At 41.5% G+C, this 271,512-nt stretch overlaps 2 protein-coding genes across 4 annotated transcripts; one reads left to right on the forward strand and one right to left on the reverse strand.

Moving 5' to 3' along the window:
- The first annotated feature begins 18,181 nt into the window (after positions 1 to 18,181).
- EPS8 (EGFR pathway substrate 8, signaling adaptor) lies at positions 18,182 to 57,937 on the forward strand. Of its 3 annotated transcripts, none has more exons than XM_084261003.1 (18): positions 18,182 to 18,322; positions 18,529 to 18,678; positions 20,905 to 20,987; positions 22,597 to 22,733; positions 24,459 to 24,532; positions 25,523 to 25,649; positions 26,019 to 26,107; positions 29,578 to 29,652; positions 30,228 to 30,376; positions 32,713 to 32,896; positions 36,096 to 36,229; positions 40,032 to 40,143; positions 41,057 to 41,200; positions 41,524 to 41,559; positions 49,038 to 49,275; positions 52,539 to 52,719; positions 53,139 to 53,268; positions 57,699 to 57,937. In XM_084261003.1, the coding sequence occupies exons 1-18, from the start codon at positions 18,197 to 18,199 to the stop codon at positions 57,810 to 57,812; spliced, it is 2,283 nt and encodes a 760-aa protein (XP_084117129.1). In that variant the 5' UTR covers positions 18,182 to 18,196; the 3' UTR covers positions 57,813 to 57,937. The 3 variants fall into 3 exon arrangements, with proteins under 3 accessions (XP_084117129.1, XP_084117128.1, XP_084117127.1); XM_084261002.1 differs by lacking the exon at positions 41,524 to 41,559 and adding an exon at positions 46,642 to 46,665; XM_084261001.1 differs by lacking the exon at positions 41,524 to 41,559.
- A 9,505-nt stretch (positions 57,938 to 67,442) lies between these two features.
- PTPRO (protein tyrosine phosphatase receptor type O) lies at positions 67,443 to 225,070 on the reverse strand (the record flags this gene model as incomplete). Its single annotated transcript, XM_084275253.1, has 26 exons — positions 67,443 to 67,547; positions 71,329 to 71,464; positions 73,513 to 73,667; positions 75,297 to 75,419; positions 75,783 to 75,917; positions 78,773 to 78,849; positions 79,361 to 79,451; positions 80,406 to 80,487; positions 81,982 to 82,017; positions 85,300 to 85,383; positions 89,021 to 89,089; positions 90,986 to 91,106; positions 92,421 to 92,553; positions 95,216 to 95,355; positions 98,796 to 98,916; positions 101,534 to 101,685; positions 106,715 to 106,826; positions 109,231 to 109,424; positions 110,993 to 111,113; positions 113,423 to 113,622; positions 116,272 to 116,433; positions 117,440 to 117,886; positions 119,523 to 119,675; positions 121,563 to 121,721; positions 130,262 to 130,535; positions 224,876 to 225,070. 26 exons carry the CDS (start codon positions 225,068 to 225,070, stop codon positions 67,443 to 67,445), a joined length of 3,777 nt encoding a protein of 1,258 aa, XP_084131379.1.
- Between the last annotated feature and the right edge of the window lie 46,442 nt (positions 225,071 to 271,512).

Consider the following 271,512-nt stretch of genomic DNA (forward strand, 5'->3'; position numbering starts at 1 on the left):
ACATTCTTGGCTTTACTTTTGCTTCCCCTACATCCTTCTCTCCTTAACCTTTCCCCCTCCATAATTTCTAAAATATCCACACCTTTAGGCTGTTCCTCTTTTTTTCCATCTGGTATTGCGATCTGCTGCTGCTGGGTAGGACCAATTGAGTCAGGATGAGTGGCAAAGAGCACCTGTCTCTGGGATATCTAATTTTCTTTGCTGAGATAGTTCTACCCTTCTAAAAAAGGGATTTTTTTTTTCTATTTTATTTTTAAATAGAGGGATTTTGTTGCCCTCAGACCCCTACTAGGAAGTGAAATGGCAAGGCATATGAGTTGTCTGTGTGTCAGCTTGCTCTTGCACACAGACTGTATTGCTTTCGTTAGGCTGTCGTGCTGTAAGGTGGGGAAAGTGAAGAGCATTTTAGCATTTGGGCATTTTTTAAAAGTGAATATTTATGACTGATGTAAGCATGTTGTGTGTCTGTATATTGCTCATGCTTGGGATTAGACCACCTGTAACTGTTGGTTACTGAAGGAATCTGTTTATTTGTTGCAAAAGCTGTACCCTTGTCACTTATATTGCTGCTTACTATCAGTATAATCTGTGATGGCAGCAGTGATTTCATTCAGCCTCTGATACTGCTGGAACAGGATTTGCTGTTTTGTGGGGGTGGTTTTGTTTCTTATTTCTAACTGTTTTCTTAGTAATTTTAATAATACCTTAATATGTTTTAAATATATTAATAGTCATCTTATTGTTTTAGCTTTTTTCCTATTGCTGTTTTCCACTTATATAGTTAGTTTTCCTGGTGTTAATTATGTCCCGTTCAGAGCAAGCATGATTTCTTTTCAGGATCCTAAGACAGACATGGTCATTCTTGGGCATATTCACAAGTAAACTGTTGATACTTCAGGCCTACTTGAAGAGGGATCATACAGTTAATTCTGGCGGATGTTTATGTTAAAGTCTAGGGCAGCAGCTTATGTTGCTGTGAACTGTTGGGCCGAGGTGAAAGGGAAGATTAAAGAGGAAGTGGAGTTATATTAATAGACTCCTGGATGACAATGGCCTCGCAGTGTGCAGGGGTTGACTTTTGCTACGGGACTGGTTGTAAGAGATGAAAGAGCATTTGTACAGTAGGGAAAGCCGTACAAGTGAATAAATAATAAGCAAAGCACTGCACAATGTATTATCCTTTTATAGGTTTTTTTCCCCTTCTCTCCATCATGCACTTAATTTAAAATCTAAAGTGTTTTCCTAAAACATTTTTATTTCAGAAACATTTAGGTTGAAAGAGATGAAATTGCCTGGTAATTTTGGGAAGTTAGGAGTAGCTTTTACAATGCTGTTATAAATATTGAGGACTAATTATAAATAATGACTGTAAGGGGGTTGTTTGTATCATACTTGAGAGCTTCCTTGAACCAAGTGATAGAAGCATTGCACAGCCTCTTGAAACTGTCATGTCAAAGTAGTTATCTTGCCATTTCAAAAGCATTTGATTTTTTTTTTCCCAATGGAAAATTGTATGAGGGGCAGGATATATTGTTGGCTTCACTCAACTACCAAATAGCAAGTGGTCTTTTGTTTGCCTGTCGGTTAAAGCTCACTACAACTTTTGTGCTTACTTGGCAGAACAAGCTGCATACCTTTTGTGTGTGTGTGTGTGTGTGTGTGTGTGTGTTTGAAAACCAGACAACCTTTCTAGCTTCAGATCTGCATTATGACTTGGTTAAAAATGTAATTTTAAAGATTTTTATATTTACTCTGGTGCTATGCCTTACAATGGGCAGGTATTTAGTCATGAGACATGGTTTCTTCTCCTAATCTGAAAATCTACTGTTCAGCTTCATTGCCACCTTAAAACTCTGTGTGTTATGCTAAATTCCAAGGCCCAAGCTCAAATATATTGCATTCCTGCTACTTAAAAGATCTGTTTCACCACTTTCATAAAATTAAGTGGAGTACCAATAGCAAATCAAGTATTTGTCAGATTAAGACGTCACAGGAGTGAAATAATTTTGAGAGACTCTAAACCCAAAGTTTTTTCCAGATCTCACTTTAAAGCAGATGGTTGCTGAATTTGTTATAAATAGGGCTATGGAAAAGATCCCACATGACAAAAGGGCATGGCAAATAGAATTACTGAGCACTGGTTGCAGACAATAAGGATTAATAGCCAATAGGAAGCATTAAAGACCTCAATGGCATCATGAGCTGGAGAAAAGCACTTTGAGATCCTGTGGTCCATGCGATTGCTGAAACGGAACAAGAAGTGCACAGCGACCTGGCAAATTCTGCTGAGAAAATGAATATTTTTATCCTTTCAAGTCATGGGACAGTTTCAGGATGCTTTCCAAAGGTTGTAATTGCTAATGAATTGATAAGCGCTGGGCACAGATAGTAATTTTTTGGAGACAGCTGCTAAGTACTGCACTCTATAAAAAGTGGCTTAGATCAGCCAAAGAGGCTACCAAGTTGGATACATGGTATACATGTGGGGATGTGCAGGAGAAATGGAAATAAAATACAGGTATGTCAGGAAAGACATTTTGCAAGGAGTGATTAAAGTATAAATAACAAAATTAAAAAGAGATACTAAGCAGAATAACCAAGTATGTGCTCAGTAAAGGCAAAACCACGCTCCCACATGATTGCAGCTTGGTTCTAGTTGGCTTCCCTAACTGTGTCGCAGGTGGATGTCAGGTGGTCCTCAGAAAAGTAAGGAAATGACTGTTCTCAGCACAGATGACTCAGGAAGCTCATACATCTCTTGAACCGATGAAAGACTTTAGACCTGAGAACAGAGGAAAGCAGCAGAACATATGTGGATGCAAACTACAGTATGTACTGCGTGTCAGTCAGCTGCCGCCTCTTTCTGAAGCGAGAAGAGACCAGTCAAAGTGAGGCAGCAGGTTGATTTAGTGGTTCAGAAGATAAGCTCTTTGGAAGGTGGCGTTAGTCCAAGCAAAGCAGGTTGTGCTTACTTTGGAAACAGAGCTTCTGTTAGGTAGAAATTTTATCTGACTTAATTTTTACTATTATATGGAGTTTAAGGAATTTTTTTTTTTAATCTATTTAAAATTTGAGATGTAGAGAAATATTCAAGTATGTGTTATACATTTATGTGTATTTATAAGAGTATTTGCCTGCGGTAAATTTAAATAGATATTTGTTAATTTTTAGCAGGTTGTGAAAGTTGCTTTTCGGTGTAAATTTTAATTTCAGTGAGCGTGTTATTAAAAGTTGAAGGCATTCTTTTAACTGTTTCATCATAGCTTTTTCAGTATTGTTGTTATATGAAAGGCTTCATTGGGAATGCTAAACTGTCAGGATGTTAAGTGCTGCTTAAAAAGTGGGTTTTTTTAAAGTCTAAAAATAGCTAACCAAGATTCCCTTTCTGCTAACAATTGTGTTTTGTTTTGATAATGCATCTTTCTAACAAATAACCAGATAAGTTTCACAGAACATGTATCAAAAGGTCATTTCAAAAGTTTCATTTGAAAGAAGTTAATTGACAGTTAAAATCAAGCATGGTTGCCTAATAAAGTTTCCATTTGGAACATCTTGTTCGCTTCTGCAGTAGATATTGTTCTTTGTTTAGTCAGCCTTTTATTTCTAAAGCTATTCCTAAAGTCCATTGTATCAATAATAGTGGCTTTATTCAGTAAATTATAAATTATCTGAAGCAGTAACTATCAAATTGCAATTGGGAGAGGTTCTATAATGGGTCTTTAAGGCATCACTGCGATGCAAATAATAACAATTGAGCTTGTTGGTGCAATTCCTTTCCCATTTCAACCGTAATTTTCTCATTAGGTTTGTATTACATCTGTATCAAACCTTCATCTTTTAAGACACTGCAATTCATATGCTGTTGTTTCTTTTCCCAGATCGTTTCCCTCAGTAAGTGACAATAAGAATGAATGGGCATATACCAAACACCCCTCCCGGTGGATACGGAAGTTATTTTCCTCAAATGAAGTAAGGTTATGCTTTTGATTTTCCTTTTATGGGAAAAAAATAGTGTTGTATTTTCCTCTTTGTGCTTTCATTTCAGATAGAGCTATAATTATTCAAGCCAAAAGGAATAAAACACAGTCAGTTTCTGTACAAGAACGTGCAGTTTCCAAACCATGTAACCAAACTGACAGGTATCATCAGACTGGTTTTTGTACTAGTGTAAGGGTAAAGCTGTGTTACTGAATGGAGTCATCTGGAGCAGAAAAACGAATTGCTGTAGCTATAACACACTTCATACATTACTTGTATGCCTGAAATGTTCAAGAATAACATTGAATGAATGCATTTTCATGCATAAAAGATGAGGCTTCCCTTTCCATCTGTGAGAAAATGCTGTTTCCCAGTAAACAGAACTGAGCAACTGTTACATGGAAGTGTTACCTTCCCTGAGATAGAAGAGAATGATCCTTGTGTCAGAAGCATGGCATGCAGCTCGTTCGCAGCCATAATGAGAATTGACCTAATCTAATGTAAAAAAAAAAAAGTGTATTCCTGCATGGAGCAGGGCATCTGTGCTGTCATCTGCTTCTCATATTGTTGTCCCTTTAAAGTGAGCTTGTACGTGACTCATTCTTCTTGTTACACTAGAAAGAAGTTGGGTTGCCTTCTCATTTGTTGTAGGCAACGATAGTCCTTTTAAAGCTTATACAAAAAGCAGTGAAAGTTGTTTTAAAAAATTAACACTTTTGTATGGAGGAAAAAAAACCCAAATTCTACCAAGTCTTTGGCACAGTCGTTATTGTTGTTGTTGTTGTTATTATTTTGATTACTTAAATTATGGTAGCATCCAGGTGTATACCAGGCCCTCATTGTGCATTAACGATTAATTAATTGTGTATTCATGCAACAAAAAAAAAATCACTCAGGAGAGCTTCCAGTCTAAATGAAACATGCTTTATTGTATTTGTGACGTGGAACAAATAGCCAGTATCATTACCTCCATTAGTAACCTCGTAGGTATGTGTGGTCCTGCATAAGGGGATGGGTTTTGTGTGGCAGAGACGTCTCTACAGAAGTTAACCCGACATGTTTTCTTCCAGCGGCTATGGTTCCCCAACGTTTGCTCAAGCAGAGAGGGAGCAGAATTCAAGAACAAGTGCAAAAGCTCTTTATGGTAAGGTGCTACAAAGTCTCAAAATTTCTATGTTGAAATTGTTGTTTAAATATTGATTGTGTTGTCATGGTGAAAACATTTGACGCATGTAAATCTGGAACTGTATGTACATACGTGTGTGTGTATATATAAACAAAATGAAAGAACAAAGTTGCTTTATTCCTGTGAAAACTAACTAGGCTAGCTAGAATATCTTTTCATGGTTTACAAAGCAGAGAGCTCCCACCTTTGTATAACGCAGCAATGTATAATGCATTTGTCACAACACTAAAAGTGAGGCTACAGCTAAGGTATGTGCCAGGGAGAAGGCATTCGGGGATCTAGCTGGGTTTGGTTCATGACCTGGGTCCCCCCCTGCCTCCCCAACTTTATCCCCTGATAGCGGAAAAGGAATTAGTGATATTATTCTTGTTTGACACAAAGATTTAATGGAAACTAGATTTGATGTAGCAGACTAGAAGCCCTATTGGACCTGCTATTTTCAACAGGCTTTATGACTGTCAAATGTGATGTTACTTATAAATGCCTAAATGTTGTTGCACTTACCCACTGCAGATGCTAGTATTTGTCTTGGCTGTATGTGCTACTCTCTAGCCCATGGCCAAATCACTGTGGTGGCAGACTGTAGTCATGTTCTTTGCCAGTCAAATTGCACTGTTTCTCGGTCATCCACCTCCACTGTGAATATATCCTGCTGATAGCTGCACTAGTAATAGAAATACAAGTGCCAGCAAAGCTGAGCGATGTTCTGTTGTGTAAATCTGTGCTTGTTGCTAAATGCTCTTTTGAAAGTCAGTGCAACTGATGAGATTGGAAGAACGAGCTTTGCAGTGAGAACCCGGTCTTGTGGAGGAACCTTCAACCTGCTCTCCCTTGTGCCTACCACCTCTTCCGCAGAAAACTCAAAACCAGTAGCTAGTAATTGCAGCATCCCATTTTTCCTCCCTCCTGTTTTTGGGTGGGGTGATCTCTGGTAGTGACCTCAGGAATTAGGGGTGTGAGGGCAGAGTGCTTTGTGGCATTAGAACAGCATTAACTTTGCCCTTGGAAGGATAGCCTTGAGGCCTTCAGTTTGGTTATTCACCCGTGAGCATGAGAATTTTGTTGTAGTTGTTGCCTTGTTGGCTTTGACAGCTCTGATATTCATGAGGCTAAAAGCCTAAAAGGGAGTTGGGAGATCTAGTCCTCTCTGAAAAGAGCAGTGATGTGAAAAAGCTGACGTGGTTTGGTGGCTGAAGGCACTGTGCTAGAGTAGGGCCTGCTTCTAGAAAGGTCAGCAAAGACAAAAGTAGAAACCATTTGAAACATTTGCCATTTAAAAATCATGTTGTGTGTGAATCGTTCCAACTTTAAATCTTTTTTTTATTGTGTGCTGTACAAGTCAGTCACTAGACATAGTTTTTCAGGAACTGCAACTGGGGAAAATTCTGAAGTGATAGTTTTTAACGGTGGCTTCTGCATCCTGTATGGGTTCCCTTGACTGATTGCATGTGTTGACAGAAATTGGTGGTAACAGAAACCAGCAGGAGACTTTGTGGAAAACCTCAGCAGGTTCTTCCTTTGTGAGATGTTATGAGAGCATCGCACTTTTCTTTTTCATTTTACATCACCATCATCATAATTTTTCAAGAGTATATGGTTTGGACAGTGTGGCAGTATCAGTGTCCTAACCATGTCCTTTAATCTTTGTGGGTGTATTATAAAAACTCTGTGCTTTTTCATATCAAACATGTCATAGGATAGTCATATGTCAGGGGAAGATGGGTACAAGTAAGCAAATTTGAGGTGAACAGCCTTTTAACTTCTAAAATATGTAACTGAAATCAGGTACAAATTGAAAATGCTTGCTGTATAACTCCTGTATTGTACCTCCTGTAAAATGAGTTGTTGATCTTGATTCACTTCCATCACTAGTAGATACATCACAAAAGTGTAGTTGCAGTTGCCAGGAACTGAATGAAGTAGAAGACTCAATTATCCTGGAGTAAAGATATATTGGCACAGCTTTTAGAGAAGAGTTTGCATATTTTACTGCTTTTGCTCAGTTTTGTATGCATAAAGAACTAGGCTGTCGGTATCACCGATGTATGAATTGGAGAAAACAAGGAAAACAGCTAAAACTTTTCTCAAATTCAGGACAGTTGTTTTTATTATTATAAATAATAAACCATGCCAACATTCTGCTCCATCCCACATGGGTCTTTTCTTCCTTGGTGATGTTAGGAGTTTTTGTGTATACTGCCCCAAGGCAGATGGGAAACAGTTTGGCAATACTGGTATTGCTAAAATCTGTTTAAAATGCTTATTATAATTGGTTTATAATTAATAGCTAACTGAAATATTTTACTTGAGATCCATGAGGCTGAAAGCCTATAAAATTGGTTGGAGGTATCCTAGCTTTCATCTTATATATTATGTACATGTATACTAAATGTACATGCTTTGTTTATCTAAATACTTCAGGCTCACATATTTAATAGATTCACTTAGAAGATGTTGGGGAAAAAAATTGTAAAAATAAAATAAACCATGTTTTTTTGTTTTGCTAAAATGTGCCAATGTAATGTTAGCAGCCAACTTTGCCCATGACAAACTTCCTTTTCTTGAAAGACTTTTGGATGCCATTCGGACTGAAGCACCTGTCTGTGGGTATCAGCGAGTGAAAATTGTACCTTAACTCCTGAGTCGCGACTTGATCTCTAATCCCATTTCTTCCAAGCACAGTAAAGGCTAAAAAGTTAGTAATAATATTAACATGTATATATATACATAGGTGTGTAAGTGTGTGTGGATATACACATATGCACAGCCATTTATCTCATGGCATGAAGTTTATCTGTTGAGTCTCGGTGCTAAGGTGGGATTCATGATTGTTTAGTCCTTCAGCTGTCAAGCAAAAGGTTAACAGTAGGAAAGGAGGCTGGAGTTTTATTGGTGTTACAGACAGTTCAGTTAAAACTAGACCAGAGCCATCACTCTCTCTGATGTGGTTATCTGGTAGCAAAAACTTCCTTGCAATTGCCTTTTTTCCTGTGTCAAATAATCCCTTTGTTTTCACTAATTTCCTTCCTGAAATGAACTGTTTTCTACTCTCGTGATAAATCTCTCACTGAACTGTGAGGGAAGATGCCCTCGACACATTCTTCTGGGTTTTATTTCACTATTTACTTCCTGATCTTTCCATCTGAAATGGGGTTTAGTTCCTACTGTCATCTGTTGTTTTAGCATTGCCTTCTCCATCTGTCTTCTGCAGCTCTGCTTGTGGGAAGACATGCAGCATCAGTCGGTGACAGTAGCCAGGACTGTGCTGGTGGTTTGCCAGCAAGTGACACAGTGTGGAGCAGCCTCATTCCCCAGGAGTAGTGAGCCAGTGGTTTGCTCCAAATTGTTAGATTATTATACAGCACAAAATTGAAAGATGTTACTAAAATTGTCTTCACACTGCATCAGAAAAGACTAGGTGTTTTATTCATTGTGTTTATACTCTCAGAGCTGTGTTAGCAGTGAAATTGCATGTGTATTTTTATATTGCTGAAATAACTCATTCAGAGCAAGAACTATAGTGTAATAAATCCAAGGCAATCACAAGCAGATCATAGAATAGGTAAATGAGTCCATTAGAAGAAGCCATCCATGTAACATACTTGTGTTATTTGATACTTGGATGAATTAAACTGACAATTGACTTCTAAACAATACTGTTACTCTGATAGCTAGTTCTGTGTAGTTGTCAGACAGAAGCTTGTGGCACAAACCATAGAATCACAGAAAGGTTTGGGTTGGAAGTGACCTCAAAGATCGCCTAGTTCCAATCCCCCCTGCCATGGGCAGGGACACCCTCCACTAGACCAGGGTGATCAAAGCCCCATCCAACCTGGCTTTGAACACTGCCAGGGAGGAGGGGTTGGACACAGCTTCTCTGGGCAACCTGTGCCAGCGCCTCACCACCCTCACAGTAAAGAATTTCTTCTCAGTATCTAATCTAATTCTACCCTCCTTCAGTTTAAAGCCAATACTCCTTGTCCTATAGCTACATGCCCTTTTAAAATTAACCTCTCCATCTTTTCAAAAGTGGAATATCTCTGAAAGTGATAGTGTTTCTCTCTTAATGAGATTTGTTTTGAACCAGTCTTTGACCTTTCTATCCGTATGTGTAGGTTAAATCTCCTGCACTTTGCTCTCAGTCTTGAGTTCTTCCAGCAGCTGCAATACATTCTTAAAGGGGTTTCAGCCATCAGTCCAATACAGACATAGAGTAGTAAACTAAGTATTGGTCTTTTCTGCTTGATGATGGGTGGCAGGATTTTTAGGATACCTTATGAGAGATACTCTTAATCCATCTCCCCATGGTTTGCCATCGGATTTCAGACCTTTGTCTCTTTGTACTTTGTTCAGACTGTGGAAGGGGAAGCTTGGGATCCACCATTGTGCTTAGTGATATTATAACCATAGCACACGTAACATTTATTACATCTGGCCTATGCAATTATTTGTAAGACATCAGTGGAAGTTTAGGAAACAGATTTGTCACTTCTGTTTTAGGCTTTTAGGAACTCAAGATTTGTTGTAGCCAAAGGTACCATAGCTCAAACCAGTGCCACCTGTGCTTCACGTCATCTGTTAAGATCCAGACTGAGATCTTTTGGTAAGAATTTTCCCTAACTAGGTAAAGAATTAGATTTTTCTTGCTGTGATACAATTCTCTGGGTGGTCTTCTTGGTCAGTGGCACAGAGCCAAGCTACAGCAGCGTTTATTAAGCAGTTTTCTTGATTGCTGCACCTTCTTCCAGTTGGGAAATGGGTGAGGCGGAACTCTAACGTCAGCTATGTCAGATGCTGTTCATAGCTCTGCCTCAAGGGACCTTGGACCACACCAGTGTTTTTGTCTGAAACCATGGAAGAGTTACCTTTCCAAGGTATGAAATAGTTCTTCACAGAAATAATTGGAAAGAGCACAGAGTTCTGAATGTAGGGAGAGCAAGGAAGAGGGTGAGTGATGGCAATCTCAAGTCCTGTCTTTTCTGTATCATGTACTTTCTACTGCATTCATGGCTTGGCCATGGTCTTTGGTCAAGAGGTCAGTTGGGTTATTTTCTGATATTTGTCAGCTTCCAAAATTGGTATGGAATCAGTACTTTTTCGTGCCTTTGAAACCAGAAATGTGGCCCATTCCTGATGATGGGTGAATTTTGTAAGATCACAATGACATGAATAGCAGTAGCATCTCTCCACATCAGAGAACCTCAAGAGTATTAGTTTCTGTGGATCAGTGTTTGGGTTCATTTGAAAGGTGTAGTAGCTAAAAGATCTTACAGTCAGGACCTATGAGTTTAATTTTTAAGTTTATTGCACTTGCCCATGAGAGATTTTTATTTTGCTCAAATTCCTCGGGGCTGCCTTTGCTATAGATTGGGATTAAGAATTTAATTTAAGTGTCTTGTGCCATAGTCTTTTTTCTGAAATTATTTTTTCCTTTATGACAAGGAAAATACTATAGGTAGACTGTGTGCAGTGTATCAGCAGGGTTTGAGATAACTGCAGTATTAAGGTTGTGATGTATTTTACATGTTGGATGTAAGCTCTGCAGTAAGAAAATAGAAAAAAACCTCAATGGTTTTGATACTTTTATCTCTCCTTGGATAGTTTTATGCATCCTATCTGGAAGTCTCTGTTGAAAAATTTCACTTTAGCTTCAATAACTTTCTTCATGCGTGAAGAGACCAATGAGAGACTGAGATTGATCAGGAGGATTAGGAGTGAAATGAAGAATACAAACCATTATTTTTTTCGTCCATGTCAGGGCTTGACCCCAACCAGCAACTAAGGACCTATGCAGTAGATTGCTCATTCTCCCTGTCTCCACCTGATAATGGGATATAGGAGAGAATTGGAAGAGCAAAAGCAAGGGAAAAAATGGTGGATCAACATAAGGACAGCTTAGTAAGTAAAGAGGGGAATGAAAAACCCAAACAAACAAAAACCCCCCTACTTGAATAATCAAAGGTAATCACCACCTCCCCCAAGTAGGCCAATACCCAGACAGTCTCTGAGCAAGGACTACTTTGGAAAGACTACCTGACAGTTTTATTGCTGAGCATGGCATGCTATGGTATGGAGTATCCTTTTGGTCAGTTGGGATCAGCTGTCACAGCTGTGTCCCCTCCCAACCTCTTGTGCATCCCTAGCCTGCTCAGTGCTGTGGCAGAGTGAGAAATAGAGAAAGCCTTGGCTTTATTCAGCAATAGCTAAAACATTCCTATGTTATCAGCACTGTTTTGGTCACAAATCCAAAACACAGCACTGTGCAGGCTGTTGTGAAGAAAATTAGCTCCATTCCAGAGAGACCCAGTATGTTCAGTAAGTCATTCATTTTCAATAGTAGGGTATGAATTACTTGCATTTGAATACCATGTAATAAGAGTGATTTTTCTGGATTTCTGTTAAAAGCAGTCAGATTAATATTGGTTATTATTCACCAACCACAATGGTATGTGGAAGAGTTGAATGATAGAAGGTACGTGTCCAAAAGAATGGCAATGGGCAGCTTCATACAGAAATAAAGAAAATAAGCAGCAGTATATGGATGAGATACTGAGCGTCATGTGCTCACATATATCTGGCTTGGAAGTGGAAATGCAGAATTGTAGGAGGAAACGTCAGACTTTTGTGTCATCTGGATAGGGATGGACGCAGAACAGGTTTGCAGTTTTATATCAATTTTGCTAAAAGTTGAAGGCAGTGGAGGACGTCAGCAGAAGGGGGTGCAAAAGTGTTTGTGTCCTCCTTTTTGAGGGCAAGGTGAGAACTTGAAAAGGTTTATAGGTGGAATCTCGAACATGAGCTAGGCCCTAGGAGGAAGCAGAGGCTCAGGTTTAGTTTTGAGCTAATGGCAAAAATGATAGGGAAATGGAAGTATTTTAGATGCCAGTCTTTTTTCCTCTTTCCCCTCTTATCTTCCCCTCTATTCTTTCCCTGTAGTGTTTTGTTTTGTTTTTTTTTTCTTTGTGTTATATTCACATTATCACAAGAGGGAACTTTATTCATTCTTCTTTCATTGCAATTTATGACAGCCAGCCAAGAAAACCATGCCTCAGGGAGTCAGGGTTATATTAGCAGCTGTGGTCACCCTCTATAGGAAAGAAGATCCACTTTCTAACTATTGAATTGTAAAAGAGTTGAAAAACAAAGGTTGAAGGAAAACCCTTCCAGAAGCAACAGAAGAATTTTGCCTGATGTTAGCAGAGTACTTATTAATTAGGTGATATATTTTTAAGGGTGAATAATTTCAGAATGGAGCAGTTGCCTGTAATAACTACCTCCAGCTCCTCTATAGCAGTATTGACAATACAGCTGCTATAGGTTCCTTCTTAGCTCATCCAAAACCACATTAAAAGTTGCAGCACTGAGCCTGTGAGGTACCCTTCCTTTCTTCTTTTTTTTTTTTTTTTTCCTTTTTGGTTTGTTTGTTTGGTTTTTTTTCTTTTCTTGGTTTGTAACTGCAACAAGATCTGGAAGTCTTCCCAGTTTTAGTTTGTGTGCTTCACCACAGAGTTTAGATTGCATCACTTTCTTGGACTCCCAAAAAAGGGAGTCTCCAGGTCTGCATAAGTGATACACATGGTGGTTTTGGTACAAGGGCCTATGAGGTAACAGAAAATGGTGGTTGATTCCCCATGTCCATTTGGACAATGCCCTTAACACCATACTTTAACTTTCGGTTAGTGCTGAAGTGCTCAGGCATTTGGACTCGATGATGGCTGTAGGTACCTTCGAATTGAAATGTGCTGTTCTATTCTCTATGACAACTTGGGTCTCTAGCAGGTTCTAATAATCATTCTGCCTGGATTAAAGAAATAAATAGGTAAATAGGAATTGTTGCTGAACTCAGCATGGACTGTCGGTTGTTGTGGTGAGCATACCTTTTGTTTATTAACACAAACCCAGATTGACTTTCCCTAATTGAAAATTTTGTTGAAGCTCTTATTACCATCCCATTGTAATTAAGAATGCAGAACTTAAGGAGCTCTCCTTGGCTCTCAAGTTTAGGCAACCACAGCTTTTATTCAGAAAATGCCCTCTCTTAAATAAACACTATTGTTCTCAACATGACACAGTACTGAAAACCTTGCCATCTGTCTGTTGTGAGTGTTGTGCTGCTCTGTGGAAGAGGATGTGTTAATCAGTGGTACGAATGGTTTGGGATATCCTGTCTTAACGCAGGACAAAATCTCCATGAAGTAGGTCTTGCAAAAGTTACTCACTGCTTTTTAAGTCCTTTGGAGCCTCTGTGGATACCAGGATTTCTTTATTTATTTAAAAACACTCCAAATATTATTCTTTGCAGGATTTATAAGTCATACAGTGAATATAATATTATCCTGGTTTAATTTGATATTGTAAAAAAAATAAAACAACAATCAAGGTTGAATATTTGATGCATTGTTAAATTAAGCAACCTCTGGTTTTAAGCATGTATTCTTTCTTATTGGACAGCATTTAGCTATCATTTACGGTTCATAACAGAGGACTGGTAACTGATCCCCTCGGAGATGTAAATAATTCCATGGAGTTAAACTAGATACTGCTTTTCAATTCCCTTGTTTTGTTAGGAACAGATGGACTTTACTTCTTCAGATCATCATCAAAACAAAAAAAGAAAGGTAGCAAATAAGACAGATCTGCTTTACTGGCTGCTTTGTTGGGGTGTGCATGTGTGTGTATTTGTCTTTTGTGGTTAAAAAGGAAATCAACCCAAAGAAAAAAAATAATAAAGTAACATGCTGCAAAAGCAGAAATAGCAGTTACGGTTGGAATCAGTGGAGATCCTCTGCCCTGGGGATCCAGAGTAATGGATAATTAAATTAGAGACATCTATTTTAAAATATTCACACACCTAGTTACAAATTGTGATAATCCTTTGGGTTCTTGAATTTGGCTGATTGCACAGGACACTTTTCTTGAGTAGCTGCTGTACAGTAGCAGGATGGCTCTGTTGCATGAGCAGCGTTTGCATCAGGGGAGGGGGACATGAAGCTGGTGAGGGATATCAGAAACTCTGTTGTTTTTTGTGAAAGTCACTGAAAACTGGAGAGATAACAAGGCATAATTGTAAAAGGTGACAAATACTTATACGGATGACATATCAGAATGTGGGCATTTCTGTACTGTGGTTTAACCCAGCCATCAGCTAAAACAACCACACAGCTGTTTGTTCACTCCACCCTCAGGGGGTTGGGGGAGAGACTCAAAAAAGCAGAAGGGGAAAGAAAAAAAAAACACCCAAACCACCAACCAAAAAACCCCAAAAAACCTTAGTAAAACTCGTGAGTTGAGATAAAGACAGTTGAATAGGACAGAAAAGGAAGAAGATAATTACGTAAGAATATAAAAAAACAGTGGTGAACAACCCAATTTTTCACCACCTCAAAGATGATGCTCAGCTAATTCTTGAGCCACCCTGCTTCCTGCCCCACTCTGCTGTTATATACAGAGCATGGTGCCATATGGTGTGAAATATGCCTTTGGCCAGTTTGGGTGTCCCCTCCCAGCTTCCTCTGTGCCTCCCAGCCTCCCTGTTAGTAGGACAGTGTGAGGAGAAGCAAAGTCCTTGACAGCTTAGCAACAAATGAAAACATCAGTATGTTACCAACATTGTTCTCATCCTAAATCCAGAGCACAGCATTATACCAGCTGGTAGGAAGAACATTAATTCTGTCCCTGCTGAATCCGGGACAATCTGTAGGCACCTGAAATTCCTGTCTGAAAGAACCTAGGTCACAGAAGAGCCTGTATAGTGTGGCTTTTACAGTGTCCTCACTGGAGATCTCTGTAAGTCACAGATCATGTGCTCGGTAGTAGTCAGCTTTTTATTTTGCAAAACGTAACTTACCTTTCCTGCCAAAACAATTGCAGATTTATATTTCCCCATCCCCCCAAAAGCAGTCAGGGTATGATGGAATTGATGGATTTTGTATGTATATCAGCTACTCTCCTTCTGAACAACATCAAGCCATCTATTTTACTCGAAGATCAGAAATCAAGTTGTTTAAAAAAACTGAGAGAAAAGAATTACCTACTCGCGGTTTCCTCGGACCTCTCTTGGGCAAGTTTCCCAGTGAATTCCTTCCTTAGGCAAATGTCTTGAAGTTCCATATCAGGAACTTAAGTGGTTACAGTGGGAAAAAAAAAACCCTAAATAAAAAGAAAAACCCTTCAGATGTTACATTCTAATTTTCTTCCACTAAAGTTGAAAAGTTTTCTTCAATATTAATCTGAACTCATTATTTTGTGACGTGGGTGTGTGTTGTGTTTTCATCTCAGATTTTCCCTTCCCTTCTCTCCTGGTTTGATACTAATCTATTTTTTGGAGTAAAAGGCATGTTTCTGATTTTGCAGCATTGTGTTTTGTTCAGCTGAAAAATTACCTGTTAGAGATCTCTGGTGTGTTTGCTTGCTGAGGTTGTTTTTTTTTTACTCCTTTCCATTCATTCGTTTTTCTACATTAGTAATTCATCAAATTGAATACTTTAGGAAGAAATAAAGGATGGGTCAGGTCTGGTTTGTGTGTGGCTTTGTTGTTTTGCAGATTTAACACATGTATCAGAAAATACTTAGGCTTTCAAACGCGTTCATACAAATTCTGTAAGCCTGATGTTGGTTTACCTGTTGCTACCAAAGTGGGAAGCCGGTGAGGTTAATAATCAGGCTTCCCAATGAAGCGTTTTCAGTCAGAGCACTGCTCTCCTCGAGTGTCCTGACTCACTGTGATGAGATAACTGGCTTTGGTTTGCACCCACCGGCTCCCCCTCAACATCATTGACGTAAGTATGATCCTTGTGCTGGACTGTGTGGGGGTGAAGGTTTTTTTTCTGTTGAAACACAGAGATTATCTGCTTTCATATATACAGTTAGTTTTAAGTGTGTCTGAGAAGTATTCAAAACAGCATGATAAGAACTTGGATGAATAATTATCCTTTCTTTTCCTCCCATCTCTAGAACAAAGGAAGAATTATGCACGAGACAGTGCCAGCAGCATATCTGAAACTTCGCAGTATCATGTAGAGGTGAGACGAAGAACAATATACCAATTATAGCTTTCACTTACATGCAGTTATTTTTGCCTATGTGATTTTTGAGGATACATATGCTTGAAGGCATATGCATCTTCCAAAATATCCTGCCAGCCCAAGGTCACTTCAGAACAGATTACACTGAAATGTCTCAAATTCGATAGCTTTGCCACAACGAGCTGAAATTTTGATGTGGAAGAATGTAAGCAAAGCTGTGTGTAGTTTGGCAAATGGACAGGACTTCTCAATGGGATATCAGTTCAACGTGTTATGCTGTCCTGTCTCTGACCCTGCCTTGTTGCAGAGATGAAGCAGAGCTGAAAAACCTTGTGCTGTTTGTGAAGCGTACCGGGTAATAGTTAATACTTTGATCAGTTATAATCAGCAGAGGTGACAGAATATTCAGAAAGAGCTGAGTGTTACCCCCTAAAAGCCCCAGTTAGTCTCTTCTGTAGTAGTTAAGCAAATATATTCTGCCTGCACAGATTCTTCCCCAGTGTGAAGTGGAAAGTACATTACTTTCCCATCTTAAGCTGCTTTGCAGAATTACTGTATGTTGCTGTCTTACTTTATCCAGGAGTACATATATTTAAAATATTCAGCAAAGTAAACTGGCGTGCCCATATGTAGCCTGTTAAGCCCTTTTGCATGCTACGCCTCTTTATGCAGTCTTACTTTGGCACAAACTTCCTCCCACTGCCATCAGACCGCTATCATGGGCTGAGACAAGTCTTTCAAATACCACAGATTATAAGATCCTTTATGCTGGGTTTTAAATTAACTGTAAATTGTGAGATCATATGCAGAAGAGTCTTAATTTCAAGTTCTTCTGTCCTGCGATCAGCTTGCAAATGAATACTTGTGCATACTGTCTGTATTTTTACTTTGGTTTCTTCATAACAGTTTTAGTACTGTACTGGCATGAAGATTAGTACTTGCATTTGGAGTTTAAGCATTCCTGTGTGAGCAGTCAGTAGAGAGATTTGTTCACTTTACTGCTTTTAAATACTTGGATTATACACAGTTTGTATCTACTCTTTTGTGTGTCATAACAAAGTGCTGTTATCCTCTAAGAGAAGAAACCACACTTAACTCCTCTTGGATTTTTCTTTTTTCTTACTATTTTTATGTTACTTAGAAGATAGATGTACAAGTACATATTAAAATTGGTTCAGCTTGAATCAGGGTAACCAGGCCTTCAGTAAGAATGTTGAAGATGGAATTACGCCTGGATAAAATGAAACAATTTTATGGGATGTCTTGCATGGTTGGCATATTGAAGGAAAAATTGTGAAAACCGTAATGACAGGGAAACTAGTTGAAGTGATATCTGTGAAATAGTATTTATTTTCTGGACCATTAATTATATTGAATCTGAATATGCCGAGTTGATGGTGAGCAAAAGTAGTTAGCATACTGCATTTCTACTGTGGTCCATAAAAAGAAGCTAGTAGCCTTTCCATAAGGTATCCCAGTCAGATGCAAGCCCATCATGGTTACCATCAGCATGCTAGTTGGCAGCTCTGGAAAAGATGAGGACACTCCAGGTCAGAGTGGTGGTGTAGGTATGTTGGCAGCATGTTTCTGAGAAGTGTCTGCTGATGCTTCCCGGATTCAACCTGCCAAGAGAGACAGGTTTTCACTCCTCAAGAAAGCTAATTAAATACTCAGGGTTTAATTCTAGCTTTGATACCTGAAAGATGTCAGACTGTGCCTTCAAGTTTAACCACTCTAGTAAGGAAATAACAAAGAATGACAAACAGTGAGTTACAAAAATCAGTTGACTGAAAGTGACATTATGGACTAAACAACCTCTCTGATGGCTTATTGGTGCGATCTATCAAAGGCAAAGCCACTTTTTTCATGAATTATTTGTATTGCTATTTCCTGGCAATTTGAGTACTGATACTGCCTAGCAATAGGGAAAATTAAAATTTTATTTTTTTTAAATGTACATCTCTCTCACTAGCACTTGACCACCTTTGTTCTGGATCGAAAAGAGGCAATGATTACAGTCGATGATGGAATAAGGAAGCTGAAATTGCTGGATGCCAAGGGCAAAGTGTGGACTCAAGATATGATTCTTCAAGTGGATGACAAAGCTGTCAGTTTGGTGGACTTGGAATCAAAGGTAAGATCTGTGAGTGGCAGTCTCATTTTCAGAGAGAGAGAGAGAGAAAAAGGGAACAGGCAGAAAAATGATGTGCATGAGATTCAGTGTTTTAATTAGCTTATTATCACTTTCCCTTTTTAACTCATGCAGCTTTTCTGAGATCAGGACACTGTATAGTAAGGTTGTCTTTTGTGCTTGATTTTTTTTTTTCCGTTTCCTGGCAGAATGAACTGGAGAATTTTCCTTTAAGCACAATTCAGCATTGCCAAGCTGTGATGAATGCCTGCAATTACAATTCGATTCTTGCGTTAGTATGTAAGGAACCAACTCAAAACAAGCCCGATCTGCACCTTTTCCAGTGTGACGAGATCAAGGTAAGGTTGCAACAGAGATCTGCTGTGACTTGTATGAATAGGGGAAATTTTATGAGTTGGCAAGTTCAGTGAATAAAATCAAATGGACTGATTCATGGCAATAATTCTGTTCCTTTATTCTTATACATGTGCTTTAAGTGTAATGCAGTACGATACCAGTGCTACTTATAGGATGTTAGTAAATGCAGCATAGTGTGTCTTGCAAGAGAGTAGTCCTGTGTGTAAATGGATTCTTTAGTGAATGTGCAAACATGTTGTTACTGTAAATATTGATTCCTCGGCTCTGTAGCTGTTCATTTAGGTTTGCAAATGAGTAAAGCTCTGGAATATGTGTGTGGTTTGCATTCATACTTCCAAAGAAAGTGGTGTAAAATAGTTTTTACTTCTCTCTGATTTGTTTTATAATCTGCAAAGAACCCATTTGACTCCTGAGTTTTAGTTAGTCTTTCCCTTTCTTCTTCTCTTGCTTTCACTGAACAATTAAACTCCCACCTCTCTGCATCTGTGCTCTGCTGGAGAGATAATAAAAAGAGAAATATTACTTAAAGGAGTGTTAAAACAAGTAAAGAGGCTATTTGTCTCAGGTTAAAGTAATTCCTTCAAGCATTAATATTTTTTAATCCATTCTGTAATTCTTCTGTATTTCCAGAATTGTAAATTTTAATTTCTTTGAATTCCAATTGATAATTTCATGAGGACTTTTAAATTCCTTTATAGTATTTCATATTGTTTTACACCAACAGATTGCTGATTATACTGTGTAAATATTTTGAAATTGGTATAGTGAGAATGGTGTGAAGATGACTGGCTAATTGTATAATTAGTTGCACAGAATTTGCTGTTTCAGTGGAAATTGGGATCTTGTGAGAAATCCAGGTGGCATTATTTTAAATAATGTAGCAAACCTTTGTTGAGGTCTGGTTGGATCCAGCTTCCAAAGTGTAGAGATGGTCTCTTTTCTTCAGACTTTTCCTCTTTTGAAGTTGTTCCTCTGTGTATAAATAAAAAATGCAGAGCACTTGGAAGTCCAGGATCCCCCTTTTCTTCTGAGGTAGTGTTTGAGTTTTCAACTATACCCCTACTTGTTTGTTATCCAAAAGACTCGGTTGTTTCGGAAAGGGTAGGTTTTTCTCCCTTGCTTTTTTCCTGCTTTTCATTACCATGAATCTCAGGAGCATCTGCAATAAGAAATTGGTCGAAATCAATAATATTTGTGGTATTCAGTATTTTCTAAAGAAAAAAATATTAAACAATATCAAGAGTATGATTAATGAAATTCCTTTGGGTTTAAGTTTTACAAATCCCCTTGTTTTCTTTGTATTAATTCTTTAATCTTACTGTATTCCTCATCTATAGTCTGTAGTGTAATTCATTATAACTTGAGAAGTCTTTTTGTCCTTGTGGATCCTAAATTCAACAAAGTTTTCTAGTCCCAGCAGAAGTTACGTGTTTCACCCCGAAAGTTACATACCTCTCCATTATGAGGGTACTAAGAAAGACATGGACCTTGTAGAGTGAGTCCAACACTGACAGATTAGGACTTTGACAACCTGTGTAGGAAATTAATTTGTCAGCTGGAGACGTGTAACAGAGCATTCTAAATCCTATGAGAAGCCGTGACCTATTTAGTGCAGGATCTATTAAAATGATGCCTTAGATGTGCATCAAAATTTCACTTGTGGGCCAGCAGTAAAGGCAGACTGCAGTTACAAAGAGGCAGGAACCTGCAAATTAGGAAATGTTCTGAAAAATTAATCTTGTATTAAATCAAAAAGAAATTGGAGGCTATCATTATTTCTTAAAGGGAACTGTATCACTACAAGTTACTGTCCTAATCCTTTATGCTGCTACTATCTGTAATAGATTTTTTATAGTATGTCTTTTCCTTAATATGCTTGGAAAAAAATAATTGCACACATGGATGGGAAAAATAGCTTATTCAATAATGGTTGGCTTAACATAGGTACAGATGTTCACACAAATTTGGTATCTAGATGATATACTCATCTGATGATAATGTTTGAGGTTGGAACAATGACAAAAACACCGACTTTCAGACAAGAGCATTGTGTGTTTCTTCATTCTGCTTATGTGGAAAATAATTTATTCCAGAACTTTAAAATAAATTGGGTTTGATTAGGGAACCCAGAATCTAAAGGTGTCCAGAAAAAAAGAGCATGAGGAGATACAGCTGATAATTGATGGTTTCTGCTTCTGTCTCTTTAGGCTAGCTTTATTCATGAAGATATCGAAAGTGCAATCAGTGACAGCAAGAGTGGGAAACAAAAGAAGAGGCTTGATACACTGAGGTAAATAGCTTTCTTGGCAGTGTATGGGATCACCAAGTAGTGTTACACCATTCAGAAGCTCTCCCAAGTCTGCCTGCTGATTTGTAGTCTTTATTGGTAGTTGATAATATACTTCTAAATCTACCTGTGGAGGCCTCACTTTAAAACTTTGCATGTTCTCTCAGTTCCTAGAATCACTCTTACTTTTCCTGATTCCACCTTGATGACAGGAACAGCTGACATCAACACCAGTTGCTAGAGAACCACGTTGCCTGTCTCAGTTCTGCATATGGGTCAAGTAGTTCAGAACTGAAATGAAAAACATTTATGCCCCATAACTCTTAAGTAAGATTCTGATAAAATCTTGGTATCTAAAGATGTTAAATAAAACAGCAACTGAAGATTGAGTAGTCTTCCCGCCTGTTTAATGATGGTGAAATTCCTTGTTTCCCTAGTAGCAAAAGCTTCTCTGCCAGTAAGAAAATGTGGGGCAAGTGAGTCTGCTGGGTTCAGAGGAGATTAGTGCCACAGAAGTGAGAGGCAGCCAGCAGAGGTATAACAACAAGAGCTCAAATAAATTAGATGCTGGATGGTTATGGTGGTAGTCTGTTGAAAAGTTAATACAGAACTGTGTCCCAGTAGTAACTCTCAATAGCAGTTTTGTGGTCCAGAGAAAGAAGTCTTTGCTGGACAAAAATCATTAAGTAAATATGTCACCATTGTATCAATCCATTTATAACTTAATTACCTATTAAATTCTGATGTACAACTCACAAAGTCTTCCTCAAGTAATGGACACTCCTATAAAAAAACCCAAAATATTGAAGTGTGTCTAACTTTACCTGTGGGTTTAAAATTAAATAAATACACTTTACTGTTTATGAGATACTAAAAACCAAGTATGAGCACAAAGAGGTAATCCAGAAGGACTCAAAGACATTGGATGTGCTGGGAAACTAATGAGATTTACAGAATCACACAGAACCACAGAATGATAGGGGTTGGAAGGGACCTCTGGAGATCATCTAGGGGGAAGATTGTCACAGTCTGTGATAGGATGATACATTTGTATCAAGACAGGATGAGCTACTGAAGCTACTGAAATAAAAAGGAAAGACAACATGTAAATTTAATTTGGTTTGTTGGTAGAGTTTTAAGAAACAGGTAGTTGACCATCTGTCAAATTTAGGGACTAGGTACTCAACTTGTGATGGCTGAAATGTAACTTCTAATGAAATATTTCACAGAAAATGGAAGTCCAGCCAGTAAACTCATACGAATGTAAAAATCCCATCTACTAAACTCAAACCAGCGGCTTGAGTTTACACTTGACTGTGTAAAGTGGCAGGTCTCTAGACATCATGTTTTGTGGCACTCCTTGGGGATTTCCATTGTGGCCAGGTGACAAAGATTTGCTAACCCCATCATGCATTAGGTTACCTACTACGTTTAACACATTTACACTTCATGGTCACGAATACTGCTTGCTATGGTTTGCTGTGGCAAGCCACGGTATGTTCAACAGCAGAAGGGGTCCTTAACAAGCCTCCTTGTGTTCTCTGAGTAAGCACTAGAAAATAGAATGTTTTTGCTTCAAGTGTCACTTCTGGGATTTCTTCTCTTCCTCTAGGATGATATCCAAAGCTGACAACACCATCCCTCCGCCACCACGGGCACCTGCCCCTGTGCCACCAGGGACCGTCACCCAGGTGGATGTGAGAAGCCGCGTGGCAGCGTGGTCTGCGTGGGCTGCAGAGCAGGGGGAGTGTGAGTATTTCTGGGTTCCTGCTGACGCAAAACGTGGTGCCAAACTGGTGGTGTTCTGGGCAGTAGGATTTTATGATCCTCAGTAATAACACAAATAATTCTGAAAGGCTGCTTTCATAAAGATTACAGTAATTGAAACCAGATACAGAAATGGTTACACGAGGGTCACCCCTCTGGCCCCGCTGAGAGCAGAAGGATTATTCTTCCAGTCCAGCCTGAAATGCCCCAAGCCACGGGTTGTCTGATCTAGAGAATAAGACCTGACTCTCATGTCTGTGTTGTCATTTACTTGCACTTAACTGCTTTCTGAATTTCTGTTCAGAGCTGGTTTAATTTGTGTCTAGCTGGGTGGGGAGTTGGATACTGATTTTTAACTGGGGCTTTTTTGTGAACACATTCACAGTGACCAGTACTCTCATAACTCTAATTTAATGATGCTGTCTTCAGTAATATGGAGAGTATAAGCTACATGTCAGATAATTAAAAACAAATAATCAGGGATTAAAAGGTGACTGGAGATCAGCATTATTTATTTATTTTATGTCTATCTTTGTACTGACGTGTATGGCTAGACTAGGTGTTTGTTTCTTTGTTTTTTAAAGCTTTAACCAAGGAATGCTATAGCATTTCTAGTGGGTTTGGACTATTTTTTTTTAAAATCTCTACTGTAAAAATTTTTAGTTTGACCAGATTTCTTTGAAAAAATTGTTCTTTAGAAACAGTAAAGCTTTTTCTGTAAACCAGACTGTAAGGTTAGGGTGAAGCCTTTTCTGGTTTGTTTGGTCGCTGGGTTTTCATTAATATATTTTAATAATATATGTATTAATTTTAATATATATTAAAATTTTAGAATTACAAGTCTTCCTTATTTTTGGTTTTGTAAACTGTCTATCACTCACCACTATGCAAAGAAAGCAAGAAAAATGTTCAGAGAAGTCTGTAACGTTAAGAATGTTTGCCTCTACTAATCTACAGGATTACACCTATTTTGAGTAAAGGCTAGTTTGTTCTTAGCTTGATGTCCCCTCACTTCTGAGAAGTTTCATTTGTCAAGAATGTTGCCGGACCACTTGTTGATCTGAGTTCCTGCAGTCGCTTTTATTCCACTCAGGTGGATCTTTTCTAAATTATATTTATTAAAATGCCACCTGTTGTAATGCAGTGCTTGCCGTTTCTCAAAGTGTTACCCTTGTTTTCAAAGTCACTGACACTGTCCACTGTGAAGTGGAGATAGGATTTCTATTGTGTCATTGTCTCCCATTTCTGTGTTGCCAAGCTTGGCGTACCTTTTTGCTAATTGCATTTTACATCAAAGTTACCTTTAGAGTCATGGTACACTCTTTCTTGCTTACTTCTGCTGGAGTAGCTTGCAACATATTTTGCAAAATGGGATGATTTCTCCTTATGTTGTACTTACAACCTGCCACTTTCTGTTGTGATTTTTTTGATTCAGACTCTGGTACCACACTTTTGTGGTTAACTTCATTTATGCAGCTAAATTGACTGAAATAATACAGCTAAGCGCTTTTGTGAGGCTTGACTGGATCATGCATTAGGGTGCAAGATTTTCAGGTTTTGTAGAGTCACTTGCCAAGTGAATGGTACAAACAGTTTTTTTCATCATTTTCCTAGAGTAGTATGGTTTAAATTATAAGCTGTACAGGAAGTGTTGGTTACTAATTCTGCATATACGGATGTCTTATTGTCTTCTTCCTTTTTCTGCAGTCGAAAAACATAGACAATACCATGATCATGAAGAAACAGCAGAGATGATGTCAGCCAGGATTGACAGAGATGTTGTAAGTGGGAAACTACAAGTAATATTGCTTAATGTCTGTGAATCTTGCAGTTCTGCTTGGTGGGAAGACTTTTTTCCACATGGGAAATTCAGTTCTGGAGAAAAGCTTTCCAGGCAGTCTGTGTTTCTCTGGTCAGAAAAAATAGGTGGTAGCAATTTGAATGCCAATGTAAAACTTTCTGCTGTGAAAAGCTAGAAATATAACTGGGAATTTTGCATGGTAGACTAAATTCAGCAAATTATCTAAGGATAAAAAAAATCGATCAAGTTAGTGGAATTTAGATATGTGCAATATCTGGAAAATAAACAGCTGAGTACAGGTGTGTGTATGTAACAGATGTATGTATATAACCTAAACTTTTCTTGCCTGTAAGCGACAGCATTGGGTAAATCCTGTGATGTATACAATATCAAATATAGCCCAGTTTGTTAGTTATAGCTTTCTACTTTACCACTCTGCTGTTTCCCTCAGTAGGGTCAGAGGGTCTTGAGTAAAGCACATTGGGACCTACTGAATTGCTGTGTATATGTTTTCCCCAGGGGCCCATTCATTCTTCTCCACTTGCTCTTTGAAAACAATTCTTTGAGGAGCACTTCTCTATAAAACTATATTCATTCAACAAATGGCTTAATGCTTTGTACTAAAGGAGATTATGAAGTTACACTGTTTAGGAAAATGCTGTCCATTCCAGTAATTAGAATTTTTTTCATATGCTGTGAGAGAGCATGTGACGTGCAAGCAGATTGTGTAAGTGCAATCTGAATTTAATAATCTTGTTGCTTATATTAAAAAAAACTCCCAGTGGCCCTAGGTTTTTAAAAATCTAAGATTTACAATGCTTTACAGGTGTGTAAACTACATATGAAATGTTCTAGTGTGAACTTTGTCCTGAGGAAGCTGTTTGTGTCTGAGTGTGTGGTCATTTTGACTTCTGAAGTATTTCTGCCATAGACTCGGTAGAGAAAACATTACTTTTCTTTGCTCCCATAGCAAATTCTGAACCATATTTTGGATGACATTGAGTATTTTGTTACCAAACTTCAAAAAGCTGCTGAAGCTTTTGCTGAACTTTCAAAGAGGAAGAAAACTAAGAAAAGTAAAAAGAAAGGACCTGGAGGTAGGATTTCTTACTGCACACAATTCTGTTTCTCTAAGGATCATCGAAATAGCTAGCAAATGTTTCTTTGTGTTGTTTTTTCGTTAATGTACTGATTTTCTTTCCTTCTGGGCACAAAAAAATCCTATGCAGTGTATTCTTAAAAGTAAGTCTATGGAAATCATTTTCTTGAAGTCGGTGTTAAATGACTAGTTAGAGGTGTGACTACAGAATATGCCCACTGTTGTGGTTCTCTATTTACAAATTCTGCAAGTTGTTAAATTTATTATGTTGTTATTTATTAAATGTGTGTGTTTAATATATCTGTAATATTTATAGAAGTTATATACCATGTAAATGGACATGTAAAAATCTCATTTTGTTCACCAGAGGGAGTTCTTACCCTCCGTGCAAAACCACCACCTCCAGAAGAATTTGTTGACTGCTTCCAAAAATTCAAGCATGGCTTTAATCTTCTGGTGAGTGACTACTGGTGGATATGGTGGTGTGAGCTATGCAATAAGATGAATGTTTTCTGGGATGACTGATGTTCAGTATAACACAATCTTTGTTTTTCCTACCACTACAAAGCAATTTGGGTGTCAGTTCTGCTGCATTGGTTTTCCTACATCTTAGTCCACTAGTATGAAATAAGGAAGTAAAATTATGGTGAAAGACAGAAGAAAGAAACAATAATGTGATGGATTTGCTTTGTAGTTTAGTCAGTTTTTCTTGGAGGTTCCTGCTACTCCAGATCATGTGGATGCTTTATTGTTGACACCCCGAGGGAGCTGCAGAAGTTAATCTTGGTTTGGGGAATGCATTAATCACGTTTTCTGCCTTCTGCCTAGCTTTCCCAGTGCCTTCTCCACGTAGAGAAACCTTGTGGGTCTTTAAATGCTTTAGTGCTGCCAGCCATGCAGAGGTGATCATGCCATACAGGGAACTGCGAGCCTGCATCTGGGTAGCCTTGGTCTCCACTGCTCTTTCAGAAGGATCCTCCTTGAGAATGCTAATATACATGGAAATGTAAACTACTTTGGTCCTTGTTTGGGTACACAGGAAGACAGCTCAGCTGATAAGTGGCTTGTCTTGGACTTTCTCCTTTTCCTTCTCCATCCAAGGCTGATCTGAGGCAAGAGCAGACCTGGCCACCTGTGGCCTAGGTTAGCATTTTTGCTTAGGGATGCTGCTCCTCAGGTTCTCTACAGTGACTAGATGAGTGTATTGTTTTTCAGTGTAATTGTGTTTCTTCTTTTCCTGGTTCTTTAAAGCCTTCTTCTTGGGAAATTTTGAGTTTAAATCATAAAAGAATTTGTAGGATTGTCTGTGAGGATCACAGCTCTGTTGCATGCTTGCCAGCATCACCAGCTGTGGCTTTAATTTAGTTTTATTTAGCTATGCCCATCAGACTCTGTGCTTATTGTCGTCATTATATAGGACCTTTCTGGCCTCAGAATACTCCATCCGACAAATTGCTGTTGCTTAATAGGTTCTCAACAAGAAGAGATGCTAATTCAAGAGCCTTCCCCTGGCATCTACTCTTCTGCAAGTGCTATTAAAGGAAGGCAGCAAGTGGGACACCTTAAAAGCATTTTCCTTCAGATACTGTCTGTCTTCCAGTGGCTGGGGAAGCTCTGCCAATGAGGAGAATTGCTCTTGCCTTCACTGAATCTGATCAGCTTTTTTCTTCCTCATGGGGAATTAATTCTGATTTCAGGGCTTAGGAGATATTTAGTAATGTTAAGAATATGTTTTGTTTGGTTGGTTTTTAAATCCTAAATCAAATGCTGTGATTCTAACCTTAAAGGATTACAGGGTCGGTGGGTGAGGTGGGAAGCAGAGACAGAGTGGATGGCTTAGAACATGTTGATTCTTCTTGGTAATAGTGCTTGTAATACTAATAATTTTTCTTTTGTTACCTCTTACTGTGTTCTGCATTTAGATTAGTTTTTTACCCCAAGAACAATGCGTGTAGCTTTGAATCTTTGTCTTGTGGGAAGAAGCAGCAGTTCTTGTTTTTGGTGCTCAGCAGGACCATAGTTTCTAGTGTTGCTCTTGAGCTGTGCTGTGACAGTGCTTTACTTCAGCATCATTGCAGGAGGAGAAACAAAAGCCTTAAATTTTTCTGCCTGGTGTTTTATGTCAGACATGGAGAACTATATAAAACAAAATCTAGTCTAAAAATAAAAGAGTACCTAGAAGAATAAAATCTTTGCCAGTAGAATGGAGGTTGTTTTAAAACACCATGATGGAAACTCATAGAAAATGCCTACCATCCATCAAAAAAACCCAAAAGTGAGCTGTTATGACTGAAGAACAATGTCTAGGAAATTATTAGAATTAAAAATACATTGTCCTTCTTTCTTCATTCTGGAAGGCTAGATGCAAAAGTAGAATCAGACTAGCCAAAAGCAATTTGAGGAACAGACAGCAAGATGTAATAAAAACTGCTATAAATTTTAAAAGACATTTTGGCATGTTTCTTACTTCTGGAGCCTGCAGGGCCAGTGAATGATCAGTAAATAAGATAAATTCTCCAAGAAGCTGTATCAGAGAAAGTATATGTTTTTTTAATGCATATATTTACTTGGAAAAGCTTGATAGTGGACAGCATGTTTGTTCATAAAACCCATTTTATATGAGAGGCACAATAGATTATGTTTCAAATTGAAGAATTGGTAATGGATTAAAGAACAGCAAATCAAAATGGTAAGTTACAGGCAGATGAGTAGAAGCTCTGCCATTCATCTGTTTCGTCCAAAAACTAAGTCAGCAAGCCACACAGTACGGTGTGTATCCTCTCTCAGATTGTGCTGGTTTTTTTGCAGAGGAAGAGAATTGATTAAGGTAATGTGAATAATCTTTAAAGTCATTCCAAGGATCTGAGGGACTATGACAGCCAGGTGCCCCTGGAAAGCAGTTTGTAAGACACGCATCTAGCAAACCAAAATAATGTCCACAAATCCATCAATTCTTTGATTTTGTGTCTAAAACACATCCAGCAAAGTTGGACACCCTAACGTTCTTAAAAAAACTGAGCTACTGTGAGGCTGAATGTAGCCTCCTAGGTTCTTGTTTGGTGAAATAGAAAAGAAATTACAGGACTAAAATGTTGGCTCTCAAAATGCAGTAAATTCAGTTGTGAAGTCCCACAGCTGCCTCTGCAGATGCCTTTGCTGTCCAACATATTTACAAGTGTTCTGGTAAACGATGAGTGTAGAGTCTACAAATGTGGAAATACCTCATGATAGCAGATAAAGTGACAGATGAAATTCAATATTGACAGATATGGTAGTGTCATGGGTAGGTAGGTATAAATCTCATATATAGAACAGATCAGAACAAAATGTAGACATAATACAGATTCCTGTGAGAACTTTGTCAATGTTCAATGGTGATCAATCAAGCAAGTGTTAAGAATCATTGCGGGGGTGGAAGATAATTAACAAGTGGAGAGCATCAATATGCCACTATGTTCCCTGGCCTTATTTTATTCCCAGTGTAACAGATTTGAAGAAGGTACAGGTAGGGCAAGAATGCTCAAAGGAATTCCTTTAGCTTGGAAAAGACCAGAGGAAGAATGTAAGAAATCTATAAATGGTTATAAGCATTGCTGGAGAAAGCAAGTAGGGAAGGATAGCTCAGCTTTCATTTGGAAAAGGACTACAGGATACTAATGAAACTAAGAGGTGGAAAATTTCCAAAGGAGATGCTTCTTTACAAAGCATATAAATCAGTTCCAGAACTTCTTGCTTTGCACAATAGGTGCTGAAGTTGCTTGGGGATTCAAAAGCAATTGGGCGAATGACCACTTACACTTAGCAGATGTTGCAGACAAAACACAGGGCTTAGGCAGACCCTAGCCTGAAAAGGAATGGCCTTTATTTTGTGTAGTATGTCTTGTCATGATAGTTTCTAAAAATTTATCTTTTTCGCATTTCTTCAGGCCAAATTAAAGTTCCATATCCAGAATCCCAGTGCAACTGAACTGGTTCATTTTCTTTTTACTCCGCTACATTTGGTAAGGTTTTATAATTTTCTCAATGTTTCCTGTAGAACTCTTGTCTTCATATGCTCTGTAACCTTTTCAAGGATAGCAAGATTGAAATGTTTTGTCCCTGGACAGTAACTAAGGAGAAATGTGTGTATCTCAGAATGAGGTTCTCTTTAGAAAATAATTTATATCCTTTTATGTGTGTATTCCCATCTATTAAATTTATTTATTTAAGTCATCTTTAGCTTTGTGTGTTACACTTTGCCATTTTAAGTTTTAGTTAACAACAAAAAATTGAAATCATTTACATAATGCAGGAGGAGACTTGAAAGCCTAGCCATGTGTCTATTTAATGCAAGTATGTGAAGTTTTGATCAGTAGAGCTAAAGTAACATTGCCAACAGCAGTTCTGCAATGAATGGTTTAGTTAATGTGTATGACATAAAGATGCATTATTAGCTTCCCAGAGTTTTGGGAAGGAGTGTGTGTGGGTTTTTTGTGGGTGTAATAGATGTTTCCTAGTAGCACTGTAGGTAATATTACAGTAACTTCCTTACTGACAATATGTATGTTCTTTGTATAATTTTAATACTTGGATTTAGGTGGTACAGACAACTGGAGGTCCAGAGCTTGCTGGTACAGTACTCAGCCCCCTCTTAACAAAAGATACGATAGACTTCCTGAGATACACTGTCACCAGTGAGGAAGGACAGTTGTGGATGTCATTGGGTGATACATGGACAAAAGCCAGGTGAGAAAAAGCCTTTGCATATTTTAGAGATCATCTCTAAACTCCAAGTTTACTAATGTCATCTTAACCCGGTTATCCACCCCACCACCCCCCCCCAGTAAACTCAGTATTAATTTTTTAAGCTTTGGTCTCTTCAGAACTGTTCTTTGACGTTTTTGGAAAGGAGCTCTTTAGCCTCAGTGGGATTTGGGAGTTGTGTGATTTCAGGGATCTCAAGGAGGGAGAAAATGCAGACAGAAGTTTTCTGTTTAGGCCATGGTATCAGAACCTGTTGACATAACCTCTTGCATTAATTTTTTCTGATCTGTCCCTTGCATGCTTCCAATTGGTTTTCACCATTATTTTGCCAACCCAGATATCTGGAATTCTTCAAAAATCAATTTGAAGAAGCTGCAAGAAAAGGTGATAAAATATTGGAAGATCAGGATACAGATTTCTATTTTCAATTTCCAATAATCATCAGAAGCTAAACACTGGCAGTGTCTTTAACTTCTTCAAAAGTATCATAATTCTGTAAAGAAAATGCTTATATTTTTAAAACAATGTTTATTGACCGAACCATGTTACATGTGCATGCCCTACTCATTGCATTTAATGAATTCATTATTATAGTTAGGCTTAGCTAAAAATGAACCACTGTTGCATTTGTTGGTTTTGAGGTAAGTATATGATTTGAAATGGCTTTCAAGGGTAAATAGAACATGCAAAAGAAAAAGCTTAGATTAGTGAGGTGCACTTTGTAATCTGTGGTAGATAAGTGCATTCAATAACGTTTGAGTATACAGTCACTTGGGCTGGAAATGCATCATATATTTTGTGTTTATTCATCGTTGCTTCTAGACTTCAAATTAGAACACAAGCACCTACTAAGTGGATGATTTCTTTGATTAATTGTTTGATTAAAAAGTAGTTGAGTGTTTTGCTGACAAGGAAGGCTGCATAGAAGGCCCTAGAGCATGGAGTGGCAAACATCCTTAGAGAAGGGAGGAGACTGAAATGCAGGTTGTTCCCTTCCTTGATCACACTTTGCTGCAAGGCCAGGAATGTCCTAATCCATCATTTGGGCCTATTGTTCAACCTGCTACTAGAAAATGAGCTGGAAACAGGAATTGCAGCTCCTTGTGATTGCCAGGGAGCTTACCCCAGAAAAGCACTGTTCACTTGCCTTTTCTCACGTCAAGCTCTGTGGGCTTCATAGCAGCTTGTGGTGGGATTGGCAGTGGAAATTGCCTCACAGCACGGGAGCCCAATGCAGGGAAAAGAGATCACTGGGTAAAATAACTGGGTTCCTTGTCTTGGGTACTTTCATCATCATCATTTGTTTAGTGCATCCTGAAAAAAGTTTAATCGAAAGAGAAGTAGCTCATATTGGGCAGTGAAAGATGAAGCACTTGTGATTCAGTTGGTTGTACCTGTGCAGATTAAAAGTGGTGGTTTGGTCGTCCTCAGTATCCAGAGGTACACTGTGGTGTGGTGTAGACAGGGAGGTGAATGATAGATTCCAAGGGTTACTCACCTAGCTCAGGCCTGCTAATGTTGCTGACTGCTCCTGCAACTTGTGTGACTGGCAGCATTTGTCTCTTAATTTTGAGTACTGTCAACAGTAAGATTATTAAGAGACTGTAATGTACGTTCCCATTTCTGCTGTGTAGTTATAACACTTTATATTGTGGGACAGTGTGTTATGTATAGTCCAAGGGCAGAGCATGAAAGTGGGGATTTAAGTACATTGCATTACAGTAGGGAAAGCTTAATGGGGCTGTGGAAAGTAACACAGTATTTTAAAAAGATCAATCTGGACTGTAAAACAGTGATGTGATGATAATTCTTGTGTCTCAGAGCATGTAGAGTTGGGGATTTTTGTCAATAAAATCTATTGTTTAATTTATTTATTCTCTTCAGTGTAGGTAAGTTTCCATGCTTTATACATGCTTTCAAGCTTTCTTGTAAAGATAGCTGTTTCTTTGAAATCTGCTGTTTTCACACAAATAGAGCATTGCAATATTTTTTCCCACCTAACAATTAAAACAAATCCTAGATTAGTTTGTGATCGATTCTTCTATTACTCATCCTTTACCACAAGACAGAAATGTGTTGTCTTCTACCACTGACGAGTCCCTATGGCAAGAGCAGTATCTTTCTGCAGGGTACAACAGGGAGCATAGTTGTGGTTAATAAATGTTTTCAGATGTGTTTAGGACAATTCTGCCCGTACTGTTATCCCAGCCTCTCCTCTCTACTAATCAAGATTCTAAAGCATTTCACTTTATAGGAAACCTCTTAAAACAGTATTTATATGGCCCTTGTTACAGATCTCTAATTTACTTTCCATACAGAGCGGACTGGCCCAAAGACCATTTTATTCCACCTTACGTCCCCCGTTTCCGGAATGGTTGGGAACCTCCTTTGCTAAACTTCATGGGAGCTCCAAAGGAGCAAGAACTCAATCATTTGGCTGAGTCCGTGGCAAACGTTGCAGAGCAACAGCGGAAGCAAGAAATGAAAAGACTGTCAACTGAGGTAGGTTACCTGTGACGACGGCGTTTTGTAAATTAACTGAAGGCAGCACCAACTGCTTCCTTCACAATGAAAATATTCTGTGACATTGTTGGGGTAACCATGCTGTGACATCTGCTAGGGCAGCGCAAACTCAGTGTACTTACATTAAAGTTAGGTGAAACCGCATACCTCTTCAGCCACTACAAATGCAATTATGAAAAGTACAAGGCTTTTGCCTACTTTAATTCTTGTACTTGGTGTACTTTTCCACCTCAATTGGCAGGACAGTCCAAGCCCCTGCTGTTAAGTTTGACTCTTCATCTGTGCCTTCAGATCCCATTGATTCTGATTATATAATCTTTATGCAGAATTTGAACCAAAGTGTTCTCAAATGTGTGTCTGTACACAGACTCACCATGAAAGAAACAGCACTTTTAAAGGAATTTTGGGTTTAAGCTACTTCTTCAGAAATGTGGAATTTAATACTTCTTTATTTCTTGATACTTTTACTGTATTGCAAGAAAGTATTCAGAGGTCAGGGTATTTGTCTCAGATGAGTTCATCTTACATTGTTTATTGGATGCTGTGGGATGACTTGTTTATGCAGAGCAATTCTCATACTGGAGATAGCAAAGCTTCTGCAGCAAAAGTTTATCAAAACTACTCACAAGAAGCTTGTCAAAATAAAACTTTTTTTCTCATTAAAATCTCTTTTAATAAAAAAAAGAAAGTCTACTCAACAAGAGAGATGAATGAATTAGGTAAAAAGTCTGCCAAGCAAAGGAGGATAACATGGGACATATTTGATTACTTAAAACACTGGCTTTATGCCTAACAAGATATACAAGAGTAAATGTACCAAAACCTAATTTATTGCCTGTGATTTATTTTGAGCAAAAAGGCATTTAGTGAATTTAATGGGCGCAGTAATGTGAAATGTAGCTGTTGTTATTGCTGTCTCCCCTTTCCCTAGTCGTCTCCCAAAAATGCCTCATCAAACATTGTCTCAGTGTTTCATTCCTGCTCTACATTTCCATGCAGGCTTTTTTTTTTTTTTTACATAGTGTTCCTTCTGAAGTTTTTTTGAGGGTTTTTTTAACAAAAAGTATTCCAAAAAGAGCAACATTATTTTTTCTCGCCTGGTAATGGTAAGAAATAAATTTAATATTTATATATATAAAATAAGTTATGACAAATTTGGAGGGGAAAAATACATTGAGGGATTTTGGCTGCTTCTATTTCAGGGATTGATTTCATACTCTTTGGTGGGATTTGTAATTGCTTGTGCTGATTTGGCATCTTCATCTTAATCTTCGAAAGACAAAAAGCCCAGTGATCCCAATTCATTTTAGGTGTTGGTGTGCATGGCCCCTGGAATTGCAAGCCTTGGTTTCATAACTGTTGCTGTGATTTCCCTGTGGTCTTGGATAAGTCGTGTAACCTTGGTACCTTGGTTGCCTGAGATGGTGCCTCCACAGCATATCCCTAGGGGGGGAAACATGGAGCTGCTTAATAGTTGTGAAATGATGTAGGTGCTCAGCTGGAGAAAGCTGCAACAGCGCAAAATGTTTGTCTGCAGAAAAGGGCTGCCCTGGAGTGGGTGATACCAGAAAAATTCCTCTTCTGTAAGTCTGCTGTAACAGCTTGTTCAACTGAGGATGCTGGAAAAATGAGAATTTAAGCATTGTGTCTGGTGTGACTTGCCCTCCAAGGACCAAGACTGCATGTGGAGAGCTGTGCTGTGCTGGGGGTGGAGACGGGGGTGGTGCTGCTGCCCTCCCTGCTGGATGTGGACTGCTCTGGCATCTGGCAAAGAGCTTTGGAGGTTCCTCCTCAGGAGAAACCTTTTCTTCTTTTTTTTTTTTCTTTTCCCGTTCCTGAATTTTAAGATGTAGCTGCACACAGAGCTCCCACCAAAGGGGTTTCAAGGTGGAGTCAGTTCAGCAATGAGGACTTCAGATGAAACAATGGGGAGCTGGTGATAGAGAGTCCATTAAGGCTAAGGCGATGCAACTAATTTGCGTCTTAAGTAAAATGAGTCCCTGCTTTCTGGGTACTTTATGGTGTAAGGTATAAGCTAGATAATACTTAAGAGTTTTTTCCAAGATATATTAATAACATAATTTTAAAGAATATTCTGTGTAGGTTTTGTGTGGTTTTAATTTATTTTCATAAACCCTCAGCCCCCTTGGCAACTGTCTCTCTGTGCCAGGTCAGATACTTGGAGGCAGAAATTAGGTGAGTGGCTTTTCTGTAGCCACACAGGCAGAAAACAAACAAACAAGTCAGTGCCACCACAAAAAAAGCCCCAACACCAAAAAACCCAAGCCGGGTTTAGAGTTTTGGCAATTTCTAATGAATCTCAGCTGTTCTAACTTGTGCAGCTGGATGGTGGTGTAAGGAAATGATCCAGAACAAGCAATTTAAATATTTTAATCTCCAGAAATGGGTTGCTTAACTTGTTTTTGAGGAATGGTGGATAAAAAAATCTTGCTTAAAAGCAGAGTATTGTTGCTGGATACAAGTTTGTGGGGGTTTTCTTAAGGCCTGGTGTTTAACAGGAATTTCCTAAAGCCTTGAATATTCTTAAATATATACTTGTGATAAATTGTGACTATTTAATTAAAATCCTTAATTATACCAACTCTCATACTCCTTTCTGCATTACTACTTTGACTTTAGTCTTCTTTGACTATAGTCATGTTCAGAGAGAGTGTGACATAAATGAGCCACTTGGTACTCTGGTCCTGCAGTAGTGGTACCTGCTTGGTAATTTTACTTGCCAGGTTTTATTTCTTGTATGGACTTACTGCTAGCCATGCAGAGATTTCTGGCTTTAAGTGTACAGAAGCTCGAAGGGGTTTCTTAGTGTCGTTTGTTTTAAAGCCGTTCAGCCATTGCGTGTAAGTTGTGTTGCTGTAGTGATACCGGAGAGAGGACACGGACCTTGCCCCAGAGAAATGTTTTTCTAAAGAATTTCCACTGCAATATTAATGCAGTGGGATGACTTAGGATAGAAATTCTTTTATTCTTATCCTTTTGATCTCCCTGTTTATGTATTTGAAATGCAGAAGTTATTAAGTTTTCATAGCAGAACGGCGAGCACCTGAGGACGTGTAAATGCTGACAGGGACCCTAGGGCTGCTGGATTAAGTGAACTAGGCCGTGCTGCTCATGACACTAATCCACTTTGTGGCTTTGTTTCTTTTTTGTCTTCCAGCCTCCCAGTGTTCCCGACTACCCCCCGTCCGATGGGTATGCATTCAGTAACACAGTTTACAAAAGAGGGCCTCTGCTGGACCAGGGGGCGGCTGTGGCTGCCTTTAAGCAAACTGTTAGCCGACATGTAGATAGGTAACACTGAATCAACGGCGTACGTGGTGCTGTGGATAACTGTCCCGACTTAGTGCTGTTGGGGTGGTGGTGTCTGTAATTACCTCTGGGTGTGTCTGGATCATTATTTCTCTGGGGAAGCGATTCTGGTTTTCTAGTAGTGGGTTTTCTGCTTTTGCTTCTCTAAGGCACACTGAGGCTCGTTGGGTATGATTTCTGTGAAGCTGCCCTGTTTATGTATGCCATTTAATTGACGCTTTTGTAGAAAATGAAATGCTGGCATTCCGTCCTGATTGAGAACAAAGAATCTTCGTTTGTGTTTGAATTTTTACATCTGCTTTATTTCATGTTTTTAAAAATAATACTCACTCTTTTCAGATCTGCAAAGAATGACAAGTCTGCTCTGAGATTCATCTGTCCTTGCTTTCAGTGATTGTTTGATTTGTTTAGCTGCTCACTTAGTGCTACATACTCTCCTGCCTTTTGTTTTCTGGAATGGTGCATAAAAATCCACTTTCAGAATAGTAAATCCTCTTTTCTTCAATTTTCTTTCAAAAATTCGAAAAAATTGTAAAATTATATAAAAAAAAAAGGTCTGAAAGGTTTGCATAGCAACCAGTGTCTTTTTGCACATCATCTTTCATCCCCTTCACTGTAGCCAAAATCTGAATAACTTGACAAGATCAGGTGAGGTGATCCTTGGTGTCTTGGCCTTGACTGGGGAGAATTTATACCAGCATGAGCTGTGGAAGTAAATCTGTAAAGCCATGTTGGAATTACTCCCCTGTGCCGAACTGTATTTCATATACACCATACAAACAGTATTTTGGCTTATGTGCCAAGGAAGCTGTTTCAGATAAGTTTTTTGGGGTCAGATTGCTGTTTAAACAGCATTCATAAAACTCTTTTGATTAAAACCTTTGTATAATCCCTAGTTTTGACCTATGTGCTAAAAGATCCTGTTGTTAATCTGCGTGCATACAGATTCCCTTTTGGTGTGCAATTTGAAGACTCAATTCTTTTCCTGAACTTTGGATTTCTTCCTCATAACACCAACAAAGCAATAGTAGTCATCTCTTAATCATTTTCTCCAACTTGGTTACTTTTTGGGTTCTTGTTTCAGGACCAGGCAGCTTGAAATCTAGATGATCTGTACTCTGAATTCCTTTTTCTCTTATCCTGTAATGTGATAAGACCTGTTTTGTCCTTTCAGAGTAAGAGTATTCCATGCAAATGTTGTTGCCTCCATTTCAGGTTTAGAGAATGAGTCTTATTGCACTGAACTATTGATATCAGTGTCTCTGGCTGCAACCAAAAGAGTTACTCAGGCCTTCTTTGTGGTGGGTAAAGAGAAACGGGTGTTTCTAAGGAGCAGTTTCATGTAAGGTGAAATTAGTGTTTTGAAAGATAGGAAAAGAGACATGCTGTAGTGGTGTCCATTTCTCACTGCTGATTGTAGGAAGGAGTCTAGATGTCTGGTACCGATGCAAACATCCACAGAGTGCCCCTCTCTGCCAGTCTGCTCCACACGATACAAACTTTGTTGATGTTAATTGTCTTGGGACACATAATACATGCCTGGTAGGAGCTCAGTATTGGGGGAAAGCTGTTAATATGTATTGCCTCAAGTAACTTCCATTTAAAGAAAAATTATAAAGCATCTGTGAAGAGGCAGGTGAAGTAGGTTTGGAGGAGTGAGAAACTCAATCTGTCCCATTCAGCATTGTTTGCTGGTCTTTGTTCAAAGCTGGCATTCCTAATGAGCAGTTCACAGGCAGTGACTAAGCCACCTACTACTTTCTGAGGGACAGGTAGGTTACACCTTGTCCAGGGAAATTTTAATCACAGGGAACTTCAGTGAGCATTATTCCTGCGTGCTAGGGCCTCCAATAAGGTAGGTGTGTTTTCCTTGGGTGATGTAAAATAAGTGTTGGGATCTTAAATTTTTAGTGTGATATTATGTATGTTGGGGACTCTCTCTGATGCTGAAAGAGCACTGAATAGTTTTTCAGCAAGCTGCATGGTGCTTTGCAGTCCTGTGTAGATTGGTTTTGTGCTGTCATTTGAAGAAAACTTGGAAGTCTGTGCACTCCAGTAGGCTCTTGAGGCAATGTGCACTGGAGAACAAGAGGGCTGCGGTTATGGTATGTCTGATAGGCAGGAAGAAAACACAGGGGTGGATGGAAAGAAGGAAGGAATCACAGAATTGTAGGGGTTGGAAGGGACCTCGAGAGATCATCAAGTCCAACCCCAAAGGAAGGCAGGAAATGTTGAAACTGTTTGTGCCTCGAGTAAACTGTTTGGCTCATTAATCTGGGCTTGAAAAATTATGGTCTCTTCAGAAGCATACAGACATTGCCCAGACCGTGTTCTGGAGATGTTGCTGTTAATTGCAACAGAGAGGATAAAACTGAAATCTAAGCATTTTTTAAAATTCTTCCTGAGTTATATTTTTTGATGGGATCTAGATAGGTAGGTGTGGACGAGATAGGAAGACACAGTGAGTGAAGTGAGTTTGGAAAGGCAGCCTAAAAGTAGAAGTACCTTCAGGGTCACATTAAACATATTCCCAAGATAGTAAGAAAGGAGTTCAAAATTACATGAATTTTGAATGGGTAGCAGAAAGAATGTGAATTGCTCACACAGCTTTCAGCCTTACAACAGCTCTTCTGCAGACTGGGGTTCATGCCTTGTTTTTTTACTCTCTCCTTAAACACTGTCAGTGTTTTGTCTTTCTTTCAAAAAGAATCTTTTGATCTGAATGTGATGACTCTTTCTTTGTTCTGCTCTTAAGTCAAGTGAGACAGTTCTCCACAGCCGCACAATAGCTAGGTAACTGCTGGGTTGCTCGGGCAGACCCGGGGCCCACGGTTACGCACCACCAGCATCAGCAAACACCTCCATTTGTATCCCTGTACTGTGATGTTGTGTGTAACATTTCAAGCCATTCATTGCTTCATGTTTTCAATATCTGTTTGGGGGGGAATGTAACGTTACTATCTGGTGTGTATTTAAGTTGTGAGGGTAATTTGCAATAAGTGAATAATGTTACTATTTCTTTTGGGCTTGTTTAGAGGGGGATGTGGGGCTCCTCAACTTGAGTTTTTGGTTGTTTTGGGTTGGTTTTTTTAACAAGTCTTTCTTTGTTCAAAGAGAAAGGCACAGCATTAAACTGTGGAGTGCCCTGCTCTGCAATGAGCCCTGTTTGTAACTGCTGAGAGGTTATTTTTAATTTTCAATTGTAACTTGAGTTTGTTTGAGTTGATTGTATCTTATAGCCAGTTAACAAAACTGATCAGCAGTAGGGGAGCATTTTTTAGAATTTAATTCCATTGTTGTGGATGGTAAAAATCTATTCATCTATTATGTATTTGAAACAATGATGAATACTAGAAATACAGTTTCAAACAAAGCACAAGATATCAATTATATACTAGAGCATAGTCATTTGTTTCTGTGGCAAGAGATTGTTTAACCTACTGTAGGAAAACAGACTAAATATAGTGTCCTTGTTTATTTTAAAACAATGGCACTAATCTAAGTTGTTATCATACATCTTGCAAGCAGGGTGCCAAAAAAGATTACCAGTTCTAGAGGTCTATGTAGCTCAACCGCCTTCTTCTGTAGTTTCTTTTTTGTTTGTTTCTTTTTGGCACTTAAACCACTGTGTGCTGAATAGGTAGTTCTACAGCAACATCATGTTATGGTGTGGTGGTGTTATTTTGCTTAGATGTTTTGCAGGTTGTTGGAAGAGACACTTTTTATCTGTGTTTTTATTTGCTTGAATGTGTCATTGAACACTAGCCTGATCTTTGCTTTGCAGAAACTATGAAGCACACAATAAAGCACAGACTAAGAAATATGCCAAATGCAAGTATGAATTTATGGCAAGAAACAACAGTGAGCTTTCTGTCATGAAGGAAGAGATTGTAGAGGTAATTTTTTTTTTTTTTTTTTTTCTTTCAGAGTACACAAGTTGCCAGTACTACTTAAAGCCTAGAGTACCTTTCCTGTGGACAGTGTGACTGTCTTTTATTGCTTCAATGTGTTTAATTTATCTCCCTTAATATGGATAGTTCAGTTAATTTGTTTGGCATTGTAGACAAGATAAATGGAGATTCTGCACTAACATGATGCTGCAGAGATCCATGCTACAAGTATATTTGTGTGTTTCTTCCATTTGCTCTGCTGGTGCTTTTAAAAGCCTCATTTAGTAACATTTAAATAATATGCTCTAGCAAACACTATCTGTGTATGTACAGAGCATAGTGAAAGATAATCCTTTCCTGGAAGAGTTTGTACCCCAAAGCTAGGTACATTTGGAAAGGATGGAGCAGCACAGAGAGAAAATGCCATGTATGAGATTGCATGGCACGTAGTCAGAACTCAGACTTCTCCTGACCATCCTTCTCCAGTCCCCTCTTACTTGGAAGTGTTCTCTCTCCAAATTTGTGCTCTCCTAGAAGGATGCATTTTTTCTTGCATTATTAGCAATTACTTATTCCTTTTGTCAGCAGCACATAGGCAGCAGAGATGCCGCTCTCTCTGTGCAGACACTTGATTTTCATTCCGCTGTCTTGTCTAGCACGTGTCTGAGTTTACAGAGGTAAATATTCCATACCCTTTCCTCAGAGCCATGTTTTGAAAAGTGCAAGTGCAACCATGTAGAATTAATGATGGTGATTATCAAGGAAGCCTACAGGCATTTCTTAGGGACATCTGTGTAAGATCTCTTGGCAGTCACAGAACTTGGCAAAGTTAGGGGTTTATTTTGAAATGATGCACAGTGTAAGTACTGGCAGGAGGAAAGTCAGAAAAATGTGTAATTAATGTACCAAATTATTTCAGATTCTGGATGACAGAAAGCAGTGGTGGAAGGTTCAGAATAAAAGTGGCAGCACAGGCTTTGTGCCAAACAACATCCTGGACCCTCTGAGGAATCATGAAGGTGGTCTAGGGTGGTCAGAGCCTGCGTATACCCGTACCATCCAGGTATCGTCCGCTCCTCAGGAGCAAAACTTGCTTTTGATGTGTGCATGTGTGTGTGTGGAAGAGGTATTGATTCACAGCAAGGCTGAAATATTTGCATGTTCCACTGATATGTCAAAAGATTTATGCTTCTGGTACAGGCAGGGGCTGATTTCTGTATTGCATGGAGTCTAAAGTGAGAATAAAGTTGGAGGAGATACAGCAAAATGTTTTCCTTTGAGGGTTGTTTTTTTTTCCCCTGCTTATTTGCTTAGAGGTGGTAATTTTGATCCTAATGGCTGTGTATGCATTTATTTTAATCACAAATATCCTTTGTGGATTGATAGCTGTTGATGCCAAAGAAGGAGTTTGAATTATTTAAGGTAGGGTAATTTTTGTTTCTCCTAGGAGAGTGAACACTAGCTTTTCTTTTTATTTTCTGTCTTTGTGTGTGACTATCTTAGTCTTGAATTTATTTAATTATTGTCATTTTGGAGTTATGAAAAAATAGGCATCTTAGCTTTTGAATTAACAAAGCAGGTATTTTTCAATTACTGTGCCTGTGCATCAGCAGCACTTTATTCCCCGACCTTATTTTGGATTTCTTTCTTTCATGTTGTGGTGTGGAATTATGATTTTTGTTGTTGTTTCTTTTATATGTTGAATTCAATTAGAGAGTAAAATATTTTCAAAAAAAATAATCATCTTATAACAGTACAATTGTCCACTCAAGTAAAGATATACAGGATGAAATTGTAATGTGTATTTTTAGACAAAATTTAAGTGGGCTGGAGGGTCATAAAATCAGAGACTGTATTTTCTAAGACTCATTTCCTCTCTTTTATTTCTAATTATTTTGAAAGGTTAGGCAAACAAGTTTGGATTAAGCAGAAATTCCCAGCCTGCCTCTTAATCAGACCTTTTTTTTTCTTAGGCCAAATGCAAACCAAACTTCTGTGGAAACTTGAACTTTAATTTAATCTAATACTCATTCTTTGTGCCATTCGTTCTTCAGCTGATGACTGAAAACCAAGAAATGCCATAACACTGACTCTGCTGCAGAGTCACCTGAAAGTCCCAGCCAAAGGTGTCACTGTGCCATGTTGTCTGTGCACAACTGTTGTGAAAGCTGCAGCTTTTTGCAGTGTTTCCAGTTTTGCCACAGATGTGGAAAATCTCTTGAGAAACAGGTCCTGTGCTATTTCTGGCACAATAATGTGGTAGACCTGCCCCAAGCTCGGTGGGCGTGAATCAGACCCTTTCTGAGGTTTTTTTGCTTTCCATAATTGTTTGCCTATAGTGTGTGAGCTCATTCTAAATATATTACAGTTTTTGCCTGTCTGTGAAATGAAGCATGAGTCTGGAGTGCTTTTCAAACTGTGATTTAAAGATCTGACTTTCCTTCCTTCCAGTGCATGTGATTTTGTGTGTTTGGAGTTTGCTGAGAAATCCTGAGCAGACGAAGTACAGTTTTGAGTAGAGGTTCTTATGCTGCTCTTTGTAATGCACAGCAGGTCTCGAAGTTTTCTGTTTGAAATAATGATGTGACATGGGAAATAATAAAATAATCATTTTCACAAAGCATTCTCCATGGAAAATTCACTATGAAAATTAGGGCCAGAGATCAACATTTAAGATAATTTGTTTTTCTACCTTCTGGCAGGTTGTTCTCTGCAGCTTTATCATATTCAAATGTGATCTTGAAATACTGTGGAAATTATTTAAGAATACAATGAATTACATAGGATAATGGGAGTCTTTACCAAGACTCGTCAGTAATGTTCTTCTTAACTTTATGGTGATTATTATAATTTTAGCACTCCTGAGCATGTTCATTTGTCTCTTCCCCTGTGATAGATACACGGTTCATTTGGGATCTGGTTGCATAACCCTATTTATTTTCATAACAGCGCTATGAGACATTGCTGCTATTTCGGAGAGAAACGAGGCATTGAAGGGATGACTGCCTTGCCCAAGGTCAAGCAGGAGAACTTGTGGGTAGAGCAGGAAATTGAAGCAATTCCTATCTGTGCCTTTGCCAGACCCTGACATGAGCAGGCTCAGTGCCTGGTACTGTGCAGCCTTTGCTGGTCTCCTAAATGGCCTTTGGTTTTCGAAAGGCTGCTTTCAAAGCTTGCTGGTCGACTTCCAGCCGCAGATGTTAGGTACAAGGCTAGCGTGTTTCTTTATGAACTGGTGGTCTTCAAAGCACACTTGACCAAAGAGTGTTTCCAGATTATTAGGGAGGATTAAGGATGCCATTGATAGAGATTTTTTTTTTTTTCCCCCATTAAATTGTTCTACAGATGGACACCCTTTGTCTGGGAGATGGATGCCTCCTTATCACTATTATCAGGACATGATCAGGCTGAGAGAGTTGGGGTTGTTCAGCCTGGAAAAGAGGAGGCTCTGAGGAAATCTTATATCAGCCTTCCAGTACCTGAAGGGGCCTACAAGAAAGCTGGGGAGGGACTTTTTAGAAGGGCATGTAGTGATAGAACGAGGGGAATGGTTTTAAATTGGAAGGGGGTAGATTTAGATTGGATATTAGGAAGAAAATTTTCATTCTGTGGGTGGTGAGGCACTGGCACAGGTTGCCCAAGGAGGTGGTGGATGCCCCCTCCCTGGAGGTGTTCAGGGCCAGGTTGGATGGGGCCTTGGGCAGCCTGGTCTAGTGAGAAGTGGCAGGGGGTTTGGAACTTGATGATCCTAAAGGTCTTCCTTCCAGCATTACCCATTCTATGATTATTCTTAGAGCTTCAAAGTTTATTATACTTTTCCTCTGTTCCTTCTCCTAGCAACCTCTGAGTCCACATGCTAGATTAGATCCTGATTTTTCTCCCAGTCCCTTTCAGGATCCAAGTCTCAGTTGCTTGAAAGCACTTAATTGTCTGAAATGATACTTAAAGGAATATTGCGAGTGATATCCTAGTTATTTCATCTTTGTGAGGCTGCATGATTGTCATTCTTCTTGTCAGTTGAATTAGTTCCAGGAATAATGTATTTTTGCTTGTTTGGTACTTTTGTACACTTAGAAGAGCACTTTTCTGATTGCTTATGTTTTCCATTAATGTTATTATCAATTACCAGTTTCCTGTAGTGTTGTTCCTTTACTCTGCCTTTTCATTGTGAACCCACCATTGTACTTCACCATCCAACTACGTATAAACTTAAGCAGTTTCCCAAGCACTCCGATTTCTTCCTTTGTACAACTGTTGCTGGTGAATCTAGAAAATAATTAATAGAAATATTTCCTATCTACTGTCCATTTAATTAAAATGCTTTTGGAAGAGAAATTTGAGGAACATAATTGGGATAGAGGTGTGTATCTTGGACGTATTAATTGATCTCATGACAGCTATCAGTGATGTGTATGAAGTCCTGAGATATAGAGAATAAATGTTAAGCCAAATGCAGTCCTCTTGTCTTATGAAACACACACAGTTTTCCACAGAAGTTTGACAGTATATCTAAGAGGTATGTTTGTAGTGTGGAAACACCAAGACAAAAAAGTCTCCACCTCACTTAGGAAAAGTGTCCTTTCCATGTCTTGGTGATCTACCATCCAAACCTTTTTATCAAGTCTCTTTGTTTAGCACCTTACTGAAAATATCTCTATGGGAAGGAAGTTGTTTCCCTTCAAGCACAGCATTTCTGCTCTGAGGTAGTGTCATAGTATCCTACTCATCTTTTGCCAACTGGTATCTTTCCTACAGATCATTAAGTGTTTAATAATGAAGAGATGCGGTTGCCAGGTGTTCATGTCACAGTGGCCAAAGAGATGTCATATTTTTTGATCAAGAGCTAGTATCTTTTATCTCATGTCATATCAAACGCTCTTTAAAGTTGTCATCAGACCAGAGTTTTTGATGGCTTAAAAAACCCAGTTAATTCCCATCCTGTCCAATTCAACATTGAATCAATCCCAAATTATAGGATGCCGCTTACAATAAGAAAACGTACTGAATAGTTGTAAAATAAAAAAAAAATGGATTAATGATAGGATTTAATAGTTTCCATCTATGTTTTTGATGTTTTTTGGTGTGGTTTTTTTTAATGGGGACTAATCCTAGCTAATACCAATAAAAACACAAATTCCTTACACCCAACAAAGAGTTACTTGGGTGACTTATAATGAGATCTTAATACTCATCTGTTTGTCTCTGCATAACAGCTGAAGAGCCCACCAAAGACACTCTGACAGAAGACCTCACCTGAAATTTGCCTATCCGGTCTTAGGTGCTTCAGTGTCCCTCTTGGGTATAGGCAAGTGGTTGGTTCTCTCTTAAAATGAGTTTCAAGAAAACATCCAAACCGCAGTGCTGTTGACAAAACTAAGGCTGAGTGCTCTACAGCCCCCTTGGTGAATTTCTGTCACTGTACAAACAGGAATTCGATGCTAAAATGTTCAGAAAGAGAGTAAACTGGAAGCCCTCTGTCTGTGTAAGCCTAATGAGAGCATTTCCCAGCAGCATTTCCCTAGTTATGGCTGCATCCACTGCCTCTTTAATGCCAAGTCTGTATTTGCCGTAGTTTGAATACACATATTCCCTGGTTTTGAAGCCAAAATGTGTTTGAAAATAAGTTGTTCCAACTTTTCTTATAATGGTTGAGAACTAGGGTTAGTTTTACTCAAACATATTATTTTGCTTATGTTAAAAATAGATCAGATCATACTGCATCTCAGTTTTTTATTAGGTGCAGGTTGTAGTGTGTTGAAGAAAGACTGGTGGGACCTCTTTTTTTTTTCTTCCCTGTAAAAACAAAGATTTATTTCTTTTCCTGCAGAATATAAGAAAAAAAAAAAAAAGAAACCTAGTTCCAGCATGCTTTTCTGATCTATCCAGATATGTACATCATCACTGTTCCAAATTTAAAGGATTTCTTCCAGTTTATGTGAGTTGAGGATAGCAAATTTATTCTTAAAAGGAAGAATAAAAAGAAAACCACTCAGAATTGTTTGTTGTTCTGGTGGCTGTCAGCAAATTAGTGAGTACACATCTGTCGGCAGCGACCTTTACCTCATTTTCTAAGCTAGCTAATATTCCATAAACTAAAGTAAATGTTTCTTTCTTAATGCCTGTCGTGACTTAATTCTTGTTCTCCAGTTGCAATTATTCTCTACATTCACCTTATACTGTTTGATCCCCCGTCAGGTTTTTGGTTTTTATTAAACCTCTTTCTCAGCTTCTGTTTGGGTGGGTGCTTTGAAAAGAGCTCATTGCTGTACGGTGTCACATACGTACGTGTTTTGTCACCAACAGTCCATTCCTTATTCAAAAGAATGAAATGAGAATCACTCCCTGTGTGAGTTGCTTAGTGAGTAAGAAGAGGTAATTATTAGCACTCATGTGCCTTTGTTTTAAATTGCTAATGTGTGTGAAATTTCAGGAGTGATGTGTGAGACAGTTACTTTCCCTTTCTAACAATACTATTTTATGTGATTTACTCCATTTTCCTCACAGCAATTGCTGGGAGAGCTTTCAGAGGTAACAAAATTACTCTTCTGATACTGAACCTCAAAAATTACTCTTTTAGACTATGTAGCTACCAAATTCTGTAGTGCATGCTTGTTTTGTTCGTAGCAATGAATAGAAGTGATGGGATGAATGTGTGGATGTCCTCAAAAGATCTGGAGTTTTGTTTTGTTCTTTTTTAAAAAAGTAGTAAAAAAAGAAATGCTAAATGTTATTAGAATGCATAATTGGCTTTTGGTCACTGTTCAACAAAATGTGAAGTGTATTTCAATGTGTTTTCATCTGTAAATTTAGAATTTGAGTGATGCTTCCAGTTTAGTTTTTATTTTCACGCCAGAGAGTCCTTTTGATGAGGCTTGTGATTGCAGTACAGTGTGTTTCTCATCCATGGAGAGCTCCCTGTAGTGTTCAGCTACCGCTTTTTCTGGATTGTGGTTGTGGTGATGTGTAGTTGATGCCTTGGTTTGTGATGAACCCTCTCTGCCATAAAAAGACCCTGCTGCTTCTTTGCACGTTGTTTAAGGTCAGGGCACACATCAGGGTACATTGTGGGGATAACACTTCAGCAATTTGAATCTGTGAACAAGACTGAAAAACAAAATCTGAATGTCATTAGAACATTTAAATATCTGTGAAATTCTTACTTTTATTAACAAGATTTTGGATATGCTGTGGTACATCTAGATGTCATAAATTATAGTATACTTACTCTATACCCAGTGAGGCACTCTCTTTCCACAAAAGGGCAGGTTTCTTAAACATACATTATTCTGCCTGTTCTGTCTTACAATATGCATTTCAATTTTCTTGCATTCAACATTGTAAAAAGCATTTGTTGCCTTAACATTGTAGTAGTAGTATGCAGAAAAATCAATGCTTTTTAATCTCCCCACAATGCACTGCATGATATGAACACAAAATAATCGAGATGAATGCCTTCAAGTACCTAAATGCTACGGCAGAAATAACCCACAAGGTTTAGTGGGGTTTTAGAGGTTTATTGTAAGACTGGATGTTTGCTTCAGTAGCTGACTACTGCAATTTAAGTGAAAAATTATCTAAGGGAAACAGAAGACCTTTTCCTAGGCTTAACTGGCTGGCCACAGAAAATGATGGGATAAATTTTCTGCTGAGCTGTAATGGTCCCGGTTTGCATTCACTGCAAAACGCCTTGTCTATCAGTTAGACTTACCTGGAGATTCCTGCATAAGGGCAGTTGCTGACATTTAATGAAAGTTTGATAGTTGTCAGGGCAGCGATGTGCTGCTCAGATTCTAACATATATGGCTCCTACAAACATTTCCCTTCTTGATCTGCTATAAGCCCCATGACTCCAAAGAAATAGGGAAAGGCATTTCAGGAAGGAGCACTGAATCTGAGGAATGTACTTGTCTATTTTCATACCAAAGTAAGGAGACTTCTCATAACTAAGAAATGAGGCATCCCTATTTGAGCAAACAAACTTTAATATCAAGCTTTCAAGCTGTGTTAGTCTACAACTGTGGAGAGGGAGCACTGTTAAAACAGTGAGCTGTGGTGTTTGAACTGTTTGAAAGAAAAGGGAATCACAGGCTGCTTATGAGCTCCTGGGCTCCTGGGTCTGTCATTGGGATTGCTTTGGGGATACGTATGCCTCTTCCTGTAATGAGTGCTGGTCTAAAGGCAAAGGAGGAGACAAGAAATTACTCCTCAAATTGTTCTTGAGGCACTTATCAGTTGGTTATTATCAGCAAGAAAAACCCAACAAAACCAACAGTCCTATTCCAAGAATTGTGGAGTTTGTGTTTTGGGGATTTTATAACTAAGTTCTTGCATTTAGGTGGCATGTAGTGATCATGCAAATAGTTGAAATGGCAAAACTGAATGGGTAGGAGGAGCAGGGACCTGTCAAGTGGTATCTGTAGATCAAGAAACTGAGTTATTCCAACCTCGGTGACATCTGTGAGTTAAACTATTACTAAGTGCTTAGTTGTGGCTGGACGTGGGTTTTTAAACTATTTTTTACATAACATCTCTGAAATATATATTCTTATACTGATAAGCTCCAACAATTCAAAAATGTTGGAAGCTGTTCAAAAGTGCCAGGTAATTTGTAATTTGTAGTTTGGAATTTAAAAATTTCACGAATAGGAATCATCTGTTTGGAACAAAGAAATGTGTTTCAGTTTAATTTTATGTCTGACAGAGAAGGAAACTAATGCCAAATGTTGGTGCAAAATGAAGTTTTTAGAAATTTTGGAACTATACGTGGCAAGTGAGATGTCTTTGCACTATAAATGAAATCAGTTGGTACAAAGCATCCCGACATTTTCTGCAGAAACCTGACTTTGTCTGATGCCTGGTCCAAGTTTCTCTCTCAAACTGAGTCTCTTGGCATTTTTCAGAAACAAAGGACGGACTACATTGCAAAACAACCTGATCCAGTTCCTGCTACTCCTTCACCACCTCCAACACCCGCTCCTGTCCCCGTGGCTGTCCCCCTCCCTCCTAGCACACCAGCACCGATACCGGTCCCGGTGCCCAAAGCGCCAGCGACCATCAGCCGCCAAAGCAGCACCTCCAGCGACAGTGGCGGCAGCGTTGCGCGAGATACCCAGAAGCAGAAGCAAGTTCCTGTGGATCGTAAGTTTGTCTAAGCAGCAAGATAAAAAAGTATTTCTCCTATTCCTTTGCGTTCTGCTTAATCCTTAGCTTCCTTAAAGCCTTGTGTTTCAGGTAAATGTTTATGAATTATTTGCCCCTATGTTTATAATGCACATTTTCTCTGTTCTAACCCTTGGTGATGGTGAGTAAGGGACAAAAATGCTTCTGCACTTACCTAGTCCTAAATCCTCTCCTTTTCTGACTGTCCAGGATCTTTGGTCCCTTTTTTTCACTACCATAAATGCCCATTCTGGTACTCTGGCTAATGTATGTTCATCACCTGAATCAACTGCTGCATTACAACAGAAATTGCTTTTAAAATCAGTTTGGCTGGTTTTACGCTTCTGTCCATGGTCATCCATATTTCCAAGGCATTTGCACCATTCTAAAATCTATCCAAGGCTTGCAGAAAGACTTCTCAGTCTGGCTGATGCATTAGTACCATGTTGTGTTGGTGTTGGAGGAGACTTGTCTTATAATCAGGTCCCCTTAGCTACAGAAACACATGCCACTGAGCCAACTTCTGTCCCCTTCATTTTCTATAGCTTTTACAGTAATAGTTGATAAAATAATGAGGTTTTTGCAGTTCAGGTGTTGACAGCTTTTCCCATATTCTGCTTCCCTGCCTTATCAGAAAATCCCACTTCCTACTGAGGTAGAAACTGGCACTGCATATAATCCCTTTTGCAGAAGGTCGCTTTTTCCGCCCCTGCCTCTGGCCCTAGTGGATGGGAAGCCTGCCTGCTTGGATAACCACACTTGGCAGGTGGAGCCACCTTTGACATTGCCTGCTGGTAGAGAAGCTCTTGCCTAAGCTCTGAAATCAGGAAGGCTTTGGGACCTTTTTAATATTTTCACATAACAGACTAGCTGGCTCAAAATTAGAAATGGAGAAGAGCCTGGCAAGAGGAACAGGCTTCGCTGCCATTTCCCAAAGAAAAACAGTAGGTCCAGCTTCTGCCTTTTCCCTGTTTTGGGCAACTTGTTACTTCAATAAAGCCAGAAACCCAAGCAGTTACAAAAGATGTGGAAATTGAGGCTGAATTTCACACACAAGCATGTACAAAAAAATACCATTTTATTACCACGTAAGAAGGACTTCGCATGCTGTAGCCATTGTGTTTCCTTGAATCCACGATGGCCTTCCCTATCCATTACAGATGGAAAACATGAAGACCCTGCTGGCTTCAGGTGCAGGGCATGGGCTGTGAAGGGTTGCTCTAGACCAGGCGGTTACAAGACATCTCTTGCCCTCTCAAGCCTCTCCTGAGGTCCCTGGGCCACACATGAGAGTTCCTGTGCCTTCCCAGGAGCTGTGGCTCAAGCCCAGTTAATGGGCTCTTAAGTACCTCACAGCTCTCGCAGAATATCTGCCTCTGCTAAGGTAATGGGGAGCCCTGCCCAAGTACCCACCTGAACCCTGTAGAGGACACACAGTGTAGCACCGTCACCACCTCAAGGGTATCGTATTTATTTATGATAATACATCTAAAACCAGTAAGAACCTGTTATCTAACAGATAAATATTTATCTTTTGGTATAGTCTGGGTCTAGATAAAATGTAAGTCTTTCAAAATCTGTCTAAATAGAAGAAAGATAGTGTTTTCTCTCTCTCTTACTGTTTGGGAGAATAACTGGTGCATGCTTTGATAGTATTGCCTAAAGGCTTTATTTGTATATCCCAACTTAGACCTTCACATATCACTGTGCACAGGTCATTTTGGCTTCTGATGCCACTCTGGGGGGAGTGGGAAAAGGCCACACAATAGGGCCTGAATGCCTCAAATATCTTAATAGAGATATTATGTCCACTTTTAACCTGGGGCTGTTTTATTAAAATAAAAATGAAAATGGCTAAACCAAAGATATTTGGGGGTGGGGGGATGGGGTGTGCTTAAGAAAACCGTAATCCTAAAAGTGCATCTAAGGCTTATTTTTATTTCTCTAAGTGGCTAGAGATGTTGATCCTTGGAGAGGTTTTGGGAGAAGATAAACGTAGAGAAAGAAATGTTTTTCTATCTTTCTTTTTTTTCATATTGAAGTTGTTTCATTTTCTCCGTTGCTATCAGTGTAATAAAAGGAACAGCTTTTGCCATCTGAGTCCATCAGGGAAGGTGCTGTAGTTATTGTTGGTGTATCAACATGAGAAAGTTGGTTAAAGATGAGATGACTAAAAATATCTTGTCAAGGAAGTCCTGAGAATTTTTGAGAATACTTGAAGTTGTGGGTCAAAGTATTGTAATTCCAGAGTTGCTGCATGTAGAGTTTAACTGTGCTAAATCAGTATCTTCTCAGTGCTTAAAGAGGTGTTTGCACCCGTTTTGAATTCTACCCATTTGTGTGAAATTATCCATAGAACCTTTTATATGCTTTTTAAAGCAAATTTCAGTCTCATCATAATTTTTTTTGAAATGCATGAAAAGCATTTCAGTTGGTTGCCTCCTGATGACCAGAAGCTGAACTACATGCTTCAGTCAAATGAGTTCTGTGGCACAGCAAATTTGCATGCTTTTGTGTAAAATAAATAATAAAAAAGCAGTCTTGCCCAATTCTTCTGTCTCTGCTGAGAGCAACTACTATTTTTTTCCCCTCCCTTTTTTGAATGCAAATTGTGCCATTGTTTCTGCTCACCAGTCACTCCAGGCTTGGAGCAAATTCAAATTTCTTTAAAACTCCTTCAAAAATTTCATTACTAATAATAGCTTATTACATATAAAGTGATGTGTGTCAGCCACAGTGAAATATTTTTGCCTACATTTATTTGCACTAAAAAGTTGAGGTTTTAGTGGAAAAATGTTTGTGGAAAGTGCTGCCTTTCTACAGTGTAAGAAAGTTTACGTTCTTCCTCAACATTTTTGCTTTCCTTTTTAAAACATCATCATTCTATTTGAAGAAACACAGACTATGACAATTGGAAAAAACACAACCCCATGCCCATTTTCTTTAACACTTTGGTTGCTGTCTGATCTACACCTCTGTTGCAGCATCAAGCTCATGTCCTCATTCTGGCATCTCTGTAGAACTTTTGGCATTTTTAAAAATTTTGGTTTTGCTTTGCAAAGAGGGGAGTGGGAATGTTAAAATCTTCCCTGGTGAAAGGAGAATAATTCAGTCAGGTCTAACGAATGAATCTTTAAAGAAAAACAAACAAAAAAAAAGGATTTCAGGTGGAGTATAAGAATTCACCTGGCTTCGATAAAGCAACCTTGAGGATAACTCCTGTGGGGCATCTGTCTTTCTAGGCAGGAAATCTCAGATGGAGGAGGTTCAGGATGAACTTGTTCACCGGCTCACCATCGGCCGGAGCGCTGCCCAGAGGAAGTTCCACGTGCCCCGGCCAAACATCCCAGTAGTTAACATCACTTACGACTCTTCGCCTGAGGATGTGAAAGCGTGGCTGGAGTCCAAAGGTTTCAACCCTGTGTAAGTCTGAGGGCAAATGTAAGAAAACATGTTAACATTATTTTCCTGTTGGTAATAAGGACTTTTTAAATCATGCAGCCTTCTGAAAATCAAGATACATCAAGTGCACCCTTGGAAAACATATTTTTTACGTATATACACATAAATATTTATGTACATAAGTGTCTGTAATACATCATTATATCTCAATGTGATCTATAATCTATAGCAATATAGATATATTTGTGGGGGGGTGGAAATATATATTAGCCTCCATCACAAATTACTTATAATGAATTGACTTCAAAAGTCCTGGTGCATAAAGTTTTGCCTTGATGTAGTAGCCCTACCTGAGACAACCTGGGATGGAGACAACCTACTTCTCCCCCTTGGCTGGTGTATTTTTGCTTACTACTTTTTTTCTCTTGGTGTGACTCCAGGACTGTCAACAGCCTTGGTGTGCTGACGGGTGCTCAGCTTTTCTCCCTCAATAAAGAGGAACTGAGGACTGTTTGCCCAGAAGGGTCTAGAGTCTACATCCAAATTACGGTACAGAAATCTGCCTTGGAGGTATGTATAACCCTTTTTGCAGACCTAATGCTGGGCTGCTGATTTTGAACCTATAGAAGTAACTAGCTCTTGCTGGTTTTGCCTCAGTTCCCATCACATCGCTAAGCATTGTTTGTACCTGTGTTATTTGGTATATAGGCATTGAAATGGCTTCTGTCAAAACACCAGGAGGGATCTTCTAAAGGGCTCTGCAAAGCCTTAGAAAAAGTGCACTGTAGTACTCAAGCTTAAGGCATTGCGTGCTGTAGTCAGGCTGCAAGAAGACAAAATGAGCCAAAAGGAGCTTTGGGGAAAACAGTAAGAGATAGTAAAATGCCCTGTCTCTTGCTTCTTGCTCAGCCTGGTACCTAGACAGACAGATACTCCTGGTACTTTTGCTGGTGAGGAGTTAGTTTGCTTTGCCTTTGTAGAGGAGGTTTGATGAGTTAGGTGTGAGAAAGTGATAGAGTGAACTCGCTGTTGAATCTGGGGTCAAACGCTGGGGCAGCTGTATTGGTGCCTTCCTAAGTGGAGGGAGAACACCTTTGACACTGTGCCAGTGGAATTACTAAGCTGAGGATAAAAGAATTGTATTTCTGTATTCATTGCTTATTTTTCGTGGCAGATGTAATTACAGTAGTGTTGTTCCTTAAACACCTTAAAAGCTTGTATAGGGTCCTGCTAGGGAGAATGCTTACCAATTTTAAGCCAGGTGCATCTACTTCTTGGCAAGTGGAGAAACATACTTGATACTGTCTAGGAGTGAGCCTAACTCAATTGAGAAGCTCTATTCTTCACATCCTTTTTAAAAGAAAACATTGAGGAAGTTTAAAATGTGTTTCAGTCCTATCATGAAGCTGGGACTGTTGGCTTAAATGATTTTCCTTTAACTGCTTTAACTACCAGGCATATTTTTAACGACAAGTTGACGGTGAAGCATATTTTACAGTTTATCAATGTGGATCAGAGAGCTTTGCTTCTAACATTGTTAAAATTACTTTATTCCTTTCTTCAAGACCAGTTTTCCTATGAGAGGAAGGGAGAAATACTTCACTTGAGACATGTATGTCAGTACAATCCAGAGCAATCCCATCATTTCCTAGCAATGTGTATTCTTCAACTTTTCTGGAGTGTCAGCAATCTTACTTCAGTTTCGTAAGGCTTCTGTGTACTGAGCTGGAAGAGCCTTTGTGGAAGAAGTTGGTTTGAACAGCAGAGAAGCACTGGATTGCAAAAGTTTGTCCTCTTCCTCTGTCCTGTGATTCTGCTAGCGTTAGGTCTTAGTCTGCAGGAAACAGAGCAGTCAGAACTTGTCTAGGAAATGTTCTACAAGTGCCCATAAAGAGGCATGGAGATTTTAACAAGGTCATTGGATTTTCTTAGTGAAAAGGTAGTTGCAATACTTATTTCTGTCTCAGTTATTTGAGGTTTAACTGATGACTTTCAGAATTTCTGCAATTTCTGATTGCTTTTTGCCTGTTATTTGCTGAATTACCCAAAAACATTAAATGGCATCTTCCTTTTTGTCAGTGTAACATTTCAGGGTTTAGGAAAGCTGTCCTTCTTTAAGAGAAGATACAGGAATGAGTATCACAGCCAAAATGCCTACATGTGACCTAGCAAAGATGAGCTCCATGTTCCACCAGGGCCACAGTCTTACTGCTCAAACTAGAAACACTTCTAAGAACAGAAGCATTTAAGCACATGCGTACTAGTTACTGGTGTCAGGCCTGTTTTACAACTGAATGCTTTTTATAAGCAATCACTGGGTTATGGGTTTGACCGCTGTAATTGTCCTGTGTGATTAATCAGTGACAAATTCTCCTGAAGTCCTCTGACATCCTTTGCATAGTGCTTGTGGTGCTGCAGTAAGTGACCTGGAATTGTTATGTACAAACAGCAGTCGTAGCCAGATACAGAGCAAACCCACATGCTGGCTGCCGAGCATTGCACATCTCCCTCCATGCCTCCTCTTTATTTCTTACTTCTACTCACAATCTTCCGCAAGTGTTTCTGGATTCATACCATTTCTGCAAGCCAGTGAAAGGCTTACCTCCCAGATTTGGGGCTGCATTCCCGAATAGAGAGAACAATATCTTCACCTTTATCCAGCTACAATCTTCTTTCTAGTGTTGCTTTACCTCAGATATTCAGTATTTTGGAACTGGAATTCCAGTTGATGTTGGAATTCAGTAGTTTTACCCTTATGAGGGGGAAAAAAACCCAAACATGTACCGTAATTTCAATTGTTATACTTTATTTTCATGGAAACTCCATTCAGCCCTGAATCACACCAGAGTTTAAATAATCCAAGGAAGCAAGATTTTAAATGGAGTCTTCCAGTCCCTGTTCAACAGCTTTCTGGGCCTGGCCAAGCAAAAGCAGAAAGATGAGACTGCATGAGACCAGTGTGTCAGATGGCAGAGAACTGGCGACAGCCAGGGCAAAACACCTTCTTTTTGCTAAAGGAAATGGTGGTGGCAAGCAGCAGCGTCTCGGGAGGAGGCAGGATATACCACACTCTTTGTATTCATTAGGGTACTACCCCTGGGGAGCTTATTCCGGGGTTTCTCCAGAGAGCTGAAGTTCACCTTGTATACCAAGGATGGTGCATTATATCAGCTTGGTTGGCCATCAGTATGGATTTACCCCTTCATTGCAAAGTGAATATATTAATAGGCTCCATAATTATGAGTTTTTATGTGTCCATTTCTTTAGCTTTTGTTGAGCATTTCAAGCTCTGGTGTTTCAAAAGTGCTACAGAAGGTACATGTAGAGAGACAGTATCCTGAGCACCACCTTTGTCATATCCATAAGAGAACATTTCAGGTCAACATTCTCATTGTCTTCGTACTCTGTCAGTGGGAAGCGTGGGCACGCACCTCTCTAAAACTGGAAATCATTTCTCTCTAATAAATATATCAAATTGGCTGGAACAATTACCTGAGCTTTGACACCATTGATACCTCATGGTCTGGTTAGAGATGAGGGTGGGTAATGCCAAGGTCTAGTAGCCCAATCTGTTCCAAAAAATTATATTCCCAAGGACAGCTTCTGAGAAGGATGTGCATCTTGTGCTATGCCACATGATGTATTGCAGCTGGTTTAGCTCAGCAGTGTTTCAAGCTCATCAGTCATGTTGTTGTTGATGTTATCAGGAAGGTAAACTGTTTCACCCTTGGCTGCTCAGTCAAGGAAAATATTTGCACATGCCCTCTGATAAAGCATGTTGTGGTGTATCTGCTGATGGTTTTTATGCATGGCTGAGTAACAGGTAACTGCTACAACTTTCTCTGTATTTGAAACCAAGTAGGCAAGGACGAGAGGAGTTACGACAAATACAAGTTCTCCCTCACCTTCAGAGAGTCAGTTATAAGACCTTGCTTTGCCCTTCCACTTTGGGAGGAGAGATGGATGGTAATTTACCTAGCAGAAGCACATCAGATAATGCACTGTAATGGCCATAATGGGATAAATCGAAATTAAATTTTATGTAGTGGGATAAATTTTCAGAATTTGGAACCAACTTAAGGATTATTTTTCCCTTAACAGTCCTGAAATTTGTTTTGCAAATTTCAAAACCAGTTTTTGTTTACTTTTTTCGGAGGCTATTTTGGAAGATAGTTTGGGAGCATGGAAAGCTATGTCATAGCTGCTGATGTGTTATTTGGTTATGGTTCTCACTTCATAATCCTTTAGTCTCATTCAAAGTCATGCCCGCTTCGGGAAGTTCTGCTCTAGTGGAGATGTGTCCTGGCCTTGCTAATAACTTCATTTACGTGGTTGAAGCAATCTGCAGCTAGCTTGGCAGAGCTGGTTTTCACCCTGAAGGATGGAACTAGGCCCTGTTCTTGTAGGACTGCACGTGGCTAATAGAGAAGCATGATTTAGTCCTTGCTACTGTGTTCCCAGTTGGAAGCCCGTGACTCTGAACAGTGAATGCACGATGGTGTGTTGTGTAATGTGGGGAGCTATGATGAAGCATCTCAATCCTTATTTAAGCCTTGACTGCCCGCATGAATTTCACGTTTACATAAATCTAAACCCAGGCAGGGTTACTTTAACTTGGAAATATGATTGCTGTGATGATATCCAACTACTCAAAAATGGAATCCTAACAAACTCGCTGGGCTTTAACATTGCTTTTAATGAGGCTGTATTTCACCAGCACTTCCAGGGGCTTGCGTGAGAATTAAAGCTGCTCAACAGTGGCAGGAGTCAAGTGTACACTTTTAATAGTCTGCAGGTTCTTTTCTGGTCCAGGTTTAAGGATAGTGTAAAACCTTCCCTGTTCCAAACGTTATTTAATTTGATTCTTAGTGTGCTTTCAGTTCTGGAGCTGCAGGGTGAGTGTAACTAGTTCAAACATCTATCTTAATAAAGTGCTGACACAGTATCTTCATCATGTGTCAAAACTACAAGTAAACTCTTCTTTTTTTTCTTGTTTCTAGGCTAACAGTGGTAGTTCAGAACTGCAAGAAATTATGAGAAGACGACAAGAAAAAATCAGCGCAGCTGCCACAGATTCAGGCGTGGAGTCTTTTGATGAAGGAAGCAGCCACTGAAATGTCTTTCCTCTTTTCTTTAATTCCATTGTCCATAACATTATACCATCCAGCTTTGCTTTAGGCAGCAGTGCAGGGGAATGTCTTATAATATTGTAGACATAACTAGCCACCGTAAACAAAATGTACAGTAACCTCCACAGAAGTACCTACTGCTGGCTTCTCACCATGACAAACGAACATGACTAATTCAGCAGAGGCTCCTGGCAGGTGAAAATACTGACACATGATTCATTTACACTCAAAAATGAGTCCTTGCTTTATGGAGTTAACCAATCCAGGACAGATACAGTGGAACACAACTTTGTGATTCATCCAAGGGAAGCTGGGCCAGCAATAAAAAAGCATTTGCAGCCTTCAGTAGTAGTAAGACCCTGAATCCCATTTCTCGCCGTAGTTTGCAGTTCTCTTGGCTCAGTCTGTCTTGTCAGGCGTTTGGCTGCGGGATGTGTAGTTAAGTCATTGATGACAGCAGAGGGGAAGCGTTTAGCAACCAAACCGCAGCCCTGACGTAGACAGAATCTCTCTTGCATCACTCCCAAGATGTTTTATTACTAATGATGCTGTTTATAGAAAAATTAATACTCTCTGCATTGATTTTATCAATACTGCACTCGTGATGAACTATAATATTGCACAAGAAAGAATAACTAGAAAATAGTAACACGACTCAGCTCAAAGAGGTGATCAGCTCTGCTGTAGGCAGCCATGAAACAATTCACAGTGCTTTTTCTTTTTTTTTTTAAATATATTTCCATTTTTTTGTTTCTAACTTAACCCATCAAAAGACCAGTGTATAACCTTAGACTTCTTTGTGTGTTGATCCCAGATGTCAGGTTTTTTTCCTTATGTAAAAAGTTATTCTTCCTTTATAAATGTAATCTTTTGGAAAAGTGGATTCCTGGAGGCAAAAGGGGAAGAAAAGGAAACATCCCTTCCAGGAAATACTATTTTTGAAGACGCAACAATTTTTGTCACATAAAAAAACGTTATGTTATTTCACATGGTCGTGTGATTTTATATATAATATATGTATTATATATAATATATAATATCACTTAATTTAGACAAATTTAATCATCTAGTTTGACTAAGTGTCATAGTGCCTTTTTCACATGGATCAGCTTAAAGCCTGCAATAAACGGTATTTCTTGTCTGGTACATAGTTGTATCTTTGTGGCTACACAGACGGTATCAAAATAAGGAAGCGGTCTTGATTTTTGCCCTTAGTTTGCTCTTCCTCTGCATACCAGGGAAAGAAGAATCATATTCATTTTTCATAAAAGAAAAAAGAAATCTTAATAAAGGTGTTTAGTGCCATTTACTGTAAATGTCCTTACAAACGCTGCTTCTGTGTGTTTGTTGCGTGTCTATGTATATTTTTACATTTAACGTATGTCTTTTATGCCTCTGAAAAGTATGTAGGTCCTACACCTGTAATTTAAATGTAGCCTTACCCAGAAATCGCAAATGCCAAACTGAAGCCTCCAACTGCCATAGTGATCACTAAGAAATCCCAGAATCCCAGAATCACAAGGTTGGAAGAGACCTTTGAAGATCATCAAGTCCAACCATTCCCATCCTATGCTAAACCACATCCCTAAGTACCTCATCTACCCTGTTTTTGAACACATCCAGGGAAGGTGACTCAACCCCCTCCCTGGGCAGCCTGTTCCAGGCCCTGACAACTCTTTCAGTAAAAAATTTTTTTCTAATATCCAATCTAAACCTGCCCTGGGGCAGCTTTGTGCCATTTCCCCTCGTCCTATTTCCTGTCACATGGCTGAAGAGACCATCGCCCACCTCTCTACAACCTCCCTTCAGGTAGTTGTAGGTGATGATAAGGTCTCCCCTCAGCCTCCTCTTCTCCAGGCTAAATATCCCCAGCTCCCTCAGCCACCTGTCAAGGCCAGTGGCAGCCAGTTTCTCAGTCAGAATGCTGTGAGAAACCGTGTCAAAGGCTTTACTGAAGTCCAGGTAGACCACATCCACAGCCTTCCCCTTGTCCATTAAGTGGGTCACCTTGTCATAGAAGGTGATCAGGTTAGTTTGGCAGGATCTACCTTTTGTAAACCCATGTTGACTAGGCCTGATCCCCTGGCCATCACGCATGTGCTGCATGATAGCTCACAAGATGACCCTCTCCATGATCTTCCCTGGGACTGAGGTCAGACTGACAGGCCTGTACTTCCCCGGATCCTCCTTCAGGCCGTTCTTATATATGGGGGTAACATCTGCCAGCCTCCAGTCAAGAGGAACTTCCCCAGTCTGCCAGGATTGCTGATAGATGATGGAATGGATTCTTGTCTTGCCTGGTGAAAGAAAGGATTATTGTCCATGACTCTCTCCCTACAGGAAGCATTTGAACCAGCACACCTGCATGGTAACTGCATCCATTCAACCTATACACTCAGCTCTGTGGGGGGAAATTGTCTGTCTCCCTGCCTCTCCTATCATTAAGGGTGAAGGCCGATCCTCTGAAGAGGTATTCTCTGGTTCACATTTAAAGTGCTGTCCTAGGGAACCTGCTTTGGCAGGGGGTTGGACTCAATGATCTCTGGAGGTCCCTTCCAACCCCTACAGTCCTGTGATTCAGTGAGTGTCTCCTCTTACCAACCCCCTCTTGTCAGCAAAGTCCCCTGCGCTGGGTGGAGGAAGTCTGGGGCTACTCCTACATAGGTGTTTAGTTACTTGCAAGTACAGGATTAGAAAACTTTTAAACTGAATCTTGTGTTTCATTATTAGAGTCGCTGTGTTTTCTCATGGGAAGTATGTCTGATTCCATGAAAGGCATCGCGGTGGTTACCCTCACAACACGAGTTGTATTTTGCTCTTTAACTTCGCTGAAAGAGGCTTGATGATTTCTCAGTTAGTTGGTGAAATCTGAGTGGCACTGAGGCAGATATTTCCCATTTTGCTGGAGTTTCCTTGAAGGTTTAAGGCACCGCAGGGAGCTTCACCCCCCTCCTCTACTGTCCTTTTTTAATTCCCAGCTTGTTCAGGGTTATGAAAAATCCAAAGGAGATCTCATTCGGGATTCAATGAAGGAAATTGTTGGGTTGTTTGGGGTTTTTTTCCCGACAATATTCAGTGTGTTAAATGGAAACAGTGGTAAAATGCAGTGTTGTGTTCAAAATGTTTTCTTTAGGATTTGAGCGACGAGGATTTCGGATTTTACACTGACACTTTAGGAGGGTGTGATACGTGAAAAGAGCCTTTGAAAAGGAAACCAAATTGTTCTTACAATGTCAGAAAGTGCCTTATTACATGTATAAAAAGTGGTTTTGATAACATAGGGACTCTATTACTGTTTTTCTGCCATCAAGCCTGCCTTTTTAACTGGATGGAGAGCGAGTTTTAGCAGTGTCATGCTCACTCGGCAGTTTTATGCTTTCTGAGCACATACCTTCTAAATCAGCACAAGGCACTTCCTACTCTTTCAGACTTCTTATTCCCTTGGGAAGCCAGAGGGAGAGAAAACTCCTATGAGACCTCACATTTAATTTGTAAAGAGCACATCTGCCCACTGCTGATGGACAGAAACGTTTCCTCCCCATCGAGCAATTCACATATTAAACGGACCCATCGCAATCTAGAAATGAGCCTTTTATACCTACTTCCACCATACCAAAGCACTGTGCTGTATAAAAGTTGATGGGGTTTGAGGGGCTGGGGAAAAGAGTGCAGAATTCCACATTACTGGTGTGTGTGGAAATCAGTGGTTTCTGGGAAAGTAGATATGCAAGATGGTATTCTGATGTGTGCAGAGCACCCACTGGCTTTGAGTGTATTCATCAGTGTCTGAAGCTCTGACTGTGTCCCTGGAAGTGCTCTGCTGGACAGTAACTCCAGTACTTTACTAATTTAATCAACAGAACAACTTGGAAACCAAATGAAAAACTAGTATCATGCAGATTAAGTCTTTCTAATTAGGAAACTTGTAACTAGCAGATTTTGGGGTTTGTGGGTTTTTTTGTTTGTTTGTTTGTTTTTAATTGTGAGACCTTAAGGCATTTGGGGGTTTTAGGACTTGTACAGGTGCAAGTTATAGCTTGAGTGCCAGACCCTTATTCAAGCAGGTATCCATTGGTACCGATGTTCCTGGGCTGCATCTCATGGATAAGGGGAAGACGCTTGTGAACAGGAATGTTTGCAGACAAGCCATCATTCTACAGTAGACCAGTTTTCCTATTACGTTTTTTTTCCTCACTTGTGAAGTCTCCATAGTGTCTTAACACACAAAACAAGCAGCCCTGAGGATCACAGCTGGTGTAACGAGTATTGGAGAGGTTATTTCTGTGCTCAGCCTTCTACCTTTACATACAATCAGCAGTGTTATGTACGGTGGAATGCCAACAGGAGGGAATTTGTACCTGTGCATCAGGTTCTGTGTTTAAAAATTGCACAAATGTCTTGAATTTTGACAGCTGCCATGGTAGGGTTTAGCTGGGAGGTGCCTGTTGAGCTGCTTTGGGCTCTCCAGTCTCTCTGCAGTTATGTGCTTAGGTCACAACTTTGGCCCTTCCTTTAGTACTTCCTCAGCATCCAGGCCAAAACCAGTATCAGGGTGTTAGTCTGTGCTTATGCTTCTTGAGACCATAGATTGAGAGATGACAAAAGAAGATGGGGGGGGGGCTTCTAGGTGTTTCCTAGGCCCCACTGCTGCCTGTCACAGCAGCAGAAAAGCTCAAGCAGCCTGCTCACATCCATTGCTGTCTCACAAGAATGGACTGAAAGCAACAGCAGTGCCTGCCTGGATGAAACTGCTATGTCCACAGAAGCCCCTCAAACAGTTAGGAGTGCGGGGGTGGGGACAACATGCTGCAGCTAATGATCTGAAGGGGGAAGGAAGGAGGAAAGTGCCACTTTTGGTGCATAAGATTATGACATTGTCTGTTTGACAAGAGGCAACTTTGTCTTTTTTAAGCACAGGGAAAAAAAAAAAACCGCCCTGCAAAATGAAGTAAAGCATAGGCAAGGCTTCTCAACCTGTTTTTAATCCTTGTTTGAGGATGAAAGGAAATGTTTCTGAAGGCCTAAGTACATCAGGGGGCGTTGCACAGGGCAGGTTAGGAGAGACGGTGCTTTCACGAATGGCTCTGAGAACGTCTTAGCTCTTCCACGACACATCTACAGGTTTACTTCTTTGTTCCTCCCACAGCAACATGCACAGCTTGAGGCAACGAGGAGAGAAACCTGCCCTAGATTGGATTCATGGTCATTCACTGTGCAGAGCTGCTTTTATGTGCATCTGGGTCAGTAGATGCTGTAAGAGCAGCAGATCAATATAGAGAATCTACGGTGTCAGCAGGGCTACAGGCATGAAACCTGTAATTCAAAAAAACTATTGCAAAACCTGAAGCTTCAGACAGCTTTATAGTTGTGGTGACTTAAGGGTTTTATTTTGACAGGTGCAGGAAATGGTATCAACACGTAGTGTGAGTCCAAACTAGTGTTCTTTTGGCCTCGCTTGCAAGGAGTGCGGCAAGGTAAAGCCGGAAGCGTGACGTGTCGAGTCAGGCTAAAAGGCTCTGCGTGAGCCTTCTGAAACACAGGGCCTGTCTTCCAGGCTCTGTCATTGCTTTACTTACGTCTTGAACACCAGGAGAGGCGGTTTCCATCGCCATCACGATACATCCAGCTACGCGGGTTTAGCATACAAGATGGGGTAGGTAAAAGTATTTCTCTGAAGGAGTTTGCCTTGTAATTGATTTTGGGAACTAAGTAGCTATTAAAGGAAAAAATAAATATATATACAGCCCTGTTACTGTGCAAATGGAGCAATTTTTTGGCATGCATTCACAGCACCGTCAGTTCAGGCAATGCAGGCTCTATTGTTTGCAACAATGCCGTTTTGGCATCTGTGCAGCAATCATGTACCCTGTCATGTTCAGCCAAGCCTCTGTTGCAGCCAGCTCACACTGAGGTATTTTGTGTGCACAGGAGTGTTTTTAAAATGTAACCCGCTTACTCTGGGCTAAGATACAGCAGAAATGTAGCCTCAGCAGGCAGTGGCCAGCAGGAGGGAGGGGCCAGTAGATTCAAAAGCCAGAACAGTTGTGGGTTGTGGTTTGGTTCCCCCCACACACCCGCTAAGTCTCCAGAGGGATGTGAACGTATTTTCTGAGTAAACACAGCACAATGTTGAAATATATATTTTTTAAAAGGCGTGACGGCAAGGTCTGAATGGTCAAGTGGTCATTTATAATCCTGTCTCTAGTTCAAATCAGGCCAGACAAATATTTTCTGTGCCGGCTGAAATAGCAAGCCCTTGGGTTGAGGCCACTGGTCAAGTGAGAATCATCTACCCCTGAAGGCTTTCTGGTTAGCAGCCTGCTCCCTGTAGGCAGGGCTCCCTGGCCTTTTGCATCCTCCACTCTGAAACAGCATCTCTGCTGTAGGACTGGGCTCAGTGGAACCTGTGGAAACAGATACATGGAGAGAGAGAAGGGGGGGTTGGGCAATTCGTATCACACCCATTTAATAATTGGAGGTAAAGTCCTGTTTCTTCGGTACCCTTCACAAGGACCCGTTTTATTTGGGGGGGGGGGGAAAGGTAAGTGTATGCAGTTCTGCATAACCCGTACGGGACAGCTGGAAGGGACTTTGCCATTGTAGTTGATGTGGTGATGAAGCAGACATTAAAAGCACACACATCTATTAACCTGCTAGTGGGATAAAAGAAAAATATTCAAATACCATCTGAAGGAGGTCATCAGGCTCCTGGAAGTAGCTGAGCTACCAAACTCCACTCGGCTACCCTGACAGGCAATAGCAGATCCCGGGGGTGCGTGAATAAAACAAACCGTGTACAGGTGCATTTGCTGTTTTGCTGCTAGTGACTTCTTCACAGGTAAGCAATCCAGTGTGTTTACTTCAGTTCAAGTTTGCTCTGTTTACATTAAGTACCACTGCTGAAAACTTCCAATGAGGTGACACAAAGCAACAGGTTACAAAAAAATGCCATCAACATCCATTCTGACAGCATCCATGTCACAATACACAATGATGTACCGGAATTATACAAAGACAGAAAAAATATATATATATAGCTAAATATTTTGACTAGAACTGAAACTGACAGCGAAAAAGAAAAGACCCCCCCCCCCAACCCTGACACCCTGAAGCCCCTGCAGGAATCCATACCGACGCTTCGGCAGCCTCGTACCAATAAAGTGACAACTAGCCCTTCACATCCCAAAACCTTGTTTTTCTCACACCGTGAATTCCTGGCTTGGAAAAATAGTTACATCCATTAAAGCACTTTTTTTTTCTTCTTTTCTGTTGTTTCTCTCTTTCCACCCCTCTCCCCTCCCAACCTGAATCAGCCTCATGTTTTTACACAGGGTTAATATTATTAAAAATAATAAACAAGTGAGGGGCATAGGCACCGTAGACTGCTCGGACAGTTAAATGCTATAGTAATGGAGACTAAGATACCCCAGCTTGACACTCAGGCTCTCTTCGATTAAATTAATCTAAAACAAGAGCCTGATGAGTGGCATTACTGGAAAAGTTGGCAGAAAGAGCAATCCCTCTGCTTAATTAGTAGTAGCACAGTCAAGAAACGAAACCGCCCCCATTCTCTTGGTGTCGGCTGCCTGCTTCAGCTTCCAGCTTCATGGTTTGGATTTCTGCTCGTCAGTCCATTCCTCGGGTCTTGTGCTCCCCCCAGACCCCACTTACATCAGTGCTGTAGGAAACAGTTGAATCCATGTACCCAGGAAACCCCCGCCCTCCCTCCCCCCCCCTTTTCTCTTCACAAGCTCCAGATTTCTTCATGTATGTTCATGCCTCGCTATTCACTAATGAGGTATTATTAGATACTAACAATGCCTGCTCTCCTACGGACGTTAGCACAGACCAGTGACACATGAAGAAAGCTCTTCAGTCAACCATTAAAAAAATATTGCACATACTTTAACCTTAAGCCCAACCTGCACAGCCAAAAAAAAAAAAAAAAAAACCAAAACCCAAAAAACCCCCAACCCCATAAAAATAACCAAAAGTACCAAACAAAACCCCAACGCTCTGGAGTTATCACCTATTTTATGCACATATAGTGTCTTTTCCTTCATGTTGTTTAGTTGCATTTGGTCCAGTATTTATTTTTAAAAAAATGTCCAGAAATGAAACAGTTCAAAAGACACCGCAGGCTCGTTAAGGCTTTGTCTCCCCAGTGCTTCAGAAAGGTAAAAGGTTCTTCCACTGTTCGTGTGCTGCAAAGCAGTTCTGGCAGCAGAACAACTGGCCGGTCACACCATCAAATGACCAAAAAAAAAGTCAGAAGCAAGGGAAGATGGGTGTGCTTCATGGTCTCACCTGGAACCAAACAAACAGGTTCAGATTAGATGTTAGGAAAAGATTTTTCACCGAAAGAGCTGTCAGGGCCTGGAACAGGCTGCCCAAGGTGGGGGTTGAGTCACCTTCCCTGGATGTGTTTAATAAAAGGGTAGATCAGGTTCTTAGGGGTATGGTTTAGCATAGGACAGGAATGGTTGGACACAATGATCTTAAAGATCTTTTCCAACCTTATGATTCTGTGAAACAGAAGGCTTTAGAAATACCAAAAAAAGGACATAAATACAGTTCTTGGTGTTTCTCTTTACTGGCCCTCCCCACACAGCCCCTGGGTCTGCAGCCCAGCAGTACGAGCAGCTGGGCTCTGGGACGCAGAGTAGACAGTAAGCTGCCTGGGCGTTAGGAAAAGTAAGGCAAACCAGGAATGATGCATGCAGAGGCTAACAAAGGCACGTGCACAACCCTGCAGAGGTGTACTGGTTCCCACAGCCCCACTCCCCATCTGAGAAGCCAATTTCTGTCGAAAGCAATGATTAAGGTTATGGCTGAGTTATTACTGCCACCTAATGAACTACAGCTCATTAGGTTAAACAGCAGCTATGTGCATCCTCACAGCTTGGCCCCACCAGCAAACCCCTTGATAGGTGACAGCTGTGTCTTTCACGGTGCAGCCAGGGCCTGGCTGGGCTGACCCATGGGGCAGGCACTCGGGCTCCTCAGAAGAGCGAGATGGTCGCTTCACTCATGCTAATGGTCATGCAAGTTTGAGATGTTTCCTGTTCCCTAGTTCTAGATTTATGAAAAAATGTAAAATAAAATACCCCATGTTTCATGCCAGAGCTTTTTGGTCACCATCTCGCCCTCCAGCAGGTTCTGTTGGCACAATGGCATTGCGGGCAGAGCGTCCCCAAACCTCTGCTGGCCTTTGTAACGTGGCAGCTGGTACTTCACTTGAGAATGACTGATGATTGAAAGTCCACCCCTCCTCCTTCACACTGTGTAAGGAGTGTTAGGACAAGTGGCAGGGAATGGTTAGGTGACTCTGGATTTCTGCAATCTCTCTTTTTGTCACACTATGACTGGGCCAACCTACTCTTGCAGTGCTTCTTACAGGAAAGCACAGTGGATTATTTACTATGAGAGACTGAAGGGATTTTCCTTGTGCTCTCCTTGTGAACATCACCTCAGAGGGGGAGCTCCAACCCACCAGCAAAGCTCCTGGAGCAGACACCCGTGACGTGACGCTGGCTGCTGCCAAGCAGCCGGGACGCGTGGCTGCGGGCACGGCACAGGGCTGGGCCTGCCTCACTTACCACCTGGGATTCTGAACTAGGACTTGCTGACGTTCTCGTATATGACATCGCTGATGCAGAACTGCTGCTTCTTCTTTTGCCACATCAGCTGCACACACTGGTGAATAAAAATGTATTGTTCCTGCAGAGAGAAATCCACAAATGAGTGAGCGTTTTTTACCTCAGAAAGCATGACAAAAAACTCCAAACAAACAGTAAAACAGTTTGATAAGTCACAATAACAGCCTGCACAGCTTCTTTGTCTCTCACTCCTCAGCCCCTTGCAACGTACAGTGAGTTACTGGCTCCCAAAATAATAGCCCATGATTACAGATAGCAGCTGAGGAAGCATGAAATCCACCTGAGGTGCTGTGGCTTCATAATGACTTCTTAATAACCTGAATGATGATGTGAGATGAATAGAATAGACTAAACTAGACTCGACTAGATTATTTCAGTTGGAAAGGACCTGCAATGATCATCTAGTCCAACTTCCTGAGCACTTCAAGGGTGAACAAAAATTAAAGCATGGTGTTACGGGCATTCTGCAACTGCCTCTCACTGACAGACCTGGGGTACTGACTGCCTCTCTAGGGAGCCTGTTCCAGGGTCTGACCACCCTCTCAGTAAAGAGATGATTCCTGACGTCCAGGCTGAACCTCTGCCGGCACAGCTTTGAACCGTTCCCATGCATTCCCCATCACTGGATCTCAGGGAGAAGAGCTCAGCACCTCCCTTCCTGCTTCCCCTCCTCAGGAAGCTGCAGAGAGCCATGAGGTCGCCCCTCAGCCTCCTTCTCTCCAAACCAGACTCACACAGTGAATTAACAGAAATTAATACTGTGACATAGTCTTGCCTGCGCTGATATCACCTGACTGGGAGCTGAAGCTGGGTGACTTGAGGTTGGCATAAAGGGAAGGGTTTTACCCATAACTGTGATTAACCACTAGGACAGCATCTCCAACTACTGCAATGGTGTCTTCTGCTGGTGGCAAATTCAAACTCAGAACTAGTCATAGTCTAAGTCACAGCTACCAGAGGGAGAAGCGCTGTGATCGTAACTATAACTTAACTTACTAGAAGCCTTATTTGCACTTCGGAACAATAGTTGCTTATCCTTCATATTACCCCTTTTAACCAGTTGTACCTTGTGAATCGGGCAACCTTGAGATGGCGGCTGTGCAAGTAGATGCCAGCAGTCAGGCAGGCGGCAGCCATGGCACGCGAGAGGAGTGCCAGCGAAAAGCACTGCGATGCCATGTGCTTCCTCCCGAGTAACGGCACTGTGGCCTTACAGGGAGATCTTTCCTACCTGAGCAGGAAGCAAAGCTTTTCGCTGCCACAGCCTCTGACACAGTCCATGATGCTAATTTGTCAGGACTAGGAATGTTAGTCCTGCAGTCCCAATTGTTTTGTAGGGTCAGCCGACCCGTGGAGAGCCATAACCCAACATCTGATGTCTTTCAGTGGTATAGGTACAGCTTACACTATACCCTGTAAGGGATTGAGCAGGGGGGCTCTGTGTGGCCTTCTGGAAGTGGGTCTGCTTTGTGTTGCCTGGAAATTGGATTAAACCCCAGGAAGGTGCCTGAATGTTTTACACACAGCAAATTGCACCCATGTCACACACACACACACACACTGCCTGCAAGTATCTTAGCAAACCTCATGTTCCTTCCTGCTTGACTTTTTCATCAGTAAGAACCTGAAACCCGATTTTGTTCACAGAGCTGTTAATCGTTTGAGGAGTTACCAACCTTTTGTGCAAATGACACTCTAACCAGGGCAGGTCAATCACATGCACCACGATGGTTTCAGACCAGGTTTTTTTCCATGAATGGCTTTTAACCATCAGGACTGGGGTTATCTTTGGTTTTGGTTGCGGACTGGCTTTGCTAAGCATTATTATCATCATACAGGCAAGCACTGTAATTCAATTTGAAATCTAAAAGCCCTTAATTAGGGTTATTCCAAAGAGAGGGAAGGCAAACCCTGATTAACCCCACGCTATGCTTTATTTGAGAGAGGAAGTGGATCGCAAGGAAAAGCAACTCTCCTAAAGCCCACATCTGGATCTCAGGCCCTGTTTCCAGTGGTCTGCCGATGCCAGGAGATATCAGTACAACTTTGAAGCATGTTTCAGGCCAAGGAAACGCCTGGATTCTCTCACACCCGCTAAATTGCAGTGACTGGTTTCAATTCAGAGCGTTCTCCAGCTTTCCCCCTTTCTTGGGCTTGGGCCTTTTCTTTTTATTAAAAACTGCTGAGTGAGACACTGTTGCTTCCAGCATAGGAGCCAACATTAACACAGGTGAGTAGTGTGGCTTCAGGTTTTGTAAGGAAAGCCTTTTTGGTGGCCTCTGTGCCTGAGTGTCAGTGCCATCTAGTGACCTCTGCAGCCAGGCTTGGCCACTGCCTGCCAAAGCCCTGGGCAGGCAATGAGTTTGTGCATTTAAAAAAAAAAAAAAGAAATAAAAAGTAAAATATCACATCACCTTTGGAGTGTTTACACAGTTGCAGGTGAAATAAAACACTGGGATCACTTTCTCTGGTATTTGCCTAAGGATCTTTCTTTGGATCAATTTAGTGAATTGTGATGAAAAGTGGTAGTTTGATCAGAAAAATCCAAAATGGTCTGAGATTAATGACCTTTCCATTTCTAGGTGCCAGGTTCTGACACTGGAGGTTTTTGTCTGCCTCGGCTTGCCTCTCCTCTCCTCACTAAGACTTCTTTGCTTTGCTCTGGGTTAAACAATCCTTGGTATCAAATTGTCTGCCAGACCCAACCTGCAAACAGTGATGGTGGCACTTCCAGCCATATGGAGGTTGCCAGCTTATACTGTGTCTAGCCAGCAAAGAGTGCCACAGGTGTGGAATCTTTCTGTCACTGGAAGAGGACCTGGGAAGGTTTCAGATGCATAAAAGAAAAAGCGTTTGAGATTTATTATTTCCATTACATATTCTGACACGTGCCTTAAAGACAAAAAAAGAAATAGCCAATAGATATTTGGTCAGGGAGAAGGGCAAGGAGGGTGTCTGGCAGACTCACAATTCTTTTGTGGGTTCTGCTTGTTATTTTTATTACCATTGTGTAACTTAGTTGCTATGCTTGGTCAGGTGATACCCTCTTGAACAAGCGTGAATGGCTGTGCAACACAGATACCATTTCATGAGCCATTAATCCTCTCAGCAAGCCCAATTCTTTTCAAAATGGTTTGAACATTTCATGTTAATCTCCCCTAATGCATTTTTTACATATTAATCTCTCAGAAGGTGGGGACACTCATCCCCTCTGGAAGATATCAGTGAGATTGCAGATATATTATCAGTCTCACCTATACAGGCGATTAAGACCGTGACAATATTGGAATGAAGATAACAATTTAATTGCTTCTATTCATAGCTATTTTGTCAAGTGTTATGGGGGAACAACAGTCATTGCATATCAGGCTGAGAGAGTTGGGGTTGTTCAGCCTGGAGCAGAGAAGACTCCAGGGAGATTTTAGAGCGGCCTTTAGGTACCTGAAGGGGCCTACAGGAAATCTGGGGACAGGCTGTTTATCAGGGAGTGCAGTGACAGGACAAGGGGGAATGGCTTCAAGCTGAAACAGGGTGGGTTTAGGTTAGATGTTAGGAAGAAATTCTTTATTATGAGGGTCTTGAAACACTGGCACAGGATGCCCAGAGAGGTAATGGAGGCCCCATCCCTGGAGACATTCAAAGTCAGGCTTGATGAACCTCTGAGCAACCTGATCTCGTTACAGATGTCCCTGCTCACTGCAGGGGGGTTGGGCTAGATGACCTTTAAAGGTCCCTTCCAACCAAAGGCATTCCATGATTCTGTAATACAAACACGCTTACATAGAGGTATGAAATAGATCCGATGAGACTATATTCACAAAGTTGGAGACAACTGATCTTACCTCTGTCTGCACCATGGACATTCTGTAGGACCGCATGTCTGACACCAGACCCAATATGTCTACGAACTCGTGATCACGGATGTGTTGTAAGAGCCGATCCAGGGCTATGAAGGTTCCTGTTCGTCCCACTCCAGCACTGCAACACACAGGGATATGCATCTCATTTCAGGCTTTTCTGATGAGGAAAACTGGTGGTGCTGCAAAAACCAGGTGTCCTGCAGCTAACCTGAGGTCAGACAGGCTGGTTAATCTGTAGAATTTAATTCCCTGCAGCCCTTCCATACGTTGTTTAGCCATAATAACTGGAATGGATCATTCTTCAGTAATTTCACCTCCCTATGCTCCTGTTTATGCCCTCACGTGCACAATGTGCACACATGCCCTCATCCACCCTTCGCTGCCTGCTGTCCCTGCTCTCTTCAAAAGATTTTGTGAGAGATCTCTAACTACAGGGGCTTGTCCCCGTAACTGCGGAGACCCTCTCAGCAGTGACTACTGCACAGGGGCAGAGCTGGGGTGCTGACCCTGCATGCCTCAGTGCCACAGCTTTCAGCTTTGCAAAGGCACCGCACTGCTGCAGTCCATCCCCAAAGGACAAACCACCCAGAAAAGTCATGCTCCAGGACTTCTGCCTTGGGAGCATGAGACAGAAATAGTCAGCAACCACTTGGCTGACAAATCTTCATTCCTACCAGGGGAAGCTTAGTGACTAGAAAAAAAGACACACTGTTTTTTATTTAGAGATTCTAATGTGCACATAAATTGCTGCATTGCCATTTCACAGGTAACATCTAAGTCTGGTTTCATTATGGGTGTGAGTTTAGAGGTTTTATAGAGTTTCGTATAGATGTTCAACACCATCTCCAGGGATATAAGTGTCTTAGCAGAAGTTCTTTCTGCTGTCTTGTCATTTTTGTTCAGAAAAGCTTTGAAAATATTTGCAATAAAGTTGCAATGGTTTCTCTCAATGCAGTTTAACACAGCTTTAAAGAAACGGGATTATTTTACTCGTGGTTAAAAATAGTGTCAGTATGAGAACAGTATCCAGAATGAGATGAACACAATGGAACTTTTGATCTACCTATTTGACAGCTTCATTAATTCATAAATAACAAATGGAGAAGCTGTAATGGTGTCAGTTCCATGCCTTCTTTAACATTTGAGAGCAACTGCTGTAGGAGTTGGTCTATACGTTCTTTCTCCTCTTCTTCTACTAACTTCATAGCACTGCTGTGTTTAAACTATGTGGTCCAAGATACTAACTCTAAAAATACTGATGGAAAATATCTCTCTCTGCTACTAGAAGCATCCTAATTAAAAAGAAAATACTACAGTTGTTACCCAGCTCTCTGATATCTGCTTCCCAGAACAATTATGTGGTATATAAGGCGTTTGATTTCACAACACTCCAAATATATCCCTTCCTCGTCTTACTTACTATTGGAATTCTCAATATCTTTCTTGATATTGGGAATTCCAGCACAATATTCCTTGTGAAATTAAGTTAGAGGAGAGGGCTGCAGGCCTTACTGCAAATGAAACAGCAAACATTTTCTACAAAGCAGCATTTGTTTTACAAACACATGGTGCAGCAACATAACTGCTGCCTCTGGGGTGGGTGATGTAGGGTTGGCCGAGATTGATTTCACCAAGCCTTGACTTCTGTAAGGAGTGTGTCACCATTATGTACACACATGTTCATCCACTGCAACCTGTTTATTTACATAGTTCTGAGAAATCTCTTGTGAGTAGCTCTCATGCTGGGAGCTGCAAAGAAGTTTGAAGCCAACTGGGAGAGTTGCATCAGGATCCAGTCTGGTATGATATCATCACTATCATCACATAGCAAGCATGCCTGGAGAGGCTGAGTAGGTGAGCATCTTAATAAATATCCAGTTGATGCACAAGAGCTAAAGCTCACAGTTTATAAAAAATTACCAATTAAAACACACCCATAACATCCAGACAGATGACTTTTCTCTAGAAAGCAATGCTGTCCTGCCTATGGCTACAGGATGAAATCCCAGTAGTCAAAGCTGAGGACTAATCCTTTACCCTTAACACCAAAGAGAACCATCTCCAAGCTAACAGGTAAGCAGAACCCCAGAATCTCTTCTCCCACTGGCTTCCTAACCCTTTTAACAAGTTACATCCCTCAGTTTTCCAGTTCCTTGAAGCATTTACCTGCAGTGTATGACCATGGGACCTTTACTCTTTGCTGATTTCTGCCTGACCATGTGTACAAACTGAAGGATGCTTTCGGCAGCGTTGGTCGTGGGGACACCATGATCCGGCCAGGCAGTGTAGTTAAAATGCATCACATCTTGCACCTCATCAGCCTAACAGGAAAAGCAGAACATCAGAGTGTTCACAGGAGCTTTAACAGTGCAGTCACACTCAGTCAGACTGAGGGTTTTTTTTGTCATTTTGTGGTGTTTCCCCCCCCCCCCCCCCCCCGCCCAAATACAGCCTAAGAAAATAAAGTCAGACAAAAGAAAAGAAATGGCAAAGAATTTACATGCTCCTTGATTCAAAAGGGGAGGGGTATCAGGCCATCATTACCAAAGAGGCATGAGGGTTTTGGTTTGGGATTTGCTTTTTGCTTTTTTTTCCTATTGGTGGTTGAATACTATTTTGCTATTAAATCAAGAACTTGTTTCATTTTTCAAGTTTAGGCTCTCTTCCTCTTTCTATTCCATTCCCTCTCCTTTTCTTGTTTCACCACAGATGAAGAACAATGCTGCTGGCAAGTGATCAAGACTGGACTCCTGAGAGTTTTTCTTTTCAAGTTTCAAAGAAATTAAAAAAAACACACAAAAGGGAAGAAAAAGTCATTTCAGGGGCAAAGGGAATATACAAATAATTTCAGGGGCAAAAGAAATATATAGAAAACCGCCCATCATTAGAAAAAATATTTATAAAGCTAAGAACTCTAGTTAGGTGAAATAAGATCCTCAGCACAACACGTTTTGTCTCAGAGACTTAAAGGAACTCAAAATGTGGGGAGGGGTGGGAGACACCATCACCAAAACCCATGACAAGTAATGTCTTTAGTTTTGTCATTCTGGGTCAGCCCAATACCTCCCCTTCAGCAACCTCTCTCCAGTCACAGGCAAGAGCATATCCTGAGGCAACAGATATTAAGAAACCAGATCGGAAGGAGCTGCCCTGGGTTTGGTAAAGGCCAGTTCAGCTGCCCTGCAAGCTGCAGCCTCCTCACCATTTTCAACAGATGGCAACAGCCCAACAGGTTGTTTAGTGCATTGGTACTCCAAGCCTGCACCCTGCATGCTCTTTGTAGACAGACCTAAGTGTACAAAGGTCCTGGGCCAATGTTGATGTGCCACTGCCCTTTTTCTTTTCACATACACTCCATATCACAGAATCACAGAATCTCAGGGGTTGGGAGGGACCTCAAGAGATCATCGGGTCCAATCCAATCCCCCAGTATCTCTAACCTTTCCTTCACAAGCTGGTGCTGGCAATGAGACAGTGCAGGAAACAAAGGTGGAAAGAAGTGCTTGAAAATCTGAACAGCTTTAATTTGGAAATCACATGTCTTACATGTGTTTCAGTACTTCACAGATTTGACTATTGCAGAACTGCCCTTCTGAAAAATATCTTCCATTTCTGCACTGGCATTTTCAAGTTTTGAACAGCTTACAGCAAGAAGACATGCCTGAGATAGAGTAGCTTACACATTTGTTGTCACTAATTATTGGCATCAAGGAGATGTGCAGAACCCTGGTACAATTCTTGTTTCAGCCTTGCACTTTGTTGAGAAATTCACAGAGGTGACAATTTTAGGGGGGAAAATTTTGTGATTTACCCATTTGCCTGTGTGGAGTGAGGGTAAGGCCTCAGTCTTTCTCTTAGACATTTTCCACTGAATTCCAGAAATGGCCAAAAGTTAAAGGCTGGACTGAAATTATTCCCACTCTTTTAGCAGGGTAAAATGTTTCACCTACATAGCTAATTCGGAAATTCCTAAAAACCCAGTCTGTGTGCTCCTCCTCAGACAGCATCTCCACTGTGATGTCCCCATATGCAACAGGATCTTCTGTAAAAGGCCAGTAATGATCACATTTTACCTAAAAGGGAAATAAATATATGCATATTTGTATTTCTATGAATATATTTATATGTACATATAAAAAAGTACAATAAAGAGTATACTGAAACTCAGTTTTAGAAATTTACAAAGCACTATTTACTTGACACTGCAATAAGAGGTAACAGCAATAAATCCTGCAATGACTCAGCCTGACTGGTACAATGTAACTGTACATAAGATACTTGTGTAACTGGACATAAGATACATGGTATGTGTGTATGTATTTTTATATATATATACATATATGTCAGAAAAGAATGCAAAGAAAATCAGTCACCAGAAAATAAGTATGATTTCAGATCAGTTTCCTTTACACTATGTACAAGATTTTGTTACATACCCTTCTTTTCTCATTACACTGAGTGAGCATAACAATAATTTGAGATTTCTGCTGGAGAACCATCTTCCAAAAATCATTCCTAGTTTCTGGCAGTGGTCCTTGGGTTGCAATGTATTCCTGGGGTGAGTTATAACCCTAAAAAACAGAGAGACTGGCATTGATTATCAACTTGATTAATACTTCATAACATAATTTTTCTCTAACATTCATATTTTGTGCCTTGCTTGAGTTCAATCTGAACTTTAAAAAGAGATTTCTAATGCGGAGAAACTACGTCATGATTTTTTGTATTTATTTTGAGATTATAAGTTTTGCCAGGCTTTGATGCTCCCAAAGCCTAAGCAAACAGAATGGAAGACAGAAGATGAAGATGTTACTATACAAATCCTTTGCCCTGAGAGCAGCAAAGACAACTTTAAAAATCCCCACAAACAAACTAAAAAAAACCCGAAATGAAAGGAAATAGTAATAAGAATTCTTCCAGATTTCATAGTTTAAGGGTTTGTTTAGTTACAGACACAAAACCAAGTACAGGCACTTCGCGTGCACACCCCAAGGATTGCCTATGGTGATTTTCAGTCATGAAAATAAATGGAAGGTAGCAATGAGCAGGGCTATATGCACTTAAATTAGTAAAATATTACTTAGGAATCTGCTTAAAAGAATAGAACACATGCTGAGTCAACGTCCGTAGCAGATGATCACTGCTCTGTTTTATTGAAGCTCAGATGCTTTATATCTGTGTATTCCTTTTCCTATCTCTATTACCATGCTTTCAGCTGGAAAGCCTCCTTCCCCTCTCTAAAACCAAAAGTCTGTTACAAAGGCTATAATAAAAGATCCGCAGTACAGCCATTTCAGTACCTGCTCTAACCATATAGGCTGGGACTGCATCATCAAAACCATACTTGGAAAGTTATTTGATATTCCTAAGGGGAGCAAAAGATCTATCCAACACACAGTGTGATCCTATGGAAACCAGGCAATTCCTGTGTCCCCACAGTAGGAGGACTGTTAAAACATTCATGATTTGGGATCCCTTCCCATTAATGGCTTCCTCCAGACATCTCTAGACATCAGCTCCATCTGAGTTTTCACACCACACAGAATCTGCTGTTTGCTTCCCTTCATGGGCTATGTCTGAACTAAGCATCAAACCTCTGTTGCCACAGATACAGACCACTGCTAGTATCCATGTCTGGAGGCATCGACTCAATGGAGGAGCAATCGTCAGGAAAAGCCAAACACATGTATATGTAGAACTTAAAAACCCCCTATAAACTACGGTAAACAGTAAACTGTAGTAAACAATAAAAAGCAGAACAGAACAATCCAAAAAGGACTGCCATGTAGAATCCTATTATCCATAAACCCATGTCATAGAAGTTTCCTAATCTGTGAATGATGCTTTTGAACACTAGAATATTCTTCTCTCTCCATTCACTGCAAGCTCAGACCCTTGCAGCTCAAGTGCTTAGCTTCACGCTAAGTAGTTTCAGTGACTCATCTGAGGGCTCCTCCCTTTTCCACAATGCTGACTCAGCTCTCTCCAGCGCAGTCAGGGCCAGCTCTTGTCTTCTGTTCAGGGTGTGAGAGCAGAACTGCTCATGTGTGTATGCTCCCCAAGTGAAAGGTCTTTTTCTAAGTGGATACTGGAGTGTCCTGCTCCACACAGAGGACCCAGCAGACATTGCTCTCCCTAACATAGCTTACATGGACATTTTAGCCCACCCCCAGTGTCAAACTGCTTGACTACAGCTCTGCATGTACTTTAATTATCCTAAAACCCTGGTGCTAGTCGCTCACAAATGGCCACTCCATGCCAGGCAGAGGGAAGCAGGCCAGGAACACCAGAGTCGAGGCAGAGAAGCAGAAGCTCTCTCCATGCATCATCTGGGCTCTGTGCACTTTGTCAGTTGTGTAGTAGTGCCTGGATTAGTCCTTTCTCCATGTGCTGTGAAAACCTGGCAAAGTTTCTCTTTTAAAAGTTTTCCCTAAGTGTCTTAAAAAGCCACCAGATCTCTTAACATTCTCTCCCTAGTTCTCTACCAGTCTGTCCTGGTAGAAAATCGGTCAGGATGGAGTTAACTTCATTTGTAGCAGTGGATGGAATGCTGTGTTTGAGAGTTAAAATGGGAGCAGTGCTGATAACACCCTGATGTTTTCAGTTGCTGTCAGAGAGTCAAGGACTTTCTCAGCTCTTCATACTTCTCTATTCATGAGAAAGGAGGGGCAAAGCCAGGACAGGTGACCCAAACTGGCCAAAGAGAGTATTCCATGCCAATTACGTCCTGCCCAGTACAACCGGGGGCTGATGGGAGGAGGAGCAGGGCGGCTCCAGGACACGCGGTTTTTGGGGGACAGTCGGGTTCGGGGACGGCTCTGGGTGGCACAGCCTGAGCTGTGGGTTTGGTGAGAAACTGCATTGGGTATCAACAGCTTCATACATTTTTTTGCTCTAAAGTCCTGTTAGCATTGTTATATTGTATCTTTCTGTTATCTTAGTAAACTATCCTTATCCCAACTCACGGGCCTTCTAGTTTCTTGGTTTTGGGGTTATTTGCCCCTTCCTTTTCCCTTGCCTTGCCTTTCATCCCCCCTTCCCCCCTTCCCCCCCCCCCCCCCCCCCCACTTCCCCTGCTCTTTTCCTTTAAAGAGCAGGCAGCTGCGTGGATCTCGGCTCTCAGCTGGGGTAAAACCACAACACAGTCCAATCTAGGTGTTGCAGAGATTCCACAGTTCACCCAGTGCTTCCCACCTCACACCCCTTCCCCAGTTTTTTGGGGGAGTTTTTTTTTGGTTGGGTTTTTGGTTTGGGTTTTTTTTTTGGTGGCTGTTGAAAGGCATAGCTCCCTGGAGGCCAAATACTGAAAGCTGAAGGAGGTGCTGACAACGTGACCGCGCTTCCAGGAGACGTTTTGCTATCTGCAGGTGACACGCTCTGACTGCTGTGTGGGACACTGTGACACTGAGTGAGCCTCTGTACTCACAGGGATGTAGTTGGCGTTAATGTAGTCCGACCCCTCTTCTTCATTCATCGAAACTAAACGCACACGACTAAAATCATCTGTAAAAGGTAAAAAAAATATAACTGTTGTCTCCAACATGGCACTCATCTCCCATACAGCAATTTTAACGTTCACCCTATAAAATCTAAAAAGAAAAAGAAACAAAATAAAGCTCCTACTTACCAATAGAGTGGAATGTTTCCTTTAGTAAACACTACACAGGTACACCATCATTACTATCCTCCAAAATACACCCTCCAACTGCCATCCCTCTGTGCTCCCTTAGGTTTCATTAAAACGGTAAGAAAACCATGGTAACAATACTCAGTGATTTTGTCACCACACAGGTGTGTTTCTCACCTCCAAACTCCAGCCTTGATACACATTCCCGGAAAGCTCTGTCTCTTCAAAGCTAACAAAAACCATCTACTGCTTGGCTGTCTCTAAGGGCAGGCTTTAGAACAGGCTGTTATCAGGCAGAAAAATCTGTCCTGGTTCTCCAGTTCTCTTATTAAAACTCTTCCTTCCCTCTCAAGGGACTTTAGCCGGAGCCTGAAGTATTGTACTTACACGGCAGTATATTTGTGTAGCGATTTTTACAGCGATTCATGGGAAGATCAGCAGCAAAGTGGGGTATGTCAAGCCCAATCAGTTTTAGCTCCTGTGGTAACAGAAAGAAAACACCAAGGTCAAATTCACAAACACTCAAAAAATAAGTCTTTTTGAAGTGATGGCTTGTGGAAGGTAGCAGGCTGAAAAAAAGAAATAAATCATAAATCACTTTATAAATTGACAGCAGGACTACACTGACTTCCCTGTTCTCATGCCTTAAAGTTTGGCTCCAAGCAGCTAGAGAGCGATGATGTCGTCATCCAAGGTTGTGACTTCAGACTGCTCATCTCCACCCACACCTCATTAGCCAAAACAGTGTTGATAAGTTATTTCTGTGGTGGTCATCCACTCCACTTGAAGGGCATTCTCCAAGTCCTCAGCTGGCTTTTGATCTTCATACCGGGGAATGCCCGAAGGATCTTTTTAGTCATTACCTTCAGTATGATGCACCAGAGGACTTCTCACTGGCAGCCACCAGTGGTTAACACCCTGACAATACTCCCCACCCTCTTTCCATGTTCAAATCTTTGGGAGCTAGCTCTAGAATAGGAGCTTTTTAGTTTTATACTATTAAGCTGACTTTAAATTCAGTATAATTAAGAGAACGAATCTGAGCTCATCTTTGAGAATCCTTGTTGCTCTTTAGAAATTTCTGATGTGACCTTCTCATTCCAGTGCTGCCCCTCAAATTAAGGGCATTAAATAAAGACCTTAAAATCCTGAATTAATTTCAGTATTCTAGCATATCCTAAATTTAAATGAATTGTATCTGTCTGACACACTTGAGTTGAATGTGATGAAAAACTCAGCTTACCAAATACTTTCTTTGATGACACCAAGGCCCACTTTTAAATTTTAGGGAACTGGAAATGAAGCTGACCCACCCAGCAACAGCACATACTAAACAAGACAGAGCACAGGAACACGCCATAAAAATGCAACATCTGGAAAAAGCTGGCCTTGGCACGGCAGGTAGGAGAGGAGAGAGTCCCCACATATTTACCTCAAACTGGAGAGAAAACTTGTAATCTGAATCTTTGGCCATATCCTTGATGTAGCCATCAAAATCATCCAACTGGACAGGGCTTTAAAAGAAAAACACACAGAAATTAGCATTTCTATTTTCCCCTAGAATGCTATCACATCATTAATATGCATTTGCAAATCTAACCCCAGAAAGCAACAGGAAAGATTTAAAAAAAAAAATATCTTGCTGTTCAGTGGCACCAACCGGTGGGCAGACTGGTGACTGCCTGTACCACACTGTAAGGGCACAAGAAGTAGAGGCAGAGAGAAGGAGGGGCTGATCTCTCTGGGTGAGCTGAATGCTGCAGTTGCTGATGCCAGAAAGCACCCTGGTTTGGGTGATTGGAGTTGTCCTACCTGAGGGAAACCACTGGTCTGAGGTGAAGATAATGGTTCATTCACCCTACCTACCATTCCCCGGCCTTGGCACTGCCTTGTGCAGGTGGGTACGCTCCCAAGGCACGGGTGTCACCATACAGGTGGTGATCCAGCATCCCATCATAGACTCATTCCAAGTACCATCTCACCAGCATGCTTCTGGCAACAGGGCAGCTGCCGCTTTAAGTTGCCTCTTGTGCCACATAAAGTGTTGCTTTCAGATAAGAAAAACATCTGGCAGGGACACTTTTAAAACTCATCTGAGCTTTGCTCATGCAGAAAAATGGATTTCATAATTAGGATTTCATTTTTTAGAAGGTCCACAAAAATTCCCTTAAAAGAGCTCTGTGGATGCCACTGCCGTGACTGCTTTCTCTGCTGGCTTTGAGAGCAATACATGTTTGCCATTAGAGGTCAAATTCTTCTCCCAGAGAGGTGGTGGCTGTAAAAAAATGGCATATAACTATACAAAACCGTGCAGAGCATCAGCACGTGTAAACTAGCCTTGGTTTAGTGACACCAATCCTTCTACGCACTTTTTCGGCAGGTGAGGGTCTATCTGGTAGCGCAGGCAAAGCCTCTGAACATAACGGAGAAACACTTAGGCAAACGCTCTGAATAATGAAACACAGGTAAACAGCTTCCCTCACCTAATTATCATGCTCTAATTTACAAGCTTCTGAAGCATGTACACAGTAATCTTTTCATTTACTTTGAGGCAATATGCCCAAAGGAACTTGTCTTATCACCACTTAATTGCTCCTGTTTACCCGTTAGAATTAATGATCTAATGTTCTAGCAACAACCGTAATGAGAGCCTCATGTCAAGAGGGAAGTATTACCAGGAACAAATGTATCCCAGTTTTTTTATCATTTGTCATTTTTAACTAAGGATAATCTCTGTTGGAATCACTAAGTTGGATAATTGATCTTTTCCCTGATGACTAATTTTCTATCAGTAAGGAGATGTTTTACCACAAACTATTTGTTGACAAGAATTTCTTTCCTCCAATTATTGTTTTTTTTCTGCCTTCAGATACCTCTCTCAGGATGCATTTATCAAGAAGGTTTCTATACCCCTAACTGTAATATCGCTATACCATGTATTCCATAACACGTGTTTAGTCGAACGAGATATATATTTTATTTCTTTACATATCAGAAAAGTTACATACTTGGTCAGCTTTCTCTTCTTTAATCCATTTTTACTCCTGTAAAAAAAAAGGAGTGTTTTTCATTCATTAAACTATTGCATAGTCCTTATTCAAAGCCAGTACTGACTTAAGAACTTATGTTTCCTGGTCACCATCATACTCAGGATGAGATTTGTGACAGTACCTTGGACATTTTTAAGCTGAAAACAAAAGTTTTGTTGACACCAGTGGGACACTTTCTCCATTCTGTGGCTCTGAGAATGACCTGCTTGTGAAAGGCAAAACCTGTGCCCAACACAAGCAGGTTCCTCTAATAATCCTGACTAACCAGCGCCGTTGGCTTTAGGTGGGCCAGGACTGAGTTCCCAGGGCCCAAGCCCAACCAAGCCTGGCAGGGGACTGTGGTCTTGTAAGGGACAAGGCACCATGGTGCCCCATAGACTGCTCTGCTCCAGTTCTAGATAAGCATCAGTTGGGTAAAGGAAGAAGACCACCCTTTCCCAATTGAAGGAAGGGTGAAGAAAAAAGGAAAGGGCCTGAATGCTATTTCTCACCTGTTTCATAACCTTCTTATGATGGTCAAGGAAAACAATGGCAAGTATGCTCAGCGGATAAAATCTCAGATAATTTTAATTGACTTCTAACAGCTAGAGATAATTATGCCAGTCATGTAATACACATCTTCACATGATTTATAAGTGATATAATTCACCAGTGACAGATGGGAGCAAGCTTATGAGTGTGTTAAGCAATACAACCCATGAGATACGGACTACATGGCACTACACTAACCACCACCATGTGGTATTTTTGGTGGGACGTCTGCATTCATTCTGTTGCCACAAAAAAGGTTAAACAATGAGATTATATCTAGAAAGTGGATTCCAACACCCTGGAATAATTTGGCCAGGGGTCTGAAAACACCAATTCCTTCCGTTAAACCAGCCACAAAGCACAAATAGATTCTTGCTTACTCAGCAGGGACTTAGAAGTGTCTGTTGTTTTTTTTTCCCTGGACATTAATGAATATCTGTTCATTCATCACAATATAATGATGCTATTGTTAACTCAATTATGATATTAAAATGATTTCTAGACAACTTTAGTCACAGATCCAATTAGTATATTAAAGCTGAAGACTTCCAATTTCAAAACAATGAAAGTATACAGAAATAAATATTTAGAAGTGGAATATCTTTATTTTTCTACCACGTTAAGTTTAGAAGTGAAATATTTAAAAAAACAATTAAAATCCAAAATTGAGTTTTACAAAAAGTTCAGGTTTTAGGGCAGTTACAACCTGTAGTAATTCTGTTATCTTGTTGAGGCACATTTCAATTCAGATGTGGAGCACTGCCTGAAGAGTTAACAAGAACTACAGCAATACCAGCTTTACACTAATGTGGAGATGCACTTTGCAAAGCTTTCATTTGCAGTATAGTATCTCTACATTCATATGTTCTATACACATATCCTAGTAGTATTTATTCTACATCTTCAAAGATTTTTTTCCAGTGAAAACGTAAAATTAATTCTTCTAAATTATTCAACATATTTCTTTTCTACCCTCTGTGACTGTGGTAAAGCTTCTAATGTTGGGCACAATGGAATTAATTTCAAAAGAAAAAATTTCTAAATGCTGTTTACGATGGGAATGCTTCTAACAACGCTTCTCTAAGGAACACTTCAAGAGGCAGTAAAACAAATGACTGACATCCATTTCTCAGCACCAATTTCTTGTGCTTTGACAGTCTCAAGAGGCCTTTGTTTCTTAGCATTGCAATTGTTTCCTGAAGGTTAATAAACGGCTTAAACCAACTTGTGTGCAAAACAAAGACATCTGAAACATTAGCTGGTGTTTCATCTGTTCTTCCATTTACGCTACACAGAATAAAATACAGAGAGAGGGATTAATGTCATCTCACTCAACTTCAGCTCCTTTAAACTTGGTCATCTAGACTAAACCTGGTAGCTTTACTCAAGTGGAAACCTCTGCAGACAGATATCTGGGAAGGTCAGTTAATGCATATTAAGGCATTTTAAACAGAAAGAGGCAAAGGGGCCAAAGATGATGATACTCTTTGTTCAGCAGTGCCAATGACTGGGCATTTGGGCTTCTTGACCATCTGAGATTTAAGAGAGATCAGTGTGACCTCTGCAGTCATAAACTGTTTGCCTGACCCTCCACCACTGTGCAGCTCCCATAGTTGAGCTCACATCAGACAAGCTAGAAGTGAACATAATATTAGCGCTGGAGAGATGTGGAACACTTCCATCTGCTCTTCAGCTGAGCGTGTGTAGACTACATGCTTTCATTTCACAGGAGAACAGCTGGATCTTCCTTTAGTTACATGAACCCACTCATTTCTTGGCCCACTGAAAATTTAACTGGGTTTTTGTGCAGACCCAGTGTGACCTGAGGAAATCAGTCTCAGAAATCCCTGTGCTGAGGATTTCAATGACTGCCTGCCAGGACTTTGGTAACACTAGGGAAAACATTTGGTCAAAAGTAAAGCTTTGTGGTACATTTTTTGTAAATCACTTTACCTTGGCGTCAAGGCCACCAGGAACTTAAGTTTCCTGTTATATAAATTAAGCATTTTTAGATCATATTAAATTATAATTATTTGTTCTAAGCTTGGCAAAACTGTTGTGGTTCTAAATAGACACTGGGGCTTTGTTGATTAGGTATCTTCAGAAAAAAAAAAATCAGATGTTTACTAAGTCTCTATAAACTGTTTCCAGACTAAACTATTAAGTACACACACATACACACAGACACGTGCACACACTGACCCCCCTCTCTACACTTTGGGACTGCTAGGTTGCATTGATTCTCAGTGAACTGTGGTTTCTAATAACAAAACTTTTACTGATGGCAGAAGAGCAGAACCACACCTTTAAAACTAAGGTATTTGACATCACACACCAAAGAGGCAGGGCATGATCAAGCAATTTTAGTAATAAAAAAAGCAGCAGCAACAGCATCAGCAGAAAGCAATGCCAGGCAGAGAACAGATGAGTAATTGGGACAGAAGAAGCCAGGACTTACAGTGAAGTGGCAAAAACTGCAAGGAGAGCAATGAGATGAATATGATGACCACCATAAGATTAGCTTTTTAATACCAAAATGGGTTGGAGCATAACCAGACAAACTAGATGAAGCAGGGTAGCAAATACTTTGATACCCACATCCTCTCCAATCCATATTCTAGTACAAGAAAATTATGTTTTCAAGAGCTTTGACCTGTTTGAAAACAAAGGTATCACACAATTTTCACATAATAGAAATTATCATTGTTTACACATTGCATATGGAAAAACAAGTAAATCACTTACCAAGGATTAATATAAAATGCCAAAAGATAATCAGTCCAAAGGCATGAGGGTAGCAGAGTTAGGAAAGCAAATACACTTCTACGCCTGTGAGCATTAATAAATAACATACATAAAGATGAAAAAGTGAGGAGAGTTAGTAAGACAAACAGAAATCAGGAGATCAGCAAATTCTGTTTAAAAAAATCTATTTTTAAAATCTATTTTAATAACCCCAAACCTCTTATTTATTTGAGATGAACATTATTAGCATCCATAGAATTTTTACTCCTCGACACCCTATTCAAGATTTTCAGCTATCCAGCATAAAATTCTATATGATCAAAATGATTGGGTTTTATGGTTTTGATTCAAGCCTCTTATTCTAAATGTTAATTTTCATAGAATAAAATGTATTTGGAAATTTCATCCACATGTTTATGGCTGTTACATAGTTGATGCTAAGTCTGTTTTCTGATGTTTTGAGGTATTTCAGAATGGATATTATTTTTGCAACTATGCTAAACTATGTTTGCTCCTGCAAGTGATCCTGCAGATATCAGGACATCTGTATCAGAGAGAAAAATTCAGATCATTCCAATATCTCTTAATACCCTCTATGGAGTCATATTTCTGTATTCACAACCTCTTTATACCAGATTCTGCTCTGCAATAATCCAAGAAACACACTCAGGCCTGTTCTATCTATTGGTGGAGTAGGTTACATGTACTTTAAAAATGTGAAAAACTCATGAAACAATTAAAAATTGCCCCAGTAGTAGGACTTTTGACCAAATAAACACTCAAGTGTGTTTTTTTCCCATAAAATCTGCTGTCTTATAAGCAATTATCAACTTTCCACAACTGTTCTAAAGAACCACAAGGTGAAATTTCCTTTTCCAGTACTCTTGGTCTATGAAGTTGGCAGATACTGTTTTTTCTGGTCAGTCAGTCATGTCAATCATAATCACCTCTAGTCTTAGTCTTCCAACCAGCGGTGGAAAATGTCTGCCCATGCAGTAGAAACTCCAAGTTATTCTTTAATGAGTTTTGCTGCTGAAGAGAAAATGGGCAGCATAGTTTCTGCAGGGCACCTTCCTGGGGCGTTGGTAGGGATTGTGTGAGTCAGCCAGAAGTGAAAGCCCTTTCTAGTTAATCATATGTGACAGTGGTTGCAGGATCAGGGATTAAGGCTTATCTGATGTTAGGGTTTCTGTGGGTCTGGACTGAGGATGGTATTTGGTTTTCCATAAGCAGATCTCTAGTGCCACAGAGAGGTTTTCATTAGGCTTAGAAGAGAGAAGTGATGATGTTGCCAGAATACTCTTCTTGCTTTTGGAAAACTTGGTGAGGTTTTCCAGAGCTTTTACTTCCTCTTGCCTACAGAGGCAGAAGGAATTATTCAAACTTGAGTCTTCTTTCATCATCAAGTCATTATGAGAAATTTCCACACTCTATCAAATGCTTGATCCAATATGCTTGCAGACATCATTCACAGATTAGGAACTCCAACATCTAAACCATCAGATTTTATTCAACAAATTAAAAATATATAATTGCCCAATAAATAAAATATTGTTTTTCCGGAAACATTGGGGTTTCAGTACACTTACTGCTTAGGTGTACTGAAAAATTGTATTTAATTACAATAAAGAGATGCAGAAGTTGCTCAAATCAAATCTGCTAAACTGAGATTTCCTCAGGAATCAGTGGATATACCCGTGGGTCCCTTAATAGATCCCTACAATGACCCCAAGTAAATCCTTCTACCTGTCCTTCGAGCCATATTTCCCATCTGGCTACCTGAATGGACAGTCAATCTGGTCAGGACATTAAAAGACAGAGGCACAGAAAGCAAGGTATTTTTACTAACACTCAGACTAAGTCAAAACTGTGAGATTAGGGCACACTGCCTTCAGTTACCAAAAAAACTGTGGAGATATTAAGCATAAATATTTTCATATGTTAACAACATAATTTATGTATACATACATATATGCACATATATATACACATGCATACACATATACTAAATCAAGCAACAAGAACCTTCACTTTCACATCCAAACCTATTAATTAATTCCCCTTCTCATAAAAAACCTTTTTATGGTTTTAATAACATCTGTTGCTAGTTCAATCATTTGATTCAAGCCTGGATATTTAATTAACATGAGTGTTTGATCTTCTGCCTTCTTTGCCATTAATACAGTCCAAGCAAGAGAAGCTGAAAGAGAGATTAGTTTGTACTGCATACAGCTGGCTGCTATTAAAGCTAAACCAAGCAAGTGAAGCTTGTTTAATATCCAGTTAATTAGCAGCACAGTGAGGTATTGACAAGATTTGCTGGGCTTGTTAGTTCAGTTTGCATGCTTATTAGCAAAAGGCTTGTTGTGGTGCAGAGTCAATCCATTTAATCCCATCCATGCTGGCAGGTTGTGTCCCATGAGATCATGGAAAGAGTTCCCTTTGCACCAACTCCTCTTTCCAACTTCCTGGCTGTCAACAAAGCTGACCATGGGGTGTAAAACCAAGGCTTGTATTTTCTTCTTCCTGCATATTGGAATGGGGCTTTAGGGAACTGACTATGCTTTTAAATATATGTGTTTGGACTTGCCTTGAAAAATAAAAGCTTTGTAGAGATTCATAGAATCACAGGGTTGGAAAAGGCCTTTAAGATCATCGAGTCCAACCATTCCTGTCCTCTACTAAACCATATCCCTAAGCACTTCATGTAGCTGTCTTTTAAACACATCCAGGGATGGTGACTCAACCCCTTCCCTGGACAGCCTGTTCCAGTGCCTGATAACTCTTTTGGTGAAGAACTTTTTCCTAATGTCTAATCTGAATCTGCCCTGGCTCAGCTTGAGGCCATTCTCCCTCATCCTATCACCTGTCACTTGGGGAAACAGACCAACACCCACCTCTCTACAACCTCCTTTCAGGTAGTTGTATGAGGTGATAAGGTCTCCCCTCAGCCTCCCGAGGCTAATAAATGTTATTGCTAATACCAAAACAGGTCAGTCATTATAACTCATTTGAATATCAAAATATGAATGAAAATGACCACACTGGTCATTTTCAGGCAGATCTCAAGAGCCCCATTGCTTCTGTATAAGTTAACCCTACAGATCTCTGTTCTAATATTTCTCCTCAGCTGATGGTGTAGGTGATGGCTTGGAGTCAATAGTCAGTGCCTGCATCTCTTGCAGGCGGTTTCTGAGACTAGCAAGAATAGGCCAGTTCTTTCTGAGTTCTTTCAACAGCACCGAATGTTAAGTTACAGCAAATATTTAAGTTGGCTTCTCCTTGTCTTACAATGCAAGGAAAAATTAATCAATGGCACTGCGTGAAGACAGTTGCTAATTGGTTACCTAAAGGCAAGCTTACTCCTGGGTGTAAATATACCTTTATGGAAGTGTTAATGGATTTATAGATCAAGTTTCTACACTTGTGTTATTTTAGGAAATATGTCTGTAAGAGAAAGGAAAAAAAAATATCCTGCCAAAACACATCCATGCAGCTTGGTTGACGTGTATATACATCATTCCCTACTAAAAATAGTAGGTAACAGAATACATTGCCTTGAGTTACCATTCAAGAAATAAAATACTAAAATAACAGGTAGCTTTATCTAAAAGAGGGATAGTAATGACAGAAAAATTACGCACTTAAGATTAAAGATCATATTTTCCAAAGAGCAGAGATGGGGAAAAACACAATTAAAAGCTTTGCTTCAAACACTCACCAATTATAGGGAAGTTTTCCATCTCTCTCTAAGGATGCAAAATTGACAAAGGTGCCAGCTCCACACTCCCTGTTTCAGGAAGACCGTTGGGTAGAAAGTTACCATTGCTGGATTCAGAACATGTGCAATGATGTTGATTTAACAGACAACTCCGGGTTGCAGAGAAGTGCTGAACACACAACTAGAGATATTCCATAATAAACATAACTGAAAATCCTTAACATAGTCCTCCAAACCCAATAAATATACACCACCACCTGAGATTAGGTTTCCTAATAACACTTAAAAGAGTGAAACAAGTGAAAAGTTGATAGCATTGATCTCAAATAGACTTCCATCTTCAGTCCAGGTTTGGGCTTTCTATAGACTGGTGCTATCACTGGTTGCTGGCCTCAGTACACATGTTAAATGTTTACCTTTCTATAATAAACATTCACTGTCCCAACTCAAAGGAGATGTATAATTGTCTCCATTCGACAGGAGCATGGTAATTTTGAGTTCACAAAATAATTGTGAAAAAAACTGAATGTCCTGAATAACATTCCAGTGAATCTGCCACAAATCCGTTATTTTCAACTACAAATGATAGACTGATTTTTGATTCCTTGATCTAAGCAAACAATTGCTTGCAGCTTTTCAGTGGATTTACTTTTTTAATTTCCTCCTGGGGTTTTTATCTTCTGTGGCTAGAAGCAGTGATGAAGAGAAAAAGAAAAAGCTTTGGGCTGACTGCACAGTAATTAAATAGAAAAGAGAATTAATTTAGCTGGAATTTTCACAGAGCCAGTTACACGTAAAAGGAACAAACCACTTGAAAGAGATCTACGTGTTGTGTTTATGTGCTGCATGGAATACACAGCCAAGACTCAACACATAAATGCAGTGTCTGCTAGGTGCCCAACTGGAAGATTCTCTGCATAAATTGGGTTATTTTACATTAAATAATCTCCTTTCTTGTCACAGAACAGTAAATTAATATGAAATGTATTACACAGATTATAAAAGGATGAAGACTCCAGGACAATTCCAAAGCAAGGAGGGTTTGGAGAAACCTACACAGTTCTCTCAGGCAAAAGTATAAATTAAGTTTAAAGTGAACTGTTACAGGTAAAACCACCAGAAAAACAAAATTGAATTTCAATATTCAGGTACAAATGATTGGTGCAGACCCATGAAGGAACCACAGGTTCTGTAAAAAAAAAAATATTACTCCTACAATATAATTTTTCTCTTCATCTATTTGAGAGAATAAATCAAGATCATTACTGATACAAGTGAAAAGCGGGACCTATGACCCCTTCTTGGTTTGTGGGTCTCAGTGTACACTTGGTTGCATACAAGGACAAGATCTAGGTAAGCTCATATGCTATTTCTCATGCTGCAGTTCCCATAAGAAGGAAGTCCATATGAATGCAGAATTTGGACAACTGGAAGACCAGGATTTGGGGGCAGATAGGCACATGCCCTAAGAGAGACACTCTCAGGGCCCTGGCATGAACTCCCTTGTCCTGAAGGGTTTGGCTGCCTCTGGAATGCAGCATCCTGCACCCAATGAACAAACCACCTAATCTGTGGTTATAGAAAATCTCCTGTTCCAAACCATATGAAAAAATTGCAAAGCATCTTGATGTCCTGTTCATGTTCAGCTGCCTCAGATCCTAATCATACTTTAGGTTCCTGACACAACTCTCTTGTAATAAGTGACTGCTCTTTTTCTAGATCCGATATTGCAAAGCTCAAAATGAGACAAAGGTTGAGGCTTACAACTCAGGTCCAGAATGAAAGAAGAAAGAGGGTGAAGACATGCTGCACTTAAACAGCAGCAAGGCAACTAGTTTGAAAGTACCCTGTTCACAAACATCTTGAGTAGCACCCAGGCACACAAGCATTGTCAACAGCAACTACTGTAACAATGTGTTTGTTATTGCTTGATTATTTTTTTAATTAGCATAATTCTGAACTTACCTGGCCATTTGTAGGTGTTTTCTCCTGAGTACAACAAGAGTCACCAGCAGCAGTCCAATCAGAAGGATACTGAGGATGGCTAGCACGGAGATTACCACTACGTTGGGATTCATCTCAGTGACTGTACATACAAAGAAGGGCTCTTGGTTATTCAATTCAGAAGCGCTGATAGTTTTGTTGTTTGTTTGTTTTCTCTCTGCACGCTGATAGTGTTAATATTCTGAACAGATCTCGTTCAGCCTGGAGCGCTACTGAGAGAAAAATCTACCACTAGAGGTAAAGGGAGGCCTTAACAGTTACTGATCTCACAAAATTTCTGTGGACAAATGACTTCATGCTGGCATTTTGCTAAACTTTAGTATGTTCTGATTTCTTACTCTTTTTAATGGACATTTATAATACATTCATGTCTCCAAAGCACATTTCAGCTCTGAAGGTGTTTTTCAACAATAATCAATACCTCTTCTGACCTAAAAGCAAAATAACAGGCCGAGGCTCTGTAATATACTGTGTGGAAATTGATTTAATTATTTTGGCAAATGAATTTTAATAGACTATTCTGCTTTAAATAAGAGCTGGAATCATAATAACAAAACCTTGATTTATTTTTGTTCCATCTTACATGCTTATCAACTGTAGTACTATGAGCCCAGATAGCCTGTTCTGCTCATTATGTAAGAAACCACATCTACTTTTACGTCCACAGTTGCCTAGAGAATAATTTTTCACATTAAAAAACATGGAGATTTTTAAGCTAAGTATCAGCCACTGAACTGTCTGGAGTGCTGTATGATGTCCAGAACCAGTGACTAAAGCTACACAGCTCCCTAACTAAGCAGACAAAACACTGATCATTCTGAAGGGGAGAATTTAAAGAAAAGACCAGTGCTCTGGGCAGTTCAACACTGATAGTCTCTTTTCAGAGTCAGTGTAGAGCCAAGCTTCAGGACATGCCTGGTGAGCCTCCATCAGGGGCTATCCATTCAGAGTGGCAGCTCAAGATCCTGTGGTGGCCCTTCTCTTTTTCTCTGACCCCATCTCCACTTCCTCACTGAAAGCAGAAAGCCATTTTTTGCCTAGCAGCTCATAATTTGACTTTTTCTCTTGTTTGTGATTGGCTGAGAATACAGTTTTCCCCACGTATGTCACCAAGCAGCACCCTCATGTTCAGCCATGACATCACAAACTAGGTTCCCAATTTCTAAAACCCATTAGAGAATTGAGCCTCCAGTTTGTATTTTTCCAAGTCAACTCCCCAGCAAGGATTTTTCCAAGAAATTTTTCAAATTTTTTCACCATCCCATATGCATGTGACAGCCTCTCCACCACACAAACACACCCCAGAGCCAGCGTTACCAAGAGCAGCTTTAGAAAGCAAGAAGAAACAGATGTTGTTGCTAGAGGAGGAAGAAGAAAGCAGGCAAGTGGTGCTTACCCATGGTGGAAACCGCAATGAAAGTGGGGATGCTGGGGCTGTTGTGGCTGAAGGTGGTCACACTGCAATTGTAGGAAGTGGCAGGGGTGAGGCTAGAAATGGTCACTACATGTGAAGAGACAGTGATAGGTTCCTGCAGACATGGGGAAACATACACAGAAGTTTATATTTCCTGTAAAAGCAAGAGCACGAATCAGTGCTCCCCTCTCCACCTTCAGATATGACTTTACCTTTGATGAGGTAAAGCCAGATCTGCTAACCTGGGCCTGCCTTTGAAAAGAGGCCCAACAGTCTGACAGAAGATGGGAGAGGAAGAAGGGTGAAAACAACAGTAGCAGGCACTGCCTAGAGCACCCCAGGAAGCCCCAGAGCCCCTTGGAGAGGGCAGGAGGGTGCCTCATAGGTGGTTGGATAGGCACAGGGTTCATGGGCAGGGAAACACCACAACCCCAGCCTGGGACATCCCCAGAGGTGGGCAGAGCTCATAAGCTCTGATTACTAAGCCATCCAGGTAGGAGGAAAACAAAGTTATTTTTATTCAAAGCGTAGCCAAGGCTGTCACAATCTCCTCACCCTCATATGAATATGTGTCACCTCTGCCTCTGAGGCAGTTCCTCAGGGCATGAAGAACTGTGAGCCTTTCTCACGGCCGAGGTGGAAAACAAAGCTGGAGCAAAGCCTCTGGGTAATAACCTTGATCAGCTATCCCACACCTCAGTTTTTCCAGCTAGTAGAAACTCTTCACATATTTATACAGTGTTTTAATTACTATGTTCCTGTATATGTTTATAAATGCTGATACGGGTTTGGAAAACAAATACAACACATGAACTGACTTAAAGATACAGCTACTTAAGGTTCTCAGAAACTTCTCTGTACTCTCCAGCAGAACCAAAAGTGGGTGGCAGATGCAAAAATAGGGACACTGAGACAGTGGTTTAGACAGGGAAGAAGGAGAGGCCTTATGAATAAACACACCCCAGATGGGGAGGGCAAGATCCTGTAGAAAGTCCCAAGCAACTGATTTTTGCAGTGGGCTGTTGTCAGTTACGGGTTCCTTCTAGGCAGGCAAGGATTCCTGTCGCAGTGCAGTTCTGAGGTACATTACACAGATGAAATCACATGTGCATGAGTCAAAGAAAGGAGACTTTTATTCCCTGGGCTGAAGGGAGGGGCCATAGTTTGGCAAGTGGACTTGGTTGGACGTTTTCCATTTTCCCCGCTGGGAAATGTAAATCAGTCAAGCAAAACCCAAGATGTTCAAACCTGGAAAGCTGTTGCTTTTCATTTTGCTGATTTAAAAATGGAGGAAAGGGACAAAAATGTTCATGTAATTAGCATGGAAAATCAGAGATAAAAAATTTTCACTAGTCTAACGGGAAAGCACCCCTTTTTGCAGTTCCAAAAGGAGCAGTTTCCCTTTTTTATAAAGGCAAGAAAAAAAAAATAACCAATCTAATGAGAAATGAGCTGACAATCTCTATGTATTTCCTAGTGCCAGATGTTCATGTCAACAAATCAGACACCTGCTGAAGCTCCTGCCAAACAAAGCAGTCTTTTCCTGATGTTCTTAAAACAGATCTGCTCCGCATTAAAGCTGCAAATCCTGTTGGCACCTTCCATGCCTGACCACATCATTATTTTGAACCTCTAAGAGGATAATGACTTCACAATCTTCAGCTATTCACCATGGAAAAGGAGGAATCTAGATGTGGAATACAAACTATGCAAAAGGTAAAAGTCCATTTCAGCATATCTTTTTTTTCCTTTACTCAGTGCTGTTCTTAATTTTAAAAGAATATTAAATAAATCAGACTGGTCTTCCATAGGATTACAGAGTGTGTATGTCTCTTCTGGAATAACTGGTGGTCTGAATGGGTTTTTTTTTTACTTTTTTCTGAATGACTCCTCATTATGTGTGACAGTCCACATGACAGAACAATGTTTCACAGCATGTAATCACAGTGATTCACTATACCATCACAGTAGTTTACTATACCATCAGCTAAACTGCAAAGTAAGCCTTATATGTTGCAGTGTTGGATGTCAAATAATTAAAACTACTAGCTCTCAGTTCTTCACATTAGCAATCTAAACACTGAGCTATTCAGGTGGCCTCTGAGCACAGGTACCTAACTGGACAGAGGGAAGCAGCAGTTCATTTGTGAGGCTGAGAAGGCGAGTCTTGAAGGAAGTACCCTAAGAGACAAAATCCATGAGGAGCCACTACATTTGCAGCAGAAAGGCACTCTCTGAATAGCAGTGAAGGTCCTACTTTCCTTCTCAAACCCAGGAATAAAGACAGAAAAAAAAACAAATGCTGCATATAAAAGATCTCACAGAATCTAAATATGTCTATTTTTCCCATTTCTAATCAAGCTACCAGACCATTTTTTTTCCCTTTCTGCCTGCTAAAATTCCCTTACTTTTGTGGCCTTTTAGGTATTCCATGGTACGATGGAGCCATTTTTATGACAAGCCAAAGAATGACACCGTGCTGGATGCACATAGCTTCTGTCCAACTAGTTATAACCTCAGCAATAAGCCAGAAGTCATTTTTAATATTGCGACATAATGAGATATTTTAGTATTTTTTAATTCTTTCATAGCTTAGCTTTTTAAGATTTAATTCTGAATCACCTCACCACATTTGGTTTAATAATTTGACCCGTGAGCATAAAATGTCATTGAGAATGATACACAAAGGCTGAACAGCAGACAACATACCAGAAAAATGCAAGGCCTGGTCTCTGTTTCAGACATGAAGAGAAAAAACCAGAGAGCCACGTACATACCTGGCCTTTTGTTTCCTGCCCAGATCCAGCCTGCTGGCAGTAGACTTCAAAGAAATCAGCCACTCCTTCTTCTACCCACAGCAGAGTCACAGAGGTCTGAGTCTTGTTGACAGCAAACAGTGATTTTGGAGGGGCTGGTTCTGGTTAAGAGAAAAATCTCCTTTTATTAAGTTTATCTTTAGGTTTCCAGACAACTGAGAAGAGGAAGCCTCAAACAAAAATGAAAGCAATGCCTCATGCATTGATCTTTCATTTCCTTCAGATAAAGCTAGCTGATGTAAAGTACTGCCTCTCATGATGATAAAACTACTGCTGTAAAATGGGAAGATTATGAAGTGTCTTAGTTTTTCTTCTCTATTTAAACTGTTCTCTGTTTGGACAGTTGGATAATTCTTTACTTCCCTTTTCAGCAGAGCCCTTGTTTGAGGATGATCAGTATATTCTATTAATAGAACGATGTTAACAGAAGCTCTTTTGGGAGAAGGTGGCTGTCCATCTGCTAGCAACACTTCTGGCCTGAAAAAGTTTTGCTTCACAAGGCCTGTCCCAGGAGGTGATAATGAAACAGCTTCTCACAAGTGAAGGCCATCTAGATTCACTTAATTGTAGCAGAGGAAACAGTCAATTAGGAGTTCAAAAAAATGTCTTGTAGTCTGTTGGTTATGGGGTTTGTTGGTTTTTCTAGGCTAACGTTTAAGGGCCATTTGGGTTTACACTTGTTTCAGATAGTTGCTGGAGCTTTCTCTCCTCCCTGAAAACAGAGGTACAGATTTCAGGGGTCTTCAATTTATTGCTTCAATTTTTGTTGCTGTTGTGCCAGTTGAATGGGCAACCATATACAAGGCACTTGGGTTCCTACATGGTGAGAAGATGACAACCTTGTGATGGGACTATTGGGTTCTCCTGGGTATCAGAGATACCACGAAACATAGACAAGGGTCTGCACACAGCATCCCTGGCCCGGCATGGGATGGCTGCAGCTGTTCTCTCTGGGGCCACCTCCCTGCCCACAGGCCCCTGGGGATGGCTGATTCTCACTGCAACTCTTCCTGAACCAACCTGGAGTATGAAAACCACAGGGCAACTAGAAGGAAAAACCTTGAGGAGAAGGGAGAGTAGCAAACAGCCTTGGCACAGTGTTAAGATGAGGCATACTATTTTTCACTAGACTATTTAAAGACCAAGGCTTGAACCTGATTTTCAGCCTGAAGAATTCACACAATGGGTACCTGCAACCCCCAGCTTTCAACACCCCAGGCCTCCTGGGGTCCTTTGATTTGCCTTCAGAGAGTGCCAAGTTTGGGCTGTACATTTCTGAGATATTCTCCAGAGTTTTCAGATTTTCTAATTTATAGATGTTTAATGAAAGTTGTGATTCTCAAGCAGGGACCGGATTCCTGGATCCTGACACGCAACATACAACGTGCTATGTACAACAACATTTTGCTCTTAATTTTTTCCTCCACAAACAATTTGTTATTCTCCTTCTGTGAGAGGCTGTCACAGAAGCCTGGACATCGTGTGTAAGATCCACCACAAAAACACTTGGCACAAAGGACTTGATCAAGTACTTATAGATGTTTTGGAGATGTATCTGATCTTCAGACAATCAGACCAGTGTTCTAGGGATGGAGGCTGCCAAAATTATATTGTCATTAGAGAGAATGTTCAGGAGAGCAGAGTAGGAACATTCACATGGTTTCTTCTGTGTCACTGGGATTGCAGTGCACGTGTTGTCACAGAACTACATAGGAAAGGCGTCCTTCTCCCTTAATTACACTCCTATATCTGCTCTTGGATTCAGAAACACATTCCATCCCTCACTCCAGGTAAAAAAATGGCCTCAATTAAAATATGAGTTTTGCGTTTGGGCATCATCCCAAGCAAATCCTCCTTTGGCTTCCAGCAAATGGCTTGATTTTTCTGCAGGTGGAAAGTTGCCAGGATGAAGCAAACATCATGGAGGGAAGAATATTTGGCAGGAATGCTTAAGTGACTGCCAAGTGCTGAGTCGTCTATCACTTAGAGTCAGTTCCCACTACTGCTAATTACAACTCCCATTGCTCCCTCAGAAAGAGAGAGAAGGAAAACCTCTGGTAAAATATCCTTACTGATGTCTATTTAAAGTGAAAACAGCATAAAGAGAAAAAAAACCAAAAGCACCACAAAAACCTAAAAGCCAACAACCAGAAGTCTAGAAGTGGCTTATCAAAAAGGAACTCACTGAAACTTCACTGCCAGTGAAAGAGCAGAATAACTATAGTAGTTCATTAAGAGCCTGTTGTCTGTAAGCAAAGGACAACTAGGCTGCAGCGTGTGCTACATGAATAATACATGGCACTAATGGACCTGTCAGGAAGATAAAGCAAGCTGCTATTTTGAAATACCCCTCTAAAAAATGTGTGCAATGATAGCGATGGGGGGGATATACTCACCCTCACACATCCACCCACTCATTCCTGGGAATGAACACAGGCACCTAACTGTGCACAGATACAAGGCAGTGGGAAGGAAGGGAAAATCCATGGAATTTGTCTACATTTTTCAAATATTCCCTTTGGTGAAAAGACCTGGAAGAGCTTCAGATTCTTGTGGCTTTACTGCTTGTCCCAGCACTGTTTAAGAGATTTGAATAAGAGCTATCGAGAAAGATGAACAGGCAATGATAGCTTCAAGACCTCTAATTCAATTAGAAATTACAAAGCACTTCAAATTCACTTCCTTCACTGTCACTCACAAAAGGTTTATTATGCACACAGAGAAGATAATCCAGTTTGAAATTACTCACTCCTCTTTACCCACCTTTACAGGGAAGTTAATGCCTGTAAAAGCAGTTAGGCACTTGAAAATTTCACAGCTTTTTGTGTCTAGGGGTCAATAATTCTATATGCATGCAAATAGAATCTTTCAAGGCAGAATGGTGTAGTGTCCAGTCTTCCTCGCAGGTAAAGGAAGATGTTGGACAGAAAGTTGTATTTTAAAGTGCTACCAAAAGGATGAAGCTCCTAAGTCTTTTTCGTTTCTTTGAGTGAATTATACATATTTCCCTTAGAATGATGCTGGGTTCCACAACCATGAATCTGACTGGTTTTGTAAAGAGAACTGTCATTAATTTGTATCTAAGAGTACATGCTTGGTGTTGGAAGACTGGAAATATCCAGAAAGACAGGACTTGCAGAGAATGGACCCAGAAACAGGCTTGTCAAAACCAAGAAACATTCTGCTTTGTATTGAAAAGTTTAGCTGTGAAGCCTGAGTTGCTGCTTCCCAAAACTGCTGGTGTTCAACTCCTTAGGGAAGCAAATACAGAGCACTAAGGGATTTCCACTCTCCAACTTCCACTTGCAGTCACATTTTCCCACTCTTGGTCCTTTTGATCAATACTATTTTAAGAGAGTAGCTTTGCATACAGAAATGAGGCAACCATCACAGCAAGGTGAGGTGAAAATCACAGCTTTGCAGAAGAAATGCAGTCACAGGTACATGACACCGAAATGAGGAAGACACTCAACGTGCTGACACTTTTATAGTCAAATTAGAGGAGGGGTGAGTTTATAATTTACAAACAAGCATTCCTTACCTAATTTCACAAGCTGGGGCAGGGAAGTATTGCTGCCTCTTTCAGTACAAGCAGTCACTGAAAGGTTGTAAATGTCCCCCGGCGGCAAGCTCAGCACCGCAGTCATCACGTTGCGTGTTACCTACAATAATTACAGAATGCAACTGTTAGACGCCACCCAAACCAGATACCTTTCTAGTAAAATTAATCTGGTCGCTTAATATACTACAAAGAAAGTTGTGTGCACCGCAGCAACGCCTTCTGCATCCTCCAGGCTTGTTATGTGACCCAGTTCCCACGGACGCCAACTGTGGAAAGCCATGGTGTTTGGCAGAGAGAAGACAATCTTAGGTGCTATTTTTTTGTATCACTAATGAAAATTTAAGGAGGAAAGAAAACCTCCCTTGTACCAATGAGAGTGCTCTGGCATCTAGGGTTTTTGCAATGTGGAAAATGCTAACTGACCCGTGGATTTGAGTCTGTTGGAGTGTTACAGGCATTTGAATCAGATGAGGCACCTCCAAGAACAGTACACAAGACACGTGTGAGCAAGCCTTTATATATCCTAAGAACCCGCAAATTAAATCTGGCTGGGCAAGTCTAACACCTACCTGGAGACCCGTTGACTTGGCAATAGATCCCAGGGCCTGACTTCATTCACTTGCAAGCTTGAAACCAGATATGATCCAAAACTGATCTAAGCTTCAAAAGATTGTGAATACCCTCTTCCTATTCTTTTAAGGGTAAGTTCCCCATTCCCCAGGGTCACAGAGAAAGATGGAGATCTCAGACACACAACAGACTGTTTTTGGAGCACAGACTATCTACTAAGGGCACATTCAGGAATCTCATGCTGGTTTGCACAGTCAGTTTTCAGGCTGAAGCTTTCAGTTTCAAGAGGGCTAAGTAGACCTGAATAAAGACTACCAGGACCATGCACGTTATTTTGGTCACTTGTTTAAAAAACAACCAACTTCTGAGTCTTGGGAAGTATTCAAACAGTAGGAAGAGAAAAAAAAATAATCATTACTTGGTTACTTTACCTATTTATTTCAATAACTTTACAAGAAAAACAACCACAATAATCTTAAGAATCTTGGTAAATCAGAAGGAGGGAGTACAATGTAGCATGATTTTTAAAGGAAATTATTTCTGAAATTGACTAACAGAGCTTAGAAGAAGAAGTACCCCCTGCAGCCTGCAAACATACAACCATATTTACAAGTATGAACAGTACCATAGTTAGCTGTTGAAGGACTTTCTTAAAGAACACTTGCTAGGTTCTCTAGTTCTGAAAAGAAAGAGAAATACTCCTAGAGACATCTTTGAGGTTTTATTTGTAGATACCCTCTATTTTTAATCTGTTTAATCTAGCATTCAACATTAGTTATCAGATAATTTCATATTCAATTTATATTTATTCAATCAAAGAATTTCTTATGAAAATATTTTTTACCAGAAACAGTAGTACAAAAGTTAGACCTTTTCCCGGATGAATGATAATATTACAGAGATGACTTTTGGAAGGAAGGGAGAGATATCACAGCACAATTTTCTTTAAATTCAAATGCTAGAAAACTTTAGGGTGAGGGGAGATTGGAGTTTTCTTCCTTGTTTAAAAACAAAGATCCAAATACCGGAAACCCCTGCTGCTCAGAAATGTCATGTTTTTGATCAGTTCTACTAATCACATAATTAGACTCATGCTGCAACAAGCTCCAGGTGGGTGTGCTCTGGCAGCCAGTAGGAATCAAACAAAAAAACCAGGGTTTTAAATGTAAATCCAAATAAAAATTGCTCATGAATTTGCCCTTACACTGAAAATCCACTTCCCGTTCAGCATCTGCTGAGTCTTCAGCTGTGTAAGTGAAACCTTTCATTGAAAAAGACCAGACACTTTCTCCCTGTCAGTGATTAAAAGATCAACAGCAATGCAGAACAGTCACAGGCCACAGGCTGTATGAAGCCACTACATTCCTGTGCCACACTGCTCCACTGTTATTTCAAACACTTCTCAATGTATATCCAGGGACAGTTCTTTTGCTTCAGGTCAAACATGCGTCTCAGGGCTGTGGACAGGACTTTAATCAGGGCTTTAATCCATAGCTGAAAACCTTGGGTTTCTTCTTCTTCTAAGTGATTTTTAAATATGCTCAGAGTTCAAGAGAGTATGCCAAGAACACATCTTCACATCTGACAAGTTTTCTAAGAAACATGCACATTCAGGGTGAAATCCTCATCCCACCAGTTACTGGAACTTGTATTTAAATAGAAAATGAAAAAAAAAAAAAAACCCCAACCTTAAACTTATGCGGATGTCTTTTTGATAAAGTCAGAAAATGGGAAGTGATAGTACCTGGCCTGAACGAATGGAAAAACCTCAGCCAGTAGTGTAGTCTGGTTATTATTAAATAGAAACTGAAAAGGCCAAATCTGTTCACTAAAAAATACTACCTGCAGCTTACGAGTTTATAAGCTATTTTTAAATTCTCACCTAATAATTTATACAATACATGTGTGGGATCACCATAAAACCATTTTGTCCACTGGCTGTTTTGTTTTGAGAGCTTCAGTCTTTGGAAGTGTGTGCTAACACCATAAAATAACTTTGACTGATCAGGCTTCTACCAATCTTTATCAACTTGCTTAAACTTTGTAATATAAAGTTATCAGCTCTCTCCTCCCCCTCCCCCCCCCCAAAAAAAAAACAAAACAAAAATGCCAGAGAAATGAGTGACACCCTCCCCACTTGTACTTACGCTCTTCTTGATTTTTTTCTTTCCTTCTGCAATGACCATCCAATGCAGCATCCTGGAATGAGAAAGGTCAGTACCATCTCCTCCATAGGTCCAGGTGATGTACAAAAGGTGGTTGTAATATTCTATGGAGGTAATCTCAGGTGCCACTGGTGCTGAATGAAGAAGGCAAATGTGTTATAGGGAGTTGATTACTGAATCCAGTAATAAACTTCTGCATAAGGATACGGTTGGGCAGAGACAACCATGCACCTGCAGTTTTCCAAAGAGCTTATTTTTGCATGAAAAATTATGTCCACCTTTGTTCCCAGGGCAGAAGTCCCACCTTCACAGAAGGCAGCCATCAGCTGACAGCCATTTAAGCAACAAGTGCCTAGTCTACAAGCATATGGTAGCTACATTATTAGGGATTAGGTGAAGCAGCTGCTGTCCCTCCTCTTCTTACACACACGCAGCTCCTCCCCAGTGCTGTCCCTGCAGCCGCACAGGTCAGACTGCCCCACCGCAGCACTGTCAGCCTGTTTGATGGCTTGTCTTGCACTGAGGCTGCCAGACAGCCCTTGGCTCCTTGTGTAGCCCAAGAAGAAAGAGAGCAACCCCTAGAGGCATTCCTCTCCTCTTGAAATAGGTATTTGAAGTTACCTCCTGGAGGTGTCTCTCTATTGATTGCAGAGGGAGTACAGTTCATCACCTCACCTCGATCCCTACTTTGGAGGCTTGGGCCCCCAGGGAGGATTTCAGTTTAAACCGAGTAGAGATCCCCAAGTGAAAATCAGCGATGGGTAGAGATCACAACTCCCTCCCAAAGGACAATCAGTGGGATAGCCTGGACAAAGCGGGGAACGGTGTGCTCGTTCTGTCAATGGAGAAGCATCAGCCCAGCCCTGGGTGCCAGCCCGGCCTTGGGAGCCAACCCATCCCTGGGTGCCAGCCCGACCCTAGGTGCCAGCAGCCGAGACGAAAGGCACCTCGGATGGAGCTCCCGACTGGGAGCTCGGGTCTGTTTGAGAGGACCACAAGATGTCACTGCTGCTTTCGGGAACGCCTCTGTGACTTTTTCCACGGAGACGTTTCTGAGCGCACAGATTTACCGAAAGTGATGGCTGAGACAGGCAGCCAACACAATGCACCGACTATTGAAAGCCGTCTAAAAACGTTTGGTAAGGCTATTCTCTCAAATTAGTCTTGAAAAGGTCCTTTTATGCTGTTGAGAGGAAGCAACCTTATTGAGTATAAAATCTTTAAAGCAATCTTTCAACTTCTAGGCTTCCCAGTCCATCCCTATGCAAGGGCTGTGTGTGTATCCCTTACAATTTCATGTCAGGACCAGCATGAATCTACACTAATCTCCTCCTATACCCAAATATTGATGACACACTTTCCTTCTTAATGTTCACAGAGCTGTTTGCTTTAGGGATGAGGCAATGAGTGTTCAGGTTATTTGAAATGAGTCTTAAGGGCCCGGGCTTGCACCATCAACTCCCCGGGCACCATGTACCTCCAGGAGCTGAGCAGCACTGAGAGGCTGTAGGAAACTACAACCTGTTACAAACCTGGCCTGAAGTGACAGCTGAAAGCATCACAGGAACCAACAGATGCATCAGTACTCACCAACAGCCTGTTTGTTTTGCTCTTTTTGCCTCTCCAAAGCTAAAAGCATTCTCATTGTAAAAGAAAACGTTGGTGGTCTAAAGCGCCCTCGCTTATGATTACTTTAAATCCAGCTGTTTACAGCAGGCGGCATTAAAAGCTCATTAGTCACCACAGCAACACTGGCAGCACAACCACCTCTCCCCTGCATTAAACTAACAGTGTGCAACTGTTGCTGCAGGAGCCTGAGAGAAGAAAGGATGTTTCTGGTAAGTCTCTGGGATCCCCCAAATCTCTCCCTGTTCTCTTGGGGGCATCTGACCAGTTGTCATGAGACAGAGCCATATATCGTCTGGTCTCTTCTAATACCCTTTTCATTACAAGTACTGCAGGTCAGTAAAGCCCCAGCCTAGCTACAGGCTCCACATGAGCAGCGGGATCCTGTGTCAGGGAAATAGCATGTCTGCTCTGAGCTCGCTGCAGGGCCTGGTCCCAAATTCCCAGATGATCCTTCTGCTTTGTCTGAAAAAACCCAGATTATGTTCAGGTGCAGAGGTTAGCTTTCCAGTTAATACACAGAAGAACTGGCAGACGGTGTCCTGTCAAGAAGATTACAGAACCTTCACTCTAGTATTTTAAAACATAGGGCTTTTTGGTGTTCTTTCGCCTGTTTGTTTTAATTCCTGACAACCTGTGCAGAGGAGGTAGTGCTGTTCAGAATGATGCAGAAAGGGACCAAGAGCTCCATAAAACCATCTGTTCCCTCCCTGGAAAGAAAGGGGCTAAGGGTGATGAAGAACTCTGCAGTCCCCTGGTAACTTGAAAGAGTGAAAAGGCAGCAACCGCAGGGGACAAGCATTTCAAATCCTCAGACATGAAAAACCGACATGCCACTCTCTCACGAGTTAGCCTGACAGTGAGTGGTTCCTGGACAAAGCTGAAGAGTTTTCGAGTGCAATAAGGCAATCAGAGGACAGGAGTGTATTTAATGCTCACACTCAGTGGCGACCATCTAATGCTAAGTGCTTGTAATTTGATCAAATCAGATTTGTTTGTTACAAACCTTCCCTGCAAACGCTATGATCTGGCTCACTGCTATGAAACGCTTTCATCAGTACTCTGGAAGTAAAAGCACTGCTGACGAGCCACGCAAGTAACATGGCAACTGGCAGAGGTGGGGAGGATTTGGACAGGGCCCCCGTGAGCCTTTTCAAACAAAAGGTATTGCAAAGTGCCAGGTGCAAAGCTGAGTCTTTAGGAAAAAGGGATGCAGACAGCACTTTCCAAACAACAAATTCTGGAAAGCAGCTACCCTAGGAAGGAGTTACAAGCCACAGAACAGAAGCAAATCAACACAGCCCTCCAGTGTGATGCCATAGTAAATGCAATCATCTAGATGCACAAACAGGAGAGCACTGAATAGGGAGCTGATTTTGCCTCTGTAGGAGTATTTAGCAGGCTGGTATTACACTTTCAGTTTTCACATACTTTGGTAAAGACAGTAAAAATTAGAGAGGCAAAGTGTGTGGGGGGGAAAGTAACATGAGAAATTGCCTTACTGTGAGAGCAACTGAAGAGTTCAATGGAAGCAATTTATCAACAGAAAAGAATGAAACTAAATACTGTATAGGAAGTGGGGGGAGGGAGCTTTGTGTCTCTTCAATCAATAAGAGAAAAATGTAACAAGAATCATGGACTAGATATTAAAACTAGAAAAACCCACATCAGAAACAAAGGACAAACCTTTGATAATAAGAGGAATTAAGGATTGGTACAACTTTCCAGTTGGATATTTCTGGATATTTTCACTTGAGACCAGATGACATTTATGAAGAGAGGTTTTGCCGACCACAAGTGGATGACATTATCTAAGAGATTTACCCATTCCTGATTTTGCCTACATCTGGTAGTTACGGAGTTGATCCATTTTCCATCTAATGGCAGGAACAGCCTCTCCTTTCCCCATACAGAGATCTAGACTGATCCTACCAACACCTTGTATTTTGGAATAACCTTAATCTCCCTAATTCCTGCTATGGGTTTCTGGAGACACAATACTGAAGTGCGAGGGCCCCACTGGAACATTTCCATTCCAAAACGCTGAACCTGGTACTCAAATCAGTTGCACAGGACATTTCTCTCTTCATACAGCAACCAACCAGCTGGAAAATTGCTTCCTTATAGTGCTATAGAAAAGTTGATTGATGTCAAAGGACAATGAATATCCCTGGAGACCCTTCACGGGGCCCTGGTGGGTGCTATGAGTTTCTGATATACTGGACAAGTGCTAGGATTTTTCTGCAGTGTAGCTGGGGATCAGAGATCTCAGGATGGGAAGGTTCCTGATGCCTTTCAGTGGAGCTAGGACTTCACCCACTAATAATTTTTCTGTTGAGGCTCTGCCGAGCACAGGTGCTATATTAATCATCACTGCAGATGGGTCTTACTCCGTTCATTCCTCAGCTACATCCTCTTAGCATCTCGTCAAAAAGAAAACTGGAACTAGGCCAGCATCTGTTTTGGAGGGAGTGGCTGGGGCCTTGTAGCCTGATTTTTCCCATAATTTGATTTCTACAGCTGGAAAAGATGAGCAAGTCATACTTTATTTCCTCTCACAGTGCATCTGAATTATTTATTACTTTCAATCACCTTCTGCAAGGTGAACTAAACAGTGGTATTTAAAAGCAAAGTGGTTCAATAGGGAACTTTGACTTAACCAGCCTGGATGTTAGGAACATGTGGCAAGGCACTACCAGGAGCCCTGGTATGCTCTTCCCTCTCTGACTGTTCAGTTTGACATATCGAAGATTTGAACCCAAAGAATCTGACAGGAGACAACGGAGTGTGCTAAATGCAAGGCTGGTGTCAACTGCAAGAGCACGATCCATGCGGCTACACCAGTTTACTGTATCTGAGAATCCAGACGACAAATGGCTCATCAGCACCACACAGTTTCCCAAGGCACGGTTACCCAGTGTGGGTACAACACGCTGCTCACAGGAGCACCCCTCCCTCCCTCAATCTCTCCCTCCTTACCATGCAACAAGCAAAAAACCACCCGTCAGAGAAGGCAGGGCCTAAGGATAAGAATAACGCACTACCAAACATGCTACCTGCCTCGGCCTGCCTAAGAGCATACGTAGCTACTACCAAGCAAGCTAAGGTGCAGTCATGGTCTGACCTGGGGTCTACTGGGAAAGGGAAAGAGGAGGGAAAAGTATTTGGAAGCACTGCAAATACAAGGAAAAAAGTTTCATATCATCAGCAAGCCAAATAACTCAGATTCCTATTTACCTATTAACCTCTCAATGTCCAAAACATACACTGTCCTAAAACCAGAGTAGGATCACTGGCCCTTGCTGGAGCTGATGGAGAACTGGAACAGAACAATCAAACACTGAGCTTCAAACCAGGAAATTACATACGTTAAAGCAGCCCTCAGAGCTTCCTTAAAAGGTCACAACACAAACCTTATAGCTGCTAAGTGCCCTAACTTGTAAGCATCGGCAGGTGAAAAAACAGCACCTGAGTCAGGCCTTCCCAGCACCTCAGCTCCTGGGACCAATCCCGCAGTCTTTTCAGGCAGCTGCTCACCTGTTATGAAGCTGATGGTGGAGCTATCACAGCAGCTCAGCTCAGGGTCCCCCCAAGTCACCATGGTGACCCGGAAATTGTAATACCAAGCAGGCAGCAGGTTAGCAATTCTCTATAAAATGACAAAAGACAAACAGAACATCAGCAGGAAATTCCCCAGCATGAGATGTGACTAATAAATCACGACAGTATTTACAAACCCAGAGCCCAGACGTGCGACCATTATATTGAGCTTCCCACTCCTTTCTCTGCTGGAAACTTCTGTAACTTTGGGATTTCAATTTATTCAAAAATCTGTACAGTGAAAGCAAGCACAGTTGTGGCAGTTCTACTTTTTTTTCTTGGTCCCAGGTCCCACCCTCCACTGGAGCCTTTCATCGATTTCCAGGGTAGCAAAAACAGTTTCCACAGAACCATCTTCCACCACACAATTCTGGCTTGATGGAGGCAAAATATTTAACTGGGAAATGTAGGCTTTTCCATTTCATTAAAATAGGGTTCAAGGGTAAATTAGAAACAAAGTTTTTGACTTTGGTATTGTCACTTCAAAAGAGTTATTTTTTTCCAATTTTCAAAGTGCACTTCAGTTTCTATAATTTATTATAAATGAAATATGAATTAAACATAAATGACTTATGAGACGTAAATTCTATATATAAATACAAATGGGATATAAATGAAGTATAAAACACAATATATTTTACAATACTGTATGTAATATTTAAGTTAAAATTCAAATAATCCCCCTGACAGCACAAAACACTTAAAATGTTTAATTTTATGTTTAAATGAAAAGCCTCGCGATATTTTTAAAACTCAAAATAAAAGTAAATTGGAAAGAATGGGAAGTTTCAAGAAATGAGAAATTGCTATTTTTACAGATCTCTGCTGTTTGCAGTGCCCTTCGCTCCTCCCCAGATGCTACAAGACAATCCAAATATAGGGTTTGTAGACTATTCTCTTTATGCTTTTTAGAAAGAGCTGTATCCGATTAAAAAGAAAACCGTGAAGATGCTTGGTCGTCTGCTGACATACCCGTGGTATAGTACTGAAAATACCAAGGTTGCTTTGAACAGATTAAAACAAGATGCAGACCACAAAATGAATGGGGCAACTAAACAGAGTGAAAGGGCAAATTCAGTTCCAAAGGTTTTCACTAAGTCATAAACCTTCAGGAAATAATTTTTGATCTATGCTGTCTGATAGCTTGATTATTGATTCCCCTCTCTTCTCACTGGGCTTGCTTCAGAATACACCACTTGGAGATGTCAGTAGGTCATAGGGAAATTTCTGGGACACGGTGGGATTCTGCAGCATAAGTTCTCCAATATATTCGCTGGGTATTAAATGCTGTAAGAGAAGACCCAGGATACACCCTTTCTAATTCAGGCTTCTTAAAGAAATGCTCGCTTTAGCTGCGATATAGTACTGTTGCATTTCAGACTGAAATTCAGATGAAGGAATTCCAACTTGGCTGTCTTGAACAGGATTTGCAACATGAAAGGGACAGTATCACCTCATTTTCTAATGAACCACATTAACTCTGGAAGATGGCATTATTTCTAAGACGATTTGGTTCACTCAGGTATTAACCTAATTGTGCTGAGTCATGATTACAAGATATTAATTACTCATTTGGTAAATTATTTTTGGTTTTAATTTCCCTGGAGATTTATGTGCTAGATTTACAGTCACGTACCCAATTACAGTTAAGCCACTGTAGCCAAAATGACTCCATAAATGGTACTATGCAAATCAATTACAGTAAATCACTGTGGCTCTCACCAGCAGCAAGTGTTATTGCTATCTTTTTTGCATACTCCTAACTTTGTGACCAACTAATTTCAGCTAAAATTGCTTGCTGTCTTTTGCTACAGCGGAGTCTGAATAGGACAAAACTTGTTCACCTTCCCTGGGAAACAATGGAAAGGAAGAGACAATTTTCACTTTATTTGTGCAAAGATATGTGTGCTTGTATGCGTATGTGTGTTCTTCTAGAGACCAGTCTCCACCTAGTTAAAATCCTGGTATAAGTCTTTGTAGCCTCAGAAACACAAAGGCTATTTTCATGGGAGCATCTCTGCAGCTAAGCCTTCCAGATGGCACACTGCAAGACCAGCCCGTAAGCCCCAAATCCATGTTATCAATATTAATTATGCAGATAAGGCTTTGGACTATAGTCCCCAAGGAGATGATGGAATTTTTAAGCCTTGACTGACAAACTGACCCACAAACTGAAGCTGCCTTTGGATTTGCTGAAGATGCCCATTTGGCAACAAAAAAGAGATCTCCTATCTGACTGCTCTCCTTAAACTTTAATATGGTTCAGCTGGCATCCCCCTTCCTTCAGAACAGAAAATGCCGCAAGCATCCTGGCCATTTTCTCTGCTTTCCCTGGGAAGATGTGCCAGGCTTGAAGGCAAATATCTGTATTCATGGGGGAAAGGCTGATGAAAGAAATGTCACAAGGTGCCACACAGGCATGGCACAGCAATAGTCAGTAATGGTCACTTTACCACAGAGGCAGTTAAGGAGACAGTTGCTGCTATTTCATAGTAGGTTGTCCACTCGGAGGTCATCGTTGATGGGTTGAAGTAAAACATTTCTACTACATATTTCCTGAACACCCCGAGGAAAGGTCTGTTCCAGCTCAAAACCACAGCAGTAGGTCCCAAAGGGTAAAGTGTCAGATCCTTTATTCCAGTGGGCACTATAAACCAGAAATTGTGATTAGTAATGCATGTGTTGTCAGTTATGCTTTAGTTTAAAACAATACCTCTCCTTAACTAAGTTCTACTGATTTCTGATTTTTTTTTTCCTGAGAGCTTCTTTGTCACAAGCAGTCAAATGCCATTTTTTTTCAGCACTTTTTCTGGATTTTGTTATGCCTACTTTTTCAGAAATGGCCACAGACTACTTGGTGTTGGCTGCTTAGCCTGAGGTGAAGTACAGGTCTTGCTTTTTCATAAATGGATGGTTCTATCGTACTTTGAAAAGCAGGATGTTAAGGAGGTATTTCAAGTTGCTCAAAACAAAAGCATCAAAAGCTATAACGCTTTGGAAGATGAAGACTATGAGAAAGAACAGTTTTCATGTCTAGCCCTCCTCCCCTGGGGAACTTAAAGGTGCTGTCATGCATTGCTATTCTTGCCTCACAGACGATGACACTGAGAAAGATGAGTCAAGTGATTTAAAAACCGTCACTTAAGGGTCATCTCCTGCAACCCTTACTTGTCTTGAAAGCAATTATTCTTCACGACTTAACTGAGGCTACTTAAATAAGTACTTTGCTAACATTTGCAAGGGTCACACAGCTCAGCTATCACATGCCGGGTCAGAGCCCAGACCAGCACCCAGATTATTCAGCCCATGTTAGCACACGATTGCCTTTCCCTTCATAAATCATTTATCACATCTTCTCTTTGCTTTCCCACAAGTGTTAATACTCTTTCAGTGAAAGGCAGGCTTAGGATAAACATGTGGAGAACTGAAAATTTTTTAGAGTGTATGTATTTCAGTTTCATTCATCAGGTGCCACCACTGAGGATTTCACATAACCATTGTTCAGCTCTACAATTTTAATATCAAATTCAATATCTTGTTATCAAATGAAAATTCAAGATCCACCATTAAATTCAAGAAAGCCAAGGCATACTCAACTGAAGTTGGTGATGGTCATGTAGTACTGCAGGAGACAAGCCAGCTCTCCTGGGTCTTAGCACTGTGGCCTTCAGACTGGGCCATGTTACATCCTTCATAAAGAACATTTGCAACTAATGTCTTAACAGCAGTACCTCACACTTCATGAGACAGTGGGAATGAATCACTTCTAGGAAATGCCTGCACCTCTCCATGCATCACAGACCACCTGCAGCTCAATCTGGCTACACATAAGTGAAATGAATCCCGCCCCAAATGACACAGGCCATGAGAACTTCTAGAGACAAAAATATATTACAGTGTCCAAGGGTGAAGACAGTTCTTTCCATGGGGCACTCTTTGTGGGAATCCTGGTCATAGCTGCTCTCTAGTTAGGTTTGGTAATAATGTTTATATGTGAAATATCTGTCTTCCAATGAAGGAGTATTTTCCCCACCTCCATAATGGGCTAGACAATAAAAAGTATATTAAAAAAAAGTATTCTCAATAAACATTCCTTGCATTTGAAATAACCAATATGATGATTTCCTACTCCTTCATGGGCTCTAGGGCTTATTGATTATAATATAGATAATTATAATCAAAATAAACATCTCAAACAGTAGATTCAAGGGTTACCAATGGAAAATGTAACAGGATCAGAAGGTGGTCCAACCAATGGTCCTTTCCGTAAGTAAACCACAACTTGGTACTGGGCACCAGGAACAAGATTTTCAATGAGGCTGCTGCTTGAATTCACCTAATAGCAGAGGAACACATCACATATGAAGCATTTACTTGGTTAATTAAAAGCATATTGAGACTGCACTTGAACTACTCCAGTTACAAAAGGCATGATTCTGAGCACACTGGCATCAGCAGCTAAAATTCCATTCATCAAGCCCAAAATGGCAAAACTGCCAGAGAAGTCGGGACTGGCTTGACAAATGGCCTAACTCAGAGAATAGCACTTGCCTTGCTGCGTAAGGTCAGCTGCCACACTGCAGACTCACTCTCTCCTATTCTCAACGTTTATTGCAATAGCCAGGCTGCATTATTCATATTCAGGTGACATTATTCAGGCTGGAGTATTTAGATCAGGTGTTCTCAGTAAAAGACGGAGGCTTTTCATCGGCCATCTGATTCATCGGCAGCTACGGGAGCTGAAGGCAGCGTTATGGGAAAGCTTCCTTCTGATGTTAAGTGGCAGCGTGGTGAAATCAGAGAAGAATCACTACAAAACCTGACTTGTGATTTTTCTTTTCAGTTTGAAGTATCACCATTGAAATACCTGTGGTGCCACACCACGTTTCAGTCAGAGGTGGAGGCAGAATGCCCAAACCAGTGATTCCTGGTCTGATGTAAAATGAGAAATCCTGCAGATCCAGCTAACAGTAAACACACAGAGAATCTTTGAGGAAAGCACTTCAAGCACCCCTTCTACAACTGCAGGCTGATACTTCCTAGCAGTATTTTCTTCGCAGCCATTCCAAAGTCTGTATCACAGCCACCCTTGGGCTGGTGGTTTACTGCAATCAAAATGTGACTATGTGAGTGCCAGCACAGATTTAGTGAGGAATGGAATTTAAGAGGTGCTTTGGAAAGCTGAAACACTTTTAAATCATGCACAATGTTAGAAATGGATAGAACTCTGAATTTTGCCCTTTTCATCTTCTCAAGGAGAATTCAAAACAACGGCCATTAATAATTGCAGACATAACAAGCTGACAAAATTTGATTAGAGGTGGTACAAATATCTTTAATGACCAAAAAAATATTAACTGCATTCAGATCTTTCTACCTAATTGCAATAAATATGCATTTAATTTACAGGTATCTCATTTATTCACAGATTAGCTTTAGCTAACTGGTTTTGACTCTGTAAATGAATCCTGTAGCACTTGCTTTGACCATTATGTACAAACTTGTGATCTGTGCTTTATAATCAGTTACCTACTGTATCATTTTGCTTCCTGATTAAATGAGTGCACTTTTAAAAAACAGAAGGAAAATTACTCCTGAGATTACAGTCTGATTCTGGAAGACAATTCTCAAATTGTCATGAAAAGACACTTCCAAACATTTAAGTTCAGAGCCATTCTTGGAATAAAACTCAAAACAAAGATTAATTTTAAAAGAAATTTTTAAAGGATACAGACAGTCAGTATTAATCAACTTGTGGGGCTAATCACAAAGTTGAAGGAGATGAAGATATACTGGAAGTGTTGGTGGACTCCTTCCATTCCCATGGGTGAGCTGAGGATACACGCTCCTCCATCATGCACATTTGGGGAGCCAGACAAAACTGGCGGCACTGCTCAGACATTGGCCTTATCATCATGGTAAGGTAACTGAGATGTGGGCTAAATCCTCTTCCTAGTTGAAGGCATGTACCACTGAAAGCCACAGGACTGGAATTGGGGGTGTACTCACTGAGGCTTGGGGTTCAGGATTCTTGATCACTACAAACATGTTCTATATAGCAGCCCTAAAGAACCGTTGTCTATCCAAAGCAAAGGTACTCTGAATTACTTTCCTTCCCAGTGCTGACATCTTTTTTTATGAATGAAAAGTAGAGCTGACTTCTCATCAGCTCTAAACTTCCGAAAGTTGAGAGTCAGGTTCTTTATTCGTATGTAAAGTATCTAAGAAAGAATTTATGCTAGTTCAATTGGAAGCACGTATGCGAGCACTTTGCTTAATACAAACGTATTACAGCATGTGCCTGTTACTATGATGCATCACCATTTTGCCTATTGCCACAAATATGTCTCAAAGGGTGCAACATAACTCACAAGCTTCATCAAAGGACTGGCCATAGTCAGTCTAGTAGAAATAAGATTTTAACACTGCTACAGTTTACCTCACACTTCAATTCCTAAATGTCACCCTCTCTCCTCCTCTCTGCATCAGCTGTGTCCCTTCAGATTGCAGAAGGGGGCACATACCACAGTGTTCTGCAGCCCTAGTCCTAGTGGGGCCCTTGGGTGTGATGATCCCACAAAGCAGGATGATTAGCAATTTCTACCTCTGCTTGAAAAATTTTCCTTCCTTCCTTGCACCCCTTACCTCAGTGCAGTAGTGTTTTTCAAGCCTTTGACTTTCCTTTTGCTTCTGACAGGTCAGGGAGATCACAGACACAATGGTGCTGTTGCCACTGCTCTCTTGTGATGCTGTCCAGGATGTCAGGGCAGTCGTGGAGCTTAGCACCGTCACAGTCACATGCTGGGGCTTTTCAGTGAGCTCTTCTATCCATTCACCTGTGGGGCCTGGGACACATCCCAAAAGCACAGGTGAGCAAGCTACTCCATGCATTTGAGGCACATACGTTGAAACATCCTTCTTTGATGGGATTATTTACTGCTATTGAAAGAGGCTGGCCTGAAAGCTGTCCATCTCCACAGCCCTCACCCAGTGAAGACACTGGCCCCTGGGAAAAAGCCTGAGGCTGGTGCTATTTCACCTGTATTGGAGCCGATGACAAGAGAAACGACACAGTTTGAAAATTCGGATTGCAGTATCCTCTATTGGTCACCAGAAACCACACCACAAGATCAGTTTTCCTCAGAGGGAATGTTTAAAAGCAGTGACATTCAATAATGTACAGACCACTGGCATATACCAAAGGATAGGCACACCTTTTTATTTGCCTCTCCATATCCTAACATACCCTCTAAGTGCAGTACATCCTTGAAGCGTTAAAATCAAGGTCACAAAGGTTACCACAGTGAAGAATCTCATTCTGCATCAGACATTTTGAAGTACTTAGTGAAGAACACAGGTTGAAACACAGATAAAATAACTTCAGCTAGACTTGGTCAAAAATTCAGATGTCATGAAAATCATCAGCTTGTCTTGTCCCTTTTAAGTGACACTTGTGACAGCTCTCTCCTTGACATTCCTTCCTCCATGAAATTCTAATGGTACTTTAAGTTTATTGGGGAAATAAAAGAAAATGTCAGAGGAAGAATTTGGTGTAAGATCAGCCTCTATGACTTGACAATCCATACCCCTATCTGGATGCAACAAAAATGGTGTGTAATCCAAGCCAGTAATTCGACAGGATGATTCACTAACTGTTACAAGGATATGATAAGGCTGAAGTTATGAGCAAAATTTATTCATGAAAGTGGACCAACACCTACCTAGGTAAAAAGATGAAATGGATCATTAGATTAATCTCTGGAGCATGTAGATGTACGTGTAGCTCTTACTATTAAGAAATTGTTTGAACGTTGGCATTAGGGGAATGGAGCTACCTCTTGGCACCACCCAAAATTTGTAGTCCCCACATAAAAAGCCTACATGATCAGACTCATAAAGAGAAATGGAAAAGCAATTTCAACTTAACAGTATTTGTGCACATCTCAGATTTGGCATACTACCAGAAATACACATAAAATATATCTAAAAGTATTAAGGAACTTGCATTTGACAGAATAAGGCAACTGCCAAGAATCCTCATCAGGTTCTAAAAGCCTGCAAAACTAACAGACAACCCCCTGCAAAAAAACCCCCAATGTTCTCTTTATATCCCATGAGGTTCGAGTTTAGCCTCAATTAAGCAACCCATATACCTACACTTTGGATTAACATTTTCTCATTTCTGTCAGGTCTCTGTCCCCAGTTACCAGGCTTCAAGGAGGATGCTTTATTGCATATTGCTTAATGGAAATAAGTCACACCTTGTAAAATTAAGTAACATTTGGTACTGATAGGAATGCAACATTATTTGATATATATACTTTAATTTTTTCTGTATAACGAGGCTGCCTAATAACCATTCCTAAAGAAAACCAGAAGATCGTGAAATTACAACACTAAAGACCCTTTCTCTCATGTTCCCTTTCCTCTTTTCTCTTTGTTTTCCAAGTGCCGTTTCTTTCAACTATAAAGTTGTTAAAAACATAGGAGCGATAGTGAAATTCAGTTACATGCAGTCAAGCATTATGATGAATTTAAGCCTAAATAGTTAGTATTTATAAATGTTATGAGCTACTAAAGACACATGTTTTATCAGTAATGTACTTCAGCACATTTCCTTTTAATATTAGTATTGCTGCCAGCCTTAGCTACCGTGTCTAGTGGCAGTATTCCTGATCCATGCAGATGCTATCCCCCAACACGGAAAATTGTGTGGTGCCGTAAGTATTCCCCTGTTCTCACTGTATGGACACTTTGCAGGCTACTTCTATTTCTTTTTGTAGAAAAAGGTAGAAAGGTGATCACAGTCATCAGTAGGAAAATAATCTGAATTCACCAACACCTCTGTCACTGATCTAATTGCCAGTCACGATACTAGTTTACACAGTAGTGTATTATTACTTTGGCTTTCACTAGATCCTCAGTTAAACCCTGGGATTCACAGGGAACTAATAAATTACTTTTTCTCCTCTGAATTTAGCAGGCTGAACTACTTCATCAACTGTAATTTGCCCCATGTGCTCTCAGAGACCATGTAATTTCAGAGTTCAGTGTTTAATTGTGCAATTCCCACACTCTCAGCCTGAGGTGCCCTCCATCCCTAACCCGGTACACACAGCCTCCAGGAATAAGGAAGTTAAGTATTTTCAGAAATCTCTATAACCAGCAATTTATTTCTTGGAATTAAATTCTTTCTTTGGAAGATGCAAGAGGGGGTCCTGTTTTAGTGAGCCACGCCTGTACATGGAGCAATGACTATCAAATGTATCACCTGCTCTCAGTTCTTAGCTCCGCCAAGATGGCACGATGAAGGTCCATCCAGGCAGGATATAATAACTAATATATTTCCACTATATTTCCTTCTCTGGAACAAGAAATTCCAGGGGACCAGACTCTTCTGATCCTGCAGCAGATGCCACGGCTGCCCCAGTGGTCAAACTCTGTATATTAGTTATGTTGGTGTGGGAGAAAGGCAGACTTGTTGAGGTACTTACTGATGTAGAAGCTGAGTGTTTTTGCCAATTGACTTCCCCGAACTTCACAAGAGCCAGAGGAGCTAAATGTTGTTACAGACAACTTATATTTTCCTGGTTCTTTCAGTTCAGCAACGAATTTGTGAGTGTCCTCACTTACTGTCAAAAATTCCGTGGAGTTCTCTAAATCAGAGAGGGGAAAAATAGTGGATTAATTGAAATCTGCAAGGCTCCAGACACTGAGAAAATGCTTTATATCAGAAATGCTCATACTGTTTCTGCTGTAGGATTAAAAAGTACCCAAAAGGACTGGATTTATGCAGCTAGTTTTATTTCTTCCCATCAGCATAAGAGTAATTAATGACCAAGGTTGCAGTATAGGTATAGAGGAACAATGAACCCCGACCAAATTTTCATTCCATAGAGGGGATGATAGAATACGGTTGCCATGACTGCGCAAGTGAAAAACAGTAGTGCATGGAAGAAAAGGAGCTTCCAATTTTCTATCTATTGCATTCTTCTCTAAAAACACCCCTAAAAGATTCTGAGTATTTTCCCTCAGTGTGGAATGGCTTATGAAAACTGCTTGTCAGAAAATAAAATTTATTTGGATACAACAGATTTTAAAACAGAAAATTTTGAGCAGCATAGTGATTTTCTTGTAGCTTCATCTCTTGAAAAGTCCATGCTCTGTCACTGCCTCCTTGTGGCCTAAAGGATAGGATAGTTTGGCAGCTGTCCTCCAAAACAACTGCTAATCTGACCTTAGACTATCTTCATGCCCATTTCAGTAGGGGTCCCCCTAAGAACCTTTCTCAGCGGCAGACAAAACTACATGGTATAATGTACCTTCTCTGTCTCAAATTTCTAGCAGCTCGTTTCTCCTCTCTCCAATACCAGAATGGATTTATGATAACTGCAGTATGAACAGCGTGGCAATATGTGCAACAGTATAAATCTTGTTTATGAGAAGAGAACTGCAAACTGTGATTTACCCCTCCTCCCTTACTTCTATGATGCCTGACCAGAACTGGATGCTATTCAATGCAAGAAACTTCTTAAGGAATACAGGAGATCTAATAAAGCCCTTTGGAGTGCAGTACTAAGTCATTAGTAAGTTGTAGAGAAGAAAATCCACCCCTGGAATTACATAAAAGAGGTATGAAAAGAGTATAAGGCTCTGTTTTACCTTCCCTTTCAATATTGATATGGAAACCGTCAAATGCAGTAGGTGGCTTTGGTGGTAACCAAGTCAGCACCATTTGTACAGGAAGAAAGGAAGGGGGCTCTGGTGTGAGTTTTCCAGATGTGTTGACACTACTGGTCTCATAATCATTGGAAACTGCATTGACAAACTCTTCTTCACCCTCTGATGACTCAGCTTCGTTAGACCACCAGGATGGTTGCGAGGTCGTTTCGTACTCTGTGCTGTTGTAACGGTACTCTGGCCAGGCTGCAGATGTGTTGGCTGCTGGAATTTCAGGTGGATTATCAGAAAAATGTCTTGGTTTTTCTTTCCTTATGATTTCTTGTGGTCCCATGAATGATTCTTCTGCAAAATTCCCACTGTGCTCTTCCCAGTTGTTTCTGTTGATTGGTACAATCTGAACAGAAATGTTTCGAGGTGGGTAAGGAACTGAAAGAGAAGCAAGGGTTAGTCTTTTAACAGGTATGTTCTGCACATCTTGATGATATATTCATTCCCTAGAGAAATACTGTTTGCAGGAAAAAAGTGCATCTCAGGGTCTTTTTAAATAACTTGTTTTTGTTCAGATGCTCCCTTCTCTTACATACACTTAAAGCAGAAGTGATTCTAGTGGGGTGAAGATGAATGTAAATTCACAGAAGAATCACAATTCAAGAATACCAGGAAGACAAGTAGATGTATAGTCACACAGTAAATCAGACTTCAGTGCTATTACATCAGCAAGGTTACTTGGGTGTGAATTTGTAAGAGTGGATCTTCATTTATTTATTTATGTCTTCCAGAAAGATCTTTAGATCACAGGAAAAAAAAAATTATTTCTATAGAAATGAATTGAAAAACATGCAAAACTAATATAGGGCATAGCTCATAGTTGAAAAGTATGACCTTCATGTTGCTTTAGGGTTTCTCATATGCTTTTAGCAGCCACCTTTTCACAAGCAGTAAACATCAGCCTAAGTTTTAATATTTTTGAAAGCTTGATCTTAAGATCTGGGTTTCCAGAAGACAAGATTCTGGCACGCAAAGAACTTCAACTTATGCCAGGAGGTGAACACACAGCTTTTTGTCTGCCTCACTGTAATTGCTTGTCTGTCTGTTCTTACACATGGTAAGTGTGAGTAGCCTCTGGAAACAATTTTGACTGGCTTCTTTTAAACTGGCACCTTACAACATACTAACACGTTCACCTCCCTTGTCCCAACCACAGCCACTAACACAAAACCAGACACTACAATTTCTTTGCAGTTTGTTCAAAGAATGAGGGATAGGAGGGCAGCAGGCAAGAAAAATGCAATACTTATGGTTCACTATCTCAGTAACTATATTTAGGATCCTCAGGACAGAACTCAGCTGGCATCAGTTGGTTTTGCTCTGTCCAAGGCAACTGACCAACATCAGTGTATTCATCTGAAGATTTGGCCTTTACTTTTTACCACTGGCTCCCTTCGGGCCCTGGAAAATGTCTGCAGTCCAACAGATCAACAGAAAAGTTTTGGGCAACATCCCAGGACCAAATTAAATTAGTTCTGGACCCTGAACAAACGCAATTTTCAAGGCTCTGCAACATTGCTGTCTTGGAAATTAAAAGTTCATGCTTCAGGGCATACACTTGCCGCCAAGTGGGGTGACTATGACTTTCTTCTCCGTGATAGAAGACTGCACAATGAAGGAGGTCTTCTCCAACAATTTAGCTTTGATTCAGTACGCAAAGAGACAGATCAATATAGATAGATCAATAGTATGCTCAGTGCGGCTATTCCTGTGGCTCAAAAATTAATTCCTAGCACAAGGCCTAGGATATCTCATGTGAGGCAGAATTTAATTTCTAGGAGACAAGCTTTACAACAGAAGCCCTCATGCAAGCCTCCCTTTGTGCTGCATTGTACACATAACCCTATGTGCCAGCCAAAGCATTCTCCTCCCGTGCTCCTGGCCAGGCAGCAACAGCTCGCGGGACTGCCCCCACACAGCCCCCTCCTCTCTGTGGGATCAATCCTCTTCTCGCAGCAGAAAGGAAAGAAGCCACACAGTCTTGAAGCAAATGGCATGGAACAGTTTTCATCACCTGTTCTGTGCTGTTTAGGCTCGTGCTGGACCCCGCTGTATTCCACCAGTGTGCTTTTATTGAAGGTTGCTTCTGACACCAACTGAAAGGTGATGTTACTGTAGCATATACCTGGTAGCCAGTGATTGAAAACTGTTTTGCCTTTAAAAAAATCTGCAGAAGGTTTAAAAAGAAAGGAAGAAAGGAAAAAAAAAAAAAAAAAAAAGAAAAGAAGAAAATACATCAAATTACCACTTTCTGATAATGCAACTGCACATGCTGAACTGGCAGCATTTCAGATGTTTATATAGTGCTCAGCCTGGCTTGAGACATGAAATTCTAATAATTCAGTTCACTAAGATTTTTCCTGGCTGGCAAAGCCACTTTGCTACACACAATAAAAGCCCCGACCAACCAAAAAGAAAAAAAAACCTAATCCCCACGCCCCCTCAAAAAAAATCAGCACAAGAAACATGAACTACTTTTCATGGGAAAGGGAACCGAATCTGACAACCTGTTCCATGTGACACTGAATATCTCAAAGAGCATCTGACAGCTTCTGCAGACCTTTAACTGCTGCACGCAAAACTCTTTGGTCTTTTGCTGACTGAGGCTCAGCATTCAGGGTGGATGTTCAAAGGACCTTCCACCATGTAACCAAGTGGAAGCTGTAGTGCTGAAGGCTGAGCTCATGTCCACCATCAGTACATGTGGGAGCTGAGAAGTTGCTTAGAGCTATTTGGCTATGGGAAGGAGTTCGTGAGTTGATTAGTGAAATTCTTAATTCAAGCTGACATTTTTATTAATCAGCAGCTGCAGGATTACAGCCCCTGGAACCATGTATTAGCTGTAGAAGACAAAAATTACTGCTGGTATCCCTTTTGTTCTCTGGAAGGAGGTCACCTATATTTTGTGCTATGATCCAGAATCACATTTCCTAACTTCTGGCACTTCAGTGTTGAAAATGTGATTTCTAACCCCACTCTGTATTGAAGCAAAGAGACTCCAAATTTTTCTGACCTCTTTCTGGAGGTGCGCATCATCCTCTGCTGACTTTTCTGACAGAGCTTACAGTGACCCAACGGACTTCTACTTTGGGAGCCTTAGTTCAGTGCCTAAAATTCAACCTAGCACCTACTGGATGGCTCAAAGGCCTTTTCCTGCCTTTGGGGGCAACCACTGGGGTTTCAGGGCCTGTGCAGAGTGCAGATGCGTTCCTCACCTCTTCAGATCCTCTCCATAAGACAGTCCCACTTACATCTTTCAGATCAGTGTTATACGTTACCTGTACTGCAGGGCAAAGGGAGTACAATTTTAAACAAAAAAGGCATCAGAATTTGCTCTTGTTAGATTGTTAGATTGGTTGCTTAAATTTTGTCCACCAGTCTAGATTGTCAGATCGATTGCCTTGAAATAGGTTATTTTAAGAAAAATTTGATTTATGATATGCAGGAGGGCTTGTTAGCTCAGGGCCAATACTGAATGCTATGGTAATATACAGTACTACATGGCACTATTAGCACTGTGTCACCATGTGGTGGTACAGAACTACCAGGGTACTATCAGGTATAACGAAATGGAAATCTTCTCAGGAGGAAGGGAAGTTTTATTTAAAACTTCCAACTGACAGAGAATGCCAACCAAGGATTTCAGCAAGCATGCCCAGAAAGCAAAAACATATCTTGGTCCTTCCTACTGAGTTTTGGGTTTCTTTACTTTTTTCCCTTTCCTTTTGTTTTTGGATTGCACAGCAGCAGGGAAGATTTAAAATAGTGGTGGAAGGTTTGGGGGATTTTAGCATACATGCTTATTTGGAAGCACCAGAAACTGAGGATTTCAGGTTGGTTTCAGAACTGATTAAGAAATCCAGACCACTCAGACCACTAGCTCAATTCAAAGACCTATCCCTTAATTCACGATAGAAAGGATATTATATAAACAGACACATTACCAGAATTATAAATCATTATAATTATTACATGTCAAAACCACACCAAAGGCCACTGGTTAAAGTGTTTCCAGCAGTTAGCATGAAGTTTTAGTGGAACAGTTTCCTCCTACCTTTGTACAGCATCGTCCGGTAGTCTTTTCCTTCCCAATAGCTTATATTTACCCTGGTAAAAACATTGTACTTCTCTGGGTACTGAATTTCAAACAGCACTCCTGTTTCTGGAGATGGTTTGTAATCATAGATAGAAACACTGCTCACAGGAAGGGGTTCTACAGGGAACAAAAAGGAAAACAAAATGAAAGAGGAGCAGATTAATAGGTAAACCAAGTTCTCAACACATCTACAACACCTGAGAAACAAAATAGCTTTTGCTAGGTATGGCACAGGCACTCTTAAATCTACCAGGTGATACCTGGGCCTTCACAGAGGTCGGAGGCAAAGCCACTTGGGACACTGTCCAAGCTGATGTTTGTGTTCTCTGCTACAAAACAATTCACGTTCTTGATGTTTATACTTGAATAGAAACATTTCCTTATTTGCCATAAAATATAAGGTTGAAAGAGCCGTTACTATTTAAGCACTCAAAGTCATCACCCCAGAAAGGCCTTCATCTTTCACGCGTGCCAATCATGTGAAAGTGCCCAGGCAAAACCAGCAAAACACTTGAAATTGCTCATAACTCTGTCATAAATCTGAACTTTTAAGATTAGCTGAACAGCTTATCAGTGCAACAGCCAAACAAAGCTATTCCAAATGAAGATTTTCTGTGTACTCATTTCTTTACTTCATGGGTAAAGAAGTCCCCATTCCTACCGTATCTGAGAGGGCCACCCTCTTCCACATATTTACCCACACCAAACTTCTACAAATGACAGCAGTACCATTACCATTATTTTACAAACGAAGAACTGAGGCTCAAAGAAATAAAGTGGTTTACTGTAGGGCACAGGGGAAACCTGTGCACAGAAAGAGGTAGGCACAGAACTGCCGGTACAGCGCTCTGACCTCTGAGGTAGGAGGGCTACAAAATGAAAACCAGCCTGTGTCCTGTGATGTGACACCTAGACCAACACAGTTACATTGGCTAAGGAAAGCTAATGTGTCAATTCACTATGGCTGTGATTCTGGGTTCTTGCTAATAAGAGAGTCACAGTTTGATTTGGCCTCCTTTATCCCCACACAAACAACTCAGAAAAATTGAAAAGCATAAAAATAGCCTTTTGCTTGATGCTTTCCTCAGCAAGAAAATAATTACAGCAACCCAACTGTACACCGGTTAAGAGGGCCAAGCAGATCTTCAAAACGAGGTTACAATGCTCAAAATTTGTCATGTTAACATATTTTAATAGAGGTAGTTAATGCACAACATCCTCAGTAAATATGCCTACACCCTTATAAGTATTACCGTGTTGATTTAACTCCTGCATATCGTAGGGAACAGATTGAAAAAATTCAGGCTGCATATTAGCATGGCCTTAGAGGACATGTTTAAGTTTAAAGTTCTGCTGCGATAGGCCCTGGATAAAACTAATAAAATACTGTTCCCCAAAGAGCATAGAGTCACAATGAGAAAGAGGATGAGTAGATGAAAGGGGAGAGCAGTATCCATTTCAAAAGCAGAATTATCCCATAGAAGGTGGAACAGGTTAGTTAAAGATGGAAAAGCAAGACTGGACTGGAAGTGAAAATTAAATCCCAATCAAGACCACAGTATTTTCACCACAGTACTACATTTCCAGATGTGATGAGAAGTTGAGAAGAAAACATGACTAAGAACAAAAGCCACAGATGCAAAGAGAATCTCTCCTGGTCTTAAGAAGTCATCATGTTGTGATTTTGAACTCTGTCAACACATGGGAATACAATGTTTTGGGATTATTAGACTAGCTGGCATGGTAAAGATGCTTCATTAGCTATAGGTAAATATCAGTAAACTTCTATTTAATTGCTTACAAATAGAGACTCCCAGTCTCACAGGCACTGACAGGCACTTCAATGATGGGATCTGTGAACATTTTCCTGACAATTTGTGATAGCCTAGGAATAAACAGGAGTAAAGGAGATCAGGGAAAACAAAGCCTATCCCTTTCTTTCTGCAGAGTCTTTATCGCTTATTCTGAAATAAATACTTGATCTGACTATCCACATGACCAGAGGGTTCATATCACAGCTCACACAGCACATGATAGTAGTTTAAAGGACAATAACAATCTCTAAATAGCACAGCCCTTACATGCAGTCATCTTTCATGTTAGCAGGTGTGCCCTGGGCTTTATTCTGCTATCTCATTCACATCTGAGGTCTCCTTAATTCTGAAAGAATTACTGAAACTTTCTTATGTCGGTGATTAAATTAACGCATTTATTCCTTCCTACATCAAATCAAATAAAGGATGGAAGTTATATTCATTTTTAATCCAAATGATTTTTCCTCCTGATGCTTTGATTTAATTAACCAATAATTGAATTAAGCGGTAATCACCACAGACTCTCTTTCTTGTTGTTATCTTCCGCTCACTCTCCTCTCCTTGCTCATGGCTGATGTTCGCAGAGTAGCAGGAGTGACATAATGCAATTTAAAGATTCTTCCATTATCTTACTTCCTTCGGCACCAAATCTTCACATCAAAAGCTATTTGCACACTGTGAAATTAAAAGGACACTCAGCAGATAAAAATCCCATTCTGCTTTTCACTTACTAACTGTTCCTAGGGTTATTAGACTACAGGAGTATGTAAAATGTCACTCTTCACAATCTATATTTATAATTGAGAGCATAAACAGTCTGGTCTTTTTAATTTTACAGTTTTCAGTATTTAGGATCCAGCTTTTCAAAGCTTTCAGTGGCTCTCAAGAAACAGCCTCAACAAAGTGTATCATAATACTTCATAAAACTCGGTTTTCTAAATGCTCTGAACTCCATTGATGTCTGAAGTCATATTCCAGAAGGGACTTAGAGCATTCCAATGTCCCTCTAACGGCATGTTTAAGGCACTTCTTCGTGTACAAACTATTTTCAGTCTTGCAGATTATATTACACGCACACAGACAAGCTTGCAGGATCAAACCCTGAATTTGCTTTTTTGATTAGTGTCTCAGAATTTGCCGCTCCTGTAGCAACTGCTTTCCCATTATATCTGTTTATGAGAAGCTTAATTCCTGTTTCTCCTGGAGTCTGCAATATTTTGCATTTAGCACCCAGCTTGCATTATACAAACATAAACACAGCATCATAAATGCTGCTAACCTCTTCCTCAAATGTCCTGGAATATTCTGGATGCTAAAACCTCTATTAATGCATTCAATCTGTGTCAGGCACATTAATGTTCTCCATTCAGGAAAAAAAAATTAGATTGAAAATAAGTACCATATTCCAGTCCAAATCAATTTGGTTTTAATATTTGTAGATCGGGTCACTCCACAGATTCAATTAATGACTGATTACTGTGGTAGCTTAGATGTAATATTATATGTGGGTGGTTGGAATGGGGCTGAGATCAACTCCCCTGCCTCTTACCCTCAAACCCAAATTAATAATGATTTATCTTCATATTGTGACATTTATAAAAATTAAGCCCCATTAGTGAAGTGGCCTAACTCCCGTGGGGAATCCCCTTTATCCACATGAAAAAGTTGTGAACTGCATAATTTTCTCCCCAGGATGACACTTCTTCCATATCTGCATAGTTAACAGGAGTAAGTCATAGCCAGGGTAAAGCTTCCATTATGATATAAACTTCAGGGATCATTTTCTCTCTTTCTAAAAGGGAACCATTTTTGAGATTAAAGAGCTGCTGTTTAATACTTTAGGAACATAATGTTCAACTTTGTGATATGTAATAGAAGATACCATGTGCAACTGCTTGTGAAAAGGGAATGGAAGTGCAAGTAGTATCTAAGCAATGATGTCATGTACAGCAATTTCTAGATGCCCAGATGACAAGTGAAGTGACAATGCAAACTAAAAAATAACACTGCCATAAGAACAAAGGTGTATCTGTTGGTTTTGAAGAGATTTAGGCTAATATTTTAAATGTATCAAAGCCTTCCAATGGAAATCATGGCAGGAAAAAATAGTCACATGGTTGCAATTCTTTCTCTTTCTTTGATTCTGATGGAGGGTTTTTTTTTTTACCTTCAAAAGGCATAACGTGATTTATTTGCTGGAGAAAGCTGAACACTAATGAACCTAGGTGCTCTTCTGAGTTAACATTTCAAAATTGGAGCTGCCATGGATAACCAGCCTTTTTAAGGATGTGCTATGTCATCCTTTAAGAAAAAAAAAAAAGCACAAAGAGCTTAAGTTTCACATTTCTTCAGGATAAAAAAAACCCCTCTGAAGCTCCTACTTCAACAGCTCTGATCCATTAATGAGCCAGAGGAAAGGATTCGACCTGCTGAATCACTTCCTGCAGCATCTGGCACCACGACAACCGAGCATTAACTAGGTCTAATGCCAATTACTTTCTGAGAGCTGAAGAGATCAGAGTCCCAGGCAGCAGGTCTGCTGGTCTCCGGAGGAGGAGGGTATTTTTTCTGTAGAAGTCACAGAGGCAGAACTCTTCCTAAAGGGAATAAATATATCTTACAGGAATTTATGTAAGGAATCATCTGCTTTTGAAACAATGAGACATTTACCACTCAAAACTCCTAATCGCAAGCTACAATAAAGGTCAGGCAAAGCTGCTCTTCATTACCCTCAGAGATCCCGAGACCCTGATTTCCCCAGCTCCCAGCAGAGAGACACATTTCCTACAGCACACGATAGCTCTACAATGCACTGCTTTCCTCATTCCTTCAACGTACAAATGCTTTCTCCTCCGCAACAAAAATTGTCAGTGAATTTTGGGGGGGAAGGAGGGAAAGCCTATCTGGGTATGAGTCACCTTGGGAAGAATAAAACAAGGCGTCAAACTGAGAAAATGGAGAATGAGTGAGAATTTCAGTCACTGGTTTTACACCCGTGCTCTTTATTTCTCTCATAAACTACTTTACAACCCATTACTGATAAGGTGGAACTTTCTTTCCAATATTGCAAAAGACAAAATTAATTACATAAATTACATGAATTGTGGAGTTACTTCACAGCCGTTGAAAAGCCAAAACTCCAAGAGCACAGAAAACCAGGCCTGAAATAATTGTGCTAGACACCAGAACGACTGCTAACCTTGTCTAGACTGAAAACTGTTAGGAAGGTAATTTTGATAGGCACACAGCAATTACAAACACAGGAATCTGGCTGGCGAGAACGGAGATATTCGCACACCTATTCCTGTGAAAACCATGATGGAGGTCTTTAATGATAAGTAGTGAGCGTTTCAGCTTTTTTCTCCTTCAGTGAAGTACTGAGCCAAATTTGCTTAACAGTTTTGCTACAGAGTCAGAAGTAGTGCTATTTTGGACCTAAAATCCTATTTTACAGGTTTCCTATCTAAGAGTTAAACACACTCTTCTCACCTCATCCTTCTAACATCCCAGTTCGGGAAGCAATTTAAGGGTGTGGGCTGTTCTCAAGCTGACAAAGCCCTTGGGCTCCAGGAAACATTGCAACAAATAGTTCATACTTTGCATTACAACAGACTGGACTACAGAGTCTAAACAAGGGAACTCTATAGTTTGTGGGGTTTTGATTAACATGAGAAAGCCCTGAAACGGTTCCAATCAGAGACAAGCTATTCAGTCCTGTAAAGGCGGCACAAATTAACATACATACATACTCACATATATGTATGTTTATATAACGTTAAGATACTTTATATTTATTTATGTACATATTTATGGTCACAAACTTATATATATTTCTATTTACCCATCTGTAAACATATATGTATATGTATAGTGTATAAAATATTCTTTGTTAGCTTTTAAAAAAATTCTTCTCTTGAGGAATCTTTTTTTTTTTTTTTCTGGACATAAATCTTTGTGGGGTAAAACAAAAGTCTTCTCTAACTTAAGTGGGATGAAGTTTTAACCTCTGAAGATACACACCCTTTTCTTGCCAATATGCTGAGAAGCAGCACATCGCTGAGGGATGTGAATAGGAACAAGGAAATGTCATCGAGATATACCATAAGAAAGCAGAGGTCTTTCACAGCTCTCACTGAATTTCTAAGTGGGTAATCTCTTTGAAGGACCTTGCACTCGTTTTGACATGCACAATTTAGATGCACACTGCTCTGTGTGAAACTCAGATCTCCAGCATATGGCCAAGCTGAAAGAGTGCATCTCGCTGCACTGACTCCTTTGCAGGCATCAGGAGATCCCAGAAAACTATAGTAAAATATCGAAGTGCAGCCTTGGGAATAACCACATTGGCATCACTGGCTATCCTACTTGATTTATCTTGTGGCAGCTTAATGAATGGAGCCAATCTGCAACTGGTAAAGCTCTCTTGATACCAATGAAATTACAGCAGGAATTAATTTGGACCTGGAAGCTAGCTGCAACATACCATTTTATCATTTGTAAGTTACAGATAGAATAAATTAGATCATTAGCAGTCTTTGCATGGTTAAAATAAACTATATGGCGTGAAGAAAAATGTGAATCTATCCTAATTATTGCTTGCAAAAAAAAATCAAGCTAACTAATAGTCAGAAAGTGATGTAAAACAGGCAGTGGACAATACCAGTGAAAGGAAATATTAAAAAAAAAAAAATTAAGCAAGTTATCACCTAATACAGCTTTGCAGGAGATGCCAATGGTTACTACACAAGTTTTAAGATCTCTTTCCCAAAGCACTGTACTGAAATATACCTTAAAAAGCACAGCCTGTTATACTGTCTTTTCATTCCAAATTTACTTTCATTCCCATAGCCTTGTGCTCGGAAAGATTAGCTGTGTTAGTAGCTGAGGCTGCTACAGGAAAGCTAGCACTCAATCTGCCTAGGAGAAAATACTGGAAAGGACACTGGGCCCTTTCCCCTGTGAAGCTCACAGTTCGGTGATGCTCAGTACAGCATCCTTGAACACTGCCTGCAAAAATGCCCTTTCTTCTCCATGAACCAGGCTGGCTTTCTGAGACAAAAACAGTGAAATCTGCTGTTCTGTTCTTGTTATATGAGCTCCTCAAGCAGCACTGGCCAAGTGCCAGAATCACTGGTCCTTCCAAGGTCTGTGTGAGCAGCAGTGTCTGCAGCAGGAGACCCTGAGATGCTGCCAGCACACCCGCATAAGACAGGTGGTGAAGGGGGCTGGGCTCCTCTCTCTCAGAAAGGACACCGTCAAGCCTTGGAGGAGTGAGAGCGATGTGGGCTGTGCCCCTTGGAGCTGTCGGACTCGGGCTCTCTTGAGGACACCTTGTGTCAATGCCCCTGAGCCAGAAATGGGAAGTCCGGGTCTGGCTTTGATGGGCTGAGTGACACTGGCTCACTTCGTCGGTCAGAGATCCCCTGCGCAGGAGCGGGTGCTCCATCTGCCATCCTGGATCACGCCTTCCCCTGCTACCAGTGACCTCTGTGGGCTCTGGAAACACAGCAGCAGTGAGCCCTGCTGCACGGCTGCAAGTGCAGCATTCAAAACCCACTGGAAATGCGTAGTGAGGCATTATTTTTCAGTTGTATACACGGAGACCTGACACTTCCAATATTTTCTTTTAAGAAAACAAAGGAACCATAGAATAGGAAATTGGATTGGAATTGTTAATTTCTCTGCAAGGTTAAAGGCAGTCAAAGAAAAGGAAATTCAGGCTGCTTGTGAACCCTTAAATTGTGTGCTACACATAGATGTTCATGCACATGTGTCTTATGAAAAGCTTGCATTGCCCCAGCCCATTGCATTTTTCCCATGGCTCCCTTCATGGTTGTCCTCAGCAGGGTACAAGTTAAACACACAAGAGAAGGCTGCAGAATGCACAGATGATGCAAGACCCAGTTACTCCTAAGTTTCAAGCACCTCTCTGAGTAACATGTGAGGCTACTATAATAGGATTTGAATGTTATTACAGTGGATAGCATTCCCCATAGACAGAATACGTACACAAAATAAGAACCATTCCTCATCCATAAGCCAACTAAAACTGTCCATAGTTACCATTTAGAAACAAAAAAAAAAAAACAAAAAGGGAGTGGGGATTGATTTTGCCACATCCAAATAACTTTTTATTTGTCTTTTCTTGAATCTGTCTTCCAGGTGAGTAAATAACCTTATATTCTACAATTATTTTCAGGTTGTCATATGGAAACAGTTCTGGAGCAACAGAAATACAGCAGGAATCACACAGAAACCTACACATATCATCTCCATCACAAAAACCTTCAGCTGTACTGGCAGAAACACATGGTGACTACTTTCTGCTTTCCAGGTTTAGTGCTGCTTCAACATATTAAAAAATCAAAGAACACTCTTACAGCATTTAAAACAGAGTATGCCTCACAGTGTAACAGGAGTGCTTACACTGAAATGTCAATCAACACTTTTTATACCTTTTACTAGATTTTTTTTAACTCCTCATTCAAAGGGAGTTAAATATAAATAAATATCTGGAGAGGAGGATCAACCATCACTCATTTCAGTATGTTAAAACTTTCCAGTCAATCTTCAGGAAGGGTCACCTGGAGGAAGCCCACAGCTGTCCCTTTCTTCTTGCCCAGACCTTATGAATTTTCACCAATAAGCCTTCTCAACACATATCCCCTACTATTCTTACACATGTATTCATCTTACATACAAGGAAGACCTATTGAAAATGACAACAAAAAAACCCATCCAAATTTCTTCACAAGAAGAATTTCTGGTGGAAAAAAACCCACCAAAACACACACACACAGAAAGAGAAGAAACATAAGAAATAAAGAATAAGGTGCTACTTACTGGTTAACACAGTGATTGATCTTGCTGACTTGGAAACCATATTTGAGTTCACTACCAACAGAGTCACTATGTAATATAGGCCATGGTATTTGGCATTAAAAACCACGGGGGCAGGTAAAGTGCTATTGAATTCTTCAAACTGGAAAAAGTAGTTCTTGGATTCTCCAGCTATCTTCACAACATATACAGAGGATGAGCTCACCACATCAGATGCTTCCAGGGAGACAATGATACAATTGTCTTCTCGGACCGTAACCTGGAAAGGTTCTGCATTCTAGAAGACAAGAATAAAGACTTTGCTGAAGTAAAATACATTATTTCCCTTTTACCCATTTCCCTCAGTATTAACAGGATACTCATGCTGTATTTGTGTTAAAGTTACATTTCGTATTCTGCAAGACAGTTGACATCAAAGTCTAGCAATTTCTTCAGAATACAGCTGACAGTCAGCCAAAGTCCAAAGGCATCCAATTATCAGGCCAGTCTCCCTGCAGTGGAGGCTGGTTCCTGCCGTGTGCTTTCTGATGCTCTGGCTACTCCATCCCTTACATCCCGAGGAACAAAGCCTCTGCCATTCTTTCCTGACTGAAGGTGGAGTAGAGCAGGAGGAGGATGAGATTAGAAAGGGTATCAGGGGCTAGAGGATTTCCAGTAAAGCCACAAAGTGTAAGTCATTTAAATCCCGAAAAGAAAGAGATGATTAAATCAAGATTGTTTTATCTTGCAGAAACAGGAACTTACATTCTTCAATGCAATATATCCTGAAAGCCTGCAGATGAAAAATAATTTCTGGCACTGACTGAGCTTCTCCAAATATGCTTGCTCCAGCAGGTACTAGGTGATAAGCAGCTCTCAGCACTGCATCCACGGCTTTGGTTGGTGCTTTTCATTTCCTAAGCTACACCATTTGATTTCCAGTATTTCTTTTAGTAGTAGTAGAAAGAAAGGAGCAATTTAACCTTGTTTTCATATATCATGAGTATTTTAAGTTATTGCCAGCTGAAAACACTGCTTTTGCAAACCAGCTGTCAGCAAGAAACACTTGTTCTCCACAGGAATTTTGAAACAGATTCATGGAAATTAATGAGAAGGAAAAGTTCAAGCTTTAATTAGGAGTTGCCTTTTTGTTTATTAGGCCACACTGCTGCTTAGGATTTTTTTACCCCCGGCAAAATTTGTAATATCTGATATTTTCAATTCCCATCTCCCTGGTATCTTTTTCTCCTTCGTATTTCACAGGCTGAAAACTACTTGAAGGTCTGGGTGGGCAACCACTGCTAATTTCATGTTGTTCCTGTACCAAAGAGCTAGACACCTCCTTCAGAGAGTAAGTCTAGCAGCTTGGCTACCTCCGTCTTTTTGTAGCTTTGTTCAGTGGGGATTCTTCCATGAGAACAATCTTTTTTTTGATTTATGCCACAGGAGCCAGGCTCCCTATTTGAAATTCACACATACGGTGTTGCCAACTCCTGGCATTCAAAACAACAATAATAAAAAAAACAGTCCCCATCCTCCCCCCAAAACAACCCCAAAAAAACCCCATTAACAGAGAATTGGCTCTAGACCTTTGAGTTTTCAAATAACAGTAGTTTGCCTTTACATATATTTGTGTGTTTATCATTGGGCTTTGATATTTCACCATGTCCCTAATGTCATATCACCCTATATGCAAAACTGTAGGCTTAAGAAGAAAGGACCTAAGCAGACCCACTCGTCTGACCCAACATGAGAGCAGGGTAACATAGGATAACCAGTCTAGAAAGCTTCAAGCCTGAGACTGAAAACAGAGGCAATGTAACTTGAGCTGCTCGTTTGTTTTCTTTGGTTAGTCTTTTAATAAATTACTTTTAAGTTGTAAATCATAAGACAACATAATCAATGGTTGAATGCTTTGGTGTGGAATTCTGGGTATTTTTTCACAGACAGAAAAGCCATTGCTCCAAAAGGTTTTCAAGGAAAGACTACAATTACACAAAAGCCTGAGCTGAATTCAACAGGTTTACCCTTGTGCAGATCAAAATGTCACATTTCAAGTGTTCGTATTTTGCCTTAAATCCTGAACCAGCATTTGGATCCACATCAGATTCAACCTTTAACTGGGGACTACGTAGATCCAGTCAAAACCAAGCAGAAGTTCTCGTATCTTTCTTCCTCCCCATTCTCCCCACACTAGGAAAATGTGGAACAATTCCTACTTCAGCAGTCCTGACATGGGGAGGCAGGAGAAGGAAGTCACCCCCAGACTGGCCTTCCAGAAGCACGTAGGCTGCTGTATCACAGAAAGCGTTATGCGTCACAGAAAGCATGGCTGCCTTCCAGGATCACACCAGCAAAGACAGACCTGATTCAGCACGGCTGTTTCTACCTATCCAGCTTGAAGTGCCTGTGTAATACCATAGAAGTCAGTGGGGTTTGACCTTCCATAGACTTGCATTTGAATGCTCCGCTAGATGAAAGAGAAGGGTTTTGTCTCTGAAATTACTCCAGCATTCCCTTGGCTTTGCTGCTGACTCACATGGCACTAACTCCACCTGCCTACCTTGCCAGGAAGAGACAGACAAAAGAGCCTAACACATTTACACATGCCAACAAGCAGTTCAAAGCAAGTTCCTTATGTTTGGTGGTATTACAAATAATTCGTGATGTTGTGGAAAGCGCTAAGAAATGTTGCTTTTGCAAACTGAAAAATGTTACTGTATTCTTTACTGACTTAAAGGACTTAGGCTGCCTCATCAGGAATCCTGTGTAGAGAATTTAGGATAGCACATAAAATAAGGGGGAATACTGTTCTCAAGGGTTCAACTTGAGTATATAGCTCTGTTAAAAGATACAGATGATCCTGGACAATGAGATAAGGGGTTAAATCGTGACTGAGGACATGGGCTGGAACTTAAGGAAATCAGGCTCAAGGAACAGGCTTCAACCATGTTGCAATCTGAAACCTGTCTGGAGCTTTGACTTCCTCCAGCCCAGGGCCATGTCAGTTGCCGGGAAAGTTAAGATAAAGACAACTACTTGCCAGAAAGCAGTTGTCCCAGACAAAAGGACTCATACATTTTAATTTTCTTCACCAATGGAAGCGGGAATGTCCCAGACGTGCCATGTGTATTATATTGTGTACTGCTGTGGATGGGGCGCCTGGGTTGAGCCTGTAAAATCCATAGTCAAACAGAGGAAGGAGGTGAAAGGTTCAACCTGAGGAAGACTCGGAGCCTTCATCGCTGAGACCCCCGACGACCACTACCACAGGACAATGCGCAGACGCAATTGGGAGGAGTTTATGGAAACCACCTCTTGGAACTCATCTTAATATGAAGTGGGACAGGTGATGAATATGTATAGATGTATGGTATAAAAAGGCTGCAGGCACTGACCAAAAGTGTGCCTACTTTGTTGGGTCACCCGCTCTTGCAAGAACGTATAATAAATTACTGCTTCACTACTTGTCTACCTTAAGTCCTGTTTTTAGGACCTTTTGTCATTTCTAACAATGTTAATCAAGTACAGCTGGAAATTAGGCATATCATTGCAGAGTTACAGACATCCCTAGAATATAAGATGATGCTTTCAGAGATGGCTCGGACAGGGTGTGATTTTACTCTGATTCCTCCACAAGTATTGTCTTAGCCATGTTGAAGACTGTATATTCATTTTCCCCCTGCCCTCCCAAGCAAGTACCATTCAGCGAATGATCTGGTCACCTTCTTCAACAGTTCTCCCACAATTAGCAGCACATGCCTCTGCAAGCCAAATACACAGACACCTCTCGGACACAGGCTGTTGCTACTTATGAAAACACCTAACTGGGGATGGTAACTTTTTCAGAGTCCTTTGTCTCCTAAACCCACTCATGTGCCTTTGAACCACCGCTGCCATGATGGGGAGGCATTTTTTGAGTGACATCTCTTCAGTAGCTGTGCGGCTCATCCATCCCATGCCTGCCCCCACCCACATACTGCATCCCCCTCTTGCATGGTACCTATTCTTTTCAGCAATTATGTGGCCCCCTGGCACACACCTGTAGGTACCCAGGCTTGTAAACTTCTGCATGCATGGGACACATGGTTTATTATTGTGTTTTTTTATTACACATTGGTTCCTGAAATAATTTTTATGCTTTCATTTCAGCTCCAAGGTTTGGTTTATAGAATTAAGTGGCAGATAACGGATGAATAAAAAGGCTTGGCAATTAACATGTCATAAGATGAGATCACTTATCTCCTTTGGGATATGGATTTCACTTTGGCAGGGTTTTAAAAGAACAGACCATTCTGGGCATCCTGTTCTTCATGTTGTATGAGGTGAGGGTTACCAGCCAGCAATGGGCTTGTGACTTTGAGAAGGCAGCTGGGGAAAAACCTGAGTATTTTTTTTCTAAGCACCGCTGGAAGTGACTAGCATGCCCCACTTAAGTAGACTGTAGAGCCAGTGTGTCTTAGGACTGACAGCATCAGTATGGTAAATACACATTTCATTACTTCTGGTCAGCTACCTCCAGGATTTAATTTGCTGGTGTCACAGCTTGAGCGGCTGTTTCATGCCTGTGGGGAAATTTGGCAGGGCCTGTGCATTCAGAACCAAATGATTAGCTCCAACTTCCTTCCTAGTTTATTATTACAAGCTCGTGCCACGATAAAGCACTTAGGGGAAAAAAAAAGAAAAAAAAAAGGAAAAACAAAAAGGGAGGGGGAAGTAAATCTCACAATGTGATGCCTGTTCACAGTCATTTCCAGCACAGGGATGAGTCATGCTAGTGGAATTTCCAGCCAATAACCAGGTCCTAATTAAAATAAAAAGGAGGGGGAGGCAAGGAGATATACAACATGTCAAATAAACAGTATTCTGTGAGTAATAGGAAAATAAATGGTGTGCAGCAGAGCTCAGAGTTCTCTTCAGAAGTCTATATCCTGAGTTTATTTCCCTATAACAGTATGCATTTTACACATGAGGAATAGATGAAAGTTGCAAAACAGCTACTAATTTTACGTATTTTAGCTTTTAAACATCTCTCTCTGAAACGCATTGGGCCAGAACCCAATTATCAGAAGCACAAGTAGTTACACATCCTGCTGACTTTAAGAGGAGCTGTGGATGCTCATCAGCTCTGTAAAATTAAAGTACTGGTAACTGCATCACGTTATCTAATGCTAGACAAGTAGAACTAAGACCCTGAACGTATCTGACTTCTGTCAGCTCTTATAGACTGAATCCTGAAGCACCACAGAGTTTTTCAAAGTGGGCATCTGAAATCCCAAAGCAGGAGTAAATTTAAAGCTATGAGGATCTACTTCTTAGGGCAAAATTACAATTGTGATCACCTACTGTGTAATGGTAGTCAAAAATAACATAAATGCAAGTATTAAAAGACAATATCAAACAGTATATCCAGACCTCTTGGATGAAGCACTGGCTCTTTTTGTGAGTGATTCTACTATACTCAGTCATATTTTCTTCCAGTGGCCAATAATGCTAATTTCATTCTAAATCACATGATGACTCATTCTCACAATTCATCCTACTTAATTTTAGGCACTTAAATGGAATAACTCAAAGTCAGGATGACCTTTTCAGACAAAGTACCTGTGGATTCATCTGAGATCTGAATTACTTTTGAAAGTGCACTGAACAGTCAGGGGGTCTGTGCTCTTGGCCGTGTAAAATTCCTGCAGTCCTCTGTAACTGGGTACAGGGAGACCGAGACTTATAACAAAGATCATAGAATCATAGAATCATAGAATTGTAGGGGTTGGAAGGGACCTCGAGAGATCATCGGGTCCAACCCCCTGCCAAAGGAGCTCCCTAGCTCATATCACTCAGATAGGCGTTCAGACGGGTCTTGAATATCTCCAGTGAAGGAGACTCCACAACCCCCCTGGGCAGCCTGTCCCAGGGCTCTGTCACCCTCACTGTGAAAAAGTTGTTCCGCATGTTGGTGCGGAACTTCCTGTGCTCCAACTTGCAGCCATTGCCCCTTGTCCTGTCTCCACAGACCACTGAAAAGGGGCTGGCCAATTCCCCCTGCATCCCCTGCTTCAGATAATTATAAACTTTAATTAGGTCCCCCCTTAGTCTTCTCTTCTCAAGGCTGAACAGTCCCAACGTACTCAGCCTTTCCTCATAGGAGAGATGTTCCAGGCCCTTAATCATCTTCGTAGCCCTTCTCTGGACTCTCTCCAGGAGATCCCTGTCCTTTTTATACCAGGGAGCCCAGAACTGGACACAATACTCCAGGTGGGGCCTGACCAGGGCAGAGTAGAGGGGGAGGATCACCTCCTTTGACCTGCTGGCTACACTCCTCCGGATGCACCCCAGGATCCCATTGGCTCTCTTAGCCACCAGGGCACACTGCTGGCTCATGGCCAACCTGTCATCTACCAGCACCCCCAGGTCCTTCTCCACTGAGCTCTTCTCCAGCAGGTCATCCCCCAGCCTGTACTGATACAAATGGTTGTTCCTTCCCAGGTGCCAGACTCTACACTTGCTTTTGTTGAACTTCATCCGGTTTCTTACTGCCCAGCTCTCCAGCCTGTCCAGGTCTCGCTGGATGGCAGCGCAGTGTTCCTGCGTGTCAGCCACCCCTCCCAGCTTTGTATCATCGGCGTACTTGCTGAGGGTCGAAGCTATTCCCTCATCAAGGTTGTCAATGAAGATATTAAACAGGACTGGACCCAACACCGAGCCCTGGGGAACACCGCTAGTAACAGGCCTCCAATCAGATTCTGCTCCATGAATCATAACCATCTGGGCTCAGTCCGACAGCCAATTATCAACCCACCTAACTGTCCACTCATCTATCCCATGCTCTCTCAGCTTTGCTATCAGGATGTCATGGGAGACAGTATCAAAGGCCCTGCTGAAGTCAAGGTAGATGACATCCACTGCTCTCCCTCCATCTACCCAGCCTGTCATGAGATCATAGAAGGCTATGAGATTGGTCGAGCACGATTACCCCTTCGTGAATCCATGCTGACTACTCCTCATGACCTTCTTCTCTTCCAATTGCTTAGAGATGGCATCCAGAACAAGCTGTTCCATTACCTTTCCGGGGACAGAGGTGAGGCTGACTGGCCTACAGTTACTAGGTTCCTCCTTGCCCGTTTTAAAGACTGGAGTGACATTGGCTATCCTCCAATCTTCAGGCACTTCTCCTGTCCTCCAAGACCTGTTGAAGATGACAGAGAGCGGCTCAGCAATCACCTCCGCCATCTCCCTCAGCACACGTGGATGTAACCCATCTGGGCCCATGGATTTGTGTGCATTAATCCCTTTGAGCCGCTCCTGGACCTCCCCTACCTCAACCAGAGGTAAATTCTTCATTTCCCAAACACTCCTACTTTCATCCAGTGTCTGTGGGTCCCGGGGAGCCTTTGAAGTGAAGACCGAAGCAAAGAAGGCATCCAGTATCTCCACCTTCTCAGCATCCCCCGTTACCAGGACACCCTCCTCATTCAGCAAGGGACCTACATTATCTCTGGTCATCCTCTTACTATTAACGTATCTAAAAAAACCCTTTTTATTATCCTTTATGCCCCTTGCCAGCTTCATTTCCAAGAGGGCTTTAGCCTTCCTAGTTGCATCCCCACAGGCCATGATCACATTCCTATATTCTCCCCAGGTGCTCAGACCCTTTTTCCACAATTCATAGCTCTTCTGCTTCTCTTTGAGTTTACTCAATAGCTCCATGTTCATCCATGCAGGTCTTCTGCCTCTCTTCCCGATTTCTTGCTCAAAGGGATGCATCGTTCCTGTGTTTGGAAGAAGCGCTGTTTGAATGCTGCCCAGCTCTCACAGGCTCCCATTCCTTCAAACAGCGTAGCCCATGGGATAGCCCCTATTAAGTTGCAGAGGAGATCAAAGTTAGCTCTTCTGAAATTCAGGGTAGCTATCCTGCTTTTTGGCTTGCTTCTTCCACACAAGATCTTGAATTCAGCCATTTCATGGTCGCTTTGTCCCAAGCTGCCCCCAACCTTCACTTCCCTAATGAGCCTGTCCTTGTTAGTGAAAACAAGGTCCAGCACCTGCCCTCCCCTTGTAGGCTCCTGTACCATCTGTAGCAGGAAATTGACTTCAACATACTGCAGAAATTGTCTGGATTTCATACGACTGGCCGTGTTGCTTGCCCAGCAAATATCTGGATAGTTGAAGTCCCCCATAAGGATCAGTGCCCGGGATCTTGAGGCTACTTCTAACTGCTTATAGAATGCGCTATCAACCTGCTCCTCTTGATCAGAGGGCCTATAGCACACTCCCACAACAATGTCACCCATACCAGTTTGCCCCTTGATTTTAACCCACAAGCACTCCACAGATGTTTCATCCTTCCCCAGGTGGAGCTCAATACATTCTAGGTGCTCTCTCTCATAAAGAGCAACTCCCCCACCTCGCCTCCCTAGCCTGTCTTTCCTAAAAGGCACATAGCCATCCATGACAGCATGCCAGTCGTCCACGTTGTCCCACCACATCTCTGTGATTGCAATGAGATCGTGGCCCTGTGACCGCACAAAGATCTCTAATTCTTCTTGTTTGTTCCCCATGCTACGTGCATTTGTGTAAAGGCATTTTAGTGGGGCAGCAGATGTAGGTATCCTCAACAGCCCACAGCGAGATTTCTGACAGGGACTGGCAAAAGTGGCTCCACTGAGGAGTACTCAGGTCAATCCACAGAATTCTCCCTATTCTCACGTGGAAAAACGTCCCCAAGTCCACCACTGTGCTGTTGGTATTTACCTTTTTCCACCATCAACTCCCATTGTGACTCCCGAAGCCTAACCCCAGCTGCCTTCTTAATATCCCCTTCCCCCTTCCTAACTAGTTTAAAGCTTGATCGATGAGCCCTGCCATCTCCTGGGCAAGGATCCGCTTTCCTTTACAGAACAAGTGAGCCCTATCAGCAGTCATCATGCCAGGAGCAGAATACACCATCCCTTGGTCAAAAAACCCAAAGTTCTTGTGCTGGCACCAGCCTTTCAGCCACACATTCGACTCATGGGTTCTCCTGTCCTGCTCTGAGCCCCTCCTCCCACAAGTGGGGATAGAGGACAATATTATTCAGGCTCCCCCCCATCAACAGAGCACCCCAGATCCCGGAATTCCCTTTTGACAGCTTGCAGTCTACACTTTGTGATTGTGTCCCTGCCTGCTTGAACTATCATTAATGGATAATAGTCCGTGGAGCTTACCAGCCCTGGGAGCCTTCTGGTAATGTCCCTGACCCGGGCTCCAGGGAGGCAGCACACCTCCCTGCGTGTAGGGTCTGGTCTACATATAGGGCCTTCTGTCCCTCTGAGGAGGGAATCCCCTACTACAACTACCTTTCTCTCTTGCCTAACAGAGGCAGTCTCGAGGCGTGCGGATGATTGCCTCACTCTAGGCTTCCGCTTCCTCTGAGGCAGAGGGGCTCCATTCTTCTCCTCACATACCTCCTCCTCAACTACCAGGGCCCCAAACCTGTTGCTTAGGATAGGACTGGGATCTAGATTTCAGGATCTTGGCCTTTGCTACAGTCTTGCAATGGTATCTCCAGAGAAAGCATGTAAGAAATTACACAAAATACGCAGTATTGGGAAATGTGCATAAAAGTCACATCATGGCGTTTCTGCACCAGCTGCCCAATGTGCGTTTTTCCTCTGATGGTGACAAGTGATACTTAAGAACAACCTCAATAACAATAGTAAACTTCAATTTTACTCAGAAATTATAATCTTATCTCAAACAAATCTGCTATGCACCTCTTGGAAATTTGTTATGTGAGTTGCTGTGCAGGGACCATAGTAAAATTCTCACCGATTTAGACTGTTTCAGTAATATACTCTATTTTATAAAACTCTCTTTCTGTAGGTTACAGACTTCACAGTTTTGAGATGACCCCAGTCACCTTCCAATCCTTTATAATTAGAATAAAAAGGGGGCCGTGAAACACCCTTCTGTTGCAATGAGAAGTCACCACCCAGAGCAGGCAACAGACTCCGGTTTCACAAAATACAGCTGTGTTTTAAAACCTTACTTGAGATGACCCTCCAGGTTCCTACTGTGTTTCCATCATTACTGAATCATCTGTCTCTGCCAAATACCTTCTCTTTCTTATTTTCACAGCTCCCTCGCTTCACAGAGTATATTCTGCTAAATGCTGCAACATCAAACCTCATACCGTTTATCTTCCACATCCAGTCTATTTACTCCTGTTTCAAAGGTTTTCAATAAAATAACATTTCCTCTGACTGGAACTGATGAGGTTTTACAAAAAGATACAAGCAGTCTCAGAAAAAGTAGTTCTTATATCCATGACCTGAGAAAGTTCCTCTCTGAGCACAAGCAAGCACTGGGGGAATATTTCCCCATGCTAAGGCTTTTTTGGGATTGCTACCTATTGTTACTAGATTCTATAGATTAAAAAAAAAAGAAAAGAAAAAGAAAAAAAGATAAGAAAAGAAAAGAAAAGGCAAAGTCATCCTTACAGAATTTAGGAAAGAAAATAAGCTTTACACATGTTCCAGTGACTTCTGGACCAGGCACAGGTTTGAGTGTTGACTACAAGAGGAAAGGCTTGTACGAAATGGTCATTAAGAGTGTGAACAAAAACATCATAGACTTGCAACAAAAATGTGAAGACTTATTATAAAAACGTAAAGACTTCTTGAAAATAAGAATATTTATTTATGGGGCTTCTTTTTTTTTTTTTTTTTAAAGCTACACTTCCCTACATGCTGTGCAGAGACCTTCCCTTAATAAATATTCTTTGGAAGATATATGTCACTAGAGAAATGGAAGCCCTTATCTTCAAGATTTTTCATGCAAAAAGGAATATTTTAAGAAGTGAAAGATAGCAAAAGAATCAGTTCTCAATAGTTTATAATGTTTGATTCAGGTTAACATACAATTTCCAGCATTCTGCTCTATGAATAATGTCCTTAACACTGTTGCTATTCTCAATCTCAAAAAGCCAGTAATAATAATCTGCTGGTCATATTTTATAAATGAGCTTCAACATTTCTTTGCCCTAGGAGACAGTTTTAAAGGGATAGGTATTTTTTCCCCTCTCCACACATGCACAGAGATTATGAGGGTGGGTTTTTTAAGCAAATGTCAATATGGTACATATAGTCCACCACATTTTGCTACCATTCTGAAGTTAATAATCTGGATGGAAATCTTTCTTGACACTATCAACTGCTATTATGACAGCACTAAGTAAATGCCAGAACACTAAACACGTGAAAAAGAAATGTTTGCATTTAGTAAGGCTAGTATCTTTTACATATCACCTTGTTAGCATAACCAATATTTAATAAATTATTGCTAAATACATAATTCTATCCCACCTTTCAAGTGCAAACTGAAGTAGGCAAAGCGAAAGCCCAGCGATCCAGAGACCCTGAGGTTGAAAAAGTTTAGAACTAAATTGGAACTTCACAGATTGAATTTCTCCCTATTATCAATCCCAGCTGCAAGTACACGCCCCAAGAAAGTCAGAAATTCACCATCAGGCATATGTAGTTTGGTTTCTCTCCACTCTAGATGGTTAGTTTCTCTCTAGTGCTAAACATATGTCAAGAAGGATACCTTTTCAGAAGGAATATACGAATTTGATTCCCCTTCCCCAACTCAGGCCTTTTTGGAGCCTCTGCAATTCAGCCTTGCCATCCCTTGAGGATGTACCCAAACACACGTGCCAGGCGAACTGTGCACTTTACCTGTGATGCATCTTCCCTCTAAAGCCTGGATGAGAATGTCAGAACATAAAAAAGGGCACGGGAACCAAGTTACAGTGCCTTGCCAATTCCCTTGACTCTACCACACTGTCCCTTGTAGTGATCTTCTCTAGCCAGTAATTCCTCTCTGGTCTCTATCTGAAACAATTTCAACCTGAACAAATGGAAATTGGTGAGAGTTGTACACAGGCCAGGTGGGAAGATGAGGTCACGTTAGGTGGCTCATCTATTAAATTCTGAAAAGCAGAAGTTATGGGAAAGGAAAAGAAAGATTACTTTCTAGGAACAGAGGCTAATTGAACAGTATGCTCCACATATACATTATCCTAAGTACATACATCATCAGTTGAGAATAAGCGCTTTCACAGCACTGCACCTACGAGTCAAAACATATTCAACTATGCTTCAGTTCCCTCTCCATCACAGAGGAAAGGAGGACCAGATCATCCCAGGTAAATGCTCAAGAAGGCTGACTGAGTGAGAAATTAATGTGGATTTAGAAGAGCTAGGACTAGGGAGAAATCTCTTTCCAGGGTGTCAAATGATCTTTGAGGTGTCTTTCATTTCAAAGCATCCTATGGGAGATAAGAAGAAATGCTGGAGGAGATGTGTTTTCTGGATGATGATGGAAAAATCACTTCACGTTTAGTGCTTCAGCTCCAAAACTGTGGCTTTACCTGTGCAAATGACAGAACTCTGTAACATAAGCTTCAGATGCTGAAAGGTGACAAAAGAAAGTCACATAGAAAATTACTCACACTCAACAGAATGTGAAGACTGATGCTTCACCATGAGAAAATTGTGACTATGATGTGCTACATCACTGCTTTGAGGCTAAGGGGAACTGGACTGGACTTGCATCAGCTGAGCTTTGTCTTGTATGCTCTGGCAGAGACTGAGGGTAAATGCTGAGCCTTAAGAGTACTATGAAAGTGAAAATGTCTTCATTTTGAATTGACAGGGTGTATATATACATATCCTTCACATGTGCACAGGTGAACTAGCTCTTAAAGAGTGAACAGAATGGTATTTGCATTAACTTCAAAAAGGGTGGAAGCTGGAGTTTTCATTCATTCGAGAAACTGGAGACAAGGTGGTTACACAATTAATTTGAAAATGGTGGAAGAGAACAAAGCTTTCTGCCCCCTCTTTCTCTCCCCCACCCCCCACGTTAAACTATAATAAGAGAGCAAACTAGACACAAAGAGTAAATAATAGGAGCCTACATCCTTGTTCCATAACTCCAAGTGCTTTTAAAGGGAATTAGGCACCAAACGGCTCCAAAAAGTATTTTCAAAACCTCTATTTTGTCAAATACATTCTGAGACTACTAGAGAGGTTTGGAAATTGGAAATATGGAGCCATTAATAGAAATAAATAATAATTTTCTGTTTCGAGTCAGTTTTTTTCTGACAAAGAATTCAGAAGCAGGTGTGGGGTACATTTTTGTCCCCATCTAAGCTACTGACTTCAGCATGGTCCAGAGTTCAGCTTTAACAAGAAGTCTGCCTTATTTGCACTCATTTTTCTATCACCCCACCCTGCCCCTCAGTCCCCCAGAAAAAGGGAAAAAAAGGGGCTCCAAACAGCCACCACCCTTTCTTCAAAGGTGACAGCATGATCAGGAAGAAAAACTCTAAATCCATATCAACAATCTTCCTACCCTGTGCCCTTAAATGCTTGCTATCTTTCCGCCCCAAGCCAGAACCACCATAGCTAGCCCCTGAAAAACTGCTTGCTCGGGTTCAAGCACAGGTTTATTTTGTTTTCAGATCCATGTGGAACCTGGTAAGTCTGCTTTTCGATTACCCTGTTGTGTTTGTGTGTCTTCTAAATTGGCAAGACCAGGTCAGATGACCCGCTGAGACTTTTCATGTCATTTATACATAGTTCCCATGGCTGAATTTTATTTTTCTTTACTTTAGTACTAGCTGTGCAGATTGGTGGCGGTGGTTGTTTTATTTGGTGGGGTGTTTTTTTGGTTTTTTCCCCAACCTGTGCTCAAAGTGAAGCAAGAAGCCAGTGCCACTTCCAAGAAATGAGCTCTGTAATTCTCTGTACAGCACAGGGTCAATTGCAAATCCACACAGAACATTTCAGTTGTTGCTACAGCCTGATTTTCAGTTCATTTCTAGCGTGGCTTTAGGCTCAGCTCAGCCATTTGTACTGATTTGATAAATTCCTGCCCACAGAAGAGTTCTCTGTCACGCTACTGCCGGCAACATGCTGCTCGGTAGTCACGAAAGCTGCCAAACTCTAACGCTGCAAGAACTCGTAGCTTGTCACTGCCACCTTTTCCTGCAGGGATGACTCCAGCAGGATCTACCTATCAAGCATTTCATTTTTAATACAGCTGCCACAGGTTGACTTGAAGGAAGTGAACGAGAGGAGTGGATAAAGAGCTTGGGAAGAGGTGTCAGGATCCTCAGCCACGGGGTAAAGTCGTTTCACATGCAAGACATGACACCTCAGCTGCCCAGAGGAAGAGTCTGGTTGGGCAGAATGACTTCTGTTACCCATCAGAGGGAGGACAGCCCGGGTTACTGAGTGTTATATGGCTATCATGGAAGGTATAATTGGAGGGGAAAAATAAAACAATAAAACAAACAAACAAACAAAAAAAAAAGTAAGCAGAATGTTCTGCAACTGCGTTTACCAGATCAGGAAACCACTAATTCCTACTACTCAAATATACAGCCACTACATTTATCCTTCACTGGGATCGACTTGTGTGCCATCACGCAAACTTGCTTAAATATTTCGCACACTTCTGTGTATGTAACTAAAATATTTAGTATCCTGCTACTTTCAAAGTGAGGAGACCTTAATGATATGTTGGTCAAAACTTTCATGCAGAGACTTTTCTACCTGGTGTGGGATTCATCTGGCTTCATTTTATCAAACCAAAAATTAGGCATATGTTCAAATCTCATTATCTAGACTAATGCTATAATCTGTAGGGAAAGATGGATCTGAAGAACGTGATTTATCCACTTAAGATTAAAACTGCCTTTTGCAGATGTTTTTCTCTCTCTGGGCACCTTCCTTTTAAATATCAAGGATCAGAAGAGATAAGAAACATCACCTGTGCATGGTATAACGGCACTTACAACCCAGATTTGTATTGCTACTTTTATATATTATGTCTCCTAAACTTTTTTTTTTGGGTCTAAATTGATATTATAGGGTTTAAATTTTGTTTAGCTATTTTGTCTTTCAGCAGTATAAAAGTGCAAGATGGCCATGACTGAATAAGGCATGTAACTTCAGGCATACAAAAGGTCTTACTCAGCAAAAGATGTAGTCATGTTCATAAATCCTTTGCCTATGTGACAAAGGCCGGCCCCGCGTACGAGAATCAATCAGGAGATCAAGGTCTCTCTTCCTGAGTTGCCAAAGAGTAATAAACCTCTGAAACTTCCTTCTCATTTGTTTTGTGTCTTTTATGAAGTGAGGTTGCTAGAAAGTCATTCAAAAGGATAATAAAAGTCTTGGTTCATTAGGTGATGCTGGGAAACCAGCTCTGCAGGTTTGGTGTCCTCTTCATACAAATCATTATTCCTTGCTGCTGTCATGTGGTTTTTACACTTGGCAGTTATTCAGTGGCCAAGAGGGATGCAGACAAACCTTTATGAATACATTCATCAGCCTAGCATCTTAGTACTCAGCAGTAATAGTATGGAGAACATACAGATTAAATTTCTAGCTGGTTTGGCAGTTATGAACCCTTTGAATGCAGAATTTACAGAATTAAACTTTAGCCATTAGCTCTCTTTTATGTATTTCTCTTTCAATACCTGACAGAGCTTTTCCCCAGGCATGACAATGGCTAGCCAGGTGAAAGGAGGCTTAATACACTCAGAGATGAAAGTCAGCTGAGAAAAGGGTGCGTGAAAATCATCAGTGGGAAGTCTGCTGCCTAAAGTAGAATTGACTGTGCAACAAAAATACGTAATTTTAGAACATGGTTTCCTCATTTTAACTCAGGATGCTAATCCTTTATTGTCTCTTCTGAAAAGGATGATTTTATAAATAGCATGACATTAAACAAGCCAACATGACCTTTTCCAGGCATACCCCACAGTAAATATTTACTGAGCTTTACTTCATAACCATTAACTCATTGGTAATATAAAAAGCTTTCAGGTCACTAGACAATGCAATATATAATATCCTTATTGTGACATATAAAATAGGAACAGGTTAAAGGCAATAATGATTTTGTCTCCTAGTTAACTTCTAGATACGAGATCACCCCGTACTGGTTTATGTTGCTGTTTACTTCTGGTTTATGACGCATTTTTCCCACCAGTGAAAGGGAAGGATGGAGGTGATGACATGGATCTTATGACATGGATCTTTTTGCCTTTTCTTTAATTTAGAGCAAGTGGTGCTTCCATACATAACTGCTGGCCATTTTGCATTACCCTAATACAGGCAAAAAATATATTAGTCCAGTTGGCTGGCTGCCATTTGCCAGCCTCAGTATGGTTGCTCCTCAATAACTGCAATTGAAATATATAAATCTCTGTTATCTCATCGATTGCTGCACTCAAAATTCAAGCAAGAAATATATGGTCTAAGCTCTTGACCTTCTCTATAACTGAACCAAAACATTTTTCATGATCCTCCGGTGAGCACAACCTGCCTCTACTTCAGAATACCAACATTCAGGTGGCTCTTTATTACATATATGTGCCATGAAAAGTCACTAAAATCATGGGGTTTTAAAAATGTATATACTTGCCTTATAATGCAAGTATCTTCAAGAGCTTTAAATAAATCAGAGCTGGACACAAAGGCTTTGAGGGTTTTTTAAAGTGTGCACCTTTAAATCTGTCCATTTGCAGAGCATGGTCCTTTATGTACATGGACATACACAACCTCCCCACCAGAAAGATGCAAGAACATGCACACTGGCAGCGCTGAGCCTCCATGGCAGTGGGAGCCCCTTGGTAACCAAGTCAAGTGAGCAGTTTCTGCCAGTTATTTATAGGTTTGTTAAAATTTTAATTACATCCTTGACTTATTTTCCACCAGGTCCTTACTGACATCATTCAGTTTTTCCTCCACTTCCACTCCAGTGTGCTCATACAGCAACTCAACCCCTTCACTATCAACATCACACTGAAATGTTTCTCAGCTCAGGTTTATTCCTGATGTGAATTCTGCCACCTAACTCAGGTGCCAGGAGGGTCAATGCACAGCAGTATGCTCCCAACCAAGCTGTTTCCCAGCAGCCTTTAGAAATTTAAAGCAGCAGAGAAGAGAGAAGGTTTAGTGCTTGGGGTAGGGGTGAGGAGGGTGTTTGTAGCTAAATGACAATATATTACATTAAATATTGCAACTCCAGGCACATTCTTGTGATGATTTCTCGAGTGATACCAAGAGTGCTGAGAGCAGGCAGAAGCAAGCTATAGCTTGGTGCTGTTGTCATGTTTTCTGTCCACCCCCCAGGTTTCAGAGGAGAAACCCATCACCCATCAGCACTGCGAACTCCCCACGTCAGAGCACCAAAAGTCACTTGCAAGTGACAGCTCATCCACAGCTTAATGAAAGGCCGGCCGTAACAGGCTGGGTGCATACTCTGAGTTTGCTTCAAGCACCAGGTAAAAACGGATTTGGGTCATCAATGGTAACCACAGCCCAGCCTATGAGCAAAAATGTATTTATCTGTGGTAACAAAATTAGTCATGCTTTGCTTATCTCTGCTGTTGCAAATACATCTCCTAGTACGTGTGTGAAAGCGAACATTCATACTTGCATTAAGCATTTGTATGTTTATGAATAAACTATAATCCATTTGACAGTAGCCTTCTTTCTCATCTCATTAGCCCTGTAAGCTCTTCATTCAGTTCTCGTGCTTCGCATACCAAAAAGACAGAACGTCAGCCTCCTTATAAAGTTGCACACAAGTGCCTAAAATCTGCACAAATTGAGGACCAAACACTTAGAGACCATGTTCCAAAGAGCAGGAGTACCTTGGTATCAACCACAGAAAACACAGAATCTGAAGAAATCTTGGAATTTTTTTCCCCTGTTCGTCTCTACTTGAAAGGGGGAAAAAAAAGAAAGAGAGACACGCATGAGTGATGGTAATGGAAGACCTTTTTGTGTCCAATTCGCTGGAGAAACAGTACAAGGACATATTATCCTTGTGAAATAATTTGTCGTGTATTCCTTGAGCCAGATGAAAGTCCCATTATGTACAAAGTAACATGTGCAGATGAATACAGATTTAGGGGATCTATTATTTGCTGAATGCACTGCCTGGGTGTAACTCATCTTCAGCCCTGTCATAAAAGCAGGCTTCTCCATACTGTCATAATGTGTGACTTTTCTGACTAACCTAGCAGAGATCTGAAAGCACAAAGCAGTGACGAGGAGACATTCACGACTGGGGCTCTTGCTGTGAAGCAAAACTGACACGTGCTCCTGAAACATACAGCAATTAGCAAGTGTGAAATCAAAACGTCGCACCACACCAATCGTTAACAAGGCACGCAGGAACAAGAATAAAATGAAAGAGCTACATCTTTATAGTCCTGGACATCTTTGCAGTTCAGAGAGATCTTTCTGAGCATGTAACAATTTCATTCCCTAAGATGAGGCTCCGTGCTTCATACTGACACATTTCAGCTCAGCTCCTCAAAATTTTCTGATTCGCACCTCTAGGAAATACAAGGTGTTAGCATCCCAGACTCTCTCGCCATTGCTAGTTCCCTAACCTGACAAGCAATTTGTGGAAGAACAGAAGATTTTGAGATCTAAAGAAAGAATCAAAATCATACCTGTTTCACTTCATAATCAAAGTTTTCTCCTCTTGCAGCTCCAAGAAAAAGAAAATAATGAAAATAGCACAAATTGAAATCCAGCATTATGCCTGTTGAGCCCCTGAGCTATTGTGTTACCTGTATATGTTAGGCAACTCCTCCTTCCATACCAAATTAAAGAATAACAAAAGTAAAACTTGTACTTCCTACAAGGAGGCCCCATTCTTGTTTGAAATCTCCTGCAACGATCACATAACAAATAACTCCAAACACCACACAAACACGTCTCTGCCAGCAAAAAGCAGTCTGCATCTACACATGGCAAGACAGAAGTTGGAAACTCAAGACCATACTGTTTTATTAAGCTGTCCTAGGAAAGCCAGTAGCTATCATTCAGATGAAGGTCAGAAAAAAACCCAGTCATCCAATCTGGCATGAATTTAGCTTGAAATCAAACGCCCGCAATTCTCATCATCACCTGCTGCAGCACAATTTGGTAACTGTAGACGTGAGGATTGAAACAAAGCCGCGCCTTCCATTCGGATGTGAATCCAGCCTGTCCCCCTGGGTCCCTGTCTGCCAGGTTAACAGCAAGATCACTCTGCCTTATTCCACACAGGGAAGCTGTGATCTCCAGATGTGGTCTTAGTTGTGTGCCATCCCTCGCTGCAGCTAACCCCAACGAGACTCTGACTTGACCTCATGGCTCAGCAAAGCAGCATCAGGTTTTTCCAGTAGGTGACAAGCACTCAGATTTTTTTTTTATAAGGTGTTTACAGATCCAGTATATCAGTTTTTGCTTTTGAAAATCCCACTGGCACCAATTTATACCTTCACAAGCTTAAAAAACATCTGTTCTTTATGACTTCCATACAACTGGCCAAAGCATGATTCCTGCAGTACTAGGCTAACTCCCGGATGTTAGCATTGATAGGTAGTTGTTAGGAGAACTTAGGTATTTTACCTGAAGCTGAAATAACTCGCACTCTATCTTATTCAAACTTATGCTTTGAAAAAATTATTAGAACATATTTGATATCCACATCTTACATGGTGAGCTTTGTTTTGTTTCAAGTATTTCGCATTAGCTATTCTAATAAGTTTCAGCATGCTTCCGCAAAAGCAGCTCAGAATGAGGATCTAGGGACAAAGACCAAAAACACAGATAGAATAATGATTATAAGTCAAACAAAATTCCTCAAAGGGCAGAGTAAGTTACAACTGTGATAGCTAATTGATTCTACATACACAAAAAATGATAAGAAGGATTTTGCCCTGGTAAGACAGACTTTTTTTAAGAGGAATTTAATTAAATACCTCTCAGCTCTCCTTTTTTTCTTTGAGATTTTAACTGTCAGGCAGCGTTATCCAAAAGAAAAATTATACCATCCAGGAAGTAATTATCTGCAGTAAGTGTGCTGTTTGACTTCTTCCCTGCTAAAGAGATCTCTGGCTGGAGGAGGAAGCAAGGAAGTTGGGGGAGGAGGAAAAGAAAAAAAGAAAAAAGATTCAGTAATTTGAGAAGTTAAAGACATTTCTCTGTGTCTCAATTAAGAGAAGGAGGGCTTGTTCGGCTGTGGGAGCTGCACAAGGTTCATAAAAGCTGTGTGTCCTTTTGACACACAGCAAGTTAGTGACTGCGTGTCATGTTAGAAACCATAAGGGGCTTGACTGCATTATTTGCTCTGAATAATCACCCCCTAGAGCCACTGCTAGTCAGAACTCTCATTACATGTCGGGTGATCAAATTCGGGGGCTCCATCCACATGGCACAGCCAGCTCTGGGTATGGTCAGATGTCAGAGCTCTCGTTATCTCAGCTTTGCTTTTTCCCCTGGTTCGGCAGGCTGCCCTGAGCTGCCAAGGACAGATGTGCAGAGCAAATCATTCAGCCTCTGCTGGCTCCTGTTCAGAACTAGGCCTATTCAATACAGAAATTTGTTTGTAAGTTTTCAAGGTGGTTGTGTCACTCATATTCTTAGAGCCCTGTTTATAAATGTTTTATTACCCCTGACTTTGGTTTATCCCAGCTCCTATTATCCTAGATAATTGAGAGTTGAATCGAACACTTAATATTTAAAATATGTTTCCTGAGTGTTTTGATGATGTCAGCTTACTTACTGAATCCCTTTGCTGGTCATTCTGCACAGAGTAATCTCTTGTCCTTTTTCCCAATGACTTTTGCAGCCATTATTTGATGCTATTCTTTCCGTGTCGTTACCTGCCTTCTGCTCTGCCAGCCACAGGAGACACAAGTACCTACTTCTGCTTCTTTCCTTACTGCTCCCTGTACATGACACTTTCTCATCATAAATAAGCAAAAATCCCTCCTTTTTATAGAGGCTTGTAGTAAATCTCAACAGCTTCTGTCAATCTTTTTCATGTATACATTTAGAAAATACAGAAGTAAGTAGGAAACAAATTTCACGTAAAACTTGCTTGTGGTTTGTTCCCACGTTCCTCACCTTTAAAATGAATTTTAAAACCCATCAAATTAGAAACAAAAAATTTGTATCTCTGATCCATCAGTGTGCTACATTCTGCACTCTATTCCGTATGCTTTTTTTCCTTTCTCCTGACCGACAGAGATTGATGCCACTCCTTTGGAAACCAAGCTGGCTACCTCACCCAGTGGTGACAGCAACTAGCTCACTGCTCCTTCCATTTTCATTGCAGCCATCGAGCTGTCGTGGTTTCACCCGGCTGAGGGCCAAGATCCACGCAGCTGCCTGCTCCTTTAAGGAAAAGAGCAGGTTAAAGGGAAGAGGGAAGGGGGGTGAGAAGTAAGGGAAGGGAAAAGGAAGAGAAAGGGGCAAATAACCCCAAGATCAAGAAATTAAGAGGCCCGTGGGTTGGGATAAGGATAGTTTACTAAGATAACAGAAAGATACAATGTAACAATACTAACAGGACTTCAAAGCAAAAATATATGAAGCTGCGGATACACAATGCAGTTTCTCACCAAACCACACAACTCAGGCCGTGCCACCCAGAGCCGTCCCAGAACCCGACCGTCCCCCAGAACTGCGCGTCCCGGAGCCGCCCCAGGCCTTCCTCCCGTCAGCCCCCGATATCCTGGGCAGGACGTAATTGGCGTGGAATACTCTCTTTGGCCAGTTCAGTCACCTGTCCTGGCTTCGCCCCTCCTTTCTCATGAAGAGCTGAGAAAGTCCTTGACTGTCTGACAGCAACTAGAAACATCAGGGTGTTATCAGCAGTACTCCCATTTTACTCTCAAACACAGCATTCATCTGCTGTTACAAATGAAATTAACTCCATCCTGACCAAAACCAGGACACGAGCACAGTTATAGGACAATGAATCTATTTTAATTTTCATTTCTTTGTTCCCCCAAGGGTTTTGCATCTCCTGTGTTGTGTGCAGAAGGATGCCAACCTGAACGCAAAAGACCCTGACTTGAAGTAACCCAACCACTCCACAAATAATTTCATTTGGAAACCTTTCGGTTGTGACTTCTGGCATCCTGGAAAATCCTCCTGCTAAGTCTCTACTTGCTCTGTGCACAGAAACTGTGCTTTTTGACAAGAGACCAAGAAAAGTCAGCCTGAAATAATCATATATTCATCTATGCATGACTGCTACAGTGACTAATCCCCGTTTGCTCCCTTACCATCCTGTGCCTGTCTCCCTCCCTTTCAGAAGGCAGTAAGCCCGCCCAGCACTGAAAACAAATGAGTGTGACAGAAAAAAGGCAATTTGTACTCATGTTCTCTCCCCCACCACGCTTCCTCCCACTCCAAATTCAGCAGCAAAGGAGTATGTTTTGGTTGACTATCTGAGCCTAAAATCCCAGCTACTGTGTTAACGAATAGCAACGAAAGAATGTATTTGGTTAATTGTGTGGCTTTACTGTCGGTGTTGCAGCTGAGTAAGGAAGAGGAGAGAAAATGTGCATGGTTTATGGCACAAAGGTAATGTGGTAAGTGCCCAAGCCACAGCCTTCTTCGATCATCACTCGGGTTTCCAGGGAGTTTAGGAGCGCTTTGGTCTTGTAACCACCTTGCCACCCTGAGGGAAAGGATCCCAAACTGAAGTTCAGATCTAGACAATTTAAATTGAAGAGCTGATTAAAGCAGATGTCAAGATTGGAAAATGCTCTGCATTTCTGTGATATGATATCTTTCACTGGAGAATTTCAAAGCACTTTTTTAATACATGTTAATGAGACCTCACAAGAATGCTATAAATACAATATCATGTGTACATGACTCATGCGGCTTATTAATTTTACATCACCTACACCGCTGTTAGAACAAGAGTGACAGAGCAGCATTCAGGCAAATTCCTCTGTGAGAGTTTAGCCAAAATAGTGATACCTTCAGGAGTCAACCTGCCTCAAGGCTGACCGTAGCTAGAGAGGTTCAGACAGAGAGATGTGTTCCCTGCTTACCACAACCCAACCCTCCCGTTGCATGACAGCCTTGCAAAGCAACAACAGCACAGTATTCTTGCCAAAAATTTAGAGCACTCTAGCAAAAAAACAAACTCTAAAGCAACATATAGCTGCTGCTATATTAAATGTAGCATTCTGTGCCAATGGTCTATACCAGGGCATAAGGAAGAGAAGGAACTTCGCTGGAGGATGGATATGGATTCAAAAAGTATAGAGCCTCTGTGGGACCTGATTTTAATTATAAAGCAGGAGAAAAAGCAACATATAATCTCTTTAACTTACCTATGCCCTTAACTAAAAGACATTTTTACTTGGCTTAATTAACTATTAATACTGAGTTCCTGAAATGCCTTCAGTAATTTCAAAGCATTCAGTCTACTCCTGTGGCAATTAGCTGTTTAAGAGGTTCTACAGACAGAGCTAATAATGAAGACATGCAAAGGTTTTCTTTGCATGATACTTTACAGGACCCGTGAGCCAGACACATGCTTTTTAATTGAGATAAATAAGGTACTATGGTCACACACGTTGTTGAGAGGTCAAATATATTAGCATGGGGTTAGCACCGGCTCGCATAGCTTCCTGCTAGCTGAGAGGATGGGTAGGTTAGCTAATGCTTGTCTGTATCATAAGTTGAATGAATAGTTAAAGGTTCCACAGAGGGTAAATAACAGAGCTGAAACCACAGTAACTCCATCTCTTTAGCCCAGTCTCAGTGGTCTCAAGAAAGCTGGATCAAGCCACCCAGTGGTAACCCAGTGAATTATTTCTTCCCTGCATACAGCATGATTGACGTGGTGGAATTCCATCAAAACAAGGCAGGCAAATTTTGCTGCAACTTTCACAGAGGTGTGAGCATTGTGGGTGGAAGGAAAGCAGAAATTTCTGGTAAATGCACTGCTCTCCCAAAGCAATGAAATAAGGAGGAGGAAGGGGATGGGAGGAAGGACAAAGAGCAGCTTTCAGTGCTTATATCAAACCCCAGGAGTTTCAGCTTCTAACTGGATATAAAACTGTAGAATGCTTTGGGCTGGAAGGGACCTTAAACATCATTTAACTCCACCCCCCTGCCATGGAAGAAACACCTTCCACAAGGACATGTTGCTGAAAGCCCCATCAAGCTTGGCCTTGAACACTTCCAGAGAGTGGGCAGCCACACCTTTCCTGGGTGTTCCAGTGCCTCACCACCCTCACTGTGAAGATTTTGTTCCTAATATTTTATCTGAAACTACCCTCCTCCAGCTTAAGGACATTTCCTCCTCGTCCTATCACTACATGCCCTTGTAAACAGCCCCTCTTCAGATTTCTTATAGGCCCCGTTAGGTATCGGAAGGCTGCTAGAAGGTCCCTGGAGCCTTCTCTTCTCCAGAGTGAACAAGCCAAACTCTCTCAGCCTGTCTTCGTAAGAGAGATTCTCCAGCCCTCTGATCACCCTCATGGCCCTCCTCTGGACTCACTCTAACAGCTCTGTGTCCTTCTCATGTTGGGGGCCCTAGAGTGAAGACAATACTCCAGGTGGGGTCTCACGAGAGTAGAGGAGGAGGATATCATTAACATTAAGAATATATATTATTAAATAAATTGCTCCTCTTTTATGTCTTGGTTGCTTGATGCTGTGAATGCTAATTAAAGCTTTCTAATCTATTAAATTAATGGATAATAAAGATCAGTGAGAGTGTCACTTCCCACACTGAAACCCATGCTTGTCTCTTGTAATTGTGAATGTCTCCCCTCTGAACCTAAACACCACCACCATTTTCAGTATTTAAACCCAAGAGCAAGATTCTGCAGCTACAATCTACCTCTGAACTCTACAATTTCCACAATCACTAGATTTGTTCTGCAAACTGCTATGATTGCTAAGAATTCAAGGCCGCAAATTTTGATTTAAAAGGAAAAATGTCTTTTCCCTGCCTTCGACAACGAAAAAAACACACTGAAGCTTAAACTGCGTTGAGTGACACAACTAAGCCTTCGCTGTAATAACTAAGGACTGAATTAAGAACTTTGCCATTTAAAATGTTCCTATCTTAATCTGTACTGTAAATGGTCTGCATGGATGCACTCTTGCTTCTTTGTAAGTACAAAAATGTTCTGATATCCCCCAAGATTTCAACTGAAACAACAGTGAAAGCACCAGAAAATTCCAATGCTCCTGACTGGCATGTTGCAGCAACACGGCACAGGCCCCCTCCTACTCTCCCCATCCTCAGCCACTGACTTGCTAAGGACAATTAATCCATGAAAAGCTATGAAAAAAAAATTGATGACAAAGCATGTGCAATTACAAAGCAACAACCTGAGAGCAAGTGCTGTGGCCTGGCATCGGTCAATCATGGTCTGTGGGACTGACACGACTGTAGCTGCTTCCACAGGCTGAGAGGGTTCCTGAAAGGATTTATCACTGTTTGTAGTAGGGTACAATTTGGAAAAAGCAGTGTTCTTGCGGAACACCTGATGGAGTTAAAATTGAAACGGCCCCTATTTCAAGAGTTAATAACTTTCTGGGGGAAAGAAATTACCTTAGGACCCTACTGTATTTCAGGGGAGGAAAGAAAAAGGCAGCTTTGGGTTAAGGAGGTGGGGAAAGGAGGCAGAACATCTCATGTGGTGGGAACAGTAACATATTCTTTTGACCTGCAGAAAGTTGGGTGAAGCTGAGCTGTACAGTGGTTTGCCAAATGAGACTAGCAGTTTCTGAATTTAGGGCTCACTCTCATTTTCAAGACCAGAGGCTCCAAATTTGGTACTTTTCACTAATGGTGTCTGCAAGGGGATTGTATTATTTATATGTATTTTAAATTAGCTGGTGACCTGAGCTATATCTATTACAGTCCAAATGCAGTTTGTATCTCATTCATTATATAAATGAGGTTTGAAATGAACCTAACTGTTTACTCAGAAGACATCCATTTAGTGAGTTGGCATTTCTTCATTACCCAAAATATATGATAATTGTCCATGTAATTCCTTCAGCAAGTTAATTGCACACAGCCCTGCTCCTCGATGGAAATTATCTGTCAACCTCACATACTTATTATGGATCAGTCTCAGTTAATATTCATTCATTCGCACTGTTGCACGCATAGGCCCATATTGAAACCGGGGTCAATTCAGAGTAAGGCGAGCCCCTTTTCTAAAGAAAACTGCAATATGAGGTTTTTACAACAAAATTAAAAACATGACTCCTGGTTCAATGAATGAAGTGCTACCACAGCACGTGGTGGGGTGCTCAGTACACAGAAGGGAGGACAATCCTTGCAAGGAGCCCTCACAGCTCACAACAAAGAGGTACACACCGTTCTCCAAGTTCTGGGCACCACCAAGCCTTGCCTCCCACCTCTGGATCCCTTCAAGTCAAAATAGTCCCTTTCTGTCAGGAAAGCAAGGGTTGCTGGAGGCTGTGGCGCCAGCCACAGGCAGGCTGGGAACAGATGTCAGCCTGAGGAGCCCTGCAGTGCTTGGGCAATGGTCTCCACCTTGGTCTGCTTCCCTCTCTCTGCATGGGCAGGCTCACCTCAGCAGGCTTTTGAATGACTGTTTTAGGACAGCACTAACTCCCATAGGGTATCCAGAGCTTCCCAGAGAAATTTAGCATGCTCAAGGCTGCTAGAAGCACTGGAGCCAGCTGCTCATAGGTGACTGCAGAAATGCTTCAGAAATGTTTCTAATGTTTCAGGAAGCCTTGACAGGCAGAGAAAGCTGAGGTTGTTCAGCCTGAAGAAATGAAGGCTCAGGTGAGACCTAATTACAGTCTGCCAGTACCTGAAGAGGCCTACAGGAAAGTGGGAGAGAGACTATTCATAAGGGCATGTGGCGATAGGATGAGGAGCAATGTTTTTAAACTAAAGCAGGTTAGGTTTAGATTAGACATTAGGAAGAAGAGACACTGGCACAGGTTGCCCAGGGAGGTAGTGGAGGTCCCAACCTGGGAGATATTCAAGGTCAGGCTTGATGAAGGACTGAACAACCTGATCTAGTTAAAGGTGTCCCTGATCACTACAGGGGGCTTGGACAAGATGACCTTTAGAGGTCTCTCCCAACCTAACGCATTCCATGATTCTATAATCTTACCTGCCTGTAGGTGAACTCACTGCAGTACTATTTTTTCTATATTCCCTTCACTGCAAATGGTGCTCTGAGACATCAAGGTAATAAAAGTCTGATACTTGAGCCCAATGGTTCCCAAATGTCCCATGCATTAAAGATGCAATGGTTCTGCAGTGACCCACAGTCCATCAGCAATTATAAAGAAGTATCACTAGGCCTCCTAAGATCACAAAAATCTGAATTTTTTGATGTTCCTTGTACCTATTTTTTAATTGTCCATCTCATTCAGGCATTTACACCACCCAGGATGCGTGAGAAAAAGGTGTATGCTGATACATCAGAGCAGATGTGGCTACATCCCTTTCGCACATGCATGACAATTACAGGGTGAAAGGTAATGGTAAAACAGAGAGAGGTTCCCTTTGCAGGAGGGAATGGGAGGATGGATTTCTGCAACTGGAAGTGTGTTTTGCATTTTGCGCTAAACAGACCCAATTTATTCCACTTTCACTGGAAACAGACTTTCATTTTAAGGGACTTTGCTGCAAGTATATCTGTGGAGTTTCATTGTGCAAAGGGATGTGGTTCTGACAGGCAGCGTTTTCTACCCCTGCCACATCGGAGGCTGGCGTACAGACCTTGAGGGAAATCCTTGAAGGGTGGAATCGACATTGCCCTCAGATCACGTACAAGATAATACGTCAGGCACGTTGTTTACTGTCATCTCCAATTTCTCTTATGTGAGGCAGTGCAAAACGACACATACCACAAAAGGAAAAGCATGAAACAGAGTATGTGATACAACCTAATAAATCTGTCACATATGTATGTGTGCGCACACATCCCAAAAAGCCCAGAAAGAGCATTCAGATGACTAGTTCACAAAGTAAATGAAAATCCCCAAGCCCCCAAAAATCTGACAGAAGAAGGTCTTACCAGCTAAAAATGTAAGTTCTGTGTCTAAAAAGGATAAACTGACAATCTAGGTCAGGTTTTGCCATCCATCGGTGACTCCTCCCAGCCCTTCTGAATCTTTTTGTTCCTGATCTTTACCCATCCTCACATTACAGCGTCAAAATGCAGTGTGACTCTAGATCACATACCTTTTGGTTAATTAAACAAGGGGCTTTGCCAGCCAAAACTTTAAAATACTATATTTTTTTTATTACACATTTTAGAAGAAAATACTCTGCAGTGGAGTCTGTATTCGGAAGGGAACATAAATCCCCAGAATACAGACCCAACCCAGTCCAACCTGTTATGATCATGAGGGCATCCAAAACGAGATACAGAATATAAAGCAACTTGAACAAGAGTGTATTGTACAAATTAAATGCATTAACTGCAATGCACCCGATTGCCAAGCCTATAGCATTTTATACGCTGCACAGGAAGCTAGTAGGAAGATCTACACAAAGTGACTGCATTGAGGTTAGCATAAATCACTGCTTCGGGGGACACCTGCATTCTTGTCCATACTCAGGGGATTAAAAGGGACACCTCCCTACCAATTTCACCTCCTCTTGTAGACATCGTATTTCTGTTCCCGTCATGGAGAAGAGATAGCACCAGGTTACAGGAGATATAGTACAGTATTTCCCTTTTTACTGGATAGGATAAGAAGGCAATAAACATTTATTTGACAAGAAAGCTCTGCCGCAAAGCCTGAGTCAAAGGTCAGTAGTGCCCCACAGGTCAGTTAGACACCAGCATTAGCTGAGACCTCAAACCCCAGCTCTTTTTTCACAGGGAATCAATAAGTTACAAAAGAAGGTGTCAGAGATGAAAAGTTAATACTGAGGAACTGTTACATCTTAAAAAATTGAACAATAGACCAACTGTCCCTTCAGTACCTTACCAGCCCTCTAACAAATGGAAGCTTGCAGCATCAGTACAGTGTTAAGTGTTTTATGCCCCAAAAGTAGGAAACATTAGAATACACTTTCTCTAGATGATCATAAACCCCTCTGCTTCAAGCCCAGGCCCCTGTGTCAGCCTTCTATACAGAGCCTCACTAGACTAAGTTTATTTCAGTGGGAATGTCTGACCACGTACAGAAGTCAGACAGAATTTTCTATTGAATTTTGATTCACGTAGCTCTGTGTGTCTCAGAGTGGACCTCAATGCACCTTCAGGGTCAAGGGTGATACTTGAAATTGTCAGAGATATGCTAGTAGCTCTCCTGCTGTCTTCCTACAACACATACTAAAGGCAGGACTTCACTGACTGCTTAAACTGATTTCAGAAGGGCTTATATTCCTTAGACTGTGGTGAGAGAAAAACTGTGTGTATCTGCTAAAACTTTTAATACCTATAAAACAGGGTCTTCTTAGAGGCACAGCTCAAGATGATTCAGGAATGCAAATTTTAGTATTAAAACAAAAATCAAATTTTTATGTCAAGATTACAAAAAAAAGCCTAGAACCAATCTCACTCCCAGTTCAGGAAAGGAAATGCATCAGTCTTATTTAAATGTGCCATATATATGTATGACAATCGCTTAAATATTCTATCTACTCAAATGCATTTCTGTACATCTAAGTATGCTGTGGGAAAAAAGCCAGGTTGAAATTTATGCCATTTTGAACTTAAGGTGCTGAATAATGAATCTTCAGCTGGTGCCCTGAGATACTTTTTCTGCTATTACAGATCTCAATCCAAATTTCCTGCTGCATTTCTGGTATTTCCCCTTCCAGTCCTGAAAGGATATCAGGTATGGAAAACAAAATACCCAAAAAATTCAGTTGCTGGCAAACGTTAAGGCTGAAGATGAAGCCACAGTTTGTTTACAGGACTAAAGAGGAAATTATTAATATTTTGAAACTACTTAGCTCAGTCCCAGTTATGGGACCTCAGAATGAAGATAATGACAGCACAGCACTATAGTATCAGCTACCACATAATAGTAATTCTCTACGCTCTGTAAGCAAGCTCAAGGAAATACCTAACATGTTCTTGTGCACCACTTTGGCATCATATTTCATTATGGAATTTCTATAAAGTGGTCTAATTATACTTTACAGGAAATACATAAGTTTCAATTTTTTTCCTTCGTGGCCCAGGAGATGGTTCCCTGAAGAGAAAGACCTGAAATCTGAAGCTTTTTATATCCTCACTAATTATATGGAATAGAAAACTGTCATCTGAGCAGGAGATGTCCGAAAGAACAAGTGCATGGAAAAACTGTGGTGTTACTGCAGTTCAAATTAAAGAAATAAAATATCTGGAAGGAAATTAGTTAGATGAGGTGTTAGATTAGATTGATGAAGTGTCTGTTTGATGCCCACTGAAAAGGGAACGTCACTTTCTTGCCAGCAGTATCTTACAGCTAGTATATCCAAACAATAATTAACTTTCCATAGTAGCTCAATGAAAATAGAAAACAAAGAAACACAGCTTCAGAAGATAGCTGCTGAATACTGTCACTCAACGTTTTCTGTGTTTAACACAAACGAAAACATGTTTTTCACACTTTCATGGAAAAAAAGTTTTGCTTTTAAAGATAAACCGCATAATTTATAATTGTTTTTTAAACCATCTCTAAAAATACTGTGCCAGTTCTGGCCAGGCCAGAGTCAGCCTCCTCAGGCGTGAGTGTATTTGGCTGTTACTGTTCTACTTTCACGGTGGTAAGACAGAGAACCTTACCAACCCAACAATCACAGGGTGCTGCCTGCCCAACCGGACACCCCAGCCACACTCAGACTGGCCCAGAGACACCAGGAGTGCCCCTTCCCAACCAGCCCCTTTTATGGGGGAGCGATGTCAGGTGCTGTGGGAACAGCCTGGGCTGCTGACTCAGCTCACCTGGGCTGGATGCTTGGGGAGGTTGACTCTGGCCTGGACAGGACCAGTTAGCTACTTACCTAAAGGTGATTGGTGAAAACTGAAAAAATATGAACTTACTTTCTCATAAAAATATTTGTAGTAAGTGTAAAAACAAACACAAATCTAGTTCAAAAATTTCAGCAAAAAGTGGGTGGCTCATCTCAACTCCGAGAGACTATAAAGAGTATATAAATACTTCATTTTTTCAATATTCTGGGTTTTTGCAACTCTGTGTGTGTTATTCCTTTAAAAAACTATCTATAGCATGTGCAAAACCACAGATTTTATGCAGAAGCACTACAGTGAGTGGAATGAATAATGCAAGTAGCACTAGCCAAATTATTTAATGCCATCTGCTTTTTTTGCATTGCTTCAACTGGACAATGAGCAAGGGAAGTCGCAGAATTTTCCTAGCTAGCACAGAGCCAACACTGGCATCTTCCTCTGCCTGACAGAGCAGGGACAAGGGGCAAGACAACACTGTAGCCCAGGGTGGTTGCCTTTGAATGTTATGGGTGGAAGATGTAGTCTGGACCTATCCTAACCTTTTCCCCCCATCTCCCCCTAGCCCAGTTAAGGAGAGAACAGATGGACTAACTCATACCTTGCTTTTCTGACCAAGCTCCTTTTCCTGGGTTAGAAGAAAACAAGCCTTTCCATAACTCCTTATCTCCCCTATTATCTCATCTTGCTGCTGAGCCCACAATAGCAGGTGACAGATTGTGGATAGGGCTTTTAGAGATATTGCAGATGCTTATGTGCTATAAATCATGGATTCATTACCTCCAGTGGAATATGCTGAGCTACACCAGCCAAGGCTCTGACTCTGCATGCTGCACTTCAGAGCTGCGGTGCCGTCACCGTCTCTGCAGAGAAGCTACCGATGTTCGATTTGTAATTTAAATTAATGAAGAATGAATGTTATTCTTTCTGCCACAGAAAAGGAACTCCCCACACAGCAAGAAAAAATAATGATACCAGGCTTTTTTTTCAGCTGTAACTCTTCAATGGTTTTACAAAGGAGGAAAGTAGCATTAACCTGTTCCACAAATTAAGGCACAAAGAGAGGCATGGAACCAGCAGAGCTCCCAACAGATCCAGGGACAGGCTCTCATAAAAGGCAAGATAAAAAGATATCCACAAGGATTTAGCACAGATTAGAAGTCAAAAGAAAAAAGATTCAGAAAACTTGGGAACCAGAGGCCTTATGTCCAAATAAAGCAAAGTGATTAGAATGACCTGATGGCAAAAAGAGGTAAGACTTTTCGTGTTTCTAAACATTTTCCAGTGGAGGAGTGGTGTCTTTTCCTGTGACCTAACATCTTCCCTGGGATTGTTAATCTGGATTCAACTGAAACGGAATAAACTAGCCAGCCTTGCGTTTGACAAGGCAGTCCTTGACACACACAAAAAACCTGCCAAAAACCACCAAAAAGAAATAAGGTCTAAAACCCTATTTCAGAAAATGAGTCAAGTGCAATATTCAAGAGCCAGCAGCACCATGCCAGCACATACATTTGCTCCAAGGCTGGATAAAGACCCATAAAAAAACCTCTTAATGTAATTGCTGCAAAGAGTTACAACAGGTAGGGTCACTGCCAGCTTGGCACAACTGCAGAGGAGACTTGCCTCAGCTCTGACCTTGATCAGCCATTCCAATTCTGGTCTATGTTGCCAGACTCCCTACACTGGTCCGTGAGGCAAGATGCCGAATGCCAGCAAGGCCCTGGACTGTGGAGGTCCCACATGGCTGCACTTCTTCTGAGTCTGCTGCGTGCCGGACCTTAGCTCCCATGGACATCCTGAGACAAGCCACATCCCATTCAGAATTTCCCAATTATCTCCAAAAAATTCCCATGGTAATATCTAATTTAACAGTCACGTGAGGTCTCAGCATACTATGCATAGACAAAAGTTAGGCTTTTTTAATTTTAAGATGACTTATCATTCTTTTCTAACCCAAAAGGAAGCCATCTGAATTAAATTCTTCTGACTGTAGCTGCCAGTGAAATGTAATTAGCATTATTAAAGTGTGACAGGTATTCCCTGCAGATGTAGCCCTTTCCAGAGATGAATGACAACATGTATTTCTGACTGTGAGAGAATTCTGGATAAAACTTCCATGGTTTAAATGTCCAGTTATTAAGACAATCTATATGATCAAGAAAGGGTAGTTTATCCCACCTAAAAAAACCCCAACTAAAACCAAACCCAACCAAAGCCCAAGAAGTATGTTGATATAATGTTTAAAATGGTGAAACAAGAGCCTGTATCTGGTTTGTTAATCATGATTTTTGTGGCACCACTTACCGGTTTCTCTCATAATCACTAGAGTGCAAGGATTTACTAAGCCTTTAAAATAATACCATGATCCTTATTTTGGGAGCTACATTACTGTACACATTCATACAGCGAGTTTGTTTAGGAAGCTCCTAGCAGAGACAGGAAGAGACTCTTAGATGTCCTAACTTCTTATCCTATGCTTAAACCTAGACCTTGTCTAAAATTTTATAAACGAACCCTTGTCCAATCAATTCTCCAGCTCAATCTTCTAAAAGCAGAAATAGTCTTTATCCAGAAATCATGTGTTTTCAAAAACAGCTGTCATCATAGTTACAGTAATGGGGCTGATGCCAAAACACCCAAAATCATACCTATCGTCACTGGCTGGATTACAGCTTCACCATGTGTCTCCTGGAAGCTGTCCCTTTACACCTGACCTGACATAGTTTCGAGTAAAACCTTATTGCTGTCCTCCTCCTCAGTTTCAGCTTGTTACTTAGTTTGTGTTTTAGCCAAGCCCTCAAAATAGAGCATTGAAGCCATCCACATCCCAGTTACCTGACTATACATCAAGTGCATTTGAACTGGGAATCCGAGCGTTGCTTTGGCCCAGTAAAACACACATCGATTGAACTTTCAAATGAGAATTGTTTTTAAAAACGTGAGGAATCCAAATGCCAGCATATTTAGCATCTCTAATTGTAGGTCCCCCTCCAGCACACTGCACAGAGATTCGCTAATTATCTTTTGGAGGTGAGCTTGGCTACTCCCGGCTTTGATGCTCTGCTTTGCAATTAAATGTATTCCAGCAGCCACATGAGGGAAAAGGAAAAAATACAGCTTCCAGTTCTGCAATGACCTACTTACAGCATTAAAGCACTGAGCGGGAAGGCTGGGGGGAGAGAAGAGGTCTAACTACAGCTTAATGCAAGCTGACACTTAGCTGTGCTTCAGACTACACAGCAATCAATATCAGATATGACTTCACATCCTACAGAAAATACTGGTAAGACAAGGAAAGTTAATGACAGGAAGAAATTAATACAAGACCTGGGTTCTCAAAACTTGCAGGATTTTAAATACCCAATTCCTTTTATGCCTGTTTTGCTATGCCCCCATACCACAGTACTCCTAAAGTTTGTGTTAAGTTCACATTATTCAAGCTACTGGCACGACTGTAGTTACAGGATCCCAGTCTCAGACAGCATTCCTTCTAACCAGACAAGTATAGAGATGCTCATTCCTCTATCTCAGTGAATAAAGCAAGCCAAAAGAAGACAATCTCATTTATTTGGCATCACTAAGCTAAATCAATGACTGAGTCACAGACTGACTCCAGAACTTCTCATTCATTTTTTAGGCTTCCTCCCCCTATGTTTTTTCCCATCTCAGATTGTGTGGAATTGTTAGAGAAAGGTGTTGATCGTTGGAACAATTTTGCATTCTATCAGGCATCCCATAATACACCAGATCTTTGAGCACGGGATGTGGTTTTTGGTATGGTTTCTGCTTTCAAGATTCCACTGTCCTGGTTTGTGGAACAGGAAATTTAATTCCTGGACTACACACTAACCGTAGGGATTATTGGTGATACAGTCAAATGGAATCAGTACTATCACCACACTCTTCCAGAGTACCATATATTTACAGCATGTGAAACGCCTGTCATTTAAATATCACGGCAAATATTTTGAAATCTTAATTGCAAGGGTTGAGCCAAACACATCAGTAAGCACTTAAAAGTCTGTTCATTCATTTCAAGGGTTTTATATAATACAATATGAAGGAAATCCCTTTAACTTCCACTGGAGTTAATTCAGAATAACAGTTTGCGAACAATCATCTGCAATTTTTTTCTATTTATATTTTTGCTGTTGTCAGACAAAATATTAACCCTCAGTCCTGTTTCCAAAACTTCACAAATACACTGGAAATATCAAAAGTAAACGTACAGTGACTACCCTGAACTAAAACAGCTATGGATCAAGAAAGAAGAAAGAAGTGAAGGAAACTACAGTTTTCTGCCCTTTCAGTCCCCACTCAGATGAGAGGCAGCATCCAGCAGTACTGCTCCAGCCAGAGGAGTTTTGGCCTGAATTATTAGCTTCCTTCAGCATTCTCTAGCTCAGTAGCAACATTGCTTGAAGGGATCATTCACATCTGTGGAATTTACTAATCCTCTTCCACAACCATCGCAGAAATTGGCTGTTCTCCCTTTCCCCAACTATTTCTGAAGTCACACTACCTAAGGCTGTGAGCTTGTCATATCTGATAAGGGACGCAGGGTCAGACACGGTCAGTACTTTAACAAGAGACAGCCAGGGAGAGGTGAAATGCTATGGAGACGATGCCAGTTAATCAATGGACAGCAAATTACACTTTGGATGATTCCGCACAGAGAATCAGTATGGTCAGTTGTGATATAATTGCCAGAGAGATGGAACCAAAGAGAAATACTGTTTTTACTTCAAATGACAGTCAGAATATAGTAATTTAATGAACAGCTCTAAGTTAGTGAAAATCATTATGATCTATTGCAATGGATACATTCTTGAATTAATGTCTCAAAAGAAAGTTGTCCAAAAAAAATCTCCATTCAAATCACTGCTAAAATCCCACTGCTCAGTCAGAGGTTTCATTTAGCATCGTGTCCACGCACCACTGCACTGTCACAGAGATGGAAGAGTTCTTATCTCAAATTTACTCAGCCTGCAGCATGGCATTGGATGAATGGGGACTTGCTAGAGTTAGCCAAATGCACCTTTTTATAAATCTTTGCATCACCAAAATGAGCAAGCCATTGATAACACATGCCAAAAAGTGCCGGTTTGCTGATTTCCTTCAGTGTTTCTCCCTTCCAGTAGCTCCCTGTACATGTTTATACCACTTATCTGTAACTTTTATACAGCTGGAGTTTAGAGTGGGAGAAGCATGCCCTGCAGAGGGGGAACAACATTTCCTCGTTTCCTTGCCGTGCACCCAAGATCCTGTCACAGGCTGTCTTATAGCAACACATCAGTGTCTCACTTTATCCATCAGTGCTCTAAATTATGTACTTTGCCTTGCAGTGACATTAAGCCTCAACAGTTGTAAAAACTTTGCAACACTTGGATGAAAAACATCATCTAAAGTACACTGTATAATTAATGTGACTGCACAGACTTTTCCTTCCTTTTAAGCAGCTTCTTCAAAAGCATTCGGAGCATCTAAATCCCTTTTTCTTTTCATATCAAGATGATTGATTGCTTATTTAAAAGTATTAATTGGTTCTATGATAAGGTTTTTTAAAAACCCTTAAAGCTTCAAGATATCAGGAAGACATGTTGTAATTGTTCAAATAACTTAAAACGCTAGTACATTTTCAGCAGTCCTTAATACATTCATGGGATAAAGAGACCACTATGGGCAAACTATATAGTATTTATTTAGAAAAGTCTGCTTGCAAATAATGGACTAATAATAAATAACTTGTAGAACATTGTGCACAAACTATAAAGAGCACTCAGAACAACTGATCTCATTCCTTGGTTTAATTATTCAGTTCTTTTTAGGCTGGAGCTACGTGTCTGGTATATTTGCTTCAGATCTCGAGAGGGTATTGACCAGGTTTTCTGAAGTCTTCTGCATTATTTATCTCTTCCTACCATAAGGGGTCTGATAGGCATACTGTTTCAATAATTAAATGTCAACAATTCATGCTGTTGGCCAAAACCCAGAGGACCTTCATAAATAAATAATAACATCTTGCATTTTTATAGCTTCTTTCATTCAAGGGTCTCAAAGTGCTCCACGAATATTCATTAAGAACCCCCTTCCCCAACAGCCTTGTAAGGTAATTCAGAATTCTTCTACTCCCAGTTTTTCACAAGAGGGAATACCAGCACAGGGAGACAGATCAGTTAGTACAAGGTCAGGGCTCAAGCCAGCAGTGGAGGCAGGGGTAGAGCCCATACCCATGGTCCCTTCTGCCAGTTCCCCTCACCAGGCTCTGTACCAGCGGCAGCGGGAAGCAGATGTGACTCTGGGGACCTCACTGAAATCACCACCACATAAAAGCAAGGAAAATGGGGCAGGGCAGAGAGAACCAGCACCTGCCCTACTCTTGATTTTTGTTTTAAACATGTTTTATTACTATGTCAGCAAACAGGATGAGGGAAAACAACACTGCACAGTCCACCTGTCTGATCCTGCACTGTGATTTCTCAGTTACAAATTGTGGCACTGCGGCCAGCAGTGATTTCAGTCAGAGTGAGGAAGTATTTGATATCTTGTTTCCAATCTAATCCATCAACATGTTCATTAGAAGTCATATATCAATGTTTTATTCACCTTTCTTCAGTCATTTTTGTTAGCATCATTCTCCATGACCCCTTTTCACTCCATACTGAGGAAAACAAGAATGATAATAATGATGTTACATTTCTATAGAGGCTTTCATCCCGCTGACACGTTGAGAGCAATGATGAGCACAGAAATAACATAAGAAGCTTTTCAGGCATCCTTTTCTGGAATTAGAACTGAATTTCTGAGGAGAAAAAGGCTGAGTCTGAAAGCTGAGTGCGTATCACTCGCTCTGCAGTTTTCAGCCATTAATTCTGTTTCCAGTCCTCCAAAGAGATGAGAAAAATCCACACAGAGATGATCCCAAACAACCAAAACAAATCTTACATTAAGATTCTTGCAACGAATACTAAGTTCAAAAAAGCCCTGTTGCATTTCATTTCCGCTTTGAATACGATGCCTAAATAAATGCAATGCCAGAACCCTATAGATTTTTAGAGAAAGGAAGCAACATCCACAAAGTGCTTTCACTCAGAATTATTACTTTAGGACATCCAACTCTCCACTGATTTCAGAGGAACATCCATATTTTCCACCCCTCACCCAAGGTGTCACTGTACACACATAAATCTGTATACAGTATAGGTGCACACTGCCTGTACAAACGCATAGAGTACTGCCTCAGATTGGTAAGGCGGTTTGTGCAGAAGTTATCCCTTAACTTTTCACTCATTAGTACCATTTATCAGATGCTTGAATGTTCCTGTTCCTGATGTGCCTGCCTGAAATTCTGCACCTGATCTGATGGCTGTTACAGCCAGGAGTATCTACTCATTTTCAAGAACACACGCAGATTGGATACCATAGCAGTAGATTTCACAGCTGTGTATTAAGACACAAGCCACCAATGCCTTTATTTTTTGTGATTTCCAAATCATAACTGAACGGATTTGCTCTGTTGACGATGAAGGATAGGGTTCTGATGAGGAAGTGATGACATGAAGTAGCTTTCAGAGGTATTATCATGGGTCAAAATGCACACACCGTCCTATCTCAACTCAAGCAATGCTTGTTGCCAGAATAAAAGAATAAGAAAAAAACACTAGTGAATTTAAAACATATAAGGATATATTTAAGACTATACTTAAAGCTTTTAAGGATTTATCAATGGATCAACTAAAAATTTTAAATATTGTGAAAATCAGTAAAAAATTAATGAAAAACAGGATATATAATGCTTTAATAACAGTAACTCACTCTTTGCTCCTACAGGTTATTTTCCATGTCTGTGGTATTCCTCTGCTTCTCAAAACTCCCTTTTACCAAGCTTTGTGTCTGCTTTTAGTTCCATATGCAGAGCCATAAATGTGGAGCAATGTAGGGAAAATGGATGTACTTTTAATTACCATATTTCTGTATCCACTGCATAGTTTCTAAGTCATCCATCCCTGCATTTTTCTCATTACATCATCTAACCTAGGAATTAACCTTATTAGGTAGATCTGGCTCCAGCTACGTGAGATGCTGAGTTGTGGAATACAATTCTGAAGAGATGGGACACCCTAAGTCACTTGTCTGGCAGCAGTGGTGGCAATGTGGGAGATTTCTAAAGACCATTTTACCATTTGCACAACAACCAGTTGATTTATTCAATCATTGGACCTGTTTCACCCAGATAGATACCTGAGATTTGCAAGGGCTCTCTAACTGAATTTACATTCAGCATGCAATACTGCACTGGAATAACTCCCATTCTGTTGACCAGGTACAATTGTTTCTCAGTTTTCTATATAAATTGAATAAATGGTCTCATCACAGCCCTTATCACCTAGCATAAGAGGAGCTCAAAAGGCTCAATGTTGCTGGTATGGGTTTAAGTGACCGTGAAAACAAGAATGGACATATTTTGAAATTCATGCCACTGTTTGAATTTGGATTCATAAAGGGCATTTGAACTTACTCTCTAAAGGCCCGAGCACATTTGGTCAAGGTCCTGTATGTTTATATAAGATACTGTTTCACTGAACATCTTCTCCTTCGAACCCTACTTCAGTTTCCTTAAAAACATGGAGTACAATTGAGTTCCACCATGGAGAAGGATGGCAGGTAGGTATGCTTTGTTGCACTGTTACCCGAGATAGTTTCACATCACCTTATGTCTTGGTAACCTTATTAATGTTTATAAATACATAGAGAGCAAGAGTCAGAATGATGGAGCCAGGCTCTTCTCAGTGATGGCTAGTGATAAGACAAGGGTCAGTGGGTGCAAGCTGGAACATAGGAAGTTCCATGTGAATATAAGGAGGAACTTTTTCACTGTGAGGGTGACTGAGCACTGGAACAGGCTGCCCAGAGAGGTTGTGGAGTCTCCTTCTCTGGAGACATTCAAACCCCACCTGGATGCATTCCTCTGTGATTTAGTCTAGGTGATCCTGCTCTGGCAGGGGGGGTAGACTAGATGATCTTTCGAGGTCTCTTCCACCTCCTAACTTTCTGAGATTCTGTGATTCATAGAAATCTGTATGTGAATGTGCACACACGTGAGCCTATGTACGTAACAAACATGTAAATCATTCCTTTAGAAAGACTTAAGTCTGTCTCAGAAAATTAGAACACTGTCCCAGGACAGCAAATTCCTTGATGCTGAATGCTTCCATACTAGCCCCAAAACCACATTTTTATCCTCCTCTGAACAGTCTCTGCTTTCTTTGTCATCTCCTGAAGATCCAGCAAGCTGTACAAGACAAATACAGTCAACTTGCAAAGCAGGCACTATTGATCCCATGTCACTGCTCTATTAAAATGACATTTTGCGCTACGCAGAGTGACTGATGCAGAGTTATTTAATCTGACGGATGCTAGAATAAGAACGCAATAGTTGCTCACAGCATCATTATTCAAAAGGTAACACTTTAGGTGGCTTTTCTAAAGCCACTCTCATACAAAGGGTACTAACTAAACTAAGACTTTATTATGCTTTCAGAATACATCACCACCTTCAACATTCCAAGTACAACTACCTGAAATCCAGCCCAAGTATTAATGACTGGAATACTGCTAAATTCTATTGTCAGGATTAAATTAAGCTACTAAACAAGCTCCAATAATGTCTGTACTCTACAATCTTTTTTCTTAGTTCCCCTCTCATTTTCTTTCCTATAGATCTGTAATTCAAAAATAAATACATAAAGACTTTATATGAAATGAGTAAGATTTTCAATTTTGACTCGTAAGATTTTGCTTTTAGTGTGGAAAAAAACAAACCCCGTGTGTTTACACACGGCAGAGGTTTGAAGTTCAAGTCTATAGGTATTGCCTGATCCACAAAGAGAGATACCAGGTAGCCTGAGTGTGCAAAAATAATCAGCTGTTAAACTGGGAAGTCTCTCATTCCAGCTATTAGAAAATTCAGATCTCTCTGTTGTCCTGTTCATTCTTCCCAATGCACAACCTGGAAACTCTCTTAGAAGAGCCAAACAAAAAGCCTAAATTAGGAGAAAAAAGACTGATGAAACTCCGAGCCTTAAGCCACACAAATAATTTCAGAGATAGCAATGGCATCATTTGCATGAATGAGGACTACTTACATAGGATTTCTTTCCCTGCAGTGTCCTCTGAGAAGTATCTACACAAGGCAGGAAGAAGCAGGGCACTTGGGGAACACAGAGCAGCACTTTGCAGAGCCTCATCAGAGCTGCTGAGAAGTGGTTTGTTCGTATCTATTTCAGGTATCTCCCAGGTACTGCACGTAGACATGCCTTCAACCACTGTCAAAGCCCAATGAAATGAAGAGCTAATTGCTAATCCCAATTATTTTTTTAATTGAAAGAGCATGAGTCATTCAGGGTATGTCCACGGAGGCTTTTTGCAGACAAATGGGAAATGGTTTTGCCCAGGCTTTGGTTCTGCCTGCGTGTAGCCCAGCTTCATCCAAGAGCCACAGAGACACAATTAACATGACCCTGTGCTTAAGATAATCAAGCTCTGCCAAAGAACTTCCCTTGTGCTACGTGTTACCAGCCCACACGAAGACTGATGGCTTCACTTCCACGGTTTTCTTCTGCTCTACAAAAGGTGTAAAACAGAGCAGAGCTACAGTACTCCAGCAGCATGTGAATTTTCCAGTAACGAACCTGATCCACGCCTTCCCTCAGACAGGAGCACAGGACAGGACAGGTAAACAAGCACAGGCAGAAAGCGAAGGGTAAAGAAAGCACGAGCAGCCACGCTGCTGTGCGGATGACAGAGGGACGTGCAGGTATAAGCAGGTTGTCTTTTTCATCCCGCTCGGGCAAGGGGAGGCCGGGACCGTGACATGCAGCTGGGCAGCCTCTGCCTCTTGCCATCACTAGAGAAGACCATCACCTTTTATTTTCCCCCCTCTGCCATGCAAAAAAACCCAAAAACCAAAAAACAAAAATAGCAACTGAGTTTGTAAAAAAGATTTGCATCATCAGGTCATGGAAAACTCTTCTGTCTGGCAGGGCATGGTAAACAAGCTGTCACTGAGAGGGTATATCAGTTTATTCAGGTCATTTATGGGAGAGCTTCTCACCTGCCGACTGCTTTATAAAGAGAGATGGGTCATCAGTGCTAGGCCACTGGTCCCCGACAGCTCTACTGCTGGGGCTAATTTTTGTACTTGTGAGAGTAAATTTGATGAGACAGGTAACATGGGAACTTCCTTTCTATACCTGGGTGCAGACAAGGAACGCTATAAAGCGTAAGGCGCAGGGGTTTGAAGCCAGCAGTATAGCTTTAGTGGCTTTTCAGACAGCAAGTCAAACATGAATCTTCCAAGTGACCTGATCAGCAGTAGAAAAATATTTCTGATGTGAACAACTGTGTATTAATAGCCACTCTACGGTGAGGATCCCATGTGATAAACACGCCCATGGGAATCCGAGGCTCGTGCTGGTAATCTTAAAAGTTCCCAGAGGTCTGATTATTTTGCAGCAACGTTGCAAGCCTTGTCAAGACTCATTGCTTAATCAATCTCTGCAGAATCATGAGGGTAGCTGGTATTTCACTGACAGGATAACCAGTACCAGCCTGTGAGCTTGACTTCTGCACCTGTCATACCTTAACAGTGCCAATAAAGCATAACTGGCCAATATCAGTTCAACACCACCAGTCATTTGGATTAACAGGGTCTGCTAAAACAGAAGGGAACAAGACAGGGATGTATATCCCCTGCTTGGTCACTTCTTTCCTAATATAATTACGATGTATTTCTTTGCTTAGCAGCACCCATTGATTCATAACAGCCTATTTTCCTAACCAATCATATTCTCAGATTTATTTTTGTAAGGCGAGAAGGCAGCACACTCATTGCCCGTTCTGACCTTTTATATAACCCAGGTCAGGGAACACCAACCAATTTCTCATAAGTTAAGCCTGAAACACCTGTTTGAGCCATAACATACTTTTACACACATTCCCAGTCTTGGCACCACCTTTATCAATTTTTCTTTGCCTTGTAATATATTAAGGAAAAACATGCATAAAAGAAGTAGGTATTACTGAATTAAAAGACTTGCCAGTGAGGGAGAATCCACTAAGTTGCTACAGAGATTAATTACCCATAATGTAATTTTTTTCATATTAAACTCAGCATCAAATCCTCTGATCTAACAGAATAAAAAATAGGGAGATCAAAACACTATGTAGTATCAGAAGTCTCTCTCCCATGTTGGTTCTTCTAGACCATAATCAAATTGACTCCTTCCCATAGATAAACTAACTAGATGGAGCCTCTTTAATCTCTCACTATAAGGCATGGAAGGTCCCCAAGCCTCACATCACTCTCATACCTTTTTTCCTAAGCCTTTTCCAAATCTGTGGCAGCTTTTTTGAAGAGATATAAAAAACATAGCTTAGAAACAGCCTGCGGAGTCATAAGACCAGACAGTTGGATGTCATTATAGGATCCAGCAGAAGCTGGTTTTTATTAGCCCAGAGCTAAAATTATTGGTGAAATTGCATTTGTTTGTAACAAAGGAACCCTATAACCTTTAATGGAGATCTCTGATAGGAATGAACCTAAACTACCCAGAGACAGCAGAAAGAGATCTAGGAAGAACTAGAGATATTAAGAAGGTTTGTTTTGTGCAATATTCTCTTTTTCCCCACATTTGCTGAAGGGTGAAAATCCATCTCTGGAGAAATTCACAATTCGCAAGGACCAGTTTGTTTAAGCCACATGCCAACTTCTACTGAGAAGTGGAAATTGCCTCTTTCTATACTGCTTTTAGTAACAAATCCTCATTCTTCCATGCAATTGTTAAACATAAACGTGTCTTGCATACAGGAAAGATTCAAGACTGCTTAGCTGGAAGTATATCTGTAATAAGGAGCAGGAAAACCTAATTTGATTTTCTTCTGTTGTCCCCCAGACAATCCACATAATTCCAGGAGCTTTCCCATAGTTTAACTTCATCAGGGAAAATCAGCAATAATTTAAGGGAAGATGGAAAGTTTTACACTCAGGCATGAGTAGCCACAGGGTCATCATAAAACATGGCCAGTGTGCAACACAAGTCTGATGTGTCTCGCCAGCCTATCCCCAAGGTCCAGGTCTGCAAAGTCACACCGAATGCTGCTGCTTCAGTGCTCCAAACACAAAGCAGAAGGTAGTACACCAAACCACGTACAAACAAGCAAATGTCTCATTTTTAGCTTTTCCCCAGGCACCATATATTTAACATGACATCAAACCCTGGCAACCCTCACATCCTAGACTACAATGCAGGATTTAAAGCACCGTGGCTCTCAGAGAGAGTAACCAGGGCTCTAGTTAGATCATGAGAGTGACAAGAAGGCAAAGGAAAAAACAAGGGGACCTGGTAATGGTTCATTATAACAACTTTTAAAATTCTGTGCCTTTCCTCCCCTCCACCAAATCCTCTGAACTAAATCTGCAGATGGACTATGGCAAGCTGTTACGGCCCTCGACACATCCTGATGCTGGCTACAGTTGTATAATTGCACTAGAAATCAAGCTTTTGCCAAAGAGAGAGAAAAATAAAAAGCTTTTATAAGCTTTCATGATCAGAAAATAGTTGAGAACATGTATAAAAGAAAAAAAAATAAAAATCAATGCAGTGCAAGCTGCCAGAGTCCACAGAGACTCTGAAATGACAAATCTCATGGCAATATTTAACCCAGGACCTATTGATCTGGAGGAATTTCATCAGCACCATCTTGTTCCCTCCAGTCTAATCAAAGCATTCCCTATCCCCACAATATTGCTACCAGTCTTGGATGACACCAGGGCTGTCAGGATGCCATATGATGCATCACATTATACTGCACGTTTTGGATAGTTTTCAGACAACTACACCCGCTACAGTAAACAGCATCTCCTCGAGCTTTACATCACGTAATGTAGAACTGCGTTCTTTTTTTATCAGTAATGACTCCTCCATTATTAAGATGTAACATCTACAGTGATAACTGCAGATATAATCTTAGCTATTCTGCTGCAAGCGTTTTGCTCTATTAAGAATCCAATTTCCAGTAGTTTTGCTTTTGGACAACATTGTGTCTGAGCACGTGCAAATTGGATTCCACATTACAGACAATGCAGAGGAGTATAAAAAGCCATTCCTATGTCAAAAGAGCCACAGAATTACTATGTAACGGCTTTGTAACCATGAAAATACAACAGAGAGTAGCTTATTAGTGCTGGTTATAAGAATCTCCAGTGTTTTGGAGTGAGGTTTTTTTTGTCAAGGGGGGAGTGGAGGGAAAAACATGAAAGAAACCAAGGCTTTTCAGGTGGCAGAGCAAGCTTTCCTGCCCTAAGACCTCAGAAATAATGTTACGATTTTAAAATGGCAAGAGGATCTAGATTAATAATTTAGGCCATGAAGCATGAGCAGACTTCCCTTACTGCTAGTGCCAGTGTCTCAGAAGGCAGTTCAGGAGCTCCTCGCGCAGGCAGGATGCTCACTGCCATGACTACAGCAGCAGAGCCACAGTTTGGACGGTCAGTAAAAAGATGACCTCATTTGCATTCACTGTTACTCCTGTTTCGCTAATGGTAGAGCAGTGATTTTTCTTAGGTGGAAACTACCCTTCTTGAGAGTGGTATACATATCAACTAATTACTGTTTTTACTCCTTTGTGATGCAACTGGCTACACAGAAAATAATATTATTTTACACTTGTATCTATATCATGAAAGGATTTTGCTTTTTTTTTTATATAGGTTGCAGTACACCACTCAGTATTATTTTCTTTGAGGCTATAAAATTTCATTGTTGGCTTTTAGGTTTTGGGGGTTGTTTGATGGATACTACCAAGGAAGCATTTCACCAGTCCATCATTTTCTCTGCATTTAAGTGTGTACTGTATATGGAAACAAATCACCTTCTAAGGCATTGTACTAGTATTCACTGTTCTCCCTGCATACATGGGGGAGAAAAAAAATCTTAACTAGCTTTTCAGATACAGAAGGAGAATGTTGGCATTTCCCTTTTTTTTCCCCTCTCATATATGAAATAAGTTCATCCTAAACACAAGCTTGAGAAGAATAATTTTCATAGAAATTTCTCCCCAGCCACTGGTGCTGTCTTTGGAGATGAACACTTTCTTTCACTTTTACATCCAAAGACACACCTATAAGATAAACGAGCATGAAAAATATAAGTAGTTATCTCCAAGGTCTAATGTCCTCAATTTATCTACAGAAGGACACCACAAATTCAGTTTCTATGTGTCTAGAAGTGTTTTACTGTGTGGTGTCCCACAAGGCTAATTTGATCTACCCAGGTACAGACAAAGCACCTGTCTTACCAGAGCATTATCATCACTCTCCCTTTCAGTTTAGGTGCAGTCACTCCTGATCAGCTCTGTATGCACACTGAAAGCCTGGGGGACTGCAGGGGATGTTTGTCTGTCCTCAGTTCCTGCTCAGAGCCACAACATGTGCTCACTGGGGTGTGGAAACAGCAGTGCCTGGTGTCCTGCTGAGCAACCCTTCCCCAGCTCCTTTAACAGTGTTTAACTTGCTGATTTTATAAATTTCTAATGCAAAACATCAAGGAGGTAGCTCCAGGTCAGTGGTCACAGTGGGTGAGGAAATCCGGCTCCTCACCTTTCCACACTGTCTGAGGGGCTGCACCACCCTGTTCTGCAAGAAAAATGAAAATACATTGAGGATGCTTATAAATGCCATTAATTTCTCTATCAAAGCGATCTTTGGCTTGATCGTTTCAGCAATTTAAAGACCCGAGGCATAGGCCATAGGCATAAAGTCTGGTGTTTAAACAGAGTGCCAAGCTGGAGGGAAGTGGGGCAATGGCACAGCATGGCAGCCTGATGCCCTGGCCAAGGATTCACTGCACCAGGAGTTGAGCCACTGGCCTACAGCTGGACCACAGGAACGGGGTCCTGCCAATGAGGACCTCTAAATGAATTTTGCATGGAAAAGGACTGCTGTTGCTGACACAGATGGCATTTCCTCTCGGCTGCGCCAGCAGCTCCACAAGGGCAAGGATGAACTATGTGTAAATGGTCTTGGAGGAGGAAAAAACCTGTCATGTTCCTGATCATTTGAGGTGGTGGGGATGACAGAGAGGAGAGGGAAAAAGAAAGCAGGACTGCTCACATGAAGGCAAAGGAAGAAGACCTGAGGAGATGGTTACTATCCCACAGAAGCTGGGCATGTGACAGAGATGAAAATATCAGCATACAGCAAATTATAAAGAAAGATGCAGTGCAAGCTTAAACTTTGACAAATTAAATGCCAAAAAAAAAAAAAAAAACCACGCCACAAGAGAGATGAGAATGCTTCTGGTATCTAACAATTATTTTGTTAGATACCAGAAGCATAAAAATATGCTTCTGGTAATAAGCATATAAAATCAATAAAATGCTGGGGTCTCCCAGTCTCCCCTATGGGACACCATTAACCATAGGGCAATATGAGGAGGTGGTGCAGCCCTCAGGCAGGGAACACCCACCTCTGCACTACTTGGCTTCTGCAGCCCCACCCAGCTACATAGAGATGGCCACTGCACAGCAAACAACCCCACATGAAACTAAATCTCAGACCCCATCATACACTGTTGTTTTGCTGGGGTGTCAGCAGCAGTAAAGCCATGGCAGAACGTAATTGCTCAGACATAAACAAACTACTTGAATCTCTTTCAGAAATTCAAATCTCTGGTTGCCTTTCTATTCCCCACTCCCCCTTCTCAGGAGCAAGTGAGCATTATGTTAAGTTTGGCTTTGAAGGCAGGAAAACATTGGTTTGTAATAACCCTCCTAATTTGCTTTTCTTGGCAAGCACCCTGCACCAGCCGTCCCCGGTTCTGTTGTTAGGGGATGACTATGAAGTTAAGAAAACACATGCACGCAAAGTCTCCGGTAATTATACGCACAGTACCTGCTTTTTAATGCACTGCAGCGTAATTACCTTTTTGTCAGCTCAACTTCATTCCACACAGAACAGCTGAAATCCCTAATTACCAACTGCAGCAGCAAAAGTCTCCAATTTGCTCCCGAGGAAGTAGTATCATTAACCCAACTCATTATGTGCCGCTTGTCAGGTGAGGGGTATGGACGTCACCTGCATCCATAGTTTTCCTTCTATGGAAGAGGCAACACCACAGCCTGAACAAAATTCTGAATGAAACCCTCTCACCAAGGGCAAGACCCAAATGGGAGTGAAAGACTTCCCCCATTTCAGGGTTTTGCCCTAAATAGTGAAAAGTGTCACCTAATCAGCAAGGGTCAGAGTTTGAAATATTGCTCCTATCAGGTGGGGCACCCAAAGGGCCAGGCCCAACTGGGACATGATTTGGGCTTTGGCTCAAACTGTAGTGTTATGCTACGCTGTTCAAGAGCAGCTCCCACAAGTTGCCGGGGAGCCCCGAGCAGAAAATACGCTGGTGGTCGAAAAGCACAGAACGTTCTGTAGCCAACTGGATGCCTGGAGCAAAATTTCAGCCAGATTTTAATGTATGTATTTATATTCTGCCCAACCAACATCCTGTGCAAGCAGCTGAGAAAAGGAAATGCACACAATATATACTGTAACTCCACAGAAAGGTAAGGTTTAAAATCAGCTCATCGCTATTCTTTTTTCTCTGTCCTTCCCTTCCCTATCTCTAAGAAAAGGACAGTTTTCAGTGTGTATTTTTTGCACAGCATCCTGTATGTTGGGTACTTCCATAATACAAATAACCTGCAATTAATGACTGTTTTGCTGTACCTCATACTTTTAACATAAAGCAATTTAGATGATCACTCAGCAGAGTAACAGGTGAATTTCAGAGGGACAAATAACTTACAACTTTTCCCAGGGGGTATTTAGGTTGGGGGCGGGGGGGGGAAGGTGTGCTTTAAATGCCATTGTAGCTATTTCATATTTCAGCAAATACCTAAATTTTCCAAGCAGGTGGCTTGCAGAATAATGATTTTTAGTCAACACAAGAAAGTATCTTGGAGAAAGCAGTTTGAATCAAAGTACCCGAATCATAAAACTGATTGAAAGCTGCATAGAGCTTTTCAGATGAAACATAGACAAGAACTTGTAACAGAGGTAACTAATAGGAATTCACTGATTAAAAGCTAGGCATTAAGTAACACATGGGTGGTAGGCATCAACCCTCTAGTGCAGTTATCTACATTTATTATTTGGGTACCATCACAAATTTGACTCTCTAGAAGTCCAGGTGTACTCTGTGAATTGGTGAGTCACCGATCGATGGATTTCCCTTGCAAACGGTAGAGAGTCTATCAGTACAATAGCCAGGGATTACATTCCAATTCTTTAGGTTTTACAGTCTTGCTTCATGCTGTTGATAGCAAGTGCATTTCAGAAGTCAGCACGTAGATTTGGGTACGACACATGCTGGTGCTGGGCGGTCAAAGAATTCCTGACTTTACCGTGCAGAAGTTCTAAGCAAACTTAAAGCCTTTGTGAGTCAACCATTTCTCTGCCAGGAGCTCTACCATAACATCAGCCTGTTAGACATCTACAGGAGGTCATGCTAATAAATTATTTTTTATGTGAACACACCCACTTTCTCCCCTCTTTCCAGAAACTAAATGGTGAGATAAAGCAAATGACAAAATTTTAGCAACTTCTAAGCAGATTTAATTAAGGAAACTCCATTTTATTGCAGACAGACTGTCCTATTTAATCTCCCACTCACAGTTTTCCTTCTCACTGCATTTTTATGCAATTAAAAAAAAAAAAGACAAACTGGAATGCCAATTAAATGCCTTCTGAAACGGCAGCCACCCTTTCTGACACCTGTTAAAAAATGCATGAGCTGACACATTTGCAAACTAATTTCAGTGTTTCTGCAGTGGCCCCGATTCCCTGGTGTTCTAGGCTGCCGCATTTCATGCCTCGGGAAAGTGGGGAACATCAGCCCCCCTCACAACCTCTGTGTCACAGTACAGAAAGGCAGGAAGTAGGAGAGGGACCTAAAGCAGGTCCTGAGACAAGAAGGAGCTGTGGACTTCAGGCTTTCAGTCGCTTGGAGAGAAAGAGGAGACAGTCTCTTTGTCTCCTGATGTTTCAGGAGCCCCATTTGTTATTAATTTGCATTGATCTGCCCCCCAACAGAAGCTCCTCAGGAGCTGTGATGCAGCTGCCCTCTCAGTGCTCTCACCATCCTCAGACCCAGGAAGCCCTCTTATAAGTCTTCCTTCTGCTCATATGGCACCCTTCCTGCACTGAGCCATCACCTTGGAGAGGAGACACTTTTAAGCCATGTGACAGCGGGAAAGATGATGAGTTGCCTCTCTAAATAATTAGCTATTTGGTTTATTATACCCTGAAACCTCAAATAAATCCAAGATAAAGCCAGATACTCGTGGAAACAATACACAATATTCTTCTCTGAGCAAATGTTAGGTTAATGGGCTCCACAAGCTTATAACAAGACTTCTCAAGTTTGAGCTCTAGGGACATAATATTCAGCCACATAGAGAAGGACAGAGGTTGGATATAAGGAGAGCCTTTCTCTTGTGGCACAAATTACTATTGTGTCAGCATCAACAAGGAGAGACCATGCCACGGCCTGGAAGCCCATCACACCACTGAAGAGTGGCTCTTTCCAACTTTGAATTCTTCCCCCAGTCTCCCTCTCTGCGCAGCAACACAAACAAGGGTGCATGGCCTGGGGGTGTAGGCAGGAATAAACAGGTGGAGGGTACAGCAGAGGGACAAAGAGGGCTGCTTGCCCCCTTCAAGCCAGCACCAAAGGAAAAACTGTGAAACCGTGGTCCTGTTGCTCCTCGCTGCCCTCCTAGCACAGCCCACAGTCCTGCCAAGGCAGACCGCTCTGAGGCCCTGCTTTGAACCCAACCGCTAAACTGATCTGGGCTAAAGGGAAAAATACATAGGGAAAGAGAAGGAAAAACCTTGGCAGGGAAGGGAAGGGTAACCATCACCGTCACCATGATGGCTGGCAAGCTGCAGGGTCCAGTCTTGCTGTGTCACTGGGGCAAGAAGAAAAGAGATGCGAGGGAAAAACCCGAAGTCCCTGCTTTGCAGACAGTCTGCTACACTAATTTTCCAAATCTTAAACTATCCAAATCTTGCCAGCAAGTTTAAAATAAGGTGTTTAAAGCTTGCCGACTTAGTAATTCCTTCGTTCTGCAATTATGCTCGCTCCCCCAGCACCCATTTCATGTTTTCCGCCTCACTGCTGGTGGAGGCTTTGAGAGGCCGCTTCCACCTCTACAAAGCCAGAGGAAGCATTAATAAGTCATCAGTAAGGAATCAGACTTGATACAAAGAAAACGCAACTTCTGTAGCAACTGCTCACAAACCAGGCCCTAAACCATCTTAATTATCCCAGCACTGACACTGCTAAAAGGCACGATCCTATCTTCCTTTCTACAAGGCTGCTGTATTTCTGTGCTCTCTTCCTTCCTTTATGCTCGGTTTTCTCTCCACTCTTAATAAAACTGCTGGATATTTTCATAAGAGACACACCAAGAATTATTTTACTTCCTTGCATTTTTCATCCACAAATGTTAGGAAAGAATTTCTCACCTTTTTAAGTACTGCTTGGCAGAATTCAAAGTTTATTGCATCTAGTGGGAATAACAACTACAACCTGCTTTCCTTTCTAAATATGCAGATTCTTCAGGTTTTGCCTGGCTTGAACATCAGTAAAAGCAATGGGACACTGTTCTTTCATCTTGCAGAAAGGAAATCAGATTTTTTTTTTTTTTACCCCCCCCCCCCGCTTCTTGACCATGATGAAACAGAGCTTGAAACATTTTCCATGGAAGACAAGACGCACAAGGTGGGAGGAAAGGAAGAATGCAGCAGGAAAAGGAGGAAAAGGCACATTAAAAGAAAGGGAAGGAGGTGGAAAGTAAGACATCCCCATTTGACAAGTTCTTATTGACTTTAACTGCAGTTGAATTTCTTGTTTCAGTGCAGGTTTCCTATGTTTCATTTGCTGGAGTCATTGCTTTCTGTGTATATACATGCTAACAGGGTCTGAAAGAAAATTAGTTGAAAGTCTAAAGAATAAGGGTGAACAGTGGAAAATTAGAGTTCAGGTCCCTCTGCTCATAGCATTCCACACAAGGGGCCTGATTCCAAGGCTACAAATCCAGTCCCTCTGACATTGGAACAACGCATATTATAAACACAGATTGTGGCAGCTCCAACCTGAAAGGCTGTGAGTGTTATCAGGAAACCATCAATAATTTAGGGCACTTGCTTGTACAGTGGCAGCCTGCTGAAACAGGCAGAGGACCTGAGGGCTGTATGCTCTCAGATGAACACTCGGGCCCCTAAAATACTACCTCTTCCAGGATCACTCTCTCTAACAATAGTGATTTCACTTTATACCCAGCAACTTTTTTCAAAGTCTCCTTGAAATTGATACACGCCTAAGTACAATTCTCTTGAAAGAGAAAAAGCTCTAGCCCAAGAAATTATACTTAAAATAAAGCTAGATTTGAGGCACACAGACACACAGCTGTTTGCGTAGGAAGATGAAGCCGTGTCTTTGAATCTGCATTTAGAAAAAATCCAAACTGACAAAACAACAAAACCCACACTCACACAGTGGTTGTCTGTATGCCTTGCTTCTGCATTTTTTTTTCTAGCCTCTCTTGCTGCTAATCAGATTTTCTGAAAATAGATGTTTATGTAGGTGGTATATACTGTTCTCCCCCTTCACCCAATCGTTAAGCTACGCCACACATCTGCTTAGTCCTGTCAGCTCATATCACGGCATCACTCCATCTTCAACCACCTGCAGCTGCTATACTGCTGATCAAGCAGCCTGGCTTTTGTCTTTTCTAGGTACATCTCCAATGAAGAACTTGCCTCTGTATTTGTGTTTGAACAGCACCCAGCACAAGTTCACCCATTTAAGTCCCCAAACTGCATCCATGTAAAAATCTCCCAAAATCTGAAAGTATGAAAAAAGAAAATGCCACTTTTTTGTTTTTTTTTTTTTTTTAATTAGGGAGTTACTTTTCCTGCTGTAGGCAGAGCTTTAAAAGATCTAACCCTAACTAGTTCACATACTGACCTGTGTGCTATGCACTAGTCCAAAGGAGAAATCACTTCAGAAAATAGAAATAAAACTATACCAAAAAAAAAGCTCAGTACAGTTCTTGATGTTAAATGACCCATGCTGGTCAAAACTAACCAATATAGTTCATAGACCTTGACTGTAAGCCTTCAAACTGCACTAACGTCTAGGATTGCTTAAGAGTTCACTTGCAAAACCTTTGGCACTGTCAATTTATTCTCTAAACCCCTGATTTATAGGACATACCAACCCAGTCAGCAGGTCAGCTGAACTTCAGGATATGAGGGCGACCTCACAGGTCCCTGATACCAGTTTCTGCCAAGTTTGGAACATACTTGTTGAAGCACAGGCAGACCTGGAGCATGACTATTGTAACTCCTTGCGCTTAGGGACCTTGATGTGCCTTTCCCTCTCCAGGAGAAAAAGACAACCCTAGAACAAGAGCGCTGTGGTCTACAGAGTAATTTGCAGAGGAGCCCCTGCTTTCCAAAGGAACCAGGTAAGTAGCTGAAAGCAATCGCTATGAGAAGATCCAACTTATTAAAAAGCTTGTTTGAACCTGTACACATTCAAAGGGGGGTTTGCAAGCTGCCTGTAGTTGCACATTTTTCATTTAAGCATTCAACATAGGCATGCTGTCTGCATGCTTTTGTATCTACCACCAACACCAAAATGAACCACTGACAGGTAGCAGAAGAGCAGCTATGAGCAGACTTGTTTTGTAGCATTTTGTTGGGGTTTTTTGAAGGTAAATATGACTACCATTGAAGCAAACAAGATAACATTCATCTGTTTCCATAAGATGCATCCTGGGGTCATTATTCACTACCATTATTAACATTCATCTTCTTTCATGTGCAAGAGAGAGTGGTGACTGATTTATTACCAAAGTTCACTGCTTCAAGAAAGAACATTTCATGATTGATGCTGGACATCCTGTACTGAAGTCCAATCACAGAAATTTAGTATCTAGCATCCTGACAAAAGCCCTGTCTGCAGGTAGGGGTGTCATCTGAAGAGTATTTTTATTTAAATATAAGCATGATCAAGATTCAAATGCATTAGATGTTGTACAGAGTAACAACTAGTCCTTTCCCTGAAAGACTGATTATTACAAAATAATAGTCAAAGTGCGGGAAAAGGAAGTGTTACCTGAGCAAGTAGCAAACACAGTACAAAAGGACCTAGACAGTAAAATATCTTCAGGTCTTTTACTATAAACAATATGACTGAGATTATCAAAAGAAACTTAAGGCAGAGAAGAAATGTTAACGCACACCTTCAAAGTTCCATTTCTGGTTGCTTGGGGTTTTTTAACCAGAAGTTCTACAAATTCTACAAGAATTTCTACAAAATTCCCAGCTTTAATTGTACGTTTGGACCTGATGACTGACAGAGATTCCTTCCTGTTTAAGTTATTCTGTGGTGCTGTATATCCACTGATGACTAATGAGTGATCTCCCCATCAATCAAGAATGAAAGTAGCTCTACAGAGAAAAATAAAGAAAATTGTATCACTCCCTCTCTGGTCTTAGGGATTGTTTTTGAGCAGCATGCCTAACCATAAGGAAAGGATGTGGCCATATAATTAGTGTATTTCCTTTCAGATAGAGTGTAAATAACTTGAAACAAAGGACAGAAGAGCAGTAGTTAAATCTCCATCAAAATCACGTAGTCAGATTGACAACACTGAGCTAGCAAAATAAACACACCCAACAACAGCCTGCAAGTTTACAGAATCATAGAATGACTAGGTTGGAAAGGACATTTGAGATCATCAAGTCCAGCTGTACTTGTCCACTACTAAACCATATCCCTAAGCATCTCATCTACCTGTCTTTTAAATACATCCAGGGATGGTGACTCAACCACCTCCCTGGACAGCCTGTTCCAATGCCTGATAACCCTTTTGATGAAGAACTTTTTTCCCAATGTCTAATCTGAATCTGCCCTGGCACAGCATGAGGCCATTTCCCCTTGTCCTGTCACTTGTCACTTGGGCGAACAGACCAACACCCACCTCGCTACAACATCCTTTCAAGTAATTGTAGGCACTGATAAGGTCTCCCCCTCACTCAGCCACTCCTCGTAAGGTTTGCTTTCCAGCCCCTTCACCAGCCTGGTTGCCATTCCCTGGGCACGTTCCAGGACCTCAATGTCTTTCTTGTAGTGAGGGGCCCAGACCTGGACACAGTATTCACGGTGCGGCCTTCACCACTGCCAAGTACAGGGACACAATCACTTCCCTGGACCTACTGGCCATGCTGTTTCTGATAAAAGCCAAGACGCTCTCCACCCTTAAAATACCATTTTGCAGGAATAATCTTCCCTAAAAGGGACTACAGCTTCAATCCGGAAAATCCTGAACACCTCAGCGCCAGGGCTGCACAGGTTGAGTGCCTCAAAGGCATTCCAAGCCTCTCACCTGACCTCATGCACTGCACAGGACACAGGTTTCAACCAAGCAGTTTCTGGACCTGGCCCCACAGCCCGCCGTTGTGCTGGGAGGTGTCACCCGGCGTGCCAGCTGGCACTTCTCAACAGGGAAGGCAAGCTACACCTTGCAGGATCAGCCCTTTTTGAGGTGAGAGCCGTAAGGCGCGTTTAATTCCAGAAACAGCAAGTGCAACACAGCTGTGCCATGTAAAATACCAGCATGATTAAACGCTGTGGAGGAGTGGTAATTACTCATAGCTGGGTCACTGGAGGAGGATGGCTTATATACTCATGAGGAGCGCGGGGAGAGGAGGATGCGTACGTAAGCAGCCTGACAAATATGTACCGACATTTCACAGACACAACCCTGGGCCTGCTCAGATTTCCACCTTCCCTTTGCACCAACACAATGCAATACAGACACAGAGGAAAGATTACCCACCCTCCCGCCTGGCCGGTAGCTTTATTATACCTACAGCAGCACTTATCCTGCGCGTTCAGTCTCATTAGCTTCAGCAGGGCTCTTCTTACTGCCTGATCAAAGGAGGCTTTTCCTGGAGGGTTTGTGCCATTGATAATTTGGATATCTGCGGTAAACTTAATCTATCCGTGCTACACCATAGAGATTTGAGGCAGGCGAAGATTAAAGTGATTTGCCTAAGACAACAGACGCAGTCTCAAGAAATTGAGCGCAGGTTTTCCACAAAGCCCAGGCTTAAAAAGAAGAAGTCTCTTCGCACATTAAAAGCCCCCCAAATGCACATTTGAAGAATTAGGATTTTGCTATCGCTATATTGGTTATCTAAAGGAAAAGGATTTGGAAATAGGCTTATGTTTGTCTTTTTGCCGCTTTTTTACTCTTTTCTTCTTTCCTAGCATATCCTTATTTTGACTATGAAAGGCTCAATCAAATAGGTCACGCAAGTCTTTTGCATAAATATCTTATCAGCAGGCAGCAGCTCCGGGAGAACACTTCCCTGACACGCTCAGCCCTGCTAAAAATACAAATAAACACTGGCTGCTTTTCACAGTTATTTCAGAGTACAACACTCCAAGAGGAGGTTCAGATGGCCATCATCTTTCCCTTATGGTCCAGCTCCGGCTGTGACCGGAGTGCACCAGCTCCTCTGCAAAATGAGAAGGGCCGCCAAGCAAGAAGATGTGGACATGAAGAGTGGAATAAAGGGTGGTACATGGGTGCATGGGATAAATTATGAGGTTCCTCTGGAAAGCACTTTTAGGTGTTCCATTTCTTCAAAAAGTTTGAGAGAGAGATACAGGTGTGACAGCAAACATCGCTTTGGCTTTGATAATGACATTATGCACAGCTAGCCTGTTCTTTGGCTTGTTAAATTTGAAATTTCCTGTGGGTAAGAAATGAACATTACTTTGTCACTGTTCTCAGGGCTTTCTGCCATGTTAATCTGATTATCTATGACAGTTTCTGTCAGTTTGTTAGCAAAGATCCAATTATTCTGCTTGGCTTTCAAGTTCTTGCATATTTCTGGCTATGGGCCCGATTCTGAGTTCTTTGTCCTCGTGCCTCCAGTGAAAATTTTAATGCAAAAATCAGAACCGATACACTAGTGTCCTATACAGAGTTCTTAAAAAAAATGCATGTGTTCTTCATCTCTAGTAAGCATAAACAAAAAGCTGCTAAACTGACAGCTGAAGGAAACAAACGGCCCCACACTTGATCTGCCTACACCTCCGTGATTGAAATTTAGAGTGCTGGTAAAGAAGGGAGGTGGGGATTTTTCCCCCCCTTCTTTAATCTCTTGTTTAGATCTTGGTTTTCCTTCTATGTCAAAAAAAAAAAAGAGAAATAGAAAAATACAGCATAGTTCTATAAGTAAAGACGAAAAATTTTAAACAGAAATAAAAATAGAATCAGGTGGATCCATCTGCAAGGCACTCAACACTGGAGACAGTGTATTCAGTCTGTTACACATAGCTTTGCTCAGATGCAGGTTGCGTGGGATAGACCAACAAGGCTGGAAAGTGGCAAGCAGACAGTAAGCTATAAACAGAATAACAAATATCCACATCATTATAAAGTGTTCAGTGCCTAATCCTTGCATGTCACTAGCTTTTAACTTACCTCTGTTTGAGGATCCAAAATTAATTTGCCCAAAATCAGTTGTCACTTTCCAATGTCTTTGTCAAGACAACCAGTAATACACTGGCTTCATGAATTCCATCTAGCAAACTCTAACTTGCACATTCTGGTCTGTTCTAAAGGTAGGTTTGTGGGTTTTTTTTCAATGATGTCTGTAAATAGCATGTGTCTAACATAAGAGGTTTTCCCTGAAAAGGACTGTCCACTGCCTCCTACAACAGTAGAAGTCCACTGACAACAGCATCAGCAGGAGCTTGGCATGACAGTCTCCTGTAGGTACTTAATATAATTATTCAAAGCTCCATGAAGCAAATATAAAGGTAATAGGTGCTGGAGGATGAAGTCGTCTTTTTTGCTTGTCTCCATGTCTGTATTACTGCTACTGACCAACATTAGTGACACTTGCAATAGTCATCAGTAGAGCAGACACTGCTCTAGTTTTTTGGTGGGGTTTTTCCTTCCCCTCTCCTTTTTTAGGGAGTGGTCAGGATTAACTGTCCCTTGGGGCCACATACAGCTCCATGATACCAATGCCCTCTATTTACAATCCCAGAAAAAATTCTGCATCCCACCAACCAAATTAGGAACTCAAGGTAGCAGCCACCAGAATTAATTTGATAATATTTTTCTTAAACTTTATAAAGTGGGTATAGAGGTTTCCCTCATACCAGATGTCATACTCAGCAAGAACACTGTATACCAAGCCAAACTCCACTGCTAAATATTAGGTGCAACATTCTGTATCATCACAAACCCCGACATCACACTCCATTATAATTTGTTTGCACAGTTCCTTCCAAAATGAGCCCGATCAGATTGGGTGTAACTTGGCAGAGACTCTTCAAAGTCAGCGGAGTACTGCCAACTGCTCTCAGGCGAGGATCTCACCAGCAGATCCATTTCTGCACATCTTAAAAGTTATAAATGAAAGGGAAGGCAATAAAAACCCCAGCATCTTCTTCTCTAGGGAATTTTAAAACTTGAAACAAGTCTTCTCTTTCAAGTGCAAGCATAAAATATATGCTTGAACAACAGCAAGACTGGGACCTGGATGTTAAGAGGAAAAATATTCTGTGCTACTGCTGCCCCTTCATCCTTACCACCCCCCTCTCTAACCCAGTTGTGTCTAAGAGAACCAGGGGTGAAAGCATGTGTATGTGCTAGGTGCATGGAGAGGGCGGGGGGAAAAAACCAAGGTAATCAAATCTCACCCTAAGCCTATCACTAACAAGGGTTGGAAAGAAATCCTGTGACCTCTCCTACTCTGCCCACTCTAGGGGGTTGCAGGAGTCTCAGGCTGCCTGGCCACTGAGCTAGATGGGCTGCATCACCTACATCAACAGCTGGAGAGCTGACCTAGAAAACTGCTTGTTGTACTAATTCGACCCACTGATGATCACTGATACACAGGTTTCACAACAGAAGCACCCTGTGCTCAGGCCTGCTGGGCTGTGTAGATGAGATTTGTCTCTCTATTGCATGTGTCTGACCCCACTGGAAATTACTGTGTTCAGGAAAAGGGTGGAAACAGACTATACCCCATGCTCCTGAGTCTGGGAGATAGGATTATAGAAATTATTAGCTGGCTACTACCAAGTCTCCAGAGCACTGTACCAAACACAAGTTTATAAGCTTACGAGCACAATGAAACGATCTGGGAATGACAGGGGGGCTGCTCACTGCGCCTCCCAAAGTGGGTAGATTTAAAACCTAAGTCTTACTCACTGCATTGCCCAGGGTTTTCTGAAAGGCGTTCTAGAGCGGGGGGGGGGGAAAGGGGGGAGGGGGGGACTGGCTTCAAAACTTCAGTGATGACAGGGAACAGCGTGGGAGCAGAAAGGCAAAGAGAGCGCACAGGTAATGGACACATCCTGCACATCTCCCAGAGGAGGTGCTTCTGCTAACATCTTAGCCTTCTTCTTACACACACGAGTCAACTGTTTTCCTCCAGTAAAAATATCCAAAACCTTCGCCACTGGGTTAATTAGAATGATGCTACCTCATAGTTAAAGTAAAGGAATGGGGGAGGAAAACAAAACCAACACCAACAAAGAAATCCTCTCTGGTTTATGTCACCGTTAGGTTTTCCCAGCCCCGAAGCTTATGAAGGAAAGGAAAAATTTAAGAAAAGCCCTCAGAGCTGCCTTTAATTTGGATCCAGTTGCAAACAGCTCTGGTCTGTCACCTTTCCTAGCTCATGGGAGCACATCACATGCTCAGATAGTCCTTGCACATAAAATGCACCACTCCCCTCTAAGCCCAGGGTATTTGCTGTCAGACACAGTGTCTGCAGCTGGGCCAGAGAGAATATCATGGCAAATCTTCCACATTCCCTCTAAGAGGCACAAGCAGCTTTAATCAGTCATAACTTGTATACAACTCTTGAAGATCCCTAAATGAAAGGTGCAGAGCAGCCTGGAAGAGTAACTAGGTATGTTTTAAGCCATCCGATAATTGCCGGTGCTGTATGAAGTAAGAGAGTCAAAACAGTAAATTCAGGGAGAACACGACACTATCTGCAGCTTGATCTATTATTAAATGCAGTAGTAGAGTAGATACAGTGCTTGTATAGCAACATTGCTGGGAGCCATCGATAGGAACACCCAGAGACCCAAAAGATATATGGGAGGAAAAAAACTCACCCTTTTTCTTTATATTATTGTTATTTTCTGCATAGGCTATTCCTTTCCTTTAGAAACCACACACATACAGGAGGGACAAATATCAGGCAGGCAAGAAGGAAATCTGTCTGCATAAAATCACCACTCAGTATTGGTGAATTTACAGGCAGGTAAAGAATTCGAAATAACTGTCAGTATTTAAATTTGTATTGGTATGTTTCAAAACTAAAAGTTGCTCCCTTGTACACAATGTTTCTTGCCAAGATGCATGGGCAGTACAGAGCCAAGGCACTGAAGGTGCTTGAAGCTATTTCCATAGCAACAGACTGCAGTGAGGTAATACACCTGAGATACTAATGACCTCAGCATGGAGTCTGGATGCTCACAGATAAATAAAATGGCTGGGAATTTTCACATTTCAGTGGGTTTTATAACGAGCAGGGGAATGAACCCATAACAAAAAATTCCAGATAAAAGACTTTTTGCTTTGTATTACCCCCTAGAGCATTTAATCTTCTTAAAATTAAAAGAATAAGAAAAAGCCATTCACGTATCTTTAGGAAAAGCAAAGATGACACAAGCAAATTGTTTGCCTCTTTTTGTACTTCTGTATGTACAAATGCACTTACACTTCCTGACTGAACACATTTAAGTTCACAGACAGCTCTTATTTACTTCAGCACCTTCCAGCTTCAGACAATCATGAAGATCCACTTTCCCTTCTGGTTCACCTTCCCTGCTTTCTGGCCCACCACCCCTAAGAAATTCCCAAGGTAGATTTTGCTAGTGGCAACAGGAACTACAAGACTATTTTTAAGTTGGACCTGCACTGGGCAGGTAAAGTAGACATGGCCAGTCCCATAAAACATAGAGGTATGAAACCAACAGAGAATGCCAAAGTTGATCTATTTTCTGCTGTATCCAAGAATCATTTTCCCTCAGTCATTCTCTGTTGTAAGTCTTGCTGATTTCATCAAGATGTAATGACTGCCAATAAATAAGAAATGTTTCTTGTTTGTAGATCATCTCATTATGACTGTCAGCTGCATCACCAGTTCCTAAAGCTTCCCCTGCCCCCCAGGGCTCTATACGAGTTACTGCTGAAAGCTGGGATCTAATAAAGAGGAGCTCATTTTAATGAGCCACCCTACAAACACTGAGAATATTAATTTAAATCCTGAGTGCACCAAGCCAGTGGTTACATTACCGATGATTTACAGGAGAGAAGTTCACCCTTGGTTCCCAATGAATTCCATAGTGAAATTACAAAATTACAGCGTTCCCCCCTCACCAATTCAGTGCTAATGCCAGTAGGCAGCAGGTGACAGGGACGTGGACCAGCTTGCATGATTTGCAGGGCTGCAGAATTATTGGGCAGGTGGCAGGCAGGTTAAGGACACCCGAGGAGATCCAGCTCTTAGGAAGGTGATCTGAAAGCCCGCGGACAGGTTTGGCAGCAGGAAGTTGTCCAAAGAGGATCACTTGTAAGCTGCAGCGTCCATGCTTTGCAGAGGTGACTATGATAAGAGAAGAGCCTCTCTTCCTAATCACTTGTCTTTTCCTCTTTTCTTCCTGATAAATTAAAATTAATACAAAACAACTGATGCTTTTCTTCTCCTGTAGCTGCCCTTGAAAATGCTTTTCATCAAAGTATAGAAATAGAGAAAAATAAGTTGCAAGCAGATCTTCTCTAAAATACTCTTTTAAAACAGATGAATTTGCAAGTTATTAAACACTGTTAAGCCCCACTCCATCACCTCTTTGAAAAAGGGAAATTCTCAAGACAAGGAAACAGAATTATATTCAAGGTGGTCAGAACCACCAATCATTTCAATTTATCCGCGAGTATCCTTCAGTAAAACCATCGCACTTTCCATTTTGGAAAGGTCATTAACATGTAATATAGTACGGACCTGAGGAAGCCACAGTGAGTGTCAGCGTTCACACTTTGGTCCTTCCAACAGTGCAGCTGCAATGGGATCCCACTCCACATGCACCACTGGAAGTAGGTAACCCAGCCGTTTGCATCCAGGATGTTTTATCTGCAGCCGAGGTTACATACCTTTCAAAAAGCAAATACAGCCACGTAGTCAAATACCTGGCATGGGGTGCAAACACTCCATACAGACACATGGCTGCTTCTGCATAGTAGGGGGCATTGGTTGGATGTTGCTCTGTTGAACACTGACCTTCTGGGCAGAGGTTAAACGAATGGGTCTGAAGGGAGCAGAGCGACCAACAGACTTTTGCACCAGTCCTTCCGAGCAGTGACTTAGCTGTCAGTTCTCCTTCCCTGTCTCATAACCCGGGGTTGGCATATAGATGCTAATTTTCAGCTGCCTGCTTACGCTTCATTTGAAACCCCACCAAGCTTTGCTTTGGTTTTGTGCATGAGAAATCAAGTCTGTGAAGTGGCAGATAAGTGCTGGCGATGCTGAGAAATAAGTCAGTCTAAAGATAAATGCATGTGGCAGGGAGGCTGAACAGAAAAATAATCCCATCTCCCTCTACCTCCCCCCCCCCAAAAAAAATAATCACAAAAATCACTCCGTAAGCAACTTGAAAATTAAAGTATGCCGAAGTCCTAGCTAATTCTGATCACTCAGAGTGGAGCACAGACTTGCCTTGCCTCAGAGGTACCGCTAGCTCCACAGGGGAAGGAGATTTTCCCAATGAGGGAACTGGGTCAGTAGACCTGGAGTCCAAGCTCATCGCTTCAGCAGTTTAAACACAAGTCAAGTTAGCATTTAAACTGCAGGCGCTGACCCAAGGACTGTGAACAGATAGCATACTCAGACAAATCATGGATAAAAACATTTTTTCCAGGTTTTGGGGTTTCTTTTTTAATCTTTCTTTACCTGAATTTCCCCAGAGCTTTGTGGGGAAAAAAATTAAGAAAAAGAAATCAACAAAATAACCCAGTTTTAGTATGTTACAGAATCTAAGCTCTTTCTCATGAATATTTATAAACTGTAAATTATAGTCATTTGCATTGTTCATTTCCTGCCAAAAAAAGCAAGTGCCACCTTCCTTTCACATAACTAACTTGATATTCCTATTGATGTTGATAGGTCTGCCCGGATTTGAAAGAAAACAAGAGTCGACTTCCACAGGTATCGGATTTCAAATAAGGCTACATTGATAGGGCTCAATATTACAGTTTTAGTCCAGAGAGACTTACTCTGAATATAGAGGACAAGATAATATAACCTGGAACCGTCCTTTACTGGAATTAAAAGCGCCCAATAATGTTTAAGATCCTTTGCTCTTAGCAGCTGCTGCAAGATTTAATGCTAATAAAAAAGCATATTTTGGAACACTGCTATTTTATTGCAATCCTCTTCGCATTCCTGACCTTCACAAGAAGCTGAAGGCCATTTAGTGAACTGAGAAAAGACAAACAGGGGTAACTCCACAGAAGAGCCAACCTCAGTGCAAAAACAATGTCAAGTACTCAGTTCCTGAAGTATGGTGCTGAAGGTCAAAGAGTCCATGACCTAATCCACAAAAAAAACCCCTACCCACATTAAAAAAAAATTAAAATTAGCTTCTGAATATCAGGTAAACTTTGATCTACATCACAGGACTATGGTCCTCAACTCACCAGGTTTTAATTACTTCATGCATCATTTCATCTGAAGCCGTTTTACACCTATGCCGTGCCAACTTCTAAGGGAAAATCAGCGTCCCCAGAGAACACTCATCTCCTTGAGATTTCCAACGTTTCTTTGTCACAGTGAAATCAGAAATACACTGAGAGTACTTTGTGGCTTGAGGCACTTGGTATTTTCATTTCTGGGATGAGAGATTTATGCAAATTCATATACAATAACAGAGAGCTTTAAAGCTTCTAGGATGTCCTTTCACTGCCAGAGGGTTGACGGGAATTCAGCATTTTCACTCCGTGGCTTTTTCCCTTCCCTGTGTAAAACATTTTCTCTCTCGCAGAATTTTGTTTTGTGGAAATTACTATTAAAATCACAGCTTTAAGTAACAATAGAGCCTGTTGGCACATCCCTGCTGGTCTTGTCACTTTAAACCACAACTGCTCCTAGGGTGAACTTCTGAGCACAGAGCACATCATGCTGAACACAGTGCTGTTACCTGAGGGATGTTGCTTTTGGCCCTCCATGGCCGTGTGCTTTTTATAAAATGAGATTTGCAGAGGAGGAAATTAGCCAGCTCCAATTGAATTGCAATGAGATTTGAGGACCTACTTCCCATAAACCTTGGGAGCTGCGGTCAGGATCATGCCCTGGCGTGCAGGTGAATGAGAGGTGTACTCTGGCTGCTTCCCACTATCTGGTGGTGTGGAAATGTGCTGGTTTGCTGCAGCCTCACAGCCCTCCTCACCCCACAAGGCTGAACCACTTCACTTCTGGGGTTTCTTTTTCCACCCCGTTTTATTATAAGCTGCACTGACAAACCTCTTCATGGTTAAAACTGGCTTTGGGCAATTGCTTACTGAATTAAACTGTTTTTCTTTGGCCTATTCTACAAAGTACTGCTTCTACTTCATTTACCTCCTCCCTTTCAAAGAAAATTCAGATTTGTAGATTTGTCAATTTTTGGTTTGGTTTTTTTTTTGCATGTGTAATACTTGCAACACTGAAGTAATCAGCAATGGAAAATTTCTCTAGACAGAAAGACACAGGAAACTCTATAGTTTCTGTGCGCTTCCATGACTGTCCAGTTTATGTGAAGGGAAAGAACTGGAAAAATCAGTAAAAGTGAAGTGGAGAAGCTGGCTTTACCAGCTTCAGCACCAGTTGGTCCTGACAGAGCCTTGTCTGCAGAGCCATACTTGTGCTGTAAACAATGGATGATCAGGCAGAGCAGAAGACAACTGAACTAGTTGGAGGGATGCACAACATCCCTTTTTCAGTCTTGAAGACCATCTTCAACAGGCTTTAATCCTCTGCCGTACAGCTGGGGTACTGGGGAAATCTCACACCCAAGCTATTGGGGAAATGGGAAAGCTGTTTTCAAAGATGATGTGCAGCATAAAGTTCCCACATGGATAACCTTAACCTACTGTATATTATCTAACATTCAAGGGTACAGAACAAATGCCACTCCTCCCCACCTTCCCTCCCCTTGATGCTTTCTAAGTTTCTGGTGGGATCTTCCAGAGGATTTTTTTACTCCAAACCAAGCTTACTTTATATTCGAGAGTGCTGTTGTGTAGTAGAGACCAGCAATCTCTTTACTAAGCCAAACAGCAAAGGAAGGCTAGCCAGCTTTCCTGTGATAGGTTAGTGACCTCCAAAAATGAACTAGAAAGAGGAAAGGAAATCCCACAATTAAACTATTTGAGTGACTCAGGTGGATAAAATGCTGAACCTGTGTTTCTCTGTAATGAACCCCTCATTACCATTACAAAGATGCAAGGAGTGAGATTATGAGAAGTTATATGTGAGTGAGAAAAATAACTCCCTCTTGTCATCCAAAATTTGAGGCTGGTCATGTTTGGATGGCAAGGAATGTACACTTGGAACCAGTAAGATGGTCAGCGAATCTCCTTCCTTTACAGATTAAAGCCAAAATGACAATTCCAGTACAGAGCCAGTCTTTGCAAGCTTTTTTTTTTCCCCCCACGAAGCCCAACCGATTGAAATGGAAACACTTTAAGAGATTCAACTGTGGGCTTCATTTCTAAAAGAGAGCATTTTCAGATCACAGCGTACTGTTAACACGGTAAGCGTCTTCCTACATTTTATTAAGCAAAGCCCCACATCTCTCAATATCTATTAGAAGTACTATCTTGTTTCCAGCGCCTGAAGAAGCAGCAGTAATTAGAAAACTGACAGAATTGCTGGAGGAAGATAAGAAAAATCATTATGTCACACAACCTGAATTAGGTTGATTGCATACTAAAAAGCTACAGTGTTGAAGTCTTACCTCTAGTGAAGTCAATGGTAATGCTCCTACCAACTTCACTTGGGAAAAATTTCATACAAAGATTTACTTAGTGAACTTAGGTTATCCTAACAGCATTTATAAAGGTTACAGTGGTTATTAATGAGATATCTAATTAAAGTTTCTATGGTCACTGTATTATCACTTCTAATTTACAGCACTAGAGGAGAAATTGAGACAGAATTATGATTTTTTTCCCCCTAAGCATTAAGGCTGGGGCAGGGGGAAGACAAATGAGGAGAGGAAAAGAAGGATAGTTTTTTATTTATTCATGCAATAGACTTTTGTTTTGAAATTTGGAAGATGCACTGAATTTCAAGGCAAAGCCATGAAAATGACAAAGCAAAAGGTTAATTGGTCCCTTCCCTCTTTTGCAAGCATCTTAATGTCTCTCCTGTCTTACTTCTTGGGTGAATTTTCTCACCGGCTACATTTTTATCACAATTCTGTGCCCAAGTTTTGGGTTGGTTGGGTTTTTTTGTAGAATTTCACAAAGCAGAGAGGGACCAAAATCAGGGCACTGAAAAGCCAGGCCACAATTTTACTGCTGTTAAAGAATTACATTGCCTGATAAATATACTGTGACTTACCCACACATTGACACGGTGCAGTCCCTGACCCTGAGAGCACTCAATTCCCAGTAGTAACAGCAGGAGTAATCAGAGAATCTTGCTGTGCACAAAGTACTTGATTCACCCCAAGAAACTGCCCTCTGGGAAAGAAATTCAGCACATAAAGTTGGCATTACTTTCAGTGGCATCCTAAGTGTGGATAGGCACAGAGACTGTCTCCAGAATGATGAATTTGACATCTTTCTTATATTGAAAATTTAGTTAAAAATAAAGGATTTGCCATACACTGATTCTTCCAGGCAAGTGAAAGTGAGCCAGCTGCCTTTATAAGAGCTGGAGTCTTCTAAATTCTTCCTTCTTTGTGTGAGGTCTTCAGCAAAACCTAGCTATCAGGTCGGAAAGGATGGACAAATAACTGAATGCAAAGCTCACGTTCATCTTCCAGGTAGTCTACAGATAACCCTCCAGTAATTTCTCCTCACAATCAGGTAAATAATAGACTCCCGGGAGGACGGAACTTATATGCAACTTGTCATGTAAGTAGAGAATAATTAATTACATTCTTATTTACAGTTTGTCTGATAAGAGCATTAAACTGCAAGTAACTAGAAGAATTCCAAGGTGTTGAAGTGTTTGCTCTCACCCACTCAACATGTAAACACAACAGGGGAACAAAATTAATTTCTCACTGACTTAACACTGTGGTCCCTAACAGTGATGGGTCTTGGGATTTTTGCAAAACAGACCACAGATGCCTCTGTCCTGAAGCTGAAACAGAATTTTGTTGGTGCTTCACAAGGGAATAAAATGTTCTAAATACATCAACAGTCTCAAAAGTCATGAAACTTCAATTATCTATTCTGAGGTCCTACAGGACCCCCATATATTACTCAGGATCTGAGACAGGTCCTTAACTTTTCTGAATTCAGCCAGTTTTACTAGTTTCTGTTTCTGCTTGTATTTACAAACACTTGTATCTGGAATAAATCACAGAATCACAGAATGTTAGGAGTTGGAAGGGACCTCGAAAGATCATCTAGTCCAACCCCCCTGCCAGAGCAGGATCACTTAGACTAAATCGCACAGGAATGCATCCAGGTGGGGTTTGAATGTCTCCAGATAAGGAGACTCCACAACCTCTCTGGGCAGCCTGTCCCAGGGCTCAGTCACCCTCACAGTGAAAAAGTTCCTCCTTATATTCACATGGAACATTCTATGCTCCAGCTTGCACCCACTGACCCTTGTCTTATCACTGGCTATCACTGAGAAGAGCCTGGCTCCATCCTCCTGACTCTCGCCCTTTACATATTTATAAACATTAATAAGGTCACCCCTCAGTCTCCTCCAAGCTAAAGAGGCCCAGCTCCCTCAGCCTTTCCTCACAATGAAGGCGTTCCACTCCCTTAATCACCTTGGTGACCCTGCACTGGGCTCTTTCAAGGAGTTCTATGTCCTTGAACTGAGGGGCCCAGAACTATACACAATATTCCAGGTGCAGTCTCACCAGGGCAGGGGGAGAAGGACTTCTCTTGACCTACTAACCACCCCCCTTCTAATACACCTCAGGATGCTATTGGCCTTCTTATCCACAAGGGCACATTGCTGGCTCATGGTCATCCTGCTGTCTGCCAGGACCCCCAGGTCCCTCTCACCTACACTGCTCTCCAACAGGCAGTCCCCAACCTATATGGGTACATGGGGTTGTTCTTCCACAGACACAAGACCCTACACTTGCCCTTGTTAAATCTCATTAAACTTCTCCCTGTCCAACTCTCCAGCCTATCTAAGTCTTGCTGAATGGCAGCACAACCCTCTGGTGTGTCAGCCACCCCTCCCAGTTTTGTGTTGTCAGCAACTTGCTGACTGTACACTCCATTCCCTCATCCAGGTCATCAGTGAATAGATTGAATAGTACAGGTCCCAGTACTGACACCTGAGGGACTCCACTAGACACGGGCCCCCAGACAGACTCTGTCCCATTGATCAAAACTCACTGGTTTCTTTCCTTCAACCAGCTCTCAATACACCTCACTACTCAACCTTCCAATACCACACTTCCTCAATTTAGCCATGAGGTTTCTGTGGGAGACTGCATCAAATGCTTTACTGAGGTCAACGTAGACCACATCTGCTGCCCTACGATCATCTATCCACCTGGTTACATCCTCATAAAAGGCTATTAGATTAGTCAATCATGGCTTCCCTGTGGTAAAACCATGTTGACTGCTCCTAACAACCCTCTTAACCTTGATGTGCCTAGAGGCAGCACCAAGGGTAAGTTGTTTCGTCACCTTTCCAGGGATGGAAGTGAGGCTGACCAGTCTGTAGTTACTAAATCAGAAGCTTCAGACAATAACTTACCTGGCTAATTACAGACCCACTGATTCCTGAAGAAAGTGAGAAAAGAACTTTAAGGGGAAAAGAAGAAAGAAGGAAAAAAAAAAAAAGAGAGAGAATGAAAAAGAAAGGACATAAGCCAGGCATAAAACAGTTACACCATCTATGCCATATTCACTTGCACCCTATTTAAAATTTCATTCTGGTAGAACCAAGACATCTGCCACAGATCTCTTAATACCTCTCTGACAAGGTGAAGATACATTCACATTAAGACCACTGCACTTGCCAGCGAAACAAGTAAGCTGTTCTTACGCTTCGTAAAAATGAGGGCCTGAGATTTCAAATTGCAGTCATAAAAGTGAAATAAAAAGCAGGAAGGCAGGAGAAAATAGAAGCAGGCTTCTTTTATTTGAACCATGAAAAAGTAATTCCCTGGGATTAGCATACTTTATTTCCTTTGCATATTCTTTTCTGAATTAATTTCACTGCATTTTGATAGTGATCTTAACTCATTGAGTGAAAATAAATTGATGCCAAAAAGCGTTATGCTAATAGGAATAAATAGCTTGAAGGGACTGGGAAGTGGATATACAGCCTCTTTTATAGGTCACTACTTAATCTGTCTCCAAGGTCATTAGAGGGCAAATGTTACTGCTTTCTCCTGGCAGTAGATAAACTAGTCTGTGACTGGCAGCTATAAAGCTCATCCCTAAATCCAGGGGGGCTGCAGGAGGAGCGGTGGCATCAGCAGAGGTGAAGGTCAGAGCCCCAGGGGAAGCGTTTCACCTGCACGCACGAAGGTAACTAACTAAAGCCGTGTCTACATAAAGATGTAATGATGGTTTGGGGGGGGGGGGGGGGGGCACACGGCAGGAAGGAAATTTTGCCTTTCCATACAAACAAGGCTTTGGTGTTGGTTACCCAGCTCTTGATTTTATTTTATTTCTTTCCAACGTGAACAAAGGGAAGCGCAACATAAGTGAGAAGGATTCCCATGGGCTAAATTACTATCAAGCTAAATTGAGTGACGTCCCTAGAAATTATACCCCTCCGTAAGGTACATATGTGGTACAGCAAACTCCCTCCTATAAACCCTGCGAGAAAAGCTACTTATTCTTTCCTGCAAAGTAGCGTGAGATTGGCAGGTGAAATGGAAATATTCACATGGGTATTAACTATTACAATTTACTGCTGCTATTATTCAGTTTTGGAGAGCGAAAAACCTTTCCTGGCCACACAGTTTATTCAAGAAACATTTGTTTAAAATCATATTGCCATATGAATCAGGCATTACTTTATGAATCTTCACAGCTTATGGGGCTTGACATATGTTTAATTATCATGCAGCGCTTGAGCTTCTTTTTTTTCCCTCCCCCCCCACTCATACTATTTTACTACTCATGCCATGTCATGAATAGTAGAAACACATACAGTGAGTACAACTTGCAATAAAAGCAACGTGTATCATTCTGATTCAAAAAGGAGCTGGAAACTAGAACCAATCATCTAGAAAATAAAATTGCCTGTGACAAGAAGAGACAGAAGAAACTCAAATCTGTCCCACCTCCAAAAACAAAGTAAACCAATCTTAGCCACATATTTTTACCCATCGGCACAGTCTGCTGACCCACTTCCTTGCAAGCCAGGCACCAGAAATGGATTGCATCCAGGCAGGATTTCAGCAAACCACATCTCCAGCTTTGTTTATTTCAAAGAGCTGTCAATCCCACATCACACTGCGCTTCAAGGACCAATTTCAGCCTTTCTAAGAGTGTGTACCAATTTGTTTCGGTTCTCAAAACTGTGTTTTGTAAAACAATAGAAACAATAACAAAGTCAGAGAATGGGGGGGGAAAAGATATAGGTAGCCTGATGTGAACACAAATATTTTAGAAATGCTTATTATATTCAAAGAACAGACAATAAACATGAACAAAACCCAAAAATGAAATACACAACCAAAGAAAACCCCCAGTACGCCCACCCTTTTTCTTCCATTTAAAAAGAACCACAACACCATGTCAGACTCAAGTCTGACAACTCACAAGAATCAAGTAAAAAAAAAAAAAAAAAAGCTATTATATGGAGCCCAGCAAGGAATACAAAGTGAAATTATGTGGCTGCACTGTGTACTGTAAGAAGCATCTACATAAGCACATAAATGAAAAAGAAAGCCCTTTGAAGCTGATTTTACTGCCGGTGTTAATACTTCAACCTGCAAAGAGTGAGGAAGATGTGTTACAATTTACTCTTACATGAGTTAGAGTACCATTTTAACAAGCTGATTAAGCACAGAAGGAACCAATGCTATTGTTTCTCCTTCAGCTTCGCACAAGATTTCCATGCCACTTCCTAGAGCACCTTGCATACAGTGAGTAACACCAATTAGAAGATTTTAGAGAAATCTCATCAACCGCTTGCCAAACTAAGTGAAGCTACTTTACAGGGTTTAATGCAAGAAGCAGGAGTCTGCAGACAACGGTACAATGACCAGCATGAAGAATTCAAGAAACCTCATATTTTGTGGAGATCCAAAAGCTGGAAGCCGATGGAGTAAGTGACCTTATGACTACTCCAAGCTTTATCTGTATTTCTCCTGGGATACCGCAAATCCACTGGGGGGTTGTATGCTCTCTAAAATTCAAGTTAGATTTTTCTTTTTAAGCATATAATTAAAGACTTCAATGTTTCCAGAGAGAAGGGAATCAAGTGTTTGACAAGAAGCCTCCTGTTTACTTCTAGATGAATAATGCAGCACCGTTTGAGCGGGTACATTATGACATATGCCATACACAGGTTGTCAGCCTTGTTTTCTTCTCCCTAAGAAAGCCTTGCTTTTGGGCGCATGAGATTAAAAGCTAATGATAAAAAATGGACAGTATGTTTATCAGGTTAGATGGTAAAGACAAAGTTTGCATGCCTGCTTAGACTTTTGGGACATGCAATTCTACATGATTCCAGGCCATTTCTGCAACTAGCCAGAGAACTGTTGCTCAGTTTTCTGAGTATACTGCTTTTTCAGTATTTCTGCATCTAATCAGAGAAGAAGGGCTCACTGAAATGGAAACAGAAGCAAACCAAAAAAAAACCACTGGTCAAACTCTTCCCTGCATGTAAAAATATGAAGTGGAAGGACTCTAATACATATTTCTTTATTTCATCCAGCCTTTCTTGGCTTAACCTGTAATATGTAGAAGGGAAAGGGGACTGACTTGGTTTTAGCCATGATCATAAAGGCTGCAGGGTAAAATCCTAACTCTATAATGGCAGTGGAAGTTGAAGCTGAATTTTAAATATAGGGCTGATGCTTTAATATTCACTTCCCATTAATGTCCTTTTAAATCTCTTCCAGAGCTTTGAAAACCTTAGTCCAAATGACTTCATTCAAAACCGCTGAAATTACCCAAAAGGATTCATGAACAAGAGATACTGAAATTCCTCTGCTTTTTGCAGCATAAAATCATATGCAGCCCGAAAGGTGTGTTTAAGAGATAGGAACTTCAGTTACAACATCCAACGAATCTAATGAGAGCTTCAAAATTATAGTGGAACCAGAGGCCAGGCAGATTTGACTGTGATGCCTAATAAATGCCGCAGATTGAGCCTATAGTATCAGCTCTGAACTTTGGGCAAATCCTGTGTCAGGATCTGGCAATGCTGTAGGCTGATAGATAACGCAATCCTGTTGTTTCTCCTTGAATTAAAGGAGGCAGAAACAAAGACACCCTCACACAAAACCCTGAGAAAACATTAACAACACTTCTCCCTGGTAGCTGAAAGTTTTTGCTTGAATAACGGGGTGGAAAAACAAATATACAGTGTTCCCAGGCACCTGTCCTTCCAGCACCAGGTCCCAAACCCCTAGGAGCAACTGTGCTATTAATAAAGCTTAAAGTCATTGTCAGTTTGCAAAATGCCATGAACTTTTCAAAGCACAAAAACAGCCTCCAAAGATCTTGCCACACACTCCTAGAAAACCCGTATCACCCTTTTACACATATTCTGCAGAAAGTTTTTTAATGAAATTTCATTTGAAATCTCAGCATTCATGGATGCCAGGAAGTTTTCAGTGCTGTGTTTTACTCGCTACCTGCTGCCCACAAAATCCTTCTGCTGTCATGTGGGCCTGAAAAGCCACTACAGGACAACCTGAACCATGATGGAAGGGACTTCTGGACACTGGGGGCTTGTGGGACCCCAGGGCCATACAGAGCCTGCTGTCAGAAAGCCTAGAGTTCCCTTGCTGGGCTCATCTCATCCCCAGCTGAGACTATCCAAAATTGAGGCATCTGGTCTGAGCAAGTTGGGTTCATGCTGCCTGGACATATGTGACCGGATCTGGAGGGTAAGTCACCAGACATTCGTACCTGTATGAAACACCCGAGATGTACAACCCACAGAGCGTACAGCAAAACCTATGGCTCAGGCCCAGGCTGTACTCGTCTTTAATGTACATTGTGAGCCGAAACAAACCTCACGCCAGACAACAAAACCCACCCTCAGCTGCAATGGACAAGTCCCAGAAAGCAGTTTCTCCTCCTGCGAGGGGAGGGCCCGATGCCAACGGGGGCTGGTTATCCATTGCTCCCAGGCGCCCCTGTTGCGAACGCAGCTGCGCTCCATTGCCGAGCAATTTTAATGCGGTTGTGCTGCTGAGAGCAAATTCTGCCGCTTATCCCTCATGGAAGCAATACTACTGAGTTTAACAGGATTACACATGTGGAAGGGAGCTTGGCCCCACGCCCGCTAGCTACGGAGCCATGGAAACACTGGCTTCAATGCCGGCTGCACCCTCAGCTGCGTACTCACAGCAGCTGATGCCCACATCACCTGACTGAATGATGCATAACAACACCGGATAGATTAATACAGACACAGCTTAAGAAACAATTAAATAATATAGCTTTAATATAAGGAAAATAGAAAGTATTTTTGTATTTTAGATTTTAGTAAAATATAGCCATAGCTGTTTGACATGTTTTGCCAGAGTAGCTAGAAAATTTAACCATAACAGTGGAACAGCCTTGAAGGTAAAGGAAGTGAAGATAGGGAATTACCAAATAATGAGACCAACAACCAATTAAGAGAAATAGTATACCTTGTTTTCAGCTAAAAGGGGTTCCTAACCAGTCTGTGCAGGAATGCGTTTTGGAGAGCAGGAATGTGCTTTTGAGACTATGGAGAAAACCATAAAGAGCATACATACAAGGTAAAAAGCTCACTGAGAGGAAGACATCCAGCCTTCATCCCTGAAGATGCCCTGAACGACACTGAGCATGCTCTATCTGGGAGGAGTTAATGTAAATTATTTATTGGGAATAATTTGCATAATCCTGCCTTTTCTGAGAAATACAATGAGTATGTATAGTTAATAGGTATAAACGTAAGACATTTTGTGCTTTAAACAGTGCACACATTAGAGGAAGCGATCCCCTATATTGCAGCCCAGCACTGCAATGAAGAGTACCTGTTTAATAACCACCACAGTTACTGAGTCTTGATTTCAACTTTTTGAGGCTTCACACCACAGCTCTGCTGCTATTGGTAGCTGACCCCATTAAGTTAAAACCAGGTCAGGCATAAGTACCTGAGATGTAGTCACATATCCCCCAGTTGCACCGAAGACCAATCCAGCCAAAGGGCTGGTGAGTAACCGCTACCAGCACGGAGGACCAGTCCTAAATCTTACCTTTTTCTTAAGTGCACTGGGTCATTATGTCAGCAGTGCACTGGGTCGGGCTGATGCTTCTTCCTTGGTTAACTCTCTACTGACACCACTTTGACAGTGCAGAAATTCCCCAGAAGTGCAGCACAGAAGCTGCTCAGTCAAGGGAAGCCTGGTGTGAGCCCACTGATGCCTACAGGAGCCTCCTCTTGAAAGGAGCAATTGGAAATGAATCCAGAGGAATTTAAGTCCAAAGCTATGTCTCTCATGCTGCACATGTAAGAGACTAGTTTCTTCTCTTCGTCTTTCAGTCTATACAGTCAGTATGGATTAAACAATGCAAAAGCATGATCCTGAGGAAGTTAGGCTAGACACTAATTTACAGGACTACTCAAGCAAAGAAGGATTATTTTATCTAATTAAGACAGAGCACAGTATTTAAGAGAAAGCATTTGCATCAAAACAGACTATTCGGAATAATAAATAACTGTTGAGTCTGAAATTATGATTGTTAATCTCTCCTCACATAACAATGTCACACATTGTAAATCACTGCCTTTTGCTTGCAGTGGATGAAGCCATCACTCAAAATGTTCAATTATAAATCTGAATGCAATTTAAAGGGTGAACTTTCTTTAGTTTTACTAAGGGCAGAAGGGCAATGCTGATGGTGTAATACCAATGTTAATGCATTACTTATGACTCAGATTTGATCTGTATTCAATAATTCCTGTGATCAGACCAGGCAGCAGCTCTCTCTCCTGGATCCTATCCCCTCCCTGCAAGTGCATTAGGTGTGCCATGAGCAGGTTACTTGGCTCACCCTGCATATATTTTTGAAGACAAAGAGTAGCAAGGTCTCAAACTCTCCATGATCATATTCCTTTTAGGGCTGTTCTAACACATCTATAAAATGTGTGCATTAACCAGAGAATGATTTTTAGCAATTTTTAATAACATGTCTCGAAAGGACATGTTAGCCTGCAATTAAAAAAAAAAAAATCCACACAGAAAAAAAAAATCAGTATCTTCATTTCTGTAGTGACAGGAAGAGAAGATTTGTGGTTTACAAACTGCAATTAAATGTGGGTATGAAATCAGTTAAATCTAAAATACTGCATCATTAATTCCATTTTCCTATGGAGATGAGATAGGCATTAGTAAGTATGTGAACACCCATGCTAATACTCTGCCCCTCTCAGCATCTTTAGATGCCAGGATTTAATTATCCTTTATCCCATGCTAATCTGCAGAGATGCTTCCACTTCAACAGAATCTCCTATCTGTCTTTGTTGAAGTAAAAACCTAAAAATACCCATTTCCAGTGCAGAACCATAGTTTACCAAAATGCAGCCAAGCATTGTTGCACAGTAGTAATTGGTTTGCTGATCAAGTGAATGCTTCTTATTCAGGTCACTTTATTTACTTAATAACAGCACATACTTTGAAGCTATTTCATCGCCAGACTTTTTTTTAACAGATGTACAACTAGAACAGTCTTACTTAGCAATAAATCATTTCTAGAAGTGACCAGAAGATAAAATAACTTCCAGGAGTAAAACTGGTCTGGTCTTCTTCAAAGTATCAGCCATCCTCTGCTGGCCGTCCTTACTCCCCGTTCACAAAGCCCATCTAGGGGCTGTTACAGGACATGAAAGGCATTAGTTCCAGCATGTGATCCCATTACAAGGTTCAGGTCAGGACTAGAGCATCCTATGCTGATATAGAACCCATTTTTCCCTATAGCATTCCTCTTACCCAAAACAACTACACAAAACACATTGAAATATTCTTAAGATTACACTTTTATTTACATTTTAAAAAGATGTTTCCACCTGCCTCCTATTCATTAGGTGGGTATTTATCTCCTCTTATCCATTTGTTTTTATCAGAAAGGTTTTTTTACTAGCACTAATAACACCACACAAAACTCACAGTAGTCTTCTGGGAAAGGACAACCCAGGGCCAGGAACTGCTGGTTCCAGTTAGGTTCCTACTCAAGTGCTGCTTGGGTTTGCTCTTATTTCTGGAGGAGAGGAGACATGAGACCCTACAGACCAAACAACCTGCAATCAGGAAAGGGGGAACTGCTACTTGTTTCCCTCTTCTCCTTTCAGCCACCTATTCCCATTCCTTCCACCTACTTGGTGCAAGTGGGTGCTGAAGCAGTAAGCAGGGCTGGTTCGGAAAAAAGGTCCGATGGGTACCACAGGTGGTACAAGAGAGGGGACAGTGACTCTGCATGAGGCAGGACTGGAGCCAAAAGGAATGAAAGCTTCTGGCACCAGCAAAATGTTAGGGTGAAGCTATACAAGCCAGGTGAACCCAAGGTCTGACACCACTGTATTAAGTTCCTCCACTAGACACAAGTAAATGTCACCACAGACATTACACTTGGGAAAACGCTTTACCTCTCCTCATTACATATCCAGGCCTTCCAGTGTGTACTCACATTGGCCCTGAGGCCTGCAAAACAGTCCTAAATCAGTGCAATCATTGAAGAGAGTAAATTCTCCAGCCCCAGTTCAGCCCAGTAGGTAAGGACACCCCCAGGCCTCGGCACACAGGTCACTTTGTCAAAGTCACATCTTGCAGGTGTGGTGCAGCCTTACAGGCTTTGCTCAGACAAGGTCAATGCTTGCAAGTAGGCACCAGGAGAAAAAAGGCCCTTGCCTGTTGCCCAGTCCTACCATAGGTGGAAATACAGCAGAAAGACTGACCTGGATTGCAGTGGAACAAGCTACTGTCTTGCTGGTCCACCTGTAATTGTATTAGTGCCCTGCACTTGTACAGGAGCTCACATTAGCAGTCCTTCCTAACCCTTTCAGAAGCGGAAAGACACTTTTATCTTAACTCTGTGTTATCCTGCATACACACAAAATTCTCAACACCCCAGGGGGTTGGACCTCTGTGTATACAGGGGCCCACAGCTCCTACAAGCAGCATCCAACCTGCTCTAGCTATCAGAGATGCAGAAACTGAGGACGACTAGTAAAGTCATGTAAACCGACCTGGACAAAATTTCTGGAAGGAAAAAGAGGCACTATGTGCAAGGCCACTCGACTCTTGGCACAGCCACCTGAGGCTTGCTCACTGGTCCCTACCCTGGCATCCCTGTTTCACCTCTGCAGCTCAGACCCTCTCTGCTGCTACGTGACCCACCTGCCATTCAGCACTCTTCCAAAGCCACCCCTCAGCTGCTCAGGAACCCCGCACACTAGCAAAGCCACAGAGGAGTTGTGCATTCCCAGCTGCAGCTCACAGCTGTTGTTCAATTCCTTGCGTATCGGAGCCCATACCTAGCCACCAGCATTGCATCCATGGATCTCAGACCTCAAGTGAAACTCTTTGAAGATAACATTCACTAGACCTGCTTTTGTGGGGTTTTATTTATTTTGCTTTCACAAATCAATGAAGTGACTCGTTCTCCAGCAAAAAACGTCACGAACTTAAAACGGTGATATTCAAAAGCAAGGTCATATACCTTCCAGAGAAAGCATTCCTGTTCTCTAGCAATGTGATCGATTAAATCCCAATATGTTGTGTGGGAGCACCACTGCTGCTAGTAATTGTAGGTTTAGAACTTAGGGAGGGCCTTGGTATAAATCACATGGCCACAGCAATAGTCCTGGAAAATCTATTTTATGGGCCATCAACCTGTCCTGGTGTAGAGGAGGACCAATTTATCTACCAGAAAGCTTGGAGTATGATTAATGAAAGGAATATATGTAATTCAGACAGACAAAAAATACCAAAGCAAACCTGCATGAAATGCTTCCTGGGAGGAGAGGGGGGAAGATAAAAATTAATTTGAGGTTCTTCATACTGACTTCGGAGTCCCCATCCTTCTAAGATTACAGTACAGTATTTTTAAGACAAATTTCTTGGGAAGAAACATTTTTTAGTCTGGATGGGAAAAAAAGTCCATCTATTTGTATTTTACAGTAGCATATCGATATCAAGGGTCTGCTACGTGCTGACTCAGTGCTGGTATCCTAGGGCCATCTGGGGGTGCTAGGTAGCCCAAAGAGGTTGTGGAGATGCATGCTTAGAGATATTCAAAAGCTGTCTGCATGCTGCCAGGGACAACCAGCTCTAGATGGCCCTGCCTCAGCTGAGGCACTGGACCAGATGACCTCCAGAGGTCCCTTCCAACCTCAACCACACTGTGATTCTATGAACTGTAACCAGGACAAGCTGAGCTGAAAGTCACAGGGACTGATGTTGATCTTTGTTACGTTTGGTAAAAAACAGTGAAATCCATTGATTTAGATGAAGTTCATTTAAATTTACTGTGTAGGTGACTAAGCACAGTAATCGGGCTTCCCCCCCCCAAGAAATATGATCTCTATTTGAGAAGCAGCTATTTTCACTAAAATAAGTCTTTTCATGTAATCATAGCCTTTTTGTGACTGTTTAGATTTCCACTGGAAGTTAACCACTGAGCTGGGCTAAATGGCTGCAAACGGTGTGTGCAAAGAAGCCCTTCCCCCTGAATGCAATAAAGGCGCAATCCAAAACGTTTACTGGGGAAATACTACTTCACGCAGATCTGAAAAGCAAAATACTTGGTAGATGAGGTTCCAAGAGGGTGTGTTAGAGGCTGGATGTGAGCCAAAGGGGTCTGAGCAGGTTTAAGTGCAGGTGGAGGAGACTCAGGACTGAGCAGTGCAGGAGATGACAACCAGTGAAACAGGAGCGGAAGAAGCAGGATGGAGAGGAAAGAGGCCAAGGAAACAATAGCAAAGGGACAAACGCTAAGAAGGATAAGTGTGAGAAATGGGTTAGTATTTTATTCTTGGAAAAATACAGATCTCAGACAATTGCAACTATTTGTGAATACCTGGAAATGGTTGTTAAAGTTGCTGCTTTTTCCTTGGCTGACTGTCCCTGCCTCCTTTTTTCTTTTATTTAAAGAGGGCTGCAGGCATTTTGCAGAAAGGTTCTTTCTGGAGACTCAAAATGTTTGCTAGGAAGCTTCTGAGGCTTCTCTGTCATAACTAGAACTACAAAGTATTTTTGTCAGTCAATCCAAACAATTATTTTGCCTCTCAAACCCTCAGAATACCCAACCTCCACAATATTTTTTGCATGGCATTAATAAATAAAGCATCCACACGCTCTGCCCATTACTGTAAAAAAAAGCATCTCGTATTTAATTCATGAGGGAAAGGAAGAGGAAGATTCTTTGTCTTTGCACTTTCTAGTATTTCTTTCAACTCTCCAACAAGATGCTGCCTCAGAGATGCTCCTCCTCTCCCTCTCAAGTACTAACTCTAGTTTCTCAAACTGAAAACCAGATTAGCCTGCAGCTTATCCATGGAAAAGCTCACCACCAGGATTTTAGGTACCAGTCAGCATTCTTATGGCTCTGTGATAATACAAACAGTAACATAAGCCTTCAGAAGACATCTGAGCTGAGGTACCACAGCAATGCTTTTGTGGCTGGTACCAGTTTGGGGTCAGAGAGGGATGCACTAGCATGGTCCAGCTGGTCCATGGAAGAGGACACAGTTTCTGCTTCCTCCTTTTTCAGGATATAAAAGGCTGCAAAGAGAAAGGACCAGCTCAAAGCATGGTGCTGCTGCTTTCTATCTCTCCAGCCAGCAAAGCTGCCTTTTCTCGGCACATGGGAAGACACAGCACTTCTCCAGCACAGCGCTGCAGGGACAGAGGAGCACCATCGGCACAGCAACGTTAGCAAGCCTGCCTCCGTGAGCCCCTCCACATGACTCGCAGGCAGGCAAACCTGGGACGCAAGAGCAGCTGGATCCTCCCACACACCTGGGCAGGTCCCTGCCACAAAGCCACCCTTGTGCTGCAGCTGTAACAGCCAACTCCAGCGGGCATCTCCTGACACAGAGCTGGGGGGGATACCAAACCAGGTGAGTTATTCTGCCCCCTCTTCTCCTCCTACCTAAACCATCCCAGTAGGGACAGGACAGGGACACCAGCGGGTCAGGTCTCCCAGTGAGACCAGGCTGGCTAAAGGGGTGAGAGAACAACACAGGGCCCACTACATCATTGTCATCCTCTGTTTCCACAGTCCACATGCTACAGGCTACCAAAGTCTGACCACTCCTGTACAAAACATCATCCACAGAGACTCCTCCATCACTGTCATAAAATAGATTTTCTTTTTTTAAGCTAAAAACTGTATTTGTTTAATCCCTCACAGTCAGAATAGCAGTATTTAAATTTCTGAGTTAGTACCGATCAGGGGATGCAAACATTCAGGGAGTATCACCAGAAATGATTTATAGTTTGATCTCACTGGTTACTTTGACGTAGCTCCTTTAACCATAACATCTTTCCATTCCTCTAGTAGCAGAGATTTAGCATTTCAGGCTGAGTACATATGTTGGATAAGAACATAATCCTCAGCTCTGGGCATAGGAGTTCATGGCGAGAGGATGGCTCTGCATACAAATTGAAAACACGGAGATGCAGAAAAGAAAAACACACTAAAGCCAAATACGCATATTGTGAAGGCCTTCTGGCATCAGAGGGAATCGTCAGTTATTTAATTTGACATCTTTAGAAACAGAGGGACTAGAAGGGGGGAAGAAAAAAAGGAGAGAGAAAGAGGCGGGGGGAGTGGAAATGGGTACGACCGTTAGCCTGATACAGCTAGTAAAGCCTTTGGATAGGAAGGAATATGCCAATACGCAAAGAAGGAAAGAGATCAACAAGACTAGATCATTTCAGTAGAGAAAAATCCCTGCGCTCCCATTCTACAGCCATTTCTGACAGCACGGAGATGGATTTATCAGGGGGCAGAAGGGGACACTCCCCTTCCCCTCTATTAGCCTTCTTAATGTGGCACATGCACTCCTGGGTGCAGGATGCAGACATCTCCGCAGTCCATCTGCTTCCCCTCGTTCAGGTTGGGGCTCATCTCCTAACGCAAAAAGACTTTATTATTCACATTGGGCATCCAGCAATTACCAGCCATCCATCACACAGTACTGAAGGAATACAGGGTAGCATTTCTGGACAAAAAGAAAATCAAGGACCAACCCCAGGCATCACCTGACACCACTAGACTTTGTTCTTTAAGTTTTTAAAAGACACCAAGAAATGATGCGCTGTAGAAAACCAGAATACATATGAAACTCCTGTATGCACCTGAAATGCAACCATAGACAATTCCCATTTTAATAATCGATAAGCCTTTCAAATTATTAATATCAAATGAGATCATTAGTTTAAATTGTGTTGCAGGCAAGGGGCTCTGTGGCAGAGCCACTTCAGTCTGGAGCCCCTTCCCACGTGCCTGGGAGCCAGCAGCTCTGCTGAGCACAGCAGCACATGAAGCAGACCTCGAGGTCCCCTCCCTCACGCTCTGCGCGGTGGAGGCCAGGGAGTTCGGCACTGCTACACCCAGCTTTGAAGAGAGCTGGGATTAGAGAACCAAACTTCCTGAACCCACAGCCCGAGCAGAGCTGATCCGCCCTGGGCTGTGCATGACATCTCAAAATCCCTTCTATCCGTTTCTTTTATGCTAAACATAGAGAGGTGCAGAGGTTTTCACCTCTTCTATAAACTCGGCTCACTCCGTGTAAGCTCTGTTCTCCAGGATATCTTCACACTCTCTGCTGACACCTTTCACTTCACAAGTTGTAAGCACATTCTGCAGAATAGTCTTTCTTTCTTCCCAAAATAAATTAAATCTGGCATTGTAGGGTCTTCAGGGAAAAAGCATCCTTTTGCATCTCTAACAGATGACATTATGAGGGGTATGGACCTTTGGGGAGGGGTGGTGGTGGTGTTTAACTGTAATATATGCTTTTGTGTTCTCCACTGGAAGATCTGACTTCTTAAAGCTATCAGCAGAAGACTGTTTTATGGAGATACTCCTTGGAAACATAAGTGGAAGAAGTAAGGGCCACAGAACAAACACCATCTTGGGTAATTTTTAAACTGGGGCAGGGGGAAGCGGCAGTTTGTATGGGGTTTGGGTTATTTTGTGGCATTTTCTTTTTGGTTGAAAGGGGGATATTTATCACTATTCTGTATCCTATATTTCAAAATAAATCTGCATTCCAGTATGGCCACAAAAACATCTGAAAGTATGAGCTAACGTAATTTCAAGGCAAAAAATCTGTGAAAAAACCACTAATGAATCACCAAATTCATCCTCCCCTCCAACATTATAAATCATTAGTAATAAAATGCTAGTACAATGCAGAGTCAGGCAGCAGAAGCTGTAATCACAGTCCAAAGTAACTGTTCCTTTGGAGCTCATTAAATGTATCGAGTGCCTGTAATCTTCTATTGATTTTTAGGAGCGGTGGTTCAGTTATCAATACAAAAAGCATAAGGGAAATTTCCAGAAAGGATTCTACATATTCCCCTGCAATATGTATTTTTCAACTTCAATTTTTCCAAGTTTCTCTAACTGGATGCAGCGATGACCAATTCCTCTGCTGTAGCACTAAGTCAACCAGGACAGAGGCCAGCCTTGCCCCAGTAGCATTTAATTTATGTCGCTCACAAGTACCCCCACACAGTGAAGCTTTAATGGTTTCCTGTATGCCTGCAACCTGAGCTTGTAAAATATATGAAGACATGGATCTCCCAGAAGCATAAGTCAGAAGAGGAAAAAGAAAGAAAGAAGGGAAAAAAAAAAAGAAATCTCAATCAAAAAGCCTTCTTGAGAAATGTGAACCTGTGAAATGAATGTGCAACGATGGCAGGTACCTGCCTGACTCTGCAGAAAGTTTAAGTGATAATTAAGGCACATTCTAACAATGGCAGCTCTAAAAATTTCATCCTTGATGTTATATTTAAAGCTCAAGCTCCAAGGAGCTGGGGAATGCAAGAAAACCAGCAGACTTCAGCAAAAAGCCTGTGACTGTAACACAGATTTTTAAATTCTACAAGAAAAGATAGCCTTATTTTATTTTTTTTAATTAAGAAAAAAAACAGTCAGGTTAATAAAATGGTTTCATGCTCTTGAGTCCCAATTCATGATTTTCACAAAGACTTAATTGACTGTCATCCCTTTCCCATGAGGGCCTAAGATGATATCCAGAGAGGTAGTGGAATCTCCATCCGCAGAGACACTCAAAATTCATTCGGACATGGCCCTAAGCCCCCAATCTACTTGGCCCTGCTTTGAGCCAAGGCTCAGACCAGATGGTCTCCAAGCATCCCTTCCAGCCTAAATTACTCTATGACTCTAACCACTTACACATCTCCTTGCATCCTCAGGGGCATGCAGAATCCCTGCTCTAATACTACAGCATTTGCCATTTTGTTGACAGCCAGGGGACAATTCCAAACCACCCGCTTTCCCACCCAGCCCACTGCAATGCCTCACTCTTTCCTTTCCCCACGTGCCACAAAAACTGGGCAGCAAAACTTAAAGCTGTCCAGTGATACCCAACCAGACCACACCCAGCTTGTATCACAGTTGCGACTTCTGCTCCATCATTTTTTTAAGAGAATCATTCCTTGCTTCCATCTTGCAGCCTTGTCACTGCATCCGCAAGCAGTCCAACACCGCAGCCCTTGACTTGCCTCACTCCAGACAAGGTATCTCGCTGTGAGCCCAGTTGTGCTGTGCTGTTGTACCTCAACCCAAAATGTTATTACACTGGGAAAAAAGCATGAGAAAATTCGAGCCTTTTTTTGTAAGCCTCCTGCAAGGCACACACACCTTTACAGGATAGCACACAAATACAGAGATGGCAAACTATCTGCTTAGGAAACTAAATCGTATTATTCTAAACATATCAATGGAAAACTTGATTCTTCCAGTTAAAACTAATGCTAATTCAGGTATCTACTAGCTCTGTATGCTTTAATCACATAACCAGCACACATAAAGGCACCTAATCCCTACCTCCAGAAAAAAAAAAGAAATAAATCTTTTAGGTAATAAAAAAAAAAAAAAGTACCCTGATCTGCAGATGAATTTTCCCCTCCATACATACTGACAATGAATGGTTGATCCTATACACCAAAAAATACACTAAAAGCCAATCTCCAAACAGGCCATTTCTTTATTAAAGGTTAGCTACAGAAAGAAACAGGATGCAGAAATGACTACATACAAAACCAGAACAGACAACGCCTGCAAGATACGCTCTGGCATGCTCCAAAATGCTTCCATTTGTTTTCCATTTTATCTCTTAATTCCACAGCGCTCATAACCACATTTTAGTTGCATATAAAATCAAGGCCACATAGGATGGGGCTTCAGGCAACCTGACCTAGCAGAGGGTGTCCCTGCCCATGGCAGGTGGGGGTGGAAGTAGATGATCTGTAAGACCCCTTTCAATCCAAACCATTCTGTGATTTCATATGACTCTACAAAATAATGTCACCTGCAATTATTCCAGTCATGCCAGTCCTTCTGGTGAGGCCATAAGGAAGGCATTCTGGCTCTGCTCCAAGCCAAATGCTCATGTACCACACAACAGACATTTCAGAATTTGTTTCCTCCACCTGGACACTTACCAACAGCCTGACTTGCTACTGTCCATCACCTGGTGTAGTAATGCCTACCAGGAAAAAACAGCATCCGATAGCTAGGCTGTGACACCACCATGTAAAACCCCCTTTGTCCCAGCATCAAGCAGGATGTCTGCCACAGCCAACTGGTCTCTGACACATTGCTTTGCAAAAAGCCTCCTGCAAGGTTCAGGTCACTGATGACAAAATATTAAAATGAAAAACTATATTTTTTTTTAAAGAACATTTACAATATGCAGCAGATATGGATACAGACCCAAATTAAAGCTGCTGCAAAGCGCTGCAGTCAAAGGGACAAAACTCAACTTTTTTTTTTAATGCTGCTATAGTTACTTCTTCTTTTGACCTTTCACCCTTCTTTAATTCTCAGGTTTTAAACCAGATTACATCCACAAAGAAACAGACAAGCTCAGTTCATCTACACAATGGCTCTGTGTTTACACCTAAGAACACATCCAGTTTTCTTCACAGAAGGAATTCAGAAGATTTAATCCCACCACCAGTCCCTCATACAAGAGCAGCTCTCCTCATCAACATATAACTCGGACTCACTGCCAGCTCTCAACCTAGCTGTGCATTTGCCCTTTTGAGACAAATGATTTTCCAGATACCTATCTTAAATGCACAAAGGAACCAGAATTTGTAAAGTAATTTAAGATGAGCACGTGAATGTATTTTGACCTGGTATTTCCATTTGTGTGATCAGAAGTGAAAGTCTACTGTTCTGGAGTTAACTGGAAGCGTGCACTCCCTGACATGGAAAGAACGGCTATGTTCAGATCACACCAGAGAGGAGCAGGGTAAGAGTTTATGTTCTGAAATTTAAGGCCCCAGATTGTCACTGGGTGTTGGTATCAGTTTTGACTCCACTAGCCTATTAAAAGAAGACCAGCTGTAGTTTTCAGATCCGTACACAGGCGTGTGTATGGTGCTGATGCAGAATGTGGTTTCCATCCATCCAGGTTACCTGCGTCACCAGCAAAAGTAGCTACGGATCTAAATGTATGTAAATTCGAATTGTTATTTGAACAGTCCCCAAGAGGCACAGAGGAAGAGAATGGGGAGAGTAATGGCTGCACCTAGAGAAAAAAACCCTATTTTTTGCCCAGCACTAGTTACGTAACTCAGGTTTCCTGCAAAGAACCTCCTCTTGCAAAGGCAGCAGCTCTCAGGTGTGCTCCTATTACGCTGGCTCCAGTGGCAGATGACAACACACCAATTCTTGCCAATACATCTACTGCCTAAGCAAGAACATTGCTCAAATTTTATCTGATGGGGAGTTTAAGTTATCACAATCTCAGATTCTGTCCCTCTCCTTCCCCTCTCCCCCACCCCCCAAAACAAAATCAAACCCATCCCATGGCCTCCAGCTTGCACTGCAGGGAGCCCATGGGCACTGGCACACTCCAGTTAGCTCTGTGCTGCATGTCAAACTTCACAGCATCACCCGGCTGAGATCGCAGGTCTTCCCACTACAGCTTGATCCAAAGCCCATTTAAAGCAACATAAAGACTCATTTTGACTTCGTCTGGACTGTAGACCCATTCCCAGAAGCACACTAGACTCTGATAGCTCCCAGCATCCCGAGAACCAGAGGCAACCGGGCAGTTCTGGTTCCAGCTAGGAGAGCTTAGTGTTGTACGTGAACAACCGGTGAGGTCACAAAATTACTATCCCTACTCATGGAGTTTCAGTTAATGCTAGTGACGTCATATAGTGTCACCATTCTACAGTTTTCCCACTTTCCCACAGTGCTACTGAGGAAACCTGAGGAGCCCTTGGAGCCTGTGGAGTCTTGAGTTAGTTTTCAAAAAAGATCTTAAAATAAAAAAAAGCATTTTTTGTTTAACACATTACTTTGTAACCCACTGAGAAGTGATTTTATGCCACAGATCATTCTGAAACACACTTAATTATTCACTAAGTATTCATTTATCTTTCAGAAAATGTCATAATTTTTCTTGTTGTATTTAATAACCACTAGTTAGTAATGTAAAATCCCATCCCATCTGTTTATTTCCTCACGCTGCAAAATTAGAGGGCTTGATTCTACAGCCATTACTCACAGAAGGAGAGGCATTGATTTAATGGACTTCCCTGAAAAGGGATTACAGTACAGGGTCCTCTGATATTGATTTTGTGACATCATAATCTTTTCCTCAGAAGCAGACACTGATGACTCGAGATAATATCAGTGCAAGATTAGGCAGAGGTAGCCAAGTTAGAGAAAGAAATTTATTTAAAAACAAAAAACCCAACAAACCCTCCTAATTTACAGTAGGGAGACTGCAATAAAATAGTAGCTATGTTCTGTTTTGAATAAGAGTTCCTTTAAAAAAAAAAAAATCTGAGTGATGTTTCTCTCTTTCATCTCTTGCCCTGCTTACAGTTACTTTCATGAAACTATTGTGAGCTAGACCATTTTTTTTGTAGGCTAATGGGTTCTCTTTGAAGGGATTAAAGTCACATTGATTATTAATTATTTTTTGATGTTTTAAACTGATGTAAATGTCCAGAAGCTCCGATGAGCAACATCCTGAAGAAATCAATACAGAATAAAAACCAAAGCAGCAAACAACAACAAAGTCCCCTCTGCCCAGCTCCTGGGGGAAGCAATTGTGACTTGTTTCTGTTTGGAAGGTACACCGCCCCTCGGAGAATACCAGCAACTGGCATACATGATAATAATTTCTCGGTTATCTAGAGCATCCTTATTTTGATGTGTCTATCTTTCAGACTTCAGGCAGAGTCTGCAGATATTTTGCATACAGAACAAAGCTAGGCACAGCAGTGTTAAGCAAATAATAAATAAATTACTTTCATCGTGGTTGGAAAACATTCATTTTTTTCTTAAACATGCCTTGCAGTGCTTTGGGAAAATGATAATTAGCATTCTTTCTGTGGATTTTTTCCACCAATTCTCTCTAATGTTCTCCACCATATTATAATAGGGTGTTGGGGGTCTTTTTGGGTGTTTTTTTAAAAATAAAGTTTAAAATTTTTTTGCTGCTTGTAAACAGAAGGAAGTAGCCCTTTCCTTCTTGTGTGACAGGTCAACAAGGAGTAAAGGCTTTTCATGCTAAAAGTAATTCCATAGGAATTTTGTGGAATATGAAAATTTACACATAACTCCATATAAACAAGGAAGCAGTGATCCTGAAAAGCTGTGGTGCAGATAACAGACATATGTCAAACAGCAGATTACACAATGGTAACAAGGCAATTGGGACAGTCTGCGGCCTGCTCTGGGGACTCCTCTCAGTCCTGAAGAACAGCCCCTTATTGGTTGATTCTAGGAATGAGTCAAGGAAATGACTGAAAGCTCTTAAAATTCAATGAGTTACTGATCTGATTGACAACTTAGTGACTGGGACCTACCTCTCTCATCTCAAAAACTTGGCCTTTGCATTATATAGTCAGAAGTCAACATAACTAAATTGAGGGCCTACGGGTTCATAGCACACAAAGTAACCACAGTTGTTCAAATCCTTCTGACACAACCAGAGGGTTGAGACATGGATCTTCTAAAGAGCCCTGAGACCCCATCACTTCAAAATCACAACTGTTAGACAGACAGGCATCATTATCTGTTTACCCCAGAGTACTTAAAAATGCATTTAGTATTTTTATCCTCCAAGAGGTTCCTATTAACCAAATAGCTACCTTGTATTAAATCTCTGGCTGACATGGTACAGCACAGAGATGTTGACTTATGTTACCTCCATTCAGCTCCTCTGAAGTTCTCAATCCTTGTACTTAAGCATCCCACTGGAATTCTTCCATCCCCAATATTCGTTTTCTTCCAGTCACAGTGCCTACCCTACCTACTCTCCACTCATGTCCGTGCTGTCACCTCAAGACCACATACTGAAAGCTGGGGGTATTATTTCCCTGAAATACGTATCTCCTTATAGCTCTCCTCCCATGTGTCTATCAGTTGTGTCTCTGTCTCCAACTTTCCCATCACCGACGCTTATTGTAAAGTATTTCTTCTCTAAATATAACAGAAGGGAAAATGCAAAGATAACCATAGTAATTTGAGCACAGCACATACTACTTTTGCTCTGGTACAATGTGCTATCTTTATGGTGAGCCAGACATGATGCATATCATTTTATTTCTGGAACTCCTTCATTCTTATGCTAGGAAATTACAGTGGCTTTTAAAATGAAGGAGTTCCAGAAATCAAATGCATCACGTTTGGCTTACTGTAAAGACAGACTTCTTCCTTAGGAGTTGCTCCCTTTGCTGGCTATATTCATTCAAGATTACACAGTGCTATGAAAAGCAAGGTAACCTTTCAAGTATCTCCTGTTCTCTGTTCATCTGATACACAATTCTCACGTGGCAGCTAGTACCTGTTGCCACATTTCTCTCATAAGGATTTTTCTCTTTTCAACTATATACACTGATGGAAGCTTAACTTAAAAAAAAGTTAATAGCTTTGGAGTGCAGAACATTTAATAAGCCTTAGCAGACTCCTATTTACTAAACTGTGGTAAATATTTTCATTTTAAAACATTTTTAATGTTTATCAAATTTTACTTTTTCCTTTACGTTGCAACCAATTACCTTTTGCTACAAGAAGAGAATCTTTAAAATCTTGAGTAATGAAAGGTAGCTATTAATTTAATAGAAGATAAGAGTGCTCAGGATGATAAGTGGTACATACTTCTCCATCAGAAAAAGCAAATAGTTTTAGACAACACTTAAAAATCAAAATATGAGCCTTTTAAGTTGATGTGCAAAAAGATCTGTTCTCAAAGCTTTATTTTTATTGGGTTTAATTCATTGTTTTTAACATTTAATGTCCTGACCCTTATGCCTAAGTAAAAAAAAAAACTCTTCTCCAGAGCCAAGACTGTAAAAGGCAAGTTTTGAGATGGATTTAGTCAGGATTTTGTTCAATTTAACATTCATTCTGAAGGTCTGTAAAGTCATTTCATGATCTGCCTGGATTGCGCTGTGTAGTGACATCAGAAACACAGAGATTAGAGAGCTTTTCAAGTTCAGTCAGCACAATCATCTGTGAGAACTTTAACAAATTGCCCTAAATCTTTATTTAGTATAGTCCCTTTCTTAACCTGAATTAGTAGTCAGCCCTGAATGCAGCTTCTAACTGAAGTGATGCAACCTAGAAACTGCCTTAATGACTTTAAGGAATTTGAGTCTGGGGCTTGAAACTCCGGCAGGGATGAAAGATCTTCTCTTGAAAGTTCACTACTACTGCACCACAATGAAATTATATATTTGCCAAAGAATAATAGCAAACTCTTACTCCACTGGAAAATTTTGCAAGAGCACACTACAGTTCTGTAAACATGAATTGGTATCCAAACATCCCCTTTATTAGCTTTGTCCTCTAGAGACATTCTGGGCTAGAAATAATCCACAGAAATAATGCAATCAAGGATAACATGACTTGTAGAAGTTTTAAGATAAGGATGACCATTCACAATAAAGTCTTTTTAAAAAGATAAATGCATGCTTTTGCTTGGAGATGACTTTCCCATATGGCCTGGACAGCCTCAGACCAGCAGTAGGCAAAAAAGTTTTAACTGTTTTACCTCAGTGGCTCCTCTGAATCTGTCAGTCATGAGGAAATCTTACACTAGTTTTGAAAACAAAAATGAACTGGTAAGGCAGGGGTTTGTTTTTTGGGGGGTTTTATTATTTTTATACTAGTAGGACATGGCAACAAGGAGGAAAAAAAACCCCACCCATCCTTTTATTGATAAAAACTTCAGTCAATATATCAGAGAGAAGAGATGCTAAAAGGACTCTCTACCAAAATTCACATTAACTGTCCATTTCTTTACCAGCAAGGAGAAGACAGCAGTGAAGCACTGGGGCTTCAGTGTAAACAGGTTTCTCCCACAGAAAGAGACAGTATCCTGAGTATGGCTTTTGCTTCAGATTATTAACATTAAGATATTCTTGAAATTTACACCAATAAAACCACATTTCCTTTGTTGTGTAAGATTGTGCTAAGTCAAGTCTTACAGGATCTAAGTCTTTGAATGCTTCTGTCCAAGTAAACCTTAGTTTAGACCTCACTATGACACCAAACTCCATAAAATGATGTACCAGCGGACAAAAGTCTACCCTCCTTGCTAAGGGAAAGAAAGAGCGTGTTACTGTTTTATATGCAGAGCCTGAAGAGCATATATAAGACTGGTATACAAGGACCTCAGTCTTCTGGAAATAAGAGATACATTTTTAATCTGCAGATAATTTTCCCCCTGAAGCATCATCTCTCCTATTTAGTCCCCACATGGAACTGCCATGACCACCTGTTTTCTCATTGTTTTCCTACTGAGAGAATTGATCAGACCCTCTTTGAGGTTTGACAGATTTGTAAATGATGTCCCAGCATCAGGTTAGGCATGTTTAAGATGCTCTTGTCCTCTCTTTAAGCTCTACCTTATCCCACACAAATAAGGAAACACAAAATCACACAGGTGTGCAGTACTAACAGCACGGCACATCACACAGATCATCACACAGGTCACATAATCCAGGGCAGATCTTCAACTAGTGGAAGCTCAGTGTAGGCATGACTAAGTGAAGGTTGCTGGACTGCAGTTAGAAAAGATGGGAAAGGTAGCATCAGTCACTGGAGATCAGGATGCATGTCCATTTTTTACTGTTCTTTATTTAGCTGAAGTACAGCTTTGCCTTTCAGCTGTGATCAACCATGTCCCTTAGCCACACCTAAGTGAAGCAAACACAAAGCAAGTTGCTAAAGACTATGACTTCCAGACATTCAGAGACTTCTCAAAACACCAGAGAATGCAGGCCCATTGCAAAATGACAACGTGTTAAGAGATTCCTGCAGCAGAACAGTTGGAGGCTTTTGTGTGAAGCAAGACATGACCCTGTTCCTCTCCCAGGTACTATAAATCCATGTTAATATCCGAGATCACACACAACGCTCTTCTTGTCCTAGTTTCTAAACTAGCCATCACCTAAGAAAACCACTGAAGAAAGAGAATGGGAAAGGCTCAAGATCACATTGCTGGATTTCAGATTATGGCAGTACCCTGTAGCACAGTGCATACACATCGCACTGTGAAAGAAGGAACTATATATGACAAGCCCATGGGCAACAGTATCAGGCACATGGCAGGTAGTGGGCAACATCCCTGCTTGATCTCTTTCTGCCACTGACTGTACCTGAACAACCTCAGACAACTTCCGGAGTTGGAACAATCTGGTACTATTACTTTACCCTGTGAAATATGACAACTGGAAGAGAAGAGAAAATGTGCTTTGAGCAGTTTTATCACCGTGCAAAGGCTGCTGCTGATTTTACAAATTGCCAGATGGGCATCAAGGCCACATCAAGCAGATACAGCTTAGCAAGTGACATTTGGGCTGCTATCGCTGAAACACCAAGCATACAGACATCAGCTTTGCCTGTCTTCAGATTCATCAGTTTAATGCCTCTGCTTTCTCAATGAGATTAACTTTCAGGTGAAACATCAATTCAGTATCTCGAGGCTAGATAATTTTAGCACTGCTTCAACAGGCTGGCAGGACTCAATGGCACAAACCTGGAGAAATGCATTGCTTTGAAATCAGTTGCTTCCAGTTAATTCATCACTGCAAAAAAACATGCAGACATTAAAGAAAACTCAGTGAATTTCAGGCTTGGGGAAGCAGTCCTGTTCCAGTAAAGTGAAACAAACACTGCTCTCGCTACCCTGACTTCTTTCCTATAACCGTGTTTGTGTGTCCCCTGAAGTCACAGTTCTCCTCTTATCATAGCACTTAGTAACGATATACAAGATGACTAATTACAGTAGACTTGCTACCTGACCAAATTCATAATCCAGTTGCACATGGAGTTACTGATGCACCTCTATCTTGACCTACAGCTTTACCTTCACTTACAATTCAGAATTCTGCTAATGCTCATCAGCTTGCTTTGTTGTTCCAGTCCTGGGCTTGTCCGAGTTTTATCTGGCTCAGAAGCGACTTCCCAATGGAATGAAAACCTGAGGCCTTGGCTATCTTCAGACTTTACCACATTTCTTCATAAGCATGGTATTTTGAAAATTTAAACTACCTATTTCCTGTCTTTCATTACCACAGTAATTTTTGTCACAGCAGTGCCAGTAAAAAAGCCCCAAACAAATCAACAATCACCACCACCACAATACCTTGAGGTTTTTTTTTAAAAGCCAGGATTCAGAGTAATACAAAGTCTGTGATGGTACAATAAAGCAGCTACTGTGTGTGCTTGTGTATTAGGAAAGAAACTAGAACCTTTGTCTTCCTGCTGGGCTGTAACATCCACAGTATTACTTTCTTTAAAATAATGATGAAAAAAAGAAAATCATCAAATTCCAAGGAAGAAAATTGTGTCTGTATATTAACATTTTATCTTGTATAAACGTATGTTTCAGCAGTTATGAAAATGAGACAGCTGACAGTTGAGTACTATATGTGAACAGATGCAGTGAAAGCTTCCCTTTAAATAGTTCTGTCAACGCAACGTTGATCTTAGAAGTGACACCACTGCTGTTCTAGGACGCGATCCTGTAAACTCTTGTTCCGCACAGGGAGTCCTGATGATTCCCGCAGAACATTTACATTTGTAAGGCTCTGAAAGGCCAGGTCCTCAACTGCAGAGCTCTCCTGTAACAGCGACTGGCAAACACACAGCAAAGTTTACAGCAGAGCCGAGCGCCGTACTTCAGGGCAGTGACACAGACAGCGGTGTCAGCCTAGGCGGTACACACATTCCCTGTCAGAAGTTACACGGGACACACGAAACACGCTTGCGAAACCATCAGAGGGAAAGCACAGAGATTTGAAAAGAAAACAAAGAAGAGCCATGTGAAACCAAGCTTGCGGCACCAAGCAGAACTTTGAGAAATTGATGTGCCGAGAAGAGAGGCTGAGCCTGAGCGCGCACCGCGCTGCTCGGAAAGCGGCGTTAGATACCGCCGCGATACACCCCCGCCCCTTTGTTAGCTCCGTTTTCGTAACGGCTCTTACGAAGCGGGGTGTTTCCCCCGAGCCGCGCCGCAGCCGGGCGGTGCTGAAGGACAGCGCGGCGGCCCCGACGCGGCCCGGCACCCCGGGGCAAGTAACCCTCAGAAACGGCGCAGTTCCCCCCTCCCGCCGTGTCCTCCCCTCCCTTCGCTTCAAAGCGGGTAACTTTGGAGGAGGCTCCCCCGGGCTGGTGGCACTTTCGGAGGGGATAAGGGAGCGGGTGTGCATCCCGCCCCGGGGCGCAGGGGACAGCGGAGAGGACTGCCCGCTTGTCGGATCGCGCATCGCGGGGCGGCCCCACTACGCCTCTCCCAGCCTACCCCAAAACCCACACGCAGAGTCTGCGCGGCTGCCCGCGGGAGCACAAAGCGGGGACAGACACGGGGCTGAGCCCTTGCCTCCGCCGCCCCGCGGGAGAGGCGGAGCGGGCACAGGCACCTGCCCGTGCCCGGGCGCCGCGGTCCCTCCGAGCCTTCGGGAGCGAACACAAAGGCGGCAGGGAGGGGGCTCGGTGCCCACGGGAAGGGGGGGACGGGGGGGAACGGGGACGGGGCGGGGGGACCCGCACGCCTCCCCTTCCCTGGCACTTACCTTCAGCAACACAAAGAGCCAGAGGAGACAGGAGCTGGCCACCGGGGCCCCCCGCCGCCTGCGGCTGGGCATCTGGGGGGCCGGCGGCCGCGACCCGCGGGGGCGGCCGGGCAGGGGGGGCTGCTGCTCCTCTGCCCCTCGCCTCCCTCCGCTCGGCTCTGAGCCGTGCCCGTCAATGGCGAATTGCGGCAGCATCAGTCCGCCGGCGGCGGCGCCGACCTCCCCGCCGAGCGGCGCATCCTGCCGCCCCCCGCCCCTTTTATTTGGGGTTTGCGGCGGGGAGGAGGAGGAGGTGGAGAAGGAGGAGGAGACGGCGGCGGGGGTTGTCTCCCCTCCCAGGAGTTTGGGCGATCGCGCCGCTCCCTCTGAACGGGAAGGGGTGGGGAAGAGCCGCTCGCTGGCTCCCGGAGCGCCGTCTCCTCGGCGGGAGCGGCCCCAGCCCCGGCGGAAGGAGAGGGCTGGGAGACGCCAGCCGCCGCCCTCGCTCCCCCCGCGCCGCCCTCCCCCGCCCCCTCGGCTCTTTCTCTCTCTCTCTCCCCCAACAGCATCTCCTCTCTCCTCTCCGCGGGCGGAGAAAGGAAAGCGGCAAGCAAACAGCCCCTCACCAATGTCATTTTCCCTGCCTCCAGCCTCGCCGCGGTCCGGGAGCAGAAATGCCGCGAGCACGCGGGGAAAGGAGGGAGCCAAAAGCCTGCCCCGGTCCAGGCCAGCCCCCCACGGGGCTTCGGGCTTCAGTTGCGGCTCTGTTGGAGCTCCAGCCGGTTCCCAGGTACCGGCATCCGACACAGCGTTTGGAAGCAACGCAGACTTCCTTATGGCTGCTCTCAAGAAGGAGAATAAAGTGTGCGGACAACTCTTCAGAGGTTCAAGTGGTGGAGAAGACCTCACCCCCTTCCAGGAGATGCTCAGTCCCAGCGTTAGAGGGGCACACCAGGAAACCCGAGGCCACATCCTCGGTCATGCCTTCCACACCCCACAAGCCTGTAGTTTTGCCCCAGCCTGTCTCCAAACTAGAGGAGAGGCAAGCTCTGCATCTTTGCCAGTCTTGCCTAAAACGATATCCCCAGGAAAAAAATAAGGGGTGAGGGGATGGGGAGAGGCAAAAGACACCCCAAACACACATATTTCCCTCCCCCCCATTCAACCAATATAATGAAAACAGACTTTATCAAGAAGAATACATCAGAATTTGGTTTGCCACCCACTGCACTCACCCAGTATAAATTAGGGTTCATCCTCAGATCCACTATCAGAGCTATTGCCAATATCAGTCCAAACAAAATAAGGTCATAAGTGTAGTAAAGGTATGTCTGGGGCATTAAACTTCAGAACAACTTTGTATCTAGGTGTGGTTCCAGCCGCTATAGTGATGGGCCACCACCTCACTCTTCCTTAAAAAAACAATAAAATAATGGCTGAAAGTAGATTCAGGGTTTGGTTTTAATTTTCTATATTATTTTTATTTGTAGTCATTTAAGAAGTATAAACTCTATTACATTCTTATGGTAATGTTATTTAAATTGATCAGTTACAAAGCTGTTTTTAAACAGCATTACTAAATTAGACAATGAATGTACATTTCAGAGCCCTGCCTGCCTTACACATGGCATATTTTTGATTTTCATATAATCTGGTCTTCAGTCAACAAAAGCTTGATTTCAAAGTGGCCAAAGCCAGAGAGGGATGTGCTTATTCTGTACTGAAATGAGCCCTTGAGCAGCAATTTGCCACACTTGATGGGGATTAATTCAGGAAATGAAGGAGAAATTCAGGTCCTGTGTAGATACTGGCAAAAAGCCCAACTTTAGAGCTCCAGGAGGCAAATGCTATTCATATCTTCATTTATAAGAAGCTAGGGACAGGAAAGACCTAGTCAACGCTACCAGTGAAGGACATGGCCCTCTCTTGGGTACCCATCACATTGCTGCTGTTTGGAGCATTATCTGAAATTGGTATGCAAAGGGTTAACCTTAACTAAATTTCTTCAGTACACAGGTTTAGAATGAAGAGAGAGGTTATTTGAAAGACAGAGCAGTGCACTTCTTTAGGAAATTAAGATTGTCATCAGTACTTGAGAACTGGGGATTGACTTTTAGGCTAGGAACCTTTGTTTACAAAGTAAATAAAATCGTAATAGTCAATTATTTTTGACATTAAGACTGTGCTTTATGCAGTCTGCTCCAACATTCTGCTCATTTACAATATTTAGATGGTAAAATGATGGTGGCATAGACAAGACTAAAAATACAACAAAAAACCCAAAAAAATGAAATATAAAATTCTAGTAGCATCTTAGCCTCAGAACAGCACTATCTGACTCGAAGTGAACAATAGCTGAAAGCGTTTCTGAAATGAAACCTTCAGTAAAGGACCGAGATACCAGAACATTTATGCCTGGCTGTTGCAGCAAAGAAAAATGCAGCCATGAGATGCAACAATTGCATCTTTTTGAAAATAAGGGGGTTCTAGCAATACTCCGTCTTTTCAGAAAGTGCCAGTGCACTTGGAAGATTCCAACCTGCCAATAGAACCAATTCCTTCAGGAAGTGATCATGGAGGGTTTTTTTAATTAACAAATCATTTTAAAAGGTGTTTTCTAGAGACTAATCAGGATTATGTATTATGGCAGGCAGTAGAACAGTTCCTGCCAAGGAAAGCCTATGCCTGAGTAGAGGGGGTGGGGAGGAAAGATGATGTGAGAAAAGTATGGCATGCTAGAGAAGTTTGGTCCAGGCTTTTTCAATGGATGAAACCTAGAAGGCCATACAAAGTATTAAGAATCCAAGGTGGCAGGACCTGAAGGAGGAGCAAGAGGCCAGGTTGGATGGATCCCTGGGCAACCTTATATAGATCCTGGCCTAAAGGTTGGTGGCCCTGCCTGTGGCAGGGGGGTTGGAGCTCTATGATCCTTGGGGTCCCTTCCAACCCATGCCATTCTGTGATTTATGATTCTATGAAAAGAAATTCCTTCTTTTCTGAAAAGTTGTGAAAAATAAATGCACATCAGAAAGGAAAAAAAAAAAAAACCAAAAACTGACAAATAGCCACAAAACACAACCAACTGTGAGAATAAGGGCAACCTTATTTGTTTCTAGCATCTAAACAATAAGAATGGTGAGTCTATTAATAAACCAGCAAAGCTTTCAAAATGACAAGACAATGAGATGTGTTTCATTTCCTGGTGGAAAAAAGAAACAGAGCAATTTGTAGGTGTTTGTAAGTCTTAAAGATACTGGTACAAGGGTATTCCAGAAGTTCTTCAAGCCCCTATCCACTGGCCAAAGGCACAGTGACTGTAAAAAGTCTTCCTAAGGGGTCTGTAACCCACTACAACACTCCATCAGGAAAGGAGGGAAGTATTTAGCAGCATACCTCTCAAATTAATCTGGAATTCAGTTTTATTTGAAGGTAAAACATGCAAACATTTGAGAAAAATTAAAAAGAAAAAAAACCCCCAATGAACACTTAAACAGGAAACCCATTCTGGCACCAAACACGGCTCTTTCTGAATCAGATACCGTGGTCTTGGCCATTTGTAACTCTTGGTTACTAAGCAGGCCCCGTAACAAGGACTAAGCCAAAGCCCTGACCTTCACCTTCCTGTGGCTCCTGCAATACAAAGCAGGAAGCCAACCAGGGAGCCCTTCGCTCCATCAGCAAGCTCTCTTGACTCACAGAAGGCTGATGCTTGTGAATCTGTGCCATCTTTTCCCAGAATTTATTGAAGGTTGTATGTGGCATTACAGCATGGATATATGGGCTGAGCGTGTTGCCTTATGAGCATTTCTCATTTTTTCCCCAGGAATCCAGTCTAAAACTTGGAAGTCACCCTAATTTTTCTCGGGCTGTGATGTATGCTGAGCTGCAGTGGGATCACAGCAGGTTTAAAGGTGTTTGATTCTCTCTAAATCCACCTGGCAGGATTACAGTGAAGTGCAGGACTTGGAGCAGAGGAACCTGACAGTGAAGCACATAACAGAGTATTATGATAGAGATGAAGCTCCCAGAGTCCTGCCTGGGGTCACCAGATTTACTGTAAAATCTGGGGATGAGCTATCTTTGTGATGTTCAATATGCAGGCACGTGACAGAGCTATTTCAAGGCATTATAGCAGACAGGTCACTAGAAGACAAAAATTGTTAAACGAAAATCCTCTGCATTTTAAAGAGCACCACCTACAAGCAGGACCCCACACCAAGCACCCTTTGTCAAGAGCTTCTCAGGGAGCTCACCAGCTGCTTTAAGGTTGTGCGGGTGACAGTGCTGGAGAACTACTTTTAATTTCATCACCTGGAATTAAAGCAGTTGTGGTTACTCACAATCAGTGATTTCATGGAGTAACAGCCTAACATGTTAACCAGCATTTATTAGCACGTAACACCCCAGATTATTAGGGGAACATAAAGAATTAAGATGTTTTGCAGTTTCAAACACTTCCAAGAGCATTCCTGCTTGTAGCTTACATGGACTTAACATCACATTTATAGTGCATATAGCCTTGCCCCTGAAAACCCTAAAGCAATGCTCAGCAAGATCTACCAAGCCTGGCTGGCCTCGGGGGCCGGGAGGAGGCCATAAGTTACTGTTTATTCTTAGCTGCTGTATAAGCTCAGATTTATATGAAGCTTTATAGGCCTCAGCAAGGCTGGATAAACATGGCATGAAGTGAGGTTTATAGAAAGAAAACCCCACAAAGCCCTCACAAACAACCCTATAAGTAGAAGTCCTAGGCCATGGCGTTTTTGAAGAAAAGTCATTTTTCAGTGACAAATGTGTTTATGAAAAAAGCGTGGATCCTTCTTAAATATATTGTCACCTAAAGTCCTTTCATTTCAATGACAGGAATGGATAAAAACAAGTGCAAAGGGTGGCTAGAATCACGCACACAGGTTGCCACTTACGCATCCAAGTGCAAATCTATCTTCTCTTTCTTTTTGATAAGTACAGGCCCTGTGACTTCTAGAAGTGTGTTCCACAGCCCTCTAGCAAACAATCTGACAGCTGGGGTTTTAAGACCTGTCTTTTCATAGCAAGAATGATTGACACACTTCAGATGTACAACCCGACCCAGCTTCCAGATGGTTATTAGTCTTCCAATGCAAAAGAAGTGGTGAACTATACCACAAAAGGTCATTTCCCCTTTAAAAAAAGAGAGTCAGAAGCCTGCCTTTGGCATTGAACCTTTTCATAAATAGGTTTATGAAAGATTTTTTCTGATAATTCTTTAACACTGTGCAGCATTCACTAAACAATGTATGGAGAGGATCTGGGTTGTTTTTCACTTGTTTTCTCTCCCCTCAAAATGCCAACAGCAAATATACCCAGTGAGATTATTTAAGATTTAAACAACATATACAACTTTTATTTATCTGTCTAGGGTATCTTGATGCTACAGGATACCAGAGAAACAGAGCAAGTTCTGTGAACGCAGTTTTATTTTGAGAAAAATATTCATGCATGCTTACCTTTGTTATGAGCTATTAAATATTTAATCAGCCCTGCCTGTTACCAGGAATGATCTTCTCCCTCAAGTCTCAGCAGATATACTTGATTAAAAAAGCAGCTGCAGTTTCTAACTGTGCTTATTTTGTATCATAACCTGTACATTTCCTTCCCAATGCATCTGGCTTCTCCATCTTTGTCTATGATCTGAGCAGGGCAAAGGCACACGCACACCCTGGAGAACAGGAGGTTGGGAATTTCTGACTCTCTTTAGCACCTTCCCCAGCCATATAGGATGGAAAGAAAGGCCCCCAAAAAATCAAGTGAGCTTTTCTGTTCAAGATGGGCACAGAGTGCTGGGGGTAATCCTCAGAAATTCAACTGTAGTTTACATTGCAGAAACATGCAAGCTCTTGATCAAAAAAAACTAACACCAAAAGCCATACTAAACCCTGAAAGGAAAAGCATCCAGAAGACATAATGGGTTTTGGCTCGCCCCATGCAGCCACTGACTTTAGTACTTTTCACCTCTAAAATATACTGACTTCCACTGACCCTCAGAGGCTCCACTGATTCACAGAAACCTGAGTCATACTTACAGGAAACATTTCTCTCCCCAGAAATTTACAATAGGAGCTGCAACTTTGCATAGATAGTAGCATCATATTTTTTTTTTTTCTTCTCTGTCACGTGGAGGAACCATATCCCAATATTATTGTGCATACCTTAAATCATTGCCATTCCCCAGACAGCCTCAGTAAGCAGCCTTTTTGTGTTAGCAATATTTCTTTCCGATGTAAAGATAACACCACTAGCTTGTGTACCACTTCCCAACCAGAGATATCAAAGCATTTTTCAAAGGAGCAAGAGTGGCTGTCCCCCCAGCTCCACAGGGGAGGGAAGCACATAGCTCACATGCACTGTAGTGCCAGGTACCCATGAACCAGAACACCCAGTGTCAAACACACAGTGTCAAACTTTCCCCTCAAAACTGACCAAAAAAGCCCTTACAGAGTCTGCAGTCAGATTCGTTATCTCTCCTCAGCAGAAGTGGCCCATAGATGGGGAGCAGTGTGAAATCCAAATTAAGACAAAAGGACCATTCCACATGTCAGGCTGCAGTGCCCTGTTACTTCATCTGCTCCCTGCCCATGTTCCCGCAGCAGCGTAAGGGCTGCCACCCCCTTGCCCGAGGTACCTGCAGGTGGGATAAACAGCCCTGACCCAGGTAGGTGGGGTACCGCTGCCAGCCCCGGCCACTTTCCCACTGCACTCTTCCTCACCCCTTCACGGTGAGGTGCGGTGCTCTAAGGAAAGGACTCTCAGCCTTTCCCTTTGGCCCCATGAAAACCCCAGCCAATCAACTGGGCAGCAACTAAAGCCATCAGTCACACTGTTTGATTAATCATGCCAATTACCAGGCACTCAGACTAAACAATTTCAAAAGCCATCCAATGTGGCAAATGGGCCTGCAGCTATGTAAGAATGGCTCATATTGCTCAAAAATCATAAATATATTCATAAAAGTCCCATGTCATTCACAAACAATTTACTTCCTAGGGGGAGTTTCATTCAAAGAGGAGACAAGATTCAGGAAACGTATTTTTGGCACAGAGGAAAGCAGGCTGGCAGGATTTAAAAGAACTCTACGTGTTACATGGAAATAAGAAGGACCTTTAGGTTTACCAGGTAAAGCAACAATGTTTGCTATTTAACTTCAGTCTTCAACATTAATATCTCAGGGGTAAGAAAGTGTTAAACACAAAGGATTGGGTAAGGCACATTAGGTGTGCACTTTACCAGAGTATTTAGAAAAAATATCCAGGCGTAGGAAAGGAAACAAAAGCTTTTTCAAATATGTAAGCATTAGAAATTATCTACAGAATTCCTTCCCCCCCATTTTTCAGACCCACTACACACCCAACCGCAAGGTCTTTAATTAAAAAGTCTGCTTTCTTTTTTTTATCATCTCAAGAAACACATGCAGTCTATCCAGTTTACATAAATTAGCACATTAATGTGTCAAATACATCAATTATGAGCTTAACACACACTCAGGCTAATGGGAGTTGCATTATTGACTTCAGCAGACATGGGATGCTGGCTTATTTTTTTGTAAAACAATTTAATAGATTTACATGATGAGTCAGGAAGCTTGGGGTTTTTTTTTCCTAACATGACTTTCACCTCTAGGAATACTCCTTCACTGTTCATGTAGAAAGAGATGAGTATGAAAATGCACTAGGACTGGAGTTTGCTGTCCCTGACACCTTCAGGAACCCCTTAAATCAGAAGAAAGCTAACAGACCTGAGCAAGTCCATCAGGTAGCCACACTGTCTGAGTGAGTTAGGAGCAGCAAACCCTTCACTGCTGCCTTCGGCTGCAATCAGCACCAACACCTCTTTCTCCAACAGAGAAGCTGAAGTCTCAGTGATGAGCAGGAGTCCCCTGAGCACATTTGCAGCCTTCTGGCCCCTTGGGACATTAGCACCTGCCTGCACGGGTGTTCACTCTCCAGCCAGCCCCAACAGAAGGGTGGCAGCTTCACATACACCACCAGCCGCTGAGCAACACCAAGGGCATGACTCCATAGGTGACAGCCCTGCCTGGGCTGTTAGTTGCATCACCCTGGCCAAAACCAGTATCTGTTTTCAATCAAGCTAATGCTGGAGGAGGGCAGAGGATGAGAGCTCACTGCAATGACACCAACTTAGGCTAGACTGGGACAGTCAAAGGAGAAGCCAAGTGTCTGCCCTCTCCCTGTCAAGCCCATGCCTGCTGGTGTCCTCACCCAGCCTCAGTGGTAGCCCACCAAAAGCTATGCCTTTGCAGTGCATAGGACAGATAATACACACAAGGACACACGCTGCACAAATCAAGTGCAGCTATCAACCAAGTAAGCCAGAGATTTTTATTCAGTTGTGGAGTTCCCATATCCTAAAAAAAGAAAAAAATAGTCATCCAATGTTCTGAGGCTACCACAAAGCATTTTATAAAGGAAAAACTCCCAGTTTCCCAAGAAAAATCAGAGTTTAAGCTGACAGAGGCTCACTAACGTACTGTCTCCTGCCCTGATTCGCATGGTCCTTACAGGGTAGTACTGAAGTCTATTGAGGTTTTGGGCCCCTTACTACAGGAAGGATGTTGATATGCTGGAGCACATCCAGAGAAGATTGACAAAGCTGATGAAGGGTCTTGAGTACAAGTCCTAAGAGGAATAGCTGAGGGAACTGGGGCTTTTTAGTCTCGAGAAAAGGAGGCTGAGGGGAGACCTTATTTCCTTTACAACTACCTGCAAGGCAGCTGCAGAGATGTTGGGGTTGGTCTCTTCTCTTGGGTGACAAGTGATAGGATGAGAGGGAATGGCTTAAAATTGCACCAGGGAAGATTTAGGTTAGATATCAGGAAGAATTTCTTTACTGAAACAGTTGTCAAGCATTGGAATAGGCTGTCCAGGAAGGTGTTAGAGTCACAATCCCTGGAGGTATTTAAAAGGCATGTAGATGAAGTCCTTAAGGACATGATCTAGAGGTGGACTAGTCAGGGTTAGGCTATGGTTCGACTCAATGATCTAAAGGGCCTCTTCCAACTGAGGTGATTCTGTGAAGTAGCATGGGGAAAGCTTGTGCTTCAGAGTTGTATTTCAGACCTTAGAGACTGTCAGTCACCATTGAGGGTGGCAGGAAAAACAAAAAATCCAGCCCTGCTAGCAGTCTGCAGCAGAGTGCCTGCATTAGCTTAGCCAAGGTTATCAGATCCATGACAAATACGGGGTTCACTTTCTTATGCTTCCAGACAACCCACAAATCTCAAAGTACCAAACAAACTAAATTGCTATGAAATTAGAGTCATACAAAGCTACGTGCAACAATAAAACCCAGAACAATCCTCATTTCCATGGCATTTTTGTCATAATTAAAAATAGTCAGAGCGCTCTACATAGCATGAAATTACCTCGGCATTTCCATATCAGAGTCGAACCTTGGCATCAGCTCGGGGTGAAGCTCTGAAGCCCCGGGAGGCTGCACACTACACATCAAAAAGGCATCTGCAGAGCGAGCGGCTCAAGTACACACTGAACGCCTTGTAAAACCAGAGGCAGCTACGAAACGGCTGGAGTGGTCGGATGATTTCAGACAAGGCAGCTCTGACACGTTCTGTCAGCTTAGGAGACCCGCACGGTGCGGGAGGCAGATCAATAGCGCAGAGAACATCAGAACAACATTGTGGGGACTTTGACAGGGGTAACGTGTTGACAAGCCTAATAGCTTCAGCTGCAATAATTAAACGTGGAGCTTTGTGCAGGCTGCGCCTGGAAACAGACCCTCTGAAGGAGACTGCTACCTGACATGACCCAAATACGTGTGTGGGGCTAAAACCCACAGAAAACAGAGGCACCTTGGTACAGTAGTTATCAGAATCTGAGTGTAACCAGAAGCAACTAATGAAGGGTGATGCTCATGAGATCTGTTATGCCTTGTGTCTTCTAGTCAAAGGAAGTGAAAATGTGGAATTCCCTATTTGAAAGGTGAGAAGCTCTGCGACCCCACCTGGAGTATTGTGTCCAGTTCTGGGCTCCCTGGTATAAAAAGGACAGGGATTTCCTTGAGAGAGTCCAAAGAAGGGCTACGAAGATGATTAAGGGCCTGGAGCATCTCCCCTATGAGGAGAGGCTGAATAAGCTGGGGCTGTTCAGTCTTGAGAAGAGAAGACTAAGTGGGGATCTAATTAATGTCTATAAGTATCTTAAGCATGGAATACAGGGCGGGAATTGGCCAGCCCCTTTTCAGTGGTCTGTGGAGACAGGACAAGGGGCAATGGCTGCAAGTTGGAGCACAGAAGGTTCCACACCAACATTTGAGGGTGACAGAGCCCTGGGACAGGCTGCCCAGGGAGGTGGTGGAGTCTCCTTCTCTGGAGATATTCAAGACCTGTCTGGACTCCCATCTGTGCAATATGAGCTAGGGAGCAGCTTTGGCAGGGGGTTGGACCCAATGATCTCTCAAGGTCCCTTCCAACCCCTATGATTCTGTGATTCTGCTTTGTAACAATGGCTTACACCGTGAGAGCATCGCATTCCTGTAACAAACATCCGCTCAAGCCCATGGAATGGTTTGTAGGAGAGAATGCAGCTTATTCAGTGTAAAAGGCTTAAGAATCAATTTGGAATTCATGAGGTCCAACTGCAAATAATTCACAGGTGTTGCAAGAACGCTTCAGCTTTGTGGCTCACACACATTTTCAACCCATCCTGTCTCGGGCAGCCTGACACACCCCCTTTTCCAAGTCTCACTAGAGATCTGCTCCCAGGGATTTTGTTCAGGCCTGCTTCTAACTCAGGGAGCCTGTTGACCTTGGACAGTTTGAAATTCAGAGGACAGCATGGTTTCAGTAGCACACCAAAACGGTTATCAGAAAGGTACAGATACATGCTGGGGTTCAGAATAGTAAGACACCAATTTAAATAAGCCCTGTTGCAAGTGCTTGACCATGAAAGCCCTTGTGAAAGAAAGCACATTAAACACTCTTCAGTTTCTGTCCCATCGCAGAGTGAAGCAAGCAATGTTCTAATATCAAGGTGGATTTGAACGCACTGCCATCAAAGTAATTACATTTGATGGCAATGAGAAATGGGATCCTGTTATATATGGCAACACACTTTATTACAAAAATCTGACTGCCAGGAAAAAAACAACATATTGAGGTCAACTGAAACTCCTGCAAAAGAGGATGAAACTAAAGGCGACAGACAATACCCAGATGAAAACACAGATCTTCAGGATAATTTTCAGTGCATTCTAAGACTCAGAGACTTATCTGCAAGATTCCTGTCTATCATCCTCACAGCACTGATCCATCCAACCCGTCTCAAGGTATCTCACCATTTTAAGGTGCAATATTGAGTCAAGTAGTCAGCACGATAGAAATCGGAAAGGAGAAGCTCGTTACTGTGCTGGCAACTAGTTCATTGTTGCAGTGATAGGAAACAAGTGCCTGACTGGGCAAGACAAAGGCTCCACCGAGCCCATTGAAAGTACCCATTTTCTTCCAACAGTCTCACAAGCACAGTCAATATCAAAGAAACCAAAGATAGCTAAGATCTTTTCACTGGAACAGAATTAATAATGTTGGAAAATCATTTTAAGAAAGGAGATCAAATAATACTGTAAGCAAATTGAAAACTTACTGCTGAGATCACCACCCATGCAGAATACACAGGGGTGTACATTTAAGTTGATGCTCACTATCAGAAAGTCCTCATCCAAAAACCTGCCATCAAGTGGGAGCCTGGCAGACAGCCCGAGGAGTAGGGAAAACCCTCATTCGGTAGCGCTATGTTCAAGTCCTCCAGATTTCAAACGAGCCACGGGTGTTGCAGCTGCCTGACACAGCACTGAGCACAGGGCAGAAGCACAGCAGTTTGAGCTCTTGAGATCAGTCGACATCAGCTAATGATGGACTTGGGTTTGCTGCTCCTGCCCATACACAACGAGGCAGCGATCCTACATGTACATCCTAGAAATCCTCTTTTGCCAGCCTGACTGCTTTTCATTAACAGAAACCAATGCATTACCTGAGCACAGGCATACCAATACTGCTGTTTTTTTTACAGATTTCGTACTTTCTACCTATTTGTACCCCCCAGCTTAGTCCTATTTTTATTCCTCGTTCTTTAGGTAAGCTGACCTACTTAAGCACTTAACTCTGCAGCTCCACTGAGTGCCACTTATTAATGTCTGTTAGTGTCAAAACATCCTGCACTTTTTTAATTTTTCTGGCACTTTCACTGCACTTGTAAAGCAAAATAAAATCATCAAATGAGAACAGCTTCAGTAACCTGCTATTCTTAGTGGTTTATACACAAGTCCATAAACTAGAAGTACAAGCTCTCCAACAACCCTGAAGTATTTGGATGTTAGCATCAGTGCAATCAATTTATTTTAATTTTCAGTTAAAAAAATCCATAAAATTAAAGCACTATCAGATTACACTTAGTCTTCACACACCTTAACCTATGCCAAGCAATATTTTGACTTCCATTTCAGCATGGCGATATTTATTAATTAATAAAGCCTTAAAGAAAAAAATCTCTCACCGTAACAGGAAAATATTACTATCTCCATTAAACAGATAGGTAAGCTGGAGTCAAACTCTGCTTAATGACTTGTCTGACTCAATGACAAACCCAGGAAGAGAGCCAAGAAGTTCATTTTCCCAATTCCTTCTGCTTTATCACTGAAAAACATTCTCTGACTCTGGGTAAGCATGCATCAGCTGCCTCAACATGTATTGTTGGTTAGGCTCATAAGCAAAATTCACTACATTTCCATTTTGGTCATACATAAGGAAAGACTCCATCAAGGCACATTCTAATTAATATAGGGAGATGGTCAATATAGTATGTTGACTTCACAGCTCACATTTGCTGATAGTGAATACCATCTCATTAAATGGAAAGAATTAATTATAACAGTTTATCAATGTCAAATTCTGTATTAGAGGCTCCCAAAGCAACAAATGCATCATTGCACCTTGTTTGATCTAATTTTCCTTTGCTGACAAAGTCAAATATGAAGGTGCTGAGGTTTATGAACTATAAAGCTTTTCCAAATCCATGCATTATTGTCTGACTGTATTTTGCTAAAGTAAAAATCAATACAAGTGCAGCACATTAAATTAGACTCGCTATAAGCAATGCAGCACGTGTGCAATATCAGCAATAGCATTCTGAATAAATTAGTGTCTTGCAGCAGAATTAATTAAATTGGTATCAGAGATAACTCTATTGCTTAATATTCTACAGTGAGTAAGGAAGACCCGTCAATGAATTTAAGATTCCCCCCAGAATCAGAATGTCATTGGATGCTAACAGCTGATAAAGTATGTCTGTGCAAACTTGGCAAGATTTGAAAAAAAAAAAAAAAAGAATATGATTGAATTCGTGGGACATGTCTGTTAATCTCTACTGCCCAGGTGAGTCCATGGGCTGGGAGGGACATTGAGAGACGTGCCTCAGATTAGAGGGATGGAGCAAGGATGCACTCTAGACTGCTTGACACAGATGTACAAAAATGCACCAGTGTACAGATGCACAACCCAGTCACCAAATGTGACAAAATTGACACTGATAGCATACATATTCACACAGATGTAACTATAACATCCCCACGGACCTGGTTTGTGGAAGAAAATAAAGCAGAGTATTGAGCATAACCTTCCATGCCACTGAAAACAAGTTTGAAGTCTTCTAATCCGTTATTCACTTATTTCTTAGGATAAAGATATGGAGGAATATGGCTGGAAAAAAGTTTCAGTTTGGTTCTCCTGAATTTTGTTTTTACATCTCTTCTGGGCAGAAGTACTACAGCAGCACTTGTTGCTGCTACGCCTCGCCCTCTCTTTTTTTTGGCCTGTGGTAATCCACATTAGTTCTGCAGGGGACAAAATACAAACTACTCCTGTATGCATAGATACACTCAGAACCCTCTCACTTCATTAAAACTCCTCAGGGCTCAGTTTCATGCCTGATAAATTGCTTAGTTACTCCAGGGTGCCAACCAGTCTGTATTTGCTACATTTACCTGATGGAGAGAGTAAGGCCTGGGGAGGTGCATTTGCAGAGCCCAAGAGCTCTACCTCAGGATTAGACAAAAAAAAAAAAAAAAGAAAAGAGAGGACAGAAGCACCAGATCTGGGGAAGTGAAAGGCTACCATTGATTTTATGCATCCACAACTGTACGTGATTACACGGGGCTGCAGTGTGCAGTAACCAGGAACATTTTGTCCCAAATACCATGTTTCCATAAGCCTCAAATTCCAGTTCCTTAATACTCACAATCAAGAACCTGGTATACAACTAACACTCAACAATTAGAGGGCATAACATCAAAACATAAGCCTAGGGATGAGCCAGAGTGCAACTCCTTCATTTTATATTTTGCCTTAACATCTAAATATTTGGTAATTCTGTAAGGGAATCTGGATGCTGAGGAAACACAGAAACAGCTGCCTAAATTTCGAGGCTCTGGGTAAGCCTGAAGCCAGCTGAATCTCAGGTTTTGGCTGTGCCCTATCTCTGGTCATTGTCATGTATTCCTTCACGGGCGTCTATACGACTAAAGCTTCCAACAGGCACAAGAGCCCAGCGCATTGAGAGGTTAAGACAGTACGTGTGTGAAACCTCAACAATAGGGTTGGAAGATGCTCTAACAGCTTTATTGCAGTTCAGTCTTTTAATACGCTGCTAATTTTGCACGACAGTATTTGGATATGAACGCGGAATAGACAGCTAACTATGCAATCATGCCCTACATTTGGCTTCAAGAAACAAGCCACAGTTCTAATTTTCCTTACATAAATGTGTTGAGTAGGAAACTGGGGAGGAAGAAAAGGAGGGTGGGTAAGGAACTTCCTAAATCCCCCCCCCCCCCCCCCCCCAAAAAAAAATCAGAAGAGAACACCAAGAGCTCAGAGAACAGCAGCAATACTTGTTTCTCCCATCCCAATTAAAAAAAGATTACATGAATTTTTTAAAATATAACTAAATCCCTCTGCCCGATCCGCAGCCCCTGCGCCCCAGCAACCCTGCGGACCCCTCCTGTCCCGGCGCTTGCCCGCCTCAGGCCGACCTCAGCCCCGCCGGGCCAGGCCCGCCGTCAGGCGGCCGCTGCCGGGTCGCACCGAAAGCGGCAGCAGCCTGGCGTCAAGTCGCCTGACACACTGCCACCCCGTGGTAAGGAAAAGGGTGGCGCCTGTAACTTCCCTGTAAAAGTTCTGCTTTTCCTGTAAAATCTACCTCCACGGACCATGAGGTTGAAAGGGGAAATATTTCTGGCATATAAATTAAGAGATATTAACAGAAAAGCCGCCCCCCCGCCCCCCACTCCCCTCCCAGCCACAACTCTTTGTGCGCTGCACTAACATCGCTGCAAGCCACTACTGTGGAATTTTAAAGTGAAGAGTTACAGAAAGGTGTGTCACGGTACATAAATACATTGTTAGGGAACTTACCAAATACACTTCTTAAGCATCTCATTACACGTAATATCTAAAGGTGAAAGGGCCGTTTTACACCGTTAAGTGCGGGCAAGCAAGGCAGATGTTAAATATTTTTACCCATGTCACTTGTCCTACAGCAAATTCCAAGTAAGGCGGGCAAGCGGCATTCACTAACGCCTCACTGCGGGCAGGAGAGAGTTATCACTCGTCCCACCGCAGAATCACAGAATGGTTTGGGTTGGAAGGGACCCCAAGGATCATGGAGTTCCAGCACCTGCCACAGGCAGGGCCACCAACCTCCAGGCCTGGATCTACACAAGGTTGCCCAGGGCCCCATCCAGCCTGGCCTTGAACACCTCCAGGGACGGGGCATCCACCACCTCTCTGGGCAGCCTGTTCCAGCACCTCACTACTCTCTCTGTAAAGAGCTTCCCCCTAATACCTGACCTAAACCTTCTCTCCTTTAGCTCCAATCCATTCCCCCTTGCCCTGCCATTGTCTGCCCTTTTTAAAAGTTGATACCCCTCCTGTTAATATGCTCCCTTCAGGTACAGGGAGGCTGCATCAGACACATCCATTTGCCTTTTATTTTTCCAGTTATTTATCCTAGGCCCACCAGTTTTTAGTAAAGCTGAGGAGGGTTCAGCTGGAGCAGGCTCTCACGTGGGGCTGTCACCCTGCAAACAGCACTGAGCCCTTCCAGACCCTTCACCTCTGGGGCTCTTCCCATATTAACCACCAAGGGCAAGCCTCTCTGTAAGGAAAACTTCATCCACGCAGCTGTTCTCAACAGGAGACATGCCAAAGAGAGAATTTTTTGTTTTGTTTTACTGAAATACTGACAAAGATTCTAGCGGAAACTTTAAATTTCATAGGAAGCAAAACAAAGCCAACAAAAAATCCCACAAACAAGCGGTTTGTAGGCTGTGAAGACCCCAGTTTCCAAAGCACCCCTGAGTTTTGGAGCTGATATTGCAATAAAATCAATGTCTTGTAGAAAATAAGAAGGAGGTAAGTTTTTTATTTGGGTTGGTTTTGGTTATTTTCCTAATTTCTTTTAAGTTCAGACAGCAGTGCCAACTCAGATGGCGTTGGGCCTGATTTAAACACAAGATCATGGTCAGGTTGATTTGGAGAGAACCACTAGTTAACTATTTCTCATCATGACAGCATGCTTTATAAAGATGAGGAGGGGATAAAAATAATTGCTCAGCTTTTTCCAGAACCAAGAAAATCACATTTCAAAATATCCCCCCTTCCCTTTGGTAACAGACACAGTGGATGTTTTTTCTTCTTGTATAACGACATTCAAAATTGAGCCTCTTCACTCCATGAACACCACTAAGAGTAAAAAGATGTCATTTCCCACAGCAAACATAACTTTACATTTGTAAAGAACATAAACATATGCCATCTTGAGGAAAAGCCCAGAATATTCCCATATTTAGCTAAGACTGCAAATGCATAATTTACAGAAATGTTTTGCTCTTTTCCTAAGAGTAAGTAAAAGTGTTTTACTTTCTGAGGTAGTAGAGAAACCGTGTTCCTCTTCTCCACAGAGATGTGGAGACCAGCCTCACATACAAGCAGTGGATTTCATGCTGTTTGACATGACAGGTACCAAAGCAAACAGGAAAAGCTGCAGCAGTGTGACAATAATTTAACATTCAGGAGATGGAAATAGGAAAACCAAAGCTACTACAGAGCCTTTGAAAATGCCTCGCTATTATAAAGACAATTAAGGAAAGATTCATATTACTTGTCTTCATGTTATGTATTTCATCAAAGTACTGCCCATACTTTATACAAAAGGAGAGGTATTAGCCTAAGCATAAGTTACCCATCAAGGTTATTTATCTTGTTTTACATTGAAAGCTAAAAATATTTTTTTCCTTTGCAGACAGAGAGAATTTCTCTAGAAAACAGTTGACATTTTTAACATAGCCTAGTCTTTGACCTGCTTAATCTAACCTTATAAGAAAAGAAGTAAAATCTCATGTTCAGAGAGAAATGTTGTGTTGCAGCCATAGTAGGGCCATGCTATTGAATTGTTATTACATTTTAAAATGTAAACTATACTTTTTAAAAGCATACTAAATATGAAAAAGAAATTAACTCAGTACCATTCTTAGTTACTTGTGATATTTCAAATGTCATTTCTGGTCCTCACCCTGCAAGATATATTATCCAGCAGAAGTACCACAAAAAACCCAAACAATATCCTTAATACTTCCTGGGTTGAGGCACATGGTCACACAGGACTTACAGGACATTTATAAACCTAGATGCACACTAAGCCAGGGATTTCCTTCTTAATAGCAGACTTAACCCAGTGGTTAATACACATTTCTCCAAAATAAACAAGACAGCATCTCACTAACCTGAGTCAGACTGACTGGGATGAGCCCATGTGATGGAGTAATACCATCTTACCTTACAGCATGGACAGACTCTGGAAGGGCAGTGGCACCTATAGATGAGCTCTTGCCCTCTTGTTCTTCTTCCTGTCAGCACAGAGGGAGGTGGCTCTTCTCTGCTTCTTGCAATAAACTCATGAGCATAAGTGGTCTACTCAGAGTGACCAACCTCAATCTCAGGAAAGCAAAGAAGCCAGGTTAGGCCTCTGAATGGCATTTAATCTAAAACACCACTGAGGTACACACAGGGTGGAACAGGTGAAGCATCAGCTACTGCTGACCCATCCTCTCCCCAGCTGCCCTACCTCTTGCAGCAGAGGAGAAATCACTCCCTTACCACTTCCAAGGGTCTGAAAAATTAACTGCAATTATTTCAGGTGGAAGGGAACTGATTTATTACCCAGGGTGAGGGGGCAAAGTAGCCCCTTTGCTGTGTAGCCGAAGACCACCTGCAAAGAATCAGCATTAAATCAGTGTTCACAGCTTCAGCTTTGGTGATTCCTGGTTTCAGTCTGCATCAGCACTTGGTCTTTTTATTATTCCAATGCACTGCTTTTTGTGGGGCATAGAAAAAAAAACATGGCTAGGGAAGGGGATCTCAGACATCTCAAGTGGTGGGGATGATGAGATCCTCTCTCAGCCCTTCCCAGCAAACAGCAATGCTTTTCCACGCTTCTAAACCACTGAACACTAAGCAGCTTAGGGGCAACCCACAGAAAATGAGGCTATCTGGTGCCTGCAAGCAGCATTAAATGCAGGAAGCCTGAGGCAGGTTGCTTTTGTAAATCTGACAGTGGAAGTTGACAGTGCATCTGGCTAACACAGGGGCTGCCACCACTCCCAAGGCCAGCAGCTTCCCCAGCAGTAGAGGCGCTTATTGTTTCTTTTGTCTTCCCCTGCCACCTTCTTTAGATCATCTGTAGCCCCTTCCACTTGGTCCACTGTGACTCTAGATACTTTGGGTGGGGGCTGTCTTCGTGCCATGTGTTTTGGGGATGGAGCTTTCTCTGGGCACATGGAAGCCTACAATGTAGTGGGGACCACATGGCATAACCTGGCCAGATGCCTACAGGAAGCTACTCCCAGGGCTGATCTTCAATTCAAGGACAGCAGCGTACACAGGCTGGACACCTGTTCCTCACTCCCGAACACCACAAAGCACAACATGACTTAAAACGGATCCAGACCCACCTCTGTGGAACATGAGCACCCAGAAATCATGTCCAGCCATAAATTAGTCTTGTTTGGAACTGGTGTCTCAGTGCAGTTGCAATCAAGATAATAAATCCAAGTGGTACGCAGAAGGGCTGTGTTTTTAGACCACCTGTAGCCCCTTCCACTTCACTGTGAATCTAGATACTTTGACAGAGATACAAGAGTCCAATTAAATCTCTGCTCTGGATTTATCAACTACCGTCAACTAAGCCATCTGCAAGCATGCTGATAATAATTCTGCAGCCTGGTGAGCAGAAAAATTGTGACTGTGAAAAGGATCTTGAGCAGGTGCTCCTGAGAAAGTGAGAAAATATGCAGTGAGCACGTCTGAGTTAGCCATGCACTGGCAGGTACCCGTATCTTCCTTCCTTTTTCTTTTTTTAAACTTACTCTGGCTGAGACATAAAGCCAAATTCCTAATCACTCACATGGTTACTGAAAATCCCACGTCGCTTCCTTATAAGATTAGGGATGCTTAATGCACTGTCATAGCCAAATTCTTGTCTGTACAATTATGATCTAACTCTTCAAAAGCTCTTTCCTGCACCAGTTTCATGAGATATTTCTTTACTTCCCCTCCTGAAATGGACCAGCTGCCATTACCAGCTGCTGAGAGTAACCCTCTCCATTCCTTTCAATTGTATTTAGCTGATTGTGGTAGTGGAACATGATGCAAAACGTGCCTTAAAAGGAGAGATTTGGATCTTTTCGCTGAACCCAGACTTATGAACAGTTGAAATGAGGGGGGATGCACTTGTTTTGAATGCGTTGATTAATATTTCTCTTCAGCATCCAGCACTGCTTCTGGGGAGTGATACGGCTTTCAACTCCCCAAACAAATAGATTCATGAGAAACAGGTATGAGGAGAATACATCAGAGATTCCTCTTCAGTAGTGCCCCACGCACCTCAGAGACAAGACCTCTGAAAAAGGGAAAGCTGAAAGAAGGGCTTACATGGACAGAAGGCAGGATTGGGCTCCAGAGGAGCTGCTGCAGTCGTTTGGGAATTTTTGATGCTTGGCACAAGCCATAAATGATGGGACAGCCACCCTACACAGTCCAAGCCAAAAGGTCGCTGCTCTCCAGTCACCATCCACACTCTGCTGCTGGTGTGGAAGCTCAGAGCTCAGGTAATGACGTTAAAACTAAACACCTTCATGCACCATTTTCTATACATTAAAAACAGCTGATTCCTTAAATACAAATATGGGTGCTATAATCTCTGATGTTCCTGCATATTTCTTCAGCTCACATGGGACAAGAGAGGTTTGTATTTTTGACCTATAAGTGGGTGTAGGGGCCATCCCCATGATGCCCAGGCAGGTCCTGCCCCGGTGAGGCAGATACTCCTCCTCTGATGGCAACAGGATGCTTCTCTGGAAAAACATGTGCCACAAAAGCACAACAGGAGTGTAAGGTTGTCAAAAGAGCAGGCAAAACCTGGAATACTTTTACCACACACAGACCCTGTATGTGTTCCTCTTTTTATCTGGAACATATGGTTGTGCTGCCTCTGCGTACACATAAAAGGAGACAGCAAAAAGTGAAATGATTGGAAAGGTCACAGTAGATTCAGTTAAAATATTTTGCCCAAAGTACACGTTTTTATCAACTGATGTGATTGACAAATTCGCAGTAAATTTATGCAGTAATTTTCCTAAAAAAAAATAAAATATCTGAAATGCTTGAAAATTTTTTTACTACTTCAATTTTCTTTTCAATTGTCCTTTATGCTTTGTTTGGAAGAAAGCTTAAACCTGATGCAACAAGCAATCCAACAAAGATTGCTACAAAGAAGAAACATTTTGATCCCTCTCCTGCCTTTTGGGGATTTTGTCTTATGAAAGTGACAATTTTATTAGCTTTTTGCTCTAGATTGCACAAGCAGTTAGTTACAGAAATTAGATGGGGGGAGGAGAAGGAAGAGGGGGGAATTTTCTGTCCTGAGTTTCATTTTTACATAGACTTTTAGAAAATGCAGCTCCTGCTGCCAGGCAGAACTATCCCTGGCACTCCTGACCACACAACTGCTTTCCTAACAGCCTTGGAAATTAACCTCATATTCTCAAAAAAATTCTAATGGGGATAGGAAAGAAAATATAGCCTTCTTTTAAAATATATACCGCAGCCTTCCTATCTGGTGCTCTACAAAATCATGTTCTGAGAACAAAAATCCCAAGTCTTCTAACATTTCAGAACATAACATCACTTATTTATTGGTACCCTATCTGTATTTCATCCAAAGACTGAACTCCACCTTATTCTGAAATTGGCACTTTTTGGTTCTCAGTATTTCATTTGCAAAACTGGTGAGTGCTGCTGTTACCAGAACATCCACCTGGTGCCGTGTCACCCCTGCGAAAATGCATCACAGATTTGGTTCACCTGATGAACCTGGGCGCACACATACCCGTGGGGCTGCATCCAAAGGCTCTTCTGGGGCAGGTTTAGTAGTCTGAGCACCTTATGTCACAAAAAATGGCTGGGCTGCATCCGGAGCCACATCGGAAATCCACACCGGCTGGCGTCTCTGCTAGCTTGGGTGTCTCTGTCCAGCTCACCGGGTAGATATGGCTGGGGTTAGCGAGCCCTCCCTCAGGTGGTAACGCTGTGAGGTGCAGATACTCATCCACAGGAGTGACGTTGTGGGTCCGTATTGATCTCTGCCTGCGACAAATAAGTGGGAACGTGGAACTTGAATTACAAGGCACAGAGGCCCATTTAACAGGCCACAGCCTATCTGCTGACAAAACCACGCTGGTGCAAAGTGCTTCCCTGCGTAAGGCAAACAGAATTTAACCTCCCTTCATTCGCTGTTGCTTTGGATTTCACAGAAATCCTTTATGAAAATGGAAGACATTGAGGACAAAACTCTATTACATGAAGAATTCCTGCTGGGGAAATCCTCCAAATACAATGGATTTCTCTGAAGCATTTTGAAGCATCAGGGAGACCCCGGAAAGGTTTTATAATTCTGTTTTGATTCCACTGGGTCCTGTAAACAATGCATTTCCTGTATACTTGACACTTGTCACTAAAGAATCCCAATTCTTCCTGAGTTTGCATTACAATTAATCCTCTTTTAAGCAAATCACTGCAGGCCAGATGTCCTTAGCAAGGCTTAAAAACATTAAAATGCGCCTTACCCTTCCTTCCCTTTTATGATATGCATTCATTCTGACAGGACTGGGGATTTGTGGCCAACAGAGGTTTACATATCACAATTCACAGGATGCAGTGGACATAAAACTCTGAAGCAGAGGCTGAAGCAACAGCATAGCCCCATTTGCTTCTCCTCAGCCTATGATGGTGTAACAAGGTTTTGCACCTTTTTTACCAAGCACAAGCACAAGCACAAGCACAACCATGGCCTTACAAGAAGGAAGGGAGAGAGAAATGAACAAAGTTAAGAAATTCCAGGAGCATAATTATTAAAAAAAACCCTGTAGCCTAATAGGAACATACCAATGTACACCTGCAAATCACGATACAGCCAACATCGGTCTGATGTCTTCTTCTGCAACTAGTCAAGAAGTATTTCAAATCTCACAAAGAATCTCAAGACACAAATACCATGACTGTGAAACAAACCAGGGAGCATAGAAAGAGGAAGATTAAATAATTCTGAGGCCCTCAAATATCTTAGAGAGAAGGTTTTTAGTTCATTTGTATTTTGGCCCACACCTTTACATTCCAGAACACACACATCAAGTATGTTTTTCCACAGTACATTGCAATGGATAGTTTAAGCAGCAGTAATTTCAGTTAGCGTAACCTACAATCTCTGTTTTCTATGAACAATAATGTGCCAGAAAAAACCCTCCAAACTTCTGAAGGTGGAGAAACCCAGCAATACATTTGGATTAAAATATAGTTTTGGAAGTCTAATTCATCTGTTTGTATGCAACAGACCCACCTTTCCCATCCCCATCTGCACGTAAAGGAACAGAAATAAAAAAGTCTACTCCTATTTCATATTTCTTAAATCCATATTTTATATTGGCCCCCTCCCCCCCCACCCCCCAATTATCCATTTCCTTCAAAAATATTTTTCCACAGCTGGAAGAGACACAGAAGTTAATCTTTAAAAAAGTCTACAAGAGAAGAAGCATTCCTCCCGCTCAATTTTCAAAGTGTAATAATAAGGTTTCAGAGGTTGGTTCTTCATCACATTCACAATACAGGACTATGAGAGATAATATAACAACAGTACCAATAACATTAATAATCAAAATTTGCATGTATGTTTTGCTCTTTCACCCATAAATTATAAAAGACCTTACGGTCACCCGCTAAGCTTGGAATAACAGTATCTGTGTGAGGATCAAATTATATTGCTTTCGATTCTTTGTTATCTTATCATCAGCTCAAGAAGAAATGAAAGTCACTTTACATGGGATGAGAGGGCAGATAAAAGAAAGGAAGAATTATGTGACATCCCACCTATCAAGTAAAATTTTCTCTCTGAGGAGCAAACCTGGTGCCCTCCAAAGCAGTGGGAGTTAATGCCGGTGCAACCAGTGCAGCTTCCACCCTTTACATTGCGGTTTTCTCTAATCCAGCTGGTCACAGGCATCACTGGCCCAGAAAGGGAACCAGGAGTTGGACAAGTCAGACTAGGATGGATACGAGGGGTAGTTGGAGACATGAGAACAACCACTCTTCTACTCCTCCTTGGACTGCACAGGAGGTGCCTTATTACCTATAGGGCAGAACATGACAAGTTTCTGCTTTATTTTTTTCCCAGAAAAGCAAGGCATACATAATATTTCAGACCTGTTTTCATAGTACTCGCTGACAGAGGCGGCATTGGCCACCTTTCCACCTCACCTTTTCTCACAGCAGCAGCTCTCCTGCTGCAGCTGACCACTCTGCATGCTTTCCATCTGCTTCCTTTGCTCATTCCAGAAGAAAAACCTGGTAAATAAAACCCTTGCCAAGCAGTAAGGGGTTTTATGCCATATTCCAGACCTTCAAATGAAAGAAATCAGCACAGATTCAGTGAAATCAACACAGTATATGTATCTATCAATTTCTCTGAATTGAAGGAAGGTAGCCTCCTGAAAAGTAACGGGATACTACTATACATTGCATCTTTGACAATGGCCCTCTCTAGTGACCCCAGTTAACTGCGGTGCACTTGCCTAAGTGCAACATAAGCTAATTCAATGCTGGTCATTTTTTGCATTTGGAATGTTTAAATGCATCATCATCCTCTTTCTTCAGCTTATTTGTAGGCATGAACATACACATAACAGGCCTAATACTTATTTAGATATAAATATATATATATAGTGTTTGCATACCAGTGGAGCATTTTCTTTTGTCTTATAATGAAGGCAAAGAAATTACGTGTGTACTACAATCACAGTGAATGACGAGGAAGTGATGAAGCAGAAATGTTTATTTAAAATCTACATTTAAACATGGTACCATGAAATAAGCTATCAGCTAAAATCACCCTTTCCTGAGGTTCGCCTTGAATACGATTTTTAACCATGGCCAGTGGCTGCACTCCGCTACAGACCTGTCAATAACTGTTGAAGTCTCCGCTGCTGTAATCGAAATTCCCTGTGGGTAAAATCTGTGGAAGGCCAAAGGAGCTACTGAGAAGGAGACAACGCAGAAGGGAGCGGCGTGTGGCTCCAAATAATTCTTGTTAAATTTGTCCGGATCCCCCATACTGTTACCTGACTCAAGGTGGGAACCGACGATTAGAGGCTCCCCCCTCCGACATCGGTGAACGCGGTGTTTCACATCAGGAGGAGGGTTTTAATTACCAGTGCCTCGCAGCAGCGTCGCAGGCTGTGCCCGATGACCAGAACGGTGTGTCTGTGAGGGGCAGGTGCCCTGCCCGGAGGCTCGCCGTGACCCCGCCGTACAGGCCTCCCGCCCGGCCGGGCAGAGCCGCGGCGGCCCCGGCTCCTCACCGCCGCGGCCCGCAGGTGGCAATGTCGGATCGGCTTTTCGGGCTTTCCTCGCACGTCGCGGCCTGAGGATGTAACGCGCCTCCCCTCGCTCCTCTTTTCCATTGCTTTGACGGCTCCTTCTTTATTTTTACCCCACACCGGGCACCCACAGTAGCACAGCAGCATGTGGCACTCCACACCACATGCCGGTGTGGAGCTCGCTCCCGGCTTGCTAACAATTGTGCCTTTTCTATCTCCTTTTCCTTCGCTCACGGGCTGCCCTTCAATGTGTTTTCTGGAGTGATGAAGTTTTTGGAGTAGGGAAGAATTAGGTTTCCTGGTATTCCCTGCTTCATGCTTCCTGTCGCCTGTACTTGGCCGGCCTTGGCAGCCTCAAAGGAGATGGGAATTAGCGCTCTGGGCTCAATATGTGCCATACTCCTTCAGGCCAAGGATTTATTTCAGAAGCCTCAACACTTTGAGTACTGCTACAAGGAAGATAGAGTATTCATAATTTCTCTTCCTTTTTGTTTTTTTTTGTTGTTTTTTTTTTTGTTGTTGTTGTTGTTCTCCACAGACATGCAGCTGAAGGATAGCAAGTCCCCCCTAGATCTCATTATCAATCCATAATGCGGTGTTGATCCCCACTGAACTGCATAAGGGTTTAGCCTTCTATACAATCATGCCAATCAAAGGTACAGAAATTAAATGACAAATGCAGAAGTGGGGCTGTGGCATCTGGCTGCATGCTTAATCACACCTTACATACTGATCCCCACCTAGGGAACCCAGACCCTCTTGTCCCCACAGGCTGGGGCAGAGGAAACACCAAAGTTAGGACAGCCGAGGTACTGCTCTCACTTCTCCCTCCAAACCACAAAAAAATATGGTTGAACGGGTAAATCGGAATTACATCTGCCCTTTGGTGGCTCAGTGGTCTGGCATGGGTGGGCACTGCAGGGAGTGGCACCTGCATGCCTGTGGCTCAAAGGGCTGGGAAGGCAGACCTGGATACCATGGCCATGGCTGTGACCTAATTGCTAGGGAGGCACATGAGAAGGCAAAAAGGCAGCCTTTCTGCCCCTGAAAGTCTCTAGGTGGGACTCTTAGGACAGCAGCAAGGGATTCTGGCAACGTATTATAATGAGGAGCATAGAGATGGGAGGTGGAAAGGAGCCTCTGCTCAGCCATAACATCTCCACTGGAAGCCACAAGGATCACACACCTTCTGAGATTCCTCTTACTCGGCTAGACCAAGGAGGAGATTTCTACTTTCTTCAGTGGAAACACTGGAGAGAAACAGCTTGTGATTAACTCCCACAGGGAGAAAAAGATTATTTTAAAATCTCCTAAACCCTTTTAAAATTCTCTTAAACCTAACATTACATGAGCAGCAAAGAGCATCAGCTCACAAATACTGCTCAGTTAACATGCCTGTGCTGTGGGACTGGTAAGAGGATACAGCACATCTCTTCCATTTTGGTTAATTTCAATCTGTTTCTAACTGTCTGAAAGATACTGTTTCTTGATATCTACCAGTGGCTTACCAGCATATGCCTGTATGGTTCACATCCAGATCCAAATGTGGGTCTGTGTGAAAGTCACAGTTTCCATCAAAGCTTTCAAAGCTTTTGAGGAACAGAAGTATGCCCCAGAAGGTGCTGGCAGTTGGGAAGGGAATAACTACTCACTTCCAAATGTAAGTATTGAATTTAAGAACCTTGTTACAGTAGGGAATCCTTCTGTTGTCAATGGAGAGAACAAGCATTTTTGGAGGAAATTCAGATGTTAAATTTTCTACAAGGACTGTATCAGGGCTGATGTTATTCCTAACTCAGGCATCTGAGGTGGCAGGAATTCCTGCTTCCTCAATTCTTGATACCCTGTTTTCATAGAAAAGCAATCGCATACCTTTTGTGCTGGTTTGGTGGTTGTTGGAGTGGGTTTTTTTTACATTAACTTGCATGAGCTTGGGAAAAGCAGTACAGAAGCACTAATAACTACACTAGTAACCACAGACTGTGCTTCTTCTGGATGCACCACAGATCGCAGGTCAGAAAAGAAAAAATCATAGCGCAGCTTATTTCAGATATGGAAATTATACACTGTGATTATTGCTATCCCAGAGGGAGAATGTGCCAACATTTGAACTTTTGTTTCACACACTCTGTTAGCAGCAGGACTGTGATCAGGAAAAAAAAAAACCCCAAAACTGAACAGTAATCCCACCCTCAGAAATCCTCTGGAGAACTTACTGCTGAGAAACTCCATCCTGCGGGCTGCCAGAAGCTCTAATCAGCTAATATATCAAAGCTCTAGTGTAGCCTGTCTACTCCCCCGATCTCAGCAAGAGATAAAAATAATTCTCATGGGTCAAACTACAAAATGTAAGAATAAGCAAGAAAATATGCATTACTACACCCTGCAAGACTGTGAATGGATGATGGCGATCAAGACAATGCTTTGATGCTGCATCCAATACATTCTTACATATATTTCGAGCTCTGTGTTCCTTGAATTCGGCACCGGCACAGTAAGCCAGAGGTGAATGAAGGCACGTTGCTTGCTTCCACCCTTTGTGCCAGGCAGACGTGCTCACATTTTTTGCCTTTCTTGGGATTCAAACAGGTTAAAAGGTCACTGTAACAACGCAGTTAATAGACCGAAATGGGAAGCTAGATTTTGAGAGTCAGGAGACATTTCTTCCTCTTTCCATTACAAGCTTTTAAAAGGTCACACGGTACCGGCCAAAGAGGCACGATCGGCACTAGGCTTAAGGACTGCATGTGACCGTGGTTGTACAGCTCCTTCTCGCCGGTTTTACGCAGCTTCTCAGATGTGGCAGTGGATTATACCCGTAATCACACTTCCATCTTCATCACTCCATCTGAATTAACTTCCTGAAAATACCAAGTTATTCCACTTACAGCAGAAAGAAACAAAACAGGATTGCTCCCTGAAACGACACCTTTCTTCCTAGTGTCTTGTGCAGAATGAACAGCAATTTCAAACCTAAGCACCCAAGAGGTAACCGATTTTCCACTTACTGCAGAGTATATGATTAATCCCAGTTTGCCTGAAGCCATCAGAGTACTGGGAGGCAGCCATTTCTGGAGCATTTGTACCCAAGTGCCTGCTTGAGTATCCTCTCTGATCCTGAGTAAGGAACAGGTAAAAGTTGTAGGAAAGTCTATATGAATCCTTCAGTCTTCATAGGCACTATAAGAAAACACACAGATTTTCCAATGAATCTTTAGGAATGCCGTTAATGATACAGACTGTGATTTTTTAATTATTTCATTGTATGCTACTTTCCTACCAGCTGCAAATTTCCTGGCTGCAGGTGTTTGCATCAAGAAAGCAAGTTGGACTCTAGTGCGCTTACACTGTAAACATGACTTCCCTAAACTAGCAGCCAGCCCTACAAGTTTCAGTGGGGCTACTTCTAGAAAATACTATATTGCTCAATTGAGCTAAAGAAACCCTGGAATATCCTGTGTGAGCAAATGGGACTGCAGGGGGCTATAGGTCAGTAACCTTGGATGTATTTTACATAACAGATCAAATAACTGTAAATTATCCCCGAGGTGGGCAAGATTAAGTCAGATAAGAGCAGCAGCTGTGGTCATGCAGAGTTTCAAGACTCTGTTCCAAGTCCGGGCTTTTTGGGAGCCAGTGATTAAACACTGGAAAAAAATGTGAAATGTTTCAGATAATTAGAACCATTTCTTCAGTGAGAAAGGGCATGAACTGCATTTTCTTAAGGAAAAGCAAATGTAGAAGGACTACTACCAGCTTGGTGTGACTCCAAATGCACATCTTCCCTATTAAGGTTAGATGATTCCCATGTGGGGTAGTAGACAAAAAGACTCTTGTTGGTTGTTTGCTATCTATGCTTATTTACCACATATAATGAAGTGCGGCATAAATGAAGTGGTACGCTGCAGAAATGTTCTTAGTAGGTATCTGGGTGGTCAAAGTCTTGTGGGGGGCTTGCAGGAAAAGTTAATTCTGGAGCAACCTTTGCTCTGCATAATGAGAGCCTAAACAGCTGGAGGTCTATCTGAAATCTGGATGTAGCACTCCAGCAGTTTGAGGACCATCTGCAGTTACTTTCATTCATGTCTTCCTCTTAATCATCTTAATGACTAGCCAGTATATCATCCAGTGGAAATGCTAAAATACCATAAGCCATAGATTCTAAATCAGAAATTCCTGCATCGGCTCAGTAATTTATATTTAGTTTATAGCAGTGCTTTTAAAAACATCTTTTTAGAAAGATGTCCAGTTTAGATTAAGACATAATGAAGCAGTCTCTTTAAATAATACGAATATTAATTCAAATCTCTGTCCAAATAGGAATGAAACTGAACATGAACACTTCTGGAGCACTGCGGAATTTTAGTCACCTTCTTTACACCCTATTTCTCTTCCTCTACATATGCTCATAACTAGAGACAGCTCAGATTAAATCTAGATTTAAACTCTATGTCTGGATCTGAATATTCTGTCTCAAACGCACAAACCACAGTCCCAGATCCAAACATCCAAGCAAAAAAAAAAAAAATTAAAAAAAATTTAAAATTGGAAACTAGTGCAAATCCCAGGAAGCTAGAGGAGTTCTAAACCAGCTTGTCATGAGCCAGCAAATGTGAGCTCAAATTTGAAGCTGAACTCTGACCCACATCTGAACACTGGATTCCTGGGTTATTTGCACAAATCACTCCTTATAAAGTAAAATTTTATTACGTTTGGTTTGGAAAGCAGCATGCAGAACCCAAAAACACAGCAGTCCTCTGCAAGACATGAAACCACTCAAAGCCCAGCCCTGGGAGGAGGCAGTGTGGTCACTCTCCAGCCCCAGAGCCAGCCCCTGCCAGACTGCCTGCCCTGGGCCTGGGAGGGACAGCAGGTCTGGTCCTGTTGCTGAAACACAATTTGGCCTTACAGAGGTGATACCACAGGCCGACCCAGCCACCCACCTGCAAATCTGGGCTTCCCCAAATCACTGTCCTCCGTGTCACCCCTGAGATAGGCTGTCTGGCTTCAGGCTGGCTCTGGGTGCTCTGGGCTGTTCCCCCCACAACACTGGCCTTACCTAACCTACATTTGGTGCCGAGCAGTTATCCACAATCTATTTCCATCTCCACTGACAGTACCACAGGCATACATGCCTTATGAAAAGAAATTCACCATTCAGAAGCTGCCTTTTCCCCTCAGAGGCAAAATACTTGCCTCTTGTCTACCTGAAAAGTAACTGACTATGGAACAATCATATCTTTAAACGGTTCAATGATGATTGCAGCTCAAGGAACAGCAAAGTGCAAGGAAATAGGTATGATACAGCTTGCGTCAGTATGCTGATGGAAAATAATTAAGACTACATGCACCATTTAAATACCTGCATTGTTAAGTTGATTGTGCACCCTCAAAACTATGCAAACAGAAGCATAACTAGAAGAACAACAGAGGTATTTATTTGAGGAGAAAGCCAAGCAGTAACCTCTATATCCTGAGAGCAGATGTAGAGGCATTCTCATGTGCTTCATCTAGTTCTAACTTCTGACCTGACAAAGTTTGAGGGGGAAAAAAAGGCTTTTTGCCACAAAAAGAAGTTTTCAGTTCTCAAAAACATTGTATTGCTTCAAAACCTATTTAGAAAAGCTTGAAAGTGTTTAAATAATAGTAAAACTATTTTCTCTCAGCAGGCTTTGCTACAACTTCCCTACTAATCCTCACTTGACTTCAGAAACCCATTGATAGCCTTGCAGCCAGCACCTTCTATCTCTCTAGCAGGTTCAGCTCGTTGCCAGTCTTTATCACTTGACCAAGGTAATCTCTTTGTGGGTTCAGTCCTGCAAATTATTGATATTCTGGCCCTAGTCTATAAAGCATTTGGGCAGATAGTGAAATGGGCTTTAGTGAAACTGCTGACAGAGTTAGAGTTAAGACTTGAGTACTGTTTTGGATCTGGGCCAGAGCAGGTTTTTCTTTGCAGGATTAAATCCTAAATCTTGCCCCAGAACTGATTCAGTTCCAGTTCTTTACCCATTTTTTTGTTCTTTGAATTTCTTCATTTACTTTTATCTTTTGGATTAGAATCAAGGCCTAAGGCCTGATTCACTCATATAGTGTTGCTCTTTTACATGATGGTAATAACTTCAATGAAGTGTCTTAAATCAAATCTGGGAAAATGATTATCTGGGTGAATGGATGTGTTTATGCACTGCTGATTTCAGACAGCTGGTCACTAGGGGAAAAAAAAAGAAGTCTTTCCCATTGTAGATCCTGCTGTACAGTTGCATAAAACTACATCAAAGTATAATTTTTCTTCTTTTCATGATAAGAGAGAAAAAAGAGCACAGGTCCTTTGGCAAAAAAGTAAGCACAGGCTCTTTGTGATAAAAAACATAAACCAAGAGCACTTAAACAAAAAAAAAAAAGGACAGAAGGAATTACAATCCATTGATATATTCCAATAAGCTTTAGAGGTCTGCATGATTATGGGAGATGTAACAATTATTTCTAAAGTGAAATTCACAATATTTCTGACAAAAATCACTGGAGTAGATATCTGTGATATACTAGGGAATAACTTCTTATCCAAGTGTAAGGTGTTGGGAAATTATGTTTTGCTTGACTCTGGTTGAATTCAAAACATATCAAAGTCAGCCTTTTGCATTGCTCTAGTCTTCAACTCCCATACAACTTTACCAGATATTCTCAGTCTGAAATTATTTGACAAAGTTTTCTGAGTACTATCTTATAATTTCCATTGGCTACAACACTTGGCACCATCTTATTCTACACTGATGGGCAAAATCTGCTCTCTCCCTGCCTCCTCAAAAGGATGCAGAACAAGAGAAGCCATCTTTTGACTTCCATGGAGTTTGTCTGCATAGGTCTGACAATAGCTGAGTCTGAACTTGATTGTGTGAGTGGATTTGCAGCTCCCAGCAATTTTTGCAGTTAAATACAGCAGTATAAAGTAATCATATCTCATTGCAAAGCCGGTCAAATCTTGCCTCAGACAGGCTGTGTAATAGAAAAACTACATAAGAAGCAAAGCAAATCCTTTCAGAGTCACTCATGATTTAGGGAAAGTGCAGCATCTGGCAAAACCTCCATTCTTTATTTATCAGCTGAAATACATCTTGCCTAATCTAGTAAGCAACAAAACCAGCTCAAGTTAACTGTAAGACAAATGATTCTAAGCAGATTGTTCCTACTTTCATCTCATTCACAACACTAGAATTTTAAATATTTGGTATTTTCACTATAAATACAAGTTGCTTCTAATGTAGTAAATATTTCATTAATCCTGCTTCGCTTTAATATGTTGGGCATGTAGTTGTTCTTTTTCAAAGGATTATTACTCAACTATCCTACAAAAAAACAGGTGCTTATTGGGCAAGTGCATCCAGGCACATCTTTCTGGGAGCAAAGAATGCTTCTGGCTAAAGTCAGTATAATTAAGGATTTTCATAAATGATCCACTATAAAAAATAAAACAAACCCAAACCTTCTCTGGTGGAAGTTAATGATAGGATGCTTGCTAACTCTTTGTTGTCAATATTAATATAATACTGTGTATATTCTTCCCTCAGGGTGTGATTTAGCAAAAACATGCACAGTGGCACAACCTTCAGCAAGAAGAGCAAGCAGAGGTGTCCATGGAATAGGTGTACCTTAAGAGTCAGTGAAATATGTTGAGCACACCTCATTGCAGATCAGCGGTATCCTCATTAATTGTGTTGGTTACACTGTCAGCACAAGTCCCCAACTTCTGGAACAAGGAGGCTACAGCCTGAACACAGAGAAGCTGCCTGGTGGTGACGTTTGCAGTCATTTGCCAAGATATTAGAAGATACGCTTCGTGTGGCTGCCAGATGTCTCCCAGCTGCCTTTTGGTGGAAGTCAGGCAGCCTGCGACTGGTGGTTCACGCTGGAGTCTCGCCTTGACTTGAGTCAAAATACAGCTGGACAAGCACTCTGCCTGGAAGCCTAAAACTGTTCCCAGGTTCTGGAGCCTGGGTGTAGCCTAAGTTAAGCAGAAAGTAAAGAATGGATCCAAAAAGTTATTTAGAAGTCTGAATTCCTATTCGTGTTCTTTTAAGAACTGCAATTAAATATCTAATTGTCTTCATGTCCCTTCCTACAGGTAATGTTGCAGAACATCACTGTGGTGCCTTTTACCAGCTGCAGCTCCTACAAAAGAAAGCTGCTGCCATTCATAGCAGCTGGAGTTCCCAAATTGATTTAAATTGCCTCTATGTTTAGAAATTATTGCATTATTACAGCCTTTCCTGTACAGATTCAGATCAAGTATGTATTTTGTGCGCTGTTTAAATACATTCTATATCCCCCCAAAAATACAAAAGTATTCAAACAATATGGAATGCCAGAATTAATCTATTCAAATTCTTCCTAATTCACCTTGACTGGGTGTATACTCAGTGATATATTTCTTAATTATATGATGCAAGACATTATTTTCCCCTTGGAACCCAGCCTTCTCCACCAAGCCTCACCCTGAAGGACTTTGCCATTGTTGCAGATAATCCACCTAACTAGCACATTCCTCCCAATAACATGTTCCTGAAGCCATTAAGACTAATTAATACTAAAAGTACCCAGCGAAACATGCCTACTGGCAAAGATCACTGCTTCAGGGCTAGATTTTGTAGTCCCTGCAAAGGTGACTGACACCAACTGTCAGGCACCACTAAGGAGCAGTTCAGTCACAAAATCAAAGACAAAATTTAGCCCATCTTGTGAGTGCTTGAGCAGCTTCCCTTTACCAGCTGGGCTGAGCAGGTACAGTGGGATCCCCTCCTTTATTTCTGCCCCTTCTGTGAGCTGCACAAGAGACCATGGGGGCCAGGGGTAACTGCTTTCCCCAGCACGTTTGTTTGCATGGGACTTGGAGCTTGTCCATGGAAAAAAATCTGCACGCAGTAAGAATGATAGAAGTTTGTGTTGGAAGGGGCCTTTGAAGGTCATCTGGTCCAACCCCCTTGCAATGAGTAGGGACATCTTCAATGAGATCAGGTTCCTCAGAGAACTCTTAGGTACATGCAAAAATCCAATCATGAGAAAAACACTATGAGCAAACACTCACCAGTATTAAGAAAAGAAAGATTAGAAATTTGGTGAGCTATGAAGCCACAGAACTAGAAGTGCCACTGAAAACAGCTTTTGACATTTGTCTTCAGAGAAACAATTTTCAGGACATTTCTACAATGTCTCTGAACCTGGTTATACAGGGAAAATAATTAATTTTCATTTAAGAAAAAAATGAATGTAAGATACAGTTAAAAAGAGTGAAGAAGGGACATTGTCCATGTCCTGCTACAGCACTGATGGAGCACATGCACAGACATGCTGGACCTTTGGAACACAGAACTTTGTCAGATAATAAGACATATGCAGCCCTTGGTCAAGCTGTAACCTTTCAGAGACATCAACAATTTCCTTTAAAAGTTGAGATTTTTCACAGAGGAGTTGATTCTTTTTTTTTGTCTGAAGTTGATTTTACTTAGTACAACTTAAAACAAGAAATATTGGAGAGCTAATTTATGTCGCTGAATAAAATTGCTTTCCATTTTTATTCCACTTAGGCATGACGTACTTTTAGAGAAAGATTACACTTATAAATTTATCAGCCATTCTTCTTTAATTTAGTTCTCAATCAACTCAGTTTCAAACTTCAAATATATAAAGTCTATTTTTGGAATAGTATTAAAAATACTTTGCAATAATGCACTATATTCAGTCACTGGAAGTGACTGTTATCATTTTGTCCATGAAGAATTTCAAAACTGCAACAGACAATCCTTTATGTAACGTACAAAAGTGTGTTGTTTGCATATTTGGAAAACATCAAACTTTTCACATTTTCCAACAGTTCAACACTGCCATCGAGGTCTTCAGAATAACCAAGAGGACAATGAATTAGTCAATTTTCAACAGTGGAGACATGGACAAATTTGGACACATTTGGATATTTTACCTGCTTTGAAGAATCAGTGACCAAAAAATACACCAAGTCCTTTCAAAATACCTAGCAATTGTTTTTTTCTTCCAAATGAAAGAAGAACTAGCATATTCGAAAGACTAGATTAGATCAAGCATTTTAGCTGTAAGTGAAAAGCAAAGCTTTTATTTGATAGTTTTTGTGAATGAAGAATACTCCAGCCCACTCTGCTTTTATCACAAATATGCTCCTGAATGTGGTCATTTACATCTCTTAAAGATAGGAAAAAAAAGGGTGTGAGTGTGTGAGCCTTTTATCCTAAGAAGCTCTGCTGCAATTGTTTTTATTATTTACTTAATTTATAGGCTACTGAGCATCTTAAGAGTCCATCATTAGCAATTGGTGTATTTTTTCCTATACATAAACAAAATAAGCCTTACAGCAATTAGTTCTATCTTTATAAATCTATGAAAAATATGTTTTCTACTCAGGCCAGAAAGTTTGACCTCTTTTTTATGACACAATTATGATTATTGAATATTATCACTACAGTCAACTCACGTAGGCATGTAACTTTATCAACAAAAAATACATAAATGCATTGAAACAAACAAAAAAATTAACATCAGACGACAGAATCCTAGAATAATTCAGGTTGGATGCCTCCTCAGCATGTCATCCAGCTTAGCCTCCTGCTAAAACCAGGCTCAGCACTGAAGTCAGACCTGGCTGCCCAAGGCTTTCTTCAGCTGGGTTTTAAAAGTTCGCAAGGACAGAGTCCACACCCTCTCTGAGCAGCCTTTTCCAAGCTCTGATTGTCCTTGGTTTTAAAGGTGGTTCTTAAATGTACGTGTTGTCTGTGACCAAGTGCCCAAAACAGAAAGGCTCTGGAGGAAATTAAGCAGCTTTTAGTAAATACTGAAAGCCTATTGTAAGCAACATTTCCATCACTTTTTTCAGGTACTCCCAAGTCATAGTGTTGGATTGACAAAGCTATTCAGATTTCTACTATTAAATCAGACAACACAAGATGGGAAGGTCTTCCATCTCACATCCCTTTGGAAAAGCTCACTCAGGCACTGCTTTTGTCCTAAATAACAGAGGGAAAGCATTTCTTCTTATGACTTGGCTACAGAGCTCCAGCGCTGTTCTGCCACAGCCTTGGCAGTTTGAAACACAACACCAAGAGATTACAGAGAGGCCGTTAACGGTCTGGTCCTTTCTTTTTTCATTTTTCCTATGTATTAAATGAAAATATCCAAAGAGCTTTGGTAAGGATCCTATCTAAAAATTTCTTTCCTGTGCCAGGAGCTGGCTGGCTATCACATTTCAAAGCCTTAACGCTGCACACAGCATGCTATGATTCTTTTTCAATCAATTTGGAGCTCATATGCAACAACCATTTGCGGTTGATGTAGACATTAATAAATACTTCTAGAAGTCTGCATCCCTACATGCCATCTCCTTATCTGGCACACAAGTGGAAAGACACCTGGGGCTTGTGTTAGAGGTCTTAACAGGCAAAGGGATTAATTCCAAGAAATTAATTTTACACAGGGAGGCTAAAATCTTTGCTCCCTTTGTAAGCAGTGATCGGGAGATGCTGCTGTTAAGAATTATGAGAACCAGAAGACAAGCTCTGCAGGCATCCTACATTACCTGGAGGACTCCATCTTCTCCACTGACAACAGAAGGGCACTCAAAAATATGAGAGTCTCTTCCTAAAATGATAGTCCTCCAAAATTGTGTACCCACATCCTCCAGGTTTGGTTTAGGTTTACAGGGTATAGACTACTGCAATGCTTGTTTCTTCTTCTTTTTATTTTGAGTTATAAATTATGTTCAAATATTGGGTTTTTTCCAAGCTGATTTATACATGGAAAGCAAGATTTGATGAACAGCCCCACTGCTAGTGTTAGTTTTCCTCTGCAAATTTTTGATCACTTAATCCAACCTTCGATTAGTCATGTGAAAAATGAACAAAATCAGGAACACTCTTAAAAATCCTTGGCACAAATCAAAGCAATGAGGGGTAAATTTGAGCCCCATTAGGGAAATTTCCATGCATAAACAGTTGTCTTAAGAGCTCAGCATATTTCTTCCATAGTGCTAGTCTAACAGTGCTTTGATAGTTCAAAACTGCACCTACACCGAGTTTCTCTAATTACGATTCAGATGCAGTTTGCAGGCAATTAGTTTCTTTAAATTTCTTGGTCCTGTCAGTAACCAGTAACTTAATTGTGTCTTAGCACAGTGGAAGAGCTGTAAAGAGTAGATTGCTTTGTCTGTTGGGAGGCAATCATTTTTGCACTGGATTATTGTCAGAGGTTATTTTTAGTTTGGCTGGATAGTTAGCAGAGTTTCAGTGCTTACGAGATTAATATAAATCAGGGAAGAAGGTGGCTTAACGATGCAGATGGCACAGAGCCATGGAATGCACATGCTGCCTGCCTTAAAAAAGACATAAAGACGCATTCCTTTCACCATGGCATCCCCAGAAAAACTAAAAGGGAAAGTATCTTTGTTGCCTTTGAAAGTCAGCCTAGGAATTCCAATTTCTGAGTACAGACAGCTAGTTTGTGCCTTTTTAAGAGGTGCCACCCTGAAACCCACGTTCAATAGCTGTGTACATCTGGAGATGGTTGTTTTACGGAAAGGCTTGTGGTTGCCAGGGCAGTAATAGGGGGGTTTAACACTGAGGACAATGGTGGACCTCTTTAAAACCAAACTGTCTCCCTCATTCAGGCTCAAGAGCAATCAAAGCCTTCATGTAGCTGCGGTTGATGACAGTGAATGTCTCAGATCTCATAATAAAGATGGGCAGATTCCAGTCTGCAAATACAGCACCCAGGAGGTATGAGAGGCGGAGGGACAACTTTCCTTGGGTGAAAAGCACACAGGAGTGACACAAATGAAGCTTTTCAGAAGACCTCTTGTGGTCAGGAAAACAAACCATCATCCATGTGTACAAGGTTGTACCATAAATACGTGCTATTTTTATAGAAAACAAGAATAAAAGCCACAAACCAGCCTGATAAATCACATATATGGAATATGAATACCAAAATTTGAGCTCCTGGAGAAAAGTCTTTACTTTTGACATGTTGACAGTGGTATAGAATGCACCTTCAGCATATTTGCTGATGACACCAACCTGAGTGATGAAGTTAATGTGCCAGAGGGATGGAATGCCACCCAGAGGGACTTGGACAGACTGGAGAAGTGGGCCCAGGTGAACCTCATAAGGTTCAACAAGGCCAAGTGCAGAGTTCTGCACCTGGGTAGAGACAACCCCCGTTATCCATACAGGTTAGGAGATGATGTGCTGGAAAGCAGCCCTGAGGAAAAAGCCTTGGGAGTACTTATGGATGAGAAGCTGGGAATGAGCCATCAATGTGCATCTGTAGCCCAGAAGGCCAACCACATCCTGGGCTACATCAAGACTGTGGCCAGCAGGTCAAGAGAGGTGATTCTGCTCCTCTACTCTGCTCTGGTGAGACCTCACCTGGAATACTGTGTCCAGCTTTGGAGCCCTCAACACAAAAAGGACAGGGACCTGTTGGAGCAAGTCCAGAGGAGGGCCACAGGAATCATCAAAGGGCTGGAACACCTCTTCTATGAAGACAGGCTGAGAGAGTTGGGCTTGTTCAGTTTGGAGAAGAGAAGGCTCCGGGGGGAACCTTATAGCTGCCTTCCAGTACCTGAAAGGTGCCTACAAGAAAGCCGGGGAAGAGCTGTTCACGAGGGCATGTAGCAGTAGGACGAGGGGTAATGGCTTTAAACCTAAAACTGAGATTTAGGTTGGATGTTAGAAAAAAGTTCTTCAATATGAAGGTGGTGGATCACTGCAACAGGTTGCCCAGAGAGGTGGTGGAGGCCCCATCCCTGGAGACATTCAAGGTCAGACTTGAGAGGGCTCTAAGTGACCTGATCTAGTGAGGATGTCCCTGCTTACTACAGGGGTGTTGGACTAGATGACCTCTAAAGGTCTGTTCCAACCTTACAGTCTATGCTTCTAAGTCCTGCACCTTCAGCTGCAAGGCAGTCACTTCTTCAGGAACACACTTTATAAGGATGGACCTTGAGAACTAAACCTTCTAGCCTTCAGCTGGAGATAGGACTTATTTGACTGATAGTAAATGGCTCCATCTGAGCTACTCAACACTATCTACAGGCCCTGTTCACAGCTAGGGATACTTTTTCCTGTGTCATATGATTTGTGTCATATGACCATGTTGTATTCAGGTTGGACTCTCAGCCTGTTGCCTGACTGAATCATGAAAGGGAACAATATAGAATAACCTGCAATTTTAAATACAATGGAATACTTCTTTTGATATATGACTAACAGGAAATGCTGAGCATCACAGCCACACGTCTGTATCATACACAAGACGGGTGGTTTGGGCTACCTCAATTCATTTGCTCACTTGGAAGCATCTAATGTGGAACAAAATACTGGACCACTGTTCTCTGAACATCAAACTGGTATGAGATATGTCAGATTTATCATCCACTAGTTAAATCACTGGAAAGATGAATACTGATTCGATTAACAGTCATCTTAGACAAGACGTGGTGTTTTCAAAAATAACAACAGCTCTGGGTGCCTGATTTTCAGAAAATTTCCAGAAAATGTGCTTATGAATTCTTCATTAACATCATGACCTCTCAAAGACCTTCCAAATAGACATCCAAAAATCTGAAACAAAACTATCTCCTAACATCTTTCACAAAAGCTATTAGGCAAGAATAAGCTCTTAAGTTAGTACTAGTATTGACTACCGTTTGTGCTACATTCAACAGACTTTCTTTACTGAAAAGAGATATGCCACCATTTCCCGCTTTGTGCATGATGCTTAAACATATGTTCGAGTCCCCCTGGTTTGCTGCAAGGGCAGCAGTGACCCGTTGTTTTAGTGTTCTGGCCTGGATATAGAACACTATAGGAAAGTAGTCTTTTTTTCCCCTTTTTTTTTTGTTACAAGAGCTTCAGACTACCTCTGTCCTTAAAGAGATGTCAACAGAAATAATCTAAACTGTGGAAGAAGTACTGCTCTATGTGCTTAAGGATCCACAGCTTAGAATAAATTTAACCAATATGAGCCAAAATAATGTAAAAATCACAAGAAAGGTATTTTGCTTGACACATTCTTCCTCAGTGCCCACTTGCTGTGCACCGGTGTGCATGAAATGGCTGAACTACAGACTCGTGTGGCATTAGAGAAAACGTGTGATTTCATTCCTGAGGCCGAAAACTCAAGTAACAGATGACAAAAGCCAATGTACCATTGCACAGGATGTTCTTTAATCGTGCAAGGATATTGCAGCTATGGTCATTGCTCTGAATTATGAGTTTCCTGTAGTGTATTTTTCTGGATAAAGCCAGGAAAAAAAAAAAAAAAAGAAAAGGAATTAAACTAATTTTAAGTATTAGCTGTAAGTATGTAGAAATGAAGCTTTTTTTTTTTTTTTTAAACTTTTGTCTGACTGGAGCCCAAAACATTAAATGGATTTTTAAAAGACATTATTATTATGGATGATACCATACTAATTAAGGCTATAGTACAGGCATTAGTGGATAGTGTTCCTTAAGGAGTACTCTTAATTGTATTCCTGCTCTCCCACTATCGGTGGATACTGAAATAATGAGCAGCTTAAATAAACTATCTACTGCTTGGTTAGTTAATCTCCATAATAATGTTACACTGTTTTCCATGAGATTTGTGTTTATATGAAGATGGGAAGCCTGGGCAAGAACTTAAGACTTAATCTCAGGTATTTGTTTCTGCTGTTTCAATTGCTGCTGTCTTATTGAATCCTTCAAGCTTTGCCTTCAGCTGAAAAGGGAATCAATGGGAAGTTAATGTGGGCTTGAAAGATTTCCAAAATTATGGCAATATTAGTTGCTTAATCTAAAATAAGTCCTTTAGAGTCTCTCTACCTCACAGTATAATATGCTAAGAAATTTGGGTTTGTTACAGCTGTTTGTTAACTTCTGTTTGGTTGGAGGGTATCTCTGACTACTTGCCTCATTCTATCCTAACCAACTTTCATGTTGCTTTTTTAATCACTCTTTTACAGATGGTGCCTAATGGTCTTTGTTGCAGACGTGAACGTTTCAGTGCATACACACAGTCTCAGAAATTAGCTCACAGAAACTTTGATAAGTAATATGATAACAGTAATTAGTATACAAAAGTGAGGCTGATTAGCAATAATGGTTTCCAGATGAGGACACATTATCTGCTAGCACCATCACCTCATGTCCTACAGTCACAAAGCAGCACAGAAATGCTCAACGTCTGTTACCAACTCTGAATAGCTCCTATAACGCTGAAAGAACTCATTTTCATCACCATCTGCGCCCTGAACAGAGTCTGAGTTTGCTTGAATTCCCTCATTGCCTTATACATAAAGAATTATGAGACAAAAAAGTATTCAGATGACACTAACAACACAGGAGACAAGTATCTAACTACTGCTGGGTTTTCTTCCTCCAGATCTTGTCCCCAAATATCATGGACAAAAGCTGCAATATAAATCCCAGAGTATCATTCTCCAAAACATCACTAAAGAGAAGGAATGCACGGGAATTGCACTTCAAGGCAAAATTACATAGTTCAAGAACATACTGGAGGACAGCAGAATCATTCAGCCCCCAACAACCCTGGGTATGTGGCTCAGGTTTGAGTTTGCAAGCCTCACTGACACCAGATCATCCAGTCCTTGACTGAAAAATGTACACACTACCTCTCTCTCAAGATGCTGACATGATGTGTCACCATCCCATTGATATGAACTGTGCAGAGGTCATTCCAGCTAAAGAGTGTTTGGATGCACAGAAGTTGTTTCCCTACCAACTGTTGAGTTGTTGGAGCGAGTCCAGAGGAGAGCCATGAAGATGATTGGGAGATTGGAGCACCTCTCCCATGAAGACAGGCTGAGAGAGTTGGGGTTGGTCAGCTTGAGAAGGCTTGGAGGAGACCTAGTTACAGTCTACCAATACTTAAAAGGGACCTACAGGAAAGTGGCAGAGGGACTGTTCACCAGGGAGTGTAGTGAGAGGAGGAGGGGCAATGGCTTCAAGCTGAAAGAGGGTGGGTTTAGATTAGATGTTAGGGAGAAATTTTTTACTATGAGGGTGGTGAGGCCCTGGCACAGGCTGCCCAGAGAGGTTGTGGAAGACCCATCCCTGCTAGTGTTTAAGGTCAGGATGGATGAGGCTCTGGGCAACCAGGTCTAGTGAAAGGTGTCCTTGCCCATGGCAGGAGGGGTGGAACTAGATGACCTCTGAGGTCCCTTCCAACCCATAGCAATCTGTGATTCTATGATTCTATACCACAACACACTCATAGCCCTGAAAGACAGCTGATTAATGTGGATAGATGGGGAAGAACAAAGACTGTGAAAATATCACTTGGCATGATAGACAGTGGTCATATTTGTAGACAAACATTTGTCAAGTTGATTTTAGGGATTACAACCAGGAGGAATTTTAAGGGCTAGACTTAAAGAAGGGTAATGAATTATCTTTATATGTAGTCCTCCTGAGTGGAGCAGACAGGATAGAGGAAAGCACAAAAGCACATTTCTGGAGAATTTATAAACAGTAATGGATTTTGTAAACAAAGTTGCTGTCTTTTACGCACAGGAAGAGAAATCAGTGAGAAACGAAGGAAAGGATAAAAGTCTGGTTCTCTTAAATAAACCCCAAACAAACCACGTTTTCTGTTAATGCAGTGGTCCGGGTAAACCAAAATGAAGCATTTTGGTTCCAGATAGCTTACGCAGAAAAGTTATGAAAATTACTATCACGGTGACAATTTCTTCACTTTTCCCCCTTAACCTTTACCCTATCTTTAGCCAGTACAGGATGCCAAGCTGAATTTCCCCTTTTTCTGAAGAGCTCTGAATCCAGCGCTCTCCAAACTGACAAGTCTGCACCCATTCATGAAGACCATATAGTTTTGAGGTAGAATGCTATCATTTTATCATACTGATGTCTTCCTAAACATAATTACATATTCTTTGTGGCAGGGACTGGCCTGCAGGGTTAGTCCTTTCAGCTGTATCTATGTATGCTCCCGGACAGCACTCTGTATTCCCATCCTGCTCCCTGGCCGTGCCAAGTATTCACAAAGTACCTTGCTGAGTGTGTTACTAAACAATATAGAAATTACATTATAATTTAGGAAGGACACATGCTAATGTGTCTGTTTGGTGTTGGCCATGGTCAGGTTCCCACAGCAGCATACTGTCATACACTGCAAGGACAGGCAGAGATAAGGAACAGCCCACGCTGAAGATATCCTGGAGCTCAGTTAAACCCTAGCCCCAAGAACAGGCTAGTCTGAAGGGATTGGGTAGGGACCAAGTCTGGATTTGATCAGGCACAGATAACGACTCCTACTTAAAATCCAGGACAGCCTGCCTCTCTCCTTGATATAACTACAGAAACATTTAATACAACATGAAACAGCCCCAGTGAAAGAAGTGGGATATATATGTACATATATATATTTTCACATCTATATTTGTACTGGGACTGCCAAGACACTCTCCTGTGAAAGGGCATCCCCTGTCAAATCCACTGCTTGGCTTCAGAATGGGAGACGGAAGCATGGCCTTCTGCCTCTCAGGGCATGTCGTGATGACTGGCATTACGGTGTGCTGAAAGCAAATGTTCCTCAGTCTCACCTCTGTGAGTAGACCTGTATCTCCTGCATTCTAAGTCTAAATATCCTCCAAAGTCATTCAGTTTCTTGAAGATATTAACAATGGCAGCAATTTCCCCTTCCCGTTCTCTTGATTAAACAGAGGGAAGGAGGTAGAAAAAAGATGAGAGATGTAAAGCTCCAGATGTTGTCAACACCAATATCTGGTTCCACCAGAGAATTTGAACACTGAAGCAATGATGAATTACAGTGGGGTCCCTATGGCAATCCAGATTGCAATCATAATACCAATGAGGAAGAATAAGGGCTAACATTCATTAACATGAATAGCAAATGAATTTATGACAATTTCCACTGGTCTTTTCAAAGAACATGAATACATCTGTAAGAAATTAAAATGACACATCAGTGTAACTCATTCATTAATAAAGTCTGGTATTGCACATTTGTTGCAACTGTTACCAGTGTTTTTTAATTGTATAACTGTACTTTATTAAAACCATAACACAAATCCCTCTAGCAGAAGAGTACTGTTTAGCTTGCAGAATATTATATAGGTAATTTAGTAGTTAGTCCAAACTCACTCTGGCATAGAAACTAGACTTCTTTGGTTTTAAAGCAAGCAAGTATTTAATCATAGTATGTACGAGAGAGTTTTAGTCACCCTGCTTTCTTTAGAGTTACACAGCAATTAATTTTACAGTGACAAAAACCTACTGAAGGATCTCTCCATGATCTGAGTACGGGAAGAGAAATAACAATACCAGAAAAACAAACCCTATACAAAGAGCAAAAGAATAATGTACCAAACTGTGGTGGCGTCAGTGCAGTCACTGCTGCATTCCCATGAGTATGGAGTCACAGCTTGCCCACTTTTGAGGACAGACTGCCAGGCTACAACCTGGTCAATGGTACAAGTGAGAAGAAACATGGGTTAGCAGAATTTGTGTTTTTTAACTTGGCGGGTATGAAGAGTACACAAGAACCATGTGTTATAAAAAACATGAGTTTATGCTTCGCTACCCAGCATAGCTCCTACTAAGCTGTGCCTCTCCACTTTGCACATGCATCCCTGTTAAATACACTTGGTGCAAGAAACACAAGCTGTGCATTTGCATGTCTCCATGCAAATATGCCAAATGCCTACTGAGCCAGAAGGCTGCACTAGGACACAGTATCAAGGCATTTGCATGTGTGAGATCCACAGGATGCTGTGAAGAGCATCCCATGTCCATCTCCCATGCCCTGTTTTGGCACCTCCTGAAGCCAAATGGAACAAAATGTTGAAGGCTGGATTCTGCAGCGACTCCACCGCTCACCTTCAAGTGATGCTAATGGGGAAGCTACGGCTTCCCCAGCCACTTCATTAAGCCTGTCCATGTAAGGTTAAACACAGACAAATGGTCACAGGATTGTGGCCTTGTTTACTACATTAGAGATAAGCACTTACCAAGTAATAAAGCCAGCATCTTTTAAAATTTGGCTTTGATTTTTCCTCTATATAGCAAGGAAAAAAAAATTGAGAGAAAGAGAAGTTGTAAATCCTTAGAGTACACTCAAGGAAACTTATCATTATAAACTCAGTGTTTCATGAGCCACGAGAGGAAATAGGAGAAAATGCAATATTAATTTAAACCAGCAGTACTTCATATTGACTACAAACCAAACTAACAGCAAAGTTCATCCATAATTTAATGACAACGCTGCAATTTTTTTCACGGTGCTGGATTAGCATAACTGAACAGATTTATGTATATCGCCAGGAGCCAACAGAAAAACATTTGGAAGACATTCTGTGAAAATAAAGAAAACAATCTGAATGCTTCCCTGTAAAACTTTAGTAATAGCTACAAATATTTGTGTTAACATGGTATTTATTTGGTAGTTTTTCTACCAGTTATCAAGTATCATCTCAGCTCTCGAGACTGCTGGAAGAAAGGGTGAAAAAGTAAACCGAGTCACTGATGGGTGGTTGTTTGAGACCAGCATCCAGCTCTGACCAGGTGTGCTCTGCTCCAGAGCAATCCTCACTGCAGCCCGGGCTGCTCTTCTTCAGCAGCAGCAAAGACAGTATTCATGAGCTCAGTAATCCCTTCCTTTACTGTAGGACAAGGCATGACCGCAGGAATATTCTTCCTTGTCCATGCCACTGATGGCACAATCTGCTCTACAGTTTGTAGGCATTTGTACTGAGCCACACAAAGGCACTCAGAAGATGGAATGCCACTCATTTCCATAGGATTCAGAGACTCCAAAATGAGTTTGTGAAATCAGGTCTCTATCATTTATTTCCTCTCTCATGAGTCTTACCAAAACCCACGCCCAAGTCTTGCTTCAGAAACTGTTGAAACCTGCAAAATTTTAATCTATAGTGGGATTTCCATCTTTGGAGGAAAAACAAAACAAAAGACACCTTCAGCATTCCTTTCCTGTTCATACATCCTCTTCACATGCTATCTATCAGGCCTGCAATATCACACCAGTCCTCCCTTCCAGCTTTGCAGAAGCAAATACCAGCAGCTTTCACAACAGAAACACCTCAAAAAAATACACTATCAGGAACCAGAAGGAAATTGACATGTCAATAGAAATGTTTGACTGTGAACAAGTAGCACCCCTAGACCAGACAGAAAGAAGCCTCTGGACCTTGGCAACACCTAGCTATCTAATTAAGCCAGTAAAGTCTTATTTACTGGTACTTAAAATACTGACCCTTTCTGAAAGACTTCTGTCAACAATAACTGCTTGGATATACTTCTACCAACCAATCCTGAAGCAGCATTTTTCTTTGACTTAAGAGCCTGTGGCTTCATCTGCATTCAAAGTTGTTTGCATTGTTATCTCCCTACCTGGTCCTCAGCTGTCAGGGTTACTGGTGGACGGGTAGTCTGGTGCTCTGACTGCAGGCACTGTCTGACTGTGAGTGCTTACCAGACCATAAAAAGGCCAAAGTTCTTGCTCTGGACCAGTGGTGGGAATCTTCCAAAGCAAAAGGGATG

This window comes from Gallinula chloropus (assembly GCF_964237585.1).
Source record: "Gallinula chloropus genome assembly, chromosome: 1".
Lineage (NCBI taxonomy): Eukaryota > Metazoa > Chordata > Aves > Gruiformes > Rallidae > Gallinula > Gallinula chloropus.

Bases quoted from the DNA above. Each gene is read 5' to 3' on its own strand.
- EPS8 (XM_084261003.1), top strand. From the start codon at position 18,197: ATGATTACAGTCGATGATGGAATAAGGAAGCTGAAATTGCTGGATGCC. The intron at 22,734-24,458 runs GTGAGTATTTCT...CTTTTTCTGCAG, and splicing joins GGCTGCAGAGCAGGGGGAGT to TCGAAAAACATAGACAATAC. The intron at 52,720-53,138 runs GTAAGTCTGAGG...GTGTGACTCCAG, and splicing joins TCCAAAGGTTTCAACCCTGT to GACTGTCAACAGCCTTGGTG.